General features: G+C 65.9%; 10 protein-coding genes across 43 annotated transcripts; 8 read left to right on the forward strand and 2 right to left on the reverse strand.

Annotated features, from left to right (window-relative positions):
* Window positions 1-22,701: 22,701 nt before the first annotated feature.
* On the forward strand, window positions 22,702-65,006 carry NOTCH1 (notch receptor 1). Its single transcript, XM_046022081.1, has 34 exons — window positions 22,702-23,026; window positions 24,688-24,769; window positions 40,612-40,874; window positions 41,327-41,665; window positions 43,632-43,754; window positions 44,116-44,349; window positions 44,669-44,824; window positions 45,022-45,207; window positions 45,338-45,451; window positions 46,262-46,375; window positions 46,506-46,739; window positions 46,831-46,941; window positions 47,363-47,555; window positions 48,343-48,488; window positions 48,635-48,748; window positions 50,294-50,413; window positions 50,702-50,854; window positions 51,371-51,599; window positions 52,175-52,376; window positions 53,043-53,196; window positions 53,285-53,469; window positions 53,942-54,074; window positions 54,384-54,641; window positions 54,716-54,828; window positions 55,276-55,847; window positions 56,015-56,443; window positions 56,910-57,058; window positions 57,753-57,969; window positions 58,107-58,194; window positions 58,285-58,450; window positions 58,999-59,294; window positions 60,426-60,573; window positions 60,661-60,758; window positions 61,932-65,006. The coding sequence occupies exons 1-34, from the start codon at window positions 22,966-22,968 to the stop codon at window positions 63,426-63,428; spliced, it is 7,677 nt and encodes a 2,558-aa protein (XP_045878037.1). The 5' UTR covers window positions 22,702-22,965; the 3' UTR covers window positions 63,429-65,006.
* Window positions 65,007-71,974: 6,968 nt separating this feature from the next.
* On the forward strand, window positions 71,975-105,457 carry SEC16A (SEC16 homolog A, endoplasmic reticulum export factor). 15 transcript variants are annotated; one of them, XM_046023898.1, is made up of 33 exons: window positions 71,975-72,335; window positions 73,589-73,705; window positions 77,740-81,382; window positions 83,179-83,318; window positions 85,929-86,026; window positions 87,107-87,233; window positions 87,707-87,881; window positions 87,979-88,153; window positions 89,107-89,249; window positions 89,798-89,859; window positions 89,965-90,103; window positions 90,493-90,738; window positions 91,730-91,827; window positions 92,449-92,530; window positions 92,741-92,858; window positions 93,043-93,154; window positions 93,340-93,445; window positions 94,029-94,169; window positions 95,121-95,234; window positions 95,447-95,639; window positions 96,164-96,409; window positions 96,872-96,954; window positions 97,547-97,612; window positions 97,750-97,893; window positions 99,700-99,780; window positions 99,936-99,992; window positions 100,077-100,188; window positions 100,570-100,707; window positions 100,927-101,021; window positions 101,547-101,621; window positions 102,082-102,141; window positions 102,992-103,051; window positions 103,859-105,457. In XM_046023898.1, the coding sequence occupies exons 3-33, from the start codon at window positions 77,801-77,803 to the stop codon at window positions 103,925-103,927; spliced, it is 7,137 nt and encodes a 2,378-aa protein (XP_045879854.1). In that variant the 5' UTR covers window positions 71,975-72,335; window positions 73,589-73,705; window positions 77,740-77,800; the 3' UTR covers window positions 103,928-105,457. The 15 variants fall into 15 exon arrangements, with proteins under 15 accessions (XP_045879854.1, XP_045879856.1, XP_045879855.1 ...); XM_046023900.1 differs by lacking the exon at window positions 71,975-72,335 and adding an exon at window positions 72,637-73,046; XM_046023911.1 differs by lacking the exons at window positions 71,975-72,335; window positions 73,589-73,705 and adding an exon at window positions 73,941-74,108 and having other exon boundaries at window positions 77,740-80,272; window positions 80,984-81,382.
* A 303-nt stretch (window positions 105,458-105,760) lies between these two features.
* INPP5E (inositol polyphosphate-5-phosphatase E) lies at window positions 105,761-117,075 on the forward strand. 7 transcript variants are annotated; one of them, XM_046023883.1, is made up of 11 exons: window positions 105,761-105,834; window positions 106,655-107,700; window positions 111,223-111,346; window positions 112,557-112,654; window positions 113,192-113,316; window positions 113,400-113,519; window positions 113,761-113,868; window positions 114,422-114,583; window positions 114,673-114,788; window positions 115,284-115,420; window positions 115,728-117,075. In XM_046023883.1, the coding sequence occupies exons 2-11, from the start codon at window positions 106,898-106,900 to the stop codon at window positions 115,858-115,860; spliced, it is 1,926 nt and encodes a 641-aa protein (XP_045879839.1). In that variant the 5' UTR covers window positions 105,761-105,834; window positions 106,655-106,897; the 3' UTR covers window positions 115,861-117,075. The 7 variants fall into 7 exon arrangements, 5 of the variants coding, with proteins under 5 accessions (XP_045879839.1, XP_045879841.1, XP_045879842.1 ...); XM_046023885.1 differs by having other exon boundaries at window positions 105,822-105,897; XM_046023886.1 differs by lacking the exon at window positions 105,761-105,834 and adding an exon at window positions 105,850-105,923.
* A 1,678-nt stretch (window positions 117,076-118,753) lies between these two features.
* Window positions 118,754-127,696, reverse strand: PMPCA (peptidase, mitochondrial processing subunit alpha). 2 transcript variants are annotated; one of them, XM_046023888.1, is made up of 14 exons: window positions 127,602-127,696; window positions 126,319-126,521; window positions 125,831-125,910; window positions 125,508-125,590; window positions 124,543-124,637; window positions 123,446-123,546; window positions 122,753-123,016; window positions 121,996-122,088; window positions 121,798-121,916; window positions 121,614-121,704; window positions 121,403-121,465; window positions 120,224-120,419; window positions 119,981-120,125; window positions 118,754-119,002 (listed from the first exon to the last, which is right to left on the reverse strand). In XM_046023888.1, exons 1-14 carry the CDS (start codon window positions 127,673-127,675, stop codon window positions 118,915-118,917), a joined length of 1,695 nt encoding a protein of 564 aa, XP_045879844.1. In that variant the 5' UTR covers window positions 127,676-127,696; the 3' UTR covers window positions 118,754-118,914. The 2 variants fall into 2 exon arrangements, with proteins under 2 accessions (XP_045879844.1, XP_045879845.1); XM_046023889.1 differs by lacking the exon at window positions 120,224-120,419.
* An 86-nt stretch (window positions 127,697-127,782) lies between these two features.
* Window positions 127,783-133,882, forward strand: ENTR1 (endosome associated trafficking regulator 1). Of its 2 annotated transcripts, XM_046023890.1 has the most exons (10): window positions 127,783-127,998; window positions 128,133-128,282; window positions 128,879-128,947; window positions 129,753-129,868; window positions 130,139-130,552; window positions 131,091-131,164; window positions 131,486-131,597; window positions 131,786-131,848; window positions 132,188-132,327; window positions 132,903-133,882. In XM_046023890.1, the coding sequence occupies exons 1-10, from the start codon at window positions 127,929-127,931 to the stop codon at window positions 132,997-132,999; spliced, it is 1,305 nt and encodes a 434-aa protein (XP_045879846.1). In that variant the 5' UTR covers window positions 127,783-127,928; the 3' UTR covers window positions 133,000-133,882. The 2 variants fall into 2 exon arrangements, with proteins under 2 accessions (XP_045879846.1, XP_045879847.1); XM_046023891.1 differs by lacking the exon at window positions 128,133-128,282 and having other exon boundaries at window positions 127,783-128,082.
* Window positions 133,883-134,730: 848 nt separating this feature from the next.
* SNAPC4 (small nuclear RNA activating complex polypeptide 4) lies at window positions 134,731-154,133 on the forward strand. 6 transcript variants are annotated; one of them, XM_046022313.1, is made up of 24 exons: window positions 134,731-134,750; window positions 135,556-135,694; window positions 136,397-136,443; window positions 137,367-137,519; window positions 137,668-137,793; window positions 138,289-138,367; window positions 138,704-138,785; window positions 139,554-139,658; window positions 139,744-139,816; window positions 140,159-140,323; window positions 142,797-142,944; window positions 143,113-143,219; window positions 143,366-143,460; window positions 145,021-145,115; window positions 145,992-146,071; window positions 146,389-146,871; window positions 147,578-147,661; window positions 147,797-148,031; window positions 148,431-148,501; window positions 148,958-149,068; window positions 149,743-149,767; window positions 150,310-151,976; window positions 152,918-153,032; window positions 153,933-154,133. In XM_046022313.1, the coding sequence occupies exons 2-23, from the start codon at window positions 135,565-135,567 to the stop codon at window positions 153,023-153,025; spliced, it is 4,269 nt and encodes a 1,422-aa protein (XP_045878269.1). In that variant the 5' UTR covers window positions 134,731-134,750; window positions 135,556-135,564; the 3' UTR covers window positions 153,026-153,032; window positions 153,933-154,133. The 6 variants fall into 6 exon arrangements, with proteins under 6 accessions (XP_045878269.1, XP_045878267.1, XP_045878270.1 ...); XM_046022311.1 differs by lacking the exon at window positions 134,731-134,750 and adding an exon at window positions 134,923-134,947; XM_046022314.1 differs by lacking the exon at window positions 134,731-134,750 and adding an exon at window positions 134,923-134,947 and having other exon boundaries at window positions 142,818-142,944.
* Window positions 154,134-155,687: 1,554 nt separating this feature from the next.
* On the forward strand, window positions 155,688-164,189 carry CARD9 (caspase recruitment domain family member 9). 4 transcript variants are annotated; one of them, XM_046023748.1, is made up of 13 exons: window positions 155,688-156,195; window positions 157,217-157,435; window positions 157,610-157,747; window positions 158,306-158,619; window positions 158,693-158,872; window positions 159,012-159,161; window positions 159,537-159,662; window positions 161,223-161,414; window positions 161,888-161,929; window positions 162,143-162,188; window positions 163,360-163,436; window positions 163,788-163,864; window positions 163,966-164,189. In XM_046023748.1, exons 2-13 carry the CDS (start codon window positions 157,252-157,254, stop codon window positions 164,063-164,065), a joined length of 1,626 nt encoding a protein of 541 aa, XP_045879704.1. In that variant the 5' UTR covers window positions 155,688-156,195; window positions 157,217-157,251; the 3' UTR covers window positions 164,066-164,189. The 4 variants fall into 4 exon arrangements, with proteins under 4 accessions (XP_045879704.1, XP_045879703.1, XP_045879702.1 ...); XM_046023747.1 differs by having other exon boundaries at window positions 157,220-157,435; XM_046023746.1 differs by having other exon boundaries at window positions 157,238-157,435.
* A 4,189-nt stretch (window positions 164,190-168,378) lies between these two features.
* GPSM1 (G protein signaling modulator 1) lies at window positions 168,379-196,149 on the reverse strand. 4 transcript variants are annotated; one of them, XM_046022706.1, is made up of 14 exons: window positions 196,012-196,149; window positions 187,982-188,203; window positions 187,153-187,288; window positions 186,405-186,547; window positions 185,754-185,877; window positions 185,453-185,568; window positions 184,614-184,769; window positions 183,856-183,964; window positions 182,606-182,729; window positions 176,993-177,063; window positions 176,048-176,224; window positions 171,454-171,610; window positions 170,814-171,022; window positions 168,379-169,947 (listed from the first exon to the last, which is right to left on the reverse strand). In XM_046022706.1, the coding sequence occupies exons 2-14, from the start codon at window positions 188,200-188,202 to the stop codon at window positions 169,741-169,743; spliced, it is 1,950 nt and encodes a 649-aa protein (XP_045878662.1). In that variant the 5' UTR covers window position 188,203; window positions 196,012-196,149; the 3' UTR covers window positions 168,379-169,740. The 4 variants fall into 4 exon arrangements, with proteins under 4 accessions (XP_045878662.1, XP_045878661.1, XP_045878664.1 ...); XM_046022705.1 differs by lacking the exon at window positions 196,012-196,149 and adding an exon at window positions 194,935-194,999; XM_046022708.1 differs by lacking the exon at window positions 196,012-196,149 and adding an exon at window positions 190,518-192,780.
* Window positions 195,130-196,229, forward strand: LOC123952955 (nascent polypeptide-associated complex subunit alpha, muscle-specific form-like). The gene is made up of 2 exons (XM_046022709.1): window positions 195,130-195,790; window positions 196,030-196,229. Exons 1-2 carry the CDS (start codon window positions 195,154-195,156, stop codon window positions 196,227-196,229), a joined length of 837 nt encoding a protein of 278 aa, XP_045878665.1. The 5' UTR covers window positions 195,130-195,153.
* A 1,737-nt stretch (window positions 196,230-197,966) lies between these two features.
* Window positions 197,967-246,068, forward strand: CCDC187 (coiled-coil domain containing 187). The gene is made up of 31 exons (XM_046023017.1): window positions 197,967-198,214; window positions 199,033-199,191; window positions 202,292-202,630; window positions 202,803-202,973; window positions 204,536-204,751; window positions 210,712-211,439; window positions 213,397-213,498; window positions 214,832-214,834; window positions 216,938-217,072; window positions 217,769-219,045; window positions 219,284-219,378; window positions 221,323-221,882; window positions 222,281-222,392; window positions 225,202-225,391; window positions 228,075-228,303; window positions 228,588-228,782; window positions 229,386-229,450; window positions 229,627-229,758; window positions 230,743-230,876; window positions 230,979-231,070; window positions 233,281-233,366; window positions 234,129-234,319; window positions 235,681-235,863; window positions 235,922-235,940; window positions 236,822-237,088; window positions 237,989-238,125; window positions 240,506-240,669; window positions 241,081-241,214; window positions 241,561-241,670; window positions 242,192-242,268; window positions 242,735-246,068. The coding sequence occupies exons 1-31, from the start codon at window positions 197,967-197,969 to the stop codon at window positions 244,504-244,506; spliced, it is 8,322 nt and encodes a 2,773-aa protein (XP_045878973.1). The 3' UTR covers window positions 244,507-246,068.
* The last annotated feature ends 5,827 nt before the right edge of the window (window positions 246,069-251,895 follow it).

Here is a 251,895-nt window from a genome sequence, read left to right on the forward strand (position 1 = left end):
GGTGGGGGGGAGCAGTGGGGGGTCCATTGTGCGTCATTCTGAAGTCGGACTGGGGAGCGGGCATCGGCCAGCTCTTGCAGGGTTTGGAGACGGAGGGCGTCGAGATGCTGCAGGTTACAGGATGCGGAAGGCTGGAGTCAGCCCTGGACGAGGGGAATCCCGCTGAAACACCAGGTCTGGGGGAAGATGGAGCTCAGGGTCAGAAACATCGAGGCTGGGGCGCCTGGGTGGCTCAGTGGGTTAAAGCCTCTGCCTTCCGCTCAGGTCATTGTCCCGGGGTCCCAGGATCAAGCCCTGCATCAGGCTCTCTGCTCAGCGGGTAGCCTGCTTCTCCCTCTCTCTCTCTCTCTCTGGCTGCCTCTCTGCCTGCTTGTGATCCCTCTCTCTGTCAAATAAATAAATAAAATCTTAAAAAAAAAAAAAAGAAACATTGAGGCTGAGAAGTTCCCTGGGCCCCAGGGGCCGTGCCCGCTCGGCCCTTGGCATTCAGTCTGGGGGTTCTGTGGGAAATCGTCCCGGCTGACATGTGCTTTGGGGGTCGAGTCCTGATGTAGGGTTTAGAGCCCCAGGTCAGCGGTCATAGCAAAGGAGGTGGGGAAGAGATGAGGGGCGGCCCTGGGCAGGGGCCAGGAGGAGGGGACGTCCCACTGGGCACACAGAGAGGAGCGGCACCCCGGAGCCAGACAGCCACCTGCGCTGTGAACAACAGAAGCGTGTTCTCCCCCAGTTCTGAGACCGGAAGTGAGAAACAGGTGGGACGGGCCCCTGTGGGCTGCTCCATCCAGCAGGACGGCCTGGCCATCCTGGGGGCTCTCCCCGCCGGTGGGGGTCTCCCCAGACAAGGCCATGCTCGCACCATCAGTCCCACTTCGGAGAGGAGGTCGTAGCGGCCGCGACCCCCAGGGGCGGAGCCAGGGAGTGTTTCCCAGCTGGGAGCGCGGGGCCTTTCTGCAGAGCCCCACCCCTCCCCGCACAGAGTAAGCGCCTGAGAGAACCGCAGGCGGGAGAGGGAGCAGGGAATGGGACTCCCACTGCCACCCGGTAGGGCGGCTCTGTAGGGCTCTGGGCAAGACGGGGCATCTCTCTCCGAGGGGCCCCTCTGGGAATGGCCCTGGCGGCCTGAAAGCCGAGAGCCGGAGCGGGGGATCAGCTTGCAGCAGCCGCCCCCCCCCCAAGCTGGCTGCTCGGGCTGGCGGGACGTGGGGGCTCCCGGTCACGGTGGCAAAGCCACGCCGGGTTGAGCAGCTGAGGAGGGCAGCCTGGGGGCTCCCGGTCACGGTGGCAAAGCCACGCCGGGTTGAGCAGCTGAGGAGGGCAGCCTGGGGTCCCCCTGTGGCTCACACAGCGCACCCGAGAGCCAGACCCTGCGCGCTCCAGGGCTATAGGCCACCTCCGACTCCCTACAGCCTCCCCGCTCCAGCCCGGGGACCCTCCTGTTTCCGCAGATGGCTCCAGGCTCAGCCGTCTGGGTCACAGGCCTGGAATCTGCAGGCTCTTCTTTGAGCCTCTGTCCCCAACCAGGTGTGAGCTCCCGGTGGGCAGGAAGGGAGGACCTCCTCCCCCTCTACCCTCCCCCTCCCCCTCTACCCTCCCCCTCCCGCTCTACCCTCCCCCTCCCCCTTTCCCCCATGGCCCTGAGGCCTAGCGGATTCCCGAGTGTGTCTGGAGCTAGGCCAGCCTGAGCTGAGGGACCCACGTCAGCCAATCAAATCCTCAGAACGCAGGGGAGCCGGGGTCCTGGGGGGGCCGCCCCCCCTGCTGCGGCGGCTCCTCCCTCAATGGAGAGCCCCAGGGAGACGGGCTGGGGGGCTCTGGGGCAGCCTCTCTGCTCGTTCCCACGCTCGCTGGTCCTGCCCTCAAGCCTGGGGCTCCCTGGCCGGGGGCCCTAATCCCTGCCCACACCTCCGTGAGGAGAGCGTTTACTAAATCTCCTCAAATTACCTCCTCGGAGCGCCCCATCTGTTTACTTCTCGCACTCGGACCCGTATCCGACCTCACCTTGGAGTAACACAGGCAAACCTCTCCAATCTGTTGCCTGAAAGGCACGCGACAAGATGCAACCAAAAACAAAACCGTAATAAAATCTGACTAGAGAACTACTTCCTTAACTTGATAAAATATCCTAACCCCAGCCCGAGCTCTTCCTCATGGGGAAGCTTCTAGAAGCACAGCTGCTGAAGCCGGCTCAGGACACCGGGCGGAAAGAGGAAATGATGGTTATGTAGATGATCCTATTAAGCACCTAAAAACCGGAAAGATTTCAAACAACAAAGGAATTCCTTGAGACCCTCCATGGGCGCAAACACAAACCCGGTAGCTGGCGTAGGAAAGAACTGAGCCTCTAGATGCTGGCTATGAACATTATGAAATAGTAGGAAACCAGTAAGAAATATGTCAGGTTCACATACGTATATATTCAGAGAGAGAGAGAGAGAGCGCGTGTGCACGAACGGGAGCGGCGGAGGCCGGGGGCGTGGCGGGGGCATCTCCAGGCGACTCTGAGCTGAGCACGGAGCCCAGCGCGGGGCTCGATCGCCAGACCCCAGGATCGTGACCTGAGCCGAAATCAAGAGTCAGACGCTTCACCGTGCCGCGTTCCTATGAAAAGGGCGTTCAGATGCAACCGAGGGTCATCCTGCGAAACCTCAGCACAGGGGAAGGCCCAGCCTTTTAATGCACACTTAGTAACATAAACATATTGACTCCCTTTAATAAATCCGTAAGTTATTACAGATGGCACTCTGCTTTTAAAAAACTAACAGGACTTATTTTTAAATCAAACAAACTAGTTCTAAGGCTTGTGCGGAAAACTGCCTGAGCCAAAACAACCAAGGAAATTGTGAAAGAAAGAAGTGTGTGCTCATAAGGGTTACGTTTGGTTGCACACAACAGAGACTTCAACAGGTGGGTGCCTCTTTCTCTGTCTTGTGAAAGAAGCCCTGAGCCAGGGTATCTCAGACTCAGGATCCTTCCATCTCCCTGCCCCACCCTCCTGTGGTGTGGCTTCCCTTCTGGGTTGGCTGGGTGGCCCAAGGTGGCTGCTGGGATTCCGGTCATCACCCCCACATTCCAGGCAGCTGGAAGGAGAAAGGAAGGAGAAGCCTTCATGCCCTCCTCTATAGGGAGAGTCCTTAGAAGGGCCATACCTTCCTTCTGCTCCCTCTCTCTGACCAGAACCTAGCCCCGTGGCCACATCCCGCTGCAGTGAAGCTGGGAAAGGCAGGTGGTCCCTGCTTTGCCGCCTCTCCTAAAGTCAGGTGACAAAGAAGGAAGAGCGAAGGCCGCAGATGCCGGGGTGGGACCCCGCGGTTTCTGCCAAGGTGACAAGAGGGGACCAGCCCCTCCAAGGGTTAAAACGTTTATAAAGCTACACTAATTAAAAGAGCGTGATACTCCACAAAAACAAGCAGGTAGATTGTGGGAACTGAATAAGCCCAGAAACAGACTCAAAGACGCAGGGGAGTTCAGTGTGTGACAAGGACGGCATCTCGAACCAGTGGGGAAAGACGGGTCACTCGAGGGCCCGTCTATACCCGGCAGTGCAGGCAGCCAGTGGGAAAGAATGAGCTGCGTCTGCACTTCACACCGGAATGAACTCCCAACAGGTCAGGTTTCAAGGTGAAAAATAAATCCACAAAGGCCAGAAAGAAACGGGGAAGACATTTCCTTATTAACGTGAGGTAAGACCTTCCTAGGCATGACACAAAATACAAAAACCACACACACACACACACACACAACTTCTTTTACGTTCAAAGACATAAGAAAATTTCTGCATAACAACCCCCCCCCCCCCAGCTCTCGAGGTCTGCGGCTTAGCAACGTAGGGAAGATGTCTGCAAACTACATCACAGAGACAACGGGCTCATTTCTCTCATATAAAAAAAGCTCCAACAAATCAATAAAAATGATTAACAATCCGGTAGGGGGAAAGCGAGAAAGCAAAGGACTTGAGCAGAGAGTCCTCGAGAAAGGAAACGCAGACGCCCACGGACGTGTGAAAAGATGCTCGGCTTCACTGTGGGTGAGAGACGTGCTCGCCGGAACTTCCACGAGGACGGCGATGGTCACAGGTGCGCCTGCGAGAGTGGCCACACCGCTGCGACGCCGTGAGGACCCAGGCTCGCACGCGCTGCTCTAAGTGGTGGCAACCTCGCAGGGCTCAGCTCCTGTTTCCAGAAAACCCCGACGTGCCCGTCCGTGGACCGTAGAAGGCACACAGTGGGATATTCTGTGGGTCCCGGACATGCCTCAGGGAGGCTGTCTTCCGCACACCGTCTGGGTCCTCCCTGCGTTGAGAGCTACTATGACAAGGCGTGTCTGCTGGGAACAGCAGCCGGAGGCCAGCAACAGTAGGGAGGGGCCGACTGGAGGTGCTGGGGTCTCACCAAACCCAGGCCACCTGCTCCAGGTCTGGGTCCAGCTCTGCAGGTGTAGGGGAAGGGGCAGGGTGACAAGGTTGCTTATTCATTCATCAAACACAGCTGCACTGGCCCCAGAGCTCAGCCGTAACCAAGGAGGCCCTACCCTCAACTCGGACTCTGGCAGGACCCACAGGACGACACTGTGGATGCACAGTGACCGCCCTGTGTGACGAAGGTCCTCCTGTAGAAGGCCAGGCCCTGAGGAGGGGCACCTCCCAGGCTGGGGTCCCAGACGGAGGGAGAGAAGATGCAAGGCCAAGGGCAGGCCCGGGGAGCAGGCTCTGCCCTCTCCACAAAAGGAGGTTCCCTCAGCGGCTGGCAGTTCAGCCCAGAGATGGGGGAGGAGGCGAGGGGGCAGTCTCCCCTCCCTGTGGGGGGCCCCCTTTCTGGGGAATCCTGGCCAGGGTCCATCGGTGTCTCATTTGCATGGCCATTCATCCTCTCCCGTCTTTCCCAGCTACCCCAGAGACTAGGCGGTCCCCCAGCCAGTCCCCCCACCCCCGACTGCCCCTCCCCAGAGGGAAGGACAATGGTGGTGGGGAGGAGGTGGTGGAGGGGTCTGGCTGGCCTGGCCAGGCTGGCGGGAACCATTGTGTGTGAGGGCCTGAATGTTTGCACGGCAAGTGCCTTGGCTGCTGAATGGGGCACAGGCATCCCAAGAATGCTGCCTGAGCCCACAGAGGGCCATGCTCTGGAGCACTCGGCCAGCCCAGCACATCCTTGCCAAGCTCCTGAATCTTCCTGTCACTCACACCTTTTGGTACGGAAGGTGGAGATTAGCCAGGTTTGGGCACCAGATGGGAGTGACCAAGGGCTGCCGAGCACAGTGGTATAGGTTGTGCACTGCACAACACCAGGGTGGCCTGTTCATCTCGGCACCCACCAACACTGCCTGTGACCCTGCAGCCTCCCAGTTGACCTCGGTGATCTCCAAAGTAAAACAGGACAGGAGATTCCTGTCCTGAGAGAGTGTCTCTCAGCCCAAGGAGGAGACAGGAGGGGAGATGGAGCAGAAGGACAGTGAAAGGAAGGAAATTTGGTAGGGCTGTGAGAAGGGAGCGGCCTGTGGTCTGACCGGCTATGGGATCCCAGACACAGCAGTGAGCCCATCCCACAGATCCGGGGGGACTGCTGTCAGCCCGGAAGGCGCACCTGCTTCCTGTCTGAAATGAGGGGTGGGTTGGCGCCGGCACCCCCAGGGTATGGGAGGGGAGTGGGCCGGCAGACGCGGGAGCGAGCACCCCAGAGATGGCTGCCCCTGTGACTGGCGTTGTTCTCAGAGACGGAGGTGCTGGGCTGTGCTGTTAGGAGTGGGGGGTTGGGGGCAGCACTTGGCGGCACAGGGAACCGCGAGGGAAAGGCCAGGAAGCATGAACGGTGTCAGGGCCGGATGGCAGCCAAGGGGCAGGCTGCCCATGGCATCAGCCACCGGCGAGGCTGGCACATGGTGGGGGAGGACAAGGGAAGAGAGTGGCTGGCTTGAGGGGAAAGGGACCCAGAGGGGCAGGCAGGAGGCCCAGAGACCCAAGGGTCTGCCCGCATTCCCTGCCCCAGGGTGGGGCTTTGCACTGTCCCGGCAGCAGGTTTTCTGTGGAAGCCGTGGAGAGCTTGGGGGTTTGCAGGGCCCTGACCTGGCCCCGGCAAGGGGACACTGACGGGCAGCATGCCAGCCAGGACAGGGGCTCGGACCAGGCCAGGATCCCCAAGAGGCCTGAGCTGGGGGAGGGCGGCTCCTCCTTCGAGTTGTGAGCCAGTGGCTGGGCCCTGGCCGGCTCCCTGGGGACGACGCAGAGAGAGATGGACATTCTTTTTTTTTTGTAGTATTTTATTTATTTGACAGACAGAGATCACAAGTAGGCAGAGAGGCAGGCAGAGAGAGGAGGAAGCAGGCTCCCCGCGGAGCAGAGAGCCCGATGCGGGGCTCGATCCCGGGACCCTGGGATCATGACCTGAGCCGAAGGCAGAGGCTTTAACCCACTGAGCCCCCCAGGCGCCCCGAGATGGACATTCTCGCCAGCTCTGAGGGGACAAACAAGGACAGAGCCCTCCCAGCCACACTGCGACCTTGGGCCAGTGGCACCCTGCCTCTGTTTCCCACCTGTAAAATGGGCATGGCCGCTGTCCTGGCCTGCCAGGGCTGAGGCAGGACTCTGGGACGCTGCTCCGTGGAGCTGGTGGAGACAGTTCCCCGTCGGTGTCAGGACAGGCTCCCTGGGGGACCCGGCACTGGGAACAGGAGCACGTGGCAAGTGGGACAGGGCCTCCGGTGGTTCCGCGAGGGCTGGGCTTTCATGGTGAGGATGGGGACACTGAGACACAGAGAGCAGCAGGGGCCATCAGGGGTGCGGTGATCAGAGGGCAGAGAGCAGGAGGAGATGGTGGGGCCCTGGTCACCAGGCCTGGCCCGGGAGTCATCGAAGCAGTAGTCTGGGCCATCTGGGGGGTCTTGGGGCACATAACCCCGGGCCGCGGCTGGGGTGCGGGGGAGCTGGGCTCGAGTGGCATTCAGCAAGAGCCCTCTCCCTGACCGCTGACCCGCCGTGACCCTGGCCAAGGGCCAGCTTGGACCACAGCTGTCTGCCTGGCAGAGCCCAAGGCACCAGCGTGCAGGAAGCTGTGCGTCACCGGGAGGAAGCCCTCTCTCTCCTCCCTCCCTCCCCAAAGCCGAAGCCGCTGCGGCTTCCCAGCCCGGACCCCCCAGCGACGACAGCCCAGCGGATCCCCGGGGCCGAGGAGGGTGCCCCACCCCTGACACGCACACACTTGCAGCCCGGGACAGTCACCCGGGAGCTGGCGGGCACAGAGCGGTGAGTGCCGGGGTCCACCAGGCTCTAGGGTCCCCCGCCTCTCCCTCTGCACCGTGAGGCCATGGAGATGAGTTAGGCCTGACCAGTGGTGGGGGAAGGCCCCCCAAAGAGGGGACACTGGGCTAGAATGGGTGTCCGAGGACTCTATCTCAGAGGCAGAGAGATGGTGGGGGTGTGAGGGGCTGCATCTGGGGGACCTGGCGTGGTCTCCATCTGTGCAGGGGGGCAGGCCTCCAGCGAGGGGCCAGGACAGAGAGAAGCTTCTGCACCACACCCTCCCCGGCCCTGGGGGTCAGCCCCAATTTCAGGCAGGACCCAAGTGCCCATTGGGGCCAACAGGAAGCAGGTCTCAATCCAGCTCTGGCCCCTGGCCCAGGGTCCTGGCTCTGCTCTGGGGCCGCAGCTGCGTGCCCGGCGAGAACAGGATGAAGGGAGGCCTGGGCTGGGGTCAGGGGCGGGAGGGACCAGGGGTCGCGGTCAGCGCTGGGTCCACCAGGCCCCAGATGCGGGTGGCAGGGCTGGCCATCTGGACAGAGTGGCGTGACCTCACACCAGGCCAGCGCCCCCTCCCCAGGTTCCCCCAGGCCCGGCCCAGCCCTTGCCTGCCTCTCAGGATACCTGGGGAAACAGAGACCCGCGGCCCTTTGACTGGCCCTCACCTTTCCCCACACCTCGGGCCCGTGTTTCGGAAAAGGCGGCCAGTTCAGGGGATTCCCGGCCCATCCACAGTGAGGGACCTGGGTCCAAACAGGTCACCTCCCTCCTGGAGCCAAGCTTGCTCCCCTAGGGAGGGGGAGAGCACCAGGCTGACCTCCAGGCATGGGGCAGGACCAGGTGGGCCCGCTGCCCGGGGAGAGGGGCTTCACCCTACTCAGAACATAAAAGTGCCCACTTGACGTACGTGTGTGTGTTTATTTATTTTCACGTTTCCTTTTTAAGTAATCCCTAACCCCCATGTGGGACTCGAACTCAGGACCCTGAGACCAAGCGTCGCAGGCTCTACCGACTGAGCCGGCCTGGTGCCCCGAAGGTGGACGCTCTGAAGGGAAGGATTTGGTGGCATCTGGTCCTTTCTCTCCACCGCGCCGCCAGCACCCAGTCCTGGTCCTCAGCCCGGAGCAGAGCTCGCCGACCCCCCGGCCCCTGGCCGTCTCCGCGATTCCCTCCCGGGCACACATCCCCTCCACGTGCGCCCGCGCTGGGGCCGTGCCAGGGAGCACACCACGTTCAACGCTCCTTACGCCGCAGCGCGAGCCAGGACTCGGCTGCCTTCCCTTACTCCTTCTTGAGACGCTCACTCGTGCTGGGGCGGAGGCCAGTCTGTCCCCGCGAGGCCCTCCCGGCCGCCCCTGGCTCCACCCGCACACAGCCCTGTGAGGAAGCTGGTGCTGCCCCAGGTTCGGGGCGAGAACACTGAGGCCGCGGAGTGGGCTTCCCCGCAGGCCGCTGGGCTCGACCCCCCGATGCAGGCATCGCGGCAGAGGCGCCGGAGTGTGGGGGCATCTCCACCAGGGGACAGGGGAGCGTGGCCTGGGGCCGGCCGGCAGGAAGAACAGACACGTGCCCCGCTCAGCCTGAGGAGCCAGGGCGTCCCGTGGGGGTGCCAAGCCAGGGACCCTGTGCTGAGGCAGGGGCAGTCGTGGGGCTTTGGGCGGAGTGTCCCGGCCACTAGGGCTGTGCAAGGGAGAAGCTTCCATGAGCCCCCTCAGGAGGTAAGGCAAGAGGCGAGGCGTCCTTGGCGTCCCAGGCTCCCCGGGTCCAGGGGAGACCCAGATCTGCACACGGGACCCCAAGCCCGGGCTCTTGGCTTGTGTGTGGTCCTGGGGGCTTTGCGTGCTCTGCCGGAGGCTCAGACCGTTGCCCCAGAAATGTTCCAGCACCTGTGGGACCTTGGAGAGCTGCTGAGGCAGCTGGGGGCGGCCCGGTTGGAATCCCGCTGCTGCCTGTCCTTACCATGGTTTTCGGTTTCCTCATCTTTGACTGGCCCTACCTCACAGGTTTGTTGTGACGACAAGTCAAAAGAAATCAGCGTGGGGGGCGCCCAGCCAGCTCAGTGGGGGGACCGTGCAACTGTTGATCTTGGGGTCCTGGGTTCAAACCCCACGCCGGGCATAGAGTGCACTTAAAAAAATGGTTTTAGAACAGCAAGCACTCAGAGTGGTGCCCACTGGGACGAGGCCGGGCACGGTCATCCACGGCCTCCCCCCGCCCGAGCTGCAGGACTAGAGTGCCCTGCCAGAGCCCAGCCCCTGGGACCACCCCTGCCACGTGGGGAGGGAGGGCCCGTCTGTGGCCGCTCTGGGAGTGGGGTCGGTGAGGGCTGCCGGCTCACTGTGCAGAGGCCGGATTCACGGAGCCTCGCCCACCTGGGGACACTCACTGGGCCTGCTCCGTGCCTGGCCTTGTGGACACCGGCTGGCCCTTCCCGCCCACCAGAGCCCCGAGGCAGTACCCAAAGGCAGCGGCCTGGAGCCTGGAACTGGAGCTTCTCCCAGGAGCCAGGAGCTTCTGGCTCAGCCCTTCGTCCCTTCCCTCCCGCTCAGCCCAGCCGGCCTTGGGAGAGGTGCTCTCTGGACCCCCAGGTGCAGAAGCGAGTCGTCCTCGAAGGCCACCACACTGGAGCTCCAGGCCGTTTCCAGAGAACCCCACGCCCCATCCACGTCCTCATTAAGGCCCCACAGGCTGCGGGGCTGGGAGAGGAGGCGCTGGGGTCATAGCGTAGACCCCACGGCCAGCCTCAGGCTCAGAAACCACCTCTGGGGGAGCAGGTGGGGGGCCGAGCACCGAGGAGGGGTGGTCCTGGCTGTGAGAACTGGCCGCTTCCCGCCCAACTCCCCTCCGGACCTCCTGGGGCACATGCTGACCCAGGGACTGACGCCGGGGCCTGGGTGGATGGCCTCTGCGTCTGGGGTGAAGGTCGAGCCCATAAACCACCCGGTTTTGTAAGATGGTCCACGCCACGGACCACGAACGGGAGTAGAACATGGCAGGAACCCACACGGCTGTTTCCCCCGGGGCGAGGGTGTCTTCCTTCCCACGTGGGCACGTCGTGGGCGGGTCGTGCCTTTGAGGCCCTGGCCGCTCTGACCGGCTAGAGCGCTGGGCTGAGGCCACGCCGTGCTCGGCCCTCCCCACCGCCCATCACAGAGCCGGCATCTCTGACACCGCCGGAACTTTCCACAGACGCGACTTTCAACAGCTGCACGTCCTCGGTCAGGCAGACGAGCGCTGGTCTCCGCGGGCGTCTCCCATCCGGGCTGATCCCTGTCTCTGGCGGCTACACCAACTGCCACCGGAGGGGCCTGGGAGGCAGGCTCTCGGGCTTGGCCGGAGCTCCTCAGGACAAGCTCCCGGGGGCAGAACACCACTGGCTCCGGACCACGGATGTCTTCTGCTCATCACTGCACAGGGAAGCCACCTGGGACGGGGCCGGACCTTCCGCTGAGCCGTCCTCTGCCCACAGCACGGAGGCCCGGGAGACGTGCGCTCTGGCTGAGCAGGGAACCTGCACGGAGCTCACCCACTTTCAAGGAATTCTCACACCGTGGGATGCCGGGGTCAGGTTTCCCCTGGGAGTGGTGACTCAGAGGTCCCCAGAATCCTCCAAGGTCTGGGGTGTGCTGACAAGGGCAGGCTGAGGTCAAGGCCGGGCCACCAGACCCAGAAGCAGAGACCGGCCACTGACCCCCAGGGTCACCTCGAGCCGGTCCCCTCCCCGCTGGGCCTCAGTTTCCCATGCACAGCTCCAGCTGGCAAGGAGGGGCACAGGACTAGGGGCCATGCTGGGGGGGTCGCCAGGTCCTTCCGCAATGGGGCCCCCACCCTGGGGCCGGGCCACAGCGAGCCCTGAGAGTTGGCTGGGAAGCTGGGCTTCATCTGGGGTGTCTCCCCAAAGCCACATCCAGGTCCCCAGCGTTGGGACGCCTGGCCTGTGGGGGGGGGGGGGGGGCGGAGACAGAGACACTGAGAAGTCATCATTTCCTGCTCATTTTAAACATTTTGCAAGACCCTTTGACCCAGCCCTTTCCTTTCTCCCCGGGCCTCCCGCCTCCCGTCGATTTTCCTGTTTACTGCGCCCCAGAGGCTGGCCCTGACCCGGCTTCACTGGGGCCAGTTCCCGAAAGGATGGTCGATGCCGTCTCCAGCTTCAGGTCCTGAGCAGTGGGGCCGGCTGGGGCAGGGCCCTCTCCCACCTCCAGGTCTGAGTCCGGGCCACGTCAGCCCCTCCTCGGAAGGGCCTCCTGGCTCCTCCAAACCCACTTGTGTTCCCTCCTGCAGAGGAAGGGCCCTGTAGGGGGGACACAGAGACCCCCTCCCCCTCCCCCCCCTTCCTCCCCCTCCCCCTTCAAGGGCCTCCAGCTAAGCTTACAACAGGCTGCCCACCTGCGCACAGCCCGTGAGGCTGGGGCTCTTGAAGGCCCAAACCCAGCGCCCAGAGCAAGACGCCCGGCTTGGGCCAGGCTTTGCCGAGGAGATGCCCTCCAGTTGTGAGTGTGACCCAGCGGTGTCGGAGTCCGGGACCCAAGGAGGACCCATCTCCATCCTGACAAGCACACTGGCAAGGGTCGGTTTGGTTTGGGAGCAGGGTGGTGGTGACCCCCGCCTTCCAAAGGCCAGAACAGCCCCTTCTGGGGGATGCGTTGAGGTGTCTCGGGGATGGGATGCTTCAGGGAAGGGCTCCACGCGATCCTATAAGGGAACTGAGTGCCTGCCCTGCCGTGTGAACTACCCCACACCCGAGGCGGCTCCGGCTGCCCAGGGAGGCCTACGGTCAGGCCGCGTGGACCATCAGACCAGGAGAGCCCGAAGTCGTCATAACATCCGGCATTCCCAGCCTGGGCTCACTTTTCAGTCCCCGGCCAGACCTGGGGGGTGAGTGGGGTAGGAAGGAACATTCCCGTTTTCCAAAGGGGAAAAGTAAGGCTCTGGAAGGTGAGGTGACTCCTCCAAGGTCACGAAGGCAGTGAGTGGCAGGACGAAGCTTCGGACCCGGGCTTTCTGCTGTCAGCGAAGGAGGGGACAGTCCTGGGGGATGTTTCCTGTCCTGGGGGCTCTGGCAGGATGCTGGGGACAGGGGCCGTGGGCTGAAGAGCCCGGTGCCAGGGGAGGCTGTGGCCCCCAAGGGCCAGGCTGGTGCATCTGGCTCCTGGCCAGCTCCCAGGCTGGGCTCAAGGCTGGGCAGTGTCCAGGAGCCTCACGGGGACACGCAGCAGCCTGGCTGCCAAGGTGGGAACTTTCTTCTAAGCGTAAACAGAAACAGTGGCCTCCGGGGGCCTCTGATGCCTGCTGTGTGGCTCTGAGGTCCCCGGAGCGGAAACACCTGCTCAGCCGGGGGGACGCAGGCGGCCGGCACAGCTCCGTGCGTGAGAGCGCGCCGCCGGGGCCTGGCCCCTTCCCAGGTAGAGCCGGTACACCCTCCCCTCAACCAGCAGCCGGGCCGCACAGCCCCTGCTCCACCCGGCAGAGGAAGTGAGCAGGGGGGCAGCTGGAGGGGGTGCCCAATGCTGGGCCTGGCCGGGGAGGGGCTGGCAGTGCGGCCACCACCTGGGCCCAGGCGAAGCAGGTGGCTTCGGTGTCTGCTGTGATAGGTGGCGGCCAAGGGGCTGCACTAGGCCCCAAAGGGACTGGCCACGGGGGCCTTCTCGGGCTGGCCTGGCAGCGGTGCAGAAACCAGCGAGTGGGCCTCCCGGAGGAGGTGCCGGCTGCTGTCTGACAGGTTCACCGGTCAGCTCGGGAAGCCCCGAGTGGTCATTCACATGCCAGCTGGACAGGCCAGCAGCAGCTTGCCCCAGCTGGAGGGCTTCTGGAAAGGTCTGAGGAGGGAAGCAGGCTCCCTGGGCCATCCCTCTCCACTCCGTGTCCCAGTGGTCAGCAGGCAGGACAGTCTTGCTCAGTCCTTGGCTGGACCACTGTGAATAAAAGGAGAAGATGAAGATTTCATTGCTTTGGAAACAGTAGAGCCCTGGAAGGAATTTAAATGGGTTTTTTAATAACAGCTTCAGGTGTGGCTGGATCCAGGAGCTCCAGTGATGCCATACAGTCTTTATCTCTGTCTCTGCGCTCCTCGAGCTCCACTCCCCACAGTAGGACAAAGATGGCTTGAGTGCCCCCGGCTCAGTGTCTCTTGTGGAAGATGGACTGTGTCCTGGCCAGCCTGGATCACATGCCCCCTCTTGGGTCTGGCTCAAAAGGTTACCCAACTGTACTCATGCGTTGTCCACACACTGAGCGTCCACATTGTGCCGGACACTGCAGCCCCCCCCCAGGTTGTCCCCCCAACCCCAGACCTCGGGGCGAGTCCTGACCCAGTGGCATAGGCCATGTTGAATGAAACCTTATGGAAAAAACCACCATTCCTGCCCCTAATGGTGGGCCTATTCCTCAGGCGGGGCACGTGAGGAAGGTGCCCGGAAGAGGAGCCCTGGGGTGCTGGCAGGCACACAGCCCAAGACTGTCCCCCTGGGGTTCTAAGAACGAGAGAAGCACCTGTTTCATTTCAAACGTGGCCTCTGCTGGGCGTTGCAGGCAGCGGAACTGTCTTTATGCTCGTTCTTTGTGTTTGAATTTTTACAATGGGGGGAGAAATACTATTTTCTTTCTTTTTTTTTTTTAATATTTTATTTATTTGACAGAGAGAAATCACAACTAGGCAGAGAGGCAGGCAGAGAATGAGGAGGAAGCAGGCTCCATGTGAAGCAGAGAGCCCGATGCGGGGCTTGATCCCAGGACCCTGGGATCATGACCTGAGCCAAAGGCAGAGGCTTAACCCACTGAGCCACCCAGGCGCCCCCTATTTTCTTTTGTGTAAAAAAACGTAACGTAAATACAACCATGTTTGTTTTTCTTCAGTTGGTGTTGAAGCGAGGAAAAAGAGTAACTTCGCACGGAGAGATGAGGGTAGGGAGGCACAGGCCTCCAACAGCTGACGGTGTGGCCCCGGCCTAGGGCACTCTGCCTCAGTTTCCCCCTTGGGAAGCTGCGGCTGCCACCGGCTAGCTGAGACCAGGAGGAGGATGCCCCCTCAGAGGCCGCGTTCTCAGGCCGTCCCTGAGTCTCCGCCCTTCCGGTCCCTGACCTTGACCTGCGTGGCTCAGGGGTCACGGCCCTCCCACAGCCAAGCAGAGGGGTCCAGGTGGGAACAGGGCCCTAGGTTCTGGGCTCCAAGGAGCTGGGACCTCCTGTTGGGGTGGGGCAGGCTGGCGGGCTCCCTGGAGGCGGCATTGCCAGGACGGGGCTCCCACACCTCACGGCACCGTCCTTCCTCAGGGCCTCATGGGACAGAGGCCAGCACCTGCTGTCAACACAGGGCCCAGCTCAGGAGTGGGCCACACGTGCCACGGGGGCAATCCGTGGTGGGGAGGGGGCAGGTGCCTCTGGGAAATGGGCACTGGCTCCTCCCCATCTGTCCAGAGGGAGGCTGAACCAACGTCTTCCTCATCCTGCAGAAACGGGAAGCATGACGCCTTGGAGGACGCCTCAGCCGGTCTGCGGCGCGGCCTGGCTCCCTGAGGAAGAAGCACACGGAGGAGACCAAACCCTCCGAGGGGCCAGGACCTCCTGGGGCTTCCTCACGGCTCCCTGGAGCACGGGGACGGGGACCTCGCTGACATCCCTTCTCCATCCCTCAGGGCCGCCGTGTCCTTTCCTGGGAAGGGTTGGGCCCCGGGCTCAGACGGAGCAGGACAGACGGACAGACAAGCAGCTCGGCTGTGAAGCTTGCCCGCGCGTTTCTTCCGTGTGTTTCCTGGAAAGCCTGGAGCGCCCGCGACCCCGCCTCAGTCACGGGGTCAGGCTGTCATCTCTCCGCCTCCCCGCAACCGGGCACCACGGCCGTGGACACAGTGGCGCTCTCGCGGCTTGCTGTGGCAGGGAGGTGAACCCCAGCATCAGGCATCTGGGCGCCGGGTACAGCTGAAGAGGGACCGGCTGTGCCCACGTGGACCGGGAGGCAGGGGACCGAGAACCTCTGCCCTCTCCACCCTCCTGGGATGCCCCAAAGCCACCTAGGAGGGAACCCCAGTTACGCTGCTCTCAGCCCTCACGTCAGTCCCCAGGGTCACGCTCGCAAGGGCTCGTCTACGTGGCGCCTTCAGACCGCAGAGGATTATTCTCCCCCGGTTCTGGGGCGGGAAGTCTGACAGGCGTCGCTGGGCACGCTCCCTACAGAGGTTGTGGGGGTCCCTCCCGCCTGTCCCCACCCCTGCCCCTGCCGGTTGTCCTCACAGGCCCACGCATCCCTGCGGCTCTGGTCCCACGGACACAAGTCGCTGGAGGACGGCCCGGCCCCCTCCGGCCTGCCTCATCTCAGCGCGGCCACAGCTTCAAGGCCGCGAGGGAGACGAGGTGTGTGGACAGGAGCAAGTTCACCCCAATTTCCATCGAAGGACCCACCACGGGCCTGCGGCTCACCGGACAGTCACCGATTCCTTGTGGCATCCGTGGCGGGTCCCCGCGGGAGCGGGGAGGCGGGGCAAGGACAGGGAGCTGCTCCGGCAGAATGCTCTTCCCCGCGTCCCTGCAAGCCGGCCTCTCACTTCCCTGCGTCTCTGCTCCTGGGTCACCTCCTCTGGGAAGCCTCCCGCACGGACCCCCGCCTCAGATGGTACCCCAGCATTACCCTCCTGCCTTCTCTTCCTCCCCCAGGTGGGGGCACCCCCATGCCCAGCCCAGAGCCACGGAGAAGGGACGCTCTGGGTCACTGTCCTGTGTCAGCGCCTAGCACGGCAGGAAGGCGTCCCATGAACACGCCCTGGGTCCAGGAGACCCAGCGACCTCCTCCACAGCCCTGCTCAGACCTACCCAGCAGCTCCCCGGGCCCCCTGGCTGCACTGAGTTGGCCCCGCTGTCCAGGCTGGGGTCGGCCCAGGTGGCCATGCGGCCCGGAACCTGACGGATGTGTAACCGCTAACCCGGGGGAGGGGCCCAGCGCCACAGACAGACGGACGGCTGGGCAGGTGGGCAGGCAGGGTGCTGTGGCCTATGACCCGGCCCATGGCGTCTGTCTCCCTGGGACCCGCAGGCCCTTGGAGGCAACGGTGTGGGAGGGACGGGAGCTGCGGGTGGAGGGGCAGGGGCACCTGCGTGTTCTTCCCTCGCGGCACCTCCAAGGGCTGCCATCCTAAGTGGGAAGCCGACGTGAGTACAGCCTCACTTGGGAGAGGATGCCGGATGGCCCCCTTGAGTGAGGGCCTCTGGGGAGTGGGGGGGGGGGAGGGGTGCAGGTCCCTCTCACAGGCAGCACCCCCCTCCCTGCCAATTCACAGGCTCACTCCTCCCCAGCCCTGCCCTCCGGGAACCAGCTTTCCTTCGCAGTAGGAGAGCCCGTGCGAGCCTGACACCCCCGGAGAGTCCCTCCCCACCCAGCCTCACGGGGCAGCCACAGGCACAAGGTGCCCGCGTGCTGGGCGCTCAGCCCACACTCAGACCCCCACCCCCAGACATCCCCCTCGGCCTCAGCAGGGCACCGGCCTGAATGCATGTCCCGAGTGGGGAGGCTTCGCCCAGCCCCAGCATCCCGGACCTGGCGGGACAGTGGCCCGGGGCACACCGTGTCCTGGTCCTGGCGGCTGCAAGGCCCCCACAGACACACACCCTACTCCATTAGGGCTGCCTGCTGGTACCCGCCAGCGAGAGTAGCTGCCTCCCCTCTGCCGCTGGGTGCCGGGCCGGCGGGGCGCTTCGGTCTGGTCTGCTCCGCTCAAAGACCCTCCTGTGGCTGAGGAGCCCGAGACAGGCTGGGGCGGGCCGGGAGCCCTCTGCGCCAGCTGGGCCAACGCACGCCCGCCACATGAAAGACTTGCCTTCCCTTGCTGATTTTTGAAAATTATTGCACCAAATGTCTACCAGTGAAACGCTGATTGTGATGATAAGGAGGCCGGGGAAGCCAAGAGAAAGAGCCCAGGGCGGGAGAGAGCGAGGTCACGAAACCCCCTTTCTGGGCACCGAGCTCCAATCCCAGAGCGTCCGCTGGAATTTGCCACCAAAGAGCCTGTTTTTATTTAAATGGCCCCGAGCGAGTCTCTGCCTAAGCTAACATTCCCACGCCAACACTCCGGCGTCTCTCGTTTTTGGCCGACTTTTTCCTTAGCTGTCAAGGCAGAAATATAGAAGAATTCTGGTCTTACTTAAGCAGGAGGTGGTTTCCCTTCCCCTGGGAGACGCAGAACGAGCTCCAGCTGGGCTCTACCTGCGGCCCTCTGAGCTGCACGTGTCCCCGGCGCCCTGTGGGCCGAGCCCCGATTTCCAGCCCCGCTTGCTCGGTGGCAGGGGGCCCGGGGGAAGTGTGGGGGAGGACGGAAGTTCTAAACATGTTTAAATGTGTCGGGAGCAAGCGGGAGGGAGCCTGAGAAAGAGGCTGCGGCCAAGGACGGCGGAGCCCCACCTGGGCCGGGCCTCCTGGCCCCTCTTGCGCAATTCTTCCCTGTGAAAATAAAAGTGGACTGACTTTTAAAGGGAAATTTCCAGCTATTTTTAACCCCAGAAAGGAAGAAAGGGAAGGAGGAGGAGGAGGCTGGGAGAGAGGGAGGGAGAGAGGGAGGGAGGAGGGACTCCCCGCGCGGCCAGCAGGCCTTTCCTTGAGTGACTCAGGCCTGCGCTAAGTCGCTGCCGCCGTTTCTACTGAGCCTGAGGGGTGGGGCTGAGCAGTTTCGTCCCCTGGGGCCCTTTCTTTTTGGAGAAAGTTCTGGGCTGCAGCCAGCCGGGCTGGGCAGGGTGGAAGGTCCCCAGAGCTGTCCTCCTCGGAGCCCCCCTTCCCCCTCCCCCGCAGGTTCTGTGGGGTCCTGGAACCCAAGGGGTGAGGACTGGTGTGGGCGGACCCCGGCGCCGGGCTGGGCTCCACAACCTTACTCAGAGCATCGGTGTCCTGTCCGTCCCCCGGGCATGGGGACAGCTTCCCTGTTGGGTCCCAGCCCCCTTGGCCAGCCCTGTCTGGAGGGTCATGTCTGAGCCCCAAAACCCTCTCGGAGCCTGTGCCCATGATGTCCCTCCTCCACGGGGCTCCCCTGATTTTTCCAGCGTCCAAACAGTACCCTGGAGTCCCCACAGAGCTTTCCTCCTCGGAGCCTCAGTCTCCAAGGGACCCCCAGAGGTGAGCCACCAAACCCTGAGTGTCCCAGCCCCAGGCCCGGCTGGGCTGGGTTCCAGTTCTGTGGCCCGCTGAGGGGACCCGGGGGCCTGGAGAGGTCCACGTGGGGCTCCTCCTTCTCAGGGCATGCAGTGGGGGTTTCCCCTCTGAGCAGTGCAGGGGCTGCTGGGAGAGGCAGGTGGTCTCTGTCAGCCCGTGTCTCAAGTGACAAGTCTGTGGTCATCACAGGCCACCCCAGCCCATGCCCACTAGCTCACCTGCTCAGGAAGGCAGGCTACCTGTTCAGGGACTTGCCCGGGCAACGCACTCCCCGGGCTCCAGGCCTGCCTCCGTGATGCCAACCTTGATTCCTGGCCCTTGCCGGCAGGAGGGAGCCGGCCCTTGGCCTGCGCTGACAAGAGGCCTTGGTCCTGCGCAGTGGCCACCGGGGTACGTAGGTGTACAGGACCCCCGCACGCAGGGCCCCGTGCAGAGCCCTAGGTTCCTGCTAGTCACAGCTGCACGAGGAGTGACAGACGTCAGCCAGGGGCTCTGGGACGGCTTCCTGGAGGAAGAGAAGGCTAAGGGTGAGGGGTCGTTTCTGCAGAGGACAAGACAGGCAGACAGCAGAGCGGGGCTCTGACCCAACGCTGATGGGCCCCCAGGGGACGCCCAGCCCCTGCAGGTGGCCCCTGCCAGCCCACTCCTCGTGCCGACGGCCGGGCACACACCTGGGCCTGGTGACTGCGGGCCCCTGCCTGAGGAGCAAGGGGCAAAAGGGGACATGCTGTCCAGCCCGGCCTAGGCCCTTCCTCCTCAGAACAAGGGGGAGCCCTCCGAGGTCGGCTTGAACCCATCCCCAGGAAAGCACAACAGCACGCTAGGGGCCCCGCATCCAGCTCAGGGGACTGGGTGGCTAGGCCCGCCTGTCCACCCGAAGCAGGGCCATAAAGCCCTAAGTCCACACCTTGGGAAAACTCTCAGCCCTCTGGGAAATGGTCCCGCTTGGTGGCAAGGAGAAGAAAGTAGATAGGACTCTGGGAAGGACGTGGCAAAAGGGCCGCTGAGGCCCAGGGGCAATGCTGGTCCCTTGGGGGGCCAGTGGCCAGAGCCCGGTGCTGGGCCCGCACCTGGCGGTGGCTGGTTGTGGCTGGGGTGACAGGCTGGACACCCCTCAGGCCCCCGGGCTCTCTTGACAAGAAGGTCAGGTACGTTTTACCATCAGCTTCCAAAGGTGGTGAGTGAGGCCCTGCCCCTGTGTTCTGCAACCTTCCCACAGCTGCTCTGGAGGGCCCCTCCCCCAGGCCAGGCCAGCGCCCCCGTTGCAGGCCAGACCCTCAGACCAGTTTGTGAGCCTCTGCTCCTTGCCCTCGGCTTTGGAACCCCTGAACCCGCAGCAAGCAGACCTGGGCTCACACCGTAAGTCCCACTGGCTGCCCCCACCTCGCGAGCCACATCGGCGGTGTCCGCCCGGCCCGCTGCAGCCCTCCGGGGGCCCACCTGCCTCTGTGGACGGAGGCCCAGACCTGGCCTGGCCAGGAGCCAGTCTTGGCCTAGCTTTCCTGAAAACTCAGGAGCATCTGCTTACTTTCCCCCAACATCCCAGGGCTGCGAGGGGCCCGGGGGCCCAGAAGCACCCAGACCGACCACAGAGCGGGGAGCGGGCCCAGAACCCCTGACCAGGATACTCGGGCCTCGCCGCTCCTTAGAATCCTGGGGAGCTAACCACATCGCCCCCCGCCCCCGCCAAGCAGGCTGTCACTGCTGACCACCCCCCTTGCCAAATGGGCCGGGAGGGGTTTTCTTATGCGGGCAGGAATGGCCCAAAAGTCAGCATGGCCTCCCCAGCCCGCCCTGACCATGGCACCCCAGCATCGGGAGGCAGCAGGGAGGGGAGCGGACCCAAATCAGTCCGCCCAAGGTGAGCCTGTGGGGCCCTTCTCTCCGCTGGGGCCTGAAATCTGGCCAGAGGAGACACCGAGAACCAGGGCTGGCCCCTGGTCACGGCCAGCAGCCCCTCCGGAAGCCAGCCCTGCAGCCTCACCCCTATTGGTCAAGCTCCCCAGCCAGACTGGGGCCCCTTCCCCAGCAGCCTTGTCTCCACCAGGAGCCCCTTGCCGCCCCACCCCCATCAGGTTTCTGGAGTGGCCTGTGCCCTGCGTCTACCTCCCTTCCTTTGCTTCTCCCACATCACCCTCCACACGTCCTAGACTGGCAGAACCCCTCCTCTCCCCTCCCCTTCCCTCCCTCCAAACCCCTGGCCTGGAAAGTTTGATCAAGAAGAGTCAGGCTGGGCCAGAAAGCTCAGGCCTAATTTGTGAATGAAACAGCTCTGGATCCCCATGCCAGGGCCTTGCCCACCCCGACCTGCCTCAGGCCAGCCCCTGCCTTGGCCACGCACAAACCCTTCCCAGCCCCAGCTACTCTGGCTTTCCTGGGTCTCCTTGGCCACTCTTGCCCATGGGGGTCCCCCAGGCAGCAGGCGGCACAGGGGTTGGAAGGCTGGGAAGCCTGGATGGCCTGTCTACCAGGGGCTGAGGAGAGCCCTGGCTCCTGGGGGAGGCCCAGAGTGGAGTCAGCACAGCTGGGCAGACCCAGGAGGTGCTCCCCTCCGCAATGCTCCCTTCTCCCCTCCTCTCTCTGGAGCTCCCCCCGCCACTCCTCCTTCCAGGGCCCCCTCTTCCCCTCCTTCCAGAGCTGCTCCAAGGCAGCCGGGTGAAAACCTGCTCCCAAGCCAGGCTGAACTTTTGGCCCAAAGCCCATTGACAGAAAGCAGGGCCCCAGCGGAGGGCACCCAGGCAGTGGCTCAGGGAGGAGGGGGTTTCTCCTGAAGCCTTCAGTTCTTCCCCAAGAGTAGAGGGGGCGTGGTGCGCAGAGCCCTGTGCCTGTGGGCCGGAGGGGGGGGACAGAGAGGGACTGACGCCACCCTCTTCCTTCTACAGACAAGCTGCTCCTCCAGCCCCCCCCCTTACATAAACATGTCTCTGCCTCCAGGCGCCTCAGCTCCCGGGCACTGGCCCCGAGAGAAGTTACCCCAGGCTCTGGGAAGCGCAGCCAGCTTCTGGGGGAGACAGGGGCAGCCGCCCTGCCTGGGCCTGACCGTGCCCCGGTGCTCACAGCGTCCTGGCCGCCAACAGTGCTACACACAAGCCTGGCGCCATAGGGGCGACAGGTGCGCTGAGAAGAGTCGGGTGTCCAGTCTGCCCGCCACCAGCCATCCCACTCGGCCCACGCTGCAGGGCTTCCCGCAAGGGCTGCTTCGCTGCCAGCCCCAGGCTCTGCGGACCTGCAGGGGCTCCTTCCCCAGGGTCCCTCACCCAGCTAGGGCCCTCTCAGCCTATAAGGCTCCCCTCTGGCATCACCTACCCCAGAAGCCCCCCAGGACGCCGCGCCAGGTGCTTGTACCTCCTCCCGCGGTGCGCTGCGGACCGCCCTGTGTTGGGACAGGGGTGTCTGTCCCCAGGGCCAGGCCATTAACTTTAGTTTCAGGGGGGACTGTGGCAGACATTTCCAACGCCCAGCGCTTAACCCGGCTGGGCACAGGATGCCCAAATCTGGCATCGCGGCGGAGAAACAAATCATGCGGCAGGAGCACGTGGGAGGCGCCCAGGGCTGCATAGGCGCTAGCAAGGGACTGGTGGGGGGGGCTCGAGCGCTTTCCGGGGCATCTTAGGCTGGAGGCACCAGAAAAGGGGCCGGACTGTGACCAAGGAGCTCTAGGGGCGGGTCCCTCCTGGGGGAGTGGCAGCGCAATCGTGTGGCCGGGCGTTGGCCCCAGGTTGTCTCGTTGGGGCCCCCAGAACCCTCTTTCCAGAAACCACAGCCCTGCTGCCACCGTCCCTCGGGGTCGCTAGCGCTGGGCTGTCTGGCGGGTCTCCTGGAGGCTCGCAACGGAGCCCTCAGGGCTGCTGGGAGGAGAGCCCTGGTTCAGGGCTTACGTCCCGCTGTCGGGGGCACGACCTCTCCCGCCCCGGGCCTGGGGAACCCTAACCGGCCTCGGCCGCCCGTCCCCACCGCGCACGGTCCCCTCAGACTCCCCGGTGCCCACTCCGCCCGCGCCTCCCGCGCTATTGAGATGCAAATCTTTGCCGATTGTGGCCGAGCGCGGCGGCCGTCGGGGCCGGATCCTTCCGCAGTCCGGAGCCAAACTTTTTGCCGCTGAAAACTTTCGAACAAGAAGTAGTCCCTAGGGCTGGCCCCGGCGCCCCGTCGCCCCGCCACGGCCTCCAGCACCGGGAGACCGGGGTTCCGGACGCGCGCCCAGCCCGAGCAGACGCGGGCGGGCGGCGCGCGCGCAGGGGCGAGGCCAGCAAGGGCGAGGGGTGCGGAGGGATCGGCGGGGCGGGCCCGGGGGGCGGGGCCGGCGGGCGGGGGCGGGGCGCACGGCGGCCCGCGCCTCACTAGTGCCTCGGCCGCGGGAGGGAGCGCAGGGGCGCGGGGCGCGGGCGCGGGCGCGAGCGCAGCGGAGGAACGAGCGGGGGAACGAGCGGGGGCACGAGCCGGGCCCGGAGGCCGCGAGGGTCCCAGCGCCGCCCGCCCGCCGAGAAGCCGGGAGCAGTCGCGGGCCGCCGCCGCCGCTCGTGGGACCGTCCGGCGCGCGCCCGTGCGCCCGAGCCCCGCCGTCCCGGCGCAGGAGGCCGCCCCCGGCGCAGCGGGCAGCGGGCGGGCAGGCATGCCGCCGCTCCCGGCGCCCCTGCTCTGCCTGGCGCTGCTGCCCGCGCTCGCCGCACGAGGTAGGCGCCCGCCCGCGAGCCCGCAACTTCCCGCGCCCTCCGGAAACTTTGGCGGCGCCCTGCGCGCGCGCCCCGGGCGGCTGGGAGCGGGCGGCCAGCGCGGGGAGGGGGAACCCGGAGACCCGGGGCGCGGGGAGAAGGACCGAGACTCCCCCGCGCCGCCTGCCCGACCGGGGTGGACCCGCGCCGCCCGCACCTGGAGCCGGGTCTGAAGCCGGGTGGGGCGCTGGGGGCCCCCGGGGCCCCGGGAGGCCCAGCCCTGGGCTCGCCCTCCGTCAGCCACGCGTGGGGCTTGCCGCCGGGGCAGGCGGGCGAGCTGCCTACTGCTTTTCGATTTGAATCGAGTCGGTTTTGGTTTCCTGTTGCTTTGGGGGCCAGTATCTTTTCCCTCGCCGCTGGCCCGCGCCGCGGGCGGATGTTGGGGCGCGGAGCGTGGGGTCCCGGCCGTCGCGCTGCCTTTACGGAGCTGTGCGGCGCGGCCAGGCTGCCGGGCGTGGTGGGCAGCGGGGCGCCAGGCGGACCGGCCTCCTCCCCATTCAGGACAGTTGGCGAAGGGCCGGGCGAGGGGCGCGGACCCGGGGGTCTCCTTCCCACGCGCGATCGCTGCCCCCAGCCAGGCCCCCAGGCGGTCTGGCCGGGGCGGGGGCCGGGGGTGGCGCGGGGGTGCGGAACCCCCAGCTCGAGCTGGTGGGACTTTGACTTTGCGGAGTTGGAGTTTGGAAACCCTGCGAGGGTGAAGGGGGACGTGGAGGAGGCGCGCGTGTCCGTCTCCACTTCACGTCGAGGGACCCAGTGGTGATTAATTCCTCTCTGGCCCCTAAAAGTTGGAGGGGAGACTTAGCGTCCCCCTCCAGACGGTGGGGTCCCAAGTCACATCCGTCCCCACCCCCAAGAGGCTTAATTTACACAGCGCTGGAGAGATGGGGAGGCAGCGACTGGCTTAATCCCTTCTGGGGAAAGGGGTGGAATTCCTTCCAAACGGGTGTCTTCATCGTTCCCCTCCTATGGGTGAAGCTGAAGATGCCCGCCCCCCAGGGGCAGGTATTGGGTGTCCTAGAGGCGGGGCCAGGTCCCCGAGGTGTAGCCCGGTGCCCCAGGAGGCGGCCCTGGTGACAATGGGCTGCTCTGATTCCTAGGCGGGCGGGGCATCAAGCCTCGCAGCTGTCGCCTTTTCCCACGAGCTGGGGGTGGGGGGCAGTGTGGCCACCCCCCCCAGCACCGCCCCTCACAGAACATGTTTGAACAGCAAGACAGTCCTGGTGGCTGGATAGGGGCCCAGCCCCTCTGGGCTCCCCGCTGAAGCCCCATTGAAGAGGGGTCGGGGGTGCTTGGGAGAGTGGCCCAGGGTCATGTCAGATTTCTTCACTGTTGTCAAGATGGCATTTCAGGCCACCCTGTCCACTTTGAGCGTGACCTGCCCACCTGCCACCCAGCCAGCCTGTTGCCTTTCCTCCCCATTTCTGACCACGGAACTCTGGGCAGAGTGTTGAAGCCCCTTGGGGTTCACATTTGGGAGTTTCCGAGGTCCCCTGCCCCCAGCAAGTCCATGACGATGCAGAACCTTGTAGGTAGAGGGGTGGCTATGCCGCTTGGGGGGGCCCTTCCCTGGGCTCAGGGCCCTCCCACCACCCAGGCTGACCTATCGTCTTGCCCCTTCCCAGGTCTGCGATGTTCCCAGCCCAGTGAGAGCTGCCTGAATGGCGGGAAGTGTGAAGTGTTCCCCAATGGCACCGAGGCCTGTGTGTGAGTACGCACCCCTGCGCCCCTGTGGGGACCTGTTGCTTTTGTTGGGAGCAGAGCCCCTGCCTTGTGCATCAGGGGCCAGCGGGGACAGAACACTAGGCCATTGTCTTGTGGAGATGGCCCAGAAGGCTGGGCGCGGTCACGTGCTACTTTTATTGGACAAAGTCTGGCAATTACTTAATCACCAGCAATTACACTGTGTGTGTGGAGCTGGTCCGGCTGCTGGAGGTTCGAGCACGCCTTTGTGGGCCACCTTGGACTCCTGGGGTGTGCTAGGTGGGAATTCTGGGCACCCCATTTCTCCCTAAAGTCCCTGAGAAACAAGTGACCCGCCGGGGAGGCTGTGGGCCTTCAGCGAGGCTGGGTCTCTGGGGGGTGCCTCCTCCTCCTCCTCTGGGCAGGGCCTCTGAGCCAGAAATGGGCTGGTTCAAAGCCAGACCCGCCCCTCTGGGCCTTCCCGGCTCCCCCTCTCTGACCTCCGGGGAGGTTGGGGAGCTCATTCCCCAGGTTGGGGGGGGTGCGCGTGCCTGCCGGGGGGCTCGGGTTCTGTCCTGGCATCTGTAGCTCCAACCTCCCCCCCCCCGCCTCCCCCCCCCCCCCCCCCCCCCCCCCCCCCCCCGCCGCACCAACCGGCCCATCGCCCCGCCCATCGGCTGCCAGGCCTTGGTCCCCGAAGCTGGGGCAGGAATGTGTGTTGTGGGGTGTGTACCTGCGGCTCGCCCCGATTGGGAAGGGGACTCCTGGTTCAGTCCCGCACCCCGCCTGCCCGTGTGCACCGGCCACAGAGGAGTGTTTCTGTTGTGCCGGTGGCCTTGACTTGGTGAGGTGGGAGCCCAAGGTGGCAGTTGGTGGCTGGAGGAAGGGCCCCTCCTCCCCTGGGGTGGGGGGCAGGGGCACAAGGGAAGCAGGGGTTCCCCAGCCGGTCCGGGTCCTCCGTCCTCCTCGGGCGAGCCGCATTCCCACTGCTAAGGGCCCCTTCCCTTGACAACCCTTGGCCCGTGGGCAAGCAGCCCCTCCTTCCCCTGCCCCCAGCCTCCCCGGGCTGAAGCCAATTAAGCAGGTCTGTGAGCAGTTTAATAGACAAAGAGGATTGTGTCTTTGTTGGATGCTAATGAATGCACACTTTTTTTTTTTTTTTGGTTTTTTTGGGTCCTTTTTCTTCTCCTGCAGAAGCCTCACCAACGCTTGATGCCCTAAATCTTGTTTCCTTTCATTCAGAGACCGACAGCTGGGATTCAGGGGAAGCGCGGGGGCTATTGTCGGGAGGCGGATTAATGCCGTGTGATTAATTATGCGTGGCTTCCCAGAATGCATGACTCCCGACTCCCTTCCCGCCGGCCGCGCTCTGGCAGCGCTCACCCATGGGGCGTGGGGGGGGGTCCCTGCGCGTCTGCAGAGGCTCTGGGAAGGCAGGAGGGGCGCTGTGCTGGGGAAGGTGGGAGCCATCTTTCATCAGCGCCACCAAGGAGCAGGGACAGCCCAGCCCAGGAGCCACTGGGGTCTCCCTGGGCTGGAGCCGGGGCCACAAGGGGGCTGCCTTGGGATGTGGCCCCCTCCTGTCCATTGGGGTAAGACCCTTCCAGGGCACAGAGCGACAGTGCAGCGTGCCCTCCCGTCCCTCCGTCCCAGCACCCTGCCAGCCCGAGCCCGGCCACTGAGGGCTGGGGTGGTGGGCTTGGCTTCTCCCTGGGGCCTGAGGCCCCCTCCTCCTTGGCGGGAAGCCTGCCTCGGTCTGGCCTGGCCTGGCGCTCAGCCGAGCTCGGCCCACAGAGACCCCATTGTGCACACCCCACAGATCCACTTGGAAGACGGAACGGAAGCCCTGTCCTCAGAGGCCCTACCTCTGGGTCGCCCCGTGATGGAGATTGGGGAGCAGGGATGGGGTGCCAGCCAGGCCCAGCTGTGGAGAGGCCCAGGTCTGGACTCGGGATGCCGCTCGGGGACGTAATGGCCACTCCTGTGGTGGGCCCTGGCTCCCTCTGTGCCGGGGGCCGGTGCCTTCTGCTGCGACCTGTTCCCCTTGAGGCCCCGGAAAGTCTGCTAGGGTGGGAAGCTGAGCGGGGAAGGCACTTTCTTTCCCCCTAGGTGTGAGGGCGGAGGCCCCTGGTGCCAAGCTAGGTAGGAATTCCGACTCTGTAGCATTCGTCCTGGGCTCTCTCTCAGAAGGTCCTTGACCTCTCTGGGTCGGCTTGCTGGCTCCCCCGTGGAGACCGTAGTGTCCCAGTGCCGGGCACGGTAGTACCTGGTGAGTCATATGTTTCCATCCGAAAGAGAAGAAACCTTCCCCGGAGCCCCACTAGTCAGGTGTCTGTAGGGCTCAGGGTTGGGAAAGAGGTTTTTGTTCGTGTGAAAGCCTTCCCAGGACCGGCACCGGGACTGGTGGGCCGGTGGCTGCCGGGGACAGGCCGTGGGGCCTGTCCCTGTGGGCTGAGCACCAGGCCCAGGGCAGTCAGTGCCGGGGGCGGGGGACACTCACGAGGGCTCCCCCTCTTTTCTTTTGTTTGGAGGAGGGAGAAGGCCCAGGGGATTGTTGTCCACTGGGGTGAGCATGCATCCTCTGTCTGATAGCCTTACGGTGGGGGGCTGCCCCGGCCTGGGTGGGGAGCTGAGGCCCCAGGATCGCTAAGCTGCCCCCCCACCCGTGAGAAAGTCTGCTCCCCGGGTCGCCGCCCAGGTGATCGCAGAAACAGGCTGAGCCATCGCGCTTGGAGCACCTGGGAGGGAAGTCCAGTGGGCTGGCGGCTGGGGGCTCAGCCCCGGGACCAGCCCGTGTTTGAGGCTGGCTCGGCCTCCCACCAGCTCTGTGACCCCGGGTCGCCGGGTCACCTGAGCTCAGACCCACGACTGATCTCTCCGCGGCGTGAAGATTGTGTAAGAACTGCCGGCCAAGTGTCGGGTCCCCCGCTTCTCCCTTTGAGCTGACCGGGCGGGTTTCAGGATCCTCGTTCTCCAGCGTCTGGGCGGCCCACCAGTCCCTTTGGAGGCCGCAGAAGGCGCCGCCCGGGGAGGGGCTCCCCGGAGCTGGCGGTTTTGTTGCTGCCACTGGCTCGCACCCCCCAGTCCCCTTGCTCTCCCCCAAGATGCTTCTGAGCACCTGCTGGGTGCTGCCGGAGGTGCTGGCTGGCGGGCCCGGGGCCGACACAGCCCGGGCCCTTGTGGCGGTGATGTGGTGACTTTCCCGGCAACACCACGTGGGCGTGACGTGTCGGGGGAGGTGAGCGTGGTGGGCGGGGCAGCCTGATCCGGGGCTGACATGGCCCCAGCCTGTGACACCATGTGGTTTGGGCACGGGGCGGGCGGGGTGGGGGGTGCCCTGCCCGGATGGCCGAGCACAAAGTGGCGCCTGGCCCTGCCCCTCTCTCTCTCCAAGCCTGTGTCCTAGCCGGCCGGCCTGTCGCACCGCATGGTCCCCAGTCTCCCTGGCTGCTCTCCGAGGAAGCAGGGCCCGAGGGACAACTTCCCTTTACCAGAGGAGGTTGGGAGGCTTGGGCGGGGGAAATGACGGGGCCTGGCTTCAGAGGGACTGTTCCGTCAGCTCCTGTCACCTGGTCTGGCGGTTTCCACTGAGTCACCTGGGAGCCTTGGGCAAGGCTGGGGGAGGGACAGCCTGACTCCCCAGGCCACCGTGGGGCTTCCTCTGTTTCTGCGGCATCTGGGACCCAGGACGGGGTTAGACACACACGGGCGAGACACGTAGGGTGAACCAGACCGGCCTCCCTTGCTTCCCGGCTCGGTGTGGAGACCTCAAGGAACCCGCCTTCTTTTGAAGGAAGACGCCTCCTGGGGCCAGGCCCTGCCCCTGCACCGTGGCTAACGTTTTTCCCGTTGCAAGAAATACATATTTTTTTTTTTTGAAAAAGAAAGGAAACTGTGCCCTTTGCAGGAAGAGGGTGGGTTCGGGTCAGCTGTGGATGGAGGAGACGCTCTTCAGGATGGTGGGCGGTGCAGCTCGGGGCTGGGACCCCCAGCAGCTGGCAGCAGGGGAGGGGCCCACGGGACCCCACAGGAGCCAGCGACGGCCCCCCGCTGCGCTCACCGTGCCTTCCACGGGCAGCCGGGGCCACGCCGGGCCGAGGGGTGCACCGTCCCGGAGTGGGGAGGGCACCTTTCCTGTTTCGCGTCTTGTCTAGAAATAGTGGGAGGATGTGGCTTGCAGACCTGGTCGAGCGTCTGGATTGCTTTCCTCAACAACGTAGCAGGAGGACGACCGCGCACAGATGGTCGCCTCGACCGGCCCCTGAAGGCCCTGGCAGTCCCGTTTCTTGGTGGCTCACACCCCTCCAGGTGCTGGCCACCGCCCACTGGTGCTGGCCAGCGCTGCTTGTCTTTTTTTTTTAAGCCAGTTTACAGGTGGGAACAACTGAGGCGGTGAGGGGAAGGGCTGGGCTGGGCCGGGGCTGGGCTCTGCCTGCGGGGACCGTGGGGCCGGCATGTCTGTGGGTCCTGAGGCTCCCCGGGACGGCCGGGGCTTAGCTGGCTCTGGTGGGCTGTGTGGGCGCCCCACCGTGTCCTGCCGTGCACCGTCTAGAAGATGGCGGGACCCCCTTCAGACACACATCGCCTCCCTAGGACTGTTTCCCCCTCTGTATGTGACGGCGTTCCCCTCCGCGGCATCCCAGCAGGACCCTGGGACGGGCCCGTAAACGCCCGGTCGGGGTTAGGGGTGCCTGGCAGTGAGGCAGGGCTGGGCGGGAGGCAGGTTCTGTGAGTCTGGGCCCCGCTCTAGGCTCCGGTGTTCCTCGCAGATGCCCGCCCCCCCCCGCCCTGGGCTGGGGAGGGCGCGGTGAAGCACGGGTGTTCTGGTGGAGGGCGGACGTGCGAGGAAGGCCCTTTTCGGGACTAGCCCGGGCCCCAGGGTGTCTTCTCAGACTGGGCCCCACCCCCCACGCAGGACAGAGCGGCCGACAGGTGGGTTGGGGCTGCATAGACGCGTGTTAGGGGTCGGTCACTGGCATCATGAGTCTTGCTGTTTTCACCACTCGGAGCGCACCATCGGGCACCTACCGCGTCCCTAAGGCTGGCCCGCACCCGTGCCATCCGGCCTGGGGCCTGCCGTCTGTCCACAGGCCAGCCCTGCGGCACCGTGTCCCTCCCCAACCCCGCAAGGCCTGCGTCCACCTTGCCCGCCTCCAGCACCTACTAAGCGCTCAGTAGAAACCCTCCGCCCACCGCAGCCCTGCAGCACCAGGCCGCGGGCCCCAGCTCCACAGCTCCGTGAGCTCCTCTCTAGACCAGCCCCCAGCCCTGGCCAGCCCTAATCTGCTTTCCGCCCCCGATCTGCCTGTCCTGGACGTGTCACTCGAGCACAGTCCCACGACATGGCTGCTTCTGGGCAGTGTCTCTCTGTGGGGCCCACCTGCCCTGGACCCCGCCGCATCTCTGAGACGTCAGGGATGGGCTGGCACTGGGCATCAGCATCCAGGTCCTGTGGTCTCAGGCTGAAGTACAGAGGAGATGGGGGTTGGAAGGCTTCCCGGAGGAACTGGCCCTCGTCTCTGGGCCCGGGTGGCCGGCCTGCAGTCCCGGTGACCCTAGGCGTGTGGCTTGGCATGTCCCCAGGGGAGTCACCCGGGAAGGCCGGACATGCCTGCGGCCCTGGCCCGCTCAGGCTCCAGGTCCACGCTGGACCCTGCTCTCACTGGCCGCCGAGCATCAGCCTGCCCCGAGCAGCTCGCAGGGCTGTGGTGGGAGGAGGGTCTTACGGAGCGCATAGTAGGTGCTGGGGCAGGCGAGGCCGACGCAGGCTGTGCTGTGTGGGAGAGGAGAGGCGGTGCGGCAGGACACACGGCAGGACAGAAGCAGGCCCCGGGAGCGGGGTGTGGTCATCGCCCGCCGGCCTTTCTGGACTCGCAGGATGGGCTCAGAGTTACCGGGTGTGGCCCCGTGGGAGACAGACGGGGCTGGGGCCCGGCCCCTCGCGCTTAGATGCAGACGGGGTCCCTGCGGGCTGCCTTCCGGGCTAAGGCCGGCTCCGTGTCTCCCCCAGGGCAGCACCGTGGCCCCTCCTGGTCAGGGTCCCTCCCGGTCAGGCACACTTGGGCGCGCTGGCACCCGGGCTCACTGCTGTCGGTGGGGGCACGGCTTTCTCGGCTTCTCTGAGACCCGTGGGATTCTGGGGCAGAAACTCTCCCCCGCAGTGTTTCGCCAAGTGGTGCAATGCCCCACCCTGCACCCCCTGCTCCTGGGGGGTAGCATTCCGGCGGGGGGGGGGGGACCAGCGTGTCAGGTCATTAGCGCTTTCAGGTGAATTACTTTGCTTAAGCCCCTGCTCCCTGGCTTCCCCCTGACGCTTCTTTGAGTGGGTCTGGACCCCTCGGTCTCCCGCCCCCACAGCCATTTGTTGTCCTGTGGGTCTTAAGCTCTCCTGGGCGGGGGGGAGGGGGGGCTTTCTCTGGAGGTCACCCCTGCGCCTCCCTGCCCTGCCCCCAAGCAAATGAAGGCCGCTCTCTGGGGGGCACAGCTTCCAGGAGGAAGGGCCTGGGGTCCCGTTCTCACAGTGGGCCTTGGTGGGGAGGTGTGCACTGGGGAGCCTGGCCTCGGACCCCACACGTGCAGTTTCCAAACCCAAGCATCCCCCGGACACAGTGGCCAGCCCCCCGCCGGGTCTCGGTCTGGGACGCCCCACACGGTCCTGGCCCGGCCGTGGCTTTGGACCCTTCACCCCGAGAGCTCGGCCTGCCGAGGTGGGGACCCTTGCTCGCTCCCCGGGCCACCCCCATGCTCAGGCTGCTCAGAGATGTGGGCGGGGGGTGCTGAGATGCTCGCGGGAGAAGTGGCCACATTCTGGCGTCCGTGCGGGTTGGGCTGGGACCCATCCTGGCCACATGCTAACGAGCGGGTGAGGATTTGCCCGCAGCTGTCTGAGCTCACCCCTCAGCGGGCCGGCTGTCCGCCGTGTGCTCTCGAGGGCTGCAGTTGGTTCCATTAAGCCGGGTAAGCGGCGCCCTCGTCACTGTTGACGCTGTTCATTTGCTGAGCAAATCGCTCCCCCGTGGGGGAGCTGAGGCTTCGGGGAGCTGGGCGGGTGGTCACGGCCGTCCCGCCGTCGCAGCAGTGGGCCCCGGAGGCTGGGGTTTGAGAGGTGGCCCCAGAACATCTGAGACACCCCCACCCCAAGACTTCTTGAACCCACGCGGGGTCATGCAACAGGATAGGAGGATGCCGTGGTGGCCCTTGGGCCCTCGGCTGCTCCTTTCCCTGGGGACACTTCCAGGCCCGGGCGGTCGCCTGGCTGCTGGCCTTCTGCTTTCTTCACCCCACGGTCGTGGCCTGGCCTGGGTCATAGCTGAGCCACAGGCATCTGCCCAGGGGACCAGAACCGAGGACCCAGCCAGACCCGCGGTTGACCCTCCGCCGACCGGCCTGGGTCACAGAGCCTGCTCAGTGCGCCTGCTCTGGTAGGGTGTCCCCTTCCGGGACAGGAAGCTGCCAGGAGGAAGGAGCCCGGCCAGTCTGCGGGGGACAGGCAGGGGGAGAGGGGGGCAGCCACTGCAGCAGGGCGGGAGGGGGGTGGGCGGGGAGAGCGGCAGCTGGCAGCCTCTGGAAAGGTCTGTCCAGGCCTGCGCAGCAGGGCCCTGCGTGGGGCTGGGGACCTGCCTCCCACCATTTCCTCTGTGTCGGTTGTTGGTGAGCGGAAACTGCACAGTTACTGGAAATGAGAGGTTTGGGGAAGAAGCCAGAGTTTTGAGTGTGTGTGTTTTTCCCCCGAAGCTTTTCAGTAAGAGCGACGCTGAGCTCAGCCCGGGCTGTGGGGAGGGTCCTGCCGCACGTCCGCCCGCCCCTCAGAGCCTCTGTATCCCCTCCCTCCAGGGCCTGGGCCAGGTGACTACCTCTGCGCCTTCCGGGCCAACCTGTCCGCCTGGCTGGTCCCGGCTCCCATGGGGCGGCCTACGGGGCGGGGCGGCCCCCTCCCTGCTTCCCCTCCCCCGGGTCAGAGTGAGGGCGGCCTCGGCCCTGTCTGCCCAAGAGCCTGGCAGGCCAGGCCGTGTGTCCCGGCATCCACATGTGGCCGGGGTTCAGCACGTGGTGGCCTGGTCCCCTGGTGCTCGGCAGGCACTGTGCTCTGCTCCCGAGCCCGGGCCAGTGCTGGGGGTGGGCACACAGTGGGAAGTTGAGGCCAGAGGCTGCTGGGCGACTCGAGGTTCTGGAAGGAGGGGCAGTCCAAGCCAGTTGCCCTGAGCAGGGCTTTCCCTCGTTTTAGCACGCTGCTCCCGCAGAGCTGGGGTGGCGTTTCCACCAGCAACACAGGCCGTGGAATGTGCTCCCCCCCTGCCCCCCGCCGGGCTGTGTGGCCTTGGGCTGCCCACTGACCTCTCTGAGCTCCTTTCCCTTGGGGAGGATGGGGACCAGGCACCTCGAGCCGGGTGAGGCGTCCCGCAGAGCTCCTGGCCGGCAGGTGCGGCCCTTACGGCCTATCTGGGGTGGTTCCAAGTCAGTGTCCCCTTTCGGTCTGTCTGGGTTCACACGTGGCTCTAACATGGTCGGTCCCTGACAACAGGTTGGGTGAGTTCTTCTCCGCACCAGAGCCCTCCCCTCATGCTCCGAGGCCTCGTCCAGAAAGTTCTCCTGGACAGGCCCCACCCGGGCACTTGGGCCGAGCTCATGCGAGGGCAGAGGGTCAAGCACAGCCGGAGAACCGCCTGCTTTCCCTGCAGGGAAAAGCCCTCCCGAGGCGGTGGACCCACGGCCTGTCTCGGAACAGCCGGTGTCCCCAGAGGGTGGCAGTGCAGGCCCCCTTCACCTCCTCGACCCGGGCCTGGCCTCTGTCTTCTGGCATTTGCTGCGTCCCAGGGCGCCTCGGAGGCCGTGCGGGGCCTGGGGTGACAGCCAGGGCTACACAGCCAGGTAGGCAAGCCTGGGGGGGAGGGCGCGTGGGGCCTGGTCTCGGGGTGGGGGTGCTCAGTGGGCATGAGAGGGCAGCGGAGGCCAGAGAGAAAGGGCTGGTGAGTGACGCAGGACAGGAGTGACCTCTGGGACCACCACGGACCGTATTCCTGTGCTGCGGCCGGGCCGGAGGGAGCCCGCAGGTGGCCCTGCCAGGTCCCCGCAAGCAGGGTGGTCCTGCCGTGTGCAGCAGGGAGCAGGCTGGCTGTGAGCTCCGGCCCTCTCACGCCAGCGCCTATGGCTAGGAAAGCCCTCAGCCCCGTGGAGGAGGAAGACTGGCCCTCCCGCTGGACGAGGGCTGCAGGGGAGCCGGGCCCAGAGACGGTCCCCCGCCAGCCGGCTGGGAGGCTTCCTGATTCCCAGCCCCCACCCCCACCCCGGGTTTTGTGTTTCAGCGGAGCTGGGGGTAGGAATGCATTGTCTGCTGCGTCCCTCTGGGACTGGGGTGGTCAGGTGAGAAACCCAGGCCTCCTGGGCGGGGTGTGTGGGTATAGGGAACACACATCCTCCCGCTGGACCCGTAGCCGCCCCCTGGCAGGACTGGGGGGCGGCCTGGCTCTGATGGCCCCTGGGGGACTGGCTGCTGGTTAAGAGCTGCGTTCAAGTCCAGCTGGTGCAGCGAGCCTGGGCCCCGGTTTCCTCATCTGTGAAATGGGCCCAGTATGTGCCTGCAGGGCCGGCGTGGGAGCCCGGGGAGGGGAAGCCGGTGGGGTCTCAGCGCAGGTTCTGCTTCATCTTTCTGGAAGCCGCGTGAGAGGGTCCTTGGATACTCGGCAGACTCTGGAAAGAAGCTCAAGTGCCCCTGGGGTCCACCCTGGCCGGCCGGGGGTCGGGGGGGGTCACTGTGCAGGCTTCTCCTCTCCCCACGTCTCCTGAGATGGCAAGTGCTCCTGGGAGCGGAGGCAGGAAGTTGCCAGAGTCATTTCTGGCTTTGGCGGGAGCTCAATCTGCGGTTGCTGACTTCATTAATCGAGTTTTGGATTAAGCCCTCCCTATGGCCTTGTGTGCCTGTCGATTCCTTCATTGCTTCCGAGCGATTGGGGGTGTGGGTCTGCGCTCCGCCCTGCTTGGGAGCAGAGGCCCCTGCCTTTGTGGGGGGCAGTGGGCCTTTGGGAGAGCCCAGGAGAGGTCACACCTGCCACCCTTATCTCCAGTTTGGGCTCTGTCTTTTGGTGGACCAGGAGGAGGGCAAGGATTCTCTGAGTGGGGGTGGGCAGCCCTTTCCTCACACGCCTCATGTCCACGGGGCTTTCTTGTGACCCTGGGGGACCCTGTTCTTGCTGGCTGTGCCAACCGGCCGTCCTCCCCACCCCATAGGTGGGCCTGGTTTGCCTCTGTCCCCAGCTGCTGGGCCATCTCAGGAAGCTTCCCGGCTCCCCCTCTGGCTCCTGCACCGGCCTTTTCCTCCCTCCAGACCACGGGCCACTTCCCACGCCGAGGGTGGGGCAGCCCTGAGTGACATGGGGACAATGAGCCACTAGGGCATTGTTTTCCCTGCAGTGGGAAAGGTGACTTCCCAGGAGAACAGGTCCCTCCCCCACACGAAGGGCTTCCCCCAGAGCCGGGAAGGAAGCCGGCTCTTTCCTCTTCCCCGCATATTTTAGACCTTCCAGAGATGCGACCTGGGGAAGAGATTCAAGACAAAGAGCTGGCTGGACTGTCGGCCGCTGTTGGGCCCGGAAGCCTGGGCCCTGGGTCAGTTCTTACATCTCCAGTGGGGGGGGTGCTCTCCCAGAGCTGAGCTGTCCTGGCCGTTCCCAGTGGGAAAGGACGCCAGGTCCCCAGATGGGCCACCGTTGGGGGAGGCCCACAGAGGTCGCCGAGCTCCCCGCCCAGCCTGTGGTCATCACGTCATCACTCGGCTGTTGCCTCCCGTAAGACAGGTGGCCCCTGCTGGGATACGGGGGGGGACTTAGAGTGGCCCTGCCCAAGGGAGGGGCCAAGGTCCTAGGACTCCCCACTCCCCCCGCCAAGCCTTGAACAGAGAAAGACTTGAGCTCATTGACCCCACTACTCATGGCTGTAGCTCTGGGGACCTCGGGTCTGAGGTCTTTCTGACCTGCCCTCGGTCTACCCCTGTAGCGAAGGAAGTCCACAGGTGGCCCCGTTTGGGTGGGCTGGGACACGGGGGTGCTCTTCTCCCCAGGCCAGGGGTCTCCGCCACTCCCGGCCCAGCTGCCCAGGGGTGGGCGGTCCCTAGTTTTATGTCTGGCATTGGTGGTTTGGCTGGAAGCTGGTGGTCCTTTGTGAACAGCATAGGATTGGGTTGTGGGAGGAGCAGCAGACAGCCAGGCTCCCCCGGCCCTGGTCAGCAGTGGGAATCAGTGATGCTGACTTGGTTGACCGGTACACAGCAGGAGCCCGAGGGCCCCCGAACTGCTTCCTGGGCAGAAGACTCGTGGAGGGCCAGCAGGGGTGTTGTGGGGAGGGGGCTTCTAGGCAGGCAGTCCGCTGCAGGCTGGGCGGGGGCCGTGTGGGGGGCGGGCAGCTTGGGGGCCGGGGTGGTGAGGAGGGAACCTCCTTGTTCTGCTCCCCAGTAACTGATCCTGTGGCCACGGGGCATGGGTCCTGCCGCTGGTGGTGGCAAGATGGGCGGTTCTGCGGGGCCGCGTGGACTTGGTTGAGGAGGGACGCTGATCGCATCCCGGTGGCTCTCCGTAGCAGGGAGCCCTGGCCGCAGGCTACTCGGTGGGCTGGGCGCGCGCTCCTTCCCTGCGATGGGAGGCATGGGCCTTGCTCCCCTGTGGGGTGCCCCCCCCGAGTCCTGCACCAGAGTTTGTCCCGGTCCCGGCAGGGTCGGTCGCCCCAGGAGGGCACATCCTTGCGTCCCCACAACTCTCCATAAACACGCAGAGCTCGCTGGGTCCATCCGTGTGTTCCCAGAGACGCGGTGACTCACGCAGAAACCAAATGCAGTGCTGGCGAGCGTGAGTCCCCTCCGCCCAATGGTGAGGTCGCGGGACGACAGGCACGAGGGCCCTCTGAGCACGTGCAGTCCATTGAGCTTCCCCCGACTCCACTGCCCTCGGGAAACTGAGGCCCAGGCAGAGTGGGACGGAGAGCCCCTCCCGCACCCCCAGGAAGCAGCTCTCCTGGGGTATCGGGTTCCTCCAGCGGGGACAGAGGGAGGGGTACCCCATCGCTGCCCCCGGCCCCCAGCTGGCTGGGGTGCAGGCCCCGTGCTTCCCTCTGGACCACAAACTCCTTGAGGGCAGAGCCGAGCCCAGCTCTCCTCACCCCTCCCTTCCTCTCTTGTCTCCTAGTTTGGGGCGGAGGGAGCTGTCACCGGTCCCCTGGGGGTGGCAGATGGCTGCTTAGCTTAGAAAGGAAAACAGCACAATTTAGAATTAGTCCCGGGTGAAAGGTCACAGCAACATCTGACTCCAGATGCTTTCTGGAGTCGCATTTCTATGGAGTGCGGGTGGGGGGGGAGGGCAGGGGCGAGTGGGTGGAAATACTGAGGTGGGAACAAAGCCCCCAGGGCTGGGGACAGCAGGCCCTGCGGCCATTTGGCCGTCCTCCTCCGTGGGCCAGGGTGTCTGCCGGAAGCCTGGCCTATCTCGGCCCGTCTCGGCCCCTCTGCGGCCAGCGTGGGTCGGCTGACGGGCGGGCGGCGGCGCAGAGGACGGGAGAAAGGGCAGGTGGGGGGCAGATGCTGGGTGGCCTCCTGGAGGGAGCCTCTGTCCCTGTCCGGTCGGCAGGGGGCTCCCCACCCTTCCCGGACAGGAGGGTATGCCGGCCCGCAGGAGGCTTCATTCGGGTCACTTGAGACCCCACCCTGGGCCCGCTCTAGGCTGGCCCCTGTCAGGTGCTGTTCCCTTGGCCAGGCTGGGGCCCCTCCCCACCAGGCACTTACAACAGCCCTCTAGGACAGGCACGGAGGACGGACTGGCCTCCTGGTCCTCCAGCCCCCTGTGGGAAGTCTGGGGGCTGTGGGCAGAGGGGCCCACAGGTGTCCCTCCCCGGGCAGCTCCCGTGCTGTGGCCGGGTGGGGAGAGAGGTGTACGCAGGGGCAGAGGGGAGAGACGGCAGGGCCGGGGCCTGGAGGGGGACAGGCACAGTGGGGAAAGGGTGGCCTCCAGGACTGGCCCAAAGCTAACCCGAGCACCTGCCGTCCCAGACCCTGTGTCTGGCTCAGGGCTTCCCCTTGGCTCAGGCTCCCGGCTGAGCCCCGGTTGTAGGTCGTACCCCACTCGGCCCCAAAAAGCATCTGCCTCTACTGTCCGGTCTGCAGGGACCCCCCCTTCCCTTGTGGGCCTGGCCGTCCTGGAGCTGGGGTGCTGGTGGCGGATGGTGGCACGTCCGGGCCCAGTGCAGGGGCCAGCCAGGCTGGACAGCATGCCTTCACGGTGGTGTCTGCCTGGCCTTGGGCAGGACTAGGGAAGACAATGGGCCTTCTCAGCTGCCGCTTCCCCCCCACAGAGGAGCCTCCCTGGCCCCTGCCCCGCCCGCCCTGGTTGGCGGCCCGCCGCGCCCGGCTGGGAGCAGCTGCTGCCCGCGTCCCCGGCCACAGGCGCACCTGCTCCCCGGCCAGCCTTTGTCCACGCTACCGATGCCTGATGTCTTGGCGTACTTTCCCCCGCGGGCCTCATCGGTGAGGATGCCACCCATCCCGGTGGGTTGTCCCACGGTCTTCCCACCAGAGTCCCCCTCCTGAGCCGGAGCAGGGGGGCTGTTCACAGGGGCGCCGTCCCACTGCTGGAGGGTTTAGGGATGAACCTTCCGGTCCATCTGGGGATGCCCAGCATCCCAACAAGTTAGGAATCCGTCTAGTGGCGGGGGACGCAGGGACACCCCCTGGGGGACCCTGAAGGCTTCCCTTCCCTCAAACCAGCAGGGCTCCGAGCGGGGGGGGGGGGGGGGTGTGTGGACAAGGTCAGCTCCCACCCTGCTCTGATTGCCCAGCGTCCTCCACCCACCGCCCGCCGTCCCGCCAGTGGCTGGGAGAGAAAAAAGAGCCTTTTCTCACAGCGGGAGCAGCGGCCAGCTCCTGCCTGACAATGGAGGGCATTGATAGGTTGGGGGAGGTGCTGCCTGTCCCCCACACCCATCCCCCGTCCCCCCGTTGCTCCTCTCGGGGCTCCCAGTACCGCTCAGGCCGGGAGCAGACGGTCAGTAACTCCCGAGTCATGGAGCGTGGTGGTGTGGGGGTCCCTGAGCCCCAGCCGCCAGCCCCACAGCCTGCTTCCCCAGCAGGCTGGGCAGGAGCCTGGCTCCGTCCTGAGTCACCTCCCCGCCCCCCACAAAGGGCGACTGGTTTTCCTGAGGCCGGCTGGCTTGGGACTGTTGGCTTCTGACAACAGACGGTGGGCCAGGGTGGCCATTTTGTGTTGTCCTTGTCACCTTCCCCAAGTGGCCGCCACAGAGAAAAACCTGCAGAGAGACAGACGCAGCCCAGGCCTTGGGGACAGACAGGGGACAGCTCATTGCTGAGAGATGCGAGGACCCCGAGACCCCGGCTCCCCAGACCGCCACCCCGCCCATGTGGCTCTGGCTCTAGTCCCCGGGGCGGGCCAGGGGGAGGCAGTGAGGACCGGCAGGCTGCCACCTGCGGAGGGGGGTCCCTGTGGGACGGCCATGGCTGTTGCTTCGGTGCCAGGGCTGGGGGCAGCCCCTTCTTGGCGGGGCTCTGGCAGATGGGGTGTTTCCATGCTCAGGAGAGCCCCCTCTTCATCCGGGGGCCGGGGCTGCCCCGCCCACCCCCACCTCTGCCAGGGGCCGGAGGGCCTGCCAACGCGGTGCCCGGAGCTGTGGGTGTGGCATCCCAGCGGCCTTCCCAGGCCACTGTGGGCCGGAGGCGGGCCAGGGCCGTTCCGCCTCGCAGCCTGCGCCCCTGGGAAGAAGGACGCCTGGCTGGTCCCAGGGCCTCACTGCTCTTCCCCTCGAGTGCAGGGCCACAGGGTGACCTCCATGGCCCCTGTGAGGCCCAGGCGCCAGAAACAGGGCCAACAGGTGTCCGGGGGGGGCTCTGGGATGGGGGTGGTGTGTGCAGAGCCCCATCCCTGCAAAGAACCTGTGAGACGCCCCCTTCCCAGTTTGTCCGCTCCCAAGGGAGCCTGAGCAGTGGGTTCTGGGGCAGGGCACGGAGCTGGCCGACGTGGCGGCCTTCACCCCCTGCTCCCCAGCCCCGGGCTGGCTCGGGGAGAGCCCGGGAAGGATTCTCAGGAACTCGGGAAGGATGTGCTTCTGGGCACCTTGATTTCTGTTGTTGTGAAATGGGTGTATTTGCTTGCGGCTGATGTCACCTGGACATTGTAAAGACTTAATCCCCAAGGGGGAAACCGTGTCTGGGCGCTGGGCGTGGGGGACCAGGGGGTGGGGTTGGGGCACCGACTGTGTCCCAGCGGTGTTCTTGTCTGCTAAGAGCCCCTCCGCAGAGGGAACTCCACCTCAGAAAGGAAACGGGGAGGAGTCTCCCACGTCTTGGGCCTCTGTCCCTATTGAAGCAGAAAAGCCATGAACCCTTTTATTACCCAAATAAGGCTCGCTGGTTGCAGGAAAGCTAGCAGGGAGAAGCGGACAAGCCCCCAACAGGGGAGCCCCGGAGCGCTCCATCCTGGGGCACAGCTGGGACCCCCTCTGCCGGCTCGCCCAGCTGCTCACGCAGACGCCCGCGCGGGTTTTGAAACCCAGGCTGTGCTCACTGTGCGTTCTGCTCTCCAGCCCGTTGCCCCGGTTAACATGATCGTTTTTTTTAATTGAGGTGGAATTCACTGAGTGTGAAGTGAACCACTTTAAAGTGTTTGGGTGGGAGGCGGTTGGCTGGTCCCTGGTCTTGTGCGGCCGCCTCCCGCGTCTGGTCCCAGCACCTCCTGCAGCCCCGGAGGAGTCCCGAGCCCACGCCCGGCCACAAGAAGCTGCGGGCCCTGCCGACGCCGGGGTGGGGAACCGGGGCCAGGCCAGGGTGGCGGGGGGCCGGGACGCCGGCATGAGTCACCGCTCTGGCGTGTCCCCCACAGCTGCAGCGGGGCCTTTGCGGGCCAGCGGTGCCAGGCGCCCAACCCCTGCCTCAGCGCCCCCTGCAAGAACGCTGGGACGTGCCACGCCGTGGACCGTGGTGGTCTGGTGGACTACTCCTGCACCTGCCGCCTGGGCTTCTCCGGGCCCCTCTGCCTGACGCCTCGAGACAACGCCTGCCTGTCCACCCCCTGCCGCAATGGGGGCACCTGTGACCTGCTCACGCTCGCCGAGTACAAGTGCCGTTGTCCCCCGGGCTGGGCAGGTGAGAGTGGGCGGCGGCCCCTGAGGACCCCCGGCCCCGGCCCCGCCCCTGCCCCTTTCCAGCCCCGAAATTGTCTGGTTTCGGCTGCTGTGGGGCCCCCGCTCCTCCCCGCCTCCACGAGGACGGGGCTCCTCCGTCTGGTCTTGCGCTCGGGGCCGGGCCAGCTCTCAGTGAGGAGCTCTGATGCGCCCCAGGCCCTGGAGGGGACAGACCGGCTCAGGTCTTGAGGTTGGCTCCACCCGCCGGCCACGCGTCCCGGGCCCCTCAGCCCCTGTCCACAAGAAGATGGCCACGTCCTGCTGTCGGGTCTTGGGGACTAAAGACACGCTGCTTTAGGTCTGCGCGGGGTGGGCTCCTCCGTGGCGCCCGGAAGCCACCCCCGGGGTGGAGGAGGCTCTGGGCGCAGCCCGCCAGAAGCCCGTGTAACCCGCTCGCTGCCCCTCGCCCACCAGGGAAGACGTGCCAGCAGGCCGACCCGTGCGCCTCCAACCCCTGTGCCAACGGCGGCCAGTGCCTGCCCTTCGAGGCCTCGTACATCTGCGGCTGCCCGCCCGGCTTCCACGGCCCCACCTGCCGGCAGGACGTGAACGAGTGCGGCCAGAACCCCAGGCTCTGCCAGAACGGGGGCACCTGCCACAACGAGGTCGGCTCCTACCGCTGCACCTGCCGCGCCACCCACACTGGCCCCCACTGCGAGCTCCCGTATGTGCCCTGCAGCCCCTCCCCCTGCCAGAATGGGGGCACCTGCCGCCCCACGGGGGACACCACCCACGAGTGCGCCTGCCTGCCAGGTACCGTCCCGCCGGCCGAGGGGGCCCCAGGGGTGCGGGAATGGGGTGTCCAGTGTCGGGGCAGGGAAGGGTCTGGAAGGGTTACCAGTCAGGAGGCGGACTGCATGGGGTCCAGGTGTCACCTCAGTCCCTGGCCATCCCTTCGCCCCCTGGGGGGGGTCTGCTGTGACCCCCAACACCTCTTCCCTGCCCCCTTTGGTAGGGACCCGGGTCCCTGCAGCCCCCAGGACAGGCTCATCGGTGAGATGCAGCCCTGGGTGAATCGAGCTGGACAGGGGTTCCCGCCGCCCCCCCCAGGCACCCCTGCACTCATGGCCCCTGGCTCTTTGCCCTGCTCTGGGACTCCTGGGTTGGGCACGAGCCCCCTCTTGAATTCCCTGGAAACCATGTGCCAGTGGTGAAGCTCACCACAGCCTGCCTCCCGTTTCACTGGGACATGTCCTGCCTCCCTGGTGGCTTGTCTCCTGTGGGTATGGGGGACCGTGAGGGGCGGCCACCCACGGCTGGCCCCCGGTAGCTCCGCTGGCCCCGCTGCACAGGCTGGTCTTTGCACCGTAGTTTCTGAGTCAGTTTTGCTGCTGCTGATCTAGAAACTACTACGGGAAGCTTGCAAACCTTGCAGTCTGAGGGCCGGCACTTACCTGCGCCTGGGGCAGGCAAGGAGCAGGAGCCGCAAGGGTGGGGTCACAGGGTTTGTCTGCTGGGTGTATGGGGCCTAGCTGACCCGGGGTTCCCGGGAGGGCTGCCCCAGCTGCCAGCCGCCCCGGCCCCAGCAAAGGGGAAGTGTCCTGCCTGCCTGCTGGCCGCAAAGCCCTGGGCCTTGTCGCCGCATCATCTGCCTTTGCGTGCAGACGCCAGACGCGTGCATTTCCTGGGTAGCGCCGGGTGTTCCCTTCCTACCTGACCGCCACAGTGCCGCTGGCTGTGGGTCGCCCAGGCGGGCTGAGAACCAAGTCCACTTGCCAGGCCCACGCCTGGGTTCTGGGTTCAGTTGCCTTTTTGCTGGCCCGGTGAGCTCGGGCCTGGGACCTCCCATCCAGCCACGTGGCTCACAAGCGTCCTGCCTTCCCGGGGCCACAGTGAGGGCTGGAGGACCCACCAGAGGATACCCCGTGCCCGGAGCTCGTCCAAGGGATGGGGGGAAGCCACGGTCAGGGCCCGCTCCAGCACGCGTGGAAATTACAGCCCGGGCTCTGGGCTCCCACGTGGAGGGAGCGTCCTCCAGAATGCTCCCACTTAGCACCTTGGCTCTTGCCGGCCTCCTGCTTTGGCCCCCACAGCCCTGGTAGGGTAGGGGGGCCGTGAGGGAGGAGACGGCTGCTTCAATGGCAAGAGAGGGGTTCAAAGGCACCCCGGGAGGGGCGTTAATTAGTAAGCGGCTGTAGGTTTGGGCTGTTACCAGCGCACCTTTCTTGGTTGATGATTGAGCGAGCGAGGCTTGAGCGGGTTAATAGCTGAGCGGCGGGGAGGCCGTGAGGCAGGTTGGCCCCAGCTGGGGGAACCTCACCTCTGTTCCTGGGGAGCTGAGGGCCACGTGTGGGTCCCCTGCCCAGAACCCTCCCCAGCCCAGGGCAGTTCCCTAAGACGGGGCATGTGCTGCGCCCCCACGGGGCACCCTGGGGACCCCCACATGGTGCCTGGCCTGGAGGCAGCCACAGGGAACTCTTGAGGCTGTTTCCAAGTGAGCCTCCAGGGTCCCGCATTCCCCAGTCCGTGTCTGTTCAGCAGGCCCTGGGCCAAGTGATCGCTCAGAGAGGAGCGTGTCACCTGTGTGTGCTGGAACGTGGGGCCTGGTCCCACGGAGAGCAGGGGACACGGCCTGGACCCCAAAGGCCCCAAGGCAGCGGGCACCCCAGGGGAGGCCACGGAGGGGCAGCACCCCACCCATGGGCACGGTGGCTCCAGCCAGGACGACGCTGGAGCCGTGGGCCGGGCCTGACCGGTCCCCCGGCTCCTTCTGCCGCAGGCTTCACCGGCCAGAACTGTGAGGAGAACGTGGACGACTGTCCCGGGAACAACTGCAAGAACGGAGGGGCCTGTGTAGACGGCGTAAACACCTACAACTGCCGCTGCCCACCGGAGTGGACAGGTGCGGCCGCCCGTTCTGGCGCGCAGGGACGGCGTGGCCTGGGGCAGCCCCGGCCCGCCACCAGCGTCTGAGGTCCCTGCCCCCGTGGCCGCACCCACGCGACCTCAGCTGCCTGGCGTGGGCCATCCGCAGCCTGGCCCCAGGCAGCCCCATGCTGCAGCCAGGCTCCCTGGGTCTGGGCCATGTTTGGGGCTCACATCCAGCAGACGGCGCACAAGCGGGGCCCCCGAGCCCCGTGCCCACGCAGTGCAGTGGCTCGGGCTGCAGGCGGGTGGAAGGCTTTGCGGCGGAGGCGGACCCCGACCCTCGCGGCCCAGGGCCCTGGCGGCGTTCGCCCAGCCCGACGGTCTTGGCCCTGCAGGTCAGTACTGCACCGAGGACGTGGACGAGTGCCAGCTGATGCCAAACGCCTGCCAGAACGGCGGGACGTGCCACAACAGCCACGGCGGCTACACCTGTGTATGCGTCAACGGCTGGACGGGCGAGGACTGCAGCGAGAACATCGACGACTGCGCCAGCGCTGCCTGCTTCCACGGCGCCACCTGCCATGACCGCGTGGCCTCTTTCTACTGCGAGTGTCCCCACGGCCGCACGGGTGAGGGGCGGGGCCGTCTGGGGTGGCGGGCAGCAGGGGGAGGGCACCACCGGCCTGCAGCTCCCCCGGCCCCGCCTGGCGGGCACACCGTCGCTGGGACACGCAGATGGCGGCTCCCGGAGCCCAGAGATGGCGCGAGAGGGGCCTTTCTGGAGGGAAGAGGGCTGGGGTGTGCTGGGGCAGGCCTGCTGGCGACGAACCTCCCGGCGTGACCTGGGTGTTGTGAGCCCGACAGGGCGCTCGGTGGCGTGGCCGTGGGAGGCTGGTCATCCCCGGGGGGGGGGGGGGGGCGCCTGGCTAACTGCTGCCGCCCCACCAGGTCTGCTCTGCCACTTGAACGACGCTTGCATCAGCAACCCCTGCAACGAGGGCTCCAACTGTGACACCAACCCTGTGAACGGCAAGGCCATCTGCACCTGCCCCTCGGGGTACACGGGGCCGGCCTGCAGCCAGGACGTGGATGAATGCTCGCTGGGTGCGTCAGGGCGAGGGATGCGGCGGGGGGCACAGCCATGGGGCTGCTGGCCCAGTGTTTCCAATCTGATGGGGGAGCCATCGCTTGGAGGACGGCCGGTCTGATGGGGGAGGCGGGCCTGTCCCCGCACGGTCCAGAGGCCGGGGTGCCTGAAGCAGACTCTCACCGGGGCTGCATGCCCCCCCACCCCCCGCCAGGCGCCAACCCCTGTGAGCACGCGGGCAAGTGCGTCAACACGCTGGGCTCCTTCGAGTGCCAGTGTCCGCAGGGCTACACCGGCCCCCGCTGCGAGATCGACGTCAACGAGTGCATCTCCAACCCGTGTCAGAATGACGCGACCTGCCTGGACCAGATCGGGGAGTTCCAGTGCATCTGCATGCCTGGTACGAGGGGCCGGCCTCCGGGCTGGCGGGGCGGGCCCTGGGCTCTGTGGGCAGCGGGAGCTGGGCGCCACGTCCTCTGGGCCCAGGCTGCTCACGGGCCCCTGAACCCCCTCACCGCCCCCCACCCCAGGCTACGAGGGCGTGCACTGTGAGATCAACACGGACGAGTGTGCCAGCAGCCCCTGTCTCCAGAACGGCCACTGCCTGGACAAAATCAACGAGTTTCTGTGCGAGTGCCCCACGGGTGAGGCCCGTCCCCGGCAGGGCTGCCGCCGAGCCCCACATTCTGCTGGAGGGGGACGGTTCCTGGGCTTCAGCCTGTAGGAGCGTCTCCCTACTGCCCTGAGGGAGTGCCGCACAGCTGCCCCTGGGGCTGGGGGACAAGGACTTCATCTTAGGAATGACTAGGCCAGGCTGGGCAGGGGCTGCAGGCCCCCCATCTTGCTGGGGGCATGAGAGAAGCCCAGGACCCAGAAATCCTCCTTGCTGCCAGGCTTCCTTGGGGACGAGAGCACGCTGGGAGAGCGGCGGGCTGCCTGGACCTCTGCGGGGCATGGGTGGGGAAGAGGGGCCAGCCTGGCTCTCAGAGGGCTCGCGGCTGGAAGGGAGTTGGCCTGGCCTGCACTCCCAGCAGGGGGCATGACCCGTCATGGACAGTGCACATAGCCCGCAGTGGACGTGGCCGTCAGGAGCGTCTGAGGGGCTCAGGGCGGGAGGGGTCTGTAAGCCTAGGGGTGCGGGGCCCCAGGAGGCGTTAGCAGGTCAGAGCCTGGGCCTACAGGGTATGAATCCCAAACCCCGGGGACCTCCTTCACAGCCCGACGGGGCTGAGGACACAGCAGCTGAGCTCAGCTGGGAAAGGGCCCTCTTGGAGAGGCGGGAGCTGAAAGGGACAAGAAGAGAGGCTGGGAGGTGCCCTGAGCCCGGGCTTGGCTGCGCAGGCTCTGGGGAGCCCATCGCAGGAGCCCCGCGCTCTGGTGCGGCTGGGGCTCAGCGGGGGCGCCCGGCACCACCGTCTCCGTCGGCAGTGACAGCGGCCCCTCCCCCGCCGCAGGCTTCACCGGACACCTGTGTCAGTATGACGTGGACGAGTGCGCCAGCACGCCCTGCGAGAACGGTGCCAAGTGCCTGGACGGGCCCAGCACCTACACCTGCGTGTGCACGGAAGGTGGGGCCGTGGGGGCGGCGGGGACGGGGGCGAGGCGAGGGTCTCCCGTGGGGAAAGGCACAGGAGGGCCAGACCCAGCCGGCGGCCTTCCGGGAGCAGCCGCCCTGACGCCCCGGGCCCTGCCCCGTAGGCTACACAGGGCCGCACTGTGAGGTGGACATCGACGAGTGTGACCCCGACCCGTGCCACTACGGGGTGTGCAAGGACGGGGTGGCCACCTTCACCTGCCTGTGCCGGCCGGGCTACACGGGCCTCCACTGCGAGAGCAACATCAACGAGTGCTACAGCCAGCCCTGCCGCCACGGCGGCACCTGCCAGGACCGCGACAACGCCTACCTGTGCACCTGCCTCAAGGGGACCACAGGTGCCTGGCTGGGGCTGGGGGGCACGGGGCACAGGGGCGTGGAGGCCTGGGGGCGGGCCCCGGGGCCGACCACTGCTCTGCCCGCCGCCAGGACCCAACTGCGAGACGAACCTGGACGACTGCGCCAGCAGCCCCTGCGACTCGGGCACGTGCCTGGACAAGATCGACGGCTACGAGTGCGCGTGCGAGCCCGGCTACACAGGTGAGCGGCCCGGGGCCCCAGGCGGGCCAGGTCGGGGGCCGCCGAGGGCAGGGTGCCGCGGGCCACCTCCCAGGCCCAGCTCCCGGGATGCCCGCCACGGTTGTGTGGCGCAGAGTGCGGGAGGCCTGCGGCCCTGAGTAGCGCCGGGACGGGCACCCTCGGGCCTCTGGTCCCTGGTCAGAGCCAGACGCCTGAGCACATCCTGCGTCTGACCCAGCCCCGGCGGGGTGGTTGGGATGACGCAGACCCTGTCCCCAGGGACCCTGCGCTCATGCCGAAGCCCCCGTGGACCCAGGGAGGGGGTTGCGTGGCGTCCTAGGTCAGCAGAGGGGAACCGGGGCTTGCTCACTGAGGCACCTGCTCTTGCCGGGGGAGCTCGGGGCCCCCGGAGCCTGCGCGTCTGAGCCCCGCCCGCCCGCAGGGAGCATGTGCAACGTGAACATCGACGACTGCGCGAGCGGCCCGTGCCACCACGGGGGCACCTGTGAGGACGGCGTCAACAGCTTCACGTGCCGCTGCGCCGAGGGCTACCACGGCCCCACCTGCCTGTCCGAGGTCAACGAGTGCAGCAGCGACCCCTGCGTCCACGGGGCCTGCCGCGACAGCCTCAACGGGTAGGCGCGGGGTGGGGGCGCTGCCGGGGGGCAGAGCCCCACACGGGCCGGCGCGGGGTGCAGGTCCGAGGTGACCCGGGGCACGTGTGACGTGCTCATCTGTCCCGCTCCCTGTCCCGGCTGCTGCCAGCTCTGGAACTGCGCCGAGTTCCCGTTTGTGAGGTGGCTGAGGTCGCCCAAAGACGGGGCCTGGGGGGCGAGCTGCGTGACCTCAGCAAAGGGGAGGGGCTGGAGGTGGAGTGAAGCCCGAGGCCACAGATGGAAGCTGGTGCGCCCGAGTCACCAGGGTCAGGGGAGCTTCCAGGCGGAGGGCGCAGGGAGCTGCTGGGAGGGTGGATGTGGGTGCCGTGTGTGTGCCCGAGCCTGTCTCCTGTGGCGTGTTGTGGGGCACCCGGCTGGCGTCCTGAGAGCTAGGGAGCCGGTTGGTGTGGGAGAAGCTCGCTCACGGGGTGTCAGCAGGGCGAGGGCACGGGGCGACGGGCTCGCTTGGCCTCTGACACCCGCCGCATGCCACGCACTGCCCTGTGGGCGTGGGGCTGCGGGCGGGGGCGGGGAGCCCTTGCTCTGTGTTCAAGGCCACATGCTGGCTGAGTGGCGGGGGCCCGACCATGCTCCTGGACGAGGTGGTGGAAACCCTGTGTCGGGCATGGGGTGCTGTTTCCCCCGCTTTAAGGGGCTCTGACGGTCAGAGTGGACCGTGGACCAGCCCCTCTGCCGTCAGACTGTAGAATGGCGTTAGAGCCGGGAGCATGGGCGTGCGTGAACTGCCCCATGGTCCCCACTGCAGATACAAGTGTGACTGTGACCCTGGGTGGAGTGGGGCCAACTGTGACGTGAACGACAACGAGTGTGAGTCCAACCCCTGTGCCAACGGCGGCGCCTGCAGGGACATGACCAGCGGCTACGTGTGCACCTGCCGCGAGGGCTTCAGTGGTGAGCGAATGGGGCCGGGCGGGGGACTCTGGGCCCACCCGCGGTCCCATCACGGGCACCGGCTGCCGCTGGGGTGGGGACCGCGCGGGCTCTGCTTCCACGGCCCCACGGTGACGGGCGCACGGCTGTCGGCCCTCTCTCCCCAGGCCCCAACTGCCAAACCAACATCAACGAGTGTGCTTCCAACCCGTGCCTGAACCGGGGCTCGTGCATCGATGACGTGGCGGCCTACAAGTGCAGCTGCCCGCTGCCCTACACAGGTGCGTGCGGGGCGGGCGGAGCCGGGCCGCTGGGGGCGGGGTGTGGTGCCGCAGCGGCGGGCCAGCGGCTGAGGCCCAGGCCTGGCCACACTTGGGCCTCCCCCTGCGGGGGTCCTTGCCAGATTCGCTGCAGACATACGGAATGCTGGGGACGCGTCGTCATAGGAGTCCGTCCCTGACTGTTGGTTCGGCTGGCCAGCCCACCCGGGAGCTGGGGTCCTCTGCAGCAGAGCTAGGAGCTGGGCCTGGGCTGTTGGCCTCCACGACCCAGTGTCCACACTGCATGGGCCCCTGGGGCCAGACTGCACCCCCCCCACCTTGCTGGCCAGGCTTGAGGGATCCCTTTGACGGCGGGCCTTCTTTGTGCTGGGGAACAAGGAGCCCTCTGTGAGGACCAGCAGAGGCAGGAGGCGTTTCCCTGGGTGTCCTGGCGTCCGCCGTTGGCCCGGCCAACAGGATCGCAGGAAACGGTCCCCTCTGTGGAAGAGATTTACAGAGTGCTGCAGAACCAAAGTCCGCAACCGGTTCTGCCACTGGGTCCCCCCGGGAGTGGGCAGGGGGCGTGGCCGCCGAGCCTGGAGGTCTGGAGGTGATCCTGTCAGGCCAGACAGGTGGGGTGGGGGCTGGGCCCTTGCTGGCCGCCCCACGACGTTGGGTAGCTGGTGGCTGGTGTGGTATTTTCTTTGATCGAGGCTGGGGACCTGGATTTTCTCTCCTGCCTCGATGAGGAAGCTCTCAGCGGTAGCCGCCCAGGGGCCCCATTGCTGGGGACACACGGGTCCCTTTCGGACACAGTATCAGAGGCTGGCGGGCCTGGCGGGGAGGAGCTGGCCTGTGCTGACCCGCTTCCCGTCTGCCCACTTCCTGCTTCCCTCTGCACAATTGTCGGAAACTCTGGCGAATTTCCTGCCTGCCTAGGTCACCGTGGAAACAGATAGAAAGAAAGGCTCTGGAAAATCACCCCGCGGGCCAGGGAGATAATGGGCCGTGGGGAAGATAGTGCTTCCTTTCTTCCCCGGGAGTCGACCCCCACGGCTGTAAACAGGAAGGCTGTCTGCTGGGCTCCCATGGAGGAAGTCACCCCAGTGGGACACTCCTAGCAAGACTGCCCTCCCTGTGCCGCGGTCCTGGGTCACTGGGGCTTCTCCCCTGCTGCCCGGCCTCTGCGCAGGGGCCTCCAGGGCCTCCAGGACCAGGCCCTGGCTGCGCATGGCACAGAGCCCTTGGGAGGTGCTCCCAGGCCTCCCGGGAACCAGGAGAGGGGGTGAAGCCGCGAGCAGGCTGGGCCCCTGTGATGGCGTGGGGGGGCCGCCGGTCTGCTCCCCAGGCTCCCAGGCTGTGTCCTGCAGAGACGTTTTGGAGCTGGGCGTCCCTCTGATTTGTCTTCAGGGCCCCTTTTGGGTCCTGACCCAGCCGGGAGTTGGCGGGGGGTCCCAGGGCAGCACCATTCACCCGCCACGGGGCCAGTCATCGGGAGATGCCGTGGGGCGTGGACCCCCCCCGGGCCAGGCTCCCCGGGTCTCAGCCCTGTCCCCTTCCCCTTAGGAGCCACATGTGAGGTGGTGCTGGCCCCGTGCGCTCCCGGCCCCTGCAGAAACGGGGGCGTGTGCAAGGAGTCTGAGGACTACGAGAGTTTCTCCTGCATCTGCCCCATGGGCTGGCAAGGTGAGGCCTCCTGCCCTGCAGCCCTGCCTGGGTGCGGCCCCCTGGGGCAGGCGGCCTGGGGCCGAGCCAGCAGGGCACAGGGGTGCGAGAAGCAGGCGCGGGCCCGCCGGGGCTCCACCGCCCTGAGTCCTGCCATCGGCCCAGGGGCGGGGGCTCGCAGGGCAGAGTGCCCCTCCTTCTTGGGATGTCCCCAGAGGACCGTCCTGGGGCACAGGAGGCCCCGCTGCTGGGAGGAGGGGAGAGAGGCCTGGAGGCCGGGGGCTGAACCCGCACCCCCTTCGCCCCCAGGACAGACGTGCGAGGTCGACATTAACGAGTGTGTGAAGAGCCCGTGCCGGAACGGCGCCTCCTGCCAGAACACCGACGGCGGCTACCGCTGCCACTGCCGCGCGGGCTTCACAGGGCGCACCTGCGAGACGGACGTGGACGACTGCCGGCCGAGTGAGTGGCCCTGCCAGCCTGGCCCCCCAACATGCTCTGGGACCTGCGGCTCCTCGCGTGGCCGTGGGGCAGGGAGCGGGCTGGGGTGCTCTGGGAGGACGGGTGTGCCAGCCCCTGGGGGCACGTCCGGGGCGCGCCGCAGGAAGCGCAGGGGTAGTCTCGCGCGCGGTCTGAGGAGGGTGGTCCTGGGTGGCCCAGAAGCCTCCAGAGCCGGACTGCCGGCGCCTCGCAGTGGGTTCTGGGAGCTCCTCCCGCAGCGCCGTGCCTGGCCCCACCGGCCGTGCCCTCATCGGTCCTTGTTGTGACCCACCAAGGAGCAGGGCTCTCGGCCAACCCGAGAAACCAAGCATATTGTCCGGAGCCACCCAGCACGCGGGGGAGTCGGGAGCCCAGCTCCGTCGGCCTTCAGGCCTGCACGTTCTGTCCCTGCCCCGCAGCCTGGGGCTGGGGAGCGTGTCGGGGAGCGCGGGCCCCCGGCGTCGGCCGCCTTCAGGCCTGCCTTCTGTCCCCTCCCAGACCCGTGCCACAACGGTGGCTCCTGCGCCGACGGCGTCAACACGGCTTTCTGCAGCTGCCTGCCCGGCTTCCAGGGCCCCTTCTGCGAGGAGGACATCAACGAGTGCGCCAGCAACCCGTGCCGCCACGGGGCCACCTGCACAGACTGCGTGGACAGCTACACCTGTACCTGCCCGGCGGGCTTCAGCGGCATCCACTGCGAGAACAACACGCCCGACTGCACGGAGAGGCGAGTGCCGCGGGGCGACACGGACCCCGGGTGGAGGCGGCCGGGAGGCGGGCCTGGGGCCCGGTGCAGTGCCCCGTGCGCCCAGCAGGTGTCCCCCGGGCCAGCCCTCCCTGCCCGTCCGGTCAGACAGGGTCCCCTGGATCCTCAAAGGGCCAGCGGGAGAACCAGGAGGCCTGGCAGTTTCTCCGGAAGAGCTAACGCGCCCTCCTCTGTCCCACAGCAGCAACGCTGACCCCCCCTTGTTTCCTTCTTTACCTGGGCTGCCAGGGAACTCCACACTCAGTGATCTCGTCCTTTTTTTCCCGTGGTAGCCACACGGGTTCTGGCCTCTTCCTCGCGTTTCCATCCAGCCGCACACTCCTGTGTTACGCAGCTCTCAGCTCGGCTTGTGAGGAAGGCCACGGAAGTGGGTGGCAGGCGGGCCTGAGGTCCCTGCTCTGAGGTCAGCCACGCGATGTCCCGCCGGCGCTGGCTGTTGGGCCCCCCGCCGCCTCTGTCTGAGGCAAGGGAGCAGCCGCCCAGGGGGTTCCCCCAGCCGCGCTCACCCCTCCCCGCTGCTGCTTGCTCACCTCCAGCTCCTGCTTCAACGGGGGCACCTGCGTGGACGGCATCGACTCCTTCACCTGCCTGTGTCCGCCGGGCTTCACCGGCAGCTACTGCGAGCACGACGTCGACGAGTGCGACTCGCGGCCCTGCCTGCACGGGGGCACCTGCCAGGACAGCTACGGGACCTACAAGTGTACCTGCCCCCAGGGCTACACGGGCCTCAACTGCCAGGTGAGCGAGCGGGCCGTGGGGGGCCCAGCAGGTGGTGGACAAGGTGGGGCACTGGCCCCAGAGTGTCGTCACAGCGGGCCCCACTCACGTCGGCCTCCCTGCGCCACTCAGGAAAGCAGGAGGCCAGGAGGGCAGGGTGGCCATGGTCACAGGGCTCCCGGCGACCCCGATTGCCAGCCCAGGGCCCGGCCCAAGGCCGCACTGTCCCTGGAGGAAGCAAGTGCAGAGCTCGGCTTTCAGGTCAGGAGCAGAGGTTTATGGAGTGAGCTCCAGAAGGGGAGGAAGACAGGTAAAAACCAGCTCTTTTATAGAAGATGCACAAAATATTAAAGATGTATTTTTACTGAAGATTTTCAGGTCAGATACTTGTTACAGAGAGTCCCAACAGACTAGTTTACTTCCCCAGAAGAGCCTTCCTTCAGGAAAGGCCAGTCGGGATTAGCCGAGAGCCCAGAGAAAGAGCACTCCCCGCCGCCCCCCGGCCCAGCCAGCTCCTGAGCAGAGGGAGGGGCAGCCCCCGGGCCTCAGCTTCCGCGTCTGCAGGGTGGGCTCCCAGCCCTCACCCCGGGCAGGGGTACTCCGGCCGGTGTGTGCTGAGCACCGGCAGGTGGGGGGCCCAGGCGGGGTTGGGGGTAGTGAGAGCCGGGGCACCCCTGCCGCCCGCAGAGCCTCGTGCGCTGGTGCGACTCCTCCCCCTGCAAGAACGGTGGCAAATGCTGGCAGACCAGCGCCCTGTACCGCTGCGAGTGCCACAGCGGCTGGACCGGCCTCTACTGCGACGTGCCCAACGTGTCCTGTGAGGTGGCCGCCCAGCGGCAAGGTAACCAGCTGCGGGCGACCCGGCGCCCCCCGGGGGTCCCCCGCCGGCCGCCCCCGGCTCACGCCCCTGCCCTTCACCTGCCCGCCAGACATCAACGTCACCCACCTGTGCCGAAACGGGGGGCTCTGCGTGGACGCGGGCAACACCCACCATTGCCGCTGCCAGGCGGGCTACACGGGCAGCTACTGCGAGGACCAGGTGGACGAGTGCTCGCCCAGCCCCTGCCAGAACGGGGCCACCTGCACCGACTACCCTGGTGGCTACTCCTGTGAGGTGGGCACCCGTCCCGCGGGAGTGGGGGGTGCTGCTGGCCGGGCCACTGCGTGCCAGGCCCTAGGCTGTGGGCAAGCACGGCAGGGAAGGCTAAACCAGACAGATGTGGTCGTGGGAAGGGAGGGCTGTGACAATCAGAGAGGACTGCCTGGGGGAGGCGTCCATGGAGGCGGAAGATGTCGTCGAGTCACCCTCTGTGTCCTCTTCCCCAGAGCTTTCCCTCTGGGCTCAGCCGACACCTGCCCAGAGGTGACACCTGTTCCACGAGACAAGCTTCCGCCCGGGCTCCGACCCTTCTCAGAGTCCCCTGGGTGGGGGTCTCCCTCTGGGTTGGCCAGGTGTGAGGAACTCAAGCCTTCGCTGGTTAAGAGGGTAGCCCGTGTGGCCCTGTCAGTCCTCGCAGGGTGCAGAGGGCCACAGCTCAGTCCCCCACTGAGCCACGGGCCTCCACCCCTTGTCCGTGTCGCTGCAGTGTGTGGCCGGGTACCATGGCGTGAACTGCTCCGAGGAGATCAACGAGTGTCTGTCCCAGCCGTGCCGGAATGGGGGCACCTGCATCGACCTCACCAACACCTACAAGTGCTCCTGTCCCCGCGGCACACAGGGTAAGGACTCGCCACACCCCCAGCTGGGGTCCAGGGCCAACTGGGCGCATCAGGCGCTGGCCACAAGCATGCCAGACCCGGTCCCAGCTTCCCTTCTGCTTTGTGGGGCTGAGCGGAGAAAGAGCCAAGGGATGGAGCTAGCCACGCCCCTGGCACAGGGCAGCCCGTTGTGGGGGGGAGGCTGTGGCTGCGTCCTCTCTCCTGAGCGTCTGTGTGGTCCCATCCTGACGCTGGAGGGAGCGCCCTTGGGACGGAGCTAGGCCAGCACGTGGCCAGCGCAGGTCCCTGACAGCGCCCGGGTTCCTGCAGGCATGCACTGTGAGGTCAACGTGGATGACTGCAGCCCCCCCATCGACCCCGTCTCCCGGGGCCCCAAGTGCTTTAACAACGGCACCTGCGTGGACCAGGTGGGCGGCTACAGCTGCACCTGCCCACCCGGCTTCGTGGGCGAGCGCTGTGAGGGGGACGTGAACGAGTGCCTGTCCAACCCCTGCGACGCCCGTGGCACCCAGAACTGCGTGCAGCGCGTCAACGACTTCTACTGCGAGTGCCGCGCCGGCCACACTGGTGGGTGCCGGGGGTGGGCGGGGCAGAGGCTGGGCCGCCCGCGGCCAGTGCCTCATGCCCGCTCTCCTCTTCAGGACGCCGCTGTGAGTCAGTCATCAACGGCTGCAAAGGCAGGCCCTGCCAGAACGGGGGCACCTGCGCAGTGGCCTCCAACACTGCCCGCGGGTTCATCTGCAAGTGCCCGGCGGTAGGTGCCACGTGGGGCTGCTTGGTGTTTGGTGGCAGGAAAGTGTCCCCTTGCTGCCATTGATCACGGCGCGCCAGAGGACAAGGGCCGGCTGGAGCTGGGCGCGTCCTCCTGGCTCGCAGACCCGGGCTTTCTGCTGGGAGTTCGTTTTCTGAGGCATCTGGGGTTCACAGCGCCGTGGTGCAGGCGCTGGCCATGCCCCTTTCTCCCCGGTCCCGCCTATGGGGTGACAAGGGGTCGGCCCACACTGGTGCCGCTGCTGCCGGTCAGGGTTCCGACGAACCCAGCGGACACGCACCCTCCAGGGCTCAGTGCCCGCAGTTCCCGGAGCGCCCCTGACAACCCCTGGGCTTCCGGCACGCGGCGGGGTGGGGGTGGGGGGGTGCTGTGCCGTCCAGCGCACGGGCTGTCGGCCCCCTGACGCACGGCCGCCGCCTATACCCGCAGGGCTTCGAGGGCGCCACCTGCGAGAACGACGCGCGGGCCTGCGGGAGCCGGCGCTGCCTCAACGGCGGCACGTGCATCTCGGGCCCGCGCAGCCCCACCTGCCTGTGCCTGGGCGCCTTCACCGGCCCCGAGTGCCAGTTCCCGGCGGGCAGCCCCTGCGTGGGCGGGAACCCCTGCTACAACCAGGGCAGCTGCGAGCCCACGGCCGAGAGCCCCTTCTACCGCTGCCTGTGCCCCGCCAAGTTCAACGGGCTCCTGTGCCACATCCTGGACTACAGCTTCGGGGGCGGCCTGGGCCTGGACATCCCGCCGCCGCAGATCGAGGAGGCATGCGCGCTGCCCGAGTGCCGCGAGGAGGCGGGCAACAAGGTGTGCAGCCTGGCCTGCAACAACCACGCGTGCGGCTGGGACGGCGGCGACTGCTCGCTCAACTTCAACGACCCGTGGCAGAACTGCTCGCAGGCGCTGCAGTGCTGGGACCACTTCGGCGACGGCCGCTGCGACAGTCAGTGCAGCTCCGCCGGCTGCCTGTTCGACGGCTTCGACTGCCAGCGCGCCGAGGGCCGCTGCAAGTGAGGCGGGGGTCGGGCCGCGGCGCGGGGCGGGAGGCGGAGGGGAGGGGGTGGGGGTGGGCACAGGTAGCTTGGCGGGCGCGGGCGGGTCCTGCAGAGGGCAGGCTGGGCGGGGCACCGACTGCGCGGGCAGGTGACAGCCGGCGCCCGCGTCCCTCCGTCCACAGCCCGCTGTACGACCAGTACTGCAGGGACCACTTTGGCGACGGGCACTGCGACCAGGGCTGCAACAGCGCCGAGTGCGAGTGGGACGGGCTGGACTGCGCAGAGCATGTGCCCGAGCGGCTGGCGGCCGGCGCGCTGGTGCTGGTGGTGCTGACGCCGCCCGCGCAGCTGCGCAACCACTCCCTGCACTTCCTGCGGGAGCTCAGCCGCCTGCTGCACACCAACGTGGTGTTCAAGCGCGACGCCCACGGCCAGCCCATGATCTTCCCCTACTACGGCCGCGAGGAGGAGCTGCGCAAGCACCCCATCAAGCGTGCGGCGGACGGCTGGGCCGGGCCCGGTGCCCTGCTGGACCGGGTGGAGGCCGCCCTCCTGCCAGGCAGCGGGGCCGGCCGCCGGCGCAGGGAGCTGGACCCCATGGACATCCGCGGGTGAGTAGCTCCAGCGGCTCCCCTGGGCCGTCCAAACTCGATGGCGGGACACAAGGAGGGTCCGACAAGACCGGGGCTTCCAGGGCACTTCCCGGCACCTCCCAGCAGGGGTGCAGCGCCTGGGGTCAGCTCCCAGCTAAGGACTGGACTCCCGGAACCTCTGTCCTCCTGAGATGGGAGAAGGACGCTTGTGGCCCCCGATGGGAAGGCAGAGGGCGGCAGGTCTGGCTGGGAGAGCGCTTTGAGGGGTCTCAGGTCCACAGCTCTGCTGCGTGCGGTGCTGGGCTCGGTGGGCTGCAGGGAGCACGGTCCGCCTCTGGGGTGGTTCTGTGGCCCCGGGGCCACCTCACCCATCCTGGGAGTGCCCCCCTCCCCCACTGCAACGATGTTGGGGGCCTGAGGGTACATGGGGCGACTGCGGCGGCAGACCAGAGGTCTGAGCCCCCGGACCTGGGTGTTCCCCCAGATCCATCGTCTACCTGGAGATCGACAACCGGCAGTGTGTCCAGTCATCCTCGCAGTGCTTCCAGAGTGCCACGGACGTGGCCGCCTTTCTGGGCGCCCTGGCCTCGCTGGGGAGCCTCAACATCCCTTATAAGATCGAGGCTGTGCAGAGTGAGTGGTCCGCCCAGCCCTGCTCCCGGGGGACGGTTTGCTGGCTTCTAAGGAAAGTCTGCCTGGGCAGGGGGTGCGTCTCCCAGCCCCCCACCGAATGTCCGCATTCTTTGTGCCGTTTTCTGCCCACGGGTGCCTGTCGTGCCGTCCAGAGCTCAGGAAGAACTTCTGTGGGATTTTCTGCCTGGTGCGCCCTCCTTACCCATAGTGACAGCTGCTGGTGCGGCTGGCCCAGGGGACGGACACATCTGCCAGAAAGTGGGGGCCTTTCCCCCACCCCCCGCTCACTCCTGGTTTTTCTTTGTTGGGTATTATTTCAAAATCATTACAGCTTTTTAAAAAAGAGAGAGGGGGAAGAATTGATCGGTGTCGTGTGAAGTCTTGAAGTTTGTATCTCGAAAATCCCCCTAAATCCTTTGTCTTAACAGCTCAATGCAAGTGCAGTGATTCGAAGTTGGCTAATCCTCCTCCCTTAAAGGAGAGAAAAGTAAAAGCCGTCTCCAGATAGTCGGCTGGTGCAGGAGAGAATTTAGCGATAGTTTGCAATTCTGATGAATCGCGTAGAAAATGACCTTATTTTGGGGGGCGGGATGGAGGAGAGCGGGTGAGAAGGCGCCCGGCCGCGGAGCCAGTCCGCTGCCCCCCGGCTGCTGGCCTGCCGCGGAGCTGCCGCCTGATGTCCGGGCGCCCACAGGTGAGACCGTGGAGCCGCCCCCGCCCCCGCAGCTGCACTTCATGTACGTGGCCGTGGCCGCCTTCGTGCTGCTCTTCTTCGTGGGCTGCGGGGTGCTGCTGTCCCGTAAGCGCCGGCGGCAGCATGGACAGCTCTGGTTCCCCGAGGGCTTCAAGGTGTCAGAGGCCAGCAAGAAGAAGCGGCGGGAGCCCCTCGGCGAGGACTCCGTGGGCCTCAAGTTAGTGGACGCGCCGCGGCCTTTGGGGGCTTGGGGGAGACGGGGTGTGCCCCTGCCGACCCACAGGCCACGCCTCACGCGGGCCATGGCCTCAGGAGAGCCCCACTCAGTCCCGCCTCCTGCCCCCCTGCCCCTAGGCCCCTGAAGAATGCCTCAGATGGCGCCCTCATAGACGACAACCAGAATGAGTGGGGTGACGAGGACCTGGAGGCCAAGAAGTTCCGGGTGAGTCCGGCGGGCTCCGGGACCTCCCCAGCGGCCACACCCCTGCCCCAGCCTGCACGTGACGGGGCCCTCCGCTCACCCCTTCCTCAGTTCGAGGAGCCAGTGGTTCTTCCCGACCTGGATGACCAGACAGACCACCGACAGTGGACCCAGCAGCACCTGGACGCCGCCGACCTGCGCGTGTCGGCCATGGCCCCCACGCCGCCCCAGGGCGAAGCCGACGCTGACTGCATGGACGTCAACGTCCGAGGGCCAGGTAGGTGCACAGCCGGCCACCTGCACCGCCCCCCAGAGGCTCTCAGGATAGGGTCGCCCTCGTCCAGCAGCCTGCCAGGGTCGGCATTCTGGAAGCTGAGCACCCCAGGGGGTGGGGGGTGGGGAGGAAGCTGTCGTCCCTCCTTGGAGCAGGGTGGGACCTCCCGGGTGCCTCCACGCATGGCCAGCTCCCGCCTGGGGGAGGCTCTCTGCCCACGCAATCAACTGCTTGTCCTGAAACGTCCATCTGAGGGGCTGATTTCCCAGCCACACATCTCTCGCGTGGTCGCTTCTCGGCGGGGTTATCGGTGAGGGTCTCGTGCAGGTCAGGAAGCAGAGTCACAGGGTCGCCTTTGCCCACCGGCCATTTGGCAGCTAGTCTTGGCTCTGACCCTCAGGAAGCTCAAGTTGATCCTGGGGGCCCCGGGTGCCGCGGGCTGCGCCGCACGTCTGCACGCTGCCCACCCACTCGGGGCCATCGGCACGGCCGCCAGTGCCGCCGCTGGGGGCCCGCCTCCCTGACGGAGCCCTTGCGCCGCTTCCACACAGACGGCTTCACGCCCCTCATGATCGCCTCCTGCAGCGGCGGGGGCCTGGACACGGGCAACAGCGAGGAGGAGGAGGACGCGCCGGCCGTCATCTCCGACTTCATCTACCAGGGCGCCAGCCTGCACAACCAGACGGACCGCACCGGCGAGACCGCCCTGCACCTGGCCGCCCGCTACTCGCGCTCCGATGCGGCCAAGCGCCTGCTGGAGGCCAGCGCAGATGCTAACATCCAGGACAACATGGGGCGGACCCCGCTGCACGCGGCCGTGTCTGCCGACGCACAGGGAGTCTTCCAGGTGGGCAGCTGCCGCCGCGCACGCCCTTCCCCCAGCCCCTGGCCCGCCCGCCTGCTGGTCCGGGCTGGCGACTCGGCCGCGGGGCACCAGAGCCCCAGCACTGAGTGGAGCCCCTGGTATCCCAGCGGCCCTGCGGCTCTGAGTTAGGCGCGAGCAGGGACGGCGGCTGGAGGGGCCTGCAGGAGGCTGGCGTGACCGGGGGCTGGAGGGAGGGGCTTGGCTGGAGGCCAAGGAGGCTGGAGGCGTGGCTCGTGGCGGTGAGAAGGGCTTCGCGGCGGTCTCCTGCTGCGGTGGCCCCCTGCTGCGGTGGCCCCAGGGCTTACCTTGTGGGGATCCCAGGGATGGGATGTCCCTGCACAGACACCCTTTGCAGAGCCACCAGCGGATTCCCTGCTACAGGTCCCCAGGCTCTGGGCGTCCTTGCCCCGAACAGACAAGGTTGGGCACACACGGGGGGCTCGTCACGAAGCTGTGACCGTAGTGATTTGTGGTGCGTTATCCTCCTGTAGAAGTAAGGGAGTGAGGCTGTCGAGGGAGCACCGGGCAGACGAGCCCCTGGAGGCAGGCTCTGGCTGCGTCCACTCTGACGGCCTCTCAGGCCTGCGGACGTGCAAATCCCGTGGGCGCTCCATGGGAGCGAGGCCAGTGCGGGTGCTGCCCGGCGCCCTGCCCCTTGCCCCACCAGGGAACAGTGACCCTCCTTCCCGCCTGGGGCCCAGGGCGCAGCAGCACCCGAAGGACTGCTGGCGCTTCTGTGTCCTGCACAGACGCGGCATAGCTCAGCAGTTCTCAGTGCGTGGTCCAGGCGTGACTCTGCCCGCGGTGGCTGGGCAGGGATTTAACCCTGGGCGGTGTGGGGAGGGTGGCAGCCAGGCCCAGGGTGAGGATGAGGCATCTCACTTGGGCATCGAGGGGCCGGGTCTGGGTGGGCAGCGTAGCCCGGCCCCAACCCCCAGCTGTGGCGGGCGCAGTTCCGCTCCTCCTGTGCTCCTGCCGTCATCCACGCCAGCCGGGTCCGTGCAGACCCCGGGAGGGGCTCTGTGGCGTTGCGGGCTGGTTCCCAGGCATCGGTTCGAGGCCAGCAGCCTCAGACCTTGGCATGCCAAGCCTGAGCCCTGCCCTCTCATCTAGATCCTCATCCGGAACCGAGCCACGGACCTGGACGCCCGCATGCACGACGGCACGACGCCGCTGATCCTGGCCGCCCGGCTGGCTGTGGAGGGCATGCTGGAGGACCTGATCAACTCGCACGCGGACGTCAACGCCGTGGACGACCTGGGTAAGGCGGGCTGCAGCCCGGCCCACAGTGGGAAGGGGGGCACCGCCGCCCGGGCTGCCCCAGCCTAGCCTCTGCTTCCCCACGCAGGCAAGTCTGCCCTGCACTGGGCCGCCGCCGTGAATAACGTGGAGGCGGCCGTCGTGCTGCTGAAGAACGGGGCCAACAAAGACATGCAGAGCAACAAGGTAGGCTCAGCCGGGGCTGACGGGTCCCTCCACCTGGTGCCACCCCTTTCTGAGCACGGCAGCACCACGCCCCCGGCGTGAACCCCTGGGCTCTGACTTCCAAAGCGGGGAGGGCCCTGCGAAGAGCCCTGAGCTCGGGGCCTGTGCACAGCTCGCTCTTGGGCCCGCATCCGTCTGATGCCTGACGCCTTCCAAGCACTCACGTGCTCAGCAGGTGGCATGGCCGTGGCTGTCCTGCGTCACCAAGATCGGCACCACACCTTCTGTCCTCGGCGGTCACCAGGGTGCGGAGAGTTGAAGCACGTGGTGCAGAGAGAGCCCGAGCACTGCTGGGTGTGGGGTGTGGAGCTTGGCACGGTGTGAGGCCCCCGGGTGTGGAGCTGAGTGGCCCCCTTCCTACCAGTGGGACCACGGTTCCTGGGGCTCACCACTGCTCAGTATGTGCCCAAGGCTCAGGAAAGCCCATAGTCTGAGCTCTGGGGGCTCACAGGGTGCAGGCAGGTATCCCAGCTCCCCGGCGGCCGAGCCCTGCCTGCATCTTCCTAACCCCCCCAGGTCTCCCTCGTTCCTTCCTGGGGGACACAGCAGCCGTTGGACCCTGGCATTCCTGAGTCCCCTGCGGGTGACATGTGACCCCTAGCCTCCCACTGGGGAGGCTGAGCCTCAGAAAAGGCAGGGACTGCCAGAGGGCATCAGGCCATGGCCAAAGCCCTATGTGAGCCAGGGAGGCACCATCTGGCCGCACAGCAGCCTCCCGGGCACGGGTGGCAGACAGGGAAACTGAGGCTCCGGGAAGGAACCAAGAGTCCCTTGGGGACCGTCTGGGATGGGGCACCCCCACCCTGGTGCCCAAGGACACACGGTGGGGTCCCTGCGCCCCTGAACTTGGTGTGCTGTCGTGGTGTGCTGTGCTGGTGGCCAGGGGGAGGTCCTGGTTACAGGCTCCCACACGGTCTGCGTCCCCCGTGCTGCTCAAGTCCTGGTGACTCAGGATGCAGGGTCCCTTGGAGCGGGGCTGGGGATGGACTTTCAGGCTGTTTGTAAAACCTGACCTGGACGGCTGACCGTGGGGTTACGGGACAGGCCCCTCCCGAGCGTCTCTCTGCTTTGGTCCCTCCGGTGACGGGGCGTGGGCACGGGCAACCCCTTCACCTGCCTGCCTGTCTGTTCCAGGAGGAGACACCCCTGTTCCTGGCTGCTCGGGAGGGCAGCTACGAGACCGCCAAGGTGCTGCTGGACCACTTCGCCAACCGGGACATCACAGACCACATGGACCGCCTGCCTCGCGACATCGCACAGGAGCGCATGCACCATGATATCGTGCGGCTGCTGGACGAGTACAGCCTGGTACGCAGCCCCCCGCTGCACGGCACCGCCCTGGGCGGCGCGCCCACCCTGTCCCCGCCGCTCTGCTCCCCCAACGGCTACCTGGGCAACCTCAAGCCGGCCGTGCCAGGCAAGAAGGCCCGCAAACCCAGCACCAAGGGCCTGGCCTGCGGCGGCAAGGAGGCCAAGGACCTCAAGGCGCGGAGGAAGAAACCCCAGGACGGCAAGGGCTGCCTGCTGGACAGCTCGAGCGTGCTGTCGCCCGTGGACTCCCTTGAGTCGCCCCACGGCTACCTGTCGGACGTGGCCTCGCCGCCCCTCCTGTCCTCTCCGTTCCAGCAGTCCCCGTCCGTGCCCCTCAGCCACTTGCCCGGCATGCCCGATGCCCACCTGGGTGTTGGCCACCTGAGCGTGGCTGCCAAGCCTGAGATGACAGCCCTGGGCGCGGGCGGCCGGCTGGCCTTCGAGGGGGGCCCACCCCGGCTCTCCCACCTGCCCGTGGCCTCCAGCACCAGCACGGTCCTGGGCGCCGGCGCGGGGGGCACGGCCGTGAATTTCAGCGTGGGGGGTGCTGCAGGCTTGAACGGCCAGTGCGAGTGGCTGTCCCGGCTGCAGAACGGCCTGGTGCCCGGCCAGTACAACCCGCTGCGCGGGAGCGTGGCGCCCAGCCCCCTGGGCACGCAGGCCTCCACCCTGCAGCACGGGATGCTGGGCCCGCTGCACGCGGGCCTCTCCAGCACGGCCGCCCTGTCCCAGATGATGAGCTACCAGGCCCTGCCCAGCACGCGCCTGGCCGGCCAGCCGCACCTGGAGCCGCACCTGGTGCCGGCGCCGGTGCCGCCGCTGCCGCAGGCGCAGCCGCCGCCGCCGAACTTACAGATGCAGCCGCCGGGCCTGCCGCCGCCCGGAGTCCCGCCCCCGCAGCCCCCGCCGCCGCACCTGGGCGTGAGCTCGGCCGCCGGCGGCCACCTGGGCCGGGGCTTCCTGGGCGGCGAGCCGAGCCAGGCGGACGTGCCGCCGCTGGGCCCGGGCGGCCTGGCCGCGCACACCGTCCTGCCGCAGGACAGCCAGGCACTGCCCACCGCGCTGGCCCCGCCCATGACCACCGCCCAGTTCCTGACCCCGCCCTCGCAGCACAGCTACTCGTCCTCGCCCGCGGACAACACCCCCAGCCACCAGCTGCAGGTGCCCGAGCACCCCTTCCTCACCCCGTCCCCCGAGTCCCCGGACCAGTGGTCCAGCTCGTCCCCGCACTCGCACGTGTCCGACTGGTCGGAGGGCATCTCCAGCCCGCCCACCAGCACGCAGGCCCACATCGCGCACGTGCCCGAGGCGCTCAAGTAGACCGCGGGGCGGCTGCGGGCTCTGCGCCCGCACCCGACGGACCGAGAGGACGTTTGCTTAGGAAACAAGTTTTTATACGAAATAAAAGGACAAGGATTTTAATTTTTTTTAGTATTTATTTATGTACTTTTATTTTGCAAGGAAACACTGCCTTTTTATTTATACGTAATGTTTTCTGTGGCTCCAGGTAACAGCTTTTATCTGTTCCAAGAAAATAAACCGGTTCTCAGCCGCGGTTTTCCCACTTGTGATACATGTGGTTACGCATTTGTAAAATACAAACAGATTCATGATGTATAGATGCCATTTATTTATTGATTGTTTTTGTCCCTTCAAAATCCAAAAAGAACCAATGTCGGAGAAGGGAGGTTTGAACCAGCGTGGTCCAGACTGCTGCCGTGACCCCAGATGCCCCCCACCCGGCATCCCCTGCTTTGTGGGAGATGCGTCCAGACCCAGTAAGAACCCTCGTCACACCTTGGCACGTGGATTAATTTGCATCTAAAATAGGGACATACAATGTCAAAGGATGGGGCTTATACATTTTGGTGGCTTTTTTAAAGTGATTTTTTTGAAAACATGCTTTTAAAGACGTGTTCTTGGGGTGTCCCAGAGCACGCTTCCTGGTACCGACCATGAATCTTTGTTTCGGGTTCAGTATTATGGCCTGGTTGTGGATGGGTCTTGTGAGGTCCTGTTCCTTCCAGAAGCTTCTCTGCCGCCACGCCTGGATGTTCAGGCCCGTGGAAGAGTCAGGAGTCCGGAGGCCGTGGGGCGCTCACCCGGGGCGCCACGTGGAGGAATCCTACCCTTTTCTGGGGAAAGACACTGCCTGGGGGACCCCGATGGGCCAGCAGCACAGGCCTGGGCTCAGCTGGCGGCTCCGTTCCCTCAAGAGACTTCCCAGGGCGACCTCTGCCCAGGCTTCGGAAAAACACGGCTGCGCCTGGCCTCGGCTCGCAGAGGCGGCTCCTCCCAGGGCCCGGCGTGGCTCGAGGGTGCGAGCAGCTGAGACGGTGCCCCTTGGGGCGTGGGAGCCAGCACGAGGACCACCCCTCCCGGTAATGGGGGGGCGTCTGCCCGGGGAGGGAGCAGATTCTTGCAAAATCAAGTATAAGCCTGTGGCAAAGTAAATGTCTGTAAACGCATTGTCAAAGGTGGATTTTGTTTAAAAAATCGGAATGAACGGGTCTGCCGGGGTCACGCTGACACGGGATGTCAGGACACGGCTCTGCTCGCGACCCGGGCCTGGCGACCTGACCTGCAGCCGCCCGGACCGTAGCTCCGGAGAGCAAACCCAGGGAAGGCTCCCGTTGCCTCCTCCAGGCAGCCTCCCTGGCCTTGCTGGGGGCAGTGTTGTGCCATCCCTAGTGGGCATGACCAGACACGCCCTAAGATGTCGATTCTTACTGTGTTTTGTAAAAATAGAGTGTAGTTTACAGGAAAAAAAACTTTTTAAAAAAGTTATCTACGTGCAAAACTGTAGGTGATGAAAATGCTGTATTTTTTTCATCCTTTTTTGTTAACTGATACGCAATAAACGTAATGCTGACCGAGATCCCGGTTTGGCTAAACCTGGCGGTGGCGTCACCCCCTTTCTTGGAGGGAGGGAGGGCAGGCCGCTCCACTCCAAGGGGACCAGCAGTTCTTCTGACCCTTCTGATGGGGAGGGTTGGAGACCAGCCAGCCCTAGTCTCGTAGAGGTTCCACAGTGTCTCTGCGTCTGTGTGGGCCGGGCCCCCCTGCAGGGGCCTCCTGGGTCTGGGAACGTGGCTGCCGGGACAGCTCGAGTCAGGCTTCCCCCATCTGTTTCAGTCAGAGGGGCAGGGCACCGCTTACCCAACCTAGGGATGGCGGCCGGGAGCCGGCTGTGGGCGGGAGGTATACGGGGCGGGGCCCAGAGGCCACAGTGGGAAATCTAGACCCCAGCAGGAGGGCAAAGGGGGCCATGGAAGCATCTGAGCAGGGGCACCACGGGGTGACGGAGGGAGTGGGGAAAGTTCTGTGAAGCCGAGGGAGTACCACCGAGGAGGCCTACCCCTGCCAGGCACCCACAGGGGCCTCCCCTTCTCCCTCCTGCCTCCACCGGGCCCCACCCCAGCCGGTGGATTCAAACCAGATTAACAGAGGGAAAGTCTGGCACCTCCTTCTGTGGGAAAGTGCCTCCCAGCCTCCGCAAGCCCAGGTGCAAGCCCGAGATCTCCTCGCTGAGTTCGGAGGCTTCGTTCCCACCCGGCACAGTGTCGGGCCCCAGGCTGTGTAGACCGGACAAGAGGTTCCAGGAAATGAAATACGGTGAGTGGCCCAGTGGTTGTGTCCGGAGAAAGTAGACCCAATCTGAGATCTGTCCCAAGATCCCCCAGCGCCCCGTGACACAGCTCCTAGGTGTACGCGCAAAAGCAGCACCAATGGGCCAAACAAGCCCACACACAGCCCCGTCCACGGTGGCATGAGTCATAGCAGCCAAGAGGTGGGAACGGTCCAAAGCCCATTGACGGTGCATGGGTCAACGAGCTGTGGTAGGCCACGCCGTGATGGCTCATTTTATGTGTCAGCTTGGTTGGGCCATTTGGCCAAACATAAGAGTGTTCCTGGATGAGATGAACATTTGAATCCGCGGCCCTCAGCACGGGTGGGCCTCGCCCCATCAGTTGATGGCCCGCACAGCCCAGAAGGGCTAAGAAGGAAGTCCGTCTGCCTCACGCTTGTCCAGGAACACAGCTCCTTTCCTCCCTCCGATGTTGAACTGAAGCATCAGCTTTTCTTGGGACTCAAACCTGTGACTTCCCAACAAAAACTTGACTGTCAGCTGGGCCGGTTCTGAGGCCCAAGGACTCAGGCTGGAACCTCCAGCACCCACGGTCCCTGGGCACCAGCTTGCTGACCGCAGACCTGGGGGCTCCTCAGCCTCCGTAATCTTATGAGCCAGCTCCTGATCAGAAATCTCTTGATACCTACGTGTGGCCCTGTCGGTCCCGTTGGTCCGGAGAACCCACGCTGAGCACACGGTGAACACTGTTGGCCCCCGAGAGGAGGGAAGGCCTGACTCACAGCACAGAGCGGCCAGACCCCGACACAGGAGGCTGAGCCGGACACATCACTGCCCCGAACAGGGGGGCCCAGAGAGACAGAAAGCGGACTGGGAGCCCCAGGCCCTGCCTGCTGGGTCTGGGGAGCGACTGCAGAGCCACGAAACGTGGGCGTGCCCGGGGCCGCCAGTCGCACGGCATTCGGAACCGACTAACTGTGGCTGATCTGCTCACTCCGGCAGCGGCCGCTCTGTGTTTCACCTCAGTCACTGCTTCAGAAGAACAACTCCCGGCAGTGTTCGAAGCTTCCAAGAAGCTTGCTTGGGTCGCGGGATCCGCTGAAGCAGTGGGATGGGCCTCGGGGGTCCTGATGCTCCCCCAAGTCACTGGAGCCCCTGGCAGCTTGAAGGGGGCCTAGAGAGGAGGGCGGGCCTTGGAGCGTTACACTGGTATGCTGGAGACGGGGCCTGTGTTTCCGCGGGGAGGCCAGCCCCTGGCCGCAGGCTCCGTCCCGCCCCGCCAGCCTGGCAGTCTCATCCCCACGCACCTGGCTCGGAACCACCGGCTGAGCTTTCCACCCGTTTTTCTCCCCGGGGCCCGAACCTGCTCCCTGACTCGAGCCCCCCCCACCAGCAGGGGCCTCCCTCTACCCTGTGGTCCTCACTCCCCGATGTCCACCCTGAGCCAGCCGATTCGGCCGATCCCCACCCTCAGAATGACCCCCATCTAGACACCACGGTCCTCCCCGAGAGGACACGGGCCCTGACCTGGGGGCATCTGTTACGGCTAAACTGTGTGCACCCCCGAATTTCTACGTGAAACCCGAGGTCTCAGGATGCTGGGACGCGGCCCTGTGGGGAGAGCGGATGAAAGCAGACTGAGGCCATCCGGGTGCGCCTCCTCCAGTCTGGCCTGCGTCCTCACGAAGAGACGAGGACACAGACACGCACAGGAGACCACCAGGTGGGGACGCGGGAGCACCTGGCCGTCTCCGAGCACAGGAGAGAGACCTCAGGAGCAGCCGGCGCTGCCTCGCCCCTCTCAGATGTCCAGCCTCGGGGCGGTGAGCACATTCACTTCCGCTAACCCCAGCAGACGGTCTGAGGGCCCACAGGCACATCCCAGGGCCAGGGCGCCGGGAGCCCCTGCCTGCGGGCCCCCTGCCTCCTCAGGAGGCCCACACTCTGCGACACTCCAGCACGTGAGACCAGCACAGAGCCGCCTGCCGGTCCCTGAGCCTGCCTTCGCGGCTGGAGCAGGAGACCTCCCTCGGGGCCGCGGCTTCCAGCAGAAGAATAATGCAACCCACAAATGCAACTTTAAATATCTCAGTAGCCACATTAAAAAAAGGTGAAAAGAAACAAAAAAGCTTATTCGTACATCTTAGATAATCCAATATATCCAAAATATTAGCATCTCAACATGTAAGTCACATAGAGTTAGTGGGATCATTTACATTCTTCTCTCTCTTATACTATGGCTTTAAGACCCAGTGTGCGTTTTAGGCTTTCAGCACACCTCGGTGTGGACCGGCCCGGTGCTCAGCTGACCCGTGTGGCTCATGCCCGCCACGCTGGACGGCACAGGTTCCAGGGTGGCCTCCCGGCACCTCCCAGCGCCCAGGAAGCCGGAGACGCAGCGTCGGCGTCGGCGTGGGTGCTCCAGGGGGGTCCCCATGTGTCTCTGCCCCCTTCTGGCCAGAGCAAGGAGGGGCAGCATCCGTGCCCAGAGATGTAACAGCCCAGCAGGGTGGCCGCGGGGCTGAGCTCTGCTCCGTGGCCACTGACAGCCTCCAGAGCATATCGGCCGGCCAAGACTGGGCTCGGTGCTGGAGCCCATCTTCATGCTGGTGCCGCTCGGGTCCCACTGCAGACCGGTGACAGGTCTTTCATGGCCTGATCTAGAAACCAGAGCCCTGCCGGAGGAGACAGCGCTGTCGGCACAGACCGGCCGTGGAGGGCTTCCCGGGGGCCACTCCTTGTGGGACCACCCCACAGTGGGGGGGTCCCTGGCACAGTGCCAAAGAGTTAGTCTGTCCAAGTGCCTCAAGCAGGAACCTAAGCAGTGTGGTCCGGCGGGACGCCAGGGCACACACCAGAAGCCCTGCATCTCAGATGTCGCCTGGGGGCGTGGTGACGGGTTTGGGGAGCCCTCGGTCGGGCTTGTGTGTCCATGGGTCTTGGAAAGGGCCCCCATGCCCAGCGGGTCCCGAGCGGATGCGACCTTCTGGCAGCCTGAGGGGCCACCCCAGGTGAGCCCAGGCTGCAAACGCGGCTGCGCCTCCCTTGTGCGCCCAGCCCTGCTCCCCGATTCGTGTGGTCTTGGTTTCACCATCCTCGTGGCCACCGTTGGACCAGAGGTGGGTGACTCAGCACCTCTGAGCCTCGGTGTTCTCAGAGGTAAAGTGGGAGCTGCTCGCGGCCACCCTCCTGAGCAAGAGGAGGGGACCCGTGAGGTCGCCGACAGAAAGCTCCCGGCACGCGGTTAAGGACGCAGAAATGCACGGCTGCCGTTACGGCGAGTTCTAACACCGTTGCGCTCCCCACGCTTGCATGCCCGTGTGGTCTTGAAGCCCGGCGGCAGCCCAGGTCAGGAGCCATAGTCGTCCTCCCCGTCCGGCATACGTCGCTCTTGGTGCGACAGGGCGGGTGTGCAAGGGGTCTGGAGGCTGGATTGCGAGGTTCTCCGTGCAGCGCCGGGGCTACTCCTGGGCCAGAGAGCCCGTGACGTGTGCCCAGAGCTTACCACAGGTCTAGGCTTCTCTGCGGTCCTACTCACTGCCCGTCCGGTTTTATGTGTTCGATGACATGGCAGCGTGTCTGCGGTCAAAGCGCCGCTGGTCTCCGAGCACACACGCCGCGATAGACCTTCAGTCACCCCGTCTGGATGTTGCCCCTTCCTAAGCATTAGTCTCAGCAGAGTGCGGCCTGAAGCGAGTTACTGCTCTCCCCCGTGTTCCCTCGTCTGTACGACGGAGGGAAGGGAAGCCGCTGGCGGCACCTGGCGAGGGTCAGGGTAACGCGGAACGTAGGGGTTCTGTACGAGAGAGAAACACTCCGGAGCCGCGAGGATGAAGTCGGTGCGCGCAGCCGGAGAAGCACACGCTCTGCGGGGCCACCAGGCCCAGCTCTGGGAGACGCACGGAGAACCCGCTGTGTTCAGCCCACCAACCCCCGCTCCCGGGGCCGGGGGAGTCCAGAGAGGAACAATCCCCTGGAGAGGGCCGCGGTCCGGTGGTGATGTGAGGAGCCAGAATCCTTCGTCCTGCTGCACCAGGGCCAGATCCCACCGGAGCCCGCGGTGTCCCTGATGCCCACCCGCTGAAGCCCGCGGTCCCCAGGCGCAGGCTCACGGGGCCGCCAACTCCGAGGCGGCTCTCTGCCTCCACCTGCTGGCGGCGTCCGGCTAGTGCCCCCTCTGGCGAGCAGGTGGTCGCACCGGGACTTGATCATTTCTGGCTGCCGCTCACAAATCGCTCATGTCTGTTATAAGCCCGTTTTACAGATGGAGAAGCTGAGGCTTAAAGGGGCAGGTGACTTCCCCAAATGCACCCATCTGAGCCAGGGCCGGTGACTCCTGGTCCATGTTCTCATAACCTTTCGGGAAGACCCACGGCTCGGCCACATCGCTTGCAGACAAGAACACTGATGCTCAGGAGTCACTGCTGAACCCAGCGTGGAGCCGGCAACGGGCAGATGTGGGCATTCTTCCGTGCCCCAGGTCAGCCCTCCTGTCTTCCCAATCCGCAATGCCCCAAGCCTGAAAGTTCTCCCCGCGGACGCTCGGGGCTCTTGCCTTCCTGTCTTGCGCGCTCCGTTGGCTGCCGTTGTGTGCTGGTGCTGTGCAGGGGCCGGCAGCCGGCAGCGAAGAGCTGGGTCCTGCCCTCGGGAGTCACCAGTCTGGCCCAGTAGCCTAACAGCTCCCCTGAGGCCCCAAGGCCACCTCCTGGGCTTCTGGCTCTCAATAGCACCTTGCCAGAGCCAGGGAGAGGCCAGACTGATGACGTCACCCCTGGTGGGGAGCCCCCAAGAGCCTCCTTGCTTTCAGAAACCAAGTGCAGGACCCGAGGAGCCCCGGGCAAGGCCCTCCCGCCGGAGGCCACGTCCCACTGTCTGTGTTCCTGCCCCAAAGCTTCTGTTTGCTTCTGTTTCCTCCATCCCTGGCTCTACCCTGTCACCAGCAGGTGGGACCCAGGCCTTGCCAGGTGCGCCCACACTGAACACGTTGGCAGGTGTCCAGTGTCCACGCTCCCCAGGGCGGAGCCTGGCCGGTCAGTCCCACAGCCACAGCTCCTAGTCATGCCGGCACACAGTAGGGGTTCAGCAGACGACGTATACGGTTTTGTGAAAGAGGTCTCGCTCGGTTTTTCCCAGGGCCCCACTGCGACTGGGACACAACTCACTTTCTCGCCTGGCTCCAACTGTGGCCTGCCTCGCGTGGATTTAGCATCCTTGCGCTTTCTAGGACACCCCTCTCACTATGTCACCTTCCATGTTTAGAACTTGGCTCAACACGAAAAAAAAAAGTTCTCCGAGGCTCACCAGGTGCCAGGCACGTTCGCAGGTGCCAGGGAGGAGACGAGAGAAGGTGCCATGCTTGCAGTTAGCCAGGGTCTGCATTTTTTCCTGCAAGGTGCCCCCCGGGGTCTGGGACAGCTCTATTCCTGCTGGCTTTCTCCCCCAGCTGCCCCACAGAGGTGCCTCCCTCTCCTTATACCCCTTACACACCGCCGACTGGCGCTCCACACCATGGGGGCCACAGAGGAGGCGCGAACACCCAGCTCTCTCCGCCCCCGGACCTGCACTCTCCCGAGGGAACGAACGTCCCCGTCCTCTGCATTCAGGCCTGCTCAGCTGTACGGCCTCCTCTTCCAGAAGCCCTCCCTGCCAGCTCTTCCCACCTCTGCAGCCCTAACGCGCTTTTCCCCTGGACCCCTCAGCTGGCCCTGTCTCACGGGGACAGCCCCTTGCTCTCTCCAGGCTGAGTCAAGCAGGCCCCCTCCTGTGCCCCCAGCCTCAGCGCCCAGGACCACGGGGTGGGGCCAGAGGCTGAGCAGAGCACCTGGTGTGCCCGCCGGCACCCACTTACACACCGCTCTCCTGCAGCTACTTTGTGCCCTGCAGGAGTGAGGGGCAGAGGCTCGTGGCTGTAAGCCACCAGCCTTCAGCTGCCGCATGGGGGGCCCCTGACCCCCTCCCACAATGTGCTCAAGTTCTAGACCAGCGTTGTCTGATGGAAATATACCAGGCTCGTGCGGAACTTTAAACTTCCGACGAGCTACATTAGAGGAAACCGATGAAATAAACGTTAGTTGTATATTTAACGCAATATACCCCAAATGCTGTCACTCCCATGTGTGACAGAGAGCCGCCAGCGGGCCGTTGGATGCTCCCGGCACCGTGGCCTCTGTCGTGTACTTAGAGCCCATCCCAGCTCCGCCCAGCTCCCTCGCAGGAGCTCAGTGGCAGCCTTCTCTGGGCCGCGCAGGCTGCTGGGAGGGGAGGGCGGGAGCTGGCCAGCGCGGAGCCCTGGATCCGGGCGCGCTGTCCACAGGGCTGCAGCTCGTTATGGAGCTTTGTGTGAGGAACCGACGACTCAGGAAAGGGCGACTGACTCCAGCCCCCACAGGCAGGCTTCAGGGAGGTGGTGCCATTTGTATGTAGCCTCCGTGAGCCAGGAAGGAGGAGGGAGGAGAGAACGAGGGACACGCCGCAGGTCGAGGCAAGGACGGCAGTTGCGGTCAAGGCAGGGCACCCCACTACCTGGCGCAGGCCCCTTGCCCCTGACGGGTCCAGGCCAGTCCAGTTCCTGCCTGCTGCTCGGCTAAAGCACCAAGAGCACGTTGTCCAGGTGCCCACTCCGCCGGGACTCCGGGCTGGTGAGGACGGGATGGTCAGGGAGGGCAAGGACGCTTAAAAGCGGCGGACCTGGGCTGGACCTGGACCCAGGCTGCCTGACCTTTGGCTTTCGTGCAGGCCCAGATCCCTCTCCTGCACACCAGGCCACGAAGGGCCAAGGCCGTGACGGCCTCCGCCCGGAGACTTAACAGGAGGGAGGAGGGGATGGGCCCTTGCATCTCTGCCTCTGTTTCCCCCTTCCGGGGGAGTTAACAGGGACGGCGGTCTCTGCCAAGCCGCTTGTTGGGACAAGGTGACCGCAGCAGGAAGTAAACCGAGGGCGGCGAGGGCCGGGGCTGAGTTCCAGCGCTCGCGGACTCTGTGTTCAGATGGGTTGGGACCTTGATTTCTGCAAGGCAAATGTTAGCTTAGCAGAGTGGCCACGTCAGATGGTCTGAAAGTCCCCCGGCAGGCCCTGGGGCCCTGACAGCGTGGCCGCTCCTGGCCAACGTCACAGCACGCAAGTGGCTGAGGCACAGTCTTTCCTCCTTCCCGGGCTCCCGAGGGCCACGGGTGACCAGGGAGCCACCCGCCCCGGCAGGCCTCAGCGGCTGCTGCTGCACAGCTGCGGCGGGCGGCGCGGGCACCGGGGGCTGCAGTCCGGTGGGCAGCGGCGCGCCCCTTCCGGCCCTGCGGACGGAGCCGGGGCAAGCGCGGGCAGGCGGCTGCCCCCCGCGCAGGAAGCTATGCCGGTAAGCGGACCCGGCCTGGCGCCGGCTTCCCCTCCGACTGGACCTCCCTCTCCTCGCGGGGACACGGGGACACCCAGGGCAGCACCGCCTCGTCCCGCGGCCCACGGGCAGGAGCGGCAGGCCAGGCGCGGCGGCCGGTCCCTGGGCTGGGCGCGCGCTGCACGGGGCCCGGGCTCGGAGGGAGCCGACAGGACGGCGGGAGCAGCGGGGCGGGCGGGGCCGGGCCGGGGGCCGCCTACAGGACGCCGCCAGGGCCGGGCTCCCGAGGGCCGCGCGCCCGCCGAAGCGAACTTCTCGGGCCCACCTGGAACCCCCAGCCGCCGCCGGCCGTAACCAGGCAACCCGCGAGCCGCCGCGAAGTGCGCAGGCGCAGCCCGCCGCGGCGCCAGCGCATGCGCGGCCGCCTCCCGCCGGCCTCCAGCCTTGGAGGAAGTCCAACGGCAGGATGGGAGGGTCGCGCCTGCGCCAGGGCGCCGCCGAGTAGCCGTTGTCAGCGGGGGCGCCCGCTGGCCTCGGTCGTTCAAGGCTGGTTCTTCACCTAGATCTGACTGAAGAGCCCCGACTCCCCTCCCACCCTAAGACGAGAAAAGACCGGGAGAAAGACCCGGCGGAGTCCCCGCGACGTCTCCGAGCCGTCCGCCGTGCGCCCGGCCCGGCAGGTGGGCGAAGGGCGGGTCGCGGGGGGGGGGGCGGGGCCAAGGGGGCGGGACGAAGGATGAACGCCGAGATTGGTCGCGGGTGAGGGGCGGGGCCAACGGGGCGGACGAATGGGTGGCCGGCGAGGGAGAGGGCGGAGCGAACGTACGGGGCGCAGCGTCACGGGAGCGGCTGCGATGGGCGGGGCTGATGGGCGTGGTGGGCGGGCGTGGCGCGCGCTGACGTCGCGGTCGGACACGTCGGCGGCGCGGCGGCTGGAGCCGGATGTGCCAAGATGGCTGCTGCGGCTGTCGTGTCTGCTCTCGTCGGTGCAGCCCGGCCGGCTTCCGCCGGCGGCTCCTGAGTGCTTGGCCCGAGGGTCGCGGACGGGCCGGGCGGGAGCCCTGGCAGCCCTGTGGCGCGCCGGTGAGGGCCGGGGTTGGGCGGAGGGGAACGGCCGGGCCGGGCCCAGCCCGGAGCGGACAGCGCGTCTCCGGGTGCCGCCGGGGGGTCGGGCTGGGGCGCCGGGCCCGGGTGGGGCCGGGTGGGCCGGGCGCCCGTCTTGTCAGACTGAGGTGGACCCCGCAGAGAGGGCCGGCGCTGTGGCGGGCTCGGCTGTGCGACCCTTGGCTTGGCCCCGGCGGCCTGCGTGGAGGGGGTGTCGGGATGGGAGGGCAGAGCGGGCCGGCAAGTTGGGAAGACGCCGGCGTGTCGGGACGTCTTCGGTTCCGCCTGTGCTTGGCTTGGAGGCTGCCGAGCGGTGGTGTCCCCGCGGCTGAGAGGTGTCCTGCGAGCCGCGCTGGTGAGCGCACGGGCTCGCAGCCGTGGTGTCCGCCGGGAGCTCCGTGGCCAGGCGACCGGGGTGTCGCGGCGGAGGTCGGCCCCTTGGTTCCGCGCCGAGGCTCAGAGGGCTGTGGGACGAGATCGTTACCGCGCTTGGGGCGCAGACGTTGCGGTCGCGGGCGTGCGCGCGTCGCAGCCGTTTAGGATCGGTTTTCGCTGCTTCGCCTGCGGACGCTCTGGGGGGCTCGGAAGCGCCCCGAGCTGCCTCACGTGTGTGCGGACGTTAACGAGCGCCGGCCGCCGGCCGCGGGTGCGGGGTGCGGCGGGAGCGAAGCGGCCACGCCTGGTGTTGCTACACCGGTGCTTGTGCAAGTGGGGCGCCGCCGGCTCCCTGCAGGTGCTGCTCCCCCGCGCCGTTTGCTGCGGCTCTGGGGGCTGCGGTCTCGCAGAGATGAGGCGGGAGGCCTGTTCCTGCCGTTCATTCACCCGGAATAGTAGTAAGTCCCCAAGCCCTCCGCGAGCTCGCGAGCTCTCTCTAGCTAGCCTGTTGCTTTAACGATCCCTTCTTGCTCCGTAGCGCTCCTTCCTGACTGTCAGTGCGCCCTTTAGGATCTTTGCCTTTTTTTAAACTTTTTTTTTTTAAGATTTTATTTACTTATTTGACAGAGAGACGCAGCGAGAGAGGGAGCACAAGCGGGGGGGGGTGGGGAGTGGGAGAGGGAGAAGCAGGCTTCCCGCCGAGCAGGGAGCCGGATGCGGGGCTCCATCCCAGGACCCTGGGACCACGACCGGAACCAAAGGCCCATGCCTAACGACAGAGCCCCCCAGGTGCCCAGATCTTTGCCATTTTTAACAGTGTTGAGACGCCCTTCTCTAAATGTGTGTGATCTGTGCTTAGGAAGGTTGGAGTTGTCTTTGGTGGTGTCTTTGGGTGGAGTGTCCCAGAGTCTGACAGGGACATCCACGCTCACAGTTGCCGTGCGGGAGACTGTCTCCCAGGTGCCTTCTGGCACTTCTGTGGGTTCACACACTCCTTGCTTGAGGCAGCAGCTCTGAGAGGGTGGGCGTGGGCTTCCGGTGTCTCCGTCCCACAGTCAGGAATTTGTATTGGAAGTAGGTTGTGCTCGAGTATTTCCCAGAGACGCGAGGCCGTCTACTTGAGCGCTGGGGTTCGGAGAAACGCTCTGTAGGAGCAGCAGCTGGTGCCTCTGAAACACGGCGACCAGAGACTACAGGATGACTTCCTGGAGGGAGTTGAGCCCCCTGGGGTCAGGAGAGAATGTTCTCGGTTGTTCTGGACGCAGTCGGCATGCTGGTTAAAGAGCTCTCAGTTTCGGGCTGGGGGGAGAGAGCAGGGGTTCTTCTCTACAAGGAAGTGATAGCGTTTGCCTATAAAATGGTTTTTAGTCTGGGAGTTGAGAAAATAGCTTTTAAAGAAAGTTTCTTCAAGGAAAGCGTGTAAGTATAAACCTGCAAAGTTTACATTTTTGGTAACATTTCCCTATTAAACAGCAGTAGGGATTAAGGCATCCCAGAATCTGCTGTGGATAGAACTTTGTAAGATAAAACCCAGAAGAAACCTTGGAAATTGTCCTATTGCTTCTCTCACTTTACAGATGAAGAGACGGGGTCACAGCAAGACAGGGAGTGTGCCCGGCGCCATTCAGCTGGGCGCCCTCCCTCACTCCCCCCGTCACATCTCCACTGGGTAATCCTCTGGGCCTCTGCCATGTGTGGATTTTCTTTTCTTTTCTTTTCTTCCTTCTTTCTTTCCTCCTTTCTTTTTTTTTTTCTTTTTCAAGAAAAGCTTTAAAAAGCTGCTTAGAATGGCCGAGGGCCCTCTGCTAGAGCCTTGCAAGGAGGAAGTTGTGCCTTGGAGGGTGTCCTGGGTGCCTCTGTTGCAGGCTCTGCTTGCTCAGCTCTGAGTCCATGGAAAGCTGTAAACGCTCTTGGTTTGGAAACCGCGGCTTATAACCTGATGAGGTCTCCAGTGCTGACCCTAATACAGTGCATTAAACGTGAGTGAGTTTTAGCGTGCTTGTCCCCAGGAAGGTTCCCTGTTGGCCTGGGCCGGAGCACGTGTGGGCAGCAGTGGTCGTGGACTACTGGGCTCCTAGGACTGGTTTCCGGAGAGACGTTTGTAAATAGCTTTACTTAAGACACATTCCTCAGTGCGTTCTTGTGTCTGGCTGCCAGAAAGATTTCCAAGAGCATTAATGTTGTACCTCTGCAGAAACGTGTGGGTTAGGCTCTGGAGTCCTTCTACGATTTCTCCCTCTGATGCTGACTTATCCCGGCGATGGGCTGAGCTTACCCTGTTTGTTTGTGAGGGTGGTACTGGGGGGAAGGACTTACACGTAGAAAAAGACAGTGACTGGGTTTTTGTCTTAAAGGTACAGGTTAACTGTTCAAGATTATACTTAATGTATTTTATTTAGAAAAAAATCCACCCCAGCAAGAAAAAATACTGTAAAGATGAGTTTGGTCCTTTGTTTTCTATAAAAGTTTTGTTGGCACTCTGTTACTGAAAAATTTTGAATGAAGTCAGTTGGGCAGTTTTAAAGCTGCTTTAAGTTTCCTTGGGGTTTTCATCCCCACACAGTTGATACAGCTCTGGTGGGCAGAGGCCACTTGTCCTGCTGATGCTCCTCCAGCAGTCGCACACAGAAGAGGAGACCTTTTGCACGGGGCATAAAAGGCGTTTTTATTTATTTTAGATTTTGCAGCTTGTCCTACTCTGTGCTCTGTAATGCTCTTTCGTTAAAATGGAAATATTCAACTTTTGTTTTTGAGATTTGATGTTAACCTATGTGAGAAGTGTGATGTGCAGTCTTAATAGAGGAGTAGGCTTACCTACCTGGTGGTAAGACCAGCGGTCCCGTTGCATTTCATCTCTGCCTGCTCGGTGAGGGTGTCGCGGAGGCATCAGGCATTCCGCGCGGGTATTCAGCTGGGTTATGAGCGGCAGAGAAGGCAGTGACTTGTGTGAAGTCAGTCAGGGAGCTCCAGGCGCAGCCTGCGTTTGCACCCCAGGCTGGTGGTGTCCGCCTTCTTGCCTGCACACTCAGCGGCCCTCGCAGCAGCAGCAGCCGCCCCTCCCGGCCGCAGTTCTGGGCAGGAGGGGGTGGGACAGGAACAGCAGGCCTCGGGACGGAAGACGCAGGCTCTTGAGTGGTTTCCAGCCTCTCTCTGTTTTTTTAGTTTTCCTAATTCTGTCTGGGAGTTTGAATATAAGGATTTTATGCTAATTTTTTCTTTTTCTTTTTCCATTCAGATTAAGGAAAACCTATATCCTGCTTCTTCCCGTAAGCAACATCTAACTGTGCAGATCAGTGATGCAGCCGCCGCCGCAGGCAGCCCCGTCGGGCATGGTTGGGCCCCCTCCAGCTGGGACTCCTCAGAGCATGTTCTGGTCCAACAGACCGTACAGGAGACAGGCAAATAATAACGCACCCGTAACTCCCATCACCTGCCCGCTGCAGCCGGTGACGGATCCGTTTGCTTTTAGTAGACAGGCACTACAAAGTACGTCGTTGGGCAGTTCATCCAAAAGCAGCCCGCCCCTTCCGCAAGGCCCGGCCCCACCAGCGTTCCTTCAGCACCCCGGTCTGCCTGTGGCTCACACGAATGCTGGGGGTACCCCTCAAGGACCGGTGTCGCAGCCCAGAGCAGATGGCAGCCTGTTTTCCAGCGTGTTGACCCCTTTGGCACCATCGGATCCTGAGGGGACCAGGAGTGCCTCGGTGGCTCCCAGCTCAGAACCTGAAGCTCAGACTCTGCCACATCCTCAGTACGTTCCAGGAGCGGGTGCGGACAGTTCTCACGGGGGCCGTTGGCATACGAACACGCTTGGGTCCGATAGGCCCCTGAGTAGGCAGAACCCCCACGACAGTGCCACGGCATCAGCACCATCCCCTTTCTTCCCTCAGCCTCGTCAGCAAATGCCAGGGCAGTGGGGACCAGGGCAGGGAGGCGCACAACCCTCAGGTCAACATTATTGGCCCCGCCCAGAAGGACCTGCTCAGAACGCGCTGCCTCACGCCTCCAGCGGTTCTCACTTCCCTGCTCCGTCTACCCTGCACCATGGTCCCAGCCACGAGCAGCTCAGCCCGCTGGTGTCTTTGCCAGGACCCTTAGCCGGTGATGGAAGCAACGAGGCGGCCTGCCTGCAAAGTGGAAACCGTTCAGCAAATAACTTTGATCCTGAACATGTGTTCAGGCAAAATTCTAAAGCTGGGAGTACTCGGGTGAGCCAGGAGCTCAGGCCAAATCCAGGAGTGAACGAAGAGCAGTTGCCGGACCTTGCTCTCAGTAGTCCCCTCACTCAGGGAAATAGCCCAGAAAGCCATTTGCACTGCCCCCCAGGGGCCGGGACCAGCCGAGCCGTGTCAGAAGTGGACTCCGGGGCGCTCTCCATGTTTTTCCAAGGAGGGGAGACAGAAAATGAGGAGAACCTCTCATCCGAAAACACGGGCTCCGCTGGTCGGTCTGACTTCGGTGGCTTCTCCCCCAGCCCCGCACTTGGTCACCCTCCTGCACACGTGGGAGCAGGCGGCATCTACCAGGCCTTTCCCAGAGGTTCCAACAGCGAGGCCACGCAGCAGGGAGGACACCTGCAACCGTACTTTTATCAGACCGCAGGCTCCCCTCCTGACCACCCCACCGCGGCAAGTGCTCCTGTCACCACGTGGGGCGGCGCACCCGGCGCAGGGGTGCACGTGGCCAGCAGCTCGCAGCCTGAGAATGTGGAAGACCTTGAATTCATTCAGAATCAGGAAGTTCTGCCAAGTGAGCCTCCGAGTTTGGACCTTTCCTCCCCCAGCGACCAGGTCAGATACGGGCCCCTGCCCGGGCCAGCCGTTCCCAGGCTCGGCGTTGTGGGCCACTCTGGAGGTGGGGGCCTAAATCTCGAGGCCCCCGATGCAGCGCCGCACCCCGTGCGGTGTGATAGCGTGTCATCCGGTTACAGCGGCGAGAGCCACAGGAATCTCCCGAGTATAGCCAGGCCCCAAGATGTAGGCACTTTCATTCAGCAGGAAGTCGGAAAACCTGAAGATGAGTCTCTGGGGAGTTTTTTTAAGCAAATTGATTCTTCTCCTGTGGGAGGAGAGACAGACGAGACCACTGTGAACCAGAGTCACCACGGCAGCCTGTCCCAGCCCTCAACCCCAAGCCCCCCAAAACCCACTGGAATATTTCAGACAAGTGCAAATAGTTCTTTTGAACCAGTGAAATCGCACTTAGTCGGAGTCAAACCCATCGAGGCCGATCGCGCCAACATGGTGGGGGAGGTGAGAGGGGCCATTGTCCACCAGAAGCAGCGCAGACCCGCTGCTGCCCCGCCCGACACCTCCCCCGGCAACCTGGAGCAGCCCCCGGACAACATGGAGACCCTGTTCACGCTCCAGGCCTGCGCTCCCCCCTTTTCCGTACCTGCGGAGCCGGGGCACGGGCTCGTGCACACCGGGGGACCGCCCCTGGAAACTCTGCCCCTGACAGCTGAGAAAAGGCCTTTGGCCAGAGCCCAGGGGGTTGTGAAGTGTGAGAGCCCAGTGACGACGTTGTGGGCGCAGAACGAGTTGCCAGATTTTGGAGGCAACGTCCTTCTAGCTCCTGCTGCTCCTGCGCTGCACGTGCCTGTGAAACCGCAGCCGTCGGAAGTGATTCAGCCTCCGGATGAGGGCATGTCCGCCCCACAGGCCCGGCAGCCAGGCTCCGGCCTTCTGCAGAGTGGGGGCAGCACTGGTGTTTCTGAGAACCTCGAGAACCCTCCCAAGGTGGGAGAAGAGGAGGCCCTCCCGTCCCAGGCAAGTTCTGGCTATGCCAGTCTCTTATCCTCGCCGCCCACTGAATCTTTGCAGAACCCACCGGTCTTGATTGCCCAGCCTGATCGAAGCTATAATTTGGCTCAGCCCATTAATTTTTCTGTGTCCTTGCCGAGTCCTAATGAGAAGAATCAGCCCTGGAGAGATGCTTTGGTCGGGGATAAACCCTTGGCAAGCAGCTGGGCTCTGGGGGGGGACTCTGGAGACAGCGCCCCTGTGTCTGGGAGCACAGCCGGCCCTCTCGCCCGCTCGCCTTTGCCGACCAGTTTCCCGCACAGTGGTTTTCCACAAGTTCCTGGTACTTCAGACACAGTTCCTAATCCACCTGCTGCTTTGCTGGTTCAGCCACCACCTCATCCAGTTCCAAAGAACTTGGTTTCAGAAAGCCAACGCACTGACAGCGCAGAGAACGGTCTTCCCGAGTTGGTCAGTGGCCCTGCTGGAAGCAGAGGCGTGACGTTGGTGCCGCCTGCGAACGCTGCCGCGGCACCTGCTGGTCATAAGGCAGATGGCTCCAGTCATCGGGAAGAAGCTTCTGGAGCCCTAGACTTCACACGCAGTAGGACTTCGGAAAGTCCTCTACGAATGTATAGCCCACCCCATCCTGACGGCTCCGCATGTCCACACGCCGCCAGCAGTCATCCGAGGCCACCTGGGCCGGGGCCGCGTAACTCAGACCATTTCTACCAACAGGTGATGAAGGACACTCAGGACCAGCGTGGCCTCGAGCGAGCCCAGGAGGAGCCAGCTCCGCCGCCTCCACAAAGGCCCAGACCGGCGTGTTCAGAACCTCCAGACCTGGGAAGTCCACCTGCGCAGGGACAGCCCCAAAACTCGGTCCCACCACCCCCAAGTCCAGCTCCGGCTGACACAGGTCAGCCGCTGCCGCCCCGGCCGCCTCGGTCCTCCAGCGCATCGGTCGCGTCCGCCAGCTCGAGCCAGGCCGCCGTGCAGTCGGAGCGGCACTGGCTGCAGCCGCCGCCACCAGACCTGGCATCTTACTACTACGGCAGACCGCTGTACGATGGCTACCAGTCCCATTACCCCTCGCCGTACCCGCTGGAGCCTGGCGCGGCCCCCCTCTATTACCAGGTACGGTCAAGCTCTCGCACTTGAACCCCGTGACCAGTTGGTTCCTTTCTCTCGAGCCATGGGCCGTGGTGGGCTTCTGTGGCTCGGTTCGGAAGTAACCCATAGTGCCACCGCCGTGCCGGGTGCGGGCTCCAGGCGCCGCGGCGGGGGACAAGCGCGCCTCTCACGGAGGCCCAGCGCGGCCCGTCTCTTGGGAGTTTACTCTGCACGGCTGTGTATTGCGCCATAAGGGGGACCTGATTAATTATTTCACACGGCATCCTCCAATTCCCACGGCTGAGAAGCCGCCTGTCTCCTGTCCCAACGGCTGCTTCTCTGTGGAGAAGCTTCGGGAAACTGGGATAGCCCCTGCGAGCTTCAGCGTGGTTTTGGCGTGAAACATCTGTCTGGCGAGTCGCAGGGACCTGTAGTCTTTGAGGTCCCTCCTTGAGAATAAAAACGTTGAGAGGTAAAAGGTCTGGAATGTCATCCTAGTGAACAGCCAAGGGGGATGAAATTACATGGGCTCTGAGGCGTGCGGTGGCCCCAGCAGTGGGGTGGGGACGGCCGCCGTGCTGCGCGGAAGCCTCGGCCTTCACGGGGGCACGTGCAGGCGCGTGAGCCTTGCTGCGGTCGGGTTCTGCCCAGCCCGTGTCGCTCTGAAGCGCGTGCTTCGAGCACACACATTGGATTGCTGTCTGCATCTCATCACGTCCAGGCCCAGCCCAGCATCACCCAAGGTTAGCTGAGTTCAAAGGAGTGTGGACTAGAGGTTTGGAAAGCACGGTCCTCCTGGGCAGGGGCAGGTGGCCATCCTGGGCTCTCGTAGTCAGAGGTGGATAGGGTTGTGCCGGGCGGCAGTCCCCAGCGACAGGAGGCTTGGGTCTCCTTTGTGGGCTGTGAGCATCTTTGGGAATGTGTGAAGAGCGCACAGCGAACCGCTGGGAGCAACAAATCCTAGATTCTGGAAGGAGCCTGTAGGACTCCTGTTGCCACACGTGGAAACTGACTTCTGATGCGCCCAGAGCCCGGGGGCTGGCAGAGTGTGAGGGGGGCAGTGTACCTGCTTTGGGTCCTTTGTGCAGCAGCTACGTGTGCGTCCTGGGAGCTCCAGCCAGAGCCCAGCGTCACCTCTGGGAGCCCGCTTCCTGGTGCCCTCCGGCCTTGTCACCATAGCCTGCAGCAGTGGTCAGGAATAAGTCCGTTTTACGTGATTCCTCCTCTTTTGCCGGGTGATGGCGGAGAGTCAGGCTCGTAGACCTGAGGGCTGGTTCCGTCTCCTGCCGGGATCGCTTCATTCCTGTCCCCGGTCTTCGCGTGGCCACCTCTTAGAGACAGAGCCGTGGCCATTCATCGGTCTGTTAATGGGGCTGAAAGTCTCGGGAGAGGAAAATGTGATCCTCTCTCCGAGGCTTCCCGGAGCTCGGGGACGCGCTGAGGTGGGACCCTGGGTAGTTCGCTTACCTGAGATGGTGTCTGAAACAGCACAAACTTGGGGGGTCACAGCACCTCCATATTTGAGACCTCGGGGACCAGAAGCCCAGTGGGGCCCTCTAGAGTCTGCGCGGCTCCATCATGGCTGCCCGCTGACACACTGGCCGTCTGCTGAGCAGGCCCGGGGCGGTCCCTTCGAGGAGGATCCTGCCGCCCAGCGGCGGCCGCAGATTTCCAACTCTAGGCTTTCTGTTTTGCATGAGGGAAGCCGCACGTCCAGGGCTCCTCCTGGAGGGCCGTCCCCAGTGCCATTTAGAGCTGGTCCCAGTGGCTTGATGTGTTGTGTCTACTGGTCTCTGATGTTACACACACCCTTCTTTCAGCAGGACGTCTACAGCCTGTATGAGCCCAGGTACAGGTCCTACGACAGCACGGCGGCTGCCTATGCTGAGAACTACCGCTACTCCGAGCCTGAGCGACCCAGCTCCCGAGCAAGTCACTGCTCAGACCGGCCGCCTGCCAGGTGATGGGCCCCGTGGCGCTGGCTGTGGGAGTAACACGGTGCCCTGGGAAGGACAGCGCTCGTGAAGAGTCGCATCGGCGTGTTTCTTCTGTGTGCCATCGGCACGGGCGGAGCGCACGGGCACTTTGGAATGGGACAAAGCCCTCCCCTGCGGCCATGCTGTGCAGTCAGCCGGCGCTGGGGCGGGCAGACCCTCAGCGGGGTCCTCTTCAGGGCCAGCTGGTCACCCCACTGCCGAGGCGCACACGGCTCTGGTGTTCGGCTGCGGGGTGTTCGGGGCCCTTAGACCGTGGCAGCTTTGCCCTCGCGCTGAGCCTCTGCCGCGCCACTAATCCCAGATGTGCCTGATTCTTCGGCCAGGACGCCTGCCCACGTCCCTTTCCCAGCCCTGCCCCCTGTGCCGGAGGCCCCCGCACACCCCTGTCCTGCTGCTCTCTCTCACTGCCCAGGCACGTCTCGGCTGTAGGATTATAGATGAAGGGTTCTTTCTTTCTTTCTTTAAGGTCTGCTTCTTCGAGAGAGAGCAAGAGTGCAGAGGGAAGGGCAGGGCGAGGGAGAATCTTAAGCAGATTTCCTGCTGAGCGTGGAGTCCGACACAGGGCTTGACCTCACGACCCTGAGATCAGGACCTGGGCTGAGATCAAGAGTTGGATGCTTAACCAACCGAGCCTCCCAGGCGCGCCTGGATGAGGGATTTTGAAAGATCCCTGACGTCACGCCTTTAGCCAAGCAGGACCTCAGCGGGTCCCGGGGCTCCTATTCAGAGCCACGGGTGGAGCCGCAAGGGGCCACTGCGGTGTTGCTGCCTGCCTTCCAGAGCATTCCCCCGCACTCGCCCAGCGTCGGGTTAGAGGGGGATGAGTCACGGGAGTAGGTTTCACTACCAGAGTACGCGGCTTCTTGAACTTGTAAGAGGAGGTCTGACCACCAATGGGGACCTCGTGTATGTGCTGCCTTTCAAAATCTTGGGGTCCTGTTGCTGGTCCTTGGGGTCCTTGATAGCTTGTCTGCAGACGAGGCTCTGTCTCCATGAGCTTTTGCCTTTTGAGTTGCCCTCTCCGTGCACCCCTGACCTGCACGTGGCCTTCTAGAACGTACGTAAGAAAGTTCCCGAGGGGTTAGCTCTTGGATAAGCACCTGGAAGTTAAGTATTCTGACTCAGGGAAAGCCGCAGGCAAGTCATTCCTAGAACCCCGTAGGCATGGAGGAGGGCACGGCCAGGACACATCTCGCCATCCTGGTTCCTGTCTGCTTGCCCGCCTGCTGGTTAACATGGAACCTCATCCTGAGACACTGAAGGTGGCCCCGTGCCCTTGAAAGTCACCCAACCAGAGGCCGGGGCAGGTTGCCCAGGAGTGGTCCCGTCCCACCTCAAGTGTCTGTCCTCCTGTTGTCTTCACCGCTCTCCTGTGCCGGCTCTGTAGAGCGGCCTGTCCTTCCTGCCCTGCTTTGGTTGGCGGATGTGCGTGCGTGTGTATGTGTGCTCATGCCCGGCGTGAGCACGTCCCTGCACGAGCGTGTCTTTCGTGTTTGGGGCTGTCTTTGCTGGTGGATGAACAGGCTTGGTTGGTGAGGGCAGCGAGGAGGTGGCGTGCTCTTGGTTCTGCCCTGTGTCGGGTCATTATTCTGAGCCCGCCGCTGGTGTCCTGGGGGCCCGCTCTGCAGGTCGGTGGGGTGGAAGGTTCTCCTCGGAAGCCCTGGGAAGGGCTTGTTCCTACAGCTGAGCCTTGGGAGTGGGTGCTCCTCCCGGGCCGCCCGGCCTCAGCTGAGTGAGACGTTCCTGAAGAGCCATGAGAAAGTCACGTTCTAGATATCAAGTGTTGTCTAAAACTTGTTATTAATCAATACAAATGCCCGTAAGCGTTCTGAGAGTCCACCTGCCCCGGAGGGCGGCTCAGTTGGTTCAGCGTCCAACTCTTGGTTTCGGCTCAGGTCTTGATCTCGGGGTTGTGAGATCGTGGCCTCCGTAGGGCTCTGGGCTGGGTGTCGAGTCTGCTTGGGATTCTGTCTCTCCCTCTGCCCCTCCCCCATCCTCCCAGTCACCGCATGCATGCGCCCTCGCTCTCATTCTGTTGGAGGGAACAAAAGGAATCCTACTGTGTGGAAGTTCTGGCAGCTGACATCACTACGTTCTGCTTTCTGTGCGCTGAGTCAGACTAGTAGCTTGGTCTGTGAGGCCGGCCTCCATCAGGCGCCTTTTCGGTCTCACAACAGTCACTTTTAACTAAGAGGCCCATGCCAGGGGCTAAGCCAGCCACAGCCCTGCACCTGGACGCACAGCATCATGCGTCCAGAGGACGCAGCAGGCAGAAGGGGAAGCAGGCTCCACGCCAAGCAGGAGCCCAATGTGGGACTCGATCCCAGGACCCTGGGATCACGACCTGAGCCGAAGGCAGACGCTTCACCGACCGAACCACGCAGGCGCCCCAAGAGAAGAATTTTAATGACCTGTGTGAGGGGGGTCCCGGCCTCTCCCCATGACTGTTTCGGATTTCCGGCACGTGTTTTTGTGGGTGCCGACGCCTTGGCAGTCCAGTACGTGGCCCGACGTCCCAGCCTTGTGTCAGAAGGGAGTAGGCGGGTTGCTTTAATGGTGTTGTGTGCTTTCAGGCAGGGGTACCCCGAAGGTTACTACGATTCCAAAAGCGGATGGAGCAGCCAGAGTGACCACTATGCGGACTACTACTCCGGCCAGTACGAGTATGGAGGTGCGTACGGGCTTCCCCATGGCCCCCGTGGGCGTGGCCCAGCTCGGCTGTGCTCTGTGATCGTTTCTCAGGAGACTGTTCCCGTTTGGTAGTCCTCGAGTATTTTTAATCCAGGAGCCAAAAGTAGTTGAAAGTAAGCTGTGCCTGGAAACATTTACGTTGCTGTTTTTCGTTAGGAAATTGTGATTCGATTCTAGCGTTAAGGTCTCTGCCACGTTCGTCGTTTCCTTTGACTTTCTAGCAAAGCGTGGTGATGAGCAGTCCAGAGCAGCCTTGTCTTTACGTGGTCACTTAAGCTGATTAGAACAAATCAAGGGGGATGCCAGCTCCTGGGTCGCACTGGCCGTGTCAGGCTGCCAGTGGCCTCCCGTGGCCGGGGCCTCCGACTTGGCGTGGTGCAGACGCCGGATGTGCCCACTGCACCGGGTGCCGCCTGCTGCTCTTGGCGCCTTCCTGCTGGGCGTCGCGTGCCCATCAGCGGCCCTGCCTCTCCCTACTGCGTGGTGCCAGGGAGGGTCCCGGGCCCACAGCCTCTGGGGTGTCCCGGCACGGCCCCCCCGTCTGCTGCTTCCCACAGGCCTCTCCCTCCTGTGTCTGTACCGTGCAGACTTAAAGTTCTCTCACACCTGCCGAAAGTGGCTCTTGTAGCTTATAAGGGTAACGTGGTTTTTTGTTTGTCTGTCTGTTTGTTTTTCAGTTTTTTTAGTTTTGGAATATTTCTTAAAACTGCCTAGGTCGTGTTAGAAGACATGTAAGGGAAATTTGTAGTCATGGGATTAAGTGTTAAAAAGTCGTGACAACGAATAAAATTTGACAGAGATGTCTTCTAGCGGGTTTTCAATTATGTGTGTGGAGAGAACACCCAGTGGCCAGCAGGTGTCATGCGTACAGGCGGGATGCCACCCGGGTCTCACCGTTAATGGTCTCCAAGGTCATGTTGATTTTGGGGAGGAAAGTTGGGTTCCTCTAAGAACCTGGAGGCATTCTTCAGTCCTGGGGTGGTGTGGTTGCTCTGGCTCAGCTTTCTGAGGAGTGTCTTCCCTCTCCTGTTGTCATAAACCATGAATCCCCTGCTTACAGACCCAGGTCGCTGGGACCGGTACCACTATGGTTCCAGATTCAGGGATCCCCGCACCTGTGACCGGAGGTATTGGTATGATGCTGAGTACGATGCGTACAGGAAAGAGAGCTATGCTTACGGCGACAGGTTGGTACAGCGCACTTGATGAGAAGGGCTGCGCGTCGTCAGCTCTGCTCCTGCGTCTCTGCCCTCGTGTCTGTCAGTTACCCGAGCTGCCGTTGTGTTTGGGGTCCTGGCGAGCAGCTGTCACGGGGGTCACTGTCTGAAAGAGAACCAGGCCTTGCTGGCAGTTCCCACCTGGGCTCTTGGAGGGAAACTGGCCTCAGCACAGGGGCTGGAAGTCGGCTCCTCCTCCTCTTGGGTCTGGGAGAGGCGCGGCTGCACGCAGCGTGAACTTGAAGGTAGTTTCTCCAGATCTGAAGGCAGGGATCTGAACTTGGGCTTGGGATGTGGCCGCTCTCCCGAGGGTAGGGCCTGACTGGTCCTCTGTCACGATCCCCACAGGTGGTGACGTGGTGCTCACTGTTGGGTGACAAAGGGCTGTCATCCTGGCGTCACGTACCCCCGTCCTCTTTCCTCACCTCTGTCCCTGGTTCCAGCAGGTCCGAGAGGTACGCTGACCCCTGGAGGTACGACCCTCGCTTCACGGGCAGCTTTGACGATGACCCCGAGCCCCACCGGGACCCTTACGGGGAGGAGGCGGACAGGCGCAGCGTGCACAGCGAGCGCTCCGCCCAGAGCCTGCGCAGCAGTTTCAGCTCCCACTCGCGCCAGGTGGGGGCCCTCGCCCGCCCCTTCGCACGCGACCGCGCTCCTCAGTCCCCTGTGTTCCCGGGAGTTGATGTTTCCTGTTGGCTTCGTGTCTTCCCAGAGTCAGATTTACAGAAATCACGGCATGGCCGCCGGTCCCTACGAGGCCCCGCCTCCTCCCGGCTCCCTGCCTGGCGATTATGCCTACGGCGCCTACGGCAACCATTTTGGCAGTGCCCAGGGCTTCCCGGAGTACGGCTACGCCGCCGAAGTGGGCTGGCCCACCACGGAGCAAGGTGTGTGTGTGCGCGGCACCCTGTGTTCGCACAGGTGCAGAGGGAGGTCGAGTCACACTGCCGGGGTAGCCTCGCAAGCCTGGGGTAGTAGAGGGAATGGATTTCCGCTTGTGGGAATTGCCAATGGTGTGGCCTGGTCTTCTGTGCAGAATAAGGACTGCTGTGAGTCCCAGAGCTTGTCACAGCGGCTGAGAGCTGCCCGGCCTGTCCATAGTGGCCACGTCAGTGTGGCTCTGAGGATAGGCTCCCTGCCAGCCTCTTGGGTGCGGCCGCACTGTTTCCCGGTGCTGGCCACTTGGGTAAGTAGTTTGTGTGGGAAACTCCTAATTCCCGTTGCAAAGCTCCTGTGCACGGACTTGTCACCTGGGCCATGTTCTCAGCCCCTCGCAGAGACGACCCGTCAGACGCTTTTCCTGGAGCCGTCGATGCGGCGGCATGTGTCAGGTCCTATGAAAGTCTGCACTTAAGGCATCAGCCGCCGTCCTTGTCGGGGCTGTTTTACAGGAGTTTGTTTTCAGAAGAGAATAGTTCTCATTTTTAACAGTTGAAACGTTTTCTGACACGTACCTAAGTGCTCCTTTTTTTTTTTTTTTAAGATTTTGTTTATTCATCTGACAGATCACAAGCAGGCAGAGAGGCAGGCAGAGAGAGAGGAGGAAGCAGCCTCCCCGCTGAGCAGAGAGCCCGATGTGGGGCTCGATCCCAGGACGCTGGGATCATGACCTGAGCCGAAGGCAGCGGCTTTAACCCACTGAGCCACCCAGGCACCCCTAAGTGCTCCTTTTTGATGGGATGTTTCATAATTACCGCCTTCCGGTTAAAAACCAGGTTGTTGTGATCAGTCCGACCTGGGGTGCCAGCCACATGGGCACTTGGATAAGCTGCACTGTCGATTTGGTCCAAAGGCAGTAAAAAGTGACAAGCTGATTGTTTCTCACTTCACTTAAACGTAGCTCCGTCGAGACCAACTTCTCCGGAGAAGTTCTCAGTGCCTCACGTCTGTGCCAGGTTCGGGCCTGGGGGTCAGCTCATCAAAGTGATCCCGAACCTGCCCTCGGAAGGGCAGCCTGCGTTGGTCGAAGTCCACAGCATGGAGGTAATTGCGTGAGAGGAAACTGCTCCGGGGCCTGCGCTCTGAAGAAGCGAGGTTGGCAGAGGCTCTTTTCCCACGCGTCTTCGGTTCGTGGTGGCTGTGCTGCGCTGGGCCGTTTCTGCTCGCAGAGGGCGGGACGCTGCCGGGTGTCACCTTCGACGTCGTTCGTTGCAGATTCCTTTTGGCTCTATTCGTGTCTCTGGCTTGGCAGGGAGGACCCTGCTCGTGTTCATCTCGTGGCTTTGGGTCACGGGTAGAGGAGCTTTGTGATCTGGTGGCAGGTGGCGTGGGGGGCCCTGTTCCAAGGCCCTGGCAGGCCTCTTCTGAGCACGCCTGGGGGCCCTGCCTCCGCTGGAGGGGAGACCTGGTTCTAAGTGCTTCAGAGAGAGTTTGAAAATCATGGTGGGACAGCAGACAGGCCCGCGCTTTGGGTGGGGGCGGGCAGGGACGGCGCCGGGAACTTAGCCAGTGCAGCCGGCGGGCACGGGCGGGCGTCGCTGCGCGCCTGCCCCCCGTGAGCTGCTCTCTCTCTGCCCCCTCTGCCCCCTCAGACCTTGCTGCAGCACACGCCAGAGCAGGAGGAGCTGCGCTCGTTCCCGGGCCCGCTCGGCAAGTACGTTCCCCGGCGAAGCGTTCTCGGCGTCCGCGCGGGGGCGCTGCTGCGCTGGGCCTCGCAGACGCGGTGTCGCCGCTCACGGAGCGTGTGTCCTTCTTGCAGGGATGACACCCACAAAGCGGACGTTATTAATTTCGCACAGAGCAAAGCTGCACACTGCTTGCAGAACCAGAGTTTAATTGACAAAGAGTCTGCGAGTCTCCTTTGGAATTTCATTGTTCTCTTGTGCAGACAGAACGGGGTACGCTTCTGTTGGCCTGCGGTTCCGACCCCCCAGAGGACTTGGGTGGGAATCCCGTGCCACACGGCGTGTGGCGGACAGTGGCGCTGTGCAGGGGCTCGCTCGGGGGGGGATTGTCCTCGTGGTGCTTTGGGGAAGTGGAATTCCAGGGCGCAGTGTTTGGGGTGAAGGGAGGTCCGGGTCCGCCTCTGTCCGGTCATCTGCGGTCTGTCCCTCCTGCTCCTGGCCGCGTCCCGAGCGGTGGCTCGTGCCCATGGAGTTGAGGGGCGGGTGCTCACCTGAGGAGTCCTGTTCGGGGCCTCACCTGACCTGGACCAGCCCCCGCCCCCGCCGCAGGAATTTCTGTGTGGAGTGAAGCGCTTTGTTCTCTGCCCCTGTGGCCCCTGCAGACCGTGGTGGGAACAGACCTTGCCGAGCTTTTGTTACGAGACCACAAAACCGCGTGGCTTCCCGGGAAGTCACCCAACGAGGCCAACCTGATTGATTTCACTAACGAGGCTGTGGAGCAAGTAGCAGAAGAGGAGTCCGGGGAGGCCCAGCTCTCGTTTCTCACGGACAACCCGGCCGCCGGCAGCAACACCCTCGAGAAGGAGACGGAGAGGTTCCGGGAGCTGCTGCTGTACGGCCGCAAGAAGGTGAGTGGCCGCGAGACCCCGGGTCTCCGGGCGGGCCCTAGCGTGCGCGGTCCTGCTCTCGGGAGCGGTGGCACCTTGACTGCAACCCGGGGCTAGTGTCTGTGGAGTCCGGTGTGTCCGCTTCCGGCAGCAGAACCGTCTTCCGAGGGTTGCCAGGGTCGGAGACTTGCCCGTGCTCAGGTGCGCCCCTGCTGCGCCCACGTCTCGGACAGACTCGCGCGCGGGGCAGAAGTCAACCGGTCCTCGCCCGGCTGGGCACGCCTTTGCTGTCCCCTCAGCGGGGCGTGTGCAGGGGTGTGCCCCGCAGTGGCCCAGCGCCAAGCCCTGGCCGCGGAGGGAAATTCCCTGCAATCCTGCAGCCCGGAGGAAGGGCCACGCCTGCACTGGGGCGGCTGGGGTCTCGTGGGCCGAGTCCTTGGTATTTGATCTCGTGATGGCAGTTGGAAAGCTCGTATTTGGTAAATAAACCATTTTCACGTGGACGTTTCATGACGGATCGGAGCTGTGGCATCTGTCGGCTTTGCTCAGCGTTTCCCGCTGCTGTGAGCGTCCATCTCTGGAAGAGGCTGTCCTGAGTGCTACCCCAGATGATCCTGGACGCAGGGCGGCCGTGTTAGGAAAGGCTCCATCTGTGTGGAGGTGGTCATCGTGGAGGGCACAGTCGGAGGCAGCAGGACCGCTGCGCGCACGTCCCTGTTCCTCACCCGGGTGCTTGCCCCGGACACTGGCCGCGGGCAGCCGACCCAGCAGCACGGGCCTCGCAGACTCGCTGCAGCAGCTTTCCAGCTCAGGCAGATTGGGGAAAGCTGGCCGCTGCTTCGTGTCTGAACCGGGCGCGTGTGTTGGCGGGCCTGTGACCCACACACCCCTTCGGTGCGCTCCGGTCCCTTGCCCCTGCCGCCCACCATGCGTGACGACCCCGGGTGTGGTTTCTGCTTGCGCACGTCACCGAAGTTCTGGGGACGTGGGTAACCACTGACATGCTTTGCAGGATGCTTTAGAGTCTGCGATGAAAAACGCCTTATGGGGTCACGCTCTGCTGCTTGCAAGTAAGATGGACAGCCGGACACACGCCCGCGTCATGACCAGGTAGAGAGTCTTGCTGTGTAGACTATTTCTGGGAGCGTCCTGCTGGCCCAGTCGCGCTGCCTGGTCAGCTCTTGGAGGCACCGTGACCTGCAGGGCTTGTCGTGGTAAGCTGGGGCGTGTCCCCTGCACCGGGCTGCGGTCACGTTGGCACAGGCACACTGGGCCCTCTTCCCTGCGGCTGTACTGCTGAGGGCCTTGTAAGCATTTTACCACAGTTTTCTGCGCTCTGTGAAACCACCATGACTTCTTTAGTCTTTCTCAATTCGTTTGTTGAAATGCTGGGCTTTGTACACTGTGCCTGGGTCAGGCCCCCGACGGTCATCAAAGGGCCAAAGTGAAACTGGGCTTGTTTCTGTTTGTCATTGAAACAGGGCCAGCTGGGGCGCCTGGGTGGCTCAGTGGGTTAAGCTTCTGCCTTTGGCCCAGGTCACGATCTCAGGGTCCTGGGATCGAGCCCCGCATTGGGCTCTCTGCTCAGCGGGGAGCCTCCTTCCTTCTCTTTCTCTGCCTGCCTCTCTGCCTGCTTGTGATTTTTGTCTATCGAATGAATAAATAAAATCTTAAAAAAGTTTAATAAAAAACAGGGCCAACTTAGCGTTTTCTCTCCTCGTGTCTGCCTAGGTTCGCCAACAGTCTTCCAATCAATGACCCTTTGCAGACAGTGTACCAGCTGATGTCGGGGCGGATGCCTGCTGCGTCCACGGTCAGTGGGCAGGGGCTCCCCAGGGTCCCTGTGGCCTGGCTTCCCGGCTGGGCTCGCTCTCGTGAGAGCCGGCCTCCCGGGCCACAAGGCCTGCGCTTTCTCTTGTCCCGGCTTCCGCGCTGTGCTCTTGGACCTCACCCGTGACGAGATGAAAGTGGCGCTCCCTTCTGAGGATAAGGGTTTGTTTGTTTGGCTTTTTTCTGACCTCAGTGTTGTGGAGACGAGAAGTGGGGTGACTGGAGGCCGCATCTTGCCATGGTTTTGTCCAATCTGAGCAGCAACGTGGATGTGGAGTGCAGGGCGATGGCCACCATGGGCGACACTCTGGGTAGGTCGGCGCGGGCGTGGGGGTCGGGGACCCGACGCGCTCGGGCGTGAGAGCCGCTGTCAGGGTGTGGTGGGTCACGGGGTTTTGCCATTCGTGTGGCCCTTCTGGTGGTTGCTGTCCACGAGTTGAGGTTCTTGGGAGAACTCGGAGGCCCTGAGCCCTGGCCTGCTGTGTGTCTCCTCAGCTTCCAAAGGTCTCTTGGATGCCGCGCACTTCTGCTACCTCATGGCCCAGGTCGGACTGGGGGTTTACACAAAGAAAACCACAAAACTTGTCTTAATTGGATCGAACCACAGGTGAGGACCGTCCAGGTGTCTGTTTTCCTTTAGAAAAGAAGCGTCCCTCCGTCAGCTGAGCCAGAAACCGCGCATGCGCGCTTGGCAGCCGCAGCCTCCCGTCCTGGTGGCTGCTGCTGGTCACGTGGTGTGACACGCTTCTGGGTGCCTTGTTCGGACGCTGAAGGTATTTCTTTCCTCAACAGTTTGCCATTTTTAAAGTTTGCAACCAATGAAGCTATCCAGAGGACAGAAGCCTATGAATACGCCCAGTCTCTTGGGGCACAGACCTGCTCCTTCCCCAATTTCCAGGTGAGCGGGAGCCGCGCCGGCCCATGATTTTAACGAGTGGGTGGTCAGTGCTAGCAAGTGTCTGGTCGTTGAGGGCTTTGAGCTCTTCCCCCACAAATGATAGTTTCTGGAAATCCTGGGGAGTCCTTTGATCTGAAGCTCTTGAGGAGCGAGTCATATCGACATGAGGATTTTCTCTGCATTTAAAACGTTTGCGTGTTGGCTTTCCAGTGCTTCCTGTGCGCGGTTTGCAGCGTCGTGGGGAGGGTGTTCCGTGACCCTGCGGGCGTGTGGGTGTAAACACTGTAGCGGGGGCTTGCGGGGACGCCTGTCCCGCCGTGCTAGCTGCTGGCTGGCCAGGGCGCCTGTGGCGACGAGCCCTGCGGGACAAGTCTACAAAGTGCTGAAGAGGAAGAGGGAGTCTGAGCAGCTTAGTTGCCGCTTTCACGAGAAGCCGTCTGGGAGGGGCTCCGCGCTGCTGGGCGGCCGTGGGGCACACGTGAGGCGCACGGGGCGTTGGAGTAGCGCCCGCTTCGGGGCTGTTGGGTGACACGGGGGCTGGGGAGGTGTGTCAGGACAACCGTGCTACGCTCTCTGGTCCCAGGTGTTCAAGTTCGTCTACTCCTGCCGCCTGGCTGAAATGGGGCTGGCCACGCAGGCCTTCCACTACTGCGAGGTGATCGCCCAGAGCGTCCTGCAGCAGCCGCACCGGCACTCGCCCGTGCTCATCAGCCAGCTGGCTCAGGTAGCGCGTGCTCGGGCGCCCCCGCGGCGGCCTTGGACCCCGGCGCTCGGGCACTGAGGGGTGACCGTGTCGATGCTGGGGACTTCCTTCTTGAGCAGCTTGAGAAATCCAGGCGTCCTTGTGCAGGGAGTGGGTGTTTTGAACTTTTGGGGGACCTCAGCCCGCGACAGAAGCTGGGCCGTAGCTTCGAAGGGAGAAGGACCGCACGTCCAGGAAGTTCCGGGGGGCGGGAGGCCAGTTCAACCCAGCGCCTCACAGTAGGAGCCTCTGGAGTCCGGCGGGCGGGTGGGGGTCCTGGCTGCTCCCGGGCCGGCCTCCGTGTCTCACTCCGTAAAACAGACGCCGTGTGCGCAGCGCGCGTGGGGCAAGGCTGGTCGGCGGCCGGTGCACCCCCCAGCACCTTCGCTCTGGGAAACGCGCTCCCGTGACAGCTGAGGGAGTGTGTTACTGTGGGGAGTTCTCGGCGTCCACGGACGGACACAGAGCAGTCAGCGCGTCCCCATTCCCGCAGCTTCGGCAGCTGTTCCTCAGGGCCTGCGTTCGTCACGCCCCCGTCCTGCCCTGTCCCCACCCTGTCCCCGCACCCCCAAGGCCCGTCAGAGTGTGCGCGTCCCGGCTTGGTCAGCGTTTTGATCCCTGATGCCCAGTCTGTGGAGTCGGGGACGGGCAGCAGCAGCCGATGATGGGGGCGCGGGGATTCCAGCCGCTGCCCGCGGGCTGCCGGGCTCTCCAGAGCCAGTCTGGGTCCTGCACTCCCTTTCCGGCGACTCGGCGGTGCGAGCGACACGTCGGGCCGGGTCACCACCACACGCTTCAGAAACCTGAGGTGGCGGCAGCTCTCTGACCGGACCCTGAAGATGCCTTTTGTTCCGGATGGGGGTGGCTTTTGGAAACACGGTCCCTTGTCATGCCAGGTAGTCACCGGGCCCTTTCCTCCCCGTGTGTGTCCAGATCGCGTCCCAGCTGCGGCTCTTCGACCCGCAGCTCCGAGAGAAGCCCGAGCAGGAGGCCTTCGTGGAGCCGGCCTGGCTGGCGCAGCTGCGGCACGTGGACAGGCAGCTCAAGGTGCGCGGGGGCTTCGGGCTCGGGCCGGGAGGTCGGACACGCTGCGACCGCAGGAGTTCCCACGCCCGTCGTTTTCCCCGCCATGCGTGTGAGCGGCGGAGAGTACAGTCGCGGGGTGCGCGCGTTGGTGCTCCCGGGGGAGGGAGGGCCTTCCTGAAGCGCGGCCCGGGAGGGTCGGGCTGTCGGGAACGCCTGCCCCGTCTCTCCCTCAGGAGGGCGCCGCGGTGTGGAGTCGGGACGGGACCTTCCCCCAGCGCTGTCCCAGCACCCCGAGCTCTGAGGCGGGCCCCTGTGATGGGCCGGCACTCGGCCCGCCGGGGGGCCCGGGCGCCGGCAACCCGCTGCTGGCGCCGCCTGTGCCCAGCGCTGAGCACCTCGGCCAGGGGGTGCGGCTGCTGCCTTCAGGTGAGCCCCGCGCTGCCGCAGAAGCCGCCCCCCCCCACCCCCTGCCGCTGCTTCCGCACGTGGAACGGTGCCGTCCTGCCGGAGGAGAGCGGAGGGGACGTGTCTTCCCTTCCGCCTCCCCACGCTTGCTCCCTCGGGGGCCTGTTGCGTCTCACGGCCTGAAGCAGCCGTCCCAGCCGGTGGGGCCTGTGGAGGGGGGGCTCGGTGAACTCCGAACTCTCTTTTAGGCCCCTGCTCCCGGGTTGTGCTGGGGCCTTGCTGGGACTCAGGGCCCAGGCCCCACGTGACATTTGATGATGTCCTCCCTCGTCCCTAAGAAGCGTGCGTTCTGCTTTTCCCCAAATGGTCGGCGGCCCGGCATCGCCAGCGCTCCTGCTGCGGTGACTGGTGCTTTTACCCCGCAACGGGAGAGCACGGCCCCGCGAGAGGGCTGGTGATAGTGTCCAACAGTGGCCTGTTTGCTTCCTCGAGTGCTCAGTCCACGCCAGTACCTCAGGCTTCTGTTCTCCGCTCTCTCGGTGCAGCTCCGCCGACGCTCCCCGACAGCCAGCCGGCCCTCCCCGCCAGGGTGCCGTTGTTCCCGGTGCCCCCAGCCACGGGCCCCCTGGAGCTGGGGCCTGGCTGTGGACCCCCGGCGGCTGCCTTCGGCTTTCCAGAGGCCCCTGGGCCTGACCCTGCGGCTCCGTACCCGGGGCCTGGCCTGCCCCCTTGCGCGCCGTCTGTGCAGGAGAGTGAGCACGCGCCCCAGGAGGCCGGGAGCCAGGAGCCAGGTAGGCTTGCTGCAGCGCCAGCCCGAGAGCAGAGCGGGGGGTTTGGCGTCGAAGGAGGCGGTCGGTGGAAGAGCCTTCGGCCGCCCAAACTTGACACGGTTTGTTCGTCAGCATGTGCTGAGGGTTCCGGAAGCCGTGGGCTGGAGGGCTCGCTGATGTCGGTGCTGCCTTCCCCCGGGACTCAGCTGCGCGGCGGTGTGTGGGCGTGAGCAGGTGTCGGGGGCGGCGGGCGGGCCCCATGGGGCTTCTCGTGCCTGCTGGGGGCCTGCCTGTCTTGGTGCCGCGTGTGCCCCGCTTTCCGGAAGAAGCGATTCTGAGAACCTTTCCGGCCTCGGATTCTGAGCCATGCGGTAGGAGACCCTCGGCCAGGGAGAAGCTGTGCTGTGTCGGGCGTACGTCACGTCAGCTCCTGTCCTGTGTCGGCAACACGGAGCCCACAGTGGCCCTCTCTTCTGTTGACAGGGGCGATGCTGCCGGAGGCACTGGGTAGAAACTCACTCCTGGAGCTGAGAGAAGAGGGTCTCGGTGGAAAATTTGCTAACCTGGTACTTGCCCACTTTTTTCCTCCAAGCTCTTTGTGTTCCTTAAGCTGCGTTGGTTAGGAGCCCAGCCTTGCTGTTGCCCAGTTGTAATGGGAGAACCAGGAGAAGCGCGCAGCCGTGGCTCGTTGCTCCTCGGCCAAGAGCTCTCGCCGCGCGCAGTGGGGCTGGGAAGGCCCAATGAGCTCGACCGCTTAGTGGCGCACGGACAGCCCCTCTCCGGAGGCTGCGTTGCTGACAATGACTTTTCCAAAACGGAGAGGCCTCCCGGTCCTGCACCCCTCTCTGCAGTACGATCCCTGACACTCACTGTCTGTCTTGAGAGCCTCGCCGCGGGTCTCGGCTGCTCTGGCCGCAGTGGGGAGGGACACGTGCTTTTCTGCGCGGCGTGTCCCGCAGCCGCCTCTCCACGCACCGGGGCTTCCGTGGGCACGCCGCCACAGGCGCTTGCCGTAGGCCAGGCTTCCGCTGGGCTTTCTTCCGTGAAAATATTCTCACGTAAAGTGAGCGTTTATGGAAGACGGGGGGTCTTCGCTCAGCGATAAGTATTCTGGAAAAAACAAGTCTTTGTTTTAACACGCCTCCTCCCCGTCTGCAGCCAGCGCCCCCTCGACACACACACTCCTTCTTCCCGCCCAGCAGAGCCCAGTGCACCCCGACACAGGTGCTTGGGGGAGCAGGCGGGAGGCAGGGGCTGCTGTCCCTTCCCCTACCCCACTCTGCTCTCATCGCTCACAGGGGTTTTCAGGGCCCCCAGGGAGGTGCCTCGGGTGAGCCTGCTCCCGCGTTGCCTTGGGACAGGGCTCCCCCGGCGTGTCGCAGAACTCCGAGGCGGCCCCGGCGGGGGAGGGTGCCAGCTCCAGTGCTCCGCAGCCGCCGCCGTCCGCTCCAGAAGTGAGGAGACCCACACCCGCAAGCAGGAGAGACACCAGGGAGCCCAAGAAGGTGACCCATGGCCTGGCTCCAGCAGGGTGGGGGGCCTGGGGCCCGGGGAGGGGGCACAGCTCCCACAGACCGCTTTCCCCCATGCTGGCAGCGGGCCAAGGCGTTCCCAGTACCCTCCGCACCCACTGAAGTGCGCAAAGCTTCCTGAGTGTCCGTGTCCCTGTACGACCACTGGCCGGAGCAGAGTTGGAACGGGACCAGGAGGCCCTGTGGGTCCCGTGGCCTGTCAGAACCCACCCCAGACGGTGGCCTCTTCAGACTTTGGGACCTGTCCCAGAACTTCCTGTAAAGGAGGTTAATCTTTCAAAATCAAAGGGTCGTCGTATCTGTGACGTGCAGCTGCTAAAATTCTGTATTTCCTCTTTCTTGGTAACAGACGTTGGCCTTTTTTCTTTTTTTTTAAGATTTTATTTACCTGACAGAGAGATCACAAGCAGGCAGAGAGGCAGGCAGAGAGAGTGAGAGGGAAGCAGGCTCCCCGCTGAGCAGAGAGCCCGATGCGGGGCTCGATCCCAGGATCCTGGGATCATGACCTGAGCTGAAGGCAGAGGCTTCACCCACAGAGCCCCCGGGCGCCCCGGCCTTTTTTTCAGATGGGTGATGATGTGAGAGCCACACACGCACTGTCTCTTGTTGGCGAAACCACTTCTTGCTCTCAGGGTGTGCCTAGGGCGCTGGGGTAGCTGCGTGTCCAGTGTGGGAAGGTGCCACCAGGCACTTTTCCTGGACACTTATACGCGGTGACCTTCCCACAGCAGAGCCAGAGAGGCCCAGTCATTCCTCGTCCCCAGCCCGGCTGGTGACATTCCTCGCTCGTCCCCCGCGCGCACAGGGTGGTTGGGCCGCCCCACAGCAGCCCCTCGGCGGGGCTGTGCTGCCCCCTGGAGCTCGTGCTCCGCCCAGCGGGGCCGCCGAGCACCTTTCTCTCGCCCGTGTGTTCTCCTGCGTGGCACTGGCTTGTCTTGGCCCCAAGTCCCCTGTGACGTGTGCGTCACCGGCACCGTCCCCCAGCCTGCAGACCGTCTCTCTGCTCTCTTCACCTGGGTTTACACGGGACTTGTTCTTGATTTCATACGGTTTAGCAAATTGAACTTCAGTTAACTGTTAGCGTCTTTTTTTTTTTTTAAGCTCGTGTTTATGTATTAGAGCAGGGAGCGCACAAGCAGGGGGAGGGGCAGAGGGCGCTGAGCAGCTTGGCTGCATCCCAGACCCCACCCCGGCTGGGGTCATAACCCGAGCCGCCCAGGTCCCCCTTGCTGCCTAGCATCACGGGGGGACACAGATCAGATGCGGAGCGTGCGTGAGCCTGAGCTAGAGGAGGCTGCTGACCTGCCGTGAGCTCCAAGTGGCGGCTCCCCGAGCACACGCACCCGCTGCCTCCTTGTCTGTGTTTGCGCTGAGGCACGGCCTGCCAGGATGGAAAGGAGCGTCCCTGACACGTGTGTTCTCCCAGTATAGGCCACAGGGCAGGGGACTGTCCGAGGGGCCCACAAGGACATGGCGGGGCTGCTTGCTGCCGCTCGTTGGCATTTAGACAGGAAAAGCTCCAAAAGGCATGTGTTCAGATGTTAACCATTTTTAAGGGCATGGTTCTGTGGCGTCAGCTGCCCCCTTTGCCCATCTCCGGGACTTGGGTTCTCAGACTGGACCTCAGCCCCGTTGCACACCGTGCCCCTCCCCTCCTGCATCTGGGCGTGCGGCTCCTCGGGGGGCCTCCTGGGAGCTGGTCCTCAGGGCCTTTCGGTGCTGGGATCACCTCACGCGGCACCGTGTCCTCAAGGCGGTTCTGACGCTTTTCATGCTTAGAGCGGCGAATCCTGGTTCTCCCGTTGGCTGCCGGGAAAAAGGAGGACAGAAGCTTATTTGCCGGACGACAAGAACAAATCGGTGAGCGCTGTGGAGCGCGGCCCCGAGGGGCGTGCGTGTGCCCGGGCGTGGGGGTCGCCAGCGCGCGGGGTCCGGCTGCCACCCAGGCCCGGACGCCACAGGCGCTGCTTCCTGGCGGCTCTGTCTGCTGATGCTACTTTTCCCGATCGCGGCAGATCGTATGGGATGAAAAGAAGAACCGGTGGGTGGACATAAACGAGCCAGAGGAGGAGGTACGTCTGGGCCCCCGCTCCACGTGCCGTCCCGGTGGCTTCGGGTCTGCAGGCAGGGCTCTGAGCTGGCTTTCCCCTCCACAGAGGAAGGCTCTGCCACCCCCACCCATCTCGCTCCCCAAGGCTCCGCTCGCTGCGCCCCCTGGTCCTGGAGGGCCCCCGAGGGCCTCCGTGAACATGTTCTCTAGGAAAGCAGGTAACAGAGTCAGAGATTAGATTTGGATTGAGAACTTGCTTGTCCTCCAGACATGCCGGAGCCTAAGGGCTGGGTACAGGGCAGATGGCAGTCTGTCTGTCTGCGCGGGGGGTCCTAGTTTTCCTTGGGCGAGTCTGCAGGGGGGTCTCCCCACCGTCTCTAGAGCACAAGAGCCCTGCTCCGCAGCCCCCGAGCTGCTAGCGAGCAGCGCGGCTCTGGTAGCCTCGATGTGCAGAACGGGCACCGCCCCTGGGGTAGCAGCCGGGCTGTGCCACGTGGAGAGCTGCGTCCCGTCTGCTCCTCCCGCTCGGGGAAGGGGGACCCCGGGGGAACGGGGTGCTCTGGGGCGCTGACCCAAATCTGCCGCTTCTCCCGGCGCAGCTGGAGCCAGAGCACGCTACGTGGACGTGTTGAATCCCGGGGGGCCCCAGCGGAGCGAGCCGGCTCTGGCTCCTGCAGAGTTTTTCGCCCCCCTGGCCCCGCTCCCGATTCCTGCTCACGTGTTCGGACCAAACCCAGGTAGGCAGTGTGGGGCCTTCTGACCTCCGATCCCTTTCCTGAGCTGCTCTGGCTTTCATCTCCTGTGAGAAGAGGGACCCAGCCGGTGTGCAGAGAGCTGGGGCTCAGCTGCTCGTTCACGGACCCCCTTCCCTGTCCCCCGCGAGTGGGACTGTGGGAAACGACAGGCCGGGGGCGTTTTGAACGGAATGACAGCTTCCTGCGCTATCCCCTTCACAGATGCAGAGGAAGTCCCACCTGCAGGGGGGGCCGGCAGGGAAGGGCAGGCGCCTGCGGGCGGTCCGGCCAACGCAGAGCCCGCCTCGGAGCCCCAGGTGAGCAGGGCCACAGGCCCGGCAGGGGGGCGGGGAGGGTTTGCCCCACACCCTGCCGGGCAGATTGGCCCGACCTTTGTGTCAGGCCCATCGTGCACCTGGGGACCAAGTCCGTGTGTGTGGGAAGAGTCTTTGCCCTCTAGAGATGGGGAGTGTGACCGTGTGCACGAGGCCTCGTGGTTGTCTCACTGAGATCATAGTCGGAAACGTGGTTTTTAATTTTCGGAACTTGGGTGTGAAATCACGGAGAGTCTGGTGTCTGAGGAGGACAGTGGATTGTGAGCCTGGGTCCCCATTTAACGAGCTGTTTAACCCGTAAGGGGTTACATAATGTTTTGAAGTCTGTTTCCTGCTCGAGTTGGGATGACCAGGCCGTCGTGGGCCCGGGATCCGTGTTCCTTGGACATGGACGGCAGAGTGGTGGGCCCTGCATCTCAGAACGGCGGGGTGGGGGGTGGGATTCCATGTGGTTCCGCCCTGCGGGAGGGCTGCACGTCAGGGCTGCACGTCGTCTTCCTCCCGCAGGCGTTCAGCTCTGCGGCTTCGCTTGCTGGCCCCGAGCTCCCACCCGCCGGTGAGGACAGCTCCCGCGGAGGAGAGGTAAGGCCCTCCCGCCAAAAGGACCTGCCTGGAAGCCACGCCCGGCACGTCGCTCGTGTGCGCTGTCCACGTGGCTGCTTCCTTTAAAAGCGAGTCTTGACGAGTCGGAAGAGACAGTTGAGCAGCTTCTTAAAACCTGCCCAGTGTCACGTTCGCACAACAGACGGTCCCACTCGTCTGTGCAGAATCGCCCGGGGTCCCCACATCGAGCAGGGCTGGAGTGCACCTGCCCCCGGCTCTGCTCAGCACGGCCGGGCCGCCGAGGGCCCGCAGCTGGGGGTGTTTTCTCCCTAAAACCTGCCCCCGAAGGCAGGCCTCGTAAGCTAGCCCTGGCTCCTCTCCGTCCGGACTGTCCCGGTTCTGAGGGCGTCCTGCAGCTCTCGGGGTCACACGGACCGCTCGGAGCCGCGGCATGCATGCTGATTTTCTGTTTGTGTGTGTTTTGTGTGTGTTCCTGTAGCTTTCACGCTGTAGTTCACTGAGTTCATTGTCACGTGAAGTAAGCCAGCATTTTTATCAGGTACCTGTGCCTGGCGGTTCTCACTGGACACGCGTTGAACTGGGTCGCCTTTGTGTCCCCTCTGAGCGCACTGTGCTGGCTGGCCACCGTGCCCGTGTCACTAACGCGACCCGCTGCCTCCCCACCCGCCACACGCCGGAGGATGTAGTGTTCCTTTCTCCCTAGGTCCTCGGGGGGTCGGGAGCCGTCCTGATGCACAGAGGGGCACGTATACCCCGACGTGCCTAGTGAATGAGTGCGGTCTGTGAACTGTTCTTTCCGGATTGGTTTTTCCACGTGGCCGGCCTCCGGCGTGGCCTCACCGTGTGTGAGGGGGTGTCTGAAGCCCGCAGGGGGCAGGAGGGACTTCCGTTCTCTGACCAAGTGTGAGACGGCGTCCCGTAGGCCAGGCCGGGGGCGGCAGGAAGCTGCCCTCCGGCCAGTCTGGGCGGGAGATAAAGGAATGCGTCATCTTTCGTGTGTATCGTGGGACAGAGCTTCCGTTGGCTCAGTAGAAGGCTTCGGGTGACCTTTTTCGTTGCGCACTAAAGCACTGGCTTTCGTGGCCGGGCAGCGAGGCCTGAAGTCCTCAGAAGCGTCTGCCGACTGCCCCACGTCAGCACGAACGGGACCGCCGCACACTCCTTGTCCCTGCATGTTCTGGTTTCGAGGCATCTCTCTGCACGCTGCTTTACCTGTCCCCACTGTCCCTGGACCTTGGCGTAATTACGTCCAGGGCTGCGACCGGTGTCTCCGCCTGCGTCCGGGCTCCCTCAGAAGCACTGGGAGCGGGTCCCCAGGAGTGCGTCTGTTCGCGAGGGGAGCGCAGCGCTGTCGCGGCGGTGCTGACGCGGCCCTCTGTGGTTCTCAGGCTCCCGGCGACCGCCCCGGGGCAGCCGTGCCCTTCTACAGCGCCGCTCAGTTTGCACAGGTCAGTGCCCTCCTGGCCCCTGGCCCGCACCTGCTGACCTTCTCCCTTCCCGGTCGGCCTTTCCCGCTCCGGGCTCCCACGCTGGCCTGCCGGCTCGCTGCGCCGCGGGTCTGCGTCTGACTCCCGTGCACTGGCCCGGGCCCTCCTCACCTGCCCGCCCGTGTCCTGCGCTTGGGGGTTGTTGCTGAACGTTCCCTTTCGTTTCTCTACCTCTGCCTTCTCTCTTCTCCGTGCCCAGTTTTTGCCCGTAGCAGACATACGGCCGCCGGTTTGGGGAGAGCCAGGGCGGGGCGGTCCTGGCATTTAGGATGCAGACGCTCGCCTGAGCCCAGGTGGCCTGGTGCGGCCCGTTGTCCTCACTGCCCGGGGTGACCTGCGGCCTCTGCGCTGGCTGTCGTCCCCCTACCGGCCCGACCTCAGGGCTGCCGCGTCCCACCCAAGTTACGGCCTGGCCGCCGTGCACTGCTTGTCCCCGCCCGGACGTGCTTTCTTCCGGCCCGTTACCGCCAGCTTGTAGTCACTATTGACACGATTTGTTTGGCGCACATTCCAGCCGGGGCGGGCGAGGAGGCTCAGGTAAACACCAGCGCGCTGCCCGCAGGCTGTCCCGGCGGCCCCGCGACCGGCCTCCTCGCTTCGCCCCCTGGCCAAAGCGCGCACCTTTAAGAACGCCCGATTTGGTCCTGGCCTGGCCACTTACCAGGGGTTGCTGTGGGTCGGTGTAGACGGCCCCACCCGCCCGAGTCTCAGGGTGTCCCCGGGGTGGCCTCGGAGGCCGGGCACACGGGAGTCACTTCTTGTCTGCAGGCCCCGGCGCCCTCCGGAGGCTCCAGGACGGGGAGGATCGGCCAGAGGAAGTACCCGGCCTTGAGCTAGAAGAGTCCCCACCGTGGAATAGCATCTGGAACCCTGAAGCCATCATTCTGCTCCACCAAGAACTGGGAGGGATCGCCCGCAACGTCCCCGCGTCCCCGAAGGGGCACGCAGTGATGCCACGTGATCGAACCTGTTCCGCTGCCGTCTCTGAAGGGCGGCCGGAGGCAGGTGCGCAGCCCCCGGAAGGCGCTGGCTGGAGCGGGCGCTCTTGGCTCCTTCGTTCCCCAACGGTGATTGAAGGGTAAACTGTCCGTCCTGAAGAACGTCGTGCCGGGTGAGGCTGGAGGTGTCTTTGCTGCAGGAAGGATCTCGCTCTTGAGGAACCCAGGTGTCCCTGCAAACCTACCCGTGCTTTCCTGTCCCCCACCCCCACGGGGTCCTTTAAAATGCCGAGTGAAGAGGGAGCCCGGGGCCCGGGAGAGGCCCCACCGCCTTCCTGGCGGCCATGGGAGGTCCTTTCTGCATCAAAGTCCCCGAGGAGCCGTGGACTCGGTGGCAAGAATTCGGTCAGCTTTCGAGAGAGGCCCGAGTCGCTGAAGCGCATCTGCGCCCGGTGGCAAAGACGTTTCCAGCTGCTTTTGTGCCCCGTGCGGGCCAGGGGCCCGCTTCGCCCGTCCACGGGGGGCGGCCCTGTGGCTGTGCCCCCCGCGGACTGGCCCCCATCGGTCCACCGTACTGAAACGGTCACTGTGACAAGTTGGACGGGGCTTTCTCCAGTCTGACGAGACCCCTCGAGGGGCCGCGGTGCCCTCTGTCGCCGTTGGCGCTGTGCTCTGTCCTGACTGGTCTTCACGGTGCCGTCCAGTTGCCTTGCTTTCCCTCGCCTGGTTGCCGTCCTCTCGGGCTGGTGACATCTGGAAGAGAGGGCGGAACGGACCGTCGACAGGCGCGGAGTCCGAGGCTCTGTTCTTCCCGCACCAGATCCGCCGCTGGCGTGCGGCCCGGCAGCCGCGCGGACCCGCGGAGGGACCCTCCCCGCGCACTCTGAGCTCTACGGCTTCATCGACTGTTCAGAAAATTACTCTCTCGTTCTCGTTAGGTCTGAAGAGACTACAGAAGAGACTTAAGTATTTATAAGAATCAGTAGAAAATAATTTCTGTAGGTTCCCCCGGGGAGCGTAGTTCGCTTGGGGTTAAATCGAAGTGCAGAAATGGTCTAAGTGTGGAATCCGTGCAGGCCTCCCGTCTCCCCCGGCCCTGGGGCATCTGGGAAGGGCCGCGGGAGTTGTCCCGAGGGGTCGCCACGCGCACGTCTGGGCGCATTTGTTCACTTGGAGAGAGGCCAGGACTGGTCGACGGGGCAGCAGCCTCTTGTGTCCCTTGGTCGGCGCTCAGCGGGGGTCCTGGGACCCCAGACCCCCCTGGCGCCGCACCCCCGGCGCTCCGCCCGGCCTGCCCACTGCTGCCTGCACCGCTGCCAGCGACTTCTGATTCCAGACGCTCCCCGCGAGGCCAGGCGGGAGCCGCTATTTTTCCTAAATGCGAATTGTTACACTGCAAATTGGTAAATAAAGTATTTTGCGCTCGCAAGCGCTGTCTGTTTCCTTCTGCCTGGGTCACCGGGGGTGGGGGGGGTGGGGGGGGTGGGGGGACAAGGCCCCTGCCTGGGGGTGCGGGCTGGAGGGGCTTTCGTTGGGCACGGCTGGGTCCGCTGGGGAGCTCCCACCCCCAGCCCCTCGACAGCAGGTGGGGTGCGCCCCTTGGGGAGGCCTGCCCCAGTGTGTGTCCCCCCGCCCCCCGCCCAGGAAGCTGCGGGGTGGGGAAGGGGGACTGCTCCGCGCTCCCGGGCGCGCGCTGGGTCCTCCGGCCGCCAGGGGCCGCTGCGGGCACCGAGCCGGCCTTTCTCGACGCCCGTTGCCGGGGAGCGGCGCCGGGCCGCAGGGCGGGGGTGCGGGCGGCGCGTTGAGGTGGGTGCAGGGCGGTCCCAGGGCGGCGGCGCGGGTGCAGGGCCCGGGGTGGCCCCTGGGCGGGTATGCGGGGCGACCTCCGGGCAGGGGTGCGTGTCTGGAGCGCAGCGTGACCCCTGGGCGGGGGCGGGGGCGGGTACGCGGATCCGGGGCGCAGGGTGACCCCTGGGCGGGGATACGGGGCGCAGGTCCGAAGCGCGGAGTGACCCCTGGGCCGGGGCGGGGGCGCGAGTCCGGAGCGCGGGGCGACCGGGAACGGCGCGGGTGCGTGAGTCCAGGGCGTGGGGTGACCCTTTGCATGGGCGGGGACGCGTATCCAGGGCGCGGGGCGACCCCGGGGGGGGGGGGCGGGGGGCGCGAGTCCGGAGCGAGGGTCGATCCCTGGGCGGGGGCTGGGGACACGGGCCGGGGGCGGGGTCCTCCTGCTCTGCGGTCGTTGCCCTGGGGCCCCGCGGGCTCGCAGGTTCCGAGCCCCGGCCTGCGGCAGCGGCGACAACGCGGCGGGCGGACGGGGCCTCCCTGGGGGCGGGGTCTGCGGGAGGAGCGGCGGTGACGGGCACGCAGGTGAGGGAGGGTGCGGGGACCCCTTCCCGCGTCCGAGGCTGCTGGAACTGGCCTTGACGTTTGGGCTGTGGTTCTGCCCTGGTCCTCCCCCAGAGCCCCAGGAAGGCACAGTCCCTGCGGTGGCTTCCCGGGAGGAGGGGGCAGGCGACAGGACGGCCCCGGCCTGTCCCTGTCCCCCTGCACTGCAGTCCCGTGGGAGCAGTCACGTGGCACAGGGTCGTGGCTGTCCCAGGCTAATAGCTCGGTTTTCCTGTAGCTTCCTGTGGGGGACGGCAGGACTTCGGGCTTCCCAGCCATGGAGCAACGGGCCCTGCCCTCACCGGCCGGCCCTGGGCCTGAAGGGGAGCCCCCGCGCCTTGTCTCCTCCGCAGCTGCCCACCACGGTCTGGCCATGCATCCCTGACCCTGGGCTTTCCTGGCAGCCCAGAGCAGGAACTGTCCCCCGGTGGCGGGAGGGGGGTGCGGGCTGCCAGCGCCTGGGAGAGCCGGCCCCTGGACTATGCCATCCAGGTTAGCGGTCCTGGGCCGTTCAGGGGCGTCTCCCCCGCAGCCCGCTGCCCAGGGCCATCTGCAGCCTGAAGACAGAATGCTCAAGGGACAGCTCCCGAACACGGGCAAAGACGTCGCAGCCCACCCAGGGTCCCCACCTGCCAACGATGGTCAGGGCCCTGAGAGCCCAGTGTGCCCCCCGAAACTTCCAGCACAGATCAGCAACGAGGACCCACAAGCCAAGGCAACACCCTTCACCCCAAAGCCGCCGCCGAGGCCCCGGCTGGAGCGAGCTCTGTCCCTGGACGAGAAGGCGTGGAGGCGGCGGCGTTTTCCCAGCAGCCACGGGGACCTGGTGGCGTGTGGCGGGGCCAGCCCCTCTAGGGGCTCCTTGCAGGACGAGGTCCCCAGGCCCCCCGCCCACACTGACTCCCCCCACTGTCTGAGCGCCTCCTTGCAGGAGATCCCCACATCCCGCAGGGCCCAGGGCAGCGCGGGAGGGAGCCCTTCTTCATGGGGTCACTGTGTCTCCGGGATGATCAGCACTTCCCTGGACGTCCTGCACCGGGACGGGGCCTCAGCCCGGAGCCCCGCCAGGCTGCCCGCTGTGGACCAGAAGGTGGCCTCCGGTTCCCTGCGGCCGGCCGACCAGGTGGACTCGGGTCAGGCCCACCTCAAGGCCCGCCTGCCGAGCAGACTGTTCCGGGCCCACAGCAGCCTGGGCCCCGGCCGGCCCCCGAGCCCCCTGGCCTCTGAGGCCAGATCCTCCTTCAGCCTGCTGGCGCCCATCCGCGCCAAGGACGTCCGGACCAGGTAGGACCCGGGGGGCGGGGGGGTACTGCACGTTCGTGTGTGGCCTCCACGAGAAGCACGTGAAGGTTTTCTCACAAGACTGCAGTGTGTAGGTGTGGAGCTAACCCCCAGCTCCTTCCCAGAGGGTCACGCCTTCCAGAACTTTCCCTGTGTTTCAGCACCACTCAGGGCCGCGTGCCTACGAAACGTGGTTCAGAGGCGTGCGTGACCTTCTCCGCACAGCGCGGCATCGTTTGCTCGCCCTTGCGTGTGTCGGGACAGGCTCCTGGGGCTGTTGGCTGCGCGCCCCACTGGCCATCGGCTCCCATCGGCCCCACGACCGCGGAGGACGCTTGGTTTCCAGGCCTTGCGGGACCTGAGAAGCTAATGCATTTGGCCTTCGTTACAGCTTCCAAAGAACCTAGCCAGGCGCCCCCCCCCCCGCCGCTGGTGTGTCTCCTCTGCTCTGGGTCCCCGATCCTTCTGAGCCTGTCCAAGCCCACGAGTCTGGTCTTCTCCGGGGTCCTCAGCTGTGGGGCCCACGCTGCGGCCTGAACAGGCCTCCCGTGCCTCCGTGCCGGGCCTGGCTGCTGACCGCTCTCGACACTCCTACCACTTGGCCCGGGCCTCTGCTCCCGCCTGGGCTGGGCCGGTTGTTTGAAGCACACACAGGCCCCGACTTGGGGGTCCCCACGCCACCCCAGCAGGGCACCCGAGGCCCCGGCCCCGCTTCCCTCACCAGACTGCTCGCCACCGCCCCACCTGCTGCCTTCCCCCGTCCAGACCAGGCCGGCAGCCGCCCAGCCGGGCACAGAGCCCGCAGAAGGTGGGGCGGTCACTGTGCCGGTGTGGGCCACCTGTGACCCCAAAGCAGAAACCCTAAAACAACAGGACCGTGTTCCCTCCCCGTTCTGGAGCCAAGTCAGAGCCCACGGTGTCGCAGGGCCGCGCTCCTTCCGGAGGCTCCAGGGGAAGGTCCTTCCTGCTCTTCCAGCTCCCCGTGCCCCCGTGGCCCCCTGGCCTCTGCCCGCACGCGGTGCTCCGCCAGGGTCCGCCTCTCCTCTCACGGGGGTGCGGGTCGTTGACTCTAGCCCCCAAACAAAACCCGCGATGCTCTCGGGTGGCCGTCCTTCAGGAGCCACACCGCAACGCCCCCGTGGCCACAGAGGTCCCCCTGCGCGCGCTTGTCGTCGGGAAGCAGGGGGAGCTGGGGGCGAGCGCTGATGCGCCAGCCAGAACCGGGTCCGCCGCTAGGGCTCCGGGCAGCTGCGGTGACCGTGTGAGCACCACACGGTGCCGAGGACGGGACTGTCGTCTCAGAACCGGCTCCTCGGTTCCCCGTTCCAGACAAGCAGCAAACAGCAGGTTGTGGGGATCCCTCAGCCCAGATCCGCGTGCAAAGACCCCGTCTCCAGCCCCTCGGCGTGCCCTGGAGCGGGTGTGGGGTGCGCCGGGCCCCGGGAGCGGCTGCCCGCAGATGGGGGCAGCCACAGTTCACGTAAGGACGCTGGCGCTCAGATTTTGGGTCATTGTGCGTGTCACCAAACATGGGGTTTTCTTCCCAGCCATTCCTAAGTGTGAAGACCGCCCTTAGCTCTGGACTGGCCACAAAGGTGGGATGTGGCAGTTGGAGCGGACGCCCCGTGCTTAGGGTGACGCGGGCCACAGGCACCACCGTGGCTGACCCCACGGCCTAGGGGGTCCTGAGAGGACACCGTGCCCTCAGGCGCAGAGTGGGGGCCCCTGAGGCCAGGAGGCAGGGGCTCTTGGGGTGCCTGACTGCGGGGTGTGGCCACAGCCTGCCGGGCTCCCGGAGTGGGGCTGAGGCGGCACGGCCCCCGTCTGGGCACGATCGAGTGCGTGTCCTGCACGGCCCAGGGAGGATGTGGGAATCGCTCCTCTGGGCTCCTGAGACCCGCCTTCTGCTCGCAGCGGTCAGCCGGGGCTCGCGACCCTCGCCAGCGATCTGACTTTCTTCAAAGGAGCAGGTTTCTACTCACACGACTAAGGCGTGAGGTTTTCTTAGTGAGCTGGGGTGAAGAGTCATCAGAGGCTTGGAAAGCCCTCGGGGTGGCCGCTACAGACGCCGGGTTGGCTTCTCAAGGCCGCTGCAGAACGGGCCATCCGTGGGGAAGGCGTGGGGCCGGGCCGGCCGGTGCGAGGCCTGCGCTGCAGGCATGGGCAGAGCAGCGTGGGGGGCAGAAGCCAGGCGCGACGGGCTGTACCCGGTGGTCCACCCCAGTGTTCGGAGCCCACCAGACCATCTTCCCGCACCGCAGTGCCCAGCTGCCAGGCCTTGGCACAGAGCCGCCTTGGCCCCCACCCATCCCTGACAGACGGAACTGGGGCAGCCCTGCCAGCTGCCCCGGAAGGTGGAAAGAGCCCTCATTTGCACGCGGCCATCAAGGTGATGGCTGACGAGGGATGTTCTCGTGGACAGGTCAGGTACTCGCCCATCGTCGTGTCGCTGGAGTAGGGATAGGACCCACGGAGCTTGTCGGGGAGCATCTGTAGGAGAGGGGGAGGGAGTCTAGTCAGCGTCTGACACGGCCGGCCCTCAGGAGGTGATGAAGCTCCCCTCTGGGCACTGGGGGGACCCGCGGCCAGTGTCTGCAGCAGGTGGATGGCCCTAAAAGACCTAGGAGACAAACTGACCGAACCCTGGTGTGGCCATTGCCTGGGTGCTGATTCTGGGAGCATCCTGATCTCCAGCTGGGTTGGAAGAAGGTTCTGGAAGGGGATTTCCCAGCAAAAGGAGGACCCCAGACCGTTGGAGAAAGGCGGACACGTGAACACTGTGCAAGGAGTGAGAGGTTGCAGGGAGGCTGGTGTTGCACCCGTATGCGCGTGCTGGGCTTGTCCCTGTGTGCAGGAGAGAGCAGCCCAGTGGCCACAGTAGACAAGCATGTGAGCGCAGTTTTAGCACACTTCTGTGTGATCCGCCGGCCGAGGACGATCTGTTCATGGTTGAGAAACCCGGTCTGGTGTCTCCCGAGACATGAAAGTCACACATCAGAGCCCGCGGCCCCCGTGTCGGTCCAGCACCGCCCAGGCTTGCCCCCGAGAGCGGGCTCCGCGAGGCTGCTGTCCCCAGGGTCCGACGCAGCGGGAAGCACGCGTGCGCACGCTGTGCTCTGGAACCCTTGAAGCAGGCACGAGCGGTGGTTGTCGCGAGGGTGGACACGTCCCCTGTAGCTTTAAGGTCCCTGGAGGCCATGCTGAGGTGGAGAGCAGGCATCACCCTGGCTGCTGCTGTTCGGGGCAAAGAGCCCAGATGTCCCGCTCAAGTTGCTCGTCTGAGGACGTGATGGAAAAGTTGAACGCGTGCCGGTGTTTGTAGAATGGGGAACAGAAGGGTTTTCCGAGAGGGCAGTGGACCATCGCGCTGTGCCCCGTCGACCGCGGGCTCTCGGGAACCCCCAGCTCTGGGAGAGCCTCCCGAAAACGGTGGGGGCCCGAGGCGACAGGTGTGGCTGGGCGGTGTCCCCTGCACCTGGGTCCGTCTGTTCGGGTCCTCGACCCCTGGCTGCTCGCTCTCCACAGGAGCTACCTGGAGGGGAGTCTCCTGGCGAGCGGGGCCCTCATGGGGGCGGAGGAGCTGGCCCGGTACTTCCCGGACCGCCGCGTGGCCCTCTTCGTGGCCACCTGGAACATGCAGGGCCAGAAGGTAAGCCGCCTGCTCCCACGCGGGTTCTCTCCAGGGCTGCCGGCCGCACACGGTCTGCCTGGGCTCTCCCCAGCAGCCGGGGCGCCCGGAAGGCCCCGGCCTCACCCACCTGCCCACCGCCTGCTGGGGGAGGACGTGCTTTTCTGACACACGTGTTTGTGGGGGAGCTTGCGGCTCCCGGCAGACGGGCGGGGAACAGAGACCTCCCTGGGGTCCCCACCCCCACGCACAGCCTCCCCCCGCCGCCCCGTCCACACCCCACCGCCGGGCCGGCTGTGGCTGTCGGTGAGCCCGCGCCGCCGGGTCTGGTCCTTGTCACCTTGGGGTCACTTTGGGCTTCATTCCCTCGGTGCGGAGGGGACAGTGGAGACCTCCAGCCACTCTGCGGTGACGCCTGCTTTGTGTCCTGACCGCCAGTCGCCCGGGGCCAGACTGCACAAGCCAGAGGTCTGGCTCTCGCTTCGGGGGAGCCCCTTAGACCCCATGCTGGTGGCTTTCTCGCCAGCTCAGCCGTCTCTCCCTGGGACGACTCCTCACGGCAAGGACTGTCCTTGGGTTGGTGGTCTCCATCCCCTGTATGTGGGGTGCTCTGATTTCTGGGGGCCGGCCGTGGGCTTCCTGCACTGTGGGCGATCCTGGCACGCCCCTGGGTGCGGGGAAGGGCATGGTGGTTGTCACGGTGGCGTCACAGAAGGACCTTCACTCCACACCGCGGTGGCCCGGGCTGGCCGTGGGGGACGGGCACTGGGGAGGAGAAGGCAGGGCACCTCCTGCTCAGGGTTTGGCTGAGTAACCGGGAGTCCCGACAACACAGGTTCCGGAGGGAAACAGAAGTGATTCTCCCTCCCACTCAAGGAGGAGGCAGGTGCCCAGGCTGGCGGCCCCACTGTCCCTGGGACACCACCGGGCCTGTCCAGGGGATGCCACTCTTGTCCAGGGCCCCCGAGGGCTCGGAGGCTACGCACATCCAGCCATGGGGCGGAGTGCTCACGTCCGGGGCCATGGCACCCCAGCCCGGGTGGCGCCGCCTCCCCACCCAGGGCACATCTGGTGTGCGGGGCACAGAGGCGGCCTGGCGGTGACCAGCTGCGGTGGAGGGAGGCCTGCGCCTGCCTGGATGCATCGCACAGGCCATGCTGGTCCCCGGGCTGTGGGAGAGACTGGGCCGCTGGCTCCGCGGGAGCCCCTTGCTACACACGGTTCCCTGCAGGAGCTGCCCGCGAACCTGGACGAGCTCCTGCTGCCTGCCGAGGCCGACTACGCCCAGGACCTGTACGTCATCGGGGTCCAGGAGGGCTGCTCCGACAGGTAGGAAGCACCCCTGCCCCACGTCTGCCCAGCCCGTCAGCCCCGTGGGTCCCTGGGAACGGCGCTGAGGTCGGCCTTCGGGGCCAGGGCTGCCCGCCAGAGCCACCTCCGGGCCCGTGAGCAGCTCCGAGAGCTGAGAATAAACAAGCTTCGCTTGCTGACGCACCGCTGACGGAGAGGCCGCGAAGAGCAGCGCGGCCCCGGCTGCAGTCCGACCCCTGCGTGGGCTCTTAGGTCTGCAGCGTCCCGGCACTCGGGTCCCCACCCCCCCAGCCGCAGGAGGCCCGCCGCGTGCAGGTGCCCTCGACCTAGGGGAAGGGGCTGGGCTCCAGGCCCCCAGAGTAGCCGGAGAGCATGGGCCTGGGACCAGTACTGGAGATGGGCAAGGCCGCCCGGGGCCCTTGTGTTGCTTGTCCATCCGCCACTCGCCCTGCAGGACACAGCCAGACAGCGGGGCTCTCTGGGCTGCAGGGTGAGGGGCAGCGGGGCTGGAGGTTCCAGCCCCCCTTCCCAGGCTGTCCTGGCCTCCGTCCACAGGCGGGAGTGGGAGACGCGCCTGCAGGAGACGCTGGGCCCCCGCTACGTGACGCTGTACTCGGCGGCGCACGGGGCGCTCTACATGTCCGTGCTCATCCGCAGGGACCTCATCTGGTTCTGCTCAGGTAGGCTGTGCTCTGCGCCGCCACCCGGGGCAGCCCTGGCCGCAGGGCGAGCAGGGCGGCCTTGTCACCCCTCTGTCCCGCAGAGGTGGAGAGCTCCACGGTGACCACACGCATCGTCTCTCACATCAAGACCAAGGGGGCCCTGGGCGTCAGCTTCACCTTCTTCGGCACCTCCCTCCTCTTCATCACGTCGCACTTCACCTGTAAGTCCCCGGCGTGCGGGACATCGCTCCCTGTCGCCGCCGGGAGGGGTCCGGAAGCCAGAGGCCCCGCTACCTGTAACGGTATCGTCCCGTCGGGCTCGGCTCCATGGTGGGCGCCAGGGAGGAGGCCGTGGGGCGGACGCGGAGAGCACCGCGGTACAGCGGCTGGGGGGCAGTGAGCACACGGGTGTCGCCTGTGTCCGCGAGCCCCTGCAGAGGCCCCCACGCTCTGTTCTCCCAGCTGGCGACGGGAAGGTGAGCGAGCGGCTGCTGGACTACAGCAGAACCGTCCAGGGCCTGGCCTTGCCCAAGAGCGTACCCGACACCAGCCCCTACCGCTCCGACGCCGGTGAGCTCCCCTCCGCGTGCTTCTGCCTTGTTCTCTGGGTAGTTCAGTGAGAGAAGACTTTGGGAGCTTTTAAGAATCAAGGTCAGAAAAGTCTAGAAAGTCACCAGGTAACAGGAAAAAGTCCGCTCTGAGGCCTGGTGCCGGGCTCCTCACGAGCCGGGGTGGTCAGCCGGTGCGGCGGCTGGCGTTCACCGGGAGCCCGGACTCACCAGCCCTGCTCTGCACCCCCACTCCCACAGGCCCTCCTGCCTCCCGGCTGCCCCACAGGGGGGCAGCGCCCTGGCGGAGGCAGCGTGCGTGGGAAGTGTGGGCTCCTGTGAGCACGGGCCGTCACGCGGTCCCCGGATGGCCGTTGCTGTGGGAAATGAGGATCGTGAACCCGACTGTAGACCCGAGAGGCCGCGGGGCACTCCCCCCAAGACTGGGGCGGCAGCGCCTTCCCTGGGGAGTCCTTGCCTGTGGCTCCGGCGGGACACCAACCAGACCAGGCCCCGTCGCTAAGGCGTGGTGAGCGCGGGGAGGGCCGGGCTCACGTGCTTTCCCGTTTGGCCAGCGGATGTCACCACCCGGTTCGATGGGGTGTTCTGGTTTGGAGACTTCAACTTCCGTCTGAGCGGCGGGCGCGTGGCCGTGGAGGCCATCCTGAAGCAGGACCTGGGGGAGAAGGTGTCGGCCCTGCTCCGGCATGACCAGCTCACCCAGGAGATGAAGAAAGGTGAGGGCCAGTGGGTGGGGCTCCCCGCCCCCGAGAAGCACGGCCTGCGGGGTTGACGCGGGGCTGACGCGGGGCTGGGACTGTTCCAGGGTCCATCTTCAAGGGTTTCCAGGAGCCGGACATCCACTTCCTTCCGTCATACAAGTTCGACATCGGGAAAGACTCCTACGACACCACCTCCAAGCAGAGGACCCCCTCCTACACGGTGAGCAGCCCCCTGGGGCCGGCCCGGCTCTACGGCTGAGGTCTGGGGCCGCTCGCGCTGGCGAACCGGAGGCTGCGGACCGAGGCGGGGTGTGCGAGCAGCGCCCTGGGGGCTGCAGGGCCTGCAGGGTGCGGTCAGCCTTGGGCCTGAGCTGCTCCAGGCCAGTGACCACAGCTCTCAGAGGCTGCTGGGGCTGGGGGCGGTGCCCTCCGACGGAAGCCCTTGCGGGGGTCGGCTGCCGGTCCCCGGACAGCGAGGCACGTGCCGCATGCTATCACCGGGCCGAGCTGTTTGTGGCGGGACCCCCGCGGTTGGCTCCGGGGCTCAGGCCTGAAGCCACTGCCTCGGCCTGGTCCGCACCCAGTGCCCACACGCCGGTCAGTGCCCGGGGCTCGGGGGAGGGACTCCAGAGGGCAGAGTCTGACACAGGGACAGGCAGGCAGGCCAAGAAACCAGGGGGCATCGGGGCCCCCGTCTGTGGGCTCTTTTCTACAGGACCGGGTTATGTACAAGAGCCGCCACAAGGGTGACATCTGTCCCGTCAAGTACTCCTCCTGCCCAGGCATCAAGACATCTGACCACCGCCCCGTGTACGGCCTGTTCCGGGTCAAAGTGAGGCCGGGGAGAGACAAGTCAGTACCCCGGCCACATGTCCTCACGTGTCCCGCTCTCAGGGCCCGGGGCAGGGGGAGGGAAATGGCATTCCTGATCTGAAGTGGCTGTCACACAGGTGACACGCCCGGGGTCGGGGCTGGCCGGCTCTTCCTGATGTGTGCAGCAGGCCGGGCCCGGGCCGCGGAGGGGTTTCTTGTCGCAGACGGTGGCCACGCTGCAGTGGGCGGCCGGTCCCAGTGGCCCACAGGGAACAGGCGTCGGAGTCGGCCTCCCGGAGGCTAAGGAGACCCCGGGCCCTCCCAGCTGACGCCCTTTCTTCCGCAGCATCCCGCTAGCTGCCGGCAAGTTTGACAGAGAACTCTACGTGCTAGGAATCAAAAGACGCATTTCCAGAGAGATCCAGAGGCAGCAGGCGCTGAAGGGTCAGCACTCGAGCAGCATCTGCACCGTCTCCTGAGGGCACCCGAGGACCCTCGCCACCCACGTGGGAGGTTGCTTGACCAAAAGCCCCTAAAAAGACAGGGAGTGCTGTGTGGGATTTCTCCTGCTTCTGGGCAGCGGACGGACCCATGCTCGAGGCTGACCTGCTTCCTTACCAAGAACCCCACGGGGAGGCCAGAGACCGGCCAGGTGGTACCACGGTGCCGGTGCCCGGAATGGAACCAGCCACGCTCCTTGACAGCATGGCCCGCATCAGGCCCCACGCCGGCCACGCCCCATGCGTGGTCCCTCGGGGCAGGTGTCCAGGTGGGTTGGGGTGGGGCCTGGAGCACTCGCTCCCCCATAGCTGCTGTTGGTAGCGCGAACTGGGAGGTGCCCTTCTGTCTGAGCACAGGGGTCCTGGTACTGAAGCGGGTGAGCTGCTTGGGGTCTCCGTCCCACCGGTGCTCGAGGACAAAGCCGAGGCCCGGCTGGACAGGCCAGAGCCAGCTGACTTCCGAGGAGGGAGCGCGCTCCCACGGCCCCACTGGGACAAGAAGGCCTGGCCTGTTTCTGGGCCGCCTCTGGTCTTCCGGGGGCTGGCCGGGCCCCTCCAGCCATGAAACCGTTTCCCTGCCCTCTTCTGCTTTTGGTGACTTCAGACCATTTGCATACATCTCATTAGCCTCAGATAGCGTTAACAAAGCTTCGGGTGTCCCCACCACATTCCAGATCTCTTCTTTCTTCTGGGGCTGAGCCTGTGATCACCCACAATGGCTCCTAAAGGTAGCCTCTGTATGTGGGAAGACCAAGGGGCACTTGATCTAGTTTTAAATTATTTATTTTTCCATATTTATATTTTTAAATAAATCCATATATTAAATCTTAAATTCTTTCTGGCCGAAGACTGAGTCCTAGAGAGAGCTCATCTGTACGCTCCGCCCATTCTCCTGATGTCCCGGAGAACAAGGTCGTCCAACGGCAGGTCTGGCACACGCTGCGCCCAGCTGCCACCCCGACTGTGGGGCTGGCAGGAAAGGGGCTTTTAAGGGAGAAGGGGACACCCCAGACCTGAGCAGAGGAAACAAGGCCCCTTCCGAAGGAGAGTGTACCTGCTTCTGAGCGCCCACTTCCACAGCACGGAGCCAGGCACAGCCGGTCTGACACAGGGGAAGGTCTGTTCGTGAGACGGTCCAGTCAACCCCGTCGGACCTGAAACTTGTCTGTCTGTATAAAATTATGCTCAAAGAAACGTGCTGTTGAGTTTTGAATTGTGAACTGAAAACGTCTGTTGCAGATTCTCTTGTGGTGAGAGGCCTGCAGAGGCCTTTTCATGCACCTTCCTGGGTACCGTCCTGACGATGGGACCGAGCGATGATGGTGTGATGTGTAGGCGTCTGGCCTGAGACAGGGCTTCGTGTTTTGGGGGATCAGGACACAGAGAGGTCATGGGTCCCGAGTCAGGAAACTCGCTTAAGAGCAGCCAGGAGATCTGAGAGGTACAGGTTTCACTTGGAAAGTCAGGTTAAGATTCCGACAAACGCAGAGAATGCGGGCCAGTCTCTGAAAACCAGCTTCAGAGAGTCGGAAAGCACGAGCAGGAAGGGGGTTCTCATGCCCCGGCTCTCGTGGCCTCCCTGCGCTCTGCTCACGCCAAGCCTCCCTTGGGCACCTGCTGAGCCTGCGGCAGCCACCCTGAAAGCCACGTTGAGGGGGGGCGTGACCACGTGCCGAGGAGGGCAGAGGGGCCCAGCCGAGACGGGGTCAGGGAAGGAGTCAGCAGGAAGGCAGGACAGGTGGCTTGGCACCAGCTTCCAGATGCCTGGGCAGCAGCCAGATGTGGTCAGAGGCTCAAGTCCAGCTGCACGGGTGCTCCGGCCGGGCCCGACACCCACCTGGGCCTCGGGTGTTCCCAGGCTCTGCCCTCCACCTCCCTTGGGTAACCACAGAACAGCACAGTCCACGCTGCTGTGCACCTGCCCTCCGACTCAGGCTCGTCTCCCTCGGCCCCACCCCAGTGGGCACAGAGCCTGGCATCTCCCCCTCCCCAATGTAGTCACCGGCGCACGTGCTGGAAAAGCATGGAAACAGGACGGCGGCCCCAGCAAAGTGGATTAAGTAACTGAAGTAATATTGACGTGTTGATCTCCCCAGAGCAGCCCTGCCCTCCCGCCCGAGCGGCCGAGGTTGAGATGCAGGCTCTGTCCCCAGCTGCCGAGTGCTAGGGACCGCGGCGGCCCTGCAGCCACAAGAGGTGGCCTGCGTGGGCTCCAGGAACTCTATGTGCATTCACGTCTGAGACCTACGAAGCTACGGCACGGGCCCCGCAGCACTCCGCATCCAGCCCCACACCCGCGGGACCCAGTGCTCCACCGCCTCCCAGCAAGCTCCGGGCTTTGCTCCCCGACCGGCCGCCAAGTCTGAGAACCCTGCCTCCCGTCCTGTGCGCTCGGATGCATCTTAAAGGAAAGGACGAGAGACCTCGTGATACCGGTCCAAGAGGATGCCCCTTGGAGACAGCTCGCTTGCCCACGTCCAACCCTGTTCTAGGGCCGCTGCTGACTGAGACACCCCGTCCTCATGACGGTGAAGGGAAACACTGTGCTGAGGAAAACGCTCCTCGAAGCCAACCAGGGGCTCCTGCCCTGCCCCGGGGCCCATGGGGAGGCTGGGAGGGGCCATGGGCCCGGTGGCCTCTGTGGGGAGACGGTCAGGCACTGACCGACTATGACTGCTCACCTCCGGGAGCGCAGGATGGAAGGAAGAGCGCTAACCCACTCCCCTGGCCCCGTCGGCCTGGAACTTTCCTGTGAGCCACCAGCTTCTAGCCACACTGAGGGCAGACCTTTACTCCACTGAGTAGCCTAGTCAACAGCGAAGAACCAGAAGCTCGATGACGTTAAACGTGTTCAAATTTAAAAGAAGAGTCCCATGGTTTGCACCATTTATGAATCTTTGCACTAAACTCACACCCGAAGAAACACGCTGCACCCACCGCCCGGTTGGCCTCTAGCGGAAGAGCCGGTAGGTTCTGGGCAGGCGCCCGTCTCTGCTGGACAGCGCCGCCTGGATGTGCTCGTAGGTGGGCAGGTCACTCAGATCGCCCAGGGCGGCCACCGCGGGCTTCCTGCGGAGCATCTGCGAGGCAGCTCTCCGGATGTCCTCTGGTTTCACGTTGCCTGGCACAGGGGACAAAAGGACCTCAGGAGAGTGGCCGCCTCCTGCACGGACCCCATCTCTGTGTGTGGTTGCAGCCAGGGAACGGCCCCGGGGGTCCGAGGCTGGGCTGCGGACTCCAGACTCCAGAGGGTCCAGATTCCGCTGCGAGGAAATGACTGGTGAGAGGCTGAGGTCAGGGAGGTTTCCTTGGTGAAGGGGGAAGTACCAATGGTTTTGAAGGATTTTCAAATGCGAGTCGGGTCAGTTCCCAGAGCAGCCGACACCCCCGTGAGGGAACAGCTCTGTCTGCACAGCGGCCCCGGGGAGAGGCTGCAGGGAAGAAGCACCGCCGCCCGGAGCTCCGTAGGGCGGACGGTCACACACGCAGCCTTCCGAGGCGGGACCTGGGGCCTCGGCATGCCTGGGAACACTGTGACCAGTGATGCGGTGCTGCTACGGAGGACGAGGCCTTAGGGACAGCGGCCTGCCGATGGCCCGCCGCCGCCTGAGGGCTGCCCGAGGCAGGGTAAGGATGCAGCTCGTGTGCACGAGCCCCGGGAGCTGCCACGATGTCACCACAGAACCACCATCCCAACCCCTGTGGCCTCATGGACCCTCTGAGGAGCTGATGCAGTGTGGGCACACTCGTCCCCCAAAGCGGGAGGGACGCACAGAGGAAACTCAAGGACTTCCTGCACATCACTCCCAGGAGGCCATGGCGACCTCGGTGCAAGTCACAGAAGGAGCGCCCCGTGAGCCACGTGTGGAGCGTCTCTATCCGTCACCTCACCGAGTGTGCCCAGGAGCCCCGTGCGGTGGCCACGGCCCCTCTGTGAGGCCCTGGAAGCCGGAGTCGTGGGGCTCGGCTCTCAGGGATGGGAGGCGGGGCCGGCCCAGGGTGAGGGCTCAGGGGCGCGAGAGCCACAGGTCAGCAGGGCCATGCGGGCCCCCGGGAGGGCCGGGAGGGAGCCCGATCGGGCCAGCGGGACGGTACTCACGGATGAGCGCGCACAGCTCGTGCGGCAGCTTCCTGGAGCGCGTGGCCAGCACCTGCCTCCCCACGTCCTCGAAGATCACAGGCCTGGACTCCAGGTTCATCATGAGCATGGACATGAGCTGCGTCTTGGCCCGCTCCAGCTCCGCCTGAGACGCAAGCCCCCGCCCCACGCGTCAGCTCGCGACGGCTCCCGCGCCGTCGCCCCGCGCCCCCGGGCGGCTCCGAGGGCACCAGCTAGATCTACCATGGCCTGGCCTCGAGCCGCGGAGCACGTGAGACCGACAACACCATGACTCCGGCAAGTTCCGCTCCCAGCGCTCTGCCAGACACCACAGTGGTGACAGGCGGGGCGGCCGCGCGCTGGGAGACAGAGCCGAGATCCTGTGCGGTCGTCTCCGCCAGGACTCCCGATTCCCCACGGCTTCTTCCCACTCTTCCGGCTGCGGGCAAACACGTAACCCTTTTACCCCGGACTCGCTCCATTTCACCGGCAAGTCATTTCCTAACAGACCGCCAACGGAGGCTCAACGTGAGTTTTTTAAATACATGCTTTTAAAATGAGTTTTCTGAAATATGCTTTTATTAGAAACGACTTTTTTTCCCTGACTAGAAAGGGGACCACGTGATTATTGCAAAAAGCACAGACTGAGCAGGAAAGATCCGCGGGGGAAGGCTGTCACCCAGCCTCGCGGGCACTCGGGCCACGCGCTGGGGCTCTCCGCCCGAGCACAGAACCTGCTTATTCGTGCCAGCGCTGGCCCAGCAAGAAACAAGATCTCTAAATGCGTAAAGTGACAAAAACTAACCCCCAAAAAACAAGGAAACAAAGACGTAGGTTAAAATGCAAAGCGGGAGCTCAGCGCCTGGTGAGCTCGGCTCACCCGGCTCTATCCACAGAGCACGTGGCTCTCGGTCTCGGGGCCGTGAGTGAGCTCCAGCCCGTGAGCTCCAGCCCCACGCTGTGGAGACTACTTCAAAAATGAAATCTTTAAAGACACAACCAAACCAAACCAAAAAAGCAAAATAAGAAATTCACTGGAAGTGAGGGGAGAGCCTGAGAACCACCCGAAGGTTGGTTCATCCAGTGTGATGTGGCTTTAATTCACATGGTCCTGCAGGGTGGCCAGACACACGAGACCGCTCGGCCTTACTCCTTCTGGCAAAGCCGAAGGAGACCCCAGGCCAGGCAGGTGTGAGCAGGCCCAGGACGGGTGAGGCAGCAGCTGTTCTTGGTGCTGAGAACAGGGAGCAGAGGGGGTAGCTCGGCTGTGGGCCTGGGCCACCCCGGGGGCTGTACTGTTCTGGCTGAGATGCCGGCGGGGCTGGGAGCATGGAGGACCGGCCAGCCACCCCCTCCCCCCCAACGTGCTCTAACCTGCTGACGCCGCGGGGACGTCTGGAGATGGCTCTGTGCTGTACTTACCACATCCACGGTTCCAGCCATTAAAATAAATTCCTTCGTGAGGATCTCTACCATTTCTCGAACCTTTAAGAAAGAGGGCGCAGATGAAGAGTGTGATCCAGACCCAAGAGCCTCTCTTCCAACTCAGATGAAACGCCCGAGAGCCCGGCTCTGTGTCCTGACTCAAGCTGCACAGAGAGCGGAGGCCGCCAGCTTCGGGCCCAGCCCTCACCTGCCGGGGGTCGGCGCTGGCGTGCACGCACAGCAGGCCCGTGTCCTCGTAACTGTGGTGGTACGAGGTCGCGTTGTACATCCAGTGGTGCCTGCGAGGGACAGGACAAGGCAGTGGCACAGTGCAGAAGTGCCCTGCTGGGCCTGATGGCCCGGGGACAGCCGGTGAAAGCAAGTCAAGCTACCTGTTGAGCACGTTGAGGTAGAGCCTGGTGAACATGCCTTTGCCAGGCCCGCCCGCGGAGAAGGAGCCGCCGCCTCCCATCATCATGTTGAGAACGGCGAAGGGGATGAAATCCTCCTCCTGCGGGAGATGTGAGGGCAGAACTCGGCCAGGGGTGACGCCAGGCTCCCCGACGTGGTGGGCCCCGGGTGAAACTTACCAGGAAGGAACAGCTCTCCAGTCCGATCATGATGTGCGTGAGCTCGGGGAACGGGGCGGGGCCCAGGCTGACGTTGGACATGTCTCTTTCCAGCTACAAGCAGAGAGTGAACAGTGTGCCCACACGGAAAACAAGCGAGCCTCAAAAGCCTCTCAGGTCAGGTCAGCCTAAAGATGCTCCTTGGGACACCTGCGTGGTTTAGCTGAGTGTCCAACTTTTGATCTCAAGGTTGTGAGTTCAAGCCCCACACAGGGCTCCATGCTGGGCGTGGAGCCTACTTTAAAAAAACAAACAGAACAAAGCAAAAGACCCCACGATGGTTCTACAGAAACCGTGGGTGTCACTACGTTCCTTCAGACACAGAAACAGTCCTGTAGCCTTCCACGGGAGCTAGACTCGTTTTTTTTTTTAAAGATCTTATTTATTTACTGTGGGGGTGGGGGGAGGGTGAGAGAGAGCGCACAGAGGGAGAGGGAGAAGCAGACGCCTACTAAGCAGGGGACCCGATGTAGGGCTCGATCCTGGGACCACGACCCGAGCCAAAGGCTGACACTTAACCAACTGAGCCACCCCAGGGCCCCTAAACTCCTTCTTAACAAGCTCTCAGCTTTGAGCAAGAACACGTCCTGCTCCAACCCCAGAACGTGTGTTGTGGTAAAGCCACGAACGTGTGGCTAATTCTAACACCGGCGCGACGAAGCTGAGAACACGCCAAAAACAGAAACTAAACGACACACACCCCCCCACCTCGAGTCACCTTGACCATGCCTCCAGTGTACTGTGCTACTGATCTGTCCACGTCCACAGCCTTCGCACACCCCCAGGCTGGCCGGGCTCCCAGGAGGTGCTTTCTGGCACATTCCACCAGGTGCTCGTGCTCCACGCCCACCCCTGCCAGCACCATGCGGTCGGGGGTGTAGTAGTTTCTCAGGTAGGAATGAAGCACTTCTCGATCGATCTTCGCTATGTTTTCTGTGGGGCAGAAACGGTGGAGGCCAACTGTGTTTTCCTGATAAGCAGCCTAACAAAAGAAGGGAGAAACACGGTGACAGAGAGACCAGGGCCCGGTCTCCCCCTCAGCGGGGTCTGCCATGACACCAGCTGTGACCGGAAGGGCCCGGGGGAGCTTCGCTTTGCTAGCTTGGCAGGAACAGTTTCGTGTGTTTATAAAAGCAGTAAAATCTCTCTCCAGAACGAAGCCTCAAAAAAAAGAAAAATACGAAAAACAAAAACCCGAAAAGCACGTCAACTAAAATGCTCATTCTGGAAATGGATGACGATCCTGTCCAAGAGTGAGGACATGAAGAACAAGCAGGAGTTGCTGGTGTGGGAAAGACAGAGCTTCTGTCCATGCCTGCAGGACGGCAGACGCGCCTGCCCGACCCTGCTGGTGCGGGGCCGGGGCGGAGGGCACCGATGCGGAGGCGGGTGCTTATGGGTGCTCTAGTACCTCGTGAATCATCTCCGTGAGCAGCGGTTCCGGGTCAGGCCGCATGTTAAGGTCCTCCAGCTCAAACTGGACAGCCATTCGTGTCATCTCTATTTCCTCATCTGCAGGGAACCCAGACAAGGCTCAGACCGCACGAGCCAGGAAAGAAATGGCGCTGGCCCCACGCCACCAGGCTGGGCCAAGGGTCATCGGCAGGCAGGCACCGGTATCTCCTTGGCCTTTGTCTGGGTGGACCTGGGGTGCTTGCGTGATGAGGGGATCAGCAGCACGGGGCAGGGCCCAGAGACATTGGGCCTCTTCTCTGGCTCAGCCGTGAGGCAGGTACCTGGACCAGCCCCAAACCCCGGCTTCTCAGGAGAGGCACTCAGGCCCCTGACCCGTCTGCCCCAAAGAACAGGGCAGGAAGGTATTTACAAAAGAGGCACCACCCAGCATGGAAGTGGCCACTTCATTAGCTCGTTGGAGCAAGTACTAGAAGGACTAGAAGGCCAGGCTGATGGGGCCCACTCCGGCCCACCACGGGCACAAAATTCAAGGTCCTGCCACCACCAAGCCAAGGAAGGGGATGGACACAGGGACGTGGAAGCTTCCGGTCACACCGGCCCAGAGCTTACAGACAGTCTGAGGGGTGCCTGGGTGGCTCAGTTGCTAAGCGTCTGCCTTCGGCTCAGGTCACAATCCTAGGGTCCTAGAATGGAGCCCCACATCGGACTCCCTGCTCGGCGGGAAGCCTGCTTCTCCCTCTCCCACTCCCCATGCTTGTGTTCCCGCTCTCGCTGTCTCTGTCATAAATAAATAAAATCTTCCCGGGGCACCTGGCTGGCTCCGTCAGAGCAGCGCGCAACTCCCGATCGCAGGTTGTGAGCTCCAGCACCATGCTGGGTGTAAAAATGACTTAAATGAATAAATAAAAACTTAGAAAAAAGAAAAGGAAAAACCTAATTTAACTGCAAATGTCAAAAAGGCACAGAATTACACCAAAGTACTAAGCACGAAGCTCTTTCCCGACGACCAGCGTTATTTCAAGGAAATCGTGCCAAGCCACCGGCTCCCCCCCGGGCCCAGCTCCCAGCCCCGTCAGGCCGCCCAGGGCCCACCTGTGAGTCTGGGGTGCAGGACCACGTCAGCCAGCAAGCCAACCACCGTGTCCAGGCCCTGAGAATCCGCAGACACGGCATACATGGTGGTGTCCCTGGAAAGCAGCAATGACACCAGGCACCGACGTGAGCACAGGCGCAGACCAACGGGGGCTGTTCCCTGCCCCCCGCACGGAGGACCCGCACACACTCACTACGTCCCATCTTACACTGCGACTGCCAGCACGCGCCGCAGTGACAGCAGCTGTCTAGCCAAGACGGACAGGAGCCGTTCTGAGACATTTCCACGCACACAGGACCCCTGCCACGGGGAGCCCTTTTACCCCGTGCTTCCTGAGCACCTGCTGCCCCGACCCACCGGTCAACGTGCAGTGCGCACGGCCTTACCCGGCCGACAGAGCCACCCGTGGCAGACAAACGCCACGTGCCCCATCCACTGCACCTCTACGCCTGCGTGCTGGCTGCATACTGGATCTCCCTGTTCCCCAAAAGCCCGCTGCCTCTTCCCAGCTGAGCCTCTCCCATGCTGTCCTGGGCGGCCTCCTCCCCTCAGCTGCTTTGGCAAACTCCTTCCGCACCAGTCCATGATGAGCCTGCCACCGCTCCTTTCCAGACTCCACACCAGGTGGGCTGCCCGCCCCGTGCTTCCACCTGTCGTGCTTGTGGCTCTCGTGTCTGTCACCTGCGGGGCGGCGCTCTGCCAGATACGTGAGCGCACGGAGACGGGGCCTGTGTTCCTAGTGCCCAGCTGGCAGTCTCTGGGGACTACCTGGCTCTCCAGCGTGCTCTCTGCTCTAAACCATGCTGCCTACATGCTTCCCCTCACAAGTTCTCCACCCAGCCCGGCCCAGGCCAGGCTCCCTCCTCACCACTAAGCCCCACAGCCTCTCCGGGGTGGGTGTCAGTGGGACTCTGACCAAGGGTAAGAACCACAGCTGCACGTGGGTCCGATGCGACCCGCATACCTCGACGTCTGGCAGTCACAAATGCCCCCGTGCTCTTCCAACGTCAGCAGAATTTCATCTTTACTGTCAAACCGATCTGTCGACTAGTAGAAATAAATACGTAAACCTCAGTACTCGATCCAAACCAACCTCAAATCCGTCCTTTGAGAAAAAACATTTGTTTACTTTAAAAACATAGGAAATCCAATTATCTCTTAACCTAAAAATCTTTCAGTAGAATTACCTTACCAGCTTAGCCGCTTGTTAAAATAACCACTTTAAAGAATATAGAAACGATAGATCTTCTCAAATATAGTCTCAAAGATTACAGATAGGACACTGACCGAAAATGCCAATTTTTCCAAAAAGTGAGCAATTCCACTAAGATATTTTGCTTCGTATCTTGATCCTGAATTAATAAGAACTGGCGATAAAAAGAAAATGCACACGTTAAACCAAATATTGAAAAGACTGGATTTAAGAGAAACCCTGAAGACGGACGGTGGTCAGACAGGCTGACCTAATTACACGAGGACGCCGGTGTGTCCACCACCCGGGCTAGGTCCCAGCGGCCGCACACCATGCCCACACTGACGCGGTTGTGTGCTTCACGTGTGCAGTGGGAAAGGGTGAGGTTTCTAGGAAGGCAGAAAGGGGAAAAGCCCACCACCAGTGCGGCAGTTCATGGTTTGCAGCCGCGGCTTTCAGGCCCTCTGCTGTCCTCCCCCTCCCCCGCCCCGCCCCTGAGCACAACTTGGGACAGTGCGTGAAGCTCAACAGGCGTGGGGCATGGAGACCAACGGGATGCCGCGCCACACCAAACAGTACTTACCTCCTACTGTGCAAAATTGCCCGAATTTGTTTTGGGAGGCCACACGAAGCCCATTCTCCAGCGTGGTGACTTTGGTTTCAAACTTTTCCTGCCCATCGACCGTAGCAAACACAGGCTCAGGCACGCCGGGCAAGGGGGACGAGAGCGGGACGCGGGGGTAGGCGCTGCCGCTGCTGAACCCTCTGCGTGCAGGGGCTCCGGACCTAAACAGAGCAGTCGCGCCCTTACACAGACCCGAGACCCCGAGCCTGGGGTGGCCATCTGGGCACAGGCGGTCTCGTTCCATCCACACTAACACCCGTGCCCCTTTCCGCAGGTGTTTCCACACCCCCGGAGACCACACGCAGGAGTGATGATCACCGCTGCTGGCTGCGAATCCCGGCTCCGCCCCAGGGCCTTGTGGCAAGTTGGCCACGTCTTTGGGCCTCAACTGCCGTCTCTTGTACAGCAGCGACCGCCCCGCACTCTGCACCGAGCTGTGCGGGGCAAACCTCCCTCTCAGCCCCACGGGTGCAAACAGAAGTCAGACCCCCCCTGAGCCCGCCCAGAAGCCCTGCTCGGTGCGGACTCCAGCTCTCTCCCCGGGTCACGCCTTCCAGCGCTCGCCTCCACCCCCGCGAGGCCCCGGCCGGGAACACACTGGGTTCCCCAGCCCCGACGCTCCCGACCTTCCCGTTCGGCCCGGCCGGCACTCGCCGGCGCTTCTCTCACCCCTCGTCTGCCGGCGTGGGCCGCCGCGCGCGCCTCCGAAGTCACACTCCCCGGCTGCCCCCGCCCGACACCGCCCGCCTCCGGCTGGAAGCGTTCGCGCGACCGCTCCGCCCGCGCTCCCGCAGCGCCCGCCCGCACGGAGGGCCGCCCCCAGCGGTGTCCGGGTGGACGTGCCCGCGGCCAGGAAGGCGGGAGAGCGAGTGACGGGCGGAGAAAGCGCGACGGCCCGAGGCCCCGAGGCCCCGCGCGCTCGGCCTCACAAGGGGGCCCGCGGCAGGGCCGGGCCGGGCGGAGATGACACGTGGCCTCCGGCGGGCCCCATGGGCCCGGGAGGACAGGGCGGGAGAGGGCCCGGCGGCCCGGGAGAGGCCGGGCGAATGGGGCTCGGGGCCCGGACCCGGGGGCCCCGCCACGGAAGCGGCCTCCGCGCCTCGGACACAGGGCCGGGGTCCCGAAGCCCGAGCCCGAGCCAGCGGCGCCGCGTCTGCGCGTGGGGAAGCCAGAGGCTGAGCGTCCGGACCGACGCCCGCCGCCCCGACCCCCGGCCGGCCCCCGGCGCGACCCCGACTCACCTCAGCCGCGAGCGGCGCCACGAGCCGGAGCCGCGCAGCAGCAGCCGCGCCGTCGCCAGGACCATAGCCGCCATCTTGGGCCTCCGCCCCCTGCTTCTGTCGTCACTTCCGGGCCCGCCCCCGACGCCCCGCCCCTACGGCGCCGGCCCGCGGAGTTCGGGCGCGCGCTTCCGGTGCCGGGAGCGGAAGCCGCGGCGAGAGGCTGGGAGTGGCGGCCGGGCGGCGGGCGACGGGGGCGGGCGACTCGGGCCGCGGCCGGGCCGGAGCCGGGGCCATGGGGCCGCCGCTGCCGGGCTAGGGAGGGCCGGCGCCGCCGGGCCCGCGGCGATGGCGGGCTACACGCGCCGCCCGGGCGTCCCCCCGCTGTCGCGAGCCCGGAGCCTCGTCATTCCGGACGGTGAGCGGCCGGGCCGGGCTGCGGGGCCGAGCCCGCCGGGCCCCGGGGCCGCCCCCGCCCCCGCCGCGCCGGGCCGGGCTGCAGGTGAGGCGGGCCGCGGGGCGCGCGGCCAATCGCTGTCGTTGTTGTTGCAGCCCCCGCGTTCTCTGAGCGCCGGTCGTGTCTGCCCCAGCTAGACTGTGAGCGCCCCCGTGGCGGGGGCCTGGACTCCCACTTCCTCGGCATTCGGCCGACGTTTATGTGCTATGTGCCCAGCCCGGTGCTAGCTTCCGTGGGAGACACAGGTGAGACGCCAGCCTCAGGGAGCCCCCCGCCGGCGGCCCGTAGGGACTCGCGGGAGCCCAGCTGGCTCCCGACCCAGCGACGGGCGCCCGGTGCCGCTGAGTGCCGGCCCCTCCCCGCACAGACCCTCCCAGTGTAGGATGGTAAGTGCCCAGAGAGAGGTACGCCCCGGGGGGCACCGTCAACCACCCCCTTCCAGGAGAGGTGGGGGACGCGGGACAATGTCCGGCTTTAGTCCGGGGTTCCTCTCCCCGGAGCAGCCCCACGGCAGGGCGCCCAGGGTGAGGGGCGAGCCTTTGGGTGGGGTCTCATCGGGACGTCCCGGGAGAGTGGCAGTCTGTGAGGGTGTGTTCAGAAGGCAGCACGGGGCAGAGGAGGACACGCAGCCACACTGGCCATCCGAGCCTACTGGGAGCTTTTTCTGAAACACACGAGCCGGGGCCCGTGGAAGCCACAGCGCCTCCGCCAGCAGGAGCCGGGGCTGGTGTTTGAGCAGTTCCCCGGCCTGTGGCAGTCACTGCGACGGAGACCCTGTGTTGGAAAGCAGTTGTCACAGAGGCCTCTGTGATCACGTCAAGGCGATGACCTCTCTTTGCAGATTTTGGCTACGGAAAGGGGAAATGTACTAAGCAAGGTCTGCCAGGAGCCCAAGAGACACATTTCGGAGGTAGGGTGGCTGGGCGGTCCTCTCGTTTTCCCTCTGCCCAGCACAAAGTGCCAAGCAGGTGCCTCACGGCGGGTTGTCGGTCTGACAGCGTGCAGTTAGTGTGCCAAGTGGCGGAGGAGTCCCACAGACTCAGACTTAACCCCAGTGCAGAAAGGGCGTGGCTACGAGGACAGATGAGTCTGATGTGCCGGGCGGGAGAGATGTGGGAAGGCACGCCACAGGGGTCTGAAGAGGCAGCACCGGCTAGAAAAACGGGAGTCAGCTCTACCCAAGGTTGGCGCCTGGGCTCAGGTGGTCGTTGCTGGTTAGGGATGAGGAGAGCGGGAAGGAGGTGGGGAAAGAGAGAAAGAAAGGAAAATGGGTGAGCAGGGTTCCTCAAGCTGGCTGCACTGTTGGAACTCCTGGACGGCCCCCGGCGCGATTCTACCCCAGGTAACTACCTGAGTCCGTGGGAGTGGTCTCCATGGGCAGCAAGGAGCAGGAGCCAGGGGTTAGGAGTGGGGAGGAGAATTCTTAACTAAAACTCTACCCCCGATACGGGGTTCAAACTCATACCCCAGCATGAAGAGTCACCGGTCCTACTGCCTGAGCCAGCCAGGCACGCCAGGAAGGAGGTTCAGAATGCGGAAGGACCTCTGTTTTATTGACTAGGTGCTTCACTTCCTAGCGTCGCTGAGTTCTGGTGGGATGAGGGTGGTGGTCCTGATTTTAGATGTGGTCGTGTTCTTGAAAAATTAACAGGGAAGTTTCTTTTCGATCGCTTTTGGGAGACTTTTTGCCATTGTGTCGTGTTATACTGTTTCAGACGATAAACTCGAAGACTTCGCGGAGGCCAACCCGTTCTCCTTCAAAGAGTTTCTAAAAACCAAGAACCTCAGCTTGTCAGGAGAGGATCCAGGCAACAACAGAATTTATTCAAAGGTAGATCCAAGGCGTCGTCTGCGATGACTACACAGAGAAACGTCCAGAGGACATCTCTCTTCCGACGTGGGAGACGCTGAAGGAGCTGGGGGGGCACGGGGAGCCGGCATCTAACGCTGATGGGAAACTCGGGTGGAGAAGCTGCCGGGACCCTTCCCGGCTCTCCTCTTTCCTGGTAGACAGGACGGGGCTGTTCTTTCCACTGCCTCGGAAGACAGGCTTCCAGCAGCTTCTGGGTCTGAGCTGTGCCTCCCCGGCTGTTTTCTTTAGGAAGCCACGAGACACACACTGGGACTTGGCCGCAACTCCCCAACCTCCCAGACCGTGGGGTATGGCCTGGAATATCAGCAGCCATTTTTTGAAGACCCCACGGGGGCTGGCGATCTTCTGGACGAGGACGAAGACGAGGATGAGGACGACGGGTGGAACGGAGCCTACTTGCCGTCCACTGTGGAGCAGACCCGCCCCTCAGGGGTCGCCGCTAGCACGTCACCCTGCAGCACATACATCTCCTTTTTCTCCACCCCGTCGGAGCTGGTGGGGCCTGAGACCCTGCCCCCGTGGACACTGAGCGACTCTGAGTCTCGCGCCTCTCCGCCAGGGAGCCCCAGCATGGACTTCGCGGCCCATGGAGAGTCCCTGGGGGACAGGCATCTCCGGACACTGCAGATTAGCTACGAAGCAGTAAGTGAGGGACTCCGAGTGGCGCCACGTGTCCAAGTGGCGAATTCGCAGATGACCGGAGCCTGCCGGTGGCCTTGGTGGCCTGGGGTCTTGGCACCAAGGACCAGACGGTCTGCGGTGCGGCCATCCACTAGAGTCCCTGTGCGGCGGCGCCCCACGTTGATGGATTCCATGGGCGCCATGCCATCGGCAGAGCCGTGTGCAGGGCGGTGGGCTGCGGCCCCGCTGGGGCAGGAGCCTCGGAGACCCTCGCAGATCCCCCCCTCAGGAAAGGGTCCACTTCAGGCATCAGCTCAAGGATGTCTCGCTGTGTTCTGAGTAGGAGAAACGTGTACAGAAGAGATTACCACTTAGAAGAAGGTCAGGAGTAAAATCGGCGTCTGTGATCCTAGGCCTTTAAAGGGAGAGCGGTCCGCTCCTGGTTGTCCTCCTCTCCAGAAGACTCGCTTATCGAGAAGTTGCAGAGCCGGTTTGCAGAAATGCAGCCTCCTTTTGAGTGAGACACAGAGTTTCTAATAGGGGTTTTCTTTCTCTGTAGTTGAAAGATGAAAACTCGAAACTGAGAAGAAAGCTGACGGAGATCCAGAGCTTCTCTGAGACTCAAACAGAAATGTACGTACGCCCTGAGTCAGCGCTGCCTTCAGAATGCCGGCGAGCGCGCCCCTCTGTCTGCTGCCCGGGCCGGGGCGCCGGGGTGGGACCACACTCAGCTTTCTCTGTCCGCGGGTCGTCTGTGTCACACACGCTCCTCGTGTTCTGAGCGAAAGCTCAGACCCGGACGCCGCGCCCCCGCCGGCCGCGCTTGCTGAGAGCGGCAGGGCCATGGGTCGCTGGCCTCGCGGTAGTCAGCCACCCGCCCCACCGAGTCGCCTCTACGACGCATTCGGACAACGAGCTGCGTGGGTGACCGCAGCCTGGTCTTCTCTGTCCCAGGGTGAGAACACTGGAGCGAAAGCTGGAAGCGAAAATGATCAAGGAGGAAAGCGACTACCGCGATCTGGAGTCCGTGGTCCAGCAGGTGGAGCAGAACCTGGAGCTGATGACGGTACGGGGCCAGGAGGGCGCGCGGGCCTAGTGGCACGGGCCGCGTCCGGTCCTCCGCCGTCAGCCCGCAGAGGTGCGGTGCGAGCCGGAGGCCCCTGGGTGGGGGCGGAGGGCCTCCTTCACTCTGTTTCCGCGTCTTGCTGCGTTACATGGTGCTGGTGCTTTTTTGTTTCTCTTTTGTTGGGACAGAAACGGGCTATGAAGGCAGAAAATCATGTCATGAAGCTGAAACAGGAGATCAGCTTGCTCCAGGTGCGTGGCCAGCACGGGCACAGGGTCTGGGAGCCTCCCCAGCAGCGCTGGCTCGCGCAGTCCGGCCCTGCCGGCTCTCCCCCTGCCCGGTCCTCCCGGCCCTGTTTGCTCTGCTCAGCAGCAGGGTGCTGGGCACGGGCTGCATTGTCCGGGACGGCATGGGGCCCCGCACGAACTTCCCGATTCTGTGGAGGAGGGCTGAGGGTGGTCCCAAGGACGGGGGAAGCCCCGGTCCCTGGGGAGCCCCCTCAGTAGACGCCTGCTGCGGGGGCCGGCCCATGTCCGCTCACTGCCTGTGCCTGTGGCCGCCAAACCGCCTCACTGCTCTCGCCGCCGCAGGCACAGGTGTCCAACTTCAAGCGTGAGAACGAAGCCTTGCGCTCTGGCCAGGGCGCCAGCCTGGCGGTGGTCAAGCAGAACACCGACGTGGCCTTGCAGAACCTCCGTGTTGTCATGAACAATGCCCACTCCTCAATAAAGTGAGTGCAGGGGGGTGCCGAGGGTGCTGGGCACGGGCAGGGTGAGACTGAGATGGCCGGTGGGCCTGCAGGGAAGCGGGGTCCTCAGCTCAGTGTTTGAAAGCACGACCACACTGGGCACAGCGGACACGGCTCTGGGAGCAGACGTGCACTTGTGGGTGCTGTTAACCTTGAGGTTGCACCGGGTGTGCCCGGCTAGCAGGCGCTTGGACCGTCTACGCGGTAAGCGGTTTTTACCGGAGCGCTGACATCACACAGGTCGGAGTCCCAGCTCCGTCACCTGCCAGACACTCTGTTCTGCATGGAGAGGAATAACAGTGTTTCCCTCTCGTCGTAAGAGGTTCTGCAAGGCCACGTAAGAAGCAGATGAGTTTGTCGGAGACCCCCCCGGAGATGGCCGCTGCGGTCGCTCCCCGTGGGTGCCCCCTCTGCCTGCCCCAGGGCCGGGCCCCGCTGGGGAGGAGCGGCGGCCGCCGGAGTCTGCTTTCCCCTCAGGGGCTGCTTTCTGGCTTCTGTCGGGGCTGTTGTCAGAGAGTCGTGGTCGCGGGCCCCTAACATCCACGTTTCTGTTTCAGGCAGCTGGTTTCAGGAGCTGAAACGTTGAATCTTGTTGCCGAAATCCTTAAATCTATAGACAGAATTTCTGAAATTAAAGATGAGGAGGAGTCTTGAGAACCCTGACGTGCTTCTAGGCCGCAGCCCCGCTCACAGCCGGACATCTCTACTCACCAGATTTGGAAATGCCATTGTGTCTTCAAATATGTCGTGCTCGCCCGTAGTAAAGCAGCGTATCATGACCTGCGAGGTGTGAGCAGCCTCTGCAGGGAGAAGCAGTCCCTGTGTGAGAGCCGCACCGGCTTCTCTGCAGCCCTTCGGGGGGCTTGAGCTCCTGCTACTTCCCGGACTAATGCTCTATCGGAAGACGTTTCTATAAAAGCCAGTGATTTTTTGAAGTCACTAAACCTGAAAACCACAGGAACGAGCGTCTTCCCTTGTCATTTCGGGATGTTAATTATGAGTCGGTTGCTCGTCCTTAATTTCGACAGGAGAGAAGCAGGGAAGCCGCAGTCAGTAGCTGCTGCTTCCAAAGGCCTAGGGTCCCGCAACCTTCCTTGGGGCCCCGCCCACTCGGAGTCCAGTCTTCCGGCCGTGGGCCTGTCTGCGGTGGGAGACCTGAGCGCTGAGGCCCCATGGGGGGGGGGGTGCTGGGTCACCCAGGCGGGCCACTGTGTGCAGCCATCTAAGTGCACCTCTGTGCCACGGGGCGGGTTTGAAAAAGTGCTTTGGCTGGAGGGTTTCGATACGTGTTTCAGGGGGTTTATATCATGACGTTTAGGCTTCAGGAGTTCAGAGTACAGAGCCTCCCTGTGTTGGCACAAGGCCCTCCACGGTGCCTTTCCAACCGCTTTGCCACATAGGGCGGGCAGAACATGCACTACGTGCCTTCTTGCCTATTTTTCTGTAGATGTTATTTTTCTAAATAAATTTCCTTTTTGCCTCCTTTTCAAATTGACACCTTTTCTATTTAATAAACTAAAACTATGAACTGTCCCTATTTTTCTGACTCGGGTCTTGATGCTTGAGAAGCACGGTATTGCCTTCTGACATTAGGGCACGCACCTTGTCTGGGGGCGATGTGTGCTGGTACATTAAGCATTAATCCGTGGCCTGTGGGGTCAAGGGTAGACTCCCACCACGCTGCCCGGGCCCGACCACGGCGGCCCCACGCCAGAAGCCAGAGCTGCGTGTTTTGGAGCCGGCTCGGTTGGAACCTCGTGGCGAGCGCCCCTCAGTCGGCGGCTGAGCTTTGGGAAGCATCACCGCCGCGCTCCGGCCTGCGGGGAGAAGCGGGTTCGCGGCGCTGGCGTCAGGGGCAAAGTGCCAGGGGGAGGTTCTCTTCTGGGTGTGCAAGGGGTCCGGGCGCTATGAAAACCGGCCCTGACCTCTTGCCCCGGCAAGGGCAGGCAGAGGGGCCGCGGGAAGCGCGGAGTCCCCTCCCGCAGCGCTCCGGCCGCAGGCTAGCTTGTGCGCACGGCCCGCGGCGGCCCGTTCGTCCAGTCTGGCGCTCGGGCGTCCCTGACCCTGACCCTGACCCTGACCCTGCTCTGTCCACCCGGGGAAGGCGCACTCCCCGTTTCCAGCGGACCGGGCTGAGCCCCGGAGACGCCGCTCAGACGGGGGGTGGCGCCCCGCCCCGCACACGCCCCCAGGAGGAGCCGCCGCAGGCTGGCCGCGCCGGGCTCGGGCCGCCCCCTGACCGCCTAGAGGTCCGCGCGGGGCCCCGGGGTTGGGGGCGGGCGCTGAGGCGGGCTCCGGCCCTGGCCGCCGCGGCGCGGAGCACTTGTGCGCTTTGCTCGCCGGAGCGAACAGCAGAGCCGGAGACAGTTCGCACAGGAGAGACCAGCCGGGCCGGCGACGCGGAGGTCAGCGCGCGGGCAGGAGGCGGAGGTCGAGCCCCGCCCCGGGCCCGCGCTCCGCAGTCCCGAGGGCGGCCGCGCGGGGGCAGCACCACCCTGCCCCGGCCCGGCGTGCCCCGCGCTGCGGCCGCGGGGCGGGACTTCCGGTCTCGCGGCCGCCGGAAGTGTGGGGGGCGGCGGCGCCGCAGAGGCCGAGGTCTGCGGTGAGAGCGGCGGGGTCGGCGGTGAGGGCGGCGGGGCCGGCGGTGAGGGCGGCGGGGCCGTCGCCGGGGAGGGGCCCGGGCGGGGCGGGAGACGCGGAGCCGAGGCAGCTGCGGCGGAGGCGGCAGCCGGGCTCACGGCCGGTCGGGCTCCCTGGCCCCCGGCTCCCGGGTCGGGCCGCGCTCGCGGAGCCGCGGGACCCTCCTCCCTGCCGGCCCCCGCACGGCGCTGCTTCAAGGAGCAGGTCCCGCGGGCGCCCTGTGGGTGCGGGGCCCCTGCCGCGTGCCCCCCGGGCCGGCCGTGCCTGTGCCGCGCGCCGGGCCCTCGCCCGTGTGCCCCGGTGCCCCGGCGGCCGCGGGAAGACGGGCTCTGCGGCCCTGCCGGGGTCGCCCCTGCCGGGGTCCGGCCCCTGCCGCCCGCTGCTCCCAGCCTCCGAGCGGCCGCCGCGTCCACATGGCCTCAGCGCCCGGGGAGCCGGCTGCGGCGCGTGTGGGGTGTGGGGCGGCCGGGCACCGTCCAGGGACGCCCACCCGCCGGACCGCCTGCTCCGGCCTGGCCGGCGTGTGTGAAGGGCGGGTCTCTGAAGTCCTGGGGCTTGTGCCCTTGGCAGGTCGAGGTCATGGATGTGGACGCGGAAAGAGAGAAGATAGCGAAGGAGATCGCGGAGCTGGAGCGCATCCTGGACCCCAGCTCCTCGGGCGTCGGAGTGGGGGTCTCAGCGTCCGGCCTCGGCTTGGACTCCGATGCAGGTGAGCTCTCACGGCCGCGGCTGGAGCCCATCCGGCCCCCTCCAGGCCAGTGCAGTGCTCGGCCACGCTGACCTCCGCCTTTACTCCCCGAGGTGGCCGTTAGCGCTCGTTCTCAGAGGGCGGCGGGGGCGGCCGGCTGTCCTCCTCAGCGGCCGGAAGGTTGCAGAGCTCAGCCTGTCAGCGGCCTTCGTGCCGGACAGCTGAGAGCCACCCCCACGTGCTGTCCTCGGTGCTTCCCTGGGCCCTGAGGCCCCTCCCGCAGCTCTGATTGGGAACCCGCTCGCGGGGTCAGAGTCTAGGAGAAACTGGGCCCTCGGGCCTCTCCCCAGCCTCCGGGGCAGCCCTGAGGCTGTTCTGCAGAGTTTCCGACTCCTCCAGGGCCTCAGCTCTGCCCCTGCCCTGCGCCCAACTAACTCCAGCACCCCCAGACGGGGCTGGCTCCTGCAAGGGCTCCCCACGTGGTCCTGGTGCGTCTGCCCTCTCTGGCTGACCCTGCCCTCGGTCCGGGGCCCGTCTTGCTTGGCGGTGAATAGCGTTCAGCTGCCGGCTGCTGGGGACGTAGGTGCACCTTTGTCCCCAGCCCCTTCAGCCCTTCCCCTGCCGATGGCCGTCAGGAGTGACCCTGTGCTGCACCTGCGGGTCGTTTCCGTGGTGGCTGTGGATCCCGTCGCCGTCACCTGCACAGTGTTTGTGTTCCCACAGATTCGCTGCCAGACGAGGACTCGGAGGCTGTGGGATCCCCAGGCTCGGTAACTACTGGCCTGAGCTGGCCGTTGTGCCCACGGAGGCAGACGCCACCCCTGCCAGTGCCCCCAAGCCCGGGGGGGCGGTGCTCGGAGCGCATTTCAGGTTTTCTGTGTCCTTGTTATTGCCGGTGCCTGTCCCCAAGTATTTGTTGCCAAAATCGAATTTGCTCCAGGATGACGTTCATCTGAGACTCGGCACTCACATCTCCTGGTTCTCCCGAGCTTCCTGACACGGGTGGGAGTGGGCGTGGCGCCACACGTGGGAGGTTTCAGGCGTGCTTGCCGCCGGGTCTGGCCCCTGTGGTTTCCTTGTCTGTGCCATAGTTTCCAGCACGCAGTGGGGCGGTCACAGCACAAGTCAGTCCCAGGACGTGGTCCCTCGGTCAGGCCGGTTTTTAGTGCTACTTTTGTTTATTTTAGGATCGCACATTAATTTGGAAAACTTTCACAGTTTTCCGCGTGTTCTCTCACGAAGGCCGTAGGTGCGGAATTGATTCCATTTTTTAACGGCAGGATAGTCCTTCTGGCGTAGATTTACTGTAGTTCCTCGCCTGAAGGTCCTGCGATTGTTCCTGAGTTTTAGTCCCGCTGGCCATCCTCACACGTGTTGTCCCCTGGTGGTGACAAGGGCACATGGCCTGTTCTGAGCCTTGAGTGCCGCAGAAACGGTCATTGTGGAAGGAGGACGGTATTCAGTTCCTCGTACGTTCTCACCCGAGACGTATTCCCAGATGTTTCTTTCCTCTGTCTGAAGTTACGGAATGTGCACATGCTGGACACAGTCCCACATCGGGGGGGTCTTCTGCTGGCCCCGGACCAGAGCATGAGCTCAGAGGCTCGTTGTGCTGCCCTGGGTCCTGGGCTGGGGGGTCGGGGCGGCGTCTGTGTGCCTCCTTCCTCAGCAGCAGTTTCCGCCCCGTAACCAGGAAGAGGAGCAGTGGGGTGAGGATGACCCCAAGGACAAGACCCTCCCCGAAAACCCAGAGACCTGCCTGCAGTTGAACATGGTCTACCAGGAGGTCATCCAGGAGAGGCTGGCGGAGGTCAGCCTCCTGCTGGCCCAGAACCGGGAGCAGCAGGTAGGACAGGGCCAGGCCCTCAGAACCCCCCTGGCCAGACACCCCAGAACCAGGGCTTTGAGTTCTGCTCCCTGACTGCCCAGGTCCCCTCGTCCGCAAAGGGAGTCGCTGCCGCCTGACCCCAGAGGGCTCCTTGTGTCTGCCCCAGGAGGAGATCATGTGTGACCTGGCAGGGTCCAAAGGCCCCAAGGTGAAGGACGGCAAGAGCCTGCCCCCGAGTCTGTACATAGGGCACTTCATGAAGCCCTACTTCAAGGACAGGGTGACCGGAGTGGTGAGTGGCGGGGGCCCTGCTCTCATCAGGGAGGTTGGGGGTAGGCGGCAGGCTGCGTGGGAAGGAGCTCTCGTCCCCACACCTCCAGTGGGTGTTGGGAATTCCCTGGGACTGTCCAGGACGATACTCTCCGGTCTCCTTAAACTCCTCGGTTGCCGGCGGTGAAAGGGCCTCCGGCCCTGGAGTGTGGCCTGCGAACCTCAGATCATCCCCGGGGACGTTTCCGTAAGAGGTGGCACCATGGGCGGGGCAGCTTGGCCGAGTCGTGCCGGCCTGGTAGCAAGGCCCTGTGGAGCCGCCAAGCCCGCCCCACACACCTCTCGGCCCCCAGCCACTCCCCAGGGAGCAGCTCTGGGCCCAGGTGTCTGGTGCCGGGCCTCCCACGTGGCCGAGCTACTCAAGGAGGCCGAGGGAAAGGCTCCAGAATCCTAGTGGGGCCCGTAAAGTGAACGTACGCGGGTCCTGGCCACGACGTGACAGTGCTTTATCGGTCAGGGGCCTCCTGCCAACGAAGAGACACGGGAGAAGGCCGCCCAGGGCATCAAGGCTTTCGAGGAGCTCCTGGTGACTAAATGTACGTGCCCGGAGTGGGCCTCAGCGCCACAGCCCTGCCTCTCGGACGCCCTCCTGCGGTTCTGTGGGCTCCTTCGCGCCCTGACCTCTGGGCCTGGCCCCTCAAAGCCCCTGCCTGGCTCATGCCATGTGGGGACCCCTATCCCTACGGCTCACCGTCTGGTCTTCCTTTCTGAGAGGCCAGCCCCAGGGGCCCAGCTGCCACTCACTGGCCAGAGGGCCCCCTGCCCGCAGCAGGCCCCTCTGCCCGCCCTGTGGTCGTGGCCCGGTCATGTGCCCACCATATCCTCGCATCGGGGTAGGGGAAGGCGCTGCTGACGTCGTCGTGTCTTGTCAGGGAAGAACTGGGAAAAGGCCTTGCTCCGAAGGTCGGTGGTCAGCGACCGCCTGCAGCGCCTGCTTCAGCCCAAGTTACTGAAGTAAGTCTGAGCACAGCCGCGGCCGTCAGCCTCCCCGCGGAGGGGGGGCAGCCCGGGCTGGACGCTTTGTGACAGCTACTCGGTGTGGCCGCGTCCCTCCACTCGCAGCAGGAGAGACGTTGATCCCTGGGACTTTTCCCCAAAGAGGCACCTGGGCTCGAGGTCGGGTGTGCGAGAACCGGGCAGGCCCAGTGGCCGCGTTCAGTGGTGCTGCTGAGGCAGTTTCTCTGGTCTAAACGCACGTCGTTCGTGAGACGGTCTTTTTTTATGTTGTGCTGGTGTGACACCATGTGACCGTGTCACATGCATCTGTGGCTGGGCCAGGGGTCCAGGGGCTGCCCGTGGTGTCACGGCTTGATGTGTGGGTCAGGATTTGTTTTCAGGGATGGTTTCCTCCTCCCTGGCCTCCGGAAGGGGCGACCACAGGCTTAAGTAGGCTTTGGCTTATCGCCAGCCTGTGCACAGAGCTCCTCCCTGCACACTGGGCCCAAGGCGGGCGGTTAGGACACTGGACCAGTAGTCGTCACTGTGCCTGCTGCAACCACGGTGACAGCCAGGAGGAGGAGCGTCGCTGCCCCCCGAGGGCGGCCTCCCGCTTGGGGTCGGAGCCAGGCTTCGGCATCTGCTCCCTGACACGTGGCTTTATCCTGTGCAGAGACGCGCATGCTGGGGTCCTCGGGGAAGCCACGCTGGCCCCAGGACGCCCGCCCCTACCCCCAGAGTGCGGCCGTGACGCGGGTGACCCTGGTGTGTCTGCCTGCCCCGTAGGCTTGAGTACTTGGACCAGAAACGGAGCAGGGTAACGAGCGAGGCGGAGCGGCAGGTCCTGGAGAAGCAGAGCAAGGAGGCAGAGAGGGAGATCCAGGAGGTCCGGTGCGTGGGTCCTACAGGGAGGGTGTGGCCTGGGGAGAGGTGCGGAAGGCCTGGCAGGACCCTGGCAGCCTGTCCCTTCCTCCAGGCAACTCCCAGAGGAGGCCTTGCTGGGGAACAGGCTGGACAGCCACGACTGGGATAAGATTTCCAACGTTAATGTAAGTCGGGGCAGCGCTGGGCTGATGGCTCAAGGCCATCCTGGCCGCTGAGGGCAGGGGCTGGGATCGGCAAGGTCAGGTTCAGGCGGTCAGGCTGTGTCCCCGGTGGCCGCACCTCCGCGAGACGTCTGGGCAGCCGCACGTTGGGCCCGCCCCACTGGGGTGTGCGGCTTTTCTGAGACGGACAAGTGGGAAGGTTCGGGCTTTATGCTGGGAGCCGAACCCCCACTTCTGGCTGTGTGAGTCCTGGCAACCTGGACGGGGATCCCACTTCTCGGGCGCCGAGCCGCCAGCTGTCTGTGAGCGATGGTCCCTGCAGGTTGGGTTTCTCTGCTGGTGCAGTTCGAGGGCGGCCGCAGCGCGGAGGAGATCCGGAAGTTCTGGCAGAACTGGGAGCACCCGAGCATCAACAAGCAGGAGTGGAGCGGGCAGGAGGTGGACCAGCTGAAGGCCGTCGCAGCCCAGCACGGCCACCTGCAATGGCAGGAGATCGCGGAGGAGCTGGGGGTGAGGACGGGAGGGGCCTCGGGTGCGGGTCCGGGAGGCTGGGCGGGCTTGGCGTTGCGGCGGCCCGGGTCACAGCCCAGCCCTGGGAGCCGGCAGGTTTCTTCATCCTGCTGCTCCTGAGGGTGTGGCCGGCGGGGAGGACGGCCTCTCCACCGCTCTCTGGGCTGAGTCTCTGGAAGCTTCCGGTCCTTCAGCCTCCAGTCTCCGAGTGCTCACCTGCCCTCCCCCTCCCTCCCAAGGCCTGTCTCTGGCTTCCTTCTGGGGCCCGCCTCGTTTCTGTCCAGCTCAGCAGTTGGTTCTGATGGGTCCTGAGGGGAACGCTGTTCCCGGTTTTCTCTGGGCTCTTTCTAAGGTGAGGACCGAGGGCTTGGCTCGGCCTCTGTCTCCGCCGTGCAGGTGGAGCGAGGCTCGCCGCGCTGAGAATGGCTCTCTGTGATTCTCGCCGCCTCCGTGGGCCTTAGCGTAGGGAGGTGCTTCTCTCGTACGCGTTCCGGTGTCTCCGAATCCTTCGGGTTGTGCCCTGGTTTGAGTTTCAGTGGTGTGCGGCCTGGGAGGCTGAGGAGTGCAGCCCCGTGTTTGAGCCGATCGCTGCCGCAGACAGGCACACGATCGCTGCGAACCGAGCTAAGCTGAACCGAAGCCAGAGACCAGTGTAGACCCCGAGGATGGCAGATGGCCCGTCTGTCCTGCTGAGCTCGGTCCGTAGAGCCGCTCGGCCAGAGTGCCATGCCGGCATCAGAAAGGCACGGTCCCCTCGGTGTCTGCTGGCCATGCTCCGCACGCAGAGCCGCTGAGGAACCTGGCCCACGCACTTAGACTGCGTATCTTCAGTAAGTCAGGCTTAAAGTTGTTTTTAGGCTTTTTTAGTTTCCGGGGTTTTATTTCGTGTGTGGGTTGAGAGCCGTGTTGGTTCTCAGTAAACTGGAGGAAGGCACAGAGCCTCCCCGTAGTCCGTCGCCCCCACCGTCGGCGTCCCTGCCTGAACGGCGCTTCCATTTAACCCGGGACAGGTTAGCGCCAGCACACGACACCGACCGTGGCCGGCGGGGCTGTCCTGCAGGCAGGGTGCCCTGTGTGGGCGCGGGCAGGGGGAGGGGACACGTGTCTGCGGGATGGTCTCGCTCACTCAGGTGCCCCGCCGACCTCTCCCAGGACGGCCCAGAGCCGGGGTCCTGCCGCGTGCGGCCTGTCCGGAGGGCCCCATCCTCTCGGGAGTGCAGGTGCCTCCGGGCCGCCTCCCGGCCTGGCCGCTCATGCTGTTTCAGCGCGAATAACACACTGTTGTCTGGGTGGACCTCGCTTTGTCCCTCTGCCTGCTGAGGGCGTCTTGGTCGCGCCTGGGATCCGGCGGCTGGGAGGCTGCTGTTGGGGTCTGTGCGCAGACGTTTGCAGGGACATGAGTGTTCGGCTGCTCCGGGTAAACACCAAGGAGCTGTCGCGTGCTGAGAGGACGTCTGGTTCCGTCCTCCACGGTGGCCGCCCCATGCTGTGACTCCCAGCCACAAACGAGGGTCCTGCTGCCCCGGGTCGTCCCCGGCGTGTGGCGGCATCCAGCCTCCAGACGTGGCCGTCCTCACGGGTGCGTGGCGGCGTCACATTCGCGTCTGCGTCTCTCTGTTGCCGAACACGTGACGCTTTCGTTCTCGCCCGCGTGTCGGTGGCCCGGTGCCCGTGGAGACTTTTGATTTATTTTTCGTTGTTTTCTGATGAGTTGTTTTTTTTTTAACATTTTATTTATTTGACAGACAGAAATCACAAGTAGGCAGAGAGGCCGGCAGAGAGAGGGGGGGAGGCAGGCTCCCCGCCGAGCAGAGAGCCCGATGCAGGGCTCGATCCCAGGACCGTACTCTTGGCGTCGTGTCCTAAAAGGCATCCCTATACCCAAATCTCCTGGGCCTGCAGGCTGCACGCGTCCAGCCGTACGTGTTCTCTGCCCCCCGAGGGTTTTCTTTAGGAGAGAAGAGTTCAAATCGAGGCACTGGTTCTCCCATCAGGGCAAGAGCGAGGGGAGAGGCTTGGGCCACGCCGGTGGCTCACGAGCCGAGCGGGAGCGCGTGTGGGGGCCGGGCTGCAGTCCTCCCGGGAGCTCTCCTAGGACGGTGTCCGCCCCCCACCCCCCCTCCCCGACATGCAGGCACCGCTCAGCCGCCCTTGAGGGAGGCCGGTCAGGGCCCATATTAGGGCAGCGGCGGGCCCAGCGGCGTCAGAAACATGTTCTGCGGGAGGCTCCGCCCCCGGCTGTGGACCAGCCGTTCCCCTGAGGAGCCCAGTGTCGCTTTGGGGTCACGTGGCCGCAGTGTCATGGGCTTTTTGGACGCGCGTATCTGTGAGCGCGCAGACTGGCGCTTCGTGGCCTTCTGGCCTCAGGCCCTCCGCTGTCCCCGCGGGGTCTGGTGGGAGCAGCCAGCTCCCTGCTCTGCGGGCGGTACGCGCCAGTGACGCCCACTCTGCTCTGCTCTGGGGCCTCGGGAAGACCAACCGCAGCGCCTTCCAGTGCCTACAGAAGTACCAGCAGCACAACAAGGCCCTGAAGCGCAAGGAGTGGACGCCCGAGGAGGACCGTCTGCTCACGCAGCTCGTCCAGGAGATGCGCGTCGGCAGCCACATCCCCTACCGGAGGAGTGAGTGCCCGCCTGGGCCCCTGCTGCGGCTCGCGGGGGGGGGGGGGGCACCCGGGGGGGGGAGGCGCCCACCGGACCCAAGGCCCCGCCTGGGCAGAGGCAGTGCGGTCACGACCGGCTGGTGGGGCTGGAGGGGGACGTCTGGGGTCACCCACCCTCTGTCCCCAGTCGTCTACTACATGGAAGGGAGGGACTCCGTGCAGCTCATCTACCGGTGGACCAAGAGCTTGGACCCCAGCCTGAAGAAGGGGTTCTGGGCCCCCGAGGAAGACGCGGTGAGTGGACGGCCACAGAAGCCGAGGGGAGCCTTCCCCCGGGATGTGAGCCTAGCGCCCGCTGTCCCTGCCAAAACGGACCGACATGGCCTAGGGAGCTCGTGGTGGCCTGCAGAGGCTCACGTGTTTGCCGTCCTGTCCTGCAGAAGCTGCTTCAAGCAGTTGCCAAATACGGGCAGCAGGATTGGTTTAAAATCCGGGAAGAGGTGCCAGGTAGGAGCGATGCCCAGTGCCGAGACCGGTGAGTTAGACCTCGCTGGGGAGGGAGGCCTTGCTGGGGTCGCTTCCGGGGAGGCCAAGGGGGTGGGCGAGCCGTCTGTGGGCCCGGATGGTCTGTTGGTGGAGGCTGGGGTGGTCACGGGAGCCCTGCGTACCTGGGTGGCTGGTCGGGAAGCAGGATCCCTGTTTTTTTGAACCAGACTTTTGTACAGACACAAGCCACGGTGGCCCGGGGACGTTCCCCTAAGCCTGTGGCTCAGGTTCATTTTCCAGACCGTGACCGCAAGGTCTCTGGAAGGCCGCCTGGGCAACCTCTTTCCCTCCGCCTGGTGTTTTGTCACGGTTCCTAATGACACAGTCCACGTGTCCTACGACATGTCTCCGCGAGGGGCGTGGCCGGGGGTCGCTGTCGTGAGTGAGCTGTGCGACTGTCACCCCGGGCAGCTGCAGAGCGTGTGACTGGCCCCAGGGAAATGCAGTTCCCCTAAGACAAACGGTTGAGGGCTCAAGCCGAGCCTTCTCCGGAGAGCACAGGAGACCGGGCTCGGCGGCCTCAGTCGCTGCGCAAACACCAGAGCAGCAGCGAGCCGGCACCTTGCGTGCCTCGGGACGGGCGCTCTAAGACCGCGCCAGGGGCCAGATGTAGACGAGGACGTGGAGCCGCACCCACGGAGGATGGCAGGAGCTTCCGTGGGGAGCTGGCTGAGCCCCCTCACGGCCGCCAGAACCAGACGCCTGCCCGCGTGCCGTCAGAGCCGCGCCGCTCACAGCGGCCACACGCGGGTACGGGGTGTCTGTCAGTGAGGGGAGCAGGTCAACGACAAAAGTCACTCTCAGACTGGACGGACGGTTGGGTACTGCTTGGCCTTAACGACGAAACCCCGGGTGGGCACCTGGTGGAATGTGCGACTCTCGATCTTGGGGCCGTGGATTCAAGCCCCACGTTGGGTGGAAAGAGGACTAAAAAGATACGTGGATGACGAGGCCTGACACGCTCCCCCGTGGGCACACCTTGGCGACATGAGCACGTGCACGAGCATCTGTGTGGATGGGCACGCGGGTCACTCCTGGGTGTGCACCTGCGGGTGGGGTTTCCGGGACACATGGGGCTGCCCTGGTCTCCCACAGCGGTGTCCCCACCGAGGCTCCGGAGCTCAGCACCCCCGGTGCTCCGGCCGGTGCAGGGTGGCGGGTGGCATCTCAGTGGCTTCTGCGGCGGCCCCTGGTGTTGAGCGTTGGTGTTGCATGTTTTTTTGTGGAGAAACGTCCGTCTATGCCGTACCGCCCGGTCACGAAAGCGCGTTGTCCATGTGTCGTGGGTTTGTGTGCGCGGATACGTGCTCGGCTACAAGTCCCTCATCCGAAGCCACGTCGGCGCGGCTTTCCCGATGGCGTCCTGTAGACAAGCCGAGAACGTTTCAATGTTGATGGAATTAAGTTAATCTGAATTTTCTTTTCAGTCCTGAGCTTTTGGTGCCGGGTCCCAGAGCCCTTGCTGGCACGGGGACGGCCGTGGGAGCGGGGACAGCTGCAGGAGGGCATTGTGGCGCCCAAAATGTCCCCATGTCGCTGCTGCCCTCAGGTATGTGCGGCGGCTGCGGTCTGGCTTGAAGAAGGGCCGGTGGGCCGCGGGCGAGGAGGGGAAGCTGCTCGAGCTGATCAACAAGCACGGCGTCGGTGAGTCCTGGGCCCCGAGCCCCCGGGAGCGCGGCTTGTGGCGACGCCAGCCCCCTCCCTGTCCCCAGCGTCTCCCCAGCTTGGGGCAGCGGCTCTTCCCCCTTGTGCGCTGACGTGTGGTTGGGATGGAAGGTTCAGGGCGCCTTGGCTCCACTTCTCTGGAGACGGCGGTTCCCGGCTGCGCACGCCTGCCCGACCCACTCTGGGCCCATTTCTGGGGCAGCTTCGTAAAGCTGAGTCATTCGGTGTGAGCACACGGGTTCCGCTGTTTCCCGCTTTACGCTGTAGCCTTGTGTCGTCTGTTTTGAACTTTCTGTCTTCATGCGTCTTGTCTTCCCGAGGAAGACCCCAGAATGGCCTCGGCTGCCCAGCCGCTGATGCGCATTTCCGTGGTTTCTCGTTCCGGCCCCAGAGCTGGCCTGAGTCTGCTCGTTGTCTGCAGCGTTTCCTTAGGAACAGACCCACGGTGTGGGGTTGCCGGGTTCAGGCACACGTGGAATCCTGACTGGCACGGCGTCCCACTGCCCTAAAAACGAGGCACCGTGTTCTCCCGCCGGCGCTGGCGGGAAGAGAATAATTTGCAGTGTTTGGTGTAGAGGCCGGGGTGTGGCAGACAGGCCGGGGCCGTCTTCACGCAAACGCAGATGGATTCTTCCTCTCGTCATGCGTCCCCTAGACTCTTTCCAAAGGCCTCGCTTTGCGCCGCGGTTCGGAGACTGCTCTCCCGCGGGGAGCCGTGCACCACGGGCGCACGTTCTCAGGGAGCACGACGCAGGCCTTGTACGGAGGCGGCACGCGTGCGAGAAGAGCCGCTCGGGCTGTGAACTTGTCATCAAAGACGGTGGGAAGCAACGTCCACGTTGTTGTGTTTTGTAGGTCACTGGGCGAGGATAGCCTCTGAGCTGCCCCATCGGACGGGCTCCCAGTGTCTGAGCAAGTGGAAGATGATGGTCCGGGTGCGTCTCTACCCGAGTCCATCCCGAGAGCCCTGGCGCCTGTGGGGCCGACAGCACTGCCGAGCGGGGAGAGGAGGAGGGACATCTGGTTTCCGGTCCTGGCGTCTCTTCTTCCCGGAAGCCGAGGGCAGGGAGCCCTGGCCTCTCCCGACAGCTGCTGTCCCCTCAGAGCAGTCAGGGGCCAGGGGGCCTGTACTCCCAGGGCACCGTGTCCCGGCCTGCTTGGGCTCTCTCCCCAAAGGGCTAGCCTGCCTGCCGGTTGCCCCTGGTCCGTGAGCCCTGGGCAGCCGAGGCCTCCAAGTAGCCTTTCCCCACAGAAGAAGCAGAGTCGGGGGAGGAGGAGACGGAGGCCCCTTCGCAGCGTGCGGTGGAGCTCCAGCAGCGGGGACAGCAGCAGCGGGGACAGCGATGGCGAGGGCAGCGGCGGCAGCAGCAGCAGCAGCAGCAGGGACAGGGAGGACTCGGAGCCAGAGGAAGCCCCGGAGGCCCGGGCGGGTGGCCAAGAGCTCCCGTCAGCCCAGCACACCGTGCCGGACATGGACCTGTGGGTGCCTGCCAGGCAGAGCACCAGTGAGCCGTGTGGAGGGGGAGCCCAGGGCTGGCCAGGATGCCGTGCTGCCTCCCCCCGCCCTCCCAGGGGCTCCAGCGAGGGTCAGGAGGGCAGCAGAGCCGGTCGCCCCACCCGGGAGGCGGGCCAGGCAGACACTCCCTCCAGGACCCACACCACCAGCATGAGAGGCATCGGGTGCCCAGACTCAGCAGACGCTCACGTCTCGAGTTCAGAGGAGCCGGCAGACAAGGTAGGCCATGGGCCCTGGTGCTGCGTCCCACCTTGCTGCCCTGGGGTCTCGAAGCTGGAGCTGAGGCACCGCGGGCCAGTCTGACCTCACATCGGTTTCACGTGGTTTCTGACCCATCTGTCCCCGAGCAGTGGCAGGGCAGGGCAGGGGGCAGCAAGCAAGGGGTGTCCCCTGGCTTACAAAAGGCCAGACACCTCTCTTGCGCGGGTCCCACTGTCCACTTGCATGGGCCCACCTTGTCCGGCCCCGGGTACGCCTGTCTGGTCAGTGTCCGCCGTGTCAGAGCCCTGGCCGCCCGCCTGGCTCCGGCTGCGTGCGGCGTTGCGGCGAGCAGGCCGCGTGTGCTGGGAGAGGTCAGAGACTCCCCTCGGTGGCACCTGAGGGGATGGCAGGCAGTCCAGGTGTCTGGACAGAGTGTATGCACCGGTCCGCGCTGTGCGTGGCTTCTCTGCCACGTCTGTGACCGTCAGGCTCCCGTGGTCCATCGGCAAAGGGCGCCGGCTGGAGGAGTAGAGGCCTCCACCAACGCCGGCTGCAGCCGAGCCCGGCGGGCACGTGGGTGCCAGGCCTTTGCGACCCACCGAGGCCGCCTTGCTTCGGGACGCTTCCCGCCACTCCGTGCTGGGGTCTGGGTGCGGGGGTGTGCATGCTGCCCTGCAGGCCCTGTGCTCCCCACGGGCCCAGCCTCACGCCGTGTGTCTGTCAGAGCGGGAGTCGCCTGCTGAAGGTGCCGCTGGAGACCGTGCTGCAGGTGCTCAGGACCAACACAGCCCGTCGGCGCCAGACGCTGGTAGGGACTGGCCCCCACCGCCGCCGCCCTGGCTGCCCGGGGCCCCTCCCCAATCCAGGGAGAAGGGGGTGTGGCATTGGCAGTCCGGGAGCCAAGCCTGGCTGGGAAGCTCAGCTGCCTTTCTTCCTTACTCAGGAGAAACTGAGGCAGCCGTGCCTGCTCAGCTCATCCCTGGGGGCCGGTGACGGTGTGGCCGGGCCCCGTGTACGGCAGCTGTGGCACAGGACGATTGGGAGCAGGAGGCGGTGGCGGGGACATGCCTTACAGAGGAGGCTCCTTGAGCGTCAACTTCTGATGGCCGTGAGCCCGTGGGTGGGTGACGTCGTCCTGCCGTGCTCCCCCCGGAGGCCTGCCGCCGTACACACCCGAGGTGCTGCCCCTGGGCTCCGCTGAGAGCCTCCTGTGGGGCCCGGGAGTGGGGAGACACAGGGCAGGTGCAGGGTCGCTCTGCTGGGGCGGGCGGTGCATGGGGAGGTCCCCTTGGAGGGCTGTTTGGGTTTTGTCTCCGACCTGACTAGCCCAGGGGAGACGGTCTGGGAGTGACCGGCATTCGGGCCTTAGCTAGGGTCTTCTCGGGCTCGGCTGCACGGTGCCCGCATGCAAGTTCTGGAGAGCTGGTCGTGCTCTCGTGTTGGGGGGCTCCGAAGGCCAGTCAGGGCCAGCCTTCTCTCCGGGTTCCTGCCCCTCCTTCCAGCTGAGCGTGGCGGCAGATGGATGCAGGGCTCTTTGGGGCCTTGCTAACCACACACGCGTGCCCTCGTTTCCTCAGCCGATGGCATCAGGAAGCAGTTGGAGGAAGCCCGGCTGGCCAGCACCCCTGCGTTCACCCTCTTTATCCAGGTGAGGAGTCCCGGGAGGCAGAGCCTTCCCGGGGTGAAGGGGGCCCGCTTCCCGTGGTCTGACCCTCTGAAGTTCAGACTTGTGGAAGGGTCTTCCGGTGGCCCGTGACGCTTGGCAGGCTGGTCCCTGCAGAAGGGGCAGCCCTGTCCCTACCACCGTCAGTTAAACCCCATCTTGAGGAGGGACAGGGTGCTGGGAAGTATAGACGGAAGATTGGGGGACCAGCGCCCCGGCCCGGTGGCGGCTCTGCTCCGACGCCCCCAGGCCCTGAGGCCAGGCGGGCTGAGCGAAGGGGTCGTGGTCTTGAGGGGCTGTGCCAGCCTCCAGACCTGCCGGAGCAGTGGTCAGAGCAGGCTCAAGTTCAGTTGCAGACGCCCTCATCACCTCAGTCCTGGACGGGGAAGGGGCACGGGGTCTCGTCCGGCATGTGCCATGCGCGTCACATGTGTCCCTCAGTTGCTCCAGATCGACACTGCCGGCTGCATGGAAGTCGTTTGGGAGAGGAAGGCCCAGACTCCTGCCCTGCTCCAGACTGGCACTCGGGACCCAGCGCCTGGGCTTCTGCAGGTGAGGGGCAGGGGTGAGCGCCGGGCGCAGGCTCACCTGGCTTGTGCCACCCCTCCCTCCCTTTGCCATCACCAGGAAGCAAGAGACGGGACGTGTCCCCGGGTTCCCTAGAGGCTGGGCCAGTCCCTGAGAGCAGCCCCGCTGGCTCTTGGCCCCCTCGTGCCCGCCCTCCTAGGAGGTGTCTCCTTGTCTGCCTGGAGTCCCGAGGGCTTTGCGACACGTCCACGGGGGCAGAGCCAGCGCTGGGCCTGCATGGTCCCTGCGTGGAGGCCTCTGAGCCCTGGGGCATCCACTGCTCTGGGCATCGGCCCCGCTGGGGTGGGACGCCGGGTGTCGGGGCCGTCCGCGAGAGGCCGTGTTCCTGGGTCCGGTCACAACTGAAGGGAGTGACAGAATGACTGGGTTGGCCCTTTGGAGCCCCAGCCAGGCCCCCGAGCCCCCGAGTTCTGCCTGGAGAGCCAGGCCCCTGCTTCTCCCTCAGACCACACAGCCCTGACTCCGCCACGATGAGCTCAGCCGGTGGTTCCTGTAAGAGGATGTGGGGAGGGAGGGAGGTCGGCCTTGGGGCCTGGGGCCCCGCTCCCACTGCAGGTGAGGGCAGGAGGAAGGTCTTGCTGCGGGAGAGAAGTGGGCCTGGGCCTGGGACTTCTGAAACGCCGGCTCTTGTGTTTCAGATGCCGCCGTCGCAAGACGCCGCAGGTACCGTCTGTCGCCATTCTTGTCTTCAGCACCTAGCCTAGTGGGAAGGGGCGTTGTGTCTCGGGCTTTGAGCAGCACAGCTGTGGCCGGTGACAGGTCTTGTCCAAGTCCCACTGCAGGGACAGGAGCACGCCTGCTGGGAGCAGGCGAGGCAGCCGCTCAGGCTCCTCCCTTCCCTGCACATAAGCCAGCCCCGGGTGTCCGGGCCGCCGCCAGCCTCCACACGCCAGCAGCACCGTGCAAGGGTCTGGGGCCCGGGGAGACCCCGCGAGGCGGGTGGTGGGGCCCACCAGTCGTGTTGGAGGTACTGAAGGCCAGCACCGGTGTGCGGTACGAGCTGGCCGGTGCCCGGCGGGCGCTGCTGCCCTGGTCATGGCAGGAGCTCCGGGACGTCTGGGAACGAGTGGATGAGACGCCAAGGCTCCTGCTCTGTGCCCCTAGCAGCCGCCCACCCTCCCTCCGGGCCCTCCGCTGGGACATCTGGGAGGCCTGTGCGTGGTCCACTCACAAGCTCACCTGCATGTGTCCTGTGTACCCTGCAGGCCGCAGCCTCCGGAACCTGCCAACGCAGGAAGCTGCAAGGCAGAGCACCAGCCAGAAAGGGAGCAGGGCGTTACGGCCCTGCCGTGCGGAGTCCGGTCCGCAGGCGCCCCTGCCGGCTCTGTGCGGCCCCCGCCCCAAGCCCAAGACTGTCTCCGAGCTGCTGCGGGAGAAGCGGCTTCGAGAGGCACGGGCCAGGAAGGCCACCGCAGGCACCGTGGCTCTCCCACCACAGCTGCTGCTCTCCTCACCACTGGTGCTCCAGCCCCGTCTCCCAGAGGCAACCTCCAACCCCACAGCCTCGGGTCCGGCTGCCGCAGACCCTGCAGCCACAGGACTGAGCGCTTCAGCTGAGGATAAGCAGCCCTCCGCCCTCCCCGTCTTGGCCCGTGGCCTAGCCTCCACAGAGGCTGCTCCTGTGGCCTGCGGAGCTCCGGTTCCCAGCCAGGTCCTCGTGAGCGGCCATCGGGGCGGCCTGGGACAGTCTCAGGCCCCCGCCGCGTCCCGGAAGCAGGGCCTGCCGGACGTGCCGCTCTTCCTCCCCGCCAGCCCCAGCCCCGTTCAGCTGCCTGTCCAGCCCCTCGGCCTGACGCCAGCTCTGGCCACGCACAAGGGCGGGCCACACGTGGCAGCCAGCACCCCTCTGCCTGTCACCTGGGTGCTCACAGCCCAGGCACTGCTCCCGGTGCCGGCCGTGGTGGGCCCTCCTGGGCCAGCAGGGACCTCTGACCCCAAAGGACTGTCAGTGCCTCTGCTGGCTGCCCTGCCGGGGCCGCAGGCGGGTCAGGGCCCCAGGCCCCCTGGGCTGAGCCACCCTTGGCAGCCTCCAGCCAACGTGGACACAAGCTCAGATCCTCCCTCTAGGACAGACCTCTCGACCCTTCCGAGGTTCTGCCAATCCCAAAGTTCCGTGGAAGTGGGCGGTGACGGGGCCCATGCCCGTGGGGGATCTTCCTTCCCTGGAGAGGCCCAAGTGGCCAGGGAAATAGCCGTGCCCAGGATACCCTCTCAGACAACAGTTACAGTAGACGGCCCTGAAGCGAGGCCCCCCTCATGCAGCCAGCCGCCTCTGCAAGCGGGCACTGGCCCTGGGAGTGGCCCAGGAGGGACACCGGGGTCCCCAGGGCCAGTGGGACTCACAGGGCCTCTGGGCCTGGAAAGGCCGCCCCCACCCCGGCCTGGGGCTGAGAGGAGTGCCCTGGACCTGGACCTCCTGTCCCAGGAGAGCGAGGCGGCCGTGCGGGAGTGGCTGAGGGGACAGCAGGGGGTGTGTGTGCCCCCGCTAGGGACCAGGCTGCCCTACCAGCCCCCCGCCTTGTGCAGCCTCCGCGCCTTGTCTGGACTCCTGCTCCACAAGAAGGCCTTGGAGCGGAGAGCCGCCTCCCTCACGTCCAGCGGGGCGGCCGGAGCCCTGCAGGCCTCGCTGGGACAGGTGCACCGGCAGCTCCGGGACAGCCCAGCCTACCTGCTGCTGAAGGCGCGCTTCCTGGCCACTTTCACCCTCCCCGCACTCCTGGCCACCCTGTCTCCACTCGGCGTCCCCACCACCCTGTCCGTGGCTACGAGGGCTGAGTCCGAGAGCGAGGAGGAGCTGGGGGATTCGGAGCTCACGGACAGCTGCGCCACAGGCGGTCCTCGGGCTGGGCGGGCAGCCTCCCTCCCCCTTCAGGTAGGTGGCCGTGGGCACAGAGCCCCCCCCCGCCGCCACCAGCAGCAGCGCCCACACCCAGTCAGGGGAGCCCTGGCCCGCGGGCTGCTGGGGAGGAGGAAGCTGACTCCAGGTCTGCGGACGAGTCCCTGAGGCCAGTGTGGGAAACAGGAAGGAAGCTCTCTCGCCCCTTAGCCCCTCAGCCCCTTTTGGGGCCCCTGTCACATAGCCTTGCCCGAGGGGGCCCTGGCACCCCACGTGCACCCGCGCTCCACTGGGGCACGAGCTCTGCAGAGGTGGCCCTGTGCGTCTGGGAACACCGAGATCCTTCCAGCTGCCGACTCTGGCACCGTGTACCCCAGAAGAGCTTTCTGAGCCGTGGGGGCAAGCTGCTTCCTCATTCCCCGGCAAAAGGCCTGACAAACACGGGAAGTTGTGTCCCCAGGGCTCTTGGCAAGGTGTTCTCTGACCTGTTCTGGGGCCAGCAGGGGAGCTACGTCCTCTGGCTGTGTGCCAAGTCAGGGAGGCCATGGGGTCTGCCGCTGGTGGCCCGTCCCCAGCTAGGACTCACCTCTGTGCCGTCAGGACAGCAGAGGGGGGTTTGGGGCTGGGGCTGTGGGAGGGAGAGCTTCCTGTCCCATCCTGCCTGCAGGCTCTCCACTGGCAGCCACCTGTGTTCCTTGGCACTGCCCTGCCGGCCTGGCTGGGAGAACCAGGACATGCGACGCTGGCTCTGTGGCGTCACCAAGGGAATTGGAGTCCCCAGGTGGGGATACCCAGGGAGGTGGGGGGGCGTGTCTACACTTCTGTGGTCTCCGTTCATCCACAGGCCACCGTGTCTCCACAGGGACAGGTCTGGGAGCTGCGTGTCCCTGGTGCCGCCGTGTCGGGACACAGCTTCCTCCCTGGCGTGTTCTGCTGGGGAGTCACTCCTGTTCTTCTCTGCCTGGGTTCTGTTACAGGGAGCCCCAGACCCTGGGCAGGGCTCTGACTCCTCCTGCCCAGACAGTTCTGACAACCTTGATGTGCTGAGAGCTCGGCACGCCCGGAAGAGGAGGCGGCTGGTGTGAGCGCAGGGTAAGCGCGGGCCTTCCCCGTGGCCGTGCCCTGGGCGTGTGGGAGCCAGCAGCTGTCCAGGTGCAGGGTGGGCTGGCCCTTGTAGCGCTCAACAAGTGTGATGGTGTTAGGTTGGGTGTGGGAATATACAGGACTCTGGGGTCTTGGAGGCCCTGGGGTGGGCCATAGAACCCCCCTTTCCCACTGGGTTCCACACGCCCAGCTGTGGTGCTTCCTGCTTGCTAGCACGCATGTGCCTCAGGGCCTTTGCACTGCTGTGCTGTGTATCTATCTTCTCTGTCTGTAAGGCTCATTCCCTTATTCCAATCATGTCTTTGCTCAGTGGTCAGCTGCTCAGAGATGCTATCCGTGGCTTTTTTGAGGCAGCACCACAGTCCCAGCGCCCATCTCTGTTGATGGCACTCTCCTCTCTACACCTGACATGGTTTATAATGTCAGCTGTGGCGTGAACGCGCGCCCGTGCGGGCAGTAATGTGGTGGGTGCTGCTGGGGCCTCCGTGTGCGGATGCAGGCACCAAGTAGGCACTCAGCACGGATTAGCTGAGTTCATGGGGTGGAGATCCCACGGAGGGAAGGACGTCCGGGTCCGCGGGTCCCCAGAGGTAGGAGTCAACTCCTCTGAGCACGGTGGGGGCCGTGCCTGGAGAAGTCCTGGGTCTGGGACTAGGGCAGATGGGTCCACAGAGGGCAGGCTGGCGGTGGGGGATGTCCCATGAGGAGCCCACCCTGGCTCCCGGGCCTGCCCTCAGCAGGGTCCCTGCACGGACCGCAGGTGGTCAGCCAGCCTGATTCTGTGCCCCCCCGGGGCACGGTGCCCGCCCGTGCTGCTTGCCGTACAGTGCTGTCTGTGGGGTCTGGCTGAGGTCTGGTCCCCACCATCCGGGCATCTCTGTGTTCCAGGAGGCAGGAGCTGTGCTGGACTCTGGTGAGCCCACCCGCCCAGAGAGCCCCACACCGACACTTCCGGAGAAACAGCCAACGCAGCTGGAGGCTGGGGAGGCTCTGCCAGCAGGGACCGTGCGACCACAGGGGTTGGCTGGCCCTCGGGCACAAATTGGGATGTTTGAAGGAATAAAGGAATAGCTAATTTTTTTATTAAAAGGCAAGCCTCAGGCTCTTATGATGTCGTCCTGAGAGACTGGGCGTGTGCGGAGGGTTGGGGCCTCCTCTGGCCGTGTCCTGAGCTGGCTGGCTAGGCCCTGAGTCTGAGGAGCCCCTTGAACTCCAGGCCTGAGTGTTGGGTGTGGGGGGCCCTTTCCACGAGACGCTCACCGAGGGACCTGCCGTGAGCTCCCAGGTGGCCGCTGGTCTTGGTGCGGCCATGGGGACTGGAGTGGACCCACCGTGCTGCCTTCTGGACCACGCTGCCCAGCGAGATGGGCGCCTGGAAGCAGCGACAGTCTGGCTGCCCACAGAGCCTGCAGCGGCTTCAGGCCAGCCCGCCTTCCTCCCTCGCGCCTGCCGCTTGGCAGGAGCCCAAGCCCTGGTCCCCGCCACGGCTCCGAGGGACGCTCAGCTCTGGTCTTGGCGTGCAGCCTCTCAGGGCGGTTGGTTCTAGAGGCTTTGTTCCTGCGTTCCCCGCGCGACCCTCCCCCGGGCACCCCGTCCTCCATCTGCGGGGGTGCCCCCCCCCACGCAGCCTTGGGAACGCGCTTTCGCTTCCCAGCTTGCACCTGGCACCGTTTCAGCTCGTGTCTGCTTTTCCCGCGGGCGTCTTTGGACGTGTGGTTATTTAGAGGTTTCTGTGTAATTTTCAAATGTTTAGGGATTTTCCAGTTAGCGTTTTGTTACGGATTTCTAGTTCCTGATAACACAACATGACGTTTCCGTCGTTGAGTTTTTACAAACACCCACCGTGTTTGTAAAAAACACAGGGACACTGGTGGGCGCAGAACTGGCTGCTCCTGGAGGCGTGGCGTCAGCCTCTGTCCTCCCGGAGACCCGCGGGGGTGGGGGGTGGGCGTCAGGCTGCCCCTGCCTGCTGGATGCAGATGCGCAGGAGGCCCAGGGATGGAGGGTGGCAGGCCCCGGGGCAGGGAGCTGGTGCGGTGAGATGCCCTGCCTGGGGTGGTGGAGTCCGGAGCCCTGGTCTGGGCCTCTCTGCCTGCCTGGCCTCTCCCTAGCTGTTGCCCCCACCTGGCAGCCAGCGTCTCCAGTCAGCGAGGCACTGGCCTGGGGCTTTCCCCAGCCTGAGCAGGGCTGGGGGCCTTCTGCCCCGGTGGTCGGCCTGACCTCTGCCGGCTGGGGAACAGCCCTTTTTTTTTTTTTTTTTAAGATTTTTTTTATTTATTTGACAGAGATCACAAGTAGGCAGAGAGGCAGGCAGAGAGACAGAGAGGAGGAAGCAGGCCCCCCGCTAAGCAGAGAGCCCGATGTGGGGCTCGATCCCAGGACCCTGGAATCATGACCTGAGCCTAAGGCAGAGGCTTTAACCCACTGAGCCACCCAGGCGCCCCAAGGGAACAGCCCTTCTGAAAGCAGTTTGTGTGGCGCCGGGGTCCCAGCAGCCTGCTGCAGAGAGCTGGCGGAGGGGAGACGCTTCCAGGAAGGGACGGGCTTGTGCTGTGATGGCTGTGGTGCAGGCTGGAGACCACGTGGGACAAGCGTGGCCGGGTCTCTGGCCTGCTGGCCGCAGCGGCCTTTCCAGCTGCGTGGCTTCTGGATGCTGCATGGCAGCCCTCCCAGGATCAAGTCCCCACTGTGAGCGGCTGCACGTGTGGGCCCGGCGGCGCGCCCGGAGCTGAGACGCCCACCCCCCTCTTGCAGGTTGCCCGCACTGCTGGTTCCCAGCCGGCCCCGTGCTGGAGAAGCCTCCCGAAGCCTGCATCCAGGCCAGAGCAGACTGGACGGTGCGCTGGCCTCCTCCAGCTCCAGGGAGGGTCTTTGCTCACACTTCCACTTAGTGGGTGCCAGGGCTGGGCCTCCAGGCCTCCGAGCAAGACTTCCACTTCCCTCCGCCCCGCCTCCCGGGCCCTGCCCCGCAGGCGAATCAGAAGGCAGGTCCCAGGAGTGGCCGGCTCCGTGGAGCCCCCAGCACCATCAGGAAGGCACAGTTCTCCCGGGCTCTGCCGGCCGGCCGGCTGCACCTCTTCCCGCTCATCGGACCCGGGTGGCCCCGGCTGACCCACATCCCACTGCGCAGGGGCCCCTCCAGGACCTCGAGGTAGGCAGGGCTGCTGCTCTTTCTGAAGGTGTCCAGGAAGACGCCTGTCCCTCTGCTCAGGGCTCCTGGGACACGAACCCCAGAAGGGCAGCAAGTGGCCTCAACTTTTCTGCCTCGTCCGCCTTCACCGCCACGTGGTACCTGCTCGTCCATCTCTGTGGACTCAGCAGCAGGGGGTCAGGTGCGGGGAAGGCAGGGAGCAGGCTGAATGTCCCAAGGGCCATCCACGGAGTTGCTGGTGTCTGCCTCTGGCTGGATAGGGTGACTGAGGGCTGCGGGAAGTCAGAGAGACCCCTGCAAAGAGCCCACCAGCTGCCCCCCGGAGCTTGGGGAGCACCGTCTAGCTCCTCTGGCTGGAAACCACATTCCCACGCCAGCTGAGGGCTCTCTGAGGCGGCGGGTCAGCAGCTCTGGTCCCACCACCAGGATCCGGCTTCTGGCTTGGCCCAGGCCTCCAGACAGTGGTTCCCACTCCCGCTGGTGGAAGGGAGCCACAGTGGATGGTCCCAACACGGATGGCCCCTTGGTGAGCCGGCACGATGGTGCCCGAGTGGGAGAGGGAGAGGACCCCCGAGCCGTATGGCACCTGGGACCTGAGAGCCCGCAGAGGGCACCAGAGTGGTGCTGGGGCTGGTCGTGGGCGCTGCCGCGGCCCCTCCCGGGACGGCGGGCCTGGCTGTCCTGTGGGCGGTCCATGGTTGCACCACCAGCCGCCTGCGGCCTCCGGAAGGAGAGGAGGTGGCGGGGCCGGGCTCTGAATGGGTGCCACGTCCAGGAAGGAGGAAGTCCCCCACAGCCCTGCCTGGCACGCAGGCACAGGCGGACGAGTCACTGCCTCAGGCTCGTGGCCTCAGCCCGGGGAGACCCTCCACGTCTTCCCCCACCATCATCAGAGCGACTCGGGGACAGAGAGAGCCCGGGTGCCGGGGGAGTGGCAGCAGGGCCCAGGTCTCGGCACGGAGCAGGGAGGGCCGGGGCGGGTGAGGCCAGGCCCCGGTGCGCGGCTGTCCCTCCCTCCTAGCAGCGCTCCCACTGCCCGCAGCCGTGACCAGCGCCATGTCAGACTACGAGAACGAGGACCAGTGCTGGGGCGCGCTGGAGAGCTTCCGCGTGAAGCTCATCTCGGTCATCGACCCCTCGTGCGTCACGCCCTACCTACGCCAGTGCAAGGTGCTGAGCCCCGACGACGAGGAGCAGGTGCTCAGTGACCCCAACCTGGTCACCCGCAAGCGGAAAGTGGGTCAGTGCTGCCTCGGCCGGGGGCGCCGGGCGCAGCGACGGGCACCCCCAGCACCCGCACCCGGTCCTGCCTGTGGGGAGTGGTGGCGCTTCTGGGCACAGCGGAGGCCCCGGGGGAGAGCCCAGGGCGGGCGGGCAGGATGGCCACGGCCCAGCCAGGCCCTGTGGGTTTCAGGCGTGCTCCTGGACATCCTGCAGCGGACTGGCCACAAGGGCTATGTCGCCTTCCTCGAAAGCCTGGAGCTCTACTACCCGCAGCTCTACAAGAAGGTCACGGGCAAGGAGCCCACCCGTGTCTTCTCCGTGATCATCGGTGAGGCACGGGACCCCGCAGGCAGGCCGCCGAGGCGGGCCACCTGACGGACAAACCGGGGACAAGAGCAAGTGTAAGGGGCTCAGGGCTCCGTCCTGCTCCTCTCCCCGCTGGAGGAAAGGCAGGCCCACGCTGGGGGGGCGGGGGGGCGCAGGCTGGCTTACGGGTCAGAGCCCCTGTGGCTAACCCCACCAAAGCCTTGGCTCCTGGAAGGACGGGCGTCTGCTGGCGCTAACAATGGGCAAAGCCACACTTTCCCCGGCCTAGACGCATGTCCCCTTGCCTCACAATCAAGATCATGACAAAATGAGCCAAAGCGGGAGGGTGCCTGGCCTGAGGGCTCCGGTGCCGGGGGGTGGGCCCCGGCGAGGCCGCAGGGCGAGTCAGGGGCTCCACTTGCGTCCTCGAAGGGGAGCACCAGCACCTTGGGGTGGCCCCTCGGCCGGGCCCCACGTCTCCTGGAGGGGGCCCGGCCGGCCCTCGGGCCTGGGGTGCAGCAGGGGGGGTGGGCCGCGGCGGGGCGGCCGTGGGCCGGGTGCGCCCTCTGACATGGCCCAGCCGCCGCAGACGCCTCCGGGGAGTCGGGCCTGACGCAGCTGCTCATGAGCGAGGTGCTGAAGCTGCAGAGGCGGGTGCAGGAGCTGACGCAGCGTCTGGGCTCCCGGGACGAGCTGGCGGCCGAGCTGCGGCTGAAGGACGGGCTGCTCCGCAAGCACCAGGAGCGCGCACAGCGGCTCCGCGAGGAGTGCGAATCCGGCGCCCGCGAGCTCCGGCGCTGCAAGGAGGAGAACTACGACCTGGCCATGCGCCTGGCCCGCCAGAGCGAGGAGAAGGGCGCCGCGCTCACGCACAGCCGCGACCTGCAGCTCGAGGTGCCCGGTGCCCGCGGCCGGGGGGTGGTCGGGCGCCGGGGCGAGGTGGGCCGGCTGACGCGTCCGCCTGCAGGTCGAGCGGCTCAAGCACTGCCTGGTGAGGGCGGAGGACGACTGCCGGGTGGAGCGCAGGAACACGCTGAAGCTGCGGCACGCCGTGGAGCAGCGGCCCAGCCAGGAGCTGGTGTGGGAGCTGCAGCAGGAGAAGGCGCGGCTGCGGGCCCGCGTGCAGGAGCTGGAGGCCGCCGTGCAGGTGTGCGGGTGGGGGGCGGCCGGCGGGGCGGGCCGGGCAGGGCAGCGTTCAGGGAAGCTGGACGGCCCGGCAGGACGCTGGTCCCAGAGCTGGGCCCGCTCGGCTTAGCCACTTCCTGCCGCTCCATCCTGTCCACCAGCCCCAGGAGGGGAAGCCGGACAAGAGCAGCCCCTACGTCCAGGTGCTGGAGGGGGACTGGCGGCAGGCGCTGCGGGACCACCAAGAGCAGGTGGACACCATCCTGTCTCTGCGCAAGGCCCTGCGGCGGGGCGAGGCCCTGCACGCCCGGGTACGTGGCTGGCTGGGCTGAGGGACTGACTGCCCCGTGTCCACGCAGCCCCTGGGATCCACACCCCGACCTCACCCCTTCTTGGAGGTGCAGGGGCGTGGTCTCCTCACTCCACGCCTGGCCCATACTTCCCCAGGATGGCCGGGCCCTGGCTGTGGTCTGGAAGTTCAGGGCTGGCAGGGACCCAGGGGCTGCAGCAGCCTCCCCCTCCCCACGCCGGGCCTGACGCGGAGCTGGAGCTGGAGCATCGGGCTGGGGCTGGGCGGGGGCTGGGGCGGGGGCTGGGGCGGGGGGGCTGGGGCGGGGGCTGGGCGGGGGCTGGGGCGGGGGCTGGGGGGGGGGGCTGGGGCGGGGGCTAGCTGCCGGCTCCCGCAGTGCGTGGAGGAGAAGGAGATGTTTGAGCTACAGTGCCTGGCCCTCCGGAAGGACTCCGAGATGTACAAGGACCGCATCGAGGCCGTGCTGCGGCAGATGGAGGAGGTGGCCAGTGAGAGGGACCAGGTAGGCCGCCTCCCACCCCGGGGGCAGGGCGCCTCGCCCTTGGCCCTTCCAGGGGAGGGCCCTTGTCAGAGAGCTCAGGGACACCCGGAAGGTGACCCCTTCCCCCGCTGCTGGGAAAACCACTGCACCGGCAGGTCGAACCTCCAGATTCTTTCCAAAGTAGGTAGAGTTAGAGTTCCGTGTTTGTCTTACGAAATGGGAAGCGCTCTTGTTTGGCAAATAGGTTTTTTAAAACTTTTTTTTTAAGATTTACTGATTTTAGAGAGAGCTAGAGCGCGTGCGTGGGCGGGGGGCGAGGGAGAGACTCCCAAGCAGACTCCTGGCTGAGTGGGGCTCGATCTCTCCGCCGAAGACCATAACCTGAGCCGGAATCGAGAGCGGGACACTCACCGGACAGAGCCGCCAGGAGCCCAGAAATAGTTTTTTGTTTTTTTTTTAAAAGATTTTATTATTTTACTTATTTGACAGAGAGAGAGATCACAAGTAGGCAGAGGCAGGCAGAGAGAGAGGAGGAAGCAGGCTCCCTGCGGAGCAGAGAGCCCGATGCGGGGCTCGATCCCAGGACCCTGGGATCATGACCTGAGCCGAAGGCAGCGGCTTAATCCACTGAGCCACCCAGGCGCCCCCAGAAATAGCTTTTTAAACTTCAAACACTGTTGGCCCTTTCGTGGGCTGGCTGTGCTCCTGGGGACCGGGGGCGGGGGTCCGTCTGGACTGGGTCCCCATCACTGCTCTCCGCCACCTTCCCGCCACATCATGTGGGGTCCTTTCTGGTCAGGTATGGTGGGTGTTTCAGAGACCGTCCGGAGGGGACCGGCAGCCTGTGCTAGGGGCCTCTAGCTCTGCAGTCCCATGTCGGAAAGCCGCCCCGTGGGGGCCAGAGTGTGCAGAGTGAGCTTGGGGCACGGGGGCTGCCTTGAGGCCACAGGCGGTGGTGGGAAGCGGGAAACAGCGCTACCAGGCCCGGGAGCAGGGCTCCCACCTTCCCTCGGGGGCCGGCAGAGGAGAGGGGTCACTGCAGCCACCAAAGGCAGGCCACTAGCCAGGGACACTGGAGCCGGGCAGCCCCGGTAAGCAGCTGGGATTCTCTCCGGCCTGTCCTAAGTCAGAAGCGGGGACGGAAATGAAGGCAATTCGCAGTGATTCCTCCAGTCCTGGCTGTTTCAGGCCGAGGGCTCCAGGGGACGTGAGTTAGCCTCCAGGCGGTGGGCCGGCTCCCATTGGCCGCTGGGTGGGGGTCAGAGTTGTGTCCTCTGGTGTGGTCTGGCCGGTGTGCACAGAGGGACAGGCGGTAAGGCACGGGCCGCGCCCCCTAGCCACCGAGTTAGTCCCCCGCAGGCCGACCAAGCCGTTCGAGGGGCATGAGCGCAGGGAGGGGGTGCCCCGGGCCGCGCGGGGGCGGGCGGGGGCTCTTCTGGGTTTGGGGCTGGAAGATTTACCCGCACGTTCCCGGCACCCTCGGCGACCCGGACTCCTGGAGCCTTCAAGCACAGACGGGGCCGAGGCGGGCCGGGAGCGGGGGCTCGGGGCCGGGGTCTCCCAGCGCCGTGGCCCCTGCAGGCCATCGCCACACGGGAGGAGCTGCACGCACAGCACTCGCAGAGCCTGCGGGAGAAGGACGCGCTACGGAAGCAGGTCCGGGAGCTGGCCGAGAGGGCGGACGGCCTGCAGCTCCAGCTGTTCCAGCGCGAGGGCCGGCTGCGGGCCGTGGAGGGCAGGCTCAGGAGGCAGCAGCTGGACGCGCTCGTCCTGGTGGGCCTCCTGGGGGCTGGGGGCCTTCGTAGTGCCCGCGGCTCAGAGCCGCAGCCCTGCCACAGTAGAGCCCAGGGGACTGGCCCTCAGGGGCAAGGGGGTCCCCAGAGACACCAGAGCCCAAAGGAGGGGACTCCAGGCAGCCCAGGTCCAGGCCTGGCTTGGCTACTGCACCACGGGTGGCCCGGGGCAGGCCCCAGGCCTTCCCGAGCCCCCTCTGTCCTCTGTACGGGGTCCTCCTCCTGGGAGGTTGGAGGGGCAGAGCTCAGAACCTGGCAGGCCATTCTGGGGGTCAGGAGGGGGAGGGAGGGGTGTTCCGGGGTGCCTGCGCCGGCCACAGCCCGGAGAGGGGCCCCCTCTGAGGACAGGAGCTGGCCTGGGACCCCCTCACCAAGCCCCACTCCACCCCAGGCTCTGGGGGGTGGCTGGGTTTCCCCACGGCCTGCTGACCGCCTCCTCTTCTGTGACCACAGAGCTCCGACCTGGAGGACAGCTCACCCCGGAACTCCCAGGAGGTGCGTGTGACTCTCGGTGGGCTCCAGGCCACCGTCCCCTATGGGAGCTGGGCCAGCTGCTCTCCTCCCAGGCCTCAACCGGGTGGGCTGACTGCCTTTGGGTCCTTGGGGCAGGCAGGCCCTTCCTGCCAGGTCGCTGAGAAACAGCACGGCAGGCCAGGGGGGTCCTGGAGGGTGGTGGTCTAACTGGACACCCATCTCTCTCCCTGGTAGCTCTCGCTCCCCCTGGACCTGGAGGCCATCCAGCTCTCAGACAAAGGTGAGGAGGGGGCAGCTTCTCATGGACGAGTCCAGCCCAGGCCTCTTTGTCACCTTATTCGGCACCGGTCCTGACAGGGGACAGCCCTCTCCCACTGACCTCACAAGCCTACTTTACAGATGGGGACATTGAGGCTTGGAGGGACGAGTGACCCCCAGGCTCCCCAGCGAGCAAACAAGAGCCAGGTGTGGGGGGCCTGCACCCCAGTTCTGATGTTGAGAGCGCGTCCCTCCATTGGAGCCCACTCTGGGCCCAGGAATGCAGCGCTCAGGCACCCTGCTCTCCCCGAGCTTCCGCTTGGGCGGGGGGCAGGGAAGTCTGCCAGCGAGTGTGGGAGGTGCAAACAGAGGGAAGGGGGGCGTCTCAGGGCCAGGCACAGAGATGGCAGAGAGATGGCCTGGGGAGTGACGAAGGGTGACAAGGGGTCGAGGGGCTCATTCTGAAGGTGGCTGCCAGAGGGGAGGTGGGGAGATGGCGTGGGAAGCCAGACCGACCTCCTCAGCCTCAGGCCCACCACCAGCCTCGGAGGGAGGCAAAAGAGGGACAGCCAGTGCGGAAGTGAGGGGGCAGAGCAGTGCAACGCTGCCCAGAGACCGGAACTTCAGGCCACGGAGCCCCAACATGGGGACAGGTGGGCAGGACCCAGCCGGCAGTGAGTGGTAGGGGGAGACCCTGGGAGCCCCAGCCCAGGGTTGGTGTGGCCCCTTGAAGGAGCTGGGGCTTCAGGGTCAGAGGCTGAGGAAGGGAAGGTGCCAGACCCGAGAGAGACCTGGATTGGGGTCGCTCCCCCATGACGTCCATGAGACTAGATGTCCAGGCTCCCACCCTGGCCAGTGTAGGGGAACAGTCCATCTAGCACCTTCTGTCTGGCGGTCCTGAGAGCCCTGAGCCCGTCCAGGCCCTGGCAGATCTCGAAGGCACCAGGCAGCTTGGAATGTTGTGCTCCAACTGCTGGGAGCAGAGCAGTGGGCCCCCAGCAGCCTCTGCCTGCCTAGAGCGTCGGGAGTGGGCACTGACGGCCCTCTTGCGTGCACAACGGGAGGCCTCTCGGGGTTCAAGCGAGGCCCCAGGAGATGGTGCAGGACTGGCCTGGCAGCTTCAGGGGAGAGCAGGTGGCCAGGTGTGGTCCCAGCAGCTGGCAAGGACCCACCGGCCTACTCCTCCATTCCAGGTGGCCCGGCCGACGGGGACAGCCCACAGCAGCCCTTTGCGGCTCTGCAGGAGGAGCAGCTTTCCCTGACCCCCAACGTAAGGCTGCCCCAGGGTCCCTGCTGCCCAGGGGCGCCGCTGGCACGGGTCTCTGTGACCCAGCCGGGAAGGCCGACTGCAAGCGGCATGCCTGGGGGAGACGGCAGGGGTCTCCGCCCCCGGGCTCTGGGCCGCACAAGCCGGGAGCCGAGTCCCCCCTTGTCGGCTGCGGCAGGGGGCAGCGGGCCGGGCGTGGCAGCCGTCGGAAGCCGGTGTTCGAGGCCCCGGGGCGCGGCGGCACCGGGACTCCGGCCCGCGGCTTGCCGGCTCTGTGCGGTCCTCCCGACGCGGGCTGCGCGGTCGCGGGCGGGGCCCCGCCACTCCGGCGGCCTGAACCCCGCTCCTCCCCAGGACGCGGGCCCGAGCGGCGGGGAGCCCCCCGAGAAGGAGCGGCGGCGCCTCAAGGAGAGCTTCGAGAACTACCGCAGGTGCGCGGCGCGGCGGGGCGGGGCGGGGCGGACCGGGGGCGCGGCGGGGCGGGGCGCGGCGGGGGCGCGGCCGGCCCCGCGGACTCGCGCTCGCCCCGCAGGAAGCGCGCGCTCCGGAAGCTGCAGCCCGGCGCGCGGCCGGCGGAGGCGGACTGGGAGACCACCACGGGCAGCGACAACACCGACACCGAGGGCTCCTAGCCAGCGCCGTGCGCGGGGACCGCGCCGCGCCGGGCCGGGGGGCGTGCTCTGGGCGGGCAGCGCTGTCGGATGCAGTTCGGCGAATAAACTACCGGGGTCCCGGCACCGTGTCCTCCGCCCGCCTCGCTCCCGCGTACACCCCGAGCCGCGCGCGCACCTCCCGCCTCCAGGGGGCAGCAGAGCACGGCCTGCCAGTCGGCGGACGGAAGCCGAGAAGGGCCGTTGACGCCGCGTGCCCGCTTCCAAGATGGCGGCAGCGCGGCTTTAGCCGCGTGGAGGTGGGAGGGGGCGGGGCGGGGCAGCCGAGGTCGGAGGGCGGAATGCTGCGGGCTGCGCTGAGCCGCGTGCCGCCGCTACTGAGCCGCAGGTGGCCCCAGGGGCCCGGCCTGAGGGGGTTGTGGGGACGCAGGGGCGGCCCGGAGGCTGCGGAGAGAAGGCAGGCCGGGGTCGGGGTCTGGGGCTGGCGGCGTTTGAGCTCGGGGCCCGGGGCCGCGCACTACCAGCTTGTCTACACTTGCAAGGTGAGCGTGCGACGCGTGCGAAGCTGGCTCCCCGGGAGCGGAGGCCCGTCCCCGAGGGCGGGGTCTTTCGGGGAGAGGGGTGGAGCTGTCCCGGGGGGCGGGGTCTTTCTGGGAGAGGGGTGGAGCTGTCCCCGGGGGCGGGGTCTTTCGGGGAGAGGGGTGGAGCCGTCCCCGAGGGCGGGGTCTTCCGGGGAGAGGGGTGGAGCTGTCCCCGGGGGCGGGGTCTTTCGGGGAGAGGGGTGGAGCCGTCCCCGAGGGCGGGGTCTTCCGGGGAGAGGGGTGGAGCTGTCCCGGGGGGCGGGGCCTTTCCGGGGGAGGGGTGGAGCTGTCCCCGGGGGCGGGGTCTGTCTGGGAGACAGGTGGACTGTCCCCGGGGGCGGGGCCTTTCCGAGAGGGGGTGGAGCTGTCCCTGGGGCGCGGTCTTTGCCGGAGAGAGGTGGAGCCGTCCCCAGGGGCGGGGCCCAGCACACCGGGTAGGTGCGCGGACTCAGGAGGCGGAGGCCGGGCCCCGCGGTGAAGTCTATCCTCAGAGGGGGCGGAGTCTTCCTGAGGGGCGGGCCCAGGCACATGGCATCACCTGGGCTGCGGGTGTCCCCAGGTGTGTGGGAGCCGGTCTTCCAAGCGCATCTCCAAGTTGGCCTATCACCGGGGCGTGGTCATTGTGACCTGCCCCGGCTGCCAGAAGCACCACGTCATCGCCGACAACCTGGGCTGGTTCTCAGACCTGGATGGGAAGAGGTGAGGCCCCGCAGGCAGGGTGGGAGGACAGGCCGGTGCACCCGCGGGCAGGGTGGGAGGATAGGCCGGTGCACCCGGGCTGGCCTGCCGGTCCGGGCCCCACCGCGCATCCGCTGGGTCCCCTTCTTGTCGGGATCCCCGGGGAGCCTGCGCCCCCAGCCTCGTGGGCACAGGAGGGGCTTTGGGTTTGAGTTTGGGGGAAACCAGGAATGACTTGGGCAGGGATGGGCCCAGCCTCACTGCCGGCCTGTCGGGGTCGGGACTGTGAAGTGAGGGGCGCGCTGGGCTGATTCCCTTTTGTCGTGGGCTCCCTCGTCCCCACAGAGAGGTGTGGAGGGTCAGCTCCGGCGGGGGCCTAGTGCCTCACTCGCGTCCTCTGCCCGCACTGGCCGGTCGGTCGCGCCAGACTCGGGGTTTGTGTGAGATGTGTGCGCCCCTCGGGCAGGCGCCTCCTGGCTGGGGGTCCTGGGCTGCTCCGTGGGTTGTTCTGCTTGAGAGCGGGTTGGTAAAAGCTGCTTCTGGGGGCTCCGAAGAGTCCAGAGGTCAGCATGTGGGGAGCCGTGGCCACACCCGTGTGGGGACCCACGCTCCCGGCTCCAGCTTGGCCCTGGGCTGCCCTGGGGTGGTGCTGAAGAGCCCAGGTACAGGGTGGGGGCCCTGGGGGGGTCCCGACACCTCCTTCTCTCTCAGGAATATTGAAGAAATCCTGGAGGCCAGAGGGGAGAAGGTGCGCCGAGTGGCTGGCGAGGGGGCCCTGGAGCTGGTTTTAGAGGCTACCGGGAACCCCGGATCCACCCCTGCTCCAGAAGGGGGTGAAGACCACGACCCCACTCATCCTGGCAAGACGGAGCCCAGCTGACTCTGTCTTCTGCCTTCCGGAAGGTGCTTCAGCCGGGGGCCTCCCGGGCTGGCCTGTTTCCTCTCAATAAACACACGTCCCGTGGAGATGGCGGGGCCTGGCGCCTTCTTGTCCCTGGCTCCGGAGTCACAAGGACTCCCAGGAGCCTCCGCCAGGCGGTGGTCCTGGTCCTCCACGGTCCCTCTGCGCAGAGGACGGGCCCTGTACTTGCCTGCTGGTGGCTGTGTGGGAGGAGACAGGGCAGGGAGCCCGAGCCCCCTGGCCGTGGCGGGTGTCCCCGGACGGGTCCCTCTGCTCTCTGAACTGTGCCTTCCCACCCGCCAAAGATGGGAGACCCTGACAGGTGGAAGGGCAGGAAGACGAGACGTGGGACAGGCATGTGGCAGCGGGGACGTGCTCTGTAGGCCGGGACTCTGGGCTTGCTGGGTCTGGCGGGGACCTGAAAGGCATGGCCAATCAGCCACTCTTCTTCCTGGGGGGCAGCACCCGCCGTGGGTCCTTTCTGGCCAGACACGGGGAGGTCCTCCCGGTCCCCGTTCCTCCCGCGCCCCTGCCGTCCCCAATCCTTCCTGCAGGGCACCGGGGAGCCCGCGCCGCCCTCAGCCCTGACCCTTGGCTGCGGGCCAGAGGGGGTCCGCAGATCAGGCTGCTCACCGTGACCACAGGGGCCTGGGCGGCCGCGGTGGTGACGGGAGTGGGAGTCTCAGTGGGCCGCGCGCCCCACGTGGTGCCCTGCCCCCAGGGGCGTGCGGTTTGTCTCCCAGCCCTGACGGCTGCTCAGGATGTGCTGTGTTTATGGGAGGAGCGCGGGTATTTCCAGAAGTGTGACCTTCACCATTAATCACCCGCCGCAGCCCCGCAAGTCCTGGAGCATTGGAGCACTGCGTCAGCGCCCCGGGATCTGCCATTGTTCTCCCGGGGCGTTGGCGGTGTGTGCGTGACTCGATTACCCCCTGTCTCTCCCCAGGCAGACAACCACCTATTACCCGCTCAGAGCCTCTCTCGCGGGGACTCGGCCTGGAGGCTGAGCCAGCCCCTGCGCCTGCCCCTCCCTGTGGGCCTCGTGGGCCTCGGGAGGCAGGGCCTGGCCTGTGCCTGGCTGCCTCGCTGTCCCCTGGGAGCCCGCTGGGCCTGACAGTGCTGAGCTGGACAGAGGACGGCGGCCCTGGGCCAATCCCGCTCTCCACAGATGGGGAAACTGAGGCCGGGGTGTGGATGTGGGGATAGGCCACGTTTATATTTCCTGTATTCCGATGCTTGACGTCCAGGCCCCACTGACCCTGGAGGGGCTGAACGCACCCCATGGCCAGTACCAGCCAACAAGGGGGGCCCCACTGCCGAGCTGAGATGGTCCACACTGTTGTGTCTCTGGGAAACCACAGCTCCTGGAGGCACTGAGTGGCAGCGCGGTGACCCGTAGCAGAGCCGCCTTCTCTGGGTGCCCGGGTTCCCAACGCACCAAGGATTGTCGGGTCAGGGGCTCTGTGACAGCCCCCCGTGGCCCCTGGGGTGCCCCCTCTGTGGGCATGTCCTGACTGCGGTCCTCCCTGCAGACCTCCCTCCCAACCTGCTTTTGGCCTCCCCGGTCCACCCGCAACTCAGGGGTCTCCCGACCCCCACTCCTGCCCGGCTGTGCAGCCTCCTGTGGGCAGGCGGGTGCCCTGGGCCTAGTGGGTCACTATAGGAGAGGTGAGTGGGGCACCTCCTACCTCGCTGGGTCCCCGGACCCCTCAGCTTTCCTCCTGGGGACACAGCACCATAGAGCAGCTGGGGGTTGGGGTGTCTGCTGGGGCTGTGCCCCCCAAGCTGGCTCCCCGTCTTTGCAGACGGCTCTGTTGCACTCATCGGCCTGTGGTGCCAGGGGTGGGACATCATGGGTGCTCTGCACCTTGTTCCATGGCCCCGAGCAGGTCCTGGGCGGGTGGGCCATGGCTCTGCTGCTGCTGAGAACTCAGGACTGGAGAGGCAAGCGCTCCCGGACACCGTGCGACTCTGTCCACTTAGCACAGACAGCCACTCCCGGGGGAGAACGGAACAAACCTGCCACCAGGTGGCACCATTGCGGGGGTGGGCTTACAGCGCAGTGGTGGCCCCAGGCCCTTGGCGGGGTTGCTTACCCAGGTGAGCTCAATCACCTGGGGCCTCCCTAAAGGACCCAGATCCCCTCATCCTTAGAACTAATTCTGACACAGACATTGTTCACTTGGCAGACTTTATTTTGGGGGGAAAAAACAAAAAAAAATGTACCTCTTGGGTTGGAAAGGACCCACCAACAGCATGGCCGACACGCGTGAGCAATAAATATGCACGTACGTTCAAGTATGTGGGGCGGCCCGGGAGAAGCCCGTGTTGGGCATCGGACCCCACACCCTTCAGAGCATGGTTGCTGTGGGCCCGGGGCCCCAGGCTGTACTGTGGGGTGGGGGTCTGGCTGCCTCCCCAGGCTTAGAGAGCCTCAGAGAAAGACAGGAGCCCGGCTGAGGCACCTCCTGGGGAGAAGGTAGCCCCCACACCCTAGGGGCCGTGGGGTCGAGGTGTGGGGCCAGGGGCTTGCCAGAGGCTGGTGGCAGGCCAAGGCTGCAGCCCCCCGGAGGGCCTATCTCCGTCCCAACCCGTGGGCTGAGGGTGTGTACGGGCCGGACCCTCCCCACAGGAGAAGGCAATGATGTCATCTTCCCAGCTGAGGGCTGGGCGCTCACTTGGAGGCACAGGGTTGAGCCGAGCGGAGCCCCCTGGCTTCTGCCGTCCCTGGGCTTTCGGGGCTTAGGGCTGAGGGCATCACCGCTTATCCCCAGCCTTCCCCTCGCCTCCCTCAAGGCCTGGCCTGCTCTGGACTGGATGCCGGCTAGGGCTGGGGGCCAGGGCCCGGCGACAGTGTGTGGGGACATGTGGCCTGCCTGCACCGTCCTGTCAGGCTCCAGGCTTTCCAAGTCGGACTTCCACCTCCTCCAGCCCAGAGGAGGCGAGCAGGTGGGCTGGCAGGCAAGGGGCTGGGATAGGCCAGGCGTGTCACTCTGTCACCCCCAGGACCGACCCCGGGAGGACAGAAGCGGCCACGTTGCTGGCAGGCCCCGTGGCAGCGGCTTCAGAGCAGCCTTTGGGGGCTTAGGGGTGGCGGAGTCGGAGTCTTCACATTTGCCGGGCGGGCCGGAGGGATGGAGCGGGGCAGAGCGGGGAGCGGCCGGGGAGGGTTAGGGACCAGCAAGCTGCAGGCCAGACCTGGGGCAGGGAGGGGGCAGGGGGAAGGCCAGGCCAGGCGGGCCGGGGCAGGCCTGCAGAAAGCCGTGTCCCACGTGGGAGCCGGTCCAGGACAGAGGCAGGCCACCCACCCAGGGCAGCCCTGGCCCGAGCTGCCCCCCCACAAAGGGGACGTTGTGGGGGCCGTGTGCCCAGCATCGGCCACAGTGGGAAGGGCCAGAGCGCACAGAGCCTGCCCTCAGCCTTGGCCTCTGGAGAAATGGGCTTCTCGGGGCTGTGGGTATCACAGGTGACAGTGAGGCCCTTGGCCCCAAGGTCCAGAGCTGGGCTGGGGCCAGCCTGGCCGTGGCTGCAGGGTCTTAGCTGGCCCCGGGTTGACACTGCTGCCGGGGCTCGGGGCTCCCACCCGCCTCCTGCTCGGGGCTCCCGGCAAGGTCCACCCGCTGCTCGTCCATCCGCTTGGCCTGCACCCTCTGGATGAGGCTGAAGAAGTCCTCGTCGGGCATGGTGGGGCCGCGGGGCAGCACGTCAGGAGGCGGGCAGCGCTGGTCGTCGATCCTGGAGGACTGGGCAGACACGGACTCGTCGGTTGGCAGCTCGGGCCTCCCCCGCCTCGGAGGGCCCCGCCTCGCGCACGGGCCCAGCGGTCCTTGGTCTTGGGGACAAGGCCCAGGCAAGGGTTCTGGCCGGCGGCTCTTTCTGCCTTTACCGGTAAAAATCAGCCCCGCGGGCAATGCTGGGAGTCCCGGCCCCCAGAACGAGGAGCCTCTGCCCAGACCACTCGGGGAGGGGGGGGCCGAGTCACTGCCAGGCATGGGGGAGCAGGCCAGGCTGCGGGGCCGCCGGCTGGCCTTCCCGTCCTGCACCCAAGACCCCCGACAGGGAGGCCTTCAGGAGCCCCGGGGGCAGGACTGGGGGCTGCAGCTCCCCGAGCCCAAGGTGCGAAGCTCCCCAGGGCGCCCGGTGGGGCCAGGGGTCTGGGGCGGGACCGAGGAGGCCCTGGAGCAGAAGGGCTGGGAGCCGGGGCAGCTGCCGACGCGGGCGGGCCAGGGGCTCAGGGGTTCTCTGCGGGGGCCACTTCGGAGGATTTTCGGGCTCGCCCAGGGCCGCGCTTTCCTCTGCTCTGTGGGAACGAACCTCACGTCTGGAAACCACACCGTCCCCCAGGCTGTGGCCTTTCCTGCAGCCTTGCGTGAGCCCTGAACCCTTGTGCTGTCTCGCCCTGCCTGGGGAGGAGCCTGAGGAGCCTCCACCCCACGTGAAGGTGAAGGGGCCCTGGGCCGCTTGGAGGTGGAGAGGGACGCGGGGTGGGGGGCGCGCGCAGGGGGGCGGGCACGGGGAGGAGGGCACGGGGGGGCACAGGGCGGGCATGGGGGAGACAGGGGCGGGCACGGGGAGGGGGGCGCCCCCAGGCCCCCAGCCGCAGGCCCACCTGGCACTTGACGAGCATGTTGAAGAAGTCGTCCCCCGGCTCCTGGGGGTCCCCATCACCGCGCAGACGGCCTAGGTTGCTGTGGGTGACGCGTAGCCCGGGCAGGCTGCCCACGCTGGCCCGTTGGTCGTCCAGCCGGCGGCTCTGGGAGCTGGCAATGAGGTCCAGGAGTTCCTCGGTCTGCGGGGAGGCCGTCAGCGAGGGCTGGGCTGTGGGGGCGAGGTGGGGAGAGGGGGCCCCACGGGCCGGGTCAGGCCAGGGCCCCATCCCACCCTCCACACTTTGGGACATGGGGCTCCCAGCAGTGACCCCAGATGCCCTGGGCTGTCCCTGCCACAGGCCCCAGGCCCGCCCAGGGGGGCTCCTAGGTGCCGCGAAGAAGGCCTGGCTTCCCACGCCTGCTCCTGGCCACGCCTGCTCCTGGCCCACGAAGCGCCCTGACATGGTATGCCCTGGGGAACGGGGATGACGACAGGCTTCCCGGGACGCAGCTTTGGGGGAGGCAGGGGACGAGGTGGTGACAAGGGGCACTTTTGCAGCAGGGGTATCCCACCCCTCGGGGGCAAGGGCTCCCGGGGGACACTGTGGTGGAGGGCGGGGAGTGAGCCAGGACAAGGGAAGCTCCATGGGGGGCACTCACCGACCCTCTCCTCCGGGGTGGGGGCAGCTGTGGCCTCGGAGGCTCCAGGCTGGCCCTCCTCCAGGGGACAGCGCTGGTCGTCCATACGGCTGCTCTGGAACTTGCTCAGGAGATCAAAGAAGCACTCTTCGTCGGAGGATGGGGCCCGAGGGATGCTCTGGGGGGTCGGGGGGGGGGGGGGCGTGCGGTCAGCAATGGCTCTGGCCCAGCCACGGTGGCCCGGCTCCAGTCACCAGCCCCTCAGGCCCCCAGACAGCATTGAGGTCGCTGCTCGGCCGGGATGAGGTCAGGACTCTCGCCCCACCTGCCCATCCTCCTCCCACACCCCACCACCAGCCCCTGCTTGCCCTCCTGGAGCGCTTCCCAGCAGCGTCCCCCACCCCTGCTGCACAGGACTCGATCCCATGCTTGTCATGAGCGCCAGCTGTGCCGGAAGCTCTGGGACCCGACCACCCAGCATGGCACTCGCTAGGGGCGGCCAAACGCACGAATCAACCAGTAGCGAGTGAGTGACCAGACCCTGGGCTGGCAGGAAGCCCTGCTGCCCAGCTCCCGTATCAGAGCCTGTCCGTGCCAGGGCCCCGGCAGCATGACCCAGCAGCATCAGGTCACATCACCAGAGGCACGGAGCCCCAGCTGGGGGAGGTGAGGGCTCCTGGGTTCCGCCCAGTCCCACCCCTCCTGCGGTTAGACCCGTGGGCAGGCCCAGAGGACAGACGTGGGGCGGCCAGGACCCTGGATGCGCAATGTTCAGGCTAAAGAGAAGGTGCGGCCGTCCCCCAGCCCCCTGCACGCTGGCCGAGGTGCCCAGGCTCTGCTCTGAGTGGCTGGGGGGCAGAGCCTGGGCACACTGAGGGATTCTGGGAGATGCCATCTGCGTGCAGCCCGGGTGGTGGGGACGGCTGACCCAGGGGCCACCCGCAAGGTCTAGGCAAGCCCCACTGATGAGGCCAGGGAGCGGGCAGTGGTCCTCAGAGGGAGGGGGGATGGGAAGCGGAGTCCAGGCACTGGACTTGTCCGAGTCCCAACTGGCAAACCGAGTCCCCCTCTGGGCCTCAGTTTACACATTCATAGGAGGGGAGGCTGGAGGCAGTGGTCTCTCAGGGCCCCGAGGGGGACTGGTGGAGGGGCGGCTTTCAGAGGCCACCTTGGCCGCAGACTGCGTCCTCCCCCCCCTTCCTGATGCCGGTGCCCCCTGCCCAGCCCTGGCCTGTCCGCCTCTTGGCTGGTTGAGGGGCCTCCTGGGGCCGGCTCAGAGCCTTGCTCACGGAGAGACCACACAGCAACGGTGTCACCTACCGAGCGCTGGCTGGGACCCAGATCTCCTGACGACCCCCCACCACCCCGCTGCAGAGGCGGGTACCAGGGCGGGGGAGCTTGGTTGGTGATCCCCCAAACAGGCCCAGCCTGGGCCCCCAGGGTGTCACGGTCCCCAAAAGCCAAGAGGGACCCAGGGAGGGGCAACCGCGTGGGTGGTCCTGACAGCCTGCAGGGGAGCCATGCCCACGCCAGCGTGGGAGGACAGCGGCCCCTCCCCGTCCCACCAGGGCGGGCCCAGGCCCAAGGCTGAGGGTGTCCGAAGAGCCCCCGACCCAGGGCTCTGCTGTCCTGCGTCCTGGCCCAAGACCCCACGGAGCCCGGAGCAAACCGGAAGCTGGCGCAGAGTGCACAGGGGCCCGGGCTGGGCGGGGGGCCGGGGGGGCTGCTCTTGGAGTGGTCAGGGCCAAGCGTCAGCTCTGCATGGGGGCGGGGGGGGGGGTCGCGTAGGTGCCTCCCCGGGAGGTCAAGGGCTGATCACAGGCTGCCTGGGGCCCCGGGGCCAGCCAGATGTGGGGGTACATGCCACACCCCCCATGGCTGGGGACCACAGGTGGATGTGAGTCAGGCGAAGGGAGCCAGCCCCTCCCGGAAAAGATGTAGCCAGGGCCCCTCTTCTCCGGACACCCGGGCCCTCAGCACTCTACCTCCCCGGGCTGAGCTCGGTGCTGTCTGCCAGAGGCTTCCCCTGGCCCGTCACCCCTGAAGCTGGGGCTGGGCAGAGGGAGCCCCAGAGCCGAGCTGTGCAGGCCCCCTGGGAAGGGCTGGGGCCTCCGTCGCTTGGGGGGGCGTGTGGGGCTGAGGCTCTGGACAGCAGAGGCCCCGCTTGCGTGCTTTGCCACCCCGGGTCCACGCAGGACACGCTGCGCCCTCTCCGTGGGCCCCTGACTCGGGCTCCCTGGGTCCTGCTGGACTTCCGGCCCGGGACTCGCTGGCTCCCCACACCCCTGCCTTGGCCGGGTGCAGAGGTGCTGAGCTCCCCCCAACAGCACCAACCCCAGGACAGCGGCTCTGCTCTGCACCCCCTCCAGCGTCACACGGCCCCGAGTGCTCCCTGAGCCTCCCGCGCCGGCGACCCGACACTCACGTTAGAACCGCGGCTCCCCTCCCGCGGCTGGGACCGGCTGCACTAGGTGCTGTCCCCAGGCTCGGCCATGTGGTGTCTGCCCTGCCCCCGTAGGCTCGTAGGCTCGGTGCTTAAATAGGCCCCAGGGGCGCACTGTCCCCGCCCCGGAGGGCCCCCTCCCTGCGCTCACTCGCTCCCGCGGGCGCACACTCACACACCAGGCAGACGCGCACGCACACGCTCTGTAAACACTCAGACTATTTCCAGCACGGAGGGCTCCTGCTCTGGCCCACGGGCGGTCAGGCCGAGGGGCGAGGGGGATGGAACCTGTCTGGGAAGCAGCGTTCCCGTGGACAGGGGCCGCCGACAGGGGTCCGGCCTCCTTCCAAGCTGGGTCAGCCCAGAAGTCGTCTCTTTTTTCAGCCCTGACTCCTGAGGCCGGAGCTGGGTCTGTCATGGCCGCACGAGGAGCCAGAAGGATGCTGGTCCTTCCCACGGGCACGGGCTGTGTGGCCACTCCCCGTGCAGCAGCCCGAGGGGCCACCACCACTCAGAACCCTCCCCGCCCCTGCCACTCGCCACGGAGTCCCTTCCCTGCACCGGGCGGTCTGTGGAGCCTCGGCCTGTGGCTGGCCCCCAGGACAGTCCTCGCGCTGGCCCAGGGCCCAGTGTGGGCCGACCCTGGTGCACTGGGGGGAACTGGGTAGGAGCCCTGGCAGGAGGGGAGGACGGGATGGGGACGCGGAGCCCCCAGAGTCCTCTCTGTCCTGCACCTACAGGGAGCTCAGAGCCCTGGAAGGAGGGCCAGCCCACAGTTCTGACGGTGGGGAGCTGGGCCAGTGTCTTCGGGACAGGGGGATCAGGCTGCCACCGGGGTCCAGGCCTCCAGCTGGGGCCAGCCTTGGCTCTCCACCACTGGCATTTCCTGCGAAGGTGTCCCCACAGTCCAGAGCCCTGCCAGGTCTCTGAGGAGCAGAGCTGGGGTTCCAGGAGCTGACCACGGCCTTGGAACCCGAGCTCCACCATCCCTAGCTGGGTGCCCTCGGGCCACCTCCCTCGCTGCCCTGTGCGCCAGTTTCCCTTCTTAGACCTGCTGTAAAGGAATTACACGTGGCAAGCCTGAGCATTGGCTGCTACCCACGTTTGGTAGAAGGCACCCCCTCCCCCGGACGGCAGCCACGGGGACGCAGCTAGGGCCAGGTCACCGTGGGGAAAGGCCTTCCTGTTCAAAGCCTGCTGTGGCTCCCTGATGCCTGGGGGTCCTCCCCTGCCCGACACTTTCTGGAGGGACCGTGACACTCGGGGCCGGCGCATCCCTGCTCCCCACATCCTGCCCCAGGAGGCGTTCCCGGGGCCCGCAAAGCCGCGTGTGATTGTGGCAGGCCCCCGCACTGAGGCTGGGGTCCCCAAACACGGTGCGGTGGCCGTCCCACTCTGCGGGGCCTCAGTGGCGCCCCTCCTCCCCCCTCCCTCCACGGACACAGACCCTGGCTGGCAGGCTGGAGGGCAGTGCCGGGGTCACACGGGGTTGGCAGAGGCCCTCCCGGGCTCAAGGGAAAGACGGGCACAGAGCAGCCCTCCGGGGCTAAGAATACCCAGCGCGGCGCCCACGCTCCCCAGTGTCGGGGCAGGTGCTGATTAAGCCCTCAGAGGAGACCGTTTTTAGACGAACTCCCCGGCGTTGGGATCCAGGTGCTCTGCATGCCTGGTGGTGAGGGCTGGTGTTCTAGGCTGACCTGGGAACCTGGCTTGGCGGGGCCTCCCAAACCCTGACCAAGCTTCTCGAGCCCAGACGGGCCAGCCCTGTCTCCGGGACACAGTGCGGACGCCCGCCAGGAGCGGGAGGTCCCTGTCCCTCTGCCCCCACCGGTCTGCATCCGACTGCCAGCCCATCGCTCCCTCACCCGCCATCTGTCCGCCTCTGGCTCTGGACGCTGTGTACCCAGACTGGGCTGCCGGCCGGGCCCGAGGGCCTGCAGTCCCCCCAAGGCCGTCCTACAGGCCCCCAAACACAAGGCCTCCGGTCCAGGCACTGGGCCCGGCCGAGGCCAGGACACAACGGGTGGAGTGCTGTCCCTGCACCGCGCACCCTGTGCTCAGGCTTAGCTGCGGCACAGGACCCTGGCCTCTGCCCCCGTCGGGTGGGGGCGTGGGCGCCTGACCCGGCCCAGGTCTGCAGCACAGGACGGCACCCGAGAAGAGGTCGCCTACCGTGCGGGGGACCTGCACCCGGACGTCCGCGCTGTCCAGCGGGGAGTGGCCGCCCTCTCGGGGCCTCTCGGCAGCCTCCAGCCCCTCCTGGTATTTCCTGCTCCTCATGGGGAGAGGGAGCACGTCCCTGCCCGGCCCCCGCCACTCCCCCACCTGGTGGCTGTCTCCATTCTGCTCCTGGGGAGGGGGAGGAAGGCCAGGCATGGGCGGGGGCTGTCAGCAATCCCAAACCCACGCTCCCCGGCGCGGGACCCCGAGAGGGGAGAGCAGCAGCCCTGTCTCCCAGACTCGCACCGAAGCTCTCAGGGGTCGGAGAGGGGAGGGAGAGGGCCTGGGGGGATGGAGAGGCAGGGCGGCTGACCACACTGAGCAACGAGTGACCACAGCAGCCACGCGCCTTGTTCCCCAGCAGACCCCCGCCTGAACCCCGTCCACGCTGGAGGGACCAGAGGCTCAGAGAGGGTAGCTCGCTCCCCCAGGGCAACACAGCGCCCACCTCTGGCAGGTACAGTGGGCCCAGAGCCCTACCCTGCCCAGTGTCCAATCGCTTGGGGGCTTGCCAAGGCCTCGCTGCTCCAGCTGGAATGACGGGGAGCACCCAGGAGTGGGAGCCGCCCAGGACGCTGGGCACCGTGGCTGGGTGGGGGGGGCTGAGGGTCTACAGTGGGTAAGGACTAGGGCTTGTCCCCCGGGGCACACAGCTGGTGGGACCCAGGGATGAAGTGGGAGGGGACAGGGCCTGGCGGGGCCTCTCCGGGTGCCAGTGGCTGGGCTTGCGTCTCAGGCTGCGGAGGGCACCTTGGTCTCTAGCCGCGGGGATGCGACACAGACTGGGGTGGGGGTGGAGCCGGCTCAGCAAGCGCTGGGCCAGCCTCGGGGACCTGCTCTCCGGCTCTGCTGCCCACGGCCCCGGGGCCCCAGCCGCCCACCCTGAGCCCCACTCACCCGCTCCAGGGGCAGCCTCAGCAGGCCCCAGGTCTCTGCACTCAGCCTCTGCGTCCTCTTGGGCCTGGCACCTGGAAGACAGCGGGCCCGGTCAGCCTGGCTGACCGGGGACCGAGAGGTGGGCTGGCCCAGGCCACCGGGTTCTCCGGGGACGGTCAGGGTGTCAGCCTGCACCCTGGGCACTGGCGGGGGAACGTCCACCTCACGGTGCCCTGCGGAAGCAGACACAGTGTCCGCATGACTGGACAAGCAGTTGGGAGTGGGGGGTGGGGCAGACTCCCTGGGGCCCGGGGCGGGGTCTGGCCTTGGTGCTCCCCACAGGTCCAGTGTCTGAGCTCCTGCCGTGCCCGGGGCCTCCCCCACCAAACGCCGTGCAGATGGGGCCTCAGACCCTGATCTGTTCACTCCTCAACCTACACGCACATGGGCAGCCCGGGTCCTCCCAGGAGGCGAGCACCCCTCCAGCTACACACAGGCTGGGCACCCGCCAGGGGCCCCATGCAAGGGTTGGGCTGTGCGAGGCAGGGAAGTGCCGTGGGTAGCGTGAGCAAGGCCCGCGGTGTGGCGGATGCTCCAGGGTCCTGTCTTGGTGGCACCAGACGTTGGACCCACAGCCTGCCCTTGGGCTCGGTGCCCCCGGCAGACTGGGCCTGCAGGCCTGTCGCTGGCCGTGCGGAGTGAGCCCCGGGGAAGCGTTTGACCGCGGCTGGCGTGTTGTGGATGCCCGCAGGCTGCATCACGAGGACGGCCTGCCCTCCCTGGCCACCCCGGCACGGACCGGAGCTCCACGCGGTCACCTGTAGCGGACAGCGCAGCACCCCAACCCCACCTGGGCCCACAGGCGCTGAATGAGACATGGTCCCCAGTGCAGGAAGGGCTGGTTCAGAAGGTCATTCAGACCAGCCCAAACCAAACGCCCAGGGCTTCCTAAAAGCGGAGTAGGTGTCCAGCCCTCCTCCCTGTCCTGGCCTCAGGGTTCTGAAGAAGCCACACCCTGCCCCCCACTCTCCAGAGGCCTTGGGTGGAGAAGCGGGGACTCTCGGAGGAGGGGGTCGGGGACCACTGTCCCAGCAGGCCGGGAAGGGACAGCTGCAGCAGCCCGACCAGGAGACGGTGGCCTGCAGCTACCTGGGCCCAGGACGTGGGGTTGTCCGCTGCCCCCCCCCCAGCCTTCAGCTGCGTGGTCAGGGCCAAGCCTGCCTCTGCCCCTGCATGCGGCCCCTGGCCAGCAGGCAGCACCAAGGTGCCGACCCCACGTCGTGCGGCCGAAGGAGCTGGAGCAGGCCCCAAGGGGGTGTCCCCTCTGTGTGTTTCCTCATAAGGGCGCCCACCTGAACCCGTCCACCGCCGCCCTGGACTAGGCAGACAGCTCTGAAGAAACAGCGGGATCCATCCCACACCAACCGGTGCCTGGGGGCCGCGACCAGCCATGGCAGTCATGGAGGGGCACCTCCGTTCGGGGACAGCTGAGTGGCCGGTCAGGATGGGCAGGCCTCTGTGCATAGCCCGTTACTCACCACAGCCAGCGACAACCCGGTTCCATCTCCCGCCATGGGCGGGCTGGTGGCCCCTGTCTTCTCTGCTCCCTGATACCCCGGGGCCCGATTCGATGGCCCCACCTGGTGTGCTGGGCCCCGCCTGGCTGGACGGTCAGGCGCAGGCCACGGTGGAGGCTGAAATGCCGCTCTGAGACACAGCCTGTGTCCGGCTCTGGGGCGGGTCCCCTCGTGGCCCTCTGAGCCTGGCTAAATGCACCCTCTGTCAGGAGAGCTCCCTCACTGGGGCCTGCAGGCCACACCGGCGCTGGCGCCCGTCCCGTCCCACCCGGCCCAGAGGGTGAGGTCTGGAAACTTCCCTGAGCACCGCCCCCCTCCTGCCTGTGTCTGGCCGGCGCTGCCGTCATTTCTGCCCCACCAGTCTCGTGCTGTGCCCAGGCCCGCCCGGCCCCTCCCACATGCAGCCTGTCCCACCTACGCGGGCAATCCCGCTTTCTAACGGTGTGGCTGTCCCCCAGCTCCTCCCTGCCTTCGGTCTCTTCCAAAATCCCAGCAGCTCCACCTTCAAAACAGATCCAGAATCTGAGCCCTCCTCACCTTGCTGGGGTCTGAGCGCTGCCTCCCTCGTCCGCCTCCCTGCTCTTTGACCCTGTCCAAGCTGGGGGGGCGGCCAGAGAGATGCCTGCAGGGCGTGTTCGATCTGCTTCCTCTGTTCACCCTGCGGGAGCCCCCTCCCTCTCATTGCTCCTCCCAGCCAGGCTTACCCAGGCCCCAGGGCCTTTGCACGGCTTTTCTCCATTGAAGTTCAGGCTCCCTCCCTCCTTCCCCTTCTCTTTGCTCAGCTGTCACTGCTATGGACCAAATGTTTGTGTCCCCCACATTCCATATTGAGGACCCAAACTGCACCGTGATGACATTAGGAAGCAGGACCCTGAGAGGTGATCAGGGTTGAGCTGAGGCCCCGTGGGTGTTGGGGTGGGGGCCCCTGTGAGAAAACACAGCCCCCTCGACCCCCAGACCCCACCGTCCTGGCTCCCGCTCTCACACCTCCAGTCCCCAGCAGCAGCGGAACCATCCGAAGTAAACATCCGGGTCTCTAAGCCTGGTCTTCGGTGCTCGGTTCTGCTCCCGAGCTGACGGAGGCAGCGGCCCCCACAAGGTCACGCGCTCACACCCAGCCTCACGCTGTTCCTTCTTCCCAAACACTTGCAGCGCATTATCTGTCCACTACCGTCTGCCACACGTCGTCACCTCTGGTCACCTCGGGTGGGCTCGCTCCCTGATGAGCAGGCCGGGTCTCCGGGTGTTTATTACGTGGGACCCGTCACACCCAGCTGCCCTCTCAAGACTCTCGATACCGGGGCTCAAGAAAGGAGACCGCCAGCCGCGGTCACAGGGCCTGGAGACGCGGAGCCAGGGTCAGGACGTGAGAGGTCAGGTCCACTTGGCAAGCTCCAGGTCAAGCTTGGAGCAGCCAGGAAAGGGACGGACGTGAGGACAGCTAGGACCCCGCGGCCTTGAAGTCTTCGGCCATGTGTCGTAGGTGCCTGGCTCGCGAATGGGGAACAGGCCACCTGCTGAGTGCGCGGAGGGACAGGGACGTGTCCACATCTTCAGCCCGCCCCAGGGAGTGCCCTCATCCCTGCCCCAAGACGACAGTGGGCCCAGTTCCCGGGTGGGGACCGTGGGGCACAGCTGGGTCAAATCACGGAGTCCGCCCGCCAGGACTGGGCGGAGCCAGAGTCAGGGTCTGCAGCGCAGCTGTGGCTCATTCGCTGCGCACAGCCCAGCCCGCTATGGTGGCCAGACGCGGGGTCCATGGACGGCCCCTACCCTGAGGGACACAAGACCGTGGGTCCAGCTCCCCAGGGCTCAGGGCCGGCCCCACCCTCTCATGAACTGACCGGGCTGCCGCCTCCCGGGGGTGCGGTGGGACCCGCAACTGATACGCCCTCACCGGAAAGGGCAGGCACGCGGCCCGGCAGGAGACCGGACCCAGGCCCAGGCCCCCGCGGCCGGCCGGGAGGAGCCCGTGCCCACCCGGACTTGTTCTGGGGTCTCTGCTGGGATGGGGGCTGCAAGGCCGGGACCTGTGATCAACCACCGACTGAGCCGCACCCGTGCCAGGCTCTGGGTCCTCCAGCCGCAAAGCATAAAGGACCCTTGTTTTTCTCGCAACAGTGAAGAAAAGCTCGAGTCCGCCACCCGCCCGCTGCGGCCCGTCTTCACATGCTCCCAGGGCTCCAGGATGTGGGGCGGGTAACCCTGGTCTCCCCTGGCCCCCTTCCGCGCCCCCCCCACGAACGGACACACACAAGTGCACCATCCCTACCCGCGAGGGTCCGTTTCCAGGCCCCCACCCACGCTCTGTGTGCGTGCAGGGAGTCAGTGAGGGAGTGACCCGGCCCCGGCAGGAGTGTCCCCCTCCACAAGGCCCAGCCCCTGCCAGGCTCACCTGAACAGGGGTTCTCCCTCAGAGCTGCCCAGAGTCCGGGGGCCTACCCGCCCCCAGAAGCCGCCCTGCAGGGTCTGAAGGCCCCCAGAGCCGCCCGGGGCCCCCACACCTGCCTCCATGGCCCGAGCGGGCTGCTCTGGGGGGGCGGCCCATGCCGGGGTGGGGGCTTCCGGAGGCCCCGGCTGGGAAGGGTCTGGGCGCGGGGCAGGGCAGCAGAGCCGGCCTGGGGAGGACAGAAGCCGCCTTGTTCCCAGCACTGCCCGCCGCTCGCCTGTGGTGCGTCCCCGCCTTTCCTCAGCTCGCAGAAGGGGACAAGAGCGGCACAACCTGGACTAGCCTCGCCCCCATGGGAGCCTTTCCAGAAGCCCAGCCCGGCCTCACCCCACCTGCTGCTGGCTTCCTCAGGGCGGGGGGAGCTCGCAGGGCCAGGGGCTCCAAGCAGAGCTGCTCACCTTCAGGAAAAGCCCACCCGAAGGGTCGATACCCTCCTCTACATCCCGGGGCAGGACAGGGGACGAAGGGGGAGCCCTCCTCTTCCCCACGCCCTTCAGCCACCGCACTCCAAAACGAGGGTGGTTGGGGGTCCCAGAAGGCTTTGCGCCTTCACTCCTGTCCTCACCGAGTGGGAGCAACACGTACCCCGTTTCCCAGGACAGGGCAAGCTCAGAAACCCCCAGCGCTAGGCGCTGCAGCCCACCCTGCAGCCCGTCCACACAGCCCACAGCCTCTTCCCCGGCCTCCTCCTCAGCAGGCCTGACGGGCTCTGGAGGCTGGGGCAGGGCAGGCAGGCACCCCTGGGGAACACAGCCATGAGGGGATTGGGGCCAAAACTCAAGGAACCATAGGTTGGGGTCCGTGCAGGCGGGGGGGCGGCTAGCTCCCCACTTGGAGCCGGCCCCACACCCACCTCCTGCCCCGGGGAAGCCAGCTCAGGGTGTCCCCCCCCGGGCCCCACACTTTTTATCCATTTTTTGTTTCGCAAGGAACATTCTGTCCCCACGTGTCCCTGTGTGCCTAACGGTGTGGACCTGTGTGGGGTGACCCGCAGCCGTGAATGAGGTCATTACAACTGCCTTGGCCCACCCCGGGCTTCACCCCGGGCTTAGCACCCGGAGCCTCTCTGGCTGACGCAGCCTCCGCTTCCCGCCCCCGGGGCCCAGCCCTCAGCCCGGAGCAGGAGAATCCCCCACACAGGGGCGGCGAGTGGCCCTCTCCTCGTCTTCCCGTCCCCACGGCGTCACCGGGTGATAAGACAGGGCAACTACAGGTCCTCATTGCCGCAGAGACAACAAAGCACTGGCCTGAAGGCCCCATGTTCAGGCCACACTTGTCCACGCTGTCCCTGCCCCTGAACGCCTTTCTACCCCATACTTTCCAATCTCCCGATTCCTGACCTGACCCGGGGAAACGGCCATCTGTCTGTGTCCTGAGCGCCCTGGACCCCCCGCCCCCCATCCGGGTGCTCCAGAGCAGGGCCGAGAAGGGGTGCCCGTGCAGACACCCCCACGGCCGGGGGCGGACCACCCAACTGGGCAGCTCTGTCCAAAATTCTCCCGCTGACCTTCTGGTCAACCGCACCCAGAAGCCCAGGCACAAGCCCACGCCCCACGCACCCCAGGGGGCCTCCTACCAGACCCCTGCCCACCCAGTCTGGGAACTCACCTTGGGCCTCGTAACCAGCCAGGTCTGGCTTCTCGGTGGCCGTGGGACTGGGCATCCGGCCCAGCAGTAGCTGGAGCTGCGCCACGTTCATGCGCGCCGTGAGCTCCCCGCTGCGGTCCCCGACCTGCAGCCGAGCGGGCCCGGTCAGTGCGCAGGCAAGCGGGGAGGCTCCGGTGGGCCGTGGCTGAGCCCCGCGCCTCCCAGGGAGCCTCACCGTGCCTCAGGGATGGAATCTGGGGGGTTTGGCCCTGGGTAAGGGGGGACACGTGGGCCCCAAGCAGCACCCTACACCCCAGGAATGCCCGGGCCTCAGGCAGCCAGCCCTGTGCCGTGCGGGGCAGCCCGGCCAGAGTGCCCTTCGAAGGCCGTGGCCTGCCCCAGACCCCGCCGTTCTCAGTCCCGGAGCTTTCCATGCAGCCCCCGGCCCCTCAGGCCCCCTCCAGGGTCCCAGCGCAGAGCAGAGGACGGCTTCGCAGGGGAGAGTACGCTGCCCGAGAACAAGCCCGAACACGGTGCGTGGGCCATGGCTAGACCTCGAGTGGAGCCCTGAGGCCGCTGGTGTTCCCCCACCTATGCTCAGGGAACCATGGGGGCCGGCCCTGCTGGGGTGTACTTCCCTGTTCTCCACCACCTGGACTCCTGTGGTCTTGCCCAGAGCAGGCATGGGACTGTGACGGGTCTGGGTAGACACCGGGAGGGTGCTGGGGGGTGCGGCCGTGTCACTGGGGCCAAGGAGGACGGGACTGAGAGAAGGGGGTAGGCTAGGCACCGGGAAGCCAGAGGCCACCTGGGATGACCTGACCATAGTAGGAGGATCCTGGGTCCAGGGTCCCTCGAACACACTGCCTCCCATCCCCAGAACGGTGTCCAGCTGGGGGGTCCCGGGGGAAGAGCCTGGGGGCGGCCATGACTTTGTTCCCCTGGGCTGCCTGTGGCAGGTCATTTCCACCTGGGCCTGGCCAGGTCCCATCGGGGACATAGGACCCGGGCATGGGTGGGCCCACAGGGAATGCTGACACTCGAGGGGGGGGACACAGGTCCCCTGCTCCCCCCCCACACCCTGACTGCAGAGATAAGCACCCACCGGCCTCTGAAGGCTCGCCCAGCACGAGAGAGCCCGGGAGGGACGGAGGAATGTCCAGCCAGGAGCCAGGGCACACAGAGGAGCCTGGTCCCAGGTGGGCCTCTGAGGCCAGCTAAGGCAGCCTCTGGGGACAGGTGGCAGGGCAGGCAGGGCAGGCCGGGCTCACCTCCTGGGAGATCTCCAGGTGTTTCTTGGCGAAAGTCAAGGCCTGTGCGGGGCTCCCCATGGACACGTAGGCATTCCCCAAACTCCAGCACGCCCGGCCTTCGCCCACTCTGCCAGGGCGGGAAACAGGTCACAGGTGCAGCCCGTGGCCTGCCGGGCCTCGCTGGCCCCCTACAGGCCAATGAGGCTCTCACCCCCATGGCTCCCTCCATCCTTGGGGACAGGGACAGGGGCACTCCCCAAGTCATTAATCTTTCAGTTAAGGTGAAAAATCACACAAGGTAAAGGCAACCACTTCAGGGTCAGCCCAGGGGCTCCGTGCACTTAGCCATCACCATCCGGTTCCAAAACGTCATCCCCCCAGGAGCAAGAGCCCCCGGACAGGGCAGCCGGCCAGCAGCCCTCTCCTCCCCGAGAGAGGCGCGCAGCCCACGGCTCGGAGGCCCTGCCCCGGCCGCCGCCCGCACCTGCGCGTGTGGCCGTGTGTTCAGACTTCTGTGTCTCCTCGGAGACACGGGACGCTCACGGGCCAGGGACGGACGCGGTGACGAGGGCCCACCCCCGACCGCTTGGTGCACGGCGGGGCCCATGACGGAGGGAGGCTGAGGCCAGGCAGGGATCAGAGTCGCCTGGCGGTCAGCGGCAGGCCAGGGCCTCGCTGGAAGCAGCTTGCGGCTCAGCCCGCGAGGACCGGCTGGAACCCTCCCGGGCCAGGCCCGCCCCCAGCGTCCCCACGGCCCGAGGGCCCCGCCCGCACACCTGTCGGCCAGCTCCTGGGCGATGAGCAGGTGCCGGAGGTGGTACTCGGCGGCGCGCTCGTAGTCCTGCAGCAGCGTGTACGTGTTGCCCAGGCTGTAGCAGGCCTGCGCCTCCACCGCCTGGTCCTGGAGCTGCCGCGAGAGCTGCAGCGTCTTCCTGGGGAGGGCGCAGGGGTCAGCCCCAGGGAGGAGGGTTTCCAGCACCCCCCTTTTCTGGGGGGCCCCCATCTGCGGGGTGGACAGTGGGCGATAGGGATGCAGTCCATCTGCTCAGTGCCCTCAGCCCCAGGGTCCCACGGGGGTCTCCAGAGAGGACCAGGGACAGCACACCCCAGCTGGGGGTCCTGACTGGGGATGTCAGGGCTCGGCACGGGACCCGGGGCTGGTGACCCGGTCTCTGCGACTCAGGCCAGGAGGTGGACGGCTTGCAGAGCCTCCCAGCACAAGCCAGGGACGCCCAGGAGCCCACGTGGTCTTAACCCTCTGAGTCCCTACGAGACAGATTGCACGTGTGCCCTACGGGCGTCGTGGGGGGCAAGGGCAGCTCCGGGGCTCCACCGACAGCAGGCGCCAGGAGCCCCTCCGCCACGGCCGGCTGTGTCCCTGGCACACGGTGGCTTCTGCTGGCACTTACCGAGTGAAGGTCGTTCTTCCCGTTCCTGGCAGCCCCCAGACGAGGGCTTTGCCAGGCCACCCTTCTGGGGTGGTCCAGAACCCCCCACCTGGCCCCTGGGAAGGCTGGGAGGCCAGGCTCACCTCTGACCTGGGGCTGGTGTCCAGGTGGCCCCCCTCCCCCTGGCTGGGCTGGGCAGGTGGGGGCGGGCGGGCAGGCCTGCCTACTTGTAGTACTCAGCAGCCACGTCAAAGCGCCCCAGGAAGATGTGGGCGTTCCCCAGGTTGCTGTAGGCCCTCCTCTCGGCCGCCTTGTCTCCAAATTCCTTAGCAATGGCCAGGCGCTGAGGACACAGACCCGAGGCCCGGGTGGTCACACAGCAGCCCTGGGACCCGAGGCGGACAGCAGACACAGCCGACCCGCCCAGGGCGGCCCTGCCGATGTCTGCGCGTGCAGAGGGGTCCGCCCAGGTCCCCGCGCCGAGCGCCGACGCAGCCAGGCATCTGGGGGGCCCCGCAGGGCACTCACCTCCTTGTGGAAGGCCGTGGCCTCCATGAAGCTCCCCAGCAGGTAGTGGGTGTTGCCTAGGTTGCCATAGGCCCTGCCCTGGGCCGCCCGGTCGCCCAGCTCCTTCACCAGGGACAGATTCCTCCTGGGGGTCGCGTCTGTCTGAGCCACGTCCCTCTCAGTGCATGGGAAGCAGGGGCCCCGTGACTCCCCCCCCGACAGGCTAGGGGGCGATGAGCAGGCAGCCTCCACTTGGCTCCTCCCAGGAGCGCATCCCAGCGGGCGCTGTGTGAGCTCCGAGGCCGAGTGGGGCTCGTCTGCCCCAGGCTTCTCCCCTGCAGACGCTCGGCCCCATGCCCCTGGCCTTCTTGCGGCCCAATGTTTTCTAAATGCCACACGTGGCTTCTCCGCACCGCCGTGGATGACTGACGTGTGGGGAGACCCCGGGCGCTGGCGTGGAGCCCCACCAGACCCTGAGCACGGGTGCAGCGGGGGTGGGGAAGGACAGCTGGCCGGGCCATCGCCATGCGGGGGTCTGTGGAGAGCCGATGGGGCCAGATAGGACGCCTGCCACGCCCCGTGGCCAGCAGCTGGGCCTCAGGAAGCGCTAGGCAGAGCGTGGACACCCCGCGGCTCACCGGCTCTGCGGGCGCCCCTGCCCACCGCACTCACTCATAGAACTCGGAGGCTCTGCGCAGCGGCTCCCGGACGTCCGGCGGCAGGTGCCCGGGGTCCTGTGCGGCGGTCCAGGACAGCTGCTTGCCCTTGGCATGGTACACGTTGCCGATGTTGTACAGCGCCCTCGCCTCCCCAACCTGAAGGTGGCACCGAGGTTGGGGACCTCTGTAGACCGGGCCCCCAAGGAGCCCACTGTCCCCGGTCCCTATGTCCCCTGAGGCAAGGACCCGGAGGGGGGCGATCGCCACATCCAGATGCTAAGGTAGAGTCGGAGCCCCAAGAAGGGCTGGGGGGCCTCGCGTGTGACGACCGCTCTCTGAGGATGCCCCGAGTGACTGAGTCACAGGGGAGGGGTGGCCATGCCTGGTAACAGGGACCCCTCTTGTCTCTGCTGTCCAAGGGGAGGAAGGGCCTCCCAGCCAGGCCTGGCCCCCTTGAACTGGGACTTGGGGTGAGTCACCCTGTTTCCTTATCTGTGCTGATCTCACAGGGTCACAGAGGGAGGTCACAGAGCAGGACAGTCGAGTGTCCACACCGGGCTGGGCCCACAGCTTCCCCATCCCCCTGCTGCCACGCGGCCACGTCTCCCTCTGGAGCCCAGAGCGGGGAGGTTGGTGAGAGGAAGAACTGACATGGATGTTGGGGGGCAGTGAGCCAGGCCATCCTCCCATCTTCCTCCCACGGGGGACAGCGTGGGGCCACAGGTCGGGGGCGCCGGCCCCCCAGGGAGCCACTGACTGACCTTGTCCCCCTGCTCTTGGGCGATGTCCAGGTGCCTCTGGCAGCAGACAACGGCCTCGTCAAAGCGGCCCAGGACCTTCAGTGTGTTGCCCAGGTTCCCACTGGCCTTGGCCTCCCCCATGCGGTCCCCGATGGTCCTGGAGGGCAGTGGGGAGTGAGCAGCCAGGCTGAGGCCTCCAGACGCTGAGTCCAGAAGGGAGGCTGGGCAGGGGTGCGGCTGGCCTGGCGGGACCGGCCCTGAACTGACTGGGGCCATGCTGGGCAGGGGCCCTATGGCTGGCGGGTGAGGCCCCCTCGGGCAGCCCCCGGGGCGGGGAGTCCAGCTGGGGCTCACTTCCCTGCGGAGCCGAGCCTGCAGCTGTCAGGGCCTGGGGGGCGCCGAATGGAGACCAGGAGAGACGGGGAGAAGGGGGCAGCTGGCAGTGTGAGGAACTTCCAACATGCTGGCGGGGTGCGGAGGACACCCCCTGGGGCTCGCGGCCGGGAAGGGCCCGTGGGCATGGCTGCTGGTTGCCCCGGGGAGCTCCACTCCGGCTCAGGGGCCCCCGCTGCTGGCCGCACGTGCGGAGGAGGAGCAGAGGGTCAGAGATGAGCAGGGCTGGTGTTCGGGGAGGAGAGCAGCTCGAGCCAGGGCCCGGGGGCTGAGGGAGGTGGAGACCTTCGAGAACACGGGGGGGTCGCCCCCCCAACCGACACACACGCAGTCCCGGAGGCACCCACAAGCGCGGACACACCCGGGATTGCAGGCCACGGGCAGATAGACCGCCCCGGGCCCGGACCCCCACGGGCTCCTCGCCGCCGAGCTCCCCGGGGCAGGCGCCTGCGCTCACCGCGCCAGCAGCAGGTCGTGCCGGTGGTAGTCGAGGGCCCGCGAGTACTCCTTCAGGTAGAAGTAGGCGTTGCCCAGCTGGCTGTAGATGGCGCTCAGCGTCTGCAGGTCCTCGGTGCCCACCTGCACCGCCGCCTCGAAGAACGCCGCGCCTGCCTTGAAGTCCCCCGCCTTGCAGAGACGCTCCCCCTCCAGGGCGAGCTCCAGGCACGAGGCCTCCATCCTGGGCGGAGGGGAGGAGAGTCACAGCCTGCCCCTCACGCAGCCCTGCAGGGGACGCGGGCTCCCACCCTGTCGGCACGAGGACCACGAGGCCCTTCGGCAGCGGGACCCACACTGCACGTGCGCGTGCTGTGCCCGGGAGCAGGTGCCAGGGCCGGTGGCACGCCCGTCCCCCAGCTGGCACACGTGTGCACCTCACCAAGGGCGTCTCACTGCCCGCCCCTCACTACCAGGGCTCAGGGGCTCCGGGCAAAGGCGTGAGTCTGTGACCACAGCAAGGCCTCAGGCCACGGCGGCCAAGCTCCAAACACAGCCTCCCGAGAAGTCTCGGGCGCCTGGGAGAGGGTCACCCCCGGAGCCACATCCCTCCTCCAGGGCGGCCTCAGCAGCCTGGGTGGGCCCTGAGCGTCACCAAGGACAACCGGGGCTCAGAGAGGTTTGGAGAGCTGGCCAAGGCCACACAGCAGAACCTGGCCCCCCCCGGCCTAGGGTACGCCCCACCCTCCAAGGTCTCTATGAGGGGCTGCGGGCTCAGGCATCATCTGTTCTCGCCTCCCAGCCCCGGGGGAGGCAGGGCTGCATCCGACCCAAGGGTCAGCCAGCCCTGGGAGCCGAGGAGCGCTCAGCTGCCCACGGTCACGACTGCCTGAAGGACACCTCATGGCACTACCAGGGGCGGACAGGACAGGACCACATGTTGGGACGAACCCGACCCCCGGAAGCTGTTCCAGGTTCCTGGCCCGTGAAGCCAGCCCGACCCCAGGGTCCAGAGTTCCACGTGACAACCTGGGCCCCGGCCGGAAGCTGTGCCAGCCCCTCCTCCCCTGACCTTTGGGCAGGGGCTTCAGAGAAGCAGGGTCCTGCTCGGCCCCTGAGGTGGGGTCTGGGCCCCCCAGCTGCTAGTCTGGGCCCTGCGGTCCCTGGGCCTTAGACCACCTATCCCGGGAGACTCGTTGTGGGGGTCACTCAGTCAGGCCAGCCCTGGTTTGGGCCCTCCCAGCTGTGGGGCCCTGGGCAGGCCACATCACCACTCAGAGTCTCGGTTTCCTCCTCTGTCCTCTTCTGGCTGGTCCTGTGGGTTCCAGGCTCAAGGCCTGGACCGTGGCCCTGCCCTTGGGTGGGAGATAGGGGCCCCAAGCTGGAGGGCACCCTGGCAGGTGACCGTACACGCAGCCCTGGAAAAGTGGGGGGCACGTTCTGCACGGCCGAGGGCCAAACCCAACCACCCGGGTCCGGGTCCGTGGAAAGTCTACAGGTAATTGGAAACGTCCACAGCAAACGGCCCACGTGGCCCAGGGCACCTGCCCCTCGGCTTTGTTGGGTCGCGCAGTGATCAGCAGTTACTGGGGGGACACACGGCTCCCCCCAACCAACCAACAGTGCTCCGGCAGCGCTTCTCCACCGTTTAACCAACCCCTTCGAAACGAACCGCGGCGCCCTGCCCACTTCACCTCTGCATCGCCAGGAAAACACACACTTTCGACGTTTCCAACAGCACCGCTTACCAAGACGCAGGGGTGCACCTGCGGAGCCCCGAGACGCTGAGCCCAGCGCCCCACGCACCATGGGCTCAGCGCTCTCTGCTGGGAAGCCCCCCACCTTCACGGCACTGCTTGCCCAGCCTCGACCCCCCCAGCATCGGGGCCACTCCTCCCGGGAGGGCTGGGCTCTGGGACCTGGCACTGTCCTGCCGGCACCAGGTTCGAGCCGAGCCTGGGGAGCCCCTCCGAGAGCCGGGGCTCAGAGCTCTGGCCTCATAGCCACCCCGCTCCGGGAAGGCCCATCCAGACGCCACGCTGCTGGAGCCCCCCAGTGGCCAACCCCCGTAACCACTGCCACGCTTGGGGCTCCTTAATCTAGGCCTGCCCGGCCTCACCCAGCTGGGCAGCAGGCCACGTGACACCGTGGGCCAAACTCTCCTTGCAGGGGACTTAGTAGCCTCCGGGCTGTGACGCTGCCGTGTCTGGACCAAGCTCACCCTGCTGGCTCTGACCGGGTCGACGGTGGGGGAGAGGGGGTCGGCTGCCCCCAACCCCGCGGGCCTGCCTGGACACCACGGTGAAGGAGGATTCTGGTGCGGGAAGGGCCCGGGGTCCAAAAAAGCAGGAGATGGGGGTCTGCGGAGGGGTGTCGGGCACCCTGAGCCCCAGACTGGCCTGTCTAACCCCGGCTCCAGGATCGTGAGGATGCCCCCTGGACAGGCCGCAGGCAGGGAGTCCGGGCCGGGAGCCCCACCCTCTCTACTGAGCCCGGGAGCCCCCCATGGCCCCTTGGCCTCCAGCACCCACCCCCGCCCCCGTCGGCACCCAGCACACCTCTTCTTCTGCAGGTCGCGCATCTTCTGCGCGTAGAGCCACAGCTCCAGGCCCACGGGCAGCAGCAGGGGGTGGGGCCGCGGGGCACCGTACACCACCTTGCACACGGCCTTCTCTGCCAGGCTCAGGGCCACAGGCGGGCTCTCCGCGGAGGTGGCCGGCATGGCGTGGTTCCAGGCTTCCCTCCTGGCCCACCAGCTCCCGGCCAGCCTCGGCTGCCGGTCCCGGGGATGCCCCGGCCTCATGGTCCCCCTGCCTCTACCCAGCCCAGAGCGGTGGGCTGAAGGCTCTGGCGTCCTAAGTTCCAGGAGACCCCAGGTCCTCAGGCAGGCTGTCCAGGGCCTCCCGGGGACTGAGGGGATCAAGGGATCAGGGCAGCTCAGAGCCGGGGATCAGCACCGTCAGCAGGCAGGGCAGGGCCCAGGCGGGGGAGAGGCTCTCTCTGCCAGGCCACTTGCCCAGCTCAGCAACGGGCATGGGGCTGGCAAAGGGCTCCAAGGCTGTGCAGCTCTGGACCATGGGAACAGGAAGGGGGCGCAGCTCTGGGGTTCCCTCTGACCCCGAGACTACCTGGAGTCAGGGCACACGGAGAAACCGAGAACAAGAGGGAGGGTGGGAGGCCCAGGGCAAAGACCGGCCCAGGTACAGGATCTCAAGGCCAGCACCGGCCCTGTTCACTCAGCAGCGGGGTCTGGTGAGGCTGAGTCTCCGGACAGCCTGGGGCAGGTGAGGACAGGGATGGGGGGATCTGGTCCCAGGCCACTGGCCGCACCAGGTCCTGCTTCCCAGAGTGTCCTCAAACCGAGCACCCCCAAAACGCTAAGGCTTCCGCCAATACCCCCATCCACGCCCCTGGACCGCTCAGCTGACAGGTATGGGGTGGGCCCGGGTCACCGGGTTTCCACCCGGCTCCTATGAACCGGCTAGAGCTCCGACCCCTCGGATCAACCCCAGACTCCTACTCTTCCTCCCAAGGCCCGCCTGAAGGACAGGCCACCCTCCCCTGTCTTCCCTGAGACCCACCCAGGCTGGCCAGGCCCACATCCCTGCCCAGGGAAGAAGATTCCGGGGCCTCTGCCCCGACACCACCTCTGCGGGCCTGTGGGTGTTTGCCCCGTCGCCTGGCACGCGCCCGCTCAGACAAGGGAGGGTCTGGTCTGCGGCCACACTGGGCCGCCCACTCCAGCACCGGTTTGTGGAGCGAGCCTTCCTGCCTTCTAGCCACACGTCCTCCCTGCAGGACTGCCCGGGGCCTGTCCACCCCACAGGCTATGAGGAGCCCCACTTTCGGGGCACGAGAGCCCCTGCAGCTCTGGGCTGGGCCGGGCTGGGCTGACCAGGACTGTGGCCTCAGCTCCCCGACAGCCTCACGTCCTTGCCCTGGGAGGGACAGCCTTCCCACCTGGGGTGTGTCGTCCTCCCCTGCAAGGGCCCACCAGGCCGGCCTGCCCAGAGGCCGCGCCACAGTAGCCGGGAGGAAGGACACCGCCTGCCAAGCTCCTGATGCCCGCCCGCAGGCTTACCGGTTAATAAAATGGTTCTGGAGTCCCCAGTGGCCAAGCTCACTCTTCGGCCACATCACGCCAGCCCTTCCGGCCCCGCCGTGGCATCCAGGACAGCGTCCCCACAGGAGCCGTCAGCCCAGCCTCACGTGGGCCAAACTGCTATGCCCCCATCAGGCTCCTGCCTTCGCCCACCGGTCCCGCCAGCCTGTGCGGGGTCCTCTGGGGCAGACGCCACGGCTGGTCTCCAAGCCAGGCCCCCAGCTCCCACCGCACAGGGTTAGCTGGGGGCTGTGTCCCCCTTCCCTCCACTCTCTGCTAAACGCAGTCACTGCCCTCCCTCTCCAGGGATGTCTGCCCCAGTCCGGGCCACCAAGCTGACGTTCCAGGCCCCCCACTCACCCCATCCCGCTGCCCCCAAAAGCAAAGCCATCCTGACTCCCTTCCACGTGGAGCTTTCGGGACAGCACAGGGCGGGGAGCCTGGTGGGAACAGGGATTGCTGGTGGAGAACGCGTGTGTCACCTGGCTCGGGAAAGCCCTGGGGGCTGCGTTTCCAGTGAGCTCTGGGGCCAGGCCATGAGCCCGCAGACACCGCAGGCACTGCCAGTGCCTGGGATTCAGTGGAAGGAGCCAGAGTGGGGACGGGTAGGTGGCAGGAGGCCGTCCCACTCCTGAGGACGGTCCTGTCCGGCCACCTTATGCTTGGGACCCACGTCTAACAGGGCACCCCACGGTGGGGATGCTCACCACTCCCCCACAGCCTCCCCACTTTCAGGGACCTCCTGGCCACCTGCCCCTCTCCTGAACCCGCCGGCCCCTCCCTCCCCAACCCCTGTTGCAGTTAGGAGACTCTGCCTCCCCAACACCGTCCCCTTCCCAGGGCCCCATCTGGGGACTAGTTGGGCCCATGGGCACACTCACGCCCCTCTCTGCGTGCATTCCGAGCCCAAGTCCCCCAGACCCCGTGTCACCAGGCAGGAATTGGCACGGGAAGGGAGCTGCTGGGGGAGGGCTAGGCCCGGCGCAGAGGTTCCCCGGAACGACTATCTGCAGACGGGTTAAACCGAATGGCCGCTCACGGCCCTCTCAGCTGCCCTCGGTGGGCTTCCTGGCCCGAGTATCCCGGGGGTGGGCGACCTCCTGATGCCTGCCCCCAGCCCTGAGGAAGCGCCTCCCTCCTCTCCAGCTAACAGCCGCCACCCCTCCAGGATGCTCCCACACACGCTCCCCGACTCCCTCCCCTGCCTGCCAGCCTCGAAAGCCAGCACTGAGCGGGCCCGCCCTGCCCACAGTGGCTGTGGGCACCCAACACCCCTGCGAGGGGAGTCGGCGCAGGCCACAGGAGGGCTTGCGGCAGCGCATCCCACATCTGTGCACCCCACGTCTGTGCTCGGCTCGGCCCTTCGAGCTCAGCTCAGCTCTCAGCTGGCAAGGATGTCTGGCCGGGCCCGGGGCCTCTGAGCTCTGCCCCTGCCAAGGACGGCTCCCCCGCCCCCGGCCAGAGTCCTGCCTGGCCTGTTACTGCTGGGCCCCAGCACCGGCCCACACCCCCGACTCCCAAGTCGAGACCAGCACGAAAGCGACCCCAGGCTCAGCTGTGCAGGGGACCCTCTAGGGCGGGCCTCCGGGGTCAGCTGCCAGGAAACCCCCCCGCACACCCCTCCCCTACATGGGGCCCAGGAGCCAGGCCCGGGGGCTCCGCACTCAATCCGGGACCACACAATGGCGGCTGTGTCTGACAGTGGCACGGGGACCAAGTGGGAGGAGCGGCAGGCCTCCTTTTCACTCGCCACCAGGGGCTCATGCTGCACTTTGCGGGGGGCGAGGAGGGGGCCGCACAACCGGGGTTTGCTGCTGACGCACTGGCCAGCTGGGGCTGGAGAGTCCTCCTGGGCAAGGCCGGACCCCTGGAAGGCATCTGGGGAGCTGTCAGGTCCTAGGAATGATGGTGTCCGTCCAAGTCCTAGCTGGGGACCCGTCAGGCACCCTGGAGGCAGCCAGTCCAGCCCCTGCCTGGCCCTGGTGCCGACTGTACTGGGCCCTCAGCATCCCTGGCAGAGTCCATCCCCCGGGAGGACCTGGTGCCCACGTGCTCGGGCACCTGGCATTGCCGTGCAGGACGCCCTGGCCTGGGGTCAGCAGGCAGGCACGCAGGTGTCAGCTCAGACAGCGCGGGCCGTCGGCCTCCATGCAGGGGCCGGGAAGCTGGAGCCTTCTCAGGCAGACACACACCCCACCCGGCTGGGGGCTCTGCAGCCTGGATTCCAGCCTGCGGTCCCCTGAGCCCCAGATTCATGGTGGGGCCGGGGGGACAAAGCCGGGTCCCTTCAGCCATGCTGCCTCCAGAGAACCCAAACCGCGGTGGTGGGGAGGTGGTGCCGGGCTTGGGAGGGAGCTCCTGGCTGGCCCCCTCCACACACCTGCTGGGCCAGGCCGTCCAGCTGTCAGGAGCACAGCTGGGAAGCTGAGGGTCTCCCTCCTGCTGTCCCAGGGCAGGGGGTGGGGGCCGTCCAGCAAGCAGCAGCCCACCCCAGCCCACCCCAGCCCACCCCAGCCCACCCACCATCCGGACCACCGGCTAATTGGGGGGGAAGGGCACCCGCCCTGGGAGGCCTGAGCCCCCGCCCTCCGTGCCCCTCATCCCTGCATGTCCTCCCCCCCACGCCCCCCTCCCTTGCGGGCACCCCCCACCAGCGGTGTCCCCTTCCTCTGCATCCCCTCCTTCACCCCGGGCGCCCCCACCCCTGCACCCCTCCTCCCCCGCGCCTCCGCCGCCGCCAGCCCGCAGGGAGGGCGCGTCCCCGCCACGTTGCGCGCCCACCGCAGCCTTTGTTCCCGGCCTCCCGCCTCCTGCCGCGGGTCCCCGCGCGTCCCGCCCGTCCCCGCAGGCCCCCGCCGGTCCGCCCAGCCTACCTGGAGTAGAGGCGCCGGGCCGGGCCGGGCAGCTCGTCGGCGGCGGGCGGGGCCGGGCCGGCCATGGGGCTGGGGTCGCCGGGGGCCGGGGGCGCGCCCTCCCCGCCCCGCTCGCGCCGCCCTGCGCCGGTCCCCGTCCGCGGTCCGCCGCCCACCGCCCACCGTCAGTCCGCCCTCCGTCGGTCTGTCCGCCCGCCCGCGGGAGGCGCCGAGGAAGTGATGCGCGCGGGGCGCCGCCCCTCCCGCGAGGCCGTGATGTCACCGCCGCCCGCGAGGGGAGGGGGCGCCGACGGAGCCGCGGGTCCCTGCCCCCCGCGCGCGGCCCGGGGAGGGGCGGGGCCTCTGAGCGAGAGCGTCCCTGCCCCCCCAGGACCCTCTCCCCCCCGCGCGGGGCTGGGGGAGCACGGGGGCAGGGGCCTGGCTGCGGGCTTGGCCACTGGGCCCCAGGGTTCTTCTGGGACCCGCGGGGCGCTGGGTGTCCCTGCAGCCGCCTCCCCAGCCCCACGCGGGGGTCGTTTGAGGCCGCCTTGCCTTTGTTTGGCTCGCGGCCAGCCCCCCTCGGTGGTCCCCTGCCCCCCTCATGTCCAGCCCCAACATGCCCACCCCCTTCTCAACCGGCAGTGGGTGCTGGCCCTGGGTGACCCTCTGCCTGCCTTAGAGGCAGCCTGGGAGCTGATGGGAAACACTGCTCCGTGCCCCCGTGTGACTCCCCTGGTCCTCTGGAGGGGGCCTGGGATCTGCACTCACGGCGACCTGCGTGGCCTGGCCCCCGGGGAGCCCCCAACCCTGCTGCTTCTTACTCCCCAAACTTGGGGTCACCGCCTCGGCCTCCCAACCATGGTGTCACTTGTGAAATGTGAGTGGAGGGACCCTGTGCCCACGCCCCCCACTGCCACCGCCCTCCCGCGGCCCCGCCGGCCCCTCTGTGGATGCCCACGAGCCCTGCTGGCTGACACCTCACCCCACGGCCTCCCACTCTGCGCTCTGCGGGGCTGTCGGGGGCCTTTCCCCAGGGCAGGGCCTGCGGATGGGGGGGGCGGGCAGGCAGAAGGCCCCTTGGGCACTCCTGGGTCTCACCTGTCCTGCGGTTCTCAGTCCCAGCCCTCCTGGTGCAGCCAGGGGATCCGGACCCTGGAAGAGTCCCTGAGGCCCAGCGCGACAGCAACAACTCCGGGAGCAGGAAGCGGGTCACTTTCCCAGGAGAGCTGCCCGAAGGTCAGGGAAATGCGGGGGCCTCCAGCGGGACCCTCAGCAGAACGCAGCCCACAGGCAGAGGCCAACGGCAACAAAACTAAACAGAAGATAGAAAAGAGCCTGTTGGCCCGGGGCTAGTTTGTTTTTCCTACGGAAGAGAGGCAGCGGGAATGAGAACCATCTGTGCCCAAAGCCTTGGCGGCCTGGCAGCTCGTCCCACTCGCCCTCCCCCCCGTGACCACAGGAGCCGGGCAAGGCCTTGCTCCCCCGCTGCGGCCAGGCTGCTGGCTGGGGGGGTGGGGGGGGGCTGTGGGCGGGGCCACCCTTATCTGCCACAGCCCCAGGCCTGCGTCCTTGGGGCACCTCCTGAGCCGGCGTCCCTCTGAGGCTGGGGCCCCACCTCTGCCAGACCAGAGCTCAGCATCCCCAGGAGGCAGCAGCTGCTAGCTTCTGTGGGTCTCCTGGGTCTACAGCCGGGGGCCTGGTGCCAAGGAGGCCCTCAGAGTGACGGGACGTGAATGGCAGAGTAGGGGAGAAAAGTGCGGCCCCCTCAGCGGTCACTGCGGGGAAAGCACCTTGTTTTCCTTCCTGGAAATAGGCAGACTGGGGAGCCAGGGTCCCTGGGCTGGGAGAGTCTCTGCTTTATATCAGAGCTTCCCGGGGAGCCGGGTCTCTCTGGGGGTGCTGTGCAGTGAGCCGGTCCACAGCTCAGGCTGACAGGTCAGGCAGGACTGCCCCCTGTCCCCTGCACCGGGTCACCTGCCACAAGCTGTTCTCCTTCTCTGAGCCCTAGTTCTGCCGCCCAGGAAGAGGGTTCAGGGGCTCGCTCCTGCAGGGACCGTGAAGGCCCACGGGAGTGGGCGCTGCTGCTCAGTGCTCGTGGCATGCCGAGAGCTCGGGCAGCACCAGCACGGGGACCGCGCTGCCTGGGCGGCTGGGCCTGGTCTCCACCGGGCCCCGATGGGGTCCTGGGTCCTGGCTGGACCCAACTCCTCTCTCCTGCCCAGAGAACCCGCAGGGAGATGGCCCATGATGAGGGCTGCCACCGGGCAACAGGCCAGTGTGCATTGCCTACACGGCTCCCCACCTGTGAGATGGAGCACATCACTGGGCCACCGAGAGCAGGGGGCTCCCGGGTGACAGGTCTGGGCCGGGAGGAGCTCCTGGAGGGCACCAGCCTTCCGCCACGGCCGGCCTCCCGCTGGTCCTGACTTCCCCCATTTGCTCTGCTCACCGTCCCTGGCCTCCCTGGAGAGGGGGGAGCACGTCTTTACCTTCTGCCTCGTAACTGCCTCCCCACTCCGTGATGCTGGGTGCACCAGCCAGACAGAGCGCTCCCACGGGAGGCCGTAGCACATGCCCTCCATCCATCCATCCCTCCCTCCCTAATGGGCCTCATTCCCAAAGGAGCGTTGGAGGGAAGAAAAGCGATTTCCCGCCCAGACACATCCCTGAGTGGAACGCGAGGGGTAGGCCCAGGCAGCGACGCTGACCCCGGTCTGGGAGGCACCCGGTCTCGAGGGCTGACACACAGCATCCAGAGGGCCCGGGCGCTCCTGTCAGCACGCGTCAGCCGCTGCGCTGCCTCCCTCCGAGGGCACCTGCCACGTGCCTGCCCTGCCCTTCACCACTCAGCCTTCCTGGCACCCCGGCTCGCCGGCACACCCCTCCTGTTGTACAGGCACACAGAGCAGTGGCGTCCCGGGTCTCCCGATGGACCAAGGAGAATGGGCCGCAGGGGCACGGACCGCATCACACCCGGGTCTCCTATCTCACCCCTTCCTGGATCTGTCCTCTGCATCTGTCCCCAGGACATGCCTGGCGGGAGATGACGGTGTATGGTTGCAGGGTTCTTTCGGAGCCCCTGGAAGTGGGGAGCACTGGTGGGCTCTCCAGACTCCCCACGGGCCCGGGATGAAGGCCGGGCCGGCGGAGGGCGTCCAGGCTGCCTGGAGCTATCCGAGGGCGAGCAGACGGGCATACAGGCTTCAGCAGGGTGTGTGGCCCCCGAGGCCCCCTGGGTGTTGGCTGAGGCCGGGGGTGATGGGGATGTCCCCGTGGCCGGCGTGGCTGCTCCTCACCTGTGGTCTCCCAGACCCCTCCCCCCGCCTTCCGCTCCCACCCCTGCAGCAAGGCTGTTCCCGCAGGGCCCAGTGGGAGCTGGAGCACGGCCAGAGCAGATCACTCAGGTGTACTGTGTTCCTGACGATCTCACGGCCCAGAGAAGGAACTTACTGTCCCACATGGTCCCGGGCGAGTGCCTGCTCCCATGGCCCCGAGACCCCTCATGGGTCACCCCGCAGCCATTTCCTCTCTCCTTGGGCCCTTCCAAAGTCCTCAGAGAGTGGGGTCTGCCGGGCCCGCATGCGGGGAGCTGGCGGGAATCGGTCTATCTGCCCCACCCCCGGGACCGCGTGCCCAGGGAATAGCTGGAGGTCGGAGGGAGGCCGCCCACCACCCACGACATCCACGACAGCCGGCCACGCGGCATTCCTGTGGCCCTGGCTGGCCGGCTGCTCACGCCCCCGGAGCCGCGGGAGGCGGGACACATTCGCCCGCCAGAGGCCGGACGGCAGGTCAGTCTGTGCGGCTCAGCCTCGGTGATGCCCCACCCACCTGTGTCCCCAGCCCGGGCCTGGCAGATGAGGGGACGTGGAGAGAGAGGGACACAGAGACCGAGACACGGAGAGAGAGGGGGGGCTGACCCATGCAGTGGAGTCTGGGGGCTCCGGGGTCCCGTGCCGGTGTGTGTGAGGGGAGGGGCGTCGACACGGGACCCCACACTGCACGGAGAAGAGAGGAGACGCCCCGCCCAGCCGACCCAAGGAAGCCCCCGACAGCAAACAGAAAAGGCAGCGGGTTCTCCCCTTCTAGGGGTTCCCTGCCCACAGCTCCCCATTCCAGGAGTGCCGCCGGGGCTAAAAGCCACCCCCAGCCCTTCGGCCCCGCGACCTTGGCCAACCTCCCTGCCCCTTTGGCACCTGTCCCGGCGGCCATGGGCTGCGACGTGGCAGGACAGCGGGCGAGGCGCTGTGAGCACCCGCCAGGCTCCGCCGACATGGGGTGAAGCCCTCTGTGTTGGCTCCGGGGCCGGCGTGCACACGGGCGCACGCCGGCTGGCTGAGGAGAACAATGTTGTTCTCTCTCGGCTCCAGGGCCCGGCAGAGTCCAGGTGTCCCGGGCCGCACTCCCTCCTGAGGCTCCGGGACAGTGTCCTCCCTGCCTGTCCCCTTCTCTGGAGGGACTGGCCATCGGACGCAGCGCCACCGGCCCCAGGACTGTCTCATCTTGAGGTCCTTCACTTGAGTGCGCCTGCAAAGACCTTTTTTCCGAACTGGGTCACGTTGACACCAGGTGGCTGTCTTTTGGGGGCCCCCGCTGCCCTCACTTCCCAGTGCTTCCTTGCAATGGCTGCTACGTGACTCCGGTCACGTGGTTTTGTGGCCTTCTTGCCACGTACCCTTAGCTCGCGAGCACTACCCAGGCCTCACAAAGAGGTCTGCGCGGACGTGACTCGGGGCAGGGCTGTGTGACATTTGTCCGCGGCCTGTTGACCAGGCCCTCGCTGCCCCTTTGCCCCTTGTCCCGGGGAAGCGGGGCACCTGGGGTCCTGGGGTGGGAGCGGTTCCCGGAGCAGAGCCGTCATGCGAGAGAAAACCTCTGTCCGTGGGGGCCCCGCCTGTCTAGAATGCAGGGACAGCGTGCAGCTCGGGACACCACAGGCCCGTGCAATGTCGCCCCCGGAGCAGGGGACGAGCCGGGAAATAGGCCCGGCCCAGCGCAGCTACTCATGAGATCGGGTCCCAGCCCTCCCCTGGGTCTCTCTCCTCTCCCAGGCACAAGCCGGAACAGTGACAGGCTGCTGGGGAGCCCTCGGCGCAAGCCTGGAACACAACGCGCGCTCTGCAAGGGACAGTTGTCACCGGGAGATTTGTCCCTGTGGACGTCCCCCCTCCCTGGCCTGACCCCTCTTGCCTGGCCTGGAGGTCTGGGCAAAGGCAGGGCCCTTCTCAGGCAGCAAGACCAGGGTTGGGGGGGAGAGCTGGGCGTGTCTGAGGCCACTGAGGCTGAGGGATGGGGTCAGCCTGCTCTCGAGAGAACTGGAGCTCCGGCTGGAATGAGAGGAATCCCCAGGGCCCTGGACCCCAAAGGAGGGGCCTCCCCTCCCCTTCCTCACTCCCCCAGGCTTGGCCCTCGAGGGCTGGGTGCTCACCACCTGGGGGCCACGTGTCACGTCCGGAGGAGGCCTGGTCCCGTGGGACCCCCTCACTCCCATGGGGCCCCCCCACACGTGCACCTGCGTCTGCGGGAGCCCGACTTCCTGAAGGCCCCACTGACCGCCAGGTGTCACAGAAAAAGAACCCAGTTTCTGCCCTGCCTCTGCCCTTGCATGCCGTCTCCCTACCCAGGCCTCCGGTGGCCAGGCAGGCTAGAGGGACATGTTCCAACAGCCCGGGGCGGGCCAGGAGGATGGTGGGGTGCTCGGGGGCCCGTGGCCTGGGCGCAGTGAGAATGGGGACTCAGGGAAGGCAGCGGCCGGCACAAGGAAGCAGGGTGGGAAGCTATGGGGGGCACAGGACTTGGGGCCGAGCAAGGACGCGGCCAGCCCCCCGGGGCAACCAGCACACGAGATCTCAGGAAGCACCCAGTGCCCCTTCCCCGTGTTGACCAGACCTATACCTGGACCTGGCCGCCAGGAAGGCAGTCAAGAAGAGCCGCCTGCCTCCGTGGGGTCCCCCCGCGAGGTCTGGCTCTCGGTCCAGCAGCAGAGAGGGGCCTAGGAAAGCAGGAGAAGGGGCCACACCTCTTGCCCAACCCCTCCTGACCCTCACCCTCGCCCACATGGGGTCTGTTCCCTGAGCCTCTGCCCTGCGGTTTCCCCGCAGCTATGGTTGCTATGGAAACCCTGCATCCTAGAGCCCCTCCTCCCACGGGTTCCGCTGGAAGCTCAGCCAGGCCTCCTCCTCTCCAGCCCTCTGTGGCCTCAGGGTGGGGTTCTTTTCATAGCTCATGCTGCCCCGGAGGAAGGACAGGGGTCCTTCCCCTAATTTCCAAATCACGGGTCAGCTCCGTGGGAGAGGGAGGGATGCTGGAGACGCTGGGCCCTGGGTTCCCGTGCACGGTTTTCACTTTCCCCTTGGTGTGGGGCCCCCGCACCAGTGGCCCTAACCCATCTTGGGGGAATGACTGAAGCACGTGGCGGGGGTGGGCGGCTGTCACTTAGCGCAGGGCAGCAGGCATCCACGCGAGGCCCTGGGGAATCCACAGGCCCCAAACCTCTGGAATCCCACCGTCCTGGTCCTCCAAACCGCAAGCCTCCTGAGATGGGGGCACAGACATTTCCCAAGTGTCTGACGTGGAGCACCCTGGAAGGAAGCAGAAGGAAGGAAGGAGAGACAGGTCTGGCACGTCCCTCCCCAGACACAGGACCCCGGGCTTCCGGGCTCCCTCCTTTCCCTGCAGGACTGGTCAGAGCTCAGAGCCAGGCTGATTGGGAAGTTAGGGAGGGGACCCACTGGGGACAAACCAGCCGTGTGCATTTGGTTTTGGCTCCTTGGAAGCCCCATTAAGATGACCGTAATGAGTTTCTTTGTTAAGTTACAAGCTCATAAAGACACAGAGGACCCAAGAGGGAGGCAAGTAGCTGGGGGCCAGCCCTCAGGTGCCATGGAGGAGGCTGGATTCCGGAGGCAACCCCCCACAGCTGGAGGTTGGGACCAAGGGCCCCCACCCGGCAGAGGCAGAGAGCCAGGGAATGGGGGTGCTTACAGAGCCCCTCCCTCTGGCTCCACCCCCCAAGCAAGAGAGCGGAGGGGTCTTCTCAGGGTCTGCCCAGCCCCGAAAGTTTGGAGTGCGCAGCCCACCGTCCCTCAGAGTGACCGGTTTGACCTTGGCCCGACCTGCTGTAGGTCAGTTTCTTCGGACAGGGAGGCCAAGGCAGAGTTTGGGGTGCACGACTGGGTCAGGGGCCTACACAGCTGGCCAGGCCTGCAGGACTCTGGCTGAGTGAGACCTGCTCCCACCCCTGGGTCCCCAGGCCCCGCTGTCCTTCCTACTGGGGACGCAGCCCGCAGGGAGATGCTGAGCGAGGCACCCTCCCCTCTCGGAGTCTGGCCCGGGGGCACTTCCTGCTGTGTCCCCCTTGCTGTGGCTGTGTCCCCAGCCGGGGCCGCCCCTCATGCGCTCTGACAAAAGCGGGAGCCGTGTCACCGGTCAGGCGTGCCTACAGCGCAGGCGGTGGTGCCGGGGCAGAGCAGGCCAACCCGCGCCCCGAGACCCCCTCGTGCAAGGAGCCCCTCCCGCCCTTCCGGAACAAGGAGGCCCCAGAGAGTCGCCCGGTGGCCAAGCTCTGGGGCCCCGTGCCGCCCCGAGTGCTGGGCATTTGGAGGCAGGGAAAGCTGGACCGACTCTGGCCCCTAAGAGCTCCCAGTGCTGGGCACACGGGTGGCCTCCGTCTCTATCCGTGTGGCCAGCGCCCCTCGGGCCAGTACCAAGGCAGCTGGTGACCCCAGCCGGCAGGGCAGGGCCGGGTCTGAGTGGCTTCACACCGCTTCTCGGCGGGTGCTCGCGGATGGGCAGAAAATGGAGGGAGAGAGACCCGCATGCGTTGTTCCCACACCCCGAGCCTCTGCCCAGACCTCCTTTCCTGCGCCGTTCACTCCTTTCCTTTTCAGGTTCCTACCCAGCCCGGAGGCCACCCGCCACTGCCCTTCCACGCACGGGGACCAGGTGCAGAGCCCTTCCCTGGGACGCCGTCCTATCCACACAGCCTTCTGCCCCGTCCCCTCCTGGAAGGAGAGCGCCCCGCTGCAGCACCTGCTCCGGCTCGACTGCGGGGCCACCCAGTGACCAAGCTCGGCACGCCCTGCCCCTTCAGCTGCCTGGCTGGGCCGGCTCCCCTCTGCAGCCGGAGGGCCAGGCTGAGGGCGGGGTGCCGCAGCAGACGGTGCCATGGGGCCCAGACCACGGTTCTGGGGGAGCCTCTTCGTCCCACGTGGGCTGGGTAGGGCCACTGGGCCTCTTGCGTGGGAGGCCTGGCCAGACTCAGCTTGCGATGGCCGTACTCAGTGCCAGGCCCGGCGGGGCTTGGGGCGCAGCTGCACACTAGACTTCCGCGCCAGAACGCATGCGTCTCAGGCTGCTCGGGCTGGGCAACAGAACTTGGCCACCTCGGGCCAGGAGGACTTGCCCTGTTTCTCTGACATCAGCGGGGCAGGGCAACCCCTGCGCGTGGCCATTCTGGCTCCCACCGCCCACCTCCGGGTGCCAGATGTCTCTGAGGGCTGAGGCGGCCCAGCCAGTGTGCAGAGCGCGGTCGGGGCAGCGGGTCACAGCCCTCCTGACGCTTGGGCCCCAGGATGCTGCGCCTCCTGTGTGGTCTTGCTTGGAAGGCCATGCTCTGGGCCAAGGGGTCCTGGCCAAATGCCTCGATTTTTCAGGACAGTGCCCAGCAGCTCCCCAGGGCCGAAGGGCTGCTCCCCCGTGCCGCTTCTGGGAAGGGCAGGTGTACCCCCCGAGTAAGAGACCAGGCTGCTCCCGAGTTTCTCTGCTCCCAAACCCGAAGTTCCTGAACACCGAGAGGAATCTTTTGGTAAGAGATTTTACTAGAGTCTGTTTGAGAGGGAAAGACCCCCCTTCTGGGGGGAGGAGGAGGCAGGGACCGGCAGGGTGGGGAGACCTCCCTGGGGGGCTGCCTCCCCCCGGCGTGACAGAGAGAAGGCACCACGTCAGCGGGACCGGGGAGGGCCCTGACTTCCATCGGGCAGGCCGCCCGTCCCGGGACTCCTGGGCGCCCCTGGAGTGCGAGTTCGGAGCAGGGCTGTGGGCCGCGCGGTTCCCCCGCACACCGACCCGCACCCACTGCTGGAAACCTCCCATAAGGACCGCACGTACGGGCACAGATCTTAGCCAGATGACCAAAGCCCAGGACCCACATGCAGGTCCAGGCACAGAATGCACTGCTGGGGTCCCCCAAGACCCTCCTGTCCCTCCACTGCCAAGGTGAGTGCCCTGGGGAGCCCTCCCGAGCCACCAGACTCCAAGGAGGCAGGAGACACTCAGGTTTTGAGTTTGGTAACTGGGCTTCCCAGCGGCCCTGCCTCCTCCCGTCTCCCCGCACTGGGCACTTCCATGCTGTCTGGAAGCCTGATGGTCTCAGGAGTCCCCCCAACCCCACACGGGGGACAGGGCTCCTAGATGCCAGGCTGCACGGCCAGAGGTGGGGGGGGGAGCGGCTGGAGGTCCCTCGGGGGCAGGAGTGGAGGGCAGAGAGGGAGCGGTCTGGACGCACTAGAGATCCCCCCCACCTGCCTCCTGCCCTGCCCCCACAGGCGCGGGGGGGCCCCAGGTGTGTGTCCCCTGCCCAGGTGGGCTGGATCAGCAGGTGAGGCTGTGCCCCACCCCCCAGCTTCCCAGAAGCCAGCCTGGAGGAGGAGCCTGCGTGGATGGACTCCGAGGTTTCTGTTTCTCCGGCAACATCGGGGCGGGTCTCCCAGGCTCCTCCCCCACCTCCCGGCACCTGGAGGCACAGGTGTCCGTGTCCTGTCGTGTCTGCTCCACTGGCAGGCGTTCCGTGGGCCTTCGAGCCACGGCCGCTGCCCTGCGCCCTCCCCGCAGACAGCTGGTGAGTACCCTGGCGGGGGGCCCTACCTGAGCCCCGCCTGGCCTGCCCCAGTGTCTTGGGAGAGGGTGTGGGGGGCACGGGCAGGTTGGGAAGGGGCTTAGCCTTTCCTTCTTGCACGGAGGTGGCTGAGAGCAGGTCAACATCCTTCTCTGTCCTGCCTTCCTGGGGAGGGGCCTCCCTGTCTGGGGCTCCCTCTGAGGCAAAGCCAGGCTGGCCCTGGGAGTGCGATGCCCTGAGCCCTACCCAGGGGGCTGCCTGCCTCTGGGCTCCGTGCTGCTGTGAGGCCAGCACTAGACTCCCCTGATGACCTGTGCCTCGGTTTCCCCATGTGTACAAGGGGGTGCATACATTCCCGGCCCCCGCTTGGGGCTGATGGGTGGTTCTGCTTTGGGTCCCCCAGCAAGGCCATCATCTGACGAGGAGGCCAGCCCAGCCTGGGTCCTGTCTAGCTAACTCCCCGGACACAGGGCCCATCGGGCCCTCCTGCCCTGCTGGAAGGCTCCCGGCCGGCAGTGTGAGCTGCGGGTTGAGGCGGAGGTAGGAGACCCACGGGCCCCGGCTGGCTGGCTGAGCCGTCTGAAGGTGGTTTGGGCCCCGGGGTGTGTCTGCGTCCACAGGCTCCGTCTGAGAGTCCCCAGGTGCCGGCCTGCTCCAGTCTGGAGGACGCAGGATCCAGGGCAGGTCTCTGCTCTGTGTTGTGTGACTGTGGGCAAGGTGACAACGCCTTCCTCACCGGCTCGGGGTGGAGCCCCGGGTCGCCTGGGGAACGCACCGGGCGCGGGGCCCGGCCCCTGGCAGGATACCCCAAGCAGTCTCCGCAAGTGCCCCAGCAGCCTGAGGAGGGCATGTGGGGCAGGGGGACGAGGACAGGGGCAGGGCCTGGGGGCGGGCGGAGCCCCCTGCTGACTCTCTGTGGGCCTGGCCGTGAGTCCCTCTTGGCAGGAGTGGACGGCGGCTCCGGGGTCCCCTGGGCCGCAGGTTCCATGGACGGCGGCGTCACGGGTCTTGGTTGTGTGGCCCGCTCTGCCCGCCGACCCGAACCCTTGAGGCTGGCCAGGGCGTTTATCTCTGCCGCACCCCACCCACCGGGGCTTCCATCTGTCGTCCCCGACGGTGCCCTCCTCCAACGGCCAACTGCCTTCCCCAGGTCGCTGGTTGTGGCACCGCCTCCCCGCCCACGCATCTGCCGCCCTGGGGGCCCAACCAGCTGCGAGGAGTCCCTCAGCCTCTGTGCCCGGCCGGCGGAGGCGCGACCGGCGGAGACGCTGTGGCCGTTGGGGCAAAGTGGGTGGCGGGGGGGGGACAACGGCCCTGGCCAGACTCCCGCACGAAGCCTGTGCCAGCCGGGCCAGCCCGCCCTGTCTGCCCCGCTCTGCAGACCCGGGCGGTGTGCGTGTGTGTGCGTGTGTGTGCCTGCGTGTGCATCTGTGTTCGGTGTGTCCCGGAGGGGAGTGTGTGCTTTTGTGCAAGAGGGCCCAGTAGGATAGACCATTTGTTGCCGTGCGTCTCCCCAGACACCACCAGAGCTTGGGTCAGCCTCCTACTGCTTCCTTTCGGCCCTCGAAGCCCCGCCCCCCCCAGCCCGCCTGGCTGCTGCTGCTGGGGGGAGGGGGGCTTGCCGGCCGGGCGTGTGGCAGCTGGAGGCTCCAGTCTGGGTACAGGGCCAGTCTGGGCGTGTTTGCCGCAGGGACCGCTGAGTGCCCGGGGCTCGGTCTGAGCAGGTGGCTGTAGGGGTCACAGCCACGTCCATGCCCGTGCCAGCCACGGTGGCTGGCAAGATCTCTGTGGCCTCAAACCCTGGGGCCCAGGGGCTGTGGGCGTGGTGGGTCCCCGTCTCCTTCACGCTCCGCTGACCCGTTCTCCAAGCCTGCTCAGTCAGCCTGGGGCTTGCTGCCCTGGGGACGAGCGGGTGAGAAGCCACATCCAGCCCCTGGAGGACAGCCCCACCCCACCCCACCCCTCCAGCCTGCCTGGGAGCAGCCCCGCAGGGGCCTGGGCCAGGTGCTGTCGGTGGCCCCCCGATCCCGGGACAAAGGGCAGGAGCCCTGGCGAGTTGCCGCTTTCTGGCGGCACTTTGCAGATACCGCACGGGATGGGCCAGTGGTGGGGACCTGGGCTGGCCATCCAGGCGCCGGGGTGGGCTGGGGAGGGCAGAGGTGTGTGGGCTTTCTTTCCTCAGTCTGTCCCCCCAGGCTGCCCCCCCAGGTGAGCACTGTGACTCTGACCCTCCCTTTACTAATGAATGAACCACCTGCCTGAGGTCAGCGGCGAGCCTCTGGGACATTGAGGGGCTGGGCAGGGTGTGCGGACGCTTGGCTTGCTCTCCACAGTAGGCCTCAGGCCAAGAAGCCCGCCCTTGTGGCCCTCCCCACCCCCCCACTTCCGACTCTGCAGCGACCTTGGGCTGCAGGACCATTCAGGGAGATAAAGTCACACACGACCCTGCCATGTTGGGGCTCTTGCCGGGAGTTGTCCCTGTCCCCCAGGGTCCCCAGTCCCCGCGGGGGGCAAAGGAGTGGGCACCAGGACACAGTGGGTCTGACATCGGTGGGTTCTGCACCAGGGAGGAGGCAGGGAGGAGTCAGGATGGGGTCAGGATGGGGTCAGGATGGGGGTGCCTGTCGCAGCCAGGGGACCCTCCCGCTGGGCCTACCTCTCTGCTCAGGGCTGATGGAGACGTGGGGGCCCAGCCCGTGTACGGGTGCCCCCATCCCAGGCTGCGGCTGCTGGTGCCCACACCGCGGCTGGTGGCCCTGGCCGTGGCCCGGCTCACAGAGCTGCTGTTTCCCCAGCAGGAGCCAGCCAGAGCACTGTGGCCGGGCGAGCCACCGCAGCCCAGCAGTGCCCGGAGGGTCCTGGCCAGGCAGAGGCCTCGGGGGCCGGTGCGTCGCCCAACGGGGAACTGGCCCAGAACGGGGGGCGGTAGGCGGAGCAGGGGGCGGGGCAGGTGCTCTGCGCTGGTCGCAGTTCAGGGGGTCGCTGCGGTGCCGGAGTCCTGTACACCGTCACACTCGTTCCTGGGTTCTCCTTTTACTGACTGGAGCGTGGCCACCGGCGGCTGAGCTTACAGCCCCACCGCTTCCCACAGAGGCCACTGCTCCGGACCCATGGTCCTCCTGCTCGTGGGAAACCGGGACCACCAGCTGGCCTCCAGAGACACGTGGACATTGGCTCTAGTCGCCACAGCTCAGGATGACCCTTTCCCACTGCCCTTGAGGGAACAGGGCTAGGAAATCAGGTGGACGCTGGAGAGGATGCCTCCCAGGACATTGCCGACGTAGGCGCCCCAGGGCCGGGCAGGGCCGTGGCCCCCCAGTGCAGACCCCGGGGGCCGCAGTGACCGCGGGGTCTGTCAGGAGAGCCGCAGGGACCACAGTGACCACGGGGTCCTTCAGTGGAGGCCGCGGAGGCCGCAGTGACCGCGGGGTCTGTCAGTGGAGGCCGCGGGGGGGTTCTGTCCAGCATGGGGAGACTCTCTGTGAATCAGCGGAGGCCGAGCTGTCTCTGGGAGTCTCCTCGGTTGTCCGGCCTCTAAGGGTGGTATAGGGGACACCGTGGTCACCCCCGGGTGATGTCCCCTGAGCTTGCCAGTCCCCGTGTAGCAAAAGCTGTCTGCAGGCCCCGTGTATCCCCAACAGGTCGCAGGAACCTGCGTGGGCCACGCGGCTCTCCTGGAAGGGCCTACTTTCCCATACCCCCGGGGCAGCCCTCTCTGTCGACACGAGCGCCTCGCAAACATCGTGAAGAACCGTGGGGGGGGCGCTTGGCATTTTGGCCTCACCGGGCGATGTCCCCCGTGGAACAGGCCAGCCAGGGCAGGGCAGACTCTTGGCCGGGCGGACGGGGCAGAGGGGGATGGTGGTCTCGCGGCCATCGGCAGGGGGACCATGTCGTCAGTCTAGGCTACCAGGTGTGGTCAAGGGCCCTGGGGCCAAAGGCTGGGTCTGGGGTCTGAGGCGCTTTTCTCCCCTTGTCCCAGCTGTAGGAGAAGCTGGTTTTGGAGTAGAAGGGACAGCCCCTCACATTCCAGGCAGGGCCTGTCCCGGGGGCGGCCTCTTTCTTCTGCTGGTGGCTGAACATGGGGCCATGTCCTCTGTGAACAGGGTCCCGCTGGGCTCAGAGCCCTGCCCTTTGTCCTGTCCTGGGGGCAACCGTCCCCAGGCATCCCTGCCTCCCCAGGACAGGCTCTTAGAATAAGCGTCAAGGAGGCTCTCCATTCTGCCTGGAATTAGGTCTTCTGCGGCAGACCCCTTTCTCTGGGCATCCTGAAAGTGAAGCGTTCGTGGCCGGCTCAGCCGTCCCGCTGCTCATGGACGCGGGCCGCCCTGCTTCGTGCCCTCCTGCTGGCGTGAACTCACCAGAAGCTCACAATACCCAGAGGCAGGCGGGGTGGGGTGTCTGGTCACCCAAGGTTACTCAGCCGGCTGCGGGCAGAGCGGGGATTTGAAGCAGCTCTCTGCCTTGGGGGCCATGCCAAGCTCAGAGCCAGCCGACAACAGCGTCCACGTCTTCCCCACCACACCGCCCTGCCAGGGTCGGCGAGAAGGCAACGGGACGCCCACTTCAGGTGGACCCGCCTGGGGTGCTCCCTAGGAGGGCAGGGCCAAGGATGCAGGCCTGGGGCTCCGGGGGCTCAGACCTCTTCAGCTAGCATGTCTGTGGGCCAAAGGATGCCCTGAGCGTGTGCCAGGGAGAGCTGAGAAGCCAGGGAGAGTTGAGAAGCCAGGGCCCACTCGCCCTGACCAGCCCTGAGGAGCCGAAGGCAGCGGCCTGGGCGGTGGTTCCCAGCGGGCTTCGGGCTGGAGGACTGAGACTCTTGTCCAGCCACTGGGGCCGTGTCCTGGGCTGGCTCCCTGGGGCCCCCAGGCTGACATTGCCCCGAACTGAGCTTGAGCCTGGGGTCAAGCCCCACCTCTGCCCCCAGCCCGGCACTGTGGCTGCCCCCGCCCCCCTCTACCTGAGCCCGCCCCCCAGTCCTGGCCGGTCCACTTGCCACACACACAGCTACGGACTCCTGTGCCCTGGGAGGATAGGGGAGGGCCTGCTCACGGCCCCAGCAGGAGTCGAAGGCCTTGCTGTCGCTGAGTGACATGGGGTAATTATGCTGTCACAGGCCACCCAGAATTCTCTCCCCACCGTTGAGGGACAGCTGGTTAGGAAGGCTCCCCCAGGCCATCACCAGCCTGGGGCCCGGCAGCCCGTCATGCCCACCCAGTTTCCACGACTCTCCTGAGGGTTTCCATCGTGGGCCAGGGGACTGGGGTAGGCCAGCCATCTAGCCCGCAGTGGCCACCCCGTCCTGAGCAGGGATGGACACCGGGCTGCAGGCCAGCGGGCGGCCCTGGGAAAGCACCAGCTGACCCCAGGCACGTGGCGACTGGAAGCTCACTGGGCTCTGCCCTTGACCTGGCCCGGTGGCCATGTCGACCTTGGTCATGGGGGTGCTGCCTGCCGGCCTAGGAGAAGGGAAGGGATCCAGCCCCACCCCAAAGATAACCGGAGAGGCTGCCCCCTGTCACTCTGGCTCCTCGGGACCCCGGGCCGCCCCACCACCTGAAGGGCCAGAGCCAAGCCAGGTAGTGTTTGTGCCGATGAGGCGGGGGCCCTGTGAGGGACGGCCTCCTTGCCCAGGAGGGTGGCCGGGTCATCATGAGGCTGGAGGACTCGGGGGGCCCGCGTGCCCCTGCTGCACACCTTTACTGGACCCTCGGTCTCCCCGTCTGTGGATTGCGTTGATGTCTGTGCCTGCCCCCAAGCTCGAGGTGGCAGTCGGAGAGAAGGCCATGGCATGTCCTGCCTGGGGCGTTTTTTCGGCCCCGACTCTCTCGGCCGTGGGCCCGCTGAGATGGGAGAGCGAGGAAGCAGGGCGGGGGCTGGAGGGCCGCGCGGTCTGAGACGCCCCTCTGCTCGGCACGGCCGGGTCCCCACGCCTGACTCGTGCTCTGCTTCTCTGTCCCCAGGGAATCTGGGCTCTGTCCCCCTGAGGCGGAGGATGAGACCATGGCTGCCCTGAGGTGGCCCGGGCCCTCCCGGCAGCCAGGTGACCTGCGGGGAGCTCCCCACATGGCCTGGTCTGACAACGTCGAGCAGCCAGGCCCCCGGGGGAAGGCCCGCAGCCAACCGGTATGGTCAGAAGGCGAGGAGACCAAGGACGGGGACAGCTCGGTGTCATCAGGCCGCCTCTCCGGCTCCTCTGGGGGCCATGAGCCCTGCACGTGTCCCCCCGGGCCCTGGAAGGAGAGGCCCCCCCAGGTGCGGGGGCCCCGGCGGCAGCCTCGAGAGAGCAGCCCACGGCTGGAGCTGCTGAGGGATGGGATCCGGGCCCAGGCACAGTGGCAGGCCAGCTGCGCCTCCCTGGGCCCCTCTGCCCCGTCCAGCGCCTCGCGCCTCTGCAGAGCCTCCAAGCCGGACGCCCGGAGGAAGGCGGGGAGGCCGAAGAAGGCCCCTCCGGCCCCGTGGGAGACCGTCGGGCCCGGGACTTCCGCCACAGGTGATGCTCGGAGGCGGCTGCCCGGCTGCTACCAGGGGCCTCGCCCTGCAGGGACTGCACGGAACCCGCCCTCACGGTGTTCCTCTCTCTCCTCGCCAGGCTTAGGCGCCCTGAGGGTGGCTCCGTGCCGAGTGGAAGACAAGACGATCCCCGGCCCGGGGCGCGAGCCCTCCGGGGTCCCTCGGCGCCGGGCCTCAGGTGAGGGGCTGCACGGCTGGCCATCCTGGCAGCCCCCGTCCCGGGCCCTCTGGCGGCGGTCGGGGCGGACGGATCCGGACCCTGCGGTTCCCTCGGTCTACGCCGCCGGCTCTAGTGTGACCCCGCTCAGACCACACTCAAGAGGCCCCCGCCAGAGAAGGGCCAGGCCCAGATCTGGACCGAGCCTGCCGTTTTCTGGAACGTGGCTTCCCAACCTCTGCCTCCCCCCTCAGGGCGGGAAGGCGGGCAGGCCCTGCGAGGCAGCCCAGGTGCAAAGGGCAGGGGATCCCTGTACAGAATGGGTGACGTCTTTCCCACGTAGTCACATACCAGCCACAGGGCTGGGCTGAGCCCTCCCCTGGGCCTGGGAGGTGCTGAGTGCTCGGTCGTGGGCAGGCAGGCTTCATACAGGTGGGAAGGGGCCAGGGGCCAAGGGAAGGTTTGGGCTCACTCCTTCACTCAACAGATAGGAGGGGTGAGGTTGGAGAGGCAGACAGGAGCCACGCTTGGAGGCCAGAGGGAGGTACACTTGAAGAGGCTGGAATGTACTTAGATGTCCCCGCCGGACGTCTACGCTGTCGGATGCTGGCTGGGTCCAAGGGTCCTGCCAGTCTGAGCCAAGGGGACAGCACCCAGGTCTGGCCCAGCCACGGGCTGCAGCCGCTCCCCATGCCGGGCGCCCAGGCCGGCTGGGGCGCACATCCCTCAGCCCACCTTCTCCTCCCCTGCCCACGGGACCACAAGGGCCTCAGCTGCCCAAGCACCCCACCCCCCAGAGGCCACTGGGACTGCTCAGCCCAGGTCCGGACTGGCCACAGGACTTGGGGACTCAGCATCTAGTGTCATCGGTCACCACCCTTGACCGTCATGTCTCTTCCTCTTTTAGAACCCTCTGGAAGCAGGCGTAGGCCAGGGCTTAGGTCTTTTCTTTTTTCTTTTGAAATTATGCTAAGATACACATAACAAGATTTACCCTCTTCACCACTCTTCAGCGCGCAGTCCGGGGACGACAGCGCGTTCTCACTGTTGTGCACTGTCCCCCTGTCCGTCCCCAGGACGTGGTCCTCTGCCCAGACCGGGCTCTGTCCCGTCACACGCAGACCTGTCCCCTGCCCCCTGCCACAGCCCCCTGTCTGTGGGTCTGACTCCTCTAGGGCCCTGCGTCGCTGGCCCTACAGAATCAGGGCTTTGTGTGTGGGCTGGGCTGCCGGAGGCCCCTCCTGCCAGCAGGTTCTGGGTGAGGACGGAGGAGCCGGCCCAGGCCTGGGGGGTCCTTTGGGCAGCCTCTTCCCAAGCGCCGCTGGCCCCGCTCACACAGCACTGGCCGACGGGCTTCCTCGTGCCCCCACAGAGGCAGCCGTGCCCCAGCCACGGACAAAGACACTGAGGCCGAGCGGCACGGGGAAAGTGACCACACCGGCCCTCCGGAAGCTGGTCCCCTCCTTCCAGGCTCTGTGTCACGGGACGTGGACTACCTCTGCTTCCGGGGGGTCTCCATGTCCCCTCTGATCCAGCCGGGTGGACCCCACCATGCACAGCCCCTGTGGCCCTCGTTCTCACCCCCCTGCCCCTGCTGAGCCCCTGTCCGGCCTGGCTGGCTGCCGCTCCGGGACAACCCGCTGAGTCAGCATAAAGGCTGGAGGTCAGCCTGAGGTGGGCAGGGGAGACCCAGCTGGGAGGCCACTCCGTCGTCCTCTCGGCCCAGGCATGCTGGAATTCGTGACCTGTCGGGGCCCTGAGGGAGGGTATGGAGGGCCCAGGCCTGGTTGGGGGTCTCTCCCAGGGTGACCCCATGCAGACCACTGAGAGGAGCGGGCAGTCAAGCGTATCCCTCTGGTCCTGCTCTCGGCCGCCGGCTCTGGCCCAGGTCCAGGGAGCCGGCTGCGCAGGCACAGAAGCAGGGCGGCCTCTGTGAATGTGTCTGCTCACCTTCCCTCCCTCTCTCCTCCCCCTGAAGTTCCACGGGAGAAAGCCAAAAGGCCAAGTAGTTCTTGCAAGAGGGAGAAGACCCCCAGATCGCCCATCCCCCGGAGAGCCGCCAAAAACCAAGGTAAGATCCGTGCGGCCTGGGGGTGAAAGCCCGTGACCCCGCTCACCGGGTGGGCACACGGCGTTCCCGTACATGGATTCTGGGGCCGAGACATTTGGCCGCCAGCAGAGGCCCGGGCTGCTGTGGGATCGGCAGGGGCTGGGCTTGGCGGGGTGGTCTTCAGGGCATGGGGGAGGGGCAGTCCTGGTGTCCGCATCTCGGGGAACCGCAGACCCTGGCCGTCACCGCGGTGCTGGGGTGCTCCCCACGCAAGGGCCACCCCCGGGGATGGAGTGAAAGCGAGCAGCGGGCTGTCCTTGCAACGCCCCCAGACCGAGGAGGTGAGGAGGTGTCCAGGCACACAGAGCCGCTCACTCCCGTGCTTCACGCACACGGAGAGCCCTATCCCGCACACGCGCGTGGGAGTGGGCGGCTGCGAGGTGTGCGGGCGACGAGGTGTTGGCTCTGCGTCCGCAGCATCCCCGGGAGCCGTCGTGCCGCGGCCTTCAGCAGCGGGCACCCCGGTGGAGGGAGTGCTTTCCCTCTCCGCCTGGTCTGGGTTTGACTCCGGGCATCGAGCCCAGAACACCCGCTTTCACCTGCGCCCTTGGTGGCAGGAAAGACCTGGCATCATGTCCATGGTCTCTGGGCCCTCTGGGGACTTGAAGCAGGGGTGTGCGTTGGCCGACCACGTCCCAGGAGAGTCACAGCGAGGACGGTGACGGGCTTGACGGGCTTGACGGGCTTGACGGTGACGGGCTTCTCCTTCAGGCGTCTCTCCCCTGGGGCCGGGCTGGGGTGGTGGGGTGGTGGCGTCTAGGGACCCAGCAGTCCAGCCTGGGTAGGCTTGGGGCCGTGCCCTCGGACCAGACCAGGCAGTCCCCAGGAGGGCCCTGTGTGGCGTGTGCGGAAGGAGAAAGGCAGTGTCCCTCTGGGCGGTCAGCGCAGAGTGGCCGCCCTCCCTGGACAGCTGCTGGGTGACCCTCACAGCCCTCCTCCAAGGCAGGTGGGCTCCCATTCTGTCGATGGGGACACTGAGGCTCCCAGAGGCCCACGCGGGCGAGCCAGCTCCAGGCCTGTGCCCCTCACCCGAGAGAGCCGGGCGGTGAGCGCTCTGCCCGTGCCCTGCACCCGTCTCTCTGCTGCGCGCCCTCAGACCCGCACCTCTGCTAGGGGCAGTGCTGGCTCCGGCGGGACGCGTGACCTCCTTCCTCCTCTACGCTAGCTTCTGGGGCCCTCGAGGGAGGCAGGCGGCCACCGGCCGATGGGACAGACACGTTTATTCAGCGGGGCAGGAGGCAACAGGAGAGGAGGGCAAACTCCCCCTCGAACCTGACAGGGAAGGACGCTGGGAGCCATGCAGAAGGTTCTAGAGGGTTCTAGAAGGTTCTAGAAGACCCACTGAAAAGGCACAAGATATCACAGTTTTCTGCATCGTTGTCTCCTCCTGCCCCTCAGCTTTGTGGTTTGCTTTATTTTAACGGTCTGCTTGACAAATGACCTGCTTTCTGCCTGACACGGGGTCAGAGGGCGTGCCACGGCTGCATCCATCATCGTAACCACGTGTCACCCTGACGGACTGGACCATTAGTTGCTGTCAGTGACCAAGTCACAGCTGGGCTAAGGAGGGATGAGCTTGGGGTCAGAGGTCGGAGCCACAGGACTCGGGAATTGGATGAATTAGGAATTTGCTGTAGTTAACAAAAAATTAAATCACAATACTTATAAAATATTCATCCATCCGGGCCGAAGGAAAATGAAGCCCAATATTTAATTTCAGATTATAGCCCCTCACTTTGCATTTTTTATCATAGATTAGGTCGGCCCTGGAACTCTGACAGGGCACCTGGGGACTTCATCCATTTCCACAGATTAAAAATCCTCTTGTAAAAAAATTAATTGCCATTAAACTGCTCGGCAGAAGAAAAAATGTGCCCATCAGGACCCATTTATCGACCCAGACCCTTCTGGCGGGCTAATGGGGGGTGAGCGGCCAGGGATGGAGGTTCCTGGGAGGGGCCTGGCCAGCAGGCAGCCCCGTTGCCCAGTGCGGGGGTCCCTGCGTGGTGACCCCACGGAGGGAGCCTTGGTGGTGATTTTGCGCAGTTCAGCAGCGCTGGGGGCCAGGGCGCAGGAGACTTGCTGGGGAGCCCCACCCCACTGGTCCCTTCCACAACCCCGACTCGCCGTGCCCGGCCAGCCCCTGCGGTAAGAGTGACCACTTTCCCGCTTGTGGTCGCAGACAGGGAAACCAAGTGAAGTCATTCACCCCAAGGCCCATCGCCTGTCCTGGGCAGAGCTGGAGTGGACCTTGCTCTTACCTGCGGGTGTCCCAGGGGTCTGTGTGGGAGCATGTGGCCTCAGGGGCCCTCCCTGGAGGGGTGTGGCCTTGGGGGCAGGTCCTGGAGGGACGTGGCCTTACAAAGGGCAAGACTGCAAGTTGGTGTAGCCTTGGGTCTTGCCCTGGAGGCCTGGGCTTCGGGGTGTGGCCAAGGTCCGCCCTTCCAGGCGTGGCCTATGAAGGGCGTGGCTTGATGTGGCCCCTGCCGCTTTTGGGGGCCTGCGGCTCCAGGCCTGTGATTATCTCCGGGTCTAGGTGGTGGGGGAGGGATCCTGTTGGTTGCCTGCCTCGGGGGTCAGTCTCTGCATGGTCTCGCTCTAAGGCACCCTTCCTTGGCAAAAATGCCCCCCTTCGTGGGAGGCAGGACAGGTCTTGGCCTGGGAGGTCTAGCTTCCTGTCCAGGGCTGGCTCTGGGGGAGATGCAGTGTGTGCGTGTGCGAGCATGTCTCTGTGTGAGTGTGAACACGTGTGTGCATACCGGGGGTGGCTAAGGCTCGGCCGCTGCTCCGGCCTCTGCCAGCAGCCTGGTCTAATGCTGGGGGCTGACGCCGGCAGTGGGGTGTGAGGTGGGATTATGAAGTAAGGCTTTCCTCAGTGATGTTTCTTATGTGACGGCATTTGCTGCGGAAAGCTCATTCATGCTTCAGAGGTGGGGGGCGTCTGGGTCCCTGCTCCCTGGGACCCCTCGTCCCATGGCGGGGACAGGCTCGTAGGTGGAGCCTCACGGCAAAGACCGCGCGGGGTCCGATCAGGGCCGAGGTCAGCCGTAGCACAGACGCGCGCTCGCGCCGCCTCCCGACTCCGGCCCTTGCTGGGATGGGCCGGCGTTGACCCTGGATGTGCAGGGCACCTGGGCCCATGGCCTTGGTTTTACTTGGCTTTACAGGCAAAGCCAAGGGGAGCAGGTTTTATTATCCCACTGACCGAGTGTCAAAGAAGTCAGGTCACCATCCAGAGTCATCCTGGGACTCGGCCGGGCCTCTTGCTGGCCAGTGGCTGAGGCTCAGCCCAGCTCCTCTGAGAGTGTGACCTGTCTCGGGGGGCTGCCCGGGGCGGAAGACCTCCTCGCGTGGGCCGCCGTCGGAAGGCCCCAGCCACTCCGCTGTGTGTACGTTTTCTCTGTTTAAGATTCTGAGTTGGTTGGTGTTTACGCCTGGAGGAAAGGACCAGCCCTGGTGAGGGCCCTCCTCGGGCCCGCTCCTGCCCTCCCCAGGCTCCGGAGCAAGGCTCCCTCCAGAGACCAGTCCCCCACCGCGGACTTAGGTAGCTGGTACCTCTCCGCCCGGGCCCCTGCCTGCTCTGCTGGGACGTCTGGAGGGAGGGCTGGGAGCAGGGAGGAGGTGTCCTCAGGTGCCGCGGCCCGTCAAGCGCCCTGCCAACCCACCACCAGGACCTGGAGAAATCTTTTTTTTTTTTTTTTTTTTTTAAAGATTTTATTTATTTATTCGACAGAGAGAGATCACAGGTAGGCAGAGAGGCAGGCAGAGAGAGAGAGAGGGAAGCAGGCTCCCTGTTGAGCAGAGAGCCCGATGCGGGACTCAATCCCAGGACCCTGAGATCATGACCTGAGCCGAAGGCAGCGGCTTAACCCACTGAGCCACCCAGGCGCTCTGGAGAAATCTTTATACTTAAAAGCCAAGGAAAGGCTCCCAGGAGGCAGGCCCCGGCCGTCTAGTGCTTCCCACCATAGGGAGTGCGGGATAAGAGCGTCAGTGTTTCCTCTAGCAAACACATCAACCCCCACTCATGCTGTTTTCGCCGAGTCTAGAGTGGGTGTCTCTGTGCCGGGTGCTGGGCAGAGCTTCGAGTCGCCCACATGCAGCACCCGAGCCCATGATGCGTGTGAGGGCCTGGGGCGAGCTCCCTGGGAGCAGGGCAGAGAGGGCCTGGGCGGGGAGCTCGCTCTGCTCCTTCTGGGGCCCCACAGCTCCGGACAACTGTGACCACCTGTCTTTGCAGGAGATAGCAGGAAAGTCGGAGCAGCTGAGAGCTCCCCTGTCTGCCCCCGGATGCCCAGCCCAGCCTCTGTCCACCATGACCTGCCACTGTCTGCCAACACACCCCACCTGGCTTCCTGCGATCAGCCTGTGACCATCCAAAATGCTCTGACGATCCTCAGAGACCTCCGCCAGCAGATCCAGGCTGGGCTGCAGCTGGCCCGGCATCACCTCCCCAGCGGAGGGCTAGAGCTAGGACGGTCAGACCTGTGGCTGCGGGACCCGGCAGGGAGGAGGCCGTGGGGCCCCTGGAGCACCCCAGATGTGCGGGGCTCCTTCTCGAAGAGTCCTCAAGCAGGGACGAAAGGGAGGCGCTCCTCCCTGGACAGTGCCGGCAGCTTCCCCACTGAGCATCACTGGAACACGCTGGCTATGCGGGAGTCCGATCCCCAGCCGGCTGGAGCGGCCCAAGGATGGAACCCCTCCTTCCAGAGGCCCGGGAGCCTCCCTGAGAAGCTGACCTCCTTGCCTCAACGGCCCTGGAGCGCCTTGGCCGGGCAGGCCTCCAGGACCCAGCTGGCTGGAGCGGCCCAAGGACGGAACCCCTCCTTCCAGAGGCCAGGGGGCCCCCCCGAGAAGCTGACCTCCTTGCCTCAACGGCCCTGGAGCGCCTTGGCCGGGCAGGCCTCCAGGACCCAGCAGGCTGGAGTGGCCCAAGGACGGAACCCCTCCTTCCAGAGGCCCGGGGGCCCCCCTGAGAGCCTGACCTCTTTGCCCCAAAAGCCCGGGAGCACCTCTGCCGGGCAGACCTCCAGGTCCCAGCGGACCTGGGCCACTTATGCAGACTGGGAGACCCGCACCCGGACACCCCGGAGCCCTTGTGGCCCGTGGTCCAGGAGCGCCTCCTTCCCGCAGGGCACCAGCACCCTGTGCACGGCCAGAGCCTCGCGCCCGCCGCCCTCGAGGGTGGAGCACAGCTGGCTGAGGCCCGCGGGGGGTGCCCCTGGGAGGGAGGAGGAGGGGCGGGTGCCGCCGCCCTGCCCGAAGCCCCGGGGGGCCCTGGGCCACCCCTACAGTGCTGAGGCGCTGCGGGAGTTCATGCGCCAGAAGACGCAGGCCCGGCGGCGGCAGGCCTTGGAGGAGAAGGCCTCGGCCGTGCGCGCCCTAGAGCTGAGGAACCAGCGGCTGCAGGACGTGTACAGGAAGCAGCGGGAGGCCGTCCTCGGCAAGGCCGTCCCTATGGTCTCCCAGACGACCCCCGGCATTGTGACCTTCTTCCCACACTGTGCGCAGTCCAGGGTAGGTGCTGGGGGCGGTGAGGGTGCGGGGCTGGCCGGCTCGGCCTCCGAGCTCCCCGCAGACCCGAGGCACCTCCCCAGGCCATGTAGGGGAGGGACCCTCTGCCTCTGCCTCTGCCCCCGCCATAGGGTCCAGCCTGAGCCCCTCCAGAGGTCAGGGTTCATTGTGGGGCTGAGACACAGGGCCTCGGATTCTTCCAGCCTGGCCGGGGCTCTGACTGTTCTCCCTTCTGCTCTAGGGCCTGGAAGCTCCCGGGAGCCTGGGGTCACCTGTGCTGGAATGGAGCAAGGTGACCTCTGGCATGGTGCTGGGGGACCAGGAGGCCCCGGGCAGGTGGGTAGGTGGGCTGCCGTTGCTGGGTGGGGCTCCCTCTGCCCAGAGCCGGTGATCATGGGGCACACCGGATCTCACGGCCCATTCGCGGTGCACGAGGCAGGGGCATCGAGCCACCCCCCGGGTTGGGGGACCACGCCCTCTCCCTGCTCACAGAACATTTCAGCACCCCACCCAAAAGCCAACCGCATGCCCGACAGCCGCTGCCCCCGCAGCCTGGCTGCGTTCCGCCTCCGCGGACGCATCTGTGGGGACGGCTCCCAGGAATGGGGTCCCGCAGCGCCTGGTCCTTGGGGTCTGTCTGGCTTCTCCCTTGGAGCGCGTCTTCTGGGTTCACGCGTGGTGTAGCGCGCGGTGGGCCTTCGTCCCTTCTCTACGGCCACATGAGATTCCCCAGCGCGACCTGCCGCACACGGCGTGGCCGTAGGCCGGCTGGTGGGCATTTGGGCCGCCTCCCCCTTTTGGCGGCAGCAAATGAGTTGTTGGGATTCCGTTTTGTGTCATGTTGCGGACCTGGGAATGACATCGGCGGGCGCCTCTCGGGGGGAAGTCTGTGTTCCACTCCTGGGGAGCCAGCGGGGGGCTTTCCTCACCGGCTGCCCCCGCCCCCCAGCAGGGGGGTCCTGCTTCCTCTGCGTTCTGCCAGCCTCCTTTTCCGGTTTCTCCCTCCTGTTTTTGCTTTGTTTTCACTATGCTTTATTTTCTTAAGACTGTATTTGTTTGAGAGAGAGAGAGAGCAGGGGAGGGCGGGGGAGCAGGCTCCCGCTGAGCAGGGAGACGGACACAAGGCTCCATCCCAGGACCCCGGGATCATGATCTGAGCCGAAGGCAGACGCCCAACGAAGGAGCCCCAGGAGCCCGACTATTGTGTTTGCTGATGGAGCCTGGGCAGCTGCTCCGAAGGCCCCTCCCTGGGTGGCCTCTGGAGGGGTCAGGAGTCCGTCCCCCATGTTGCTCAGGGCACCCCTGCAGGGCCCAATCCACAGAGCTTCGTGGTTTTTACCTGTTTAAACTTGTCTGGCGAGTGCAGCTCAGTGAGCGCTCACAGGCTCCTGCCCCCGCACCCACGGGCAGCCCCGCCCTCTGCAGAAAGGCCAGCAGGGGGGCTCCTGGCCGCTCTGACCTGATGCCCCCGGGGTCCTCCCCGACAGGCAAGGCTGTGGATCCTTCGCCTTCCTCCTTGTGTTCTTTTTTCCCTCACATTTTAGAGAAATTGTAGGAAAACATATGTAACGTGCATTTACCGTCTTTACCGCTTTCACGTTCACAGTCTGGGGGCGTCGGCGCACTCACACTGCTGGGCACCGTCCCCGCCATCTGTCCGCAGGACGTGGTCGTCTGCCAGCACCGGACTCTGTCCCGTGAAACCCTGTTCCCAGCCCCCGGTGCCCCACTCCCCCTCCCTGCATCTGTGGTCCGACTCCTCCGGGGCCTCCTGGGAGCAGATCCTTCGGGGTCCGTCCCTCTGTGCCCCGTAGACCTCGCTGGGGACCGCGTCCTCCGCGTTCATCTGCAGTGTGGCTGGTGTCGGGATTCCTTCCTTTTTATGGAAAAGTGATGTTTTTGTTATTGTTGAGTTGTAGGTGTTCCTCATACATCTGGGCATTGACCTTATGAGATACGGGGTTTGTACTAACGCCCCCCTCCCGGGCGCCGCCGTCCGGGCTGCCGATTGTCCACGTGCACACGCTGTGCGTCCGAGACACTTTGCTTGATCTATTTCTTCCCTTGTCGCCCAGACTTTCAGTGTGAAACCCCAGAACTCGGTCCTTCTCAGGCCCTGTGCGGCCGGCTCTTGTCTAGAGACCCCGTAGCCACGCCTCCGGCCGCAGACAGTGACTGTCATCAGACGCGCTCCTTCCCAGACGCTGTGCCAGGCTCAGCCCTGCACGCCTGGGCTTCCGACACGCCACGCCTGACCCTCTCCACCCTCTCTCCCTGCAGCTTCTGCCTGTGTTTGAACAGAGCCCTGAACCGCTCTGAGACTCTCGAGATGGGCGGCCCCCGGGACGGCGGGAATGGTGCCCCCATGCTGACGTCATCCCGCTCCTCCCCGGGCCCCCTGAAGCTCCAGGACCTGACCACCCACCCCCCGCGCCCAGGCATGTGCATCTACCTGGACCCTGAGGAGAGCGAGTGCCTGGGCACCCCAGGACCCCTGCATTTCCGCTACAAGCAGGCCCGGCTGCAGGCGCTGGAGGCCATGGCCGATGTCCTGAAGCAGCGCATCGACATCCTCACGGCCAAGCTGCACAGGCCGGAGATCCCGGGTGCTCTCGGGGACCCGGTGCCAGACCCCAGCACCGTGCCTGCCGCCCCCGTCTGCTCGGGGGCCCTGGTGACCGACGGGAGCAGAGGGGGCCCCTGGGACTGGGCTGACCAGCCGGCCAGGACGCTGGTCTCTCCCACCTGCTTCCTGGACCACAGGCCGCTGCTGTGGAGCCCCGACTGGGAGAGACGGCAGAGCGTGAGCCCGAGAGGCCACCACTCCGGGGATCCCCAAGGTAGAGCCGCTGCCCTGACCACGAGCAGCCCCCAGCCCCACCAGGGGCCAAGGGGACCCCACTTCCTCCCTCCCCCTCATCTTCCTTTCCCTAAAAGGGGGATAAGGACGACGATACCACAGCAGATGTCCCGGCCACCCGAGGGGCCGCCGGGTCAGTCCTGGCAGAGCCTGGACATGTGCTGAGCTTTCCGTCAGCTACAGACCTTGTCAACACCTTGGCCCTGGCGGGAGGAGGGGGGAGGCCTGGCCCTGAGGCTTCTGTGCCTGTCACCTCCCTGCCCTGCCTCCCAAGAGGGGCGAGAAAGTGGACACAGCCCTCCAGGCTCCTCCTGCGCTGGGGGGTGGGTGCCCCCCCCCTCCCATCCCCGCCCCCAGCGGCTCCTTCCTGTCTGCCAGGGGCTGGTGTGCATCCCCCCAAAGGTTTCACTGAGGACGGGTGTTTGGAGCCCGATAACAGGCTGGCAAGAAACACGGCTTCCTTCCAGACACTCGGCCCCTTCATCAGGAGGTGAGCCTGCACGTCTCTCCCGCGGCCCCCACACCTCGAGCCTCTGGCAGGGCACCGTGGGGGCACAGGGGTGCACAGGGGTCTGGGTGCAGCCGGGCTGCTGGGGGAGGGACCCAGCTCCTGGCCCGACTATGAGAAGCCCCCACACCAAGGTCAGGCTCCCCTGGTTCTGGCCACATGGTGGCTCAGACTCCCCTCTGGCTGGGCTGTGGGCAGTGGGCTCCCAACCCCAGCCGGACACTGCCGGCCGCACCTTCCCGTGGCCCCGTGGCCCGTGTCTAAGTGCTCAGGACCGCCCACCCGCGGACCCTGCACCCTCCCGTGGTTCTCCCCAGCACAGCCTGAGCCTTCGGGGACCCCCAGCACAGCCTGAGCCTTCGGGGACCCCGCTGGTGGAACAGGACACTTGCTGCCAGCAGGGGGCAGCATTGGGCCGGGCGTCTGCTTCTCCGCCACCAGCACCCCAGACCCAGTGGAGAGGTCAGGGAGGGGAGGATCCCCAGAGGCTGCCCCGGGGCCTGAGCTCCAGGCCGACACCCCACATCTGCACGTCCCCCTGCTGCATGGCGGGCAGAGGGCCCAGCAGCTCACACCGCCAGGGGTTCCCACCCAGGGGCCCCCACACCCGGGCACTGCCTCCTCCCCGTCCCCCTGGCCCCGACCAGGCTGTGCAGGGTCGTGCCCTGGACGGTCCGGCAGCCTTCCCGTGCAGGGACTTGCGGGGCCCTCGGCGTGTCCATAAAAGCTGCCTGGCCTGTCCCTTGCCGCTCGCTGCTCGCAGCTCTGTGGCCTCTGGTCGCCTCCTCACTGCCTGGGTCCGAGGATGAAGGTCAAAGACTCCTTGTTCAGCTGCCCCAGGCTGGTGCCCCCAACTTCTCCAGACCCAGGGCCTGGCCCATCCTGCTGCCTCTCAGACCCGCTTCTGAGTTGGGGTGGGGCCACGCCCCACACCGTCCCTTCCCTGCTGGACCCAGGCGGCTCTGTCTGGCTGGGCACCCAGCCTGTCCGCAGCATGGCACGGGGAGGATGCCGGCCGCCGCTCCCCAAGGGCCCGTCCACCCCAGCGTCTCTGGAAGGAAGTGCGGGGGAGGGCGCGCCCCAGCTGTGTGCGTGCGGCCCCCCACAGGCCTCCCTGCACCTCGGGACCTTGCTGTCAGCACCCCGTGAGATGTGTTCCCATTCCCGCTTTACAGACAGCAACACTGAGGCCCAGAGAGACCCAGTGACATGGCCGGGATCCCACAGCTCATGGGAGGCTGGACCCCAGCGCCCAGGGTTCTGCCACTGCGCCCGTTCCCGAGGCTGGTGCGCTGGGACTGGGCCCTGAGGCTGCAGAGTCCCTGGTCCACCCGCCCCCACCACCTGGCCCTCCCGAGCCTGGGGCACGAGTCCTGCAGGGGATCGTCTGAGAACCCCTGCCCTGGGAAGTCTAGGCCCAAGGTCAACGAGGCCCGCGGGCCCCTGGCTGTCTGTGAGTGGAGCCATCTGGGCAGCCAGACACGCTCAGTGCCAGGCTCATCAACACGTAGCGGGGCTGGGTCATGTCCCCAGGGGCAGGGACTATGTGGCCACGAGTTTGCTGTGTGTCCCTTTATGGGCGTGTTTGCTGACCCTAGCTGACCAGCCGATGGCCTCATGGGCATCCCCTTCAGGGAGAGCCGCTGGGTAGCCCTGCAGGGACGTGTCCCCTCCTGTCCCCTCCTGTCCCCTCCTGTCCCCTCCTGGTCATGCACTCCTACAGCAGCCCCTGCCCCATCCTGGGGTCTTCCTGGATTTAGCCCCCTGCTCGTCCCGTCGCCCCCCTGGGCTGCTCCCTCTTTCCAGGACCCTCTTCCCAGCCATCTCCCCTGCACGGCCGTGGGCCGCAGGGGCAGGGGCCACGGGAGGGGGGCCGTGCCCACCACCCCCACCCGTCTCCAGCAGTCCCGAGTCGCTGTGTGCCTGAGGGAGAAACATGACGTGAGCAGGGCTGGGTGCCCCGCAGATGCCGGCACCGTGTTCCCACGGTCATTTCGGGGCACGGCGGCTCTCCCGGCCTACGGCTGTCTCAGGAAAGGCCCCCTCACGCCTCCCTCCTAATCCTGTTCGTGACATGTGCTGGCCAGCCTCAGGGCAGGGGGTTAGGGTGGCCTGCGCGGGGGCCGGTCTCCGAGTCCAGACGGCCTGGTGTGACCCCTGTGTCCTCGGACGCCTGGCTGGCTCAGGCTCCTTCCGTGGGATGCGGCAGCATCTCGGGCCATGAGGAGGGAGCGGTGAGGGTTAAGGCTGTGTGTCTGCCCTGCTCTGCTCTGGGCCTGGAGGACGAAGCCCCTGCGGATGGTAGAAGGGACGACAGAGACCAAGAACGTGCCCTGTGCCCCTCATCCCCCGAGTGGCTGTCTCCCCACGGAGGGTCTGGCATGGGAGCAGACCCAGAGCAGGCCCGGGCGTCCAGCGGAGGGCACTCTGGTCCAGCACAGTGCCTAGCAGGGACCGTGGAAGCCGGGCCTCGGCCGTCTGAGCTCCCGAGGGCTGCTGGTCCCCGGGGTCCCAGTGCCCCTGCTGCTGCTCACAGATGACGCCCCCCCGGCCCAGCTGGGGGACACCGCTGGCGTCAGCATCCATGGGTGTCCCCTGCTCACTGATGCCCTCTCAGTCCTCTGGTCCCAGGCCAATTCCCCTTTGGCTCAGCTCTGGACACAGCGGGTCTGAGAGCTGCTTTGTTTAGGCCGAGGGAACCCGGGTCACCGCCCCCAGCCCCCAGCTGCCTCGCGTCCGGTGCGGGTGTTCCCTCCTGACTCTGCTCACGTGCGTGTCTGTGTGCTCCCAGCTCCCCTGGGGTGCCAGCCGTGCTGGACGCCACCCGCGGCTCCCTGCAGCTGGAAGACGTGCCGGCAGCCAGAGGGGCAGGCTTGCTCACGCCCTGGACCGTGCGAGGCTGCGGTAAGGGCGAGCCTGCGGACAGGCCCTGGGCTGGCTGGTCGGGTGGCCGGGGAGGTCCGCTGGGGACCCCCTCCACTGCCTGATGCTCTGCTGCGTTCCCATGGGTTAGAGAGATCCTTTTCTACGTGGAGAGCGTCCACGCATCAGTATTAAAGGTTTCTGGAGGCTTTCGGGACCCAGCTGCGTGCCGTGTGCTCTCGCCACGCTCCTGTCGTGACCAACACCTGCTTCGTCGAGGGCCCACTACGGGCCCCGCTCCCGGGCCCAGGTTTCTCTGCCTTTCCTTTTGCTTCTGAAGGTGTCGTCCTGGGTTTCAGATGAGGAGACTGGCTGGGGGCCACAGGGCTGGTGCAGAGCCGGGGTGCAGGGGTGCGTGGGGCGGTGCCCCGCCTGGAGCGCGGAGCGGCCCGAGTGGGCTGAGGGGTGCTCCGGGCACAGCGGCTGGGGACGCGTGTGGAAAGCAGCCTGTTGGGGGAGGAGGGGTCCATGCCACCCCCATCTCGTGGTCAGTCTCCCCCACCTCTCCTGCCCGGGGGACTCCCAGCCTGTGGGGTTGGCGCTGGGGAGCCTCACGCCTGGCCCTTCTTCTCCCCATCTCCTGGGGCCCCAGGAGCCTTCGCAGCCCGCTAATTTGCTCGTTTGTTCCTCCCTCTGCTCTTCCAACTTGTGCCCACTGGGTACCTGCTGTGCCCGACGCCAGCCAGATCTGGCCCTGCCCTGGAGGCACCTACTTTTCGTGGGGGCGGGCATCGGGAGGCGCTCGAGTGAGGGCACACAGCATGGCAGTTTCTGAGCGATAAGTGACCAGGATGAGCGACAGGCTTCCGGCAGAGATTTCCCCCGTTTCCAGTCCTAGAAAGTCTGGCCCAGAGAGGGGCAGTGAGGGGCCCAGGGACACCCAGGGAGGAGCCAGGGTCAGGGCTTGGGCGCGGGTATCAGCACACCGCCCACCCCTTACTGCCCGTCTGGAAGGTTGGCTGAGCGGGGGTGGGGGGGTGTGGCTGGCTGTTGTGAGGGTCAAGGGTGATTCCTAGTGGCCTGGGGGTGACTGCCTCCTGGCCAAGATCCTGCAAGGGGGTCAGGCTCTGGCCTTCCCTCCAGCGGGGCAGCCCGCTCTTTCGCCCCCAGCCCCGTCCACCGTGCCCTCAGGGCCAAGCCGCAGGAGTGGCTTCTTGCTCTTGGGAGGGGCAGCCACGGTGGGGGCCGCGGTCCCCAGAGACCCCCTGAGAGGCCCGGAAGGAGCGAGCTCTACAGTCCCTGCACCGAGGTTGGGGTGAGGACCCAGGAGGCTCTGGTTTCGATGGCTTCAGGGGACAGTGGGGACGGCCCCCAGGCCTGTCCACATCTCCACACCTGGGCCCTGGCTGCCAGGAGCCTGGCGCAGCTGTGTGCTCCTGAAAGCTGGGGGAGCACAGGTGGCCCTTTCTCTCGACTGTCAAATGGCATGACGAGAAGCTCAGAGTGGAGGCAGAAAGCCGGTGACCCTGAGGACAGCCACTGTCACTCCGGCCCTCCTGAGGGCACCTGGCACACACACCCCCCGACTCGCGCTCCCTGCACGGTGTCTGCCTGTGTGGGGGGGTCAGCATCGGCGGGGGGCAGGCAGCCTTGCCTGGAGCCATGGGGAGGGACGTGAGAGCAAAGACGGGGACCCTCTCCGCATCCCGGTGGGAAAACCATCCGGCACCAGCTGTAAGGACCCCACCACCAAGGCGTGAGCTCCCCCGGGACTCATTCGGGGGCGGTGGTCAGGGGTCCGCCTGGGCTCCAGGGCAAGGACAGGCCTTCCCACAGAGCAGCCTGTCTCCGCAGGCGCCCTGCCAGCAGGCGAGGGGCCAGGCTGAGTTAGAGAGGGCCCCATGCCACCCGGCATGGGGCCTCGGGGTCCCCTGGGCTCCCACCCACACCTGCCGTGCCTTCCAGAGAAAGGAGACAGGCAGAGCTGTCCCTGCTCTGGGACACGTCCGGGAACAGCCCTCCGGGGGCCTCTGAGTCTGGTCTGGGAGGAGCTGTCGGCCAGGGGCCCCGGCATCTTCCACCGGTGGAACCTGAGGCCAGGTGCCAGGCCGTCCAGAAAAACCTGCTGCTCTCCCAGGCCCCCCCCCCCAGGCCACCCCTCCAGGTGGCAGGGAGCAGGAGGGAAGACAGGTGGAGGCTCACCCCGACTCTCGTCCCTCCCATGTCGCTCCTTACACCGACGGTGGGGCAGGGCCTGTCTCTCTGTGCACAGACTGAAATTCTCCCACAGGACCTCTCTACCCTGAGCCTACAGGCCGCCCCCAAGACTCATTTGAAATCTGAGCTGCCCCAGTCTAGAGCGGCTGGGAGCAGGATCTCGGGTAGCCGGAGACCAAGCAGCGAGCACACCAGAGCGCATGTGCCGGGCTTGCGTGGGACACCTCCTCCGGGAAGCCTCCCAGATGACACTTGGGCTGCGCCAGGTCCTGCCGCTCCCCCAGTCATAGCTTGTGGGCCGTGAACACTTGACCATCTGAGACCACGTTATCTGGTGGAACCCTCTGAAGGAGGAGAGTGTTCTAGATGCTGAGAGGTCTGGTATGGTGGCCATCAGCCACATGGGCTGTCTAGCCGGGGACACGGGGCCAGTGACCCGGGGACACGCCGAAGCATGGCGTGTTGGGTTTTAGTTCCTTTTCACGTAAGCGTAAATGTCAGTGGCACGTGCGGTGGCCAGTGGCCGGTGACCTGGGCCGGAGACCGGGAGACGTCAGCTCCCGGGCCAGTGGTGCTCCCTCCCAGGGCATGGTGTCCTCTCAGCTCCCGTCCGGCTTCAGGCCTGATTCCCCGAGCCGAGCCTCACAACTGGGGCACGCTGTCGTGACAGACCTGCTGTGGGGACAACCCGCTTTCTCCCGGGTCACGGCTCAGGGCTCAGGGCCACGGAGCCCGTGTCTGCCTGGCGACCAGGGGGAGCTGGCGCGGTGTGGCCCTTCCTGGAACCACGAGCCTGCTGGGAGCCTGCAGGATGGTTGGGCCTGGGGGTCCCAAGCACCTTCTCTGCCTCCAGATTCTCCCAGTGGCCACACAACCAAAGCGAGGGAGGGTATTTCCTTCTTGAGGGAACTTGAGCTCAGAAGAGACTTCAAGCCGTTCTCCCCAGCGGGTCTCCATTCCCCGTGGAGGCCAGCAGGGAGGGAGGGGGGCCCCACGGTCAGCACACGTTAGGTGGCCTGAGTCCCTGCTTCTCCCCCACTTCCTGCTTCAGAGTTTTCTCAGTGCTGTGCGAATGCCCTGGGGCTGGTTTCGCTGCAGTCCACAGCCGCTCTGGAAAGCCGGGCCGCTCTGCTCTGGAGCAGGAGAACAGTCTGGGGGACGGCTTTCTCTCTGTACCCTGGCCAGTGACGACAACGGTCATCCAAGAGCCACCAGGAGAGCCCAAGCCCTGGCAGCGAGCCCACACGTCCTTCTCTGCCCGCTGCCGCCAGGCACAGGCCCAGAAGACAGAAGGCGGGCCGAGGAGGAGCAGAGGCCACCCCTCTGACCATGGAGTCGCCCTAGAGTCAGTCGCCCAGGAGCCAGGAGAACCAGTGGTGTGCAGAGCCGGAGCCAGAGCCCCCCACTGCCCTCAGGGACTACCTGCCCCAGGCGGGGAGGCGGAGGTTCCGCGCTCATTCTCCAGAGCAAGCCCAGACATCTCAGGGACGCCTGGGGCCCGCCCAGCTGAGACCCCGATTACAGCGGCGGTGGCTGCCCTCCGCCCCCCATGGGCTCAGTCATCTCGCTGCCAGGGAGGCCGGCGTGTCCCCGCCGAGGCACTGAAGGGCTGGCAATGTGTCCCAGGTTCCCCAGGGCAGGCGAGATGAGCCAAGGTCTGTGTGCGTGGCTCCCGCTGTCGGCAGACTCGGGCGTGGCTCCCGGCAGAGGGTGGCCGAGGTTCAGGCGGCAGGACCCCCAGGCAGAGGTGGAGTCGTCTGAGCAGCCGGCTGCCGCCCCCGCCCCAGGCTGCACCCGTCCGTCGTCCCCAGGGGCCGTGCTGGGAGTCAGGCGCCTGCCCTCCTGCGGGTCGAGGGCTGAGGCCGCTCAGCTGCCCCTTCTCTGTGGCTCCCGCAGGTCAGCGCTCCGGGCTCCTTGCCAACATCCCCTGGAAGTCCCCGAGCGCTCTCAAGTCCCTGCAGGTGTGTCCTGCCCCACCCTGTCGGGCTGATGACAGCTGCGTCCCCACGAGGCCCGCCCGGGTCGGGGGAGCTGGGAGTTACCCTCGCCCTGCTGGGGCTGAGCGGAGAGGCCGAGCAGGGGGCTTCTGGGGGTGTCCCTCGGGGAAGTGTGGCACCCCCTGCCCTCTGGGGCTCAGGGCTTTGGGGCAGCCATGGGGGCAGCACTGTGGGGCCCCCCAGGAATCCTGAGGCTCGGGCCCTCCCTGCAGCTGGAGGTCTGGGAGACGCAGAAGGCCCTGGACCAGCTGCTCTTCAAGTACCAGCTGGAGGTCAGCCGGCCGAGGGCTCGAGGGCTCTCCGCGGGCATGCCCCACCCCTGCCAGGGGGCAGTCCACCCCGCCTGCCCCCGCCCCGAGCCCGGGGCGCCCCCAGGTGGATTCGGCTCTGTGGCTGCGTGCGGGCCACCTGCCTTTGTGGAAGGGCAAGCGGGGGAGGGTGTGGCCACGGAGTCACCTGAACCGCGGGCCCATGGTGCCCGGAGAGGACAGCGTGGCTGCCTGCCAGAGGCCGCTCCGTGGGCCACGCACAGACGCTCAGTTTGAAGCAGAAACAGGGTGTTTCGGCCCAGTACTAACCCAGGGGCTCCTGGCTGAGGGCCCTGATGACCGCCCGAGCCGCTGTCCCGGGCACGTTGGCACCCACCCGCCTCTTGGATCCTCTGCTGAGGGCCTCGTGAGCTGATGATGTGTGCAGGACACACGGCCCTGGCAGGCCTGCCGGGAGGGCCAGGGGCTCCACATCTCCAAACCACCTCTGCCCGGCCCCCTGCGCTTGCTGGTCCGGGTGGTACAGATGTCCCCCACCCCGGTGCCCTGGGAGTGACGTCTGGGCTCTCCTTGGATGTGACCAACCTTCTCTGTGGCTTTGGCTGGGGACTATTGGGATGTACTCACAGCACAGTTGGGGAGGCGTTCCCAGGAGGGTACCCGAGCCCGGGGGAATGTGTGCGAACACGTACACGCGTGTGCCTGCGTGTGCGGGTACCATACACACGCGCCCCCGGGTTCCAGCTCTCTCCTTCCCCTGGCTGCACTGGGGCACAGGGCGGTGGCTCCCCGTGGCTCCCCGGCCGTCTGAGCCCCAGCTCTGGCCTTTCTCTGTGTCTGCTCGGCACCTGCCGCCTTCCCCCAGCCTGCCACGTCCAGCCCTGTCTGGAGGGAAGGGGGTGCCTGTCAGCCCCACGTGGAGGACAGAAGAAGGAGGCCTCTGTGGTCGGGGCCTCCACGACACACTCTGCCTTCCTTTTCTTGCAGCGTCTGATGGAGAAACACTCCCCCCAGGCCAGGCCAGACCCGGCTTTGGCTTCTGCTTCGGAGCAGGAGCGGCCACGGGTGTGTCGAGTCCTGGAGCCCACAGCCTCTCCGAGCACCGAGACCACCAGCCGCAGGTGGGGCCCCGGTGGAGCTGGTCACGGCCTCCCGACGGAGCAGAGGCCCGGGTGGGACGGGCGCAGGCGGCTGGTGCCATCTCCAGCGCTTTCCCCCCACAGACCACAACCAGCCCGGGGCAGAGACGCTGCCACACCCTCCCAGGGTCCCCAGGAAGAACAGCAGAGTCAGGAGGACAAGTCCACCTCTGTAGGTGAGAGTCCTCGAAACACGCACGCGGCAGGTGCCCGACCCCGCACCCGGGGCAGGCAGAGGGGCGGGTTTCAGACACGCACCCCTTCCGCCCGCCGGAGGGCTCTACCGGGGCTTCCCCTTCTCTTTCCCGGGCGACACCTGCCTTAGACGGTTCAGGAGCTCCACGAGTCTCCTTTACTGTTGGAAACACTCTGTCCGCTCTGAAGGTGTCTGCACACAGCCCCTTCCCCTGCTGGCTCTGGCTGGTGTACACACGATTCTGTCTCTGGCTTCACTCTGCCTGGATGTCCATTCGCATGGACGGTGCCGGTGACACGGTCCCTTCGCTTTCGTAAAGCCTAAGGACAAACTCCTTTCATCTTTGCCGAACGGAGACGTCCAGGTGGATGTTTTTCCTCCTGGTTGACACGCTGCCCGGTCCTCTGGCTTGCCCTGTTGGCGACGAGAAAGCTGGGGTCAGGCTTTCTGGGGTCAGGCTCCTCTCCCACGCAGGAGCCGCTTTTCATCTCCGGCTGCCTCTCCCGCTTTCTCTTCGTTGCGGGCTCTGACGGGTTCGGGGGAAGCTTCTCTGTCTCTCGTGCTCGGGGCGTGTTGTGAACTCATACCTGCAAGTGTGCTGGACTCGTGTCTCAGAATGTCCGGCCACACTCACTCCCGTGTCGTCCCCTCGCCTCCACGCACCTGGGCGTTTCGCCACCTCCGGTTCTATGTGCTTGTTTTCTTTTTTTCTTCTGTGTTTCCTTCTGGAGGGCTCCGACGCTGTGCCTTCAAGTTCACCCCTCCTTTCCTCTGCGGCGTCCGACCTGTCCCTAACCCCACTCAGCATCTTTTTCTCCTCGTGCATTTGGGCTTCGTCTCTGAAAGTTCCATCTGGACACTTTTTTATATCATCCCTGATGCTACTTGACTCTTTAAACGTGGGGAATGCTGCTATAAATGCTTCTAGAGTCCTTCCCTGACTCACTGTACCGTCTAGCTCGGTCCGGGCTGACGGCGCACTCTCGTTGCGGGCCGTGCTTTCTTGCTTCTTCACACGCCTGCTGGACACTTGGCACTGTGCCCTGTTGGGAGCTACAGTTGTGTGCTGCTCACGGTTGTGAGCTTCGTTCTGGGATGCAGTCCCTTGGACGCAGTCGGATCCTTCCACGTGTTGCCATGATGATGGCCAGGAGGCTGTGAGGCAGGGCTCAGTCTGCGACCAAGGCAGGACCTTCCGTGAACTCTGCCCTAAGACCCCTGGATCACGAGCTTCTCCAGTCTGACTAGTGGAGACACGTGGGATCCAGGCCTTCTGCTCCTTCCCGTGCTTCTCTCCCCGGCAAGGGTAACTTCCTCATATGGTTCCCACCGAAGGCTCGTGGGAGACACTCCAAATCTCCGGGTTCTCCCTGTGTGGCTCCTTCCTCTCTGGTCCTTCTTCCGTGAGTTTTAGCTGCCTGGGTCTCTCCAGATTTCCAGCTCCATCTCCTCTCCTCGCGAGGTCTGCAAGGCTCTGCCTCAGTTTCCCCGCCGTACACTGCAGCCTAGAAACGTTCTCAAGGCAGTAAGCTGTGGCCAGCGGGGTCTCACCCGTTTTCTGTCTCTCGGGGATCACTTGTGCTCCATTGCCTGGTGTCCAGTGTCTGGAAAACTGTGCTTTCGGATGTGCGTGTGAACATTTATGTATGTGTACGTGACGTACATGGCACTTTTTTGTTTTACTGCATTTTAAAGTTATGTTTCGTGGGACGATCAATCACAATCCAATCCCTTTTGCTCTCTTGGTGGGAAACACAAGTCCTCAAACGAACATTTTACAACTATAGGGTCCTTTCTGCATCCCAGCCAGCACTGAGGGGCGGCGACCAGCGCTCGGTGACGAGAGCTGCTCAGGCTCAGATTTGGGCTCTGTCACCCCACCTGCTTGCTGCTGGACCTCAGATGGGCCACACTCTGTCTTGGGGCCTCAGTCTCTCCCTCTGTGGAAGTGAGGCTGCAGGACCAAGTCCTCCCTGAGGCCCCTCTACCTTGGGTCCGGTCTTTTATATATCAGTGGGTTCACATACAACCTCACACAGGGACAAAGACAAGGTTAAATTCTGGTGTGAAGCTGTGTGTATGTGTGGGGGGGACTAAACTACTCCAGACATCCTACTTGAGTGGCCCTCCTGGAGAAAAGGGCCCTGGAACCCCTGCATGACCCAAACACCGTGTGCTTTCTGTGCTCAGGGCCCGGACAGGAAGTGAGAGCAAACCAAGCTCCCTGCCAGCGGCCCCTGGCCAGGCTCCACCCTCGGGTCAGCCCCACCCACCAGGTACGGGAGCCGTGTGCTGGGGAGGGGTTCAGGGGAGGCACTGGCAGCAGCTTTTTTTTTTTGGAAAGAGAAAGTGGGAGAGAGCATGCGGGGGGGGGGGGGGGCAGAGGGGGAGGGAGAAGCAGGCTCCCTGCTGAGCAAGGAGCCATGTGGGGCTGGACCCCAGGATGCTGGGATCGCGACGGGGGATCACGATCCCAGCCGAGGGCAGACGCTTCACTGAGCCCCCCAGGGGCCCCTGGCAGCCGCTTTTAGACTCAGATCCTCCCGCTGACTGCCTGGAGCCATTAGGCCTGCACCCAGGGTCTCTTCTGCAGATTCTGGGCTGGGGGAGGCAGTCCCCGGCACCAGCATCACGCACCCTTCCAACTGACATCCACCCAGGCCCCGTCCTCGTGCCTGCGGCGGTAGGTGACAGCAGGCATTTCAGCAGGCATTTCGACAGTGCTTCAGGCAGGGCTGGTCCCCACCTTTCAGGGCAGGTGGCCCAGTCTCTCCCCGGCCCTCTTGGGCACAGAGGGCTCAGCGGGGATCAGGGCTGGGGACCCCGCCCTGCCCTTGGGCGCTCACGTTCGGGAAGGGGGTACTCCGCCTCAGGACAGGAGGCACGACAGGGCGCGGGGGCTGGGGGTTGGTGGGAGTTGGGAGGAGTGAGGCGGCCATCCGGGAGGGCTTCTTGGAGGCGGTGGCCTCCTGGGCGGGGCAACGCCCCACCCGGCGAGGCTGGTCCCGGAATGGTCTGCTCGGCCTGCCCCACCACAGTGGAGCCTGGCGGGGCCCTGCAAAGCCAACGTCGCGGGAGACCCCGGCCACTTCACGCTCCAGATGCTCGAGCTGAGCCTGCGGGAGGAGGAGCTGCGCGCGCAGCACCAGACCGCGCTGCTGCGCCTGCGCGAGAAAGCGCTGGCGGAAAGGATGCGCGCTGAGCTGGCCTGGTTGGAGCAGCAGCGAGGGTGAGCGCATGCGCAGTCCCTCTCCCACCCGCTCGGCCCCGCCTCCCGCGCGGGCACCGCCCCCGAGCCGCGGGCAGGACCGCGTGGCCGGGTTGCGGACTGCGCAGGTCCCAGTCGTGAGGGTGTTCGCGGGAGGTTAGTGAAGCCCGCGAGGCACCGGGAACAAACGCCCGAACCCGCCCGCGGTGCCGCCTCCCCCGGGAGCCGCGGCCGGTCCTGCCGTCTAGTGGAGCGGCGCTCGCGGCTGCTGACGGCCTCCGGACACGGCCTCGAGCCGCCTCCCGACGGGCGCCCTCACCCCGAGCGGGCAGCGAGCCGCCTGCAGAGTCGATGCGGCGGGCGGGCCGAGTCCGTGAGGACGCACGCCCCGGATCCGCCGTCCGTGAGGACGCACGCCCCGGATCCGCCGTGTCCGTGAGGACGCACGCCCCGGATCCGCCGTGTCCGTGAGGACGCACGCCCCGGATCCGCCGTGTCCGTGAGGACGCACGCCCCGGATCCGCCGTGTCCGTGAGGACGCACGCCCCGGATCCGCCGTGTCCGTGAGGACGCACGCCCCGGATCCGCCGTGTCCGTGAGGACGCACGCCCCGGATCCGCCGTGTCCGTGAGGACGCACGCCCCGGATCCGCCGTGTCCGTGAGGACGCACGCCCCGGATCCGCCGTGTCCGTGAGGACGCACGCCCCGGATCCGCCGTGTCCGTGAGGACGCACGCCCCGGATCCGCCGTGTCCGTGAGGACGCACGCCCCGGATCCGCCGTGTCCGTGAGGACGCACGCCCCGGATCCGCCGTGTCCGTGAGGACGCACGCCCCGGATCCGCCGTGTCCGTGAGGACGCACGCCCCGGATCCGCCGTGTCCGTGAGGACGCACGCCCCGGATCCGCCGTGTCCGTGAGGACGCACGCCCCGCACGGACACACGCCCCGGATCCGCCGTCCGTGAGGACGCACGCCCCGCACGGACACACGCCCCGGATCCGCCGTCCGTGAGGACGCACGCCCGGCACCGACGCATGTTCCCTCTCTGGCTTCTGGAAAGTGCGCCCCAGAGAAGGGCTTCCCAGGCTGTGCGTTGTGGTTCCATGGCGCGCCCTCCCCAAAGGACCCTCCGGACGCCGGAGCTCCGGGGTGCAAGGCACGGCCTCCCCGCACCCTTCCGGCCCCACAGGGGTCATGAAGCCCAGGTGGGAAGAGTGACAGCCTGGGCGGGGCCCGCAGGTCCGCTGGGTTCCCCCGGCCTGTCCGAGCTGTGGGCGGGGGCCATCCCGGGTCCACCTGGCTGACCAGGGCTGGCCTGTGCAGCTCTCCGCGTCCGCTTGCTGGATGCGAGCTGGGCGGCGGGTCCTGCTCCTCCCTCAGGGGTCTGGGCGGCGAGGGGAGCGCCGCGGAGCCGGCAGTCTTGGCAGAGAGGCAGAAGCAGGTCCTCAGCGGCCTCGAGCGGGAGCAGGTAAGGGCGCGCTCAGCCCCGGGGGTGGGTGGGCGGCTGGCACCGACTCGGTCCTGCCACCCTCCGGGCTGGCTCGCGAGCGCTCTGCACCCGTGGTAGTTCCCCCGCATCAGCGCCCTCCCGGGGGCTCTGGACCCTGTGGTGTGAGGGCAGCGGCCAGGGCCCAGAGGGGGTAGCGTGGCCTCCATCCTTCCCCCTGTGACCTCCTGGAGCCCCGCCAACGGGAGAATGAGAGCAGTGCCTGCTGTGGGGCCTACGGGGGCCTTAGCACGGCCAGCGCCGCCCAGGGGGGTTGTGCACGACCGCAGAGGGGCTCACTCGCTGCTCCGAGCCCAGTGTCCCGGGGCCACTCTGTGGTGGGACCCGTGTTAGCCCCCTTATGCAGATGGAGAAACTGAGGCTCAGTGTGGGGGGCTCGCCTTGCTCAGGGGCCCACAGAGGGGCAGTGAGGGGTGATGCTAGGTTGGCAGAAACCTCCCCCCAGACAGCCTGTAAGGGCCAGAATTCCAGGCAGAGGGGCCGACGGGAGGAGACCCAGACAGATAAATGCCAGGGACACACACCGTGACCGTGAGCTGTGAAGGCAGCTTAGAAGGGGCTCGAGTTATGACATGGCAGTGCAGTGGTGACCCAGGCAGTCTGAGCCCCTGACCGCTGGGGCTTGAGCAAGGGACCCAGCTGTTGGGAACCTTGAGAAGGGCCGTAGCTCTTCTAAGCTCTAAAAGCTGCCTCCCCCCGGGGAGGGCGCGCAGAGACCAAGCACGTGCTCTGGGCAAGATGGCTCTGCTGAACGGCGTCCCTCCAGAGGCAAAGCAGGGACCAGAGGACACCTGCGGACAGTTTAATGAAGGGACGAGTCCAGGGGGCGGGGGCAGGGCCCAGAACCCGGAGAGAGGGAGGGCTATGTGGCGGGGGGGGGGGGGGGGGGGGGCAGAGGTGCAGCCAGCCTGTCCCGACCCAGGCGGGGGGCCAGGGAACAACACCCTACCTTCCCTCCCGCCTCCTGCCAAGCCTCCTGTTGGCCAAGCCCAGGGGTGGCCAACATGCTGACAGGATGAGGAAGGCCCCTCTGGAGCCGGGATGCCCCCAGACTCCCCCTGCCCCGCTCCTCACGCTCATCCGGTGGGTCTGTGCGCGGCGGGGGTTTGGCGACTTCTCCTCTGGCTGGTTCAGAGAGAAATCTGGCGCCTGCAGACGGCTCACCGGTCCTCGCACGCGGAGAGGAAGCTGCTGCTGCAGCACCAAGCGGACATCCTATCCCTGCGGACGGCTGTGGCGCAGCTGCAGCAGGCGCTCGGGGCCCGGACCGCGCTGCCTCAGGTGGGCGCGCTCCCCGGCTGGAGGCCTGTCACCTGCCACCCGGGTGCTCGGTGGGGCAGTGCAGGACCCTCGTCAGTACGCCTCGACCCAGAGCGGGGAGGGCCTGGGAGAGGTCTGGTGGGAGGGCAGGAGGCCGTCACCTCCTGCGGGGACCAAGGAGGTTTCCTGGATAGCACAGCCCTGGTCAGGCTCTCCAGGGGGAGCCAGAACCCCCCCCCCCCATAGTAGGGGAAGGTGCTCCAGGCTCAGGGGTGGGTGAGCAGCCCAGTGGGAAGGAGGGGGTTAGACTAGGCGGGGGATGGGACTGAGGCTCGCGGCGGCTGAGGCAAGAAGGAAGGGTGGCCTGGGCTCCTAGGGGGACAGCCCCTTGGGGAATGCCAAGCAGCAAAGGTGTCCTTGCTCCACCTCCCCGTCCCCACCAGCTGTCGCATGGAGGGGTCGTGTGGACACTGAGCCGGGCGGCCATCCCCAGCCTCAGCGTCTCCTCCGTTGAGATGGGGACGCTGACGGCCTCACCGGCGCGGTGAGGATGGAAAGAACTGGGTTCTGCGGGGTGAGCGGCGGGTGGTGTGCGCCCTGCCCTAGGCCGGCCTGCAGGACAGGTGACCCGGGACTGCCCGTTGCCAGAGCGTGGCCTTGAGTGTGGGCCCGGTGACCCGGGGCAGCCTCGGGCAAGGAATCCCAGCCCTGGGCTTTATGTCTGCACCTGCCTGGGGGCAGTTAGCTCCGACGCGGGCTGCTGGGAGGTTAGAGCCGCAGGTCTCCGCCGGCGAGAGCACCAGCTTCAGCGCTGCGGCCCGGGGCAGCCAGCGGCCTCCACACATATAGCCTGCCCCCTGCATTGCCTGAGAGCAGGGGACACAAGTGTGTTTCACACTGCTCCCCGGTGCTGTTTCTCAGAGGTCTGGCCCTGAAGTCAAGCCCGCTCCGATGGAGGGGCCGGCACGGGGCTCCCTATGCCCGTCAACACCACGTGGGCCCGGCGGTCCCTCCAGCCCCAGACCCCGGAGGAGCTCCGAGAGCCCACGTGCCCAACAGTGAGTTGTCAGCGGCACTCCTGGCCTCCGGGCTCACCATTAAAGCTTTTCCTGTGCTGAGTGGCCCCGGTGCTCGTGGCTGCTGGGCCCTGCACGTCTCAGCCCTGCTGGTGGGGAGGGGGAGGCCCTGGGGACCCTGAGAGGACCCCGCTCCAGCTGGCTGGCCCATGGGGGTGTGGGCAGAGGCCAGCGCGGCCCTGGGGTCCAGTGGAGGAGCACAGCAGAGGAGCACAGCGCTGGCCAGAGTGTGGCCCTGGGGTGCCCTCCCTTCTGTGAGCCTGGCTCCTCATCTATGAAAGGGGACAGGGCTGCCACCGTCCCTGGGCTACGTGGGCTGAAGGGAGACAAAACAACTAGACAGGCTTTGCTGGGGGGCAGCGGGTGGCCCCTGTGTGCCCCTCCCAGCAGCCGGGAGCCCCCTCTGAGGCTGGCTCGGGGCTTTCCTACCAGCTGTGACGGCTGGGCCTCCTCTCACTGGCCTGGCCATGTGGCTGCTGGCCTCGTTTTGTGGCAAAAGGGCCTCTTCTGGCCGATGAGAGGGGCGCTGCCCTGAGAGGGTAGAGGGGAGTCCGATGACCAGGACCCCGACCCAGAGCCCTGTGGGAGAGAGCGAGTTGCTTTTCCCATCACGACTGTCCTACGTCCCTTCCCTTCTGCCTTAATAAAATGGCCCCAGGGCTGTCGGCCCACCAGCCAGACTCTAATCCCAGCGAGCTGGGGGAGAGGACACCAGAGGCAGCCCCTACCCCGGGATGGGCTCGCCGCCCCCACCAGGAGCGGCCTCCACAGGGACCCCGCCGGCCTGCGGGAGCACCGGCGCCTCCTGCGGCCCTCTGCCCACGCGGCGGGACCTGTTGCCTGCCTCCTCCGCGCGAGGGGTCCTGGCCCCTCAGCTGCCCAGCCACAAGCCCCGCTTGCCTTCCCCGTGAGAGGGCTTTGCAAATAAACCTCAGCGTGGACTGATCTCCCCTTCACGTTGCCTTCGATGGCCGGGCCCGGGGGTCTCGGAAGAGGCTTCCAGGCCCACTGTACCCTCTCGGTCCCAGGGAGCCGGGTTGGGAAGGCAGTGTGGGAGGGGCCGTGTGCACAGGCTGCGGTCGGCCTGGGTCCTTCGGGGGCCAGCCGTCCTCCGGGGGGGGTGAGGCGTCACTTGATTTCCCATGACACCAGCGAGGCACCAGTCACCGTCGGAAAGTTCGGGAACAGAAGCTGTGTACACAGAAGGAACAATCTCAAATTCTCGTAACCACCGCCTCTCTCACTGAGAGAGACCTTTGAATTTTTGCGGGAGGTTGGGCCGTGCAGAGAACAGGAACTTCTTTCTTTGGCTCCAGCAAGAGGGGCTCAGCAGAGCTGAGGGTGGGCGAGGGCCCAGGGGCACCCTTGAGCGAGGGCCCCCAGGGCCACTCCCTACGCTGCTCAGTGCCCCCCCCCCCGGGCTCCTGGCCTGAGACCCTGGGTGTGGCGAGGGGGTGGGCAGGATGATAAGCCTTTAAAGGCCAAGGGGGCTCCCATTCCAGGTTATTTAGCCGGTCCTGTCCCCAAGGCAGTGCTGAGGGGTGGGTGATGGGCTCTGGCGCAGCCCCCTTGCTCTGTGCTCCGCGTTGTTGCTCCTGGGGCCGGGCGGGGGCCTGCGTCCGGGACACCCCAGAGTGGACAGCCGCCTCCCAGACCTGGTCCCAGAGAAGTCAGAGCTCCAGCCCCTGAGCGGTCCCTCCTTCAAGGCCCAAGATTACAGGCTTTAGGATGGCCCTGGGACCCCACGCCCTGTTCACGCCCCCGATGTGGGTGTGACCCCACTGCGGGGAGACGCTGGGCAGGGGAGGACAGCAGGCTGCACCCGGCTGTACCGTGCACCTTGGGAGAGAGGGAGGAGAAACACGGCAGGCCGAGCCTGAGCGAGAGGCAGCTGTGGCCCCGCCGGGCTCCCCACCGCCACTGAACTTTGCTCCAGGCCCTTGCCCCCAGCCGCCTCTTTGAGGCTGCGATGATGGGGGAGGGGGGCTCTTGATGTCCATCCATGTGCCCCGAGCACGACAGCAGGCCTGAATGTGTGGCATCTGGGCCTCCCAGAGCGCAGGGGAGCCCAGTGGCCGGTCTCCCCTGTGCTGGGGACGGACGCCTCCCTCCCATCACGCCGCTGAACCGTGCCTATGCCCTGTTAGCCCCCAGCCATAGCCCCGTCTGGGGGCAATGGCCCGGTGGGCAGGCCCCGGCCCTGTCTTCCCTTACCCGTGTGCTGACCACTCAGCCACTGTCCACAACTGTGCCCTGGACACATGCCGTCCTGCTTGTGGAGTGTCCCGGTCAGGGCTCGTCGCCTGGGGAGGGCATGGCCCAGACAGGCAGTCACAGACCCTCTGCACTCACTGCTTTGTAGCCTTCCCACTGGGCAGGAGGACGGGACACACCCCGAGGCCACTTCAGCTGCGGACAGTCACCGGCTGCCTCCAAGGCCTGCATGGGGAGAGGACATGCCTGTGGCCAGTGGCTGGCCTGACGCTGGGGGCCGGCTGGTAGAGAGCCAGATCCCTGTGGACCCAGGTAACCGGACAAGGCAGCAGCGGTCGAGGACTGACGGTCACTCTGTCCAGGGGGCCCTGGCCACTTGGGGCAGCACCAGGCTGGAGATCAGACAGACCTGCGTCCTGGCGAACCTTGCCCGAGCTGTGCAACAGAGCCGTCCCCCACCGCTCCCTCCATGTCTGGGTGCAGGGGGCCTGCCCACAGGAGGGTCCCCTGCACACACCTCCACCACCATTTCTGGGCAGGGGGGTGGGCGACGGGTGCTCCTCCCTGTCCTCAGTCTCGCCCTCTGTAGGACGGGAGGCCAGGTCAAGGGTGGGCCCATTTTCTGAGGCTGATTGTTCCACGTGGCTTCGGAATTCCTGGACACTGTGCCGTCCACACCCTCTGTTCCGTGCCCATCGGCACTCAAGGTCCCTTTGCTCACAGGAGACCCCCCGCCCAACCCCTGCCCTTTGTCATCGATGGAGAAGACACAGTCTCTGACGGAACGCCGTGGGCAGAAACTCCAGGGCCAGCGCTCCCTGGGCGGCAGGAGTCCCTGCAGCCCCCCGGAAGCCACCGTGAGTCGAGGCTTGGCCCTGCACCCTCGGCGGGCAGAGTGGGGCCCGGCCTTGTTTGGTTGGGCTCTGCTGTGTGGCTTTGGATGCGATGGGTCCCCCGGCCACCAGATGAGGGTGTGGATGTTTGGGGCCTGTTTGGCCCTTCCCAGGTGGATTCGTCCATTGAGGGGGTCTTTGGAGCCCGGGGAGGTATCTGGTAAGTGGGGGGTCTCCAGGGCCGTCTTTAAGGGGATGGTCTTTGTTCGTTACCACAGTCACAGGAGCATGCTGGGGGTTATCCGCTGCTCAGGGGCCCGGACTGATGCCGTATCCTGGGGGCGGTCTCTCTCCAACATGCTCCCAGCAGGTGGCTGAAGGCAGCGTAAGCCCGGCAGGGTCGGAGCCAGAGCTGGATTTTGCCAGCAGCCCCAGGGAGGAGCCCCACCAGATGGAAACCTGGGCGTCAGCGGAGCAGAGGTGTGAGGTTTGGGGGCTGCCTTGGGCTGGCGGGACTCTCAGGCAGGAGTCAGGACTCGGGGCATGGAGATGCCTGTCCTCTCCTCCAGAGAACCTCATTCCCTCTGGGCACCCCTCGTCCTGGCCTGGGCCCCCTGAGCACCCCCAGCCCTCCCCGTGCTGTGCGGGGCCTGACCCCCTCTGTGGAAACAAAGACGTCCGCTGGTGAATCAGCCCCAGGGCCGGTGGGAGGGGCAGTTGGAGGTGTCCTTCTGGGGAGACGTGCCCCTGAGCCTCTCGGATGGCAACACCCCCAGACCCGATGCTGCAGGGACAGACCAGAACCCATAAACACGGGGTCCCTTGCCCCCACCCGGGGGGTCCTGTGCCCTGATGGTCCCTTCCTATTGGGGCAGATGCCTGGCAGGCCGGCCGTCAAGCTCACGGGGTAGTTGAAGGTCCCGCAGAGGCCCTGAGGCTGGGGGGACGGGACCCTTTCCGGGGAGCCCCCAAAATGTGACACCCCTAAAATGTGCTTGCAGGATGGAGACCTGTTGGCAGGAGGACCCCCGCGACCCCTTCTGTCGGCCGGAAGCCACCCCGCAGAGTGCCGCTCCAGGTGACCCCCCCACAAAGGCCCCACCTGCACAAGGGACAAGAATCCCCACTTCAGGGTCATCCAAGACCAGCTCCTCAGTCAGAGCCAGGTTTCTCCCAGAGCCCCACCGGGGAGCCCTGCCCGCCCCCACCCTCCCGACACGGGCCCCTGAGGGGCAGGCGAGGGCGACCCCGTCCAGAGCGTCTGGGCCTCAGGGAAGCCGGTGGGCGCGGGTGCAGCCTCCGGGTCCCAAACGCAGCAGCGCCCAGGCCAGACCCGCCCAGACGTGACTCCCTCCCCTGCAGGCGGGCGGAGAGTGGGGGGCTCAGCCACGCGCGGGCACATTTCTTCTGCCCATCAAGGGTTTTCTGGTTGGGGCCACCGGCTTGGGTCCTGTGGCTTGGGGGCTGCGGCCCGTCCGTGCCCCACGGGGGTGACAGAGCATGAGGACTGTGGGCCTCACCCCCAAACGCCCCTCTCTCTGCAGCTGCTGCGCCCTCCAGCCCGCACGCGGGCAGCCCCCTGGGGCTGGGCCCCGAGTCCGAGTCTGGGTCAGCTCCCCGGACCTGTTCCGGGTCCCCAGCCGCCTCCTCCCTGAGCGGGCTGTCCTGCTGTTCTCTCCAGGAGTTCCAGAAGGCGTCCGCCACGCTGGTGCAGCTTTCCGAGAGCTCTGTCTCCCTCTCGGACTGGGAAGCTGGGGACCCCACTGAGGCAGACCCTGGCTGGTCTGGGGAGCTCTCACCTCAAGACTCCCGGCGGGTCCCCCGGGGCAGGGAGCAGGTGGCCTGGGAGAGGCTGGAGGGCGGCAGCAGCGGTCCCCAGGGCGGCTCCCCCACGGACGCAGGGGGGCCAGAGCCCAGGGGAGGACTTGTGCCGGCGGGCCGGCTGCTGCCTCTCCCGGATGCCCCTTCTGGGAGGTCCGGGTCAGAGCTGTCAGAGGCATCCAGCGAGGTCTGGGATGAGGAGAAGCTGCTGGGGCCAGGCCCTGGTGCTGACCCAGCCTCCGGGCGCGCCTCCCCTGCAGGAGGCTCATCCCACCTGGAAGGTGGCAGGGCGCCCTGCTCTGTACCACCTCCTTCCCTGGGCCTTGGGGAGGGGCAGGAAGCTTCCAGAACCAGCGGGAGCCTGATCAGTGGATTAAATACAGAAAGAGCCAAACAGGCGTCGCCGGAGGCTGCCTTCCCACCACTCCCGGCCACAGCCTCTGGCTCCAGTGACTCAGACCTGCCCCTTTCCTCTCCCTCCGAGTCGCTGGCATCCGAGGGGGTGGAGTTTGGTGAAGGACGAGGCAGTGGGGCTCTGCAGGCCTCGGCTGGCTGCCCGGAGAAGCCTGGGGACGCTGACCTGAGTCTGTCCAACCACAGGAAACCTCAACAGGCCTGGTCTGAGCCTGAGGTCCCCGTGAGCCTGCAGGCTCCTCCTGGGGACCCTGGCGGTCTGCTGGCCCGGACATCCAAAGGCTGGGCACCTGGGTGTGGGGGGAGGGGAGACTCCCCTGCCCCAGAGGAAGCCTGCCCCACCCTGGCCAGCGGGGTCTTGCCCGAGATCCTGTCCCCCGTGGACGACGTGCTGTCCTATGGCAGCGCTGACCTTCCGTCCTCCAGCCGCAGGGACACCAGCCTCCCTCCTTGGCCCCCCACGCTCCCTGCAGAGCTTGAGGGCATCAGCCTGCACTCGGGAGACTTCCCTCTCCCACCCGAAGATGCCACGTCTCCTGGGGGCTCGCCGGGCTCCCCTGGGGAGGATGCCTCCATCAAAACTGGGGAGTTGCCCTCCTTGTCCGAGGAGGTCCTGCCTGAGCCACTGTTCCCAGGGCCCCAAGAGTCAGAGCTCTGCCTGAGGGCGGGCAGACAGGGTGGAAGCCTTGGGGGAAAATGGGGCGAATCCTGTTCCGATGGGGAAGCTGAGGCTGTGGGCAGCCTGTGGTCTGAGCCGGCTTGCTGCCTAGGGGCCCCCTCGTGTGGGGGGGACGGTGGTGCCGTAGGGGGGCTCCCAAGGCTGCCAGCGCGGCCCCCAACCCCATCCAGAGTGGCCTTCGTGGCCGGGGAGGCTCTGCCCATGTTGTTGGCGGCCGGAGGTACGGGGCAGTCTGGCACCGGGCACGGCGGCGACCCAGATCCTGCTTTGGGCGCGGACTCCCACGTACCCGGTGGGGAGAGAGCCGAGGTGGTGGACTTGGTGTCCAGCCGTCTCACCAGAAGGATCCTGTGCGACGCGCTTGCTGTGCTCTCGGAGCTGGCCCAGCTGGCCGCCCGCTGACAGAGAAGCAGCTGCGTCCCCACGGCTGACCCGGCACGTCCCCAAGACTGAGGAGACAGGGCAGGGCCCGCGGTGACAGACACCTGTGGCGTGCCTGTGCGTGTGGGAGGCTCCGGAAGCCTGGACCACCGAGGGCAGAGCCGCCGTTCAGAATAGCCACCCGCCGCCGGCTGTGCAGCCGGTCCTCTGACGCTAGGCGGGGGACCGGCCCTGGCACGACACCCCGCGCAGTGGGCTCTGTTCTTCTGGGCTTTGGTCCACGGCTTCCATCAAGCCCCCCGAAAGGGCCCCTGCTGCGCAGTTCAAGAGGCGGGAAGCTGAAAGGTTGCACGGGGTGTGCCCGAAGACTGGCTGGCCCAGGACAGATGTGGAAGTCACGGATTCGAGAGAGAACATTCTGGAGGAGCCGGGGAGGGGAGCAGCTCTGAGGCTGAACCAGGCACCAGCCCACGGAGGCCGCCCGCCAGCACGGACAGCCTTCCGCAAAGGCCACGGGAGAGAGCACCGTTCTGGGGATGCGGGCAGCCCGGGTGCAGGTGGGCAGGGGGCGCGTCTGTGCGGCTCACACCCCCGGCTCTGTGGCCTCGGAGGCCCAGATCTGCACGTGGGCCAGCCCAGCTGTGCGGATTAGAGTAGCCTGCTCCAGGGCCAGAGGTCACCGGCCAAACCTTGGCCTGTCCTCTGGGGGTAGGTGGGCCCAGGCCTCCCTGAGCGCTCAGGACACCTTCTGGAAGACACAAGAGCCCGTTCCCTGGTGGCTGTCCAGCATGGAATGAGCCCTCGGGGACACCGGCGGTCTTCGCGGTGGGGGCGGGGTGCTGACCCCTCAGGCCTTGGCTCCATCCATCCAGGGCCTCGCGCTTCCCAGCTTTTGGAGAGGAACTCACCCCTTGACAGCATTTATGGACCCCTGGGAAGACCCAGACCTTCACGACTTGTAGTTTAGGTGGGACACGTCTCCACGCCTGGCAGAGCCCCGAGGTCGGCCTGTGCCCTCCACCTTCTGGCTCTGGCAAGCTGCCTCCTCCAGGCAGCCCTCCACCAGGCCCCAGCTCAGGGGCAGCCGCGTGTCCGGGCCGGCTGCCGGGCAGACCCACCTTTGTCGCACGCTGGCTCGTCCCGGCTCGGGGCTCGGGGAGGCGCAGTAAGACTCCTCACGCGCTCCTGCTCTCGCCAGGAGAGGCTTGGACCGGGGGTGGGGCGTTCGTGCTCTGTGGACACGTTTCCCAACAGCTTCTGGGCTGCAGCTTTCTTATTGATTTACTTCTAGTTTTCTGAACAAATTAGTCTGTAATTTTTTATTTTTCTCTATTTATTGCTGACCCTTTTGGATTTACGAGGCCGTGTGAGAGGAATTATGTATCTTAAGCACACACGTTTGGCTACCATGGTAAGAAATCTGCGTCAAAACCCTGCAGGTTTGCCCCCTTCCTGGCGGCCGTGGGTGGGGTGGCTGCGCTCCCGGCCGGACCCTCCTGAGCCACTTTCCCCAGTGCTGGAAGCCGGCGCCCACGACGGCCCACGCCCTGCGGGAACTTTGTCCCGCTCAGCCCCGGGGAAGATGTCGATGCCCTCAGTCTCCCCCGGCCCCCTGAATGTGGAGCGCGGCTCTGGCGTTCGGGTCTGTGGAGCCAGCAAAACAACACACCGAGACTGTGGCCGCCAGGGCCTCACGCCTTGGCTCCAATCCCTGACAATCTCTTGGGCCGATAAATCCTGATACCGGCCTCCAGAGAAGTCATTTTCTTTCGCAGAAAACGATTATTCCTCAGTTAAAGCCCACATTTAATTTTCCAGTGATCTGTCTCTTTCAGCTGTCCTGCGTCGCCGTCCCCTTCTGTGGGAAATGCCCCTGGAGGCGCCTTTAGCGCTTCGAGCCCCAAACAAATCACCAGACCAGCTTTATAGGGCCTCTTGATCCTTACCCTGAGTGGCCGGCACAGCCGCTCCTATAAAACACCGCCGAGAGGGGCGCCTGGGTGGCTCGGTGGGTTGAGCCTCTGCCTTTGGCTTAGGTCATGGTCCCAGGGTCCTGGGATGGAGCCCCACATCAGGCTCTCTGCTCAGCGGGGAGCCTGCTTCCCCCTCTCTCTCTGCCTGCCTCTCTGCCTACTTGTGATCTCTGTCAAATAAATAAATAAAATCTTAAAGCAAAACCACCACCGAGGGCCAGGAGGGCAGGGACGGGGCAGCGGCAGCTATGCACCCCAGAGGAACACCCCATCGCCTGTCTGGATGGTGCCGTCCTGTGCCCAGGGCACCTGGCCCCCCAGGGTCTGCCCGGGCCACGTTCTCCGACTGTCGGCTGAGCGCCCGAGCAAACCCAGCTGAGATCAGACTTGTCCGTGCCCAGTCCCCAGGCAGCATCCGGGCCCCCGAAGAAGGTCTGCAAGTCCCCATGGCCCGCCCTCTGCCGGGCATCGATGCCGAGCCGCTCCCTTCCATTTGTCCCCGGAACAGGCCCTCCCACGTCCCCGTGAGCACAGCGGGGAGCGGGCGGTAGAGTTTGTGAAATTGTGCCAACAGGTTTGAGACACGAGGACAGGATCGTGGGCACACACGCAGCTCCCCTGCACCCGTGGCCCGCCCTCCGGCGGCCGCATCCACCCAGGCCATAAGATGACCCAGCGGGGGCTGCTGTGACGCTCAGAGCCCGCCCCAAATGCTGCTGTCCACCTCTTCCGGGGGTGTGGCAGGGACCCTGTCCCCACACGTCCACCATCTGGGCCCTCCTCAAGGTGTCCTTGTGAGGACACACGAGACTGAACCCCCCCCCCCCCCGGCTCCATTCCTGGCACGTGGCCGTGGTCTGGAATAGCCATCCTAGAAGGTTTCTGAGGAACAGACGGTGTTCCCGAGCAGCTCCACGGGGACAGCCAACACCAGCTGGAGGGCAGGGCCCGCTCTGGAGCCGGGGCCGCAGCTGGATCCCTCCCTCGGCCCCACGCAGAGCCTGCCCTGTCTGTGGGGCACAGAAAAGGCTCAGCGCCTCTGCCCTCTGGGGCTCATGCCCATCCAGCCACACAGGCTGGTGTGGCTGCAGCCCCGGGAGCAGGAAGGGAGCGCGCCCTTGTCGGCCCCTCCTGAGGCTCAGGGAGCCCCGGTTGGAGACCTCACCGTCGCATTTGTGCCATGTGCCCTGAACTACAGTACCTGGGCCCCTGAGCCTCAGTTTCCCCCTCTGTAAACAGGAACACCATCCCTCACCGTATCCGCCCCGCAGTGCAGGCGTCCGCACCGTCGGATGCCTGTGGTCACAGCGCATCGTCCTGTCGGAGGGTCGGACAGTCACCCTGGGCTGCGCGTGTTCCTCCCTCAGCGTACAGTCGCCGGGGCCTGCGCTCCTGTGGAGGGCAGCGCCCCTCTCGGGGCCGGGCAGTGCCAGGGTGGGGCCTGGGGCTTGGAGCAGGGCCTGGAAAGCCAACAGGAGCAGCCGTGCCGCCGGTTTCTCGGATTCCAAGATACACCCGCCCACACCTCGTTTTGGTGCTTCTGAGCTTGGCTGCACTCCACACTCGACGTGTGCGCTCCGGGTGCAGCGTCTCCGTGCTGGGCGAAGCCGGGTGCCACAGCTGGCTCGATGTCACCCAGCCCGTTTGGGGTGAAGTGTCACCGCCCATGCGGACTGGCCGCCAGCGGGCTCACGGGGTCAGCGGCACGAGCCTGCCTTGTCCCCGCGCAGCAGGTCACCCCCGCCCCCTGCCTGATGAGACCCGAGGGAAGGGGATCCCAGGGATCCCCACAGCAGGAAGGGGGGTTTGGCCAGTGCTCTCTGGGACTGGGGCTGGCGGAGCAGGTGCTGGCCGCCTGCCGGCCAAGGAAGGAGCAGGAGAACCCCAAGGCTGTTCAGTGGGGCCGGCACATACCCCACTGGTTGCCTCAGAGCACCCCGCTCTGGCTCCCTCACCACCTGGATGCGGACACGCAGGCCCCGGGGCAGAGCAGTGACAGTGGGATTTGCGCCTGCGGAAGGGAGGGGCACAGTCCCTCCAGGAGGCTCTGGGTGTCTCCCCAGAATTCGTATGTTGAACCTTAACCCCCAGTGTGCTGGTGCTGGGAAGCAGCTTCAGGACGTGGTGGGGGTTTGATGGGGTCATGCAGCCGGGGCCCCGTGAGAAGAGCCCCCAGAGAGCTCTCTCTCGCTCTGTCCACAGGGGCACCTGGAGGAAAGGCCCCAGGAGGGGACAGCAGGAAGGAGGCCAGCAGTTCGCAAACCCAGGAGTGGGCCTCACGGGAAGCTGACCCGCGGACTCCGATCTGGAACGTCCAGCCTCCTGAACTGTGGGAAACGAATGTCTGTCGTTCAGGAAATGCCCAGTCTGAGCGGGCCAAGACAGCACCCTAGGTCAAATTCCTCCTGAGAGTGGGGTGCAGGTGTGCACGGCGGCCTGCAGGAGCCCGGCCAGCCTGTCTCGGCCCGCCCGATGACCAGCCTGCTGGCCTGTTTTCTCCACTGCCGTCTTGTGGCTTCGCGGCCCTGCCCCCAGGTGCAGGTCTAACTGGCCATGGGTGGAGGGGGCAGAGGCAGGGGGCATGGGAGGCCCAGAGGAGGCTGAGCTGCACCCCGAGGGCAGCAGGGTCTCCCAGGGGCCCCAGCAGAGAAGGAGGGGCCCATGGAAGCATAAGAGGCAGCCAGGGGCTCCCTTAGGATGCCGGTGCAGCCCCCTCTGCGGAGAGGGGCCGAGCTGGGGGCATTCAGGGGTGCAGGGACTGGGTGCCTCAATGGCTGGCTTTCACCGTCCCTTTCCCTCCCTGGGTTCCACTAAGCCCACCCTGGCTCTCCCCAACCTGTTCCCTGCGGGGCGGGGCTCTCCCTCCTGCCTGCAGCCCTCCTACCTGCTCCCAGATCTCCACTCCCCTTCCCAGAAGGTCTCCTGGGAAGAGCCATCGATCAGGTCCTCATGGATCGCCCCTTCTCTCCTTCGGCCTTTCCATAAACCGTCCCCTCTGTCCTCGGCCTCCTGAAGTGACCTGCACCAGCCCTACCTACCCTCGGAGCCCCACACCCCCAGAGCCCACCAGTGGCCCGGCACCTCCCTCAGATGTGGCCACGAGCTCAGGCTTCCGCCGCACCCCGACTCCACCCCCCACGTTCCTCGCCAGTCAGCTCAGTCCGCAGCTATGTCCTCCTTCCAGCTGCTCTGGCCAAAACCCTGTGGGAGGACACGACCTCTCCGCCTACATCCGGGTTTGACTCACCGTGTGTCTTACCTTCAAGATGTTCCCAAAGTCCGACCCCATCATTGCCATGCGCCACCACGAGTCCCACCATCACTCGGGGGGCTGTGATGGCCCGCCATGGGCCTCCTGCTTCCCCTCACCCCTCCTGTATGGGAGCCAGAAGAGCAGACCCACATCCCTACTCAAAATCCTCTGATGGCCACATGACTTTCAGAGCTGGGGCCCTCGGCTACAGCCCAGCTAGTAAGGGCCCACCCAGAGCTCTTCTCCGCTGGGTCTCTGGTTCCCTCCCTTCCCTGACTGGCTCTGCTCCAGCTGTTCTTCCAACATGCTCAGTCCTTCTACCTCAGGGCCTTTGCACATGCCCTCCCTCTGCCTGGGCTGCAGAAGAGCCAAGAGGCCTGAAGCATAAGGCTCTGACCAGGCCAGTGACTGCCGCTGACTCAGTCTGCTCTGTGATCCACTTCCTCTCTTCTCTGTTTCGGTCCCACAGTCCAGAGAAAATGTGGATGTGCATAAGTTACAAATAACAATGAAAAACCAGGTCTCCTGCTGAAGTAAGCTAAAAGGCACAGTGATAGGAGTCGAGGAGTCGATAGGTCGTCAGGGAGCTGGCGTGAGCAAGGTTGTACCGAGCATCTGCGGGTCAGGCTCTGTATGCAGAAAACTGGACAAGCAGCCGCTGAGCAAAGAACCCAGGAAGGGACCTAAAGCAGACACAGAACGTGGAAAATACAGTGTGGAAGGCTGAGCCACGGGCCCGGATCCCGGGAATCGAGGACCGAGTGCCACGCCCGCCGGGTCCTGGACGCCACAGCCTTATACAGAAAAGTCTCTAAACCGACCAGGGGGAACACGGTCAGCAGTGGCCCCACCCAGAGAGGACTTCTAAGGCACCTGGACCAGACCCTGTGGGGCTGCACTGCCCCCAGCCCCTTCCCTCCCGTGCGGGAGTCCTTTCTGCTCAGTGAAGCGGCCGCCTGGTCTGGGTCTCTCCTTCCCCCAGTGCGCTCGGACACGGATGCGGGGGACGCGCGCTGGGCGCTGGGGACTTCTCTGGGGGCTCATCGGAGTGTCGGCGAGGCTGAGCAGCACCGCAACAGAGGCACTTTCTCCTTTCTCGGGCGTCTCCGCCTGTAAACGTTGCTGCGGCAGGCCCGAGCACCCCAGGAACCCGACAGCCTGCGTGCCGCCGCTCTGAAGGCCCCGAGGCTGGGCTTGGTGGACCCGGACTGTGCAAATCCAGCTGTGGGTTCTGTCCAGGCTCAGGGGCTCGGAGGCTGTTTGATGGGAAGGGGCGCCCCCTCCCGGCACCTGAGGGTTCCCGGCCAAGGCTGCTCGTTGTTGGCTTCCAAAGTAGAAGGGACACGGTGACCCGACGGGCGACCCGACCCAGCGGACCGCCGGCGTGCGGAGCAGAGCCACCTCCCCTCCCCGGCCTCGCTTTCTCTCCTCCCCACTTTCCCCCGGATCTCTTTGACCCCGAGTTTTCCCCCGAGATCCGCACCAGGTGATGGGGGGCTTCTCTGGGGCCACAGATGAAACCTGTGGCTCGTTCTGGCCCACGGTCCTGCCTCCGGTTCCCAGCGGGGCAGAGGTTCGTCACACCCCCGCTGCAGGAGGCCTTTTGCTCCTATAATTAGCGTGGGTGAGTCTCTGGGTAGCTGAGAGGAGATGCGAACGGGGCGAGTGGGGGATCCCCAATTTGCCTCCCCTGGGAAAGCCTGGTTGCTGCCGAGGGAGGTCCCAGATCGGAGCACACAGCCCAGGCCCTCATCTGGAGCTTGGAGTCAGGACAGAACCCCATCTGCCTGCCGAGGCCGTGGTCGGCCTCTCCCCCTGGGGAGCCCCGCGGGCCGTGCCCCCGAGGACGTGGTGGGGACAGGCCAACCGCACACAGGTCCGCTCTAGTGATGAAACGGGAGGAGGAGGGCACAGGGAACCAAGGGCTCACGGGCACCGAGCGGCTACGACCCCAGCCGCAGAGGTAGGAGGCGGCATCCTGCTCAGGCCCCACCGCAGACGCAGAGTCACGGGGGCTCAGGGAGTCCTTATTCTGTGGGTGGGGAACACGTCTCCCTCCACAGTTCTCTCCCCTGGAGGGCGTCGTCACAACTGACCCTCAGAAAGAAGCGCCTGACAGCTTCTGCCCCTGTGCTGGCCCGAGGACCAGCGGAAGGAGGAGGAAACCGCCTTCTGGGGGAAGTG

The sequence above is a fragment of the Meles meles genome, chromosome 11 (assembly GCF_922984935.1).
Source record: "Meles meles chromosome 11, mMelMel3.1 paternal haplotype, whole genome shotgun sequence".
NCBI lineage: Eukaryota > Metazoa > Chordata > Mammalia > Carnivora > Mustelidae > Meles > Meles meles.

What these genes read in the sequence shown, in the direction of transcription:
- CARD9 (XM_046023748.1), top strand. Translation starts at nt 157,252, where the DNA reads ATGTCAGACTACGAGAACGAGGACCAGTGCTGGGGCGCGCTGGAGAGC. An exon ending in AGCTGGAGGCCGCCGTGCAG is followed by an intron (nt 158,873 to 159,011) that starts GTGTGCGGGTGG and finishes CCTGTCCACCAG; the next exon opens with CCCCAGGAGGGGAAGCCGGA. An exon ending in CATCCAGCTCTCAGACAAAG is followed by an intron (nt 162,189 to 163,359) that starts GTGAGGAGGGGG and finishes CCTCCATTCCAG; the next exon opens with GTGGCCCGGCCGACGGGGAC.
- INPP5E (XM_046023883.1), top strand. Translation starts at nt 106,898, where the DNA reads ATGCCATCCAGGTTAGCGGTCCTGGGCCGTTCAGGGGCGTCTCCCCCG. An exon ending in GGAACATGCAGGGCCAGAAG is followed by an intron (nt 111,347 to 112,556) that starts GTAAGCCGCCTG and finishes GGTTCCCTGCAG; the next exon opens with GAGCTGCCCGCGAACCTGGA. An exon ending in CCCCTACCGCTCCGACGCCG is followed by an intron (nt 113,869 to 114,421) that starts GTGAGCTCCCCT and finishes CCGTTTGGCCAG; the next exon opens with CGGATGTCACCACCCGGTTC.
- ENTR1 (XM_046023890.1), top strand. Translation starts at nt 127,929, where the DNA reads ATGGCGGGCTACACGCGCCGCCCGGGCGTCCCCCCGCTGTCGCGAGCC. An exon ending in ACAACAGAATTTATTCAAAG is followed by an intron (nt 129,869 to 130,138) that starts GTAGATCCAAGG and finishes TGTTTTCTTTAG; the next exon opens with GAAGCCACGAGACACACACT. An exon ending in AGGAGATCAGCTTGCTCCAG is followed by an intron (nt 131,849 to 132,187) that starts GTGCGTGGCCAG and finishes TCGCCGCCGCAG; the next exon opens with GCACAGGTGTCCAACTTCAA.
- LOC123952955 (XM_046022709.1), top strand. Translation starts at nt 195,154, where the DNA reads ATGCGCGCGGGGCGCCGCCCCTCCCGCGAGGCCGTGATGTCACCGCCG. An exon ending in CATGGTGTCACTTGTGAAAT is followed by an intron (nt 195,791 to 196,029) that starts GTGAGTGGAGGG and finishes TGCGGTTCTCAG; the next exon opens with TCCCAGCCCTCCTGGTGCAG.
- NOTCH1 (XM_046022081.1), top strand. Translation starts at nt 22,966, where the DNA reads ATGCCGCCGCTCCCGGCGCCCCTGCTCTGCCTGGCGCTGCTGCCCGCG. An exon ending in CACCTGCGTGTGCACGGAAG is followed by an intron (nt 46,376 to 46,505) that starts GTGGGGCCGTGG and finishes CCTGCCCCGTAG; the next exon opens with GCTACACAGGGCCGCACTGT. An exon ending in CTGCCCGCTGCCCTACACAG is followed by an intron (nt 48,749 to 50,293) that starts GTGCGTGCGGGG and finishes CCTTCCCCTTAG; the next exon opens with GAGCCACATGTGAGGTGGTG.
- SNAPC4 (XM_046022313.1), top strand. Translation starts at nt 135,565, where the DNA reads ATGGATGTGGACGCGGAAAGAGAGAAGATAGCGAAGGAGATCGCGGAG. An exon ending in GGAGCTCCTGGTGACTAAAT is followed by an intron (nt 138,368 to 138,703) that starts GTACGTGCCCGG and finishes GTGTCTTGTCAG; the next exon opens with GGAAGAACTGGGAAAAGGCC. An exon ending in CTTCAGCCCAAGTTACTGAA is followed by an intron (nt 138,786 to 139,553) that starts GTAAGTCTGAGC and finishes CCTGCCCCGTAG; the next exon opens with GCTTGAGTACTTGGACCAGA.
- PMPCA (XM_046023888.1), bottom strand. Translation starts at nt 127,675, where the DNA reads ATGGCGGCTATGGTCCTGGCGACGGCGCGGCTGCTGCTGCGCGGCTCC. An exon ending in TGTGACTGCCAGACGTCGAG is followed by an intron (nt 124,638 to 125,507) that starts GTATGCGGGTCG and finishes GCTGCTTTCCAG; the next exon opens with GGACACCACCATGTATGCCG. An exon ending in TGGAGAGCTGTTCCTTCCTG is followed by an intron (nt 121,917 to 121,995) that starts GTAAGTTTCACC and finishes CATCTCCCGCAG; the next exon opens with GAGGAGGATTTCATCCCCTT.
- CCDC187 (XM_046023017.1), top strand. Translation starts at nt 197,967, where the DNA reads ATGGTTGCAGGGTTCTTTCGGAGCCCCTGGAAGTGGGGAGCACTGGTG. An exon ending in CGCTGGGGACCCCCTCCACT is followed by an intron (nt 225,392 to 228,074) that starts GCCTGATGCTCT and finishes GCTCCCTCCCAG; the next exon opens with GGCATGGTGTCCTCTCAGCT. An exon ending in TCTTCAAGTACCAGCTGGAG is followed by an intron (nt 229,759 to 230,742) that starts GTCAGCCGGCCG and finishes CTTTTCTTGCAG; the next exon opens with CGTCTGATGGAGAAACACTC.
- SEC16A (XM_046023898.1), top strand. Translation starts at nt 77,801, where the DNA reads ATGCAGCCGCCGCCGCAGGCAGCCCCGTCGGGCATGGTTGGGCCCCCT. An exon ending in TTAATTGGATCGAACCACAG is followed by an intron (nt 93,155 to 93,339) that starts GTGAGGACCGTC and finishes TTTCCTCAACAG; the next exon opens with TTTGCCATTTTTAAAGTTTG. An exon ending in CATGTTCTCTAGGAAAGCAG is followed by an intron (nt 100,189 to 100,569) that starts GTAACAGAGTCA and finishes CTCCCGGCGCAG; the next exon opens with CTGGAGCCAGAGCACGCTAC.
- GPSM1 (XM_046022708.1), bottom strand. Translation starts at nt 190,762, where the DNA reads ATGAGGCCGGGGCATCCCCGGGACCGGCAGCCGAGGCTGGCCGGGAGC. An exon ending in CCCAAGAGCAGGGGGACAAG is followed by an intron (nt 186,548 to 187,152) that starts GTCAGTCAGTGG and finishes TGCCACCTTCAG; the next exon opens with GTTGGGGAGGCGAGGGCGCT. An exon ending in TGAGGCTGCCCCTGGAGCGG is followed by an intron (nt 176,225 to 176,992) that starts GTGAGTGGGGCT and finishes CCCCCTCCCCAG; the next exon opens with GAGCAGAATGGAGACAGCCA.